General features: G+C 39.7%; 1 protein-coding gene, 1 long non-coding RNA gene, 1 other non-coding gene and 1 pseudogene across 8 annotated transcripts; 2 read left to right on the plus strand and 2 right to left on the minus strand.

Annotated features, from left to right (window-relative positions):
- Positions 1 to 70,138: 70,138 nt before the first annotated feature.
- Positions 70,139 to 70,276, plus strand: LOC112425824 (small Cajal body-specific RNA 20). Its single transcript, XR_003016963.1, has one exon. It is a non-coding gene; the product is annotated as a small Cajal body-specific RNA 20 (non-coding RNA).
- A 330-nt stretch (positions 70,277 to 70,606) lies between these two features.
- On the minus strand, positions 70,607 to 89,599 carry LOC105476016 (uncharacterized). 5 transcript variants are annotated; one of them, XR_011615560.1, is made up of 7 exons: positions 89,464 to 89,591; positions 88,345 to 88,570; positions 87,982 to 88,159; positions 83,103 to 83,431; positions 81,667 to 82,118; positions 72,493 to 72,601; positions 70,607 to 70,747 (listed from the first exon to the last, which is right to left on the minus strand). It is a non-coding gene; the product is annotated as an uncharacterized lncRNA (long non-coding RNA). The 5 variants fall into 5 exon arrangements; XR_011615561.1 differs by lacking the exon at positions 81,667 to 82,118 and adding an exon at positions 87,194 to 87,492; XR_011615558.1 differs by lacking the exon at positions 81,667 to 82,118 and having other exon boundaries at positions 88,345 to 88,594; positions 89,464 to 89,599.
- On the plus strand, positions 88,604 to 240,855 carry LOC105476015 (nemo like kinase). Of its 2 annotated transcripts, XM_011731588.3 has the most exons (11): positions 88,609 to 90,092; positions 169,035 to 169,164; positions 178,947 to 179,002; positions 206,476 to 206,582; positions 208,847 to 208,932; positions 213,729 to 213,938; positions 217,611 to 217,712; positions 230,584 to 230,670; positions 235,457 to 235,655; positions 236,563 to 236,656; positions 239,067 to 240,855. In XM_011731588.3, the coding sequence occupies exons 1-11, from the start codon at positions 89,635 to 89,637 to the stop codon at positions 239,119 to 239,121; spliced, it is 1,584 nt and encodes a 527-aa protein (XP_011729890.1). In that variant the 5' UTR covers positions 88,609 to 89,634; the 3' UTR covers positions 239,122 to 240,855. The 2 variants fall into 2 exon arrangements, with proteins under 2 accessions (XP_011729901.1, XP_011729890.1); XM_011731599.3 differs by lacking the exon at positions 230,584 to 230,670 and having other exon boundaries at positions 88,604 to 90,092.
- On the minus strand, positions 162,653 to 162,823 carry LOC139359505 (small ribosomal subunit protein uS14-like; annotated as a pseudogene).
- Positions 240,856 to 248,562: the final 7,707 nt, after the last annotated feature.

The following is a 248,562-nucleotide window of genomic DNA, read 5'->3' on the forward strand; positions in this document are numbered from 1 at the left end:
ACAGAAGAGACCCTGAAACCAGGACATGCTATCTGTAGTTTATTGGGAGGTGATTCCAGCAAGTGCTGGCAGGCAAAGTGTGAGATGAGACAGGGACAGGAAAGAATCCCCAATAGGGAGCATTATTCATCAAGTCACCACACTGTGCTACTGAAGTTCAATACTACTGGGTAACTTTGGGGGACCGTAGAATACTGTTTCCTAACCTGGCTGAACATTGCAATCATCAGGGAGATTGAAAAAATATGAATGTTTGAGTTCTATCCACAGAGATTCTGATTTAATTGGTCTGGGATATAGCCTAGGCACCGAGATTTTTTTTTACACTCCCAGGTGATCTAATGTGCAGGAAAGTTTGAAATCACTGGTGTAGAATACATCTCAGAGCTGTCCCAGTCAAGAGGTGAAAAACTAGAGTGTTTATCCACCAACTCTCATCCATCTTTGGTTGAGGATGTTTCCAGCTTATTCTGTGAGTGTCCTCGAATGCCACCTTGACCAGAAAACAAAAAGCAAAACAAAACAAAAAACCCATAGATGTTTGCAGCAAGCAGCCTGGGATATATGAGGGCAAATATGGGAAGGGTGTTAGTGTCTGCTATATCCTTCCTCTCTAAGACAGGGGTAATAAATTTGTGAATTGTTGTAAGGATTAGCAAATGTCAGCTAAGTGTCTGGCAGGCACACAATAGGCAGTTACTAAATGTTGTTATTCTGGTTTTTGCTGTGGGTTATTGCTGTATTCCCTTCAGCACCCGCGGGGGCTTTGTGCATAGTGGATACCTAGCAAGTATCAGTCATTCTCTAAGCGCTCCTCTGAAACAACAATGCTGGAAACCTGAAATCAATGGGGCTGCCAAGACACACCACTCAATCCTGTAGTTCTTGAGACTCTGAAACCACGTCTTTCCTTACATGATCTGATATTTTAAACCTGGCTGCACACTGGAATCACCTGAGGACTTAAAAAGAAAATACAAACGCCTGGGTCCCAGCCCCAGGGATTCCTGATTTAATTGGTCTGGAGCTAGGTCTGGGCATTTCGGATCTGTAACAGCTCCCCTGGAGATTTTAATGTTGTAGACCTGATGATTAACCAAGGGTGGAGGGTTGGGTGGGGGGTCAGGAAATGAGCAGGGAAAGGATAGCTGCATAATTTTTCCCTCTGTTCCATCCCAATCCTCCTTCCATCCCTCCGCTGTGTCTGAGGGCTTCAGAAACTCGTTTCTAGAAAAGTGGCTGGAGGCCCTGGCAAGCCCTGCTGCTCTCCGTTCCACAGGGCAGGCACACACCACCACGCAGCCACCTTCTTGCTCGTCTGACATTTGCCTTCCTCCACATCCTACTTGCACAGCCCTGGCACCCACACTGGCTCACTCTGCAGACCTTTACCGAGTGTCTCCCACACATCAGACACTAGGTGAGGCGCGGGGACATGGGGCTGCTGCAATCCTCACAGTTCCTGCTCTGAGAAGAGAATAACACACAGAAACCTACATGTTCAGGACCCCGGTGGAAGTCTGCATCCTTGCTGTGAAGCAGCAGAGGAAAATCATGTTCTCCTAGGCAAGAAGGAGAGAGCCTGGAAAGGTTTTCTAGAAGAGCCTTACTGAGATAGGTAGAAATTAACATCCTATTATCCTTTTTTTTTTTTTTTTTTTTGAGATGGAGTCTCACTCTGTCACCCAGGCTGGGGTGCAGTAGCACGATCTCGGCTCCCTGCAACCTCCACCTCCCAGGTTCAAGTGATCCTCCTGCCTCCGCCTCCCGAGTAGCTGGGACTACAGGTGCATGCCACCACACCTGGCTAATTTTTGTATTTTTAGTAGAGACGGGGTTTCACCATGCTGGCCAGGCTGGTCTTGAACTCCTGACTTTGTGATCCGCCCGCCTCAGCCTACCAAAGTGTGTGAGCCACTGCGCCCGACCAACATCCCTATTTTATAAATGAGAAATTTAAGTCACCAGGGAAAGAGGCTGATGTCAGAGCCTTTGTGAAGTTCCAGGGAGGGTGCTGGGCACTCTACCTACATCATTAATAACAGCAATAATAGCTTGTGCATTTATGCATTTACTGTGTGCCAGGGCCCTTCCAAGTGCTGGTTGAACCCTCACAACACTCCTAGGAAGCGGATGCAATTATGAATATTTCCCCATTTCACAGATGAGGAAACTGAGGCTTGGGGAGGTGAAGTGACTTGCCCAACATCACACAGGAAGAGTGGAGCCAGAACTGCAGCCCGGGCTGTTTGACTGCTGAACCTCTTCCCTTGACCTTGACATTGACAGCCTCCCATCATCCTGCTCATTCTCATAATCCAATGAATGAGGGAGGCATTAGAAATGTGCTGTTTATGATCAAAGACAATAAAGCCACAGCCACACAGAGGGCAAGCTACAGGCAGTGAGTCCAGTCCTGGCCTGCCTGATTCTGCAAGCCCTCCTTGGTGCTTTGCTCCCATGCTCCAGCTTCCCTCCCATGCCTCCACCCTGTTTGTGCAGCTGCAGGTTCTCCCAAGTATTTCCTCCCCAACTGAAGACCAGGCCCAAGAAGCAGACCCTGCCAGCTGTCAGCTGAGCCTTGCTGGGTCTGGGCTGCAGCGGGGCCTCCTTTCCCACAGGCCCCTACAGGAACTCCCACAGTCATCAAATAGGGGCCCACTCAGCATAGAACTGACATCGCCAGCCCCACGAGGCTGGTGCCTATTGGCAGGGCCCAAGGATGGCCTGATGTTTCTGCTGGAGTGTCTTGCCATGTCCCCATTTTTATCATATTTTTAACCAGAGGTGTGGGGGCGCCGGGAAGTCTGTGATTTGCTGGGGTGAGCACAACCCGGCCTGTATCCAGCATCCAGCATCTCCCTGACACCCAGCTAGGCAGATACAGCAGGACTCTGCCCTCTCTCCCCTCCCTGACTCAGAGCCTTGTCCCTTTGAGAAAGCCCAGGAAGGCAGCTCTGCATGCTAAGAAAACACTTGCCAACCTAAGGGTTTGTAATGAACTAAATTCTGCTGAATTAATTGGATGTCGTTAGCAGTGTCAGGGAGGGGGTTGGGGAGCAGTGGCATCCACCAAGCCTGGGGAAGGGAAAGGCGGGGGCAGGACAACCCACAACACAAAATACTTCTGCACAGCTTGTGCAAGAGAAGAATTCCTCATTGTCAGCTCTTGCCAAAATAGCCAAGGCACCCACTCTCGCCTCAGACAGCACCTCTATTCTGAAACTGGACTCCCAGCCTGCAGCTTTGAACTTGGGCCTCCAGGTGCATCTGTCCTTGTTCACAGGAGCCATAGCACAGCCTTGATGATAAGAATGAGCCTGAACCAGCCCCCACCGAGCTTCAGGGTCAAATTACAAAGACATCGAGAGGCTCTATCTCTTGGCTGTACATCCTACTTCCTGCCTTGATGAAGCAGGCAAGTAAAGAACCCCCATGCTGGTAATCACATCTAGTTAAGTGTCTGGAGGGGCTCAGTGTGTGTGGTCATCAGCTGGTCTCTGCACAGAGGGGGCGGAGAGACAAAAGCAGAGACAAGAGCAACTGCTGGAGGGACCTGAGCCCAGAAGCCTTTTTTTTTTTTCTTCTTCTTTTTTTGAGACAGGGTCTCACTCCGTTCCAGGCTGGAATGCAGTGGTGTGATCTCAGCTCACAGCAACCTCTGCCTCCCAGGCTCCAGTGATCCTCCCATCTCAGCCTCCCAAGTAGCTGGGACTCCAGGCATGCACCACCATTCCTGGCTAATTTTTGCATTTTTTGTAGAAACAGTTTTCCCCATGTTGCCTAGGCTGGTCTCAAACTCCTGGGCTCAAGTGAGCGTCCCGCCTTGGTCTCCAAAGGCGGTTGGGATTGCAGATGTGAGCCAACATGCCCAGCCTGAAGTTTTATCCTAGCTTTGCTCTAAGTGGGCGGTGTGACCCTGGACAAGTCACTCCTCTCCCTGAGCCACAATGTCTTCAACTAAGGGATAAGGGTTGGAATGAACAGTTCATCTTAATCCGTGCATCTCACACACTGGGAAAAGGCAGGGGTCTTAAGGGCATTGCTAAGGTTTGGAAACTTTGCATGCACTGTGCCCTGTGTGTGGGTGAGGAAAAAATAGCTCTCATGCTCACATATACTACTGTATTTCACATGAACACAGAATTGATTGTTTTTAATAAAATAAACATTTGTTTTTAAAGCAGTCACTGAATTCATAGGAATTTTGGTCATTTTTTAAATGACACTTTATCTTTTTTATTTTTTATTGTGGTAAAATATATATAACATGAAATTGACCATTTTCACCATTTATTATTATAAGTGTACAGTTCCAGGGCAGTAAGTACATTCACATTGTTGTGCGAGCATCACCATCCATCTCCGGGAGCTTTTCATCATCCCAAACAGAAATTCTGTACCCATTACACGGTAACTCCCATTCCTTCCTTCCCCACCCGCCGGCCCTGGTAACCACTAATTAAAGTTTTCTCAATCAAAAGGCACTAAAAATGCAACGACTCTGTTATATGGATGGGGTCCATGGAATAACTTGATCCCAAAAAGGTAAGGCGTCCCTGACCTAGATGTGCTAAGCCCCTTCCCGAACTGACATTTAATGATTCTAATTTTCTAATGGCAGGAGGGAAAAATCAACCTGTTAATTTTTTTTTCCTGGAATGAAGATGAATTTAATTTTTTTTCCTTTTCATACAAGATGATGTCTGGAGGTAGAATCTACAAAAACACTTAGAAAAGTCAGAGTTGTGGTTTCCTCTAAGGGGTTGGAAAGAGCACGAAGAAGCTTGTAGGGAGCAGGAATGTTGTAGATCTTGATCTTAGAGTTGTCACATGGTAGGTTCCTATGGAAAAAATTATCAAGCTGGCTAGGTGCAGTGGCCGTGCCTGTAATCCCAGCGCTTTAGGAGGCCAAGGCAGGAAGATTTCTTGAGCCCAGGAGTTCAAGACCAGCCTGGGCAATATCGTGAGACACTGTCTCTATAAAAACTTTAAAAATTAGCTGAGTATGGTGGTCCATGCCTGTAAGTCCTAGTTACTCAGGAGGCTGAGGTGGGCAGATCACTGTGAACCCAGGAGTTAGAGTCTTCAGTAAGCTATGATCGCACCATTGCACTCCAGCCTGGGTGATAGAGTGAGACCCTGTCTCCCAAAAGAAAAAAAAAATTATCCAGCTGTTTACTTCAGATTTATGCACTTTGCTGGATGCATATTATACCCGCAGTGACACCATTTTTTAAGTGAAGTGAGCCATTCAGTTCAAATGGGTGCAGGTAACAACATCACGGTCAGGGAAGGGTCTCACCTTTCCCCTGCCAGTTTGTTATGTAAATCTGTACCTTGATTGTACAAGCAAGGCAGAATCTGTTCTGTCCCGAAATAAGGCCAGGTAATGCACCATTTGTTTATTCATTTGTTTAAGAAAAACATGTGCCGTGTCTTCTATGAGCCAGGCCCTGTGCAATGCCCTGGGAATAGAGAGAAGGTCCCGGATCTCACAGAGCTGTATCAGCCATCACTATCTCATTCATCCACCTACAACATGCGTGGTCAAGTTCGTTTTCACCTCATCTGAATGAGTCCTGCTGAAATCTAAGCTCATTTCCTGTCGCTACTTTCTCAGCAGAGGTCATCTTAAAGACTCTCTGAGGTCATACTGTGAAACTCTGGCCGGATGATCATTAGCAGGGAGTAATCCTCTTTGTCAGGCAAAACCACCTCGATTCCTTTATAAACCTGCCCATCATCAAACCCTCTGGTCAGTGTTGGTTAACATTAACAAGGTGCCACTACAATTTATCTGTTTATGTTTCTCTAACCTAGAACTTCTTGAGGACAGACCCTTGCATTATTATTATTATTATTATTATTATTGGCAAGGTCTCATTCTGTTGCCCAAGCTGGAGTGCAATGGAGCAATCACAGCTCACTGCAGCCTCGACTTCCCGGGCTCAAGCAAACCTCCCACCTCAGGCTCTTGAGTAGCTGGGACCACAGGCGTGTGCCACCATGCCCGGCTAATTCTTTAATTTTTTGTAGAGATGGCGGTCTCCCTATATTGCTCAGGCTGGTCATGAATTCCTGGGCTCAAGCAATCCTCCTGCCTCAGCCTCCCAAAGTGCTGGGATTACAGGTGTGAGCCACTGTGCCCAGCCTGTATTAATTTTTGTACTAATTATATTTATTGAGCATCAATAAATATAATTTATTTATAAATTAAATCAAATGTATAATGGTGCATAGCACAGTGCCTGGTACATGGTAGGTCCTCATGAAGTTGACTGAATGAATAAGCAAGTTTATAAGTGAATAAATGGATGGAACAGCAAGAAGCCCAGAGTAGCTAAATCACAGGCTGAAGGTCACACAGTAATGGCTGGACTGGGAGGGACACCTGTCCCCAGACTTAGGTCTGCCTCTCTTCCCTTGGCAGGCAACAGCCATCATAAAACTTTTTTTTTTTTTTTTGAGACGGAGTCTCGTGCTGTCACCCAGGCTGGAGTGCAGTGGCCGGATCTCAGCTCACTGCAAGCTCCGCCTCCCGGGTTCACGCCATTCTCCTGCCTCAGCCTCCCGAGTAGCTGGGACTACAGGCGCCCACCACCTCGCCCGGCTAGTTTTTTGTATTTTTTAGTAGAGACGGGGTTTCACCGTGTTAACCAGGATGGTCTCGATCTCCCGACCTCGTGATCCGCCCGTCTCGGCCTCCCAAAGTGCTGGGATTACAGGCTTGAGCCACCGCGCCCGGCCAAAACTTTCCATCTATTCCTTTGAAGAGGTGGGTTTGATTTATATCAGCCAACAGGCAGCAAAAATATGGGCCTTCAAATTTTATTGCCTTTTTATTATTCCCGGTGACGCACAGAAATATCATCCAAAACATTAGCAATTACTTTGAAGGTGCATGTTTCAAAGGCTTGGGGATGGGGTGTTTTCTAATTTGATAAGTCAGGGTGTTTTCTGCCAGGCAGGCCCAGGGACAGCAGCAGGACTGGAGCTGATTCAAAAGCAGAATTGATCTTTCAAGCCTCATTTTCATTTCCATCAGCACCCTATCAGACACCTTATCCCTGAGCCAGTTCCTATCCATGTATAATTTATACATTTGATTTCAATAGATTAATCTCTGCCTCATTCACAGGAGAGTACAGGAGGGATGGTTCCCTCTCTTGTTTTCCATAGGGAGAGTAATCATATATAGTTCCACAGATTTCAATCCGTTTCCACCTACAGAATTTCTTTTAAGATTAATTCCAAACTCACTCTCATATTTATTTAGTTTTCGGGACTGGGTGGAACTGTGGGCACGTGTGATAATTTCTGTTTATGCAGGAGGTGGGCATATTCCAGGCATACCAGAGAAGAGACCAGCCTGGTGCTTAGGAATGGCCATCCACTTTGGGGGTGAATCAGGGATGTTGGGAGAAGACTAAAGCCACCCTCCCCTGGAGCTAGGGTCAGCGCTCACTGACCTCTGACTCAAGCGTAGCTCTCCATCCCCTGAGCTCCGGGGCTTCTGGAAGAACACCAGACAAAGATCAGATACTCTTTCCAAAACCGACCGCATTTCCACCATCCAAGGCTCTCTTATTTCTCCCTTTCTCCATTTTTCTTCCCAGTGCCCTCTGGATTCCAGAATCCAATTCTGGAATCACATTTTCAGAACTCTCTTGGGCTGGGCACTGTGTGTAGCTCAAGCCTGTGATCCCAGCACTTTGAAGGCCAAGGTGGAAGGATCACTTGAATCTAGGAGTTCAAAACCATCCTGGGCAACATAGTGAGACTCCATCTCTACAAAAAATAAAAAAAATTATCCAGGCACAGTGGAGTGCCTCTGTAGTCCCAGCTACTCAGGAGGCTGAGGCAGGAGGAGTACCTGAGTCCAGGAGTTTAAGGCTTCAGTGAGCTATGATGGTGCCACTGCACTCCAGCCTGGGCAACAGAGTGAGACCCTATCTTAAACAAATAAATAAATAAATTTTAAAATATTAAGTACATAACTTTTTAGAAAATACAAATTGCCTATCTGATTCAGTGTAGTTGATGAATTAAAAAAAAAAAAAAATACAGGCCAGGCACAGTGGCCCATGCCCATAACCCCATACTTTGGGAGATTGAGGCAGGGGGATCACTTGAAGCCAGGAGTTTAAGACCAGTCTGGGCAACAAAGTGAGACCTCCATCTCTAAAAAAAAAAAAATTTTTTTTAATTAGCCAGTCACAGTGGCATGCACCCGTAGTCCCAGTTTCTCAGGAGGCTGAGTCAGGAGGATAGCCTGAGCCCAAGAGTTCAAGGCTGCAGTAAGCTATAATCATGCCACTGCACCACTCCAGCTACTTGGGAGGCAGAGGCAGGAGGATCATTTGAGCTCAGGAGTTTGAGGCCGCAGTAGGCTATGATGGTATCACTGCACTCCAACCTGGGCAACAGAGCAAGACCCTGTCCCAACAAAAGAAGAAAAAAAGAACTACCTTGGCAGTGACTGAACTCCCTCTCCCCATTTCTTATACCCAAAGCCTCTTCTCAAGAGCCCTGTGTTTCTCCGTTTATGGGCAATTTCACCCCCAGAGTCAAGACACAAGCCTTCCTGCTGGAAGTTCTTCCTGGTTGGGCAACATGGCAGATTGTATTTTCCAAGATGGCTGCATAAAGATATCCCATCCCACAGGTCCTTACAACGTGACACTGATGATTCTCCGACTGAGAAATGGGGTCTACATTTCCTCCACTTGAATCTAGGCAGACTTGTGGCGATGACAGAAGTAACGTTTTTACTCCTGCCTGCTTATTTTAGAACTCTTGTTCTTGGAGCCCCACTGCCATGCTCTAAGGAAATCCAGACCACACAGAGAGGGCACGTTTAAGTGTCTGGGCAATAGCCGTGACTGAGGTGCTAGCCAACAGCCAGCATCAATGTCAGTCATGTGAATGAGGAAGCCTTTGAAATGACTCCAGCTCCAGCAGACATCTGATTCTAACAAAGACCAAGAGATCGTGAGCAAGAATCACTTAGTGAACCCCTACAGAACCATGAGAGATAATAATAGAATGATTATTGTCATTGTTGTTTTTGAGACAGGGTCTTGCCCTGTCACCGAGGTTGGAGTGCAGTGATGCAATCATGGCTCACTACAGCCTCAACTTCCCGGGCTCCAGTGATCCTCCCACCTCAGCCTCCCAAGTAGCTGAGACTACAAGTACATGCCACAACACTGGGCTCATATTTTTGTTTTTTGTAGAGATGGGGTCTCACTCTGTTGCTCTGGCTGGTCTTGAACTCCTGGGCTCAAGTGATCCTCTTGCCTCAGCCTCCCAAAGTGCTGGGATTATAGGCATGAGCCACTGTGCCTGGCCTGCTTGTTGTTGCTTTAAGCCACTAATTTTGGGGGTGCTTCATTTTGCATCAATAGATACGGAAACAGGCATGGTTAGCAGAGCAATTGGAGATAAAAGTGAGCCTCTGGCAGCTTTCCCCCTCTCCAGCTTAAAAGACACCCCACATTTATACAAAACCACATGCAAATGAGTACCTACAGCCTCAGGTCCTCCCTCCCTCAGCAAACATTTGGAAAGGAGAAGATGGGAAAGGAAGAGAGACAATATTCATTGCATGCCTGTCATATACCAAGTAGGGATCTTCTAACCCATTATACAGCTAAAGAAACTGAAGTCCAGGGAAGTTAATTAAGTAACTTAACCAAGCCCATACTGCTAGAAAGTGTGCTGTCTGTGAAGTGGGGCCTGCATAAGTCGCCCATGGACTGAGACGCATGTGGAGGGAAGTGGTGCTCAATAAGTATTAGTGGAATGAATGAAAAAATAAATGAATGCACTCCCCCAGTCTTCTCTTTGTAGCCTTTTTCTTTTCCAGTGGCTCAGAGGGACAACCCAGCCAGTTTGCTTTTCTCATGAAGGGCAAGAGGGGGAAGGAGGTGGCTGCGGGCTGAGTCCAAGAACCCCTGTGGCTGGGCTCCTGCAGATAGGGTGGCCTTCTCTGCCAGCTGGGAGTTGCCATTCTGCTGTTTCTCTCCAGTCATGGCCTCAGGGCTACCTCCTCTGGTCTCAGTCCTCTTTCGGGTGCCACTCCCCGACTGAGCTCCCAGTTGTCCCTTCAGGCCCATCTCAGCCCATTTTTCCTGCATGTGCAGCCTCAGGTGTCAGTTCCTGGGGCAGAATCAATGCCAGAGTGATTGCCACCACAGAGAGGCAGCCAGGCAGGGCTAGCAGCTCCTCCTTGCACCCTTGTCCTCTCCAGGCACAATGGGGATCAGAAATAACCTTCTCCCTTGCCAAGGCATTTGAGGAGGACTGCAGGCCCTGCAGCTATAACGTCTTTCTCTCGTTCTTTTTTTTTTAACCCAGCAAATCATATTTTCCCAAGAAAGAAGGAGAAGAAAGCAAGCATGAAGAGGGGAGGAATTTACACCAACAAAACACCTCCCATGTCCCAGGCACTGTTAATGTGCATTCATTATCTCATTTAATCCTCCTAATAATGCTGTGAGGTACATAGCATTATCCCTGCTTTACAGATGAGGACACGGAGGCTCAGAAAGGTTAAAACAGTTTCTCAAAGTTACACAGAGTAACTAATGGGAGTTAGGGTGAGGTTTCAAGCCCAGCCGAGCCTGTATGGCTGTAAAGCCAATGCTATTTTCACTATAAGCTTTTTCCTTTTTCTCCTTCCTAGGAAGGAGAATCCTCTTGCCCCTGGAGCCTATGGGGCCATCACAGGTCCAGGAGGTAACCTCATCTCCATCACCCAAGTATCATGCATGGAGCTGCGGCAAAACTGTCAAAGATCACAAGAAAATTACTCAGTCAAATGTATCTGAGCCACCTCTGGTTCCTCACTTTTGTGTACAAGACAATTGAACTTCTGATATTTGGTTCTGGCCCACTCATCACACCAGAGCCTTCAGGCGACCATAACCCTGCCTCCCAGAGCTCAGATCAAGCCAAATAAGGAGCTCTACTCCTTTCCCATATATCTGACCTAGCCCGCCACCGAATTGCATTTCTGCTAAATACCATGATAGCACAGTGGGTCAGCACCCAAGTTCTGGAGCTACGCTGCCTGGGCTCAAATTCTGGTTCTCAATACTAATAGGACCTCTAGCAAGTTACTCAACCTGTCCCTTGGCTTACTTTTCCCACGTGCAAAATGGGGTTAGTAAAAACACCCAACAAATAAAGTTGCAAGGACTCAGTGAATTAGTATGCAGAAGGGCTCGTCGTATTGTAAGTTGGCTATTGGTGCTGTTTCTGGTTTGATCTAAACACCCATCACACCCAGAAAGAACACCTCCCAGGGCCTGCAGCAGCTCACGTTGCAGACCACACTAAACAGCCCTCCCAGCCCCTCTTCTCACCTATCACCTCTCAGAGAACCAGGTAGAGACTGGCCTGGAAGCCGTTCAACATACACAAGGATGCTCTTTGAAACTGGCTGGGTATGGCCTTAAGTAACTCACAATCCAGCTGTCTCCTCTGTTTCCCCTCATGCTGCACAAATGGCTTCACTAAGTTCCGGCCTCACCTTGAACCCTGGGATCATTTCCTGACATTGCTGGTGCCTGGCCTGGAGGCAGCACCTTATACAGTAAGGAGAAGCAGCTGCTCATTACCTCGCCTCCCCACCTCCATTAGGATAGAATTCACCTCCCAAGATGGGACGCTACAGCCAGAGGGTGAATTGGTGACCTCATTCCTTGGCTCACTTGGTTCCAGGCATCCCTAAATGCCAGTGATCTTTCCTTTCCCTCTGATGTGTCGATGCCAGCCTTTCAGTGGCCAGGATCCCTCCCCTGGCCCCCAGCCCAGTTGTAGAACCACCCTGGCATGTCAAAGGACTCTGGATTCCAAATGGCATGTTTAGAAGTGTGTTTATTGCCTGTGTTAGTGGTTTTCTCCCATCAGGACACTGACTGTTGAAAGCGAGGTTCAAGCCAGGTTGGTGCAAGTTGCAGAAGCAGAAAAAGGATTCTATGCTACGCCTCTCTCCTTCCTTCAACTCACCCATCCTGAACGCACCAGTGTAATACCATTGTGTTAGTCTGTTTGGGTGGCTATAACAAAATGCCACAGACTGCGTGGCTTATAAGCAACAGAAATGTCTTTCCCACAGTTTTGGAAGCTGGGAAGTACGAGATCAAGGTGCCAGCATATTCAGTCTCTGGTAAGGGCCTGCTTCCTGCTTCACAGATGGCACCTTCTCACTGTGTCCTCACATGGTCGAAGGGGCAGGGGATCTCTCTCAGGCCTCTTTTATAAGGGCACAAATCCCATGTATAAGGGCTCCACCCCCATGACCTTATCACTCCTCAAAAGCCCCACCTCCTAATAACATCACCTTGGGGGCCAAGACATCAAAATAGAAATTTTAGAGGAACACAAACATTCAGACAATAGCATTCCATTTATCCACCTGTCCACCTGTGCACAGCATTTCCTGGCCCCTCCTCTCCACTGACATATCTTTGTTTCTATATCAGAATTTTTTAAAAAGACATTCATTAAGCTTCTGATTTGAAGCAGGCCATGTGCTGTTTGCTATGTATTGTCTCAATTACTCCTCACAAATACTTTGGGGGGTAGGTATTATTATGTTTTAAATTTTTATTTATTTATTTATTTTGTATTTATTTATTTTTTTTTTTTTGAGACGGAGTCTCGCTCTGTCGCCCAGGCTGGAGTGCAGTGGATTGCAGTGATCTCGGCTCACTGCAAGCTCCGCCTCCCGGGTTGAAGCCATTCTTCTGCCTCAGCCTCCTGAGTAGCTGGGATTACAGGCACGCACCACCACGCCTGGCTAATGTTTGTATTTTTAGTAGAGATGGGGTTTTACCATGTTGGTCAGGCTGGTCTTGAACTCCTGACCTTGTGATCCGCCCGCCTCGGCTTCCCAAAGTGCTGAATTACAAACATGAGCTACCAGGCCCTACCCACATATTTTAATATAGGGTCTTTCTCTGTTATCAAGGCTGAAGTGTATTGGCACTAACACAGCTCACTGCAGTTAGGTGGAGACCTCCCTGGCTCAAGAGATCCTCCTCCCTCAGCCTCCTGAGTAGCTGGGACTACAGGTGTGCACCACCATACCTGGCTACCTTTTTTTTTTTTTTTTTTGCAGAGATAGGGTCTCCCTATGTTGCCCAGGCTGGAATACTATTATTAATCCCATTTTATGGATGCAGGAAACTGAGCCTCAGAATGGTTATGAAACTTACCTGAATTCCACATCCAATGAACAGCCACACTGTGATTTAGATGAGGTCTAGCGAACTTTAGAACCCAGTTTTTTGTTTTGTTTTGTTTTTTTGAGACGGCGTTTCGCTCTTGTTGCCCAGGCTGGAGTGCAACGGTGCAACCTCGGCTCACCGCAACCTCTGCCTCCCAGGTTCAAGTGATTCTCCTGCCTCAGCCTCCTGAGTAGCTGGGATTACAGGCATGTGCCACCATGCCCGGCTAACTTTGTATTTTTAGTAGAGACGGGGTTTCTCCATGTTGGTCAGGCTGGTCTCGAACTCCCGACCTCAGGTGATCCACCTGCCTCAGCCTCCCAAAGTGCTGGGATTACTAAGAACTAAGTCTTGTTTTTTGTGTGTTTTGGTTTGATTTGCTTTGGGTTTTGTAGAGGCAAGGTCTCCCTATGTTGCTGAAGCTAGTACTGAATTCTCGGACTCAAGCAATCCTCCCGCCTTGGTGAGGTCTTATTTTAATATCAACAGGCCTGGGTCCCTAAAGGACTCTCTGTGACATATGCAATGATTGGTGTTGCAAGAAACGCCAAAGGTAAAGGCTTAGAGTAGCCCTATGAATAGCCAGTTTCAAAATCCAACATCCTGCTACCATGATCTGAGCACCCAGCCTGGTCACATAAACTCAGCATGCAAGAAAGCATCAGGCAATGTTTCCCAAAGTGTGTTATATGGAACCCTCCCCCCAACAGATGTTACACCAAAAGAAGGGTTCCACAGTCCAACAGGTTTGGGAAACATTATATATTCTAATCGCTATCTAAAGATTTATAACACCGGTTAGTATCTTTTTTTTTTTTTTTTTTTTTGAGATGGAGTCTCACTGTCGCCCAGGCTGGAGTACAGTGGTATGATCTCAGTTCACTGCAAGCTCCGCCTCCCAGGTTCACACCATTCTCCTGCCTCAGCCTCCCGTGTAGCTGTGACTACAGGCACCCACCACCATGCCCAGCTAATTTTTTTGTATTTTTAGTAGAGACAGGGTTTCACCATGTTAGCCAGGATGGTCTTGATCTCCTGACCTCGTGATCCACCCATCTCAGCCTCCCAAAGTGTGGTTAGCAAATTTTTAGTTTGAGGATTTTAAGTCTCTTTCAGTAAAGAAATCTGTTTGCCTTTATCTAAATCAGTGTTTCTCTAGTTTATATAATCCCTGAACCCTTTTATCCTTTTTAGTTTCCGTGGAATCAATGTTTTGTGGAATAGAGTTTGGGAAACACTGTTTTGGTGTCTCACCCTTGCCTGAATTGGGCCAGTTGCGTCTGCAGATCACCAGCCTGCCAGCTATGACCACCCACTCCATAGGTGGTACCAACAAGGTCAGCAGCATGCAGCTTGGGCCCATGGATCAGAGATTACACTCCTATTACTGGCAGGGGCACCTCTAACCCCTGGAGCCTGGAGCCAGCTGCCTACACAGCCCACAGCTGACCTCCCTTGACTTGATTCCTAGTCTTCAGGCACTCCCTGCCTCCCTGAGCTCCCATCAGAACAGCCCAGAAAGTTGCACGCCTGCTTCCTGCCAGAGAGGACATGCTGGATGGAGAGAGAGCTGGGTGACAAGCCTAGCTGGAAAGCAAAGTACTTCCCAAAGCAGCACTTAGCAGGGCCATGTGCTGGGGAATCAGCCTCTGCTTGAGCAGAGGCATCCAACAGCTTGCAAGGCAAAGAAACAAACAGCTCCCAAGCACAAAACGCCTTCACAAATGTACGGCGTGTGAAAGAACCCACCTGTCTCTCTGCCACCCCACCCACCCAGGTAACACCCAAAGCAGCAGCAGCAACTGCGGCCGCCTCCACCCCCAACAGCCAAAGTCACGTGAATGCCAAGAGCCTTTGCTTGTCAGCTCCTAAGGACAGAACCAGTGTAACTGGTACATTTCGCCTAGCACAAAGCCCAGGACGAGAGATCAAGAAATAGTTATGGATGCAAGGGGCCCAGGACAGGGTGAGATAGAAGTGGAAGCACCTATGAAATCAATACAGCCTTCTACTTCCTCTTGAAATTTGCTTTCTCGAGCCGCTTTTTAAAGAACCTGGTATTGTCCTCGACTAAGGCTCCTATGTTCACACAGGTATCTAAAACCGTGGCCAGCCTAAGGCATTGTTGATTGAGTCCATATGTGTGTATACTTTACCGATGGGTATATATAGGTTTATGTGAATGGGGAGAGTCGAGAACACAGGAGAAACCAAAATGCAAGGGTTCTATTGGACAGCATTGCCTGAAAAAGACACATATTTTCCATGATTGATAATCAAGGTTGGTATCGATGACTGCTTGTCTTTCTCATCTCCACTGCACCCCTGAATAGATAACCCCTACCATGAAATTTATAGCCCTTTGCTTGAAATGCTATACTCTACAATAAGCTAAGACCAAAATAATAACTAGAGGGCAAAGCAATTAACCATTTCTCCAGGCTGAAGTTTCAACCTCTTACTGCCTTGATAATTTACTCTGCAAAGTGGCAGGCACCTGGCTCAGAGTCACTCTCCAAATCTATTCAAAAGTCCCTGAATTCTGCTGAGTCTGGTTTCACTCTATGAACAGGACCAAAAACAATAAGGTCTTCAACACCTTATTATAATTATATTATAATATTAAGTTGTATTATAATTATAATATATATTATAAATATATATTTAAAAACTTAGTTTTCCTGCAAAGCTTCCATTTGCTGGTATGCTAGGAGACAGAATGAGTAGTTTTACTGTTTTCATGGAAGCCTTTGGAGGAGTGGACCAAAAATTACATCACTGTGTGCCATTCCTTCGCCACCACATCTTCCTATTTCCACAGAGATCTTGGGGCTCTCGGGCCCTCAGCCTCAGGGTTCTCATGGAAAAGTTGTGGCCATTCCGAACTTTCAGGGGAAATACAAGAAATGGGAATGCCAAGACAAAAAGCAGCCAAAATCATATCACAATCTGTCTAATTCTGAACCTTTGATCTTATCATCTGCTCTGACCTCTCCTCACCCCCAACTGCATCCCCTCCTGTCTCCTATTCAGTGAATGGTTCCACCATCTGCCACTGGCTCAAGTCACAAATATGGGGGTTATCTGGGATTTATCCATTTCCCTCATCACCACCCCCATGCGGTATTCAATCAGTCTCTTAAGCTCTGTCACCCTCTCTTCTCCAGCCTCACTGCCACTACCGTTGTTCAGACCACCGTCTTCTTTCCCCGGGTTGAACAACAGCCTAAGTGTCTCCCCTGCTTTTAGTCTTGCTCCCCTCTGTCTATTCTCCACACTACAGTGCCACAATGACCTTTCTGAAAAACAAATAGAATCATGTCACTGCTGCACTTAAAACCCCTCAGAAACCACTTGTGTTCACCAGGATAAAATTCTAACCCCAACCTTGATACCCAAGGTCTTTCGTGTTGGCTCCCAGGCCACCTCCCCAGCCTCTTTTCTCACCACTCTCCCCTTCTCTTACCAAATACTAAACTACGAGTAGCTCTCAGGACACACCATGTTCTTACATACCTCTGGTCCTTGCACATACTATTTCCACATTCTGGAACAATTTTTCATCTTCTTTCTCCTGGCTAAGTCCCATGCATTCTCCAAGAATCAACTAATGCATATCTTCCTCTAGAAAACCTTCTGGAGAGGCAGAAAGCCCCTGCTGCCTCCTTACTGTCCCCAAGCTCTTGCATAAAAACATGCTGTTCCTTCTATCTTAGTCTTATCCTTCTGAAATGTGGCAGAAGGTGAAGCAGACTCCTGAGCAATTCCTAACCCATAGCACCTGAGGGACTATCTCCCGAGCCTCCCTTTCCTCTTTCGTAACAGAACCCCAGTGTCTTCTGATATCCACCCTCACCCAAATAGCCCCTTGCCTCAGGGAAAGCTGACCTTGCCACACTGATTGGGGTGGGGGAAGGGGGGTATCTATCTCATTTTTCTTCACAATGATTGGCTCAAGAATGTCATGTGACCCATTTCTGGCCAATGAGTTATGACATTTCTTGTCTCCCAAGAGAGAGTCACTGGAGGAGACCAGGTGTGGTAGGTAGATCATGCCTGTAATCCCAGCGCTTTGAGAGTCCGAGGCAGGAGAATTGCTTGAGCCTAGGAGTTCAAGACCAGCTTGGGCAACAAGGCAAAACCCCATCTCAACAAAATAAAAAATTAGCCAGGTGTGGTGACACACACCTCTGGTCCCAACTACTCGGGAGACTGAGGTAGGAGGATTGCTTGAGCCCAGGAGGTTGAGGCTGCAATAAGTCAAGATCCACATCACTGCACTCCAGCCACCTGGGTGACAGAGTGAGACCCTGTCTCAAAAAAAAAAAAAAAAAAAAAAAAACAGAAGGCCGGGCATGGTGGCTCATGCCTATAATCCCAGCACTTTGGGATGCTGAAGCAGGTGGCTCACCTGAGGTCAGGAGTTTGAGACCAGCCTGACCAACATGGAGAAACCCCGTTTCTACCAAAATTACAAAATTAGCTGGGCATAGTGGTGCATGTCTGTAGCCCCAGCTACTTGGGAGGCTGAGGCAGGAGCATTGCTTGAACCCAGGAGACAGAGGTTTCAGTGAGCTGAGATTGCACCATTGCACTCCAGCCTGGGCAGCAAGAGCAAAACTCTGTCTCAAAAATAAGAAAATTAAAAAAGAGAGAGTCACTGCAGGAGATGGCCTGTCTTCTTCCTCTACATCAAGAATTCTTAGCCTTTTTTTGGTGGGAGGGTGGTGCCAGGATCCCTTTTGTGGTCAGATGAATTCCATGAACTGCTTCTTAGAATAATATTTTAAAATATATAAAATAAATTACATGTAAACAATTATAATTTAACCATGTATTAAAATATTAAAACAATATGTTTGTGGTATAATAATATATGTGATACTTTATTAACACATTCAATATCAAGATTTAATGGTAGATCTAATAACTACTACAATTTCAAAGTGGGATTGAGTATAAATTATATTTTATAATATATTCACAATTGTAATGTTATGTGAAAATACATATGATTTCTTTTGGTGGCAAAGCCACAGTACACTACTACCACTATAGACGTTGCCTGCATTCATAATTGAAGAAAATGCCACATTTCAGTTAGAGGTTAGTGGTGTAATTCTTTCTCCCACTCAGGTTCATGGCTCCCCGGGTTTGTCTGTGGAGCCCCAGGTAAGAGCTCCCTGCTCTGGACTTTGTACTCTCTGGCTGTGATGGCTGGAACCACTGCAGCCATCCTGCCAGCAACTGGAGGGTGGACCACTATGGGCATTGGCATACCAGAAAGATGAAAAGAACCTGGGTCCTTGATACCATTGCTGGGCCTCTAAACCAACCAGCCCCAAAGCCCATTGACTTCAGTTATGGAAAGTAATAAAATTACTTATTGTTTAAGCCCATTTGACCCAGGATTTCTATGGATTCAGCTAATTTACAGAGAAGGAAGAATGTTTAACTTTATGTCAGAGTCAGTGTCACAAGACAGAACAAATGGAGCACCTACACTGAGCTCGCAGTCCAAGTAGAAAGCCTGTTTCCCGACGGAAAGCAATTTAAACCGCCTCTGCTATATTCACAGTGCAGGAGAATACCAATTGCACAAAAATGACATAAGCTCTGAGCCCTGGCGTCAGCGAGACTTCCAGGAGCACCTGCACCTTAGCATCATCTTGCAAGCCCATTGGATGGAGGTGAAGCCTTGCACAAGGACGGACTGATGAAAACTCTTTCCTAACCACTGTACTTTGAGCACACCTGGAAGCAGTAACAAGCGTTCTGAACATGAAAGCTTACACTCTATTGCCCACAGCAGGCGGGGAGAACAATGTGGGATACACCCAAAAGCAGTGCTGCTCAAACTATAGTCCTCAGAAAGGAACATCAAACCTGATGATGCATCTGAAACAGGCACCAGAAACATCAGGAACAGATTGCTGGGCCCTGTTCTCAGAGGTTCTGATTCAGTAGGTTGGCAGTGAGCCCTAAAATGTGCATTTCCAAAAAAACTTAGTGTTATGCTGAGGTTTTTGGTCCAAGGATCACACTTTAAGAAGCACTGTCCTAGAGGATCTACAGAGGCCCAGAATTACTTCCTCAGCCACATGGCTAATCATATCACTTAGGGAAGAGGATCTGCCTTTAAAAATTTATTAGGAGTTGGGTGCAGAGGCTGGTGCCTATAATCCCAGCTACACAAGAGTTCGAGACCAGCCTGAGCAACATAGAATTCTCTTAAATATTCTCTTTTTAAGACATTCCCCAATCTCTTAAAAAAAAAAAAAAGTTCATTAGGTATTAATATGCTGAAAAATGGATCTGGTTATCTAGTTCTCTTTGCCAAGTTTGGTTTGAGCCAGGCACAACTCTACTTGACAGCGGAGTGCTAGAGCTAGCTGATACCAGCTCGAAAGAGCTAATTGTTAAATTTTCAGGAATTTTGCAAGCAAGTTATTAAACACAGCCATCATTAAAAATTAAATTATATATACTTTTAACAAAATAATTATATTAAAAACAAAGATATTTAGCACTCCTCACTTCCTAATTATTTTACTGTATTTTATTATCATCTCTGCTCTTAAGGTTATTTACATCTACTGTATGTATGTGGTGAAAAGGTTATATGATGGTGCATCTCTTCTTCCCCACTCCACATTCGATGACTTACCATTGGTAGGTTGAAACCAGCCACAGTGGAATTTACACCATGGAAACTGTTGATTGTATAGATTTCAGATAATGATGGAGAAAATGTTAATAGTGCAGATTAAACTTAAAATCATGTTGTGTCTATAACTGTTATATTGTGACTAGTACCAAAAAAATCAAGGCAATATTCTTCCAGCATTCAAATATTACCACCTGATTCAGCAAAGAAGTCACTATGTTATTGACTAGCAAATGAAATTCTGATACATGTTTGTTGTTTTTCTTTCATTTGACTCCTTAATGGAGACGAAAATATCAACTGACATTCATGTTGGAATTATCCTCATTTGTTAATGATGTGAGTCCTTCTTTGGCAAATTGGATAGCATTGATTCACAGTCTGATTTTGTCAAATCATGGGTGAATTGAAACCACAGTTACGGCTGCGGAAACAAGAGTTCAACAAAGGTCAACAAAAGCACTGTGAGAATCAGTTGGCTGTGTGAAATTTATGATAAGGCATTGTATAGTTGATTCTTCTTTGTAATTTGGGTGCTTCACATCTGTATTAGTCAGATCAGATGGTCAAAACAAAATATTATACCATGGATTAGGTAGCTTAAACAAGAAAAAGTTATTTTCTCACAATTCTGGAGGCCAAAAGTCCAAGATCAAGGTTTCAGCCAATTTGGTTTGTGGTGAGGGCTCTCTTCCCAGCTGGTAGATGGGCCGCTTTCTCTTTTGTCCTCAAATAGCCTTTCCTCAGTGTGCACACACTTGCACATGGAGAGATAGACTCAGCTCTCTGGAGTCTCTCCTTATAAAGACACTAATCCTTTCAGATTAGGGCCTCACCCTTATAACCTTATTTAACCTTAATTACTTCCTTAAAGTTCTCACCTCTGAATACAGCCACATTGGGGGCTAGGCCTTCAACATCAGAACTGGTTGGGAGGGCAGTGGATACAAACATTCAGTCAATAACAACATCCTTTCTCTCTGTAAAATATCTAAAAATTTATAATAAATGATATAAAAGTTATAATAAACATTTTTTCTGGAGAGCCAGTTTTAAAATATTAACGATCACCATCTTTTAGTCATCTTTATTTTCTGGATGGGGTAGGTCCTAGCTGATTATTAGAGGTATGATTCCATTGCCCAGAGTGAGCAAAACTGGATGAGCAACTCCCTGGCAGAATTCTGTTTTACCGGGATGATTTTATTCGAATGTGCTGCCTGTAACAATAGTATCTTTCCCACGCTTATAATTCGTCCTCCTGTGAGTAGCTTGGTGTACTTCCCTAGGCAGGGCGTTGCCCTGAAAAACTTGCTGACCCAGGGCCACACCAACCCTCCCAATTGCTCGCAGTCTGTCCCTCTTTCCTTACAAGTTTACCATGGCACGAAAAGCAAGCAACTTCCTCCTGAATCTATCCACCAGAACAGGACTGGGGAAGGGACCTCCCTTTCTCATTAAAGGTCCAAGGCAGCGATACAGCATACTAATACCCAGAGGCAGGCGGTGCTACAGATGGGCAGTCTGGTCAGTGGTGACAGCACAGGCCACACAAGACCTTGAGTTGGAGGAGCAGAGGGTCTTTGCAGAGCAGTGGAGATGGTGTAGGACTGGACTTATTCACAAACACCCTCGATGACTCTCAGATATGCCGGAGAGGAGAGATCAAGTCCTGCAGTTGCTCAGGTAGGGCTATCCAGCAGCAACTTTCTGATCTAAGTAGTTATGAGATCTCATTTGCACCTCATTTGTCAAGCTTCACCTTCATTCTGCAGATGAGACGGCTCATTTTAGGAGAGCAGATGACTCAGCCAAAGAGGTCACACGGTGAATCAGGGTCCAGTGGTGTGGATGTGTCTGTTTCATTCAGCCTCTGCTCTGGGCGAGCTTTCTTCTTTAAATGAGCAGAGGAAGCATCAGCTCCATGCATAGAAACACGCAGAACCAGCTGGCATGTCTGCAAATCTACATCTGTGCTTCTCCCAGACCTTTCAAAGGTTCTGGGGATGAGAGTTCAGGGTGAAGGCACTCCAGAAGCACTACGCTGGCAGCTTTTGCCCAATGGCCCACTGTCATCGCCTTGACTCATCACCCACCTGTTTCATTTGTCTCTGTCTGGGAGCTTAACTACAGTCCGAGTTCCTATAGGCAGGGACCATGATATGCATGGGCTTCTGAGCCAGAACTGCATTCAAATATTGATGCTGCCACTTACTAGCCACTTACTAGCTATGCCACTGGGCAAGCCCATTAAATGGAAAAGGAAAAATGCCAAAATTTGTTGAGGGCCAGGGTGTGGTAGCTCACACCTGTAATCACAGTGCTTTGCGAGGCCAAGGTGGGAAGATCGCTGAGGCCAGGAGTTCAAGACGAGCCTGGCAATATAGCAAGACCTGTCTCTACAAATAATAAACAAAAAATTAGCTGGGCATGGTGGCGCGTGCCTGTAATCTCAGCTGCTTGGGAAGCTGAGGCAGGAGGATCCCTTGAGCCCAAGAGTTTGAGGTTACGGTGAGCCATGACTGCACTACTGCACTCCAGCCTGGGTGAGAGAGCAAGACCCTGTCCCTAGAAAAAAAAAATTTTGTAACTTATTGAATGCCTTGTATAAGTTAGGATTTGTTTTGCTTGTAAATGACTGAAACCCAACTCAAACAGGATTAAGCAAAACAAACAAACAAACAAACAAACAAACAAACAAAAAAAAACAGTTTATAGTTTCAGCAATCAAATGATCCTGGAACACTGGAACAGATCTTATAGGCTTCTGGCAAGGCTTGAGACCTTGTAGACTTCCAGGGGGCTGAGCAATGTCCTCAGGGCCCATTTTTGCTCTCTCCACCTCTAGCCTCCACTTTTTCGGTGTTGGCTCCATTGCCATGTGGGCTTTCTACTTAGGGTAGAAGGGCGGCTGCCTAATCTCCAGTCGTGTGTACGTCATGCTGCATATACCGACTGTCAAGCTCCCATCCACTGGTAGGGAAAACCAGTCTCTTCCCCAAAACACTCACACAAATCCTAGGCTTCACTTTGGACCAATCTAGGTCACGAGTCGCACCCCTGAACCAACGGCTGTGGCTAGGGGAATCCAGAGCACTGGTCAGCCATGCTTGAGTCACTTGCTCACCCCCTGGAGTGAAAAATGAAGCCTGGTCCAGAGCTCATGAACTACAAATGCTGTGTGGAGTGGTTTCCCAAAGAAAAAGAAGGAACTATTACTGAAACAAGGTACAATGGGTAGCCAAAAACACAACAAATGCCTGCCACACCTACTATCTGCCATGCTCTTGGTACTTTTTTTTTTTTTTTTCATTAAACTCTTGCAACGGTGTAACTTAGCCTTTCAGAATCACAGTTTCCCCTTTTTAAAATGAAGATAATGATACCTAGTAAGACTAGCTACTACTTCTCTGGTACTTTCCAGGCACTGGGCTAAATGCTTTATGTATGCCAACTCATGTGATTGTTTATATCATAAGATTATTGTTGGACATAAATTAAAATAGATGACATAAAATGTCCTAGGTGTAATACCTGATACATAATAGGTGATAAATGTTTAAATGCATTTTATTTTATCAGTCTTTCAAGGACAGTATTAAGCACCTAACAGGAGCTTATTTTAAAAGATGAATGAATTAATCTGTGTATGAAATTATTTCTGCATTTACTCATTTATACTCTACCTAGTTGCACAAAGGATTTGATATACAGGATATACATTCAATAATATAGCACAATATAAACAGATAAATAAAATCAGGACCAAGGAATGTGTGAATTAGAATAGAATAACAAGATAAGGGGAAAAATAAAATGCATTAAGGGATGTCATGGAATTAGTTTTTGAATTTGAGGCTTCGAGTTTCCTGGCAACCAAAGGGAAAAGGGAAAACCCATTGGTTTCTATCCTACAGTTCAAGAATGAAAAATAAAATTATTCCTCTGGGAAGATTATTTAATGAAGTGGCTTTTGAGATAAAGGAATTCTTTTTGGGCAGTTGGGGTAGCGGAGACAGAAACAGATACTGAAATACTCTATTTAAGGTAAAAACTGTAGTTTCTTTAGCACAGGAAGTAATTGGCAAGAAAGCACCTCATCTTTTGTGGGGCAAATGCCTGATGTACTTTTGATAACAGAATGAGGTGCCACTTTAGGCCTCTGATACAACAGTCAAATCCCTTGAGGTGAAATGCCTCCCACAGCCTTGGGAGGGACTTCCCTCCAACAGACGCCATCTTCAGAGGGGAGGCAGGAAGCTAGTCTCCAGAAAGTGGAAGACCCTGCAGATCTGACTTCCATTCTCAAGAAGAGACCCAGGAGCTATTCTCCCTGAGGCCTAAGGAGGAGAAACAAAGGGGGTTTTCACCTGGCAGCTCCCCTCGACAGGATAACGCCTCTCAGCTACAAGGTCCCTGCCTGTAGCCAGGAAAGAGTTAATTGCAGTGACCCAAATCTGCAGTCCCATTTTCAGCATGCTGAAAATTACTTTTTAATCCTGGCTTTTAGGGCTTGCCTGGGGAGCCATCTGCTGCACCCTCCCCCACCTCGGGCACACAGGATTACTCCCACCTGCCCGTCTAACGTGCTTTTGTGGGGCCTAATTCTGCTCCTGCCCTTCCAGATCATAGTAATTTGGAGGATGACAGTTTCATTTGTGGGGTAGGAAGAGAGCAAAGATTTTAAAACAACAAAAAGCAAGGTCTTCCAGCCCAGATTAAATAGAAAACAATTTGAAAGGTCAGAATCCACAGAGGTGCAGGTCTGCGATGAACAGACCCCCAGCCTCAGACATGCCATGCCATCTGTTGCAGGCATCTGGGGCTGGGCAATGTAGCACTTGGTTTTTTTCTGGGTTCCAATACTTAGAGGCCAGAGGGTTCCAAAAGTGGGTGATGCGCCCATGACTCGGCTTGCTCCATCCAAGGAAACTGAACAGAAGTCCCTAAACCCCCACTGGAACAAGACCTAGAGATTATGCCCTAGTCTCTCAGTCCTTCAGCACCTCTCTAGACAAATTTAGGGAGGCCCCCTACTGTGTGCCATGGTCTGCACCCTCAAGGACCTAACTACGCAATGAAGGAGAGATGAGTCATAAAGAGTACCCAGTGGGATGTATGCTGTGATGGGGCCTTTGACCTGAGCCTTGAAGAATAAGCATTTACCAGATTGACAAGGTGAGACAGGACCTTCTAGAGAAAGGGAATTGGATGGACAGAAGCCAGAGACGGGATGGTGCTTCTGAGGAGGGTACAGGAAAAAAGGGTCTCACCTACATGGCTGGGGGAAGTTATCAGTTACATGGGTACAATCTCTGAGAAGTCAATCTAGCAATAATCTTTGAAATTACAAACACACATATCCTTTCACCCAGAAATTCCGCTTCCAAGAATTTAACTAGCAGATATACTCCCACATATGCAAAATAACATGCTTACAAAATGTTATTCAATGCAGCATTGTTTGCAATAGCAAAAGGTTGAAAATGACCTACATGTCCACCAACAGGCTGGTTAAATGAATTCTAGGACATTCATATAAAGAATACTCTGCAACGGGAAAAAGAATAAAGTAGTTCTTTATGTTCTGGTAGGAAATCATCTCCAAGAATGTTGTTAGTGATAAAAAGCAAGGGAAGTAACCAAATGCAATGTGTGGACCTTACTTGAATTTTGATTCAAACAAAACAGCATTTGTTGAGAGAGAGAGAAAAAAAAACCAAGGAAATCTGAATGCTGACTAGGTAGCTTATGGTATTAAAGAATTATTGTTTTCTTTTACATGTGTAGAGGTTGTGTTTATTTTGCGGGGGGGTCATTTTGTTTTAGAAATATATGCTGAAGAATTAATAGATGAAATTGTATGATGCCTGGAATTTGCTTTAAAATAATCAGGGGGAGAGGGAGAGGAAGTGAAGATACAAAAAGATCGGCTGAGTGTGGATCATTGTTGAAGTGGGTTGATGGCTATATGGGGGTTCACACTGTTTTTTCTACTTTTGTATATGTGTGAAATTTTCCTACAATAAAAGGTTCTTAGAAAGCAAGGTGCAGACTGGTGTATTTAATATGCTGCCACCAAAACTAAAAAGAGCAGACTGGCCGGGCACGTTGCCTCATGCCTGTAATCCCAGCACTTTGGGAGGCTGAGGTGGGTGGATCATGAGGTCAGGAGTTCGAGACCAGTCTAGCCAATATGGTGAAACCCTGTCTCTACTGAAAATACAAACATTAGTCGGGCATGGTGGTGTGTGTCTGTAGTCCCAGCTACTCAGGAGGCTGAGGCAGAAGAATCTCTTGAACCTGGGAGGCGGAGTTTGCAATGAGCCAAGATCACACCACTGCACTCCAGGCTGGGCAACAGAGTGAGACTCTGTCTCAAAAAAAAAAAAAAAAAAGAAGAGCAGACCCTCACTAAACAATTGTATATATATATAATATGTATATAGTATGTGTGTGTATATATATCTTATGTATGCAACATATATACACATTATATATATAGTATATGCATATATAGTATGTGTATATATAGTATGTATACATATAGATATATTGTGCGTGTGTGTGTGTATGTGTGCATCTGTGTATGTTGAATGAATGAATGTCCCTCTGGGACCTATCAGGTTATTTAGGTCCTGTTTATACAGTTAGTTTAAAAAATAAGTATTACATAATGTGAAAAATGCGGGAATACAAAGGAGGAAATGAATCATCTTTAAGGGGGAGAGGGGCTGGTTGAGGAATGTTGCTGGAGAGGAGATGACGTCTGTGCCGCATCCTGAAGGGTGTCGAGGAGCTTGGCAGGTGAGGAGTGTGAGTGAGGAGTCAAGCATTTTATACTGAGGAAAGAACAAGAGCAAAGGTCAGAAAATTTAAAGAACAGATCATGTTTAACTAAAGACACTGCTTTTGTATTATTACCCAAATCATACTATTGTCTTATATAGAGAACTTTAGCCATGCCTCTTCAATTCAATTCAAAGGGATTTATACATCCACACATGCAAAAACAGTAGGAACAATATACTTGCCTATTTGCTTACATACGTATAACAAATCTCTGAAAGAAAACATACACAGCTGCTAAAACTGTTTGCCTCCAGGAGGGTAGACTCATGGCTGGGGGACAAGAGTACGAAGGAAATTTTTTACTGTTTTATTTTTTGTATCTTTTGAATTTGGACCCAAGTAAATGTATTATCTTAAAAAAAAAAAAAAAAAAAAAGTCCAGGTGCAATGGCTCACGCCTGTAATCCCAACACTTTGAGAGGCTGAGGCAGGCAGATCACTTGAGGCCAGGAGTTTGAGACCAGCCTGGCCAACATGGCAAAACCCCATCTCTACTAAAAATACAAAAATTAGCTGGGCATGGCAGCACGCGCCTGTAATCCCAGCTACTTGGGAAACTGAGGCAGGAGAATCACTTGAACCAGGAGGCAGAGGTTGCAGTGAGCAGAGATCATGCCACTGCACTCCAGCCTGGGCAAAAGAGTGAGACTGTCTCAGAAGAAGAAGAGGAAGGAGAAAGAGAAGAGGAAGGAGAAGGAGAAGGAGAAGGAGGAGGAGGAGGAGGAGGAGGAGGAGAAGGAGGAGAAGGAGAAGAAGAAGAAGAAGAAGAAGAAGAAGAAGAAGAAGAAGAAGAAGAAGAAGAAGAAGAAGAAGAAGAAGAAGAAGAAGCAGCAGCAGCAGCTAAAATTTTAAAAAATAATAATAAGATTTGGAATTACAGAGAGCAAGGCTGAGTAGCTTGGGTAAGTTATTTACCCTCTATGTCTATGAATTTATTTTCCTATCCAGGGAATGGGGACAATGACATTAGTATCACCTCATGGGAGTGCTGTGGGATTAAGTGAAATAATGTATTAGATAAATGTATTAAATAATGTATCTAATTAAATACTAATGTACTACATTAAATAACACCTTTATAAACACCAGCTGACATTAATGCGAAGCCAGGACTCAATCCGTGACTCTGATCCCGCATTCCAAGTTCTTCCCACTCTAAAGGTAATCCACTTGACTAGCCCTCAGGCTGAAGATAGCAAAAGGATCAGTGGGATCTCTCTGAAGCTTAGCAGCAATGGCCTCATGGGTCTTTATTGTCCATGGTCAGCTCTGCCAAGAAGCACATACAAACATTTCTCATCAGCTCATGGATATTTTCACTGGCCTTGTCTACTCCATGAAAAAACATTTGGAGGGCAAATGGATGAAAGGTGTGGTCTTGCCTGTATGACCAGGATCAAGTGTTTCCCTCTGAGACACGTGATTCTTCCCAGAGCCGTTACCAGGCACCTAGGTCCAATAGCAGAGAGCCCTGGCCTAGAAGTAGGAAGGTTTGTGGCCCAGGCATGGGAGTCAAGAGATCTTAGACACTATTGGCAAGGCATATAGCCTAAAGTGTGTACCTTAACCTCACTGAGGCTCAGTTTCCTCATCTGTAAAATGGGAATAAAAATAACTGCCCTAGCTATCTCTTAGGGATGATATGAATAATTAATGAAAGAGATATGTGAAATTAAATTTTCTAATTTAGACCCTAGACTATGGGATCTTCTTCAATCCATTCTACCCAGGCAGAGTCTTTGGTTCTACCAATATGTAAGTTTTAAAATGTGATCAAAGGAAAGCCAGAGCTATCACCTTCAGGTTCCTGAAACTGTCCTCCTCTCCTCTGTCAAAGAGATTATAGCACACACAGGTGGGTAGGGAGGATCCTAAGCACCATAAATACGTGTAGGCAATATCCATATCTCTCAAATGTTTGTCCTTGGTGAGAGCTGCAGCTGTCTTTTAATATGGCTAAATGAAGTAGGGGAAAATCAGAAAAATGCAAATGAGATTCTTATTTTAGGCAAATCAATCTCAGCAATGCTCATATCTGATCAAGCTTATCTTTAGGACGATCATTAGGATAATGGATTAATGTGAAAGTTTATTTTTACCCTGTCTGCTCTCACTCTTTGAAGACCCTTCAAACCTCATCTTGATTCTGCCAGACACCCCAGGAGGAAGGGAACTCCTTACCAGTCAGTGTAGTCCCCAGCATTCATTTTGGGGCAGACTCTGGCAATCACAGGGTCCAGCTCACCACAAGGTCAGCCAGTACCACACTGCCCCCACCTTTCATCACATGACCTGAGACAGCTGCAGCTACCCTTGGACTCCAGGGTTTTTTTTTTTTTTAGGAAGTCCCAGAAAGAGATGAGAAAGATATGGGGGATTTTCTTTACAAGGAGGTCTTTGAGGGACCTGAAGTGCGATAAAGAGATTAAGAGAATAAGCCTTGAAGTCAGGCAGTCCTGGTTGAATCCTAGCTCTCTTACTTACTTGCTATGTGAACCTAACTTCCATGAGCCTTGGTTTCCTCATCTGTAAAATGGAGATCATATTGCCATCTACTTAACTGGGGTGTTGTGAGATCTAAATGAGAATTGTGTGCACGCAGCACTGAGTGAAGTATCTGACATGGGGTAAAAATGAGAGCTACTGAGCACTTAATAAAGCACTGTCCCAAGTTCTTTATATGTATTCATTTAATACCAGCAGCAACCTTATAGTATGGGTGTTATAGCCCTCTTCTTTAAAAACAAAACAAAAAAAAGGGGGAAAAGGAAAGCCTGAGAAGTTGAGTGACACAGCCAAGGGCCAAGATTTGAACCCATGGCTCTAGAGCCCACTGCATCACTCATACCCTACAGCTCTTGCCAACTCACTGGCAAAAATGGAGAAGGGTCTTTTGCTGGCATAGAGGCTGGACTTGTAGTGAACCCCTCTAGAATTCTATGTAATTAGAAACAGAGGGCACCAGTTCAGGAAGGAAGAAGCAGGTAAAGGAGAAGGCACAGGGGCCCAGAGGTTTCACTAGGCAGGAAGGAGAGAGAGGCAGCAGGATCCTGTCCACAAGCAGCCATCCCAGAGCCACTTTCTAGAAGGACCAGCCCCTACACAGAGCCCCTGGCACTGCTGTCCAGAGCCTGAAGCCCAGCTAAGGCTTCTCTTCCCTGCATATTGAGAAGGGGGCTGGAGAAACATCCTGGGGCTCTGCAGAGATGAAAGTCACAGCACACCCTCAAAGCCTTTCTCATTTCAAGCATTCGATCACTGTATCAGAGCCATTTTGAGACAGGAAAGTGGGAGTCCACCTTGGGGCAATGACATTTGAGTCTGAGTCCAAAAATGTTTGCCTATAGATGTAAAGAAAAGCTCAGATTCGCAGAAACAACATAGCAATTAAGACAAAAGATTAAGAAATTCAGGCCTGTTTCAAGTTCTAGCTCTAACACTTACTAGGTGCATAACTTTGAGTGATCATCCTAACCTGGTGCCTCAGTTTTGTCTTCTGTAAAATAGGGCTAATAATACCTACCTCACAGGATTTAGGGAATTAAATAAGAAATATAAATATAGAGCCGAGATAGGGTCTAGCATAGAGTAAGTGGTTAATGAGTAGTAAGTACTTATCATTATATGTGGTGGTTTTAAATTCCTAAAAGACAAAAAGATATACATTCAGTTGACCATGTGTGTGTGGAATGGGGAATGTGCACATACTTACATATAAACATGCGTTTATAAGTATTTCCCCCGGCACATCCCTGAAAAACCAGTATATACTCAGACATTCCTTTAAATCAAAATCAAGTCTATTCCACTTCCTCCTCAGTCCAGTGAGGTGTGCAAGGCATCAGTTATTATCCCCAATTTAGAGATCAGGACCCCAAGGGACTTAGCAGCATCTAAGTAGCCTGCTCAAAGATTCAAGGCTAATCCAATGTCTTCCCTATCTTTTCTTAGCCTTCCTGACAATTTGTGTTCACTGCCCCCTCTAATTCTCTGTCCAAGCTAAAAGATCGTGAATTCCACACCCCTCCCCACAATGCAACCTGATTATAGGAAGGAAATGCCTGAGAAGAGTGAAAGGAAAAAAGAAAGAAGATAGAAGGAAATGAGATAAAGGGACATGTGGCCTCGTTCTTCACTGTCCCAAATTCCCTTTTCAAAGTCATAAACCTACACCCACCTCTTTCAATCGCCCCCTCCATTCTTGCCTCTGCCCCTGTGTCCCTGCCTTGTCTTCCCAAGGGCTGCAGCAATATTTCAAATGTTCCTCCTACAGCTGGGTGCCTGCACTGGTTTCTGGGCTCCTGGCATCCTGAAGCCCCACCCTGATGCTGGTTCCACACGTGCCTGTGCACATTCAGGGCTGTGAAGGGTCAGTGGTCCACGTGACATTCCAGGAAGGAACAAGCCTTCAGGGGCACTGTCCTTGGCTGGTTCCTACAGCACTTCCTTCCTTGTACCCCGCAGAGCCTTTGGCATGTAGTGTCACGTGTTCATCTAAGTACCACTGATGGTTTTGATTTTCCATCTGAAGAGTGCACAGAAGCTGGTCTCGGACAATAAAAGCAAAGGTGAAGGTGCCAGGGAGGAAGGATCAGTGTGAGGAGGGTATGGAATGGTGCATGCAAAGTAACAGCACAGCGCCTGGCACAGTATAGACTCCTCACACAGAGGGCTGTCCTCCCTGCCCCCAAGGAGATCTCAGAGGCCCCCCTCCTGCCAAAGCTGCATTTCAACTCCTCGCATACACTTGGGCTTCAGTCCATTACACATGGAAATTTGGCTTCATTGATATAAAGGGGCTAATTATCACATGAGACGTAATTACAAGACAGGAAATGGATTTATAGATGCCATCAGTGGGAGGGGAAGTTGCAGCGGCTGCTCGGACTGCTCTGTGCTCCTAAAGGGCTAAAGCTGTCCCCAGCGGACAGGATTCTTTGCTTTGCTGAAAAATGTGCTCCTTGAGAGGTCGGCAGTACTACAGATTTCTGGAAATCAAATCTAGTTCTGTCTCTGATTTTGTTCCACAATTGGCAATGTATTCCCACAGGATCTCTTCACATAATAAAAATCATACTTAAAATGTAGTTAGTCTTAAAGGAAATATTAAAAGAGAAAGATAAGTCATACAATAGATTCTAAAACTAGCCCAAAGGAGAAATGGTGGGTAGAAACTGTACAGCACTAGTACCTGCTTTTCTTTGAGGTTAGATGAACCCCGAGAAAGAGTTATATTTGCCAGACACGGTGGTGTGCACCTGTAGTCTCAGCTACCTGGGAAGCTGATCACTTGAACCCAGGAGTTCAAGGCCAGCCTGGGCAGCACCCTTTCTAAAAGCAGGGGGAAAAGAGCTATATGCCTGCTAATTAACCTAATAAATAGTCCCTTATGATTTCATCTTTCACCTTAAAATCATATATCTTAATTTAGACACACATACACACACAGAAATGTAAACAGACAATAGGTATAAGTGAAAAGGCCCTTCGTCATTGATAACCAAAGATAAGCAAATTAGTACTAGTTAATATTTAGGGAGCACACTCTGTGCCAAGTCTGCGCTTTGCCTGTCTTATTTGTTCATCTTCATAACAGTCCCATGAGGAGGGTGCAGTCATAATCCTCAATTGATAGCTGAGGAACTGACACTTAGGAAGGTCAACCAAGGTGGCCAAGTCCATACCATAAATGCCAGAACAAGGGTTTGCACACCACTTGTCTGAACACAGAACCTGGATTCTGAAGAACAATGATACAATTTCTCAAATTAACAACAATATATTCTCAAGAATCTTAAAAATAAAAATTTTTCAATTTAAAAAAAAAATTTAAGAAAAGAATCTTAAGACTATCACTCCCAGAGACCAAGCATTTGACTCCTGATCACCTATCTTTACGAAATAATCAAAAATACAGAAAAAGCTTAATGCATAAAGATCTTCTGAGCAGAGTAACTTGATTATAATGGGGAGAAATTGGAAACTAAATGATTAGCAATGAGGGAGTGGTTACATAAATTATGGTACATCCATAAATGGAGTATTATTCAATAATTAAAATTGATGTCTCTAAAGAGTTTATAACAATGTGGGCAAAAGTTTATGCTTTGTGAAATAAAAATGGCAGGATTCAAATAGGTGTGCGTTACAATCTCTACAAAAAAAAAAATACGTAAAGAAGGACATCTAGAAGGAAACATATCAAAATGTCAGTTTGTCTTTTTTTAAGTTTAATTACTACTTTAAGAAACCATATTCTGTCTTTTGTGACAGCTCTTTACTGTTTGCACTCTTAACTGTGTTCCCTAGGCCCTGCCCACGCCTGTGAGGACTTTATGGTGAGGTCTTGCTTATCTTTCCTCACAGATGTGCGTTTAAAAGAACCACTATCATCATAATTTTACATTCCTGTAAGTGTAAGTGTTCACATAACGGGCTTCCCTTAAGCAGAAGATATCTATGCCAAAGTTGCTTCCTTTGTCCTGGCTGATGACATCAGGTACAGAAGACCAAGGAAAGGAATGCCTAAGGGGCAGGGCTACAGGTACTATTAGTCTCCTCCACACCTGAATGGTCACTGGTTCATTTATTCATGCACACGACAAACTTGTGCTGCATGCCTACGATGTGTCAGGCAGCACCACTTTGGGTTCTGAAAATGTAGAAATAAAACACCCAGGTCAAGCATGGTGGCTCATGCCTCTAATCCCAGCACTTTGGGAGCCTGAGGTGGGCGGATCACTTGAGGTCAGGAGTTCGAGACCAGCCTGGCCAAAAGAGTGAAACCTCGTCTCTACTGAAAATACAAAAATTAGCTGGGCATGATGGCACACACCTGCAATCCCAGCTACTCGGGAGGCTGAGGCAGAAGAATCACTTGAACCCAGGAGGCAGAGATTGCAGTGAGCAGAGATCATGCCACTGCATTCCACCCTGGGTGACAGAGTGAGACTATGTCTCAAGAAAAAAAAAAAAACTGTCAAAAGTTTGCCACGTGGCTCTACAAGCATCTCTGCTGATCATCTAGGAAAATCCAAGGAAGCCAAGGCCAAAACAAGTAACTGAGACTGTGTGGCGAGTCATTAGCTGGAGAAAGAACTAGAAACCAAGTCAGGGTCAGGTGCAATGGCTCAAGCCTGTAATCCCAGCACTTTGGGAAGTCGAAACAAGGGGCATTGCTTGAGCTCAGGAGTTCAAGAGCAGCCTACGCAGCATTGTGAGACCCCAATCTCTACAAAAAAGAAAAAATTAGCTGGGCATGGTAGTATGCGCCTGTAGTCCCGGCTATTTGGAAGGCTAAGGTGGGAGAATTGCTTGAACTTGAGAGGTTGAGGCTGCAGTGAGCCATGATTGTGCCACTGCATTCCAACCTGGGTGACAGAGCAAGACCCTGTCTCAAAAAAAGAGAAAAAGAAGCCAGGTCACCCAGCACTTTGCAGTGGGCAGAAAGGGATATGAATTCTTCTTGCTGGTCTAAGATAGCAGGCTCTTTGTAAAAATAACAGTAATAATCAGTTCTGTTGGTAGTTTCTGGTGCCTGTGGTGGAATGACAAGGACACTAGCATAAGTGGCCTGTCTTCCGTGGGCCAGGCTTGTGCCTAAGACTGGTCTTCCTAACACAGATGGTCCACCTGCGTGGTTGACAGGCTTGGTCCGTCTAGAAGCATCATGCTGCTCCTGTGCTTCCAACCCAGGAGACCGCGTCACACCCCCATATCACAGGGAGTTCCACCCCAGGGTAGAGTGAGAATTAGACAGACCTGGGTTCTACCCCCTACTCTACCACTTTCTAGCTGGGTGGCCTTGGGCAAGTTTGCTGCCTCTTCTGAGACATAAGGTCCTCAGGAGATTGGTTGTTGTGAGGAGGAAATGGGATAATGAGTGAAAAACCTAAAGCCACAGCATCACTGGAGGCAAGTTCAGCCCGCTCTTGGAATTGGTTCCCTCATTCTCCTCAGGCCAGGTCAGAGGCCTCCAGGCCACTGTCTCCAAAGACCCCTCTCAGACAAGAGCACTGACCCAAGGCTACTCTCGAGCAGTCTGCTCACCTGAATGGCCCATGAGAGACAGTCTGCCATTTTAGCCTCTAACACCCACTGCTTTCTGAAGCAACAAGGCCTACCTTATAAGACAGTGGAGAGAGATCTGCCAGCCTGGCAAGGCAGCTGGGACCCCAGATTCAGACCGCTAAGAGTCTTGGGCCTTCAGTAGTCAGGGTCCTGCGAGGAGACAGAAGCAAGAGCTCAAAGGCTCCCATGATGCAGCCTTGACCCAGAAGAGGATTTCCCTGTGGAAAACTGCTGGAGTGCCACCACAAGGCTGTGGGACAATAGAGAAGGGCCCGTGAGGAAGGAGTGGAGAGAAAGGGAGAGAAACAGAAGGTAAATCTCTGGAAGGACAGTTGGGGAGGAGATAAGTGTGTGGGCTTCAGGAACAGAGGAAAAAGGGTTTTGCTTGAGTGACCTTGGCCAAGTGTTTAAAATCTGTGTGTGTTTGGCTGCCAGAACGGAGGGAGTGACACTTCCTATTGTGCAAAAGGTATACTCTGGGCCCAGAGATTCAGAGAGGTGTTCCTAAGGAAGGCCAGGCAGCCGACCAGACGGGCATTTCCTTTCATCAGCTCACCACAGTCCAGAATCTGTGCACGGCCTGGGAAGCTCCCAGACCTGGTTTATTGGCACATGGATGGTTCACTTCTCAGGAGTCAGTGTCCAAGAGCACAAGAACTTGAGCATAAATCCCAGAAGGCCAGGGAGCAGACTTAATTGGCACAATGGCTCAGGGAGTATGCTCCCACCCAGAGACTTGGCATCCCAGGGATCTATGGAAGTGTCTTGCTTGTGAAGCTTGGAATAAGAGTCTATGACTTGCTTTATTGATCTCAATCAGGGTCCCCTGTCTAAGTGGCTTGTGGACCTCTCACCATCCTTCCATAGCATTGCCACAGAAAGGCAGGTCTCCATTTGGTTAGCCTCCCTCTGTTCTCTTCAGTGTTTGGGCACCCCCAAGTTCTTTGGGTTTCCTTTTCCATCCTACCAGGCCAACCACTTGCCTTCTGTTCTCCCTGCCTTTCCCAAAAGAATGGACAGCAAATTGCTTGGTTTCCACTTTGTACTTACAATCCCTTTGGGAATGCCTCCCTGGTCACCTTGAATGGCATTGGAGGTAGCGGGGAGGGAGTCTCAAACTCTTAGGTCACATCTTCACAGGCTGATTTTTATTTCACTGCAAGTGGCTATTCTCATCCATTGTGTAAGGATCTAAAGAGTCTGGTTCTCAAACGGAAACTTTATTTTCCATATCTTCATCATCTGGGTAGGGGAGCCCTCATTATCATGTATGGGTAACATTTTCTTTACAGGGTGGAGGTGAGGATTAAATGAGGTAGTAGCATGTGTGTGTATTGGTATTTGAGTTCTTAGGCCAATGTCTAATGTCTCACAAATCACTCAATAAATCACCATCCTACATCTCCTACCTACTACATGACCAATATGTGAGAGGAGAAAAACAAACACAAAAGCCTCAGCATCTTAGTCTTTGCCAGGAATAAAGCTGGGCTATGGAATAGGAAGGAAGTGGAAGCTGAGGAACAGACATACAGTTTTGATATTTTTCCCCACCCAAATCTCATGCTGAATTGTGATCCCCAGTGCTGGAGGTGGGACCTGGTGGGAAGTGTTTGGATTATGGGAGCGGATCCCTCATGACTTGGTGCTATCTTTGTGGTAGTGAGTGAGTTCTTGTGAGAGCTGGGCATTTAAAAGTGTACGGTACCGAGGGCGGAGCAAGATGGCCGAATAGGAACAGCTCCAGTCTCCAACTCCCAGCGCGAGCGACACAGAAGACCGGTGATTTCTGCATTTTCAACTGAGCCTCTGCTGCTGATACCCAGGCAAACAGGGTCTGGAGTGGACCTCAAGCAATCTCCAACAGACCTACAGCTGAGGGTCCTGACTGTTAGAAGGAAAACTATCAAACAGGAAGGACACCTACACCAAAACCCCATCAGTACATCACCATCATCAAAGACCAGAGGCAGATAAAATCACAAAGATGGGGAAAAAGCAGGGCAGAAAAGCTGGAAATTCAAAAAATAAGAGCGCATCTCCCTCGGCAAAGGAGCGCAGCTCAACGCCAGCAACGGATCAAAGCTGGACAGAGAATGACTTTGACGAGATGAGAGAAGAAGGCTTCAGTCCATCAAATTTCTCAGAGCTAAAGGAGGAATTACGTACCCAGCGCAAAGAAACTAAAAATCTTGAAAAAAAGTGGAAGAATTGATGGCTAGAGTAATTAATGCAGAGAAGGTCATAAACGAAATGAAAGAGATGAAAACCATGACACAAGAAATACGTGACAAATGCACAAGCTTCAGTAACCGACTCGATCAACTGGAAGAAAGAGTATCTGCGATTGAGGATCAAATGAATGAAATGAAGCAAGAAGAGAAACCAAAAGAAAAAAGAAGAAAAAGAAATGAACAAAGCCTGCAAGAAGTATGGGATTACGTAAAAAGACCAAATCTACGTCTGATTGGGGTGCCTGAAAGTGAGGGGGAAAATGGAACCAAGTTGGAAAACACTCTTCAGGATATCATCCAGGAGAACTTCCCCAACCTAGTAGGGCAGGCCAACATTCAAATCCAGGAAATACAGAGAACGCCACAAAGATACTCCTCGAGAAGAGCAACTCCAAGACACATAATTGCCAGATTCACCAAAGTTGAAATGAAGGAAAAAATCTTAAGGGCAGCCAGAGAGAAAGGTCAGGTTACCCACAAAGGGAAGCCCATCAGACTAACAGCAGATCTCTCGGCAGAAACTCTCCAAGCCAGAAGACAGTGGGGGCCAATATTCAACATTCTTAAAGAAAAGAATTTTAAACCCAGAATTTCATATCCAGCCAAACTAAGTTTCATAAGTGAAGGAGAAATAAAATCCTTTACAGATAAGCAAATGCTTAGAGATTTTGTCACCACTAGGCCTGCCTCACAAGAGACCCTGAAGGAAGCACTAAACATGGAAAGGAACAACCGGTACCAGCCATTGCAAAAACATGCCAAAATGTAAAGACCATCGAGGCTAGGAAGAAACTGCATCAACTAACGAGCAAAATAACCAGTTAATATCATAATGGCAGGATCAAGTTCACACATAACAATCTTAACCTTAAATGTAAATGGACTAAATGCTCCAATTAAAAGACACAGACTGGCAAACTGGATAAAGAGTCAAGACCCATCAGTCTGCTGTATTCAGGAGACCCATCTCACACGCAGAGACATACATAGGCTCAAAATAAAGGGATGGAGGAAGATTTACCAAGCAAATGGAGAACAAAAAAAAGCAGGGGTTGCAATACTAGTCTCTGATAAAACAGACTTTAAACCATCAAAGATCAAAAGAGACAAAGAAGGCCATTACATAATGGTAAAGGGATCAATTCAACAGGAAGAGCTAACTATCCTAAATATATATGCACCCAATACAGGAGCACCCAGATTCATAAAGCAAGTCCTTAGAGACTTACAAAGAGACTTAGACTCCCAAACATTAATAATGGGAGACTTCAACACTCCACTGTCAACATTAGACAGATCAACGAGACAGAAAGTTAACAAGGATATCCAGGAATTAAACTCATCTCTGCAGCAAGCAGACCTAATAGACATCTATAGAACTCTCCACCCCAAATCAACAGAATATACATTCTTCTCAGCACCACATCGTACTTACTCCAAAATCGACCACGTAATTGGAAGTAAAGCACTCCTCAGCAAATGTACAAGAACAGAAATTATAACAAACTGTCTCTCAGACCACAGTGCAATCAAACTAGAACTCAGGACTAAGAAACTCAATCAAAACCGCTCAACTACATGGAAACTGAACAACCTGCTCCTGAATGACTACTGGGTACATAACGAAATGAAGGCAGAAATAAAGATGTTCTTTGAAACCAATGAGAACAAAGATACAACATACCAGAATCTCTGGGACACATTTAAAGCAGTGTGTAGAGGGAAATTTATAGCACTAAATGCCCACAAGAGAAAGCAGGAAAGATCTAAAATTGACACTCTAACATCGCAATTAAAAGAACTAGAGAAGCAAGAGCAAACACATTCGAAAGCTAGCAGAAGGCAAGAAATAACTAAGATCAGAGCAGAACTGAAGGAGATAGAGACACAAAAAACTCTCCAAAAAATCAATGAATCCAGGAGTTGGTTTTTTGAAAAGATCAACAAAATTGACAGACCACTAGCAAGACTAATAAAGAAGAAAAGAGAGAGGAATCAAATCGACGCAATTAAAAATGATAAAGGGGATATCACCACCAACCCCACAGAAATACAAACTACCATCAGAGAATACTATAAACACCTCTACGCAAATAAACTGGAAAATCTAGAAGAAATGGATAATTTCCTGGACACTTACACTCTTCCAAGACTAAACCAGGAAGAAGTTGAATCCCTGAATAGACCAATAGCAGGCTCTGAAATTGAGGCAATAATTAATAGCCTACCAACCAAAAAAAGTCCAGGACCAGATGGATTCACAGCTGAATTCTACCAGAGGTACAAGGAGGAGCTGGTACCATTCCTTCTGAAACTATTCCAATCAATAGAAAAAGAGGGAATCCTCCCTAACTCATTCTATGAGGCCAACATCATCCTGATACCAAAGCCTGGCAGAGACACAACAAAAAAAGAGAATTTTAGACCAATATCCCTGATGAACATCGATGCAAAAATCCTCAATAAAATACTGGCAAACTGGATTCAGCAACACATCAAAAAGCTTATCCACCATGATCAAGTGGGCTTCATCCCTGGGATGCAAGGCTGGTTCAACATTCGCAAATCAATATACATAATCCAGCATATAAACAGAACCAAAGACAAGAACCACATGATTATCTCAATAGATGCAGAAAAGGCTTTTGACAAAATTCAACAGCCCTTCATTGTAAAAACGCTCAATAAATTCGGTATTGATGGAACGTACCTCAAAATAATAAGAGCTATTTATGACAAACCCACAGCCAATATCATACTGAATGGGCAAAAACTGGAAAAATTCCCTTTGAAAACTGGCACAAGACAGGAATGCCCTCTCTCACCACTCCTATTCAACATAGTATTGGAAGTTCTGGCCAGGGCAATTAGGCAAGAGAAACAAATCAAGGGTATTCAGTTAGGAAAAGAAGAAGTCAAATTGTCCCTCTTTGCAGATGACATGGTTGTATATTTAGAAAACCCCATTGTCTCAGCCCAAAATCTCCTTAAGCCGATAAGCAACTTCAGCAAAGTCTCAGGATACAAAATTAATGTGCAAAAATCGCAAGCATTCTTATACACCAGTAACAGACAAACACAGAGCCAAATCATGAATGAACTTCCATTCACAATTGCTTCAAAGAGAATAAAATACCTATGAATCCAACTTACAAGGGATGTAAAGGACCTCTTCAAGGAGAACTACAAACCACTGCTCAGTGAAATAAAAGAGGACACAAACAAATGGAAGAACATACCATGCTCATGGATAGGAAGAATCAATATCGTGAAAATGGCCATACTGCCCAAGGTTATTTATAGATTCAATGCCATCCCCATCAAGCTACCAATGAGTTTCTTCACAGAATTGGAAAAAACTGCTTTAAAGTTCATATGGAACCAAAAAAGAGCCCGCATCTCCAAGACAATCCTAAGTCAAAAGAACAAAGCTGGAGGCATCACGCTACCTGACTTCAAACTATACTGCAAGGCTACAGTAACCAAAACAGCATGGTACTGGTACCAAAACAGAGATATAGACCAATGGAACAGAACAGAGTCTTCAGAAATAATACCACACATCTACAGCCATCTGATCTTTGACAAACCTGAGAGAAACAAGAAATGGGGAAAGGATTCCCTATTTAATAAATGGTGCTGGGAAAATTGTCTAGCCATAAGTAGAAAGCTGAAACTGGATCCTTTCCTTACTCCTTATACGAAAATTAATTCAAGATGGATTAGAGACTTAAATGTTAGACCTAATACCATAAAAATCCTAGAGGAAAACCTAGGTAGTACCATTCAGGAAATAGGCATGGGCAAAGACTTCATGTCTAAAACACCAAAAGCAACGGCAGCAAAAGCCAAAATTGACAAATGGGATCTCATTAAACTAAAGAGCTTCTGCACAGCAAAAGAAACTACCATCAGAGTGAACAGGCAACCTACAGAATGGGAGAAAATTTTTGCAATCTACTCATCTGACAAAGGGCTAATGTCCAGAACCTACAAAGAACTCAAACAAATTTACAAGAAAAAAACAAACAACCCCATCAAAAAGTGGGCAAAGGATATGAACAGACATTTCTCAAAAGAAGACATTCATACAGCCAACAGACACATGAAAAAATGCTCATCATCACTGGCCATCAGAGAAATGCAAATCAAAACCACAATGAGATACCATCTCACACCAGTTAGAATGGTGATCATTAAAAAGTCAGGAAACAACAGGTGCTGGAGAGGATGTGGAGAAATAGGAACACTTTTACACTGTTGGTGGGATTGTAAACTAGTTCAACCATTATGGAAAACAGTATGGCGATTCCTCAAGGATCTAGAACTAGATGTACCATATGACCCAGCCATCCCATTACTGGGTATATACCCAAAGGATTATAAATTATGCTGCTATAAAGACACATGCACACGTATGTTTATTGCAGCACTATTCACAATAGCAAAGACTTGGAATCAACCCAAATGTCCATCAGTGACAGATTGGATTAAGAAAATGTGGCACATATACACCATGGAATACTATGCAGCCATCAAAAAGGATGAGTTTGTGTCCTTTGTAGGGACATGGATGCAGCTGGAAACCATCATTCTTAGCAAACTATCACAAGAACAGAAAACCAAACACCGCATGTTCTCACTCATAGGTGGGAACTGAACAATGAGATCACTTGGACTCAGGAAGGGGAACATCACACACCGGGGCCTATCATGGAGAGGGGGGAGGGGGGAGGGATTGCTTGGGAGTTATACCTGATGTAAATGACGAGTTGATGGGTGCAGCACACCAACATGGCACAAGTATACATATGTAACAAACCTGCACGTTATGCACATGTACCCTACAACTTAAAGTATAATAATAATAAATAAATTTAAAAAAAAAAAAGTGTACGGTACCACCCTCGCCACTCTCCCTTCTTGCTCCTGCTCCCCCTTTGCCTTCTACCATGATTGTAAGCTCCCTGAGGGCTTCCCAGAAGCCAAGGAGATTCCAGCCTCCCATAAAGCCTGCAGAACTGTGAGCCAATGAAACCTCTTTTCTTTATAAATTACTCAGTCTCAGGTATTTCTTTATAGCAATGCAAAAAAAAAAAAAAAAAAAAAAAAAAAAAAGGTCTAACACAAACAGTTAGTGAAAGAGGGGAGCTACAGCTCAAATTTTCTCTAATAAACACAAGATCTTTATTGAGTCTCTCCCCCTGGGCTAGACACTGTATTACAGCACCTGCCCTTAAGAAACATAATGAGGTCTAGACACATCAAAAATCCAATTATGTAATCTAAGTGTCAAGGTCTGTGGATATAAAATGGGGTCCCATTAACTTTTATTGCCCACATGACAATGACCTGGGCTCCCACCTCATCCAACCTCCCTTACAAAAGGCATTTCCCAGTTATTTGGAGCAGTCCTCAAGGGCATATCTTATATACTCTTAAAACAATCCACCTACTTACAATCACCACACAGCATCCATCATATTCTCCTTCTTCTATTTCAGGTGCCCTGTCCCATGTCACAGCCCTGGTAACATTGGAGGGAGATTCTTAGATGCCCCTTCTGAAATCACCAGTGATCTTTGGAGGGTACCAGCTCCTGGAGCTCTCAACATCACCACTATCTAGAGCCCTAGCTCTGTGTCGGTGTCACATTTTGCCTCATGGGCCCCAAAGCAGCATTCTTTGAGCTCAGAGTCCATAAAGCATCTCACCAAGAAGATTCAGACCTGCCATTCTTCCCCTCTATGCCCCACTCCCTGCAAGCAACTTACCATGCCCTAACCCAGTGAGGGCGTATGTGGAAATAGCCAGCCAGATAACCTTTGCAGCTATTTGATCAACCATACCTACCAACCAGAACAGTAAAATGGTTATGCACCTGGTTTTGAAGACAAGCAGTCCTGGGTGCCAGAGGCAGCAGCTCTCCTGTTTGTTAGCTACTTGACTTAGGTATACCGTATCTTATACTCTGAGCTGTTTCTTCATCTGTAAAATTGAGATAATCATGGTAGCGACTTGAGACAGCAATTGTAATAATTAATTGACATAAATCGTGTAAAGCACTACTTCCCAAACTATTTCCCATTATAACCAGTGGAGGGCTCCTGTTAAATCTGTGGGTTCCAGGGTTTCACACCAAGCCTAGTGAATCAGATCTTCAAGGAGGGGTTCAGAATCTGTATGTTGAATGAGTGTCCCAAGTGGTTCTTTTGAGCTTATGGGAAATGCTCAGTAAATAGTAGCTTTGCAAAGTCACAATTTACATTACTGATATCTATAGTCAGTTTAACAATGATGTCACAATTTCCATCAAGAACAATAAGTACAATGTTTTACTTCTCGATAACAAAAGGGCCATTCTGAGATTTTTTTTCTTAAAGCAGCAGTCTCCTCCAAAGGTAAATTAAGGTCTGTAAATTTAGATTCAGAAAATGATCTACAAATATTATTTTATTTTATTATTGTTTTATTTTTTGAGACAGGGTCTCACTCTGTCACCCAGGCTCAACCTCCTCATTGCAGCCTCGACCTTCCAGGCTCCAGTGATCCTCCCTCCTCAGCCTCCTGAGTAGCTGGGACTACAGGCATGTGCCACCATGCCCGGCTAAGTCTTATATCTTTAGTAGAGACGGGGTTTTGCCATGTTGCTCAGGCTGGTCTCGAACTCCTGGGCTCAAGCAATCCTGCCTTGGCCTCCCAAAGTGCTGGGATTACAGGCATGAACAACCACACAGGCCCATAAATTTTAAATGAGTACTTATCCTGCTTTTACCTAATGTTTCAAAAACTTTAGGGACTGCTCACATACAGCTAGCCCTAATATATCATATTCTCTGTAGGGTCTTGTACCTAATGATCATCTTCAGAATTATGTTAGGTTCACATACGTAATGTCAACACATGTACAATTTTCAAAATATACCAGACTCAAAAACATAACCCTTGCAAACCTTGGAAAGTGTTCATATACATTTTACTCAATTTTTTCATCCTCTTAAGTCTTCCACCCAACTGTGATCAATCAAGGCTATCTTTATAATCATGGAATTTCTATGATCTTTTCTACAAAAACTTTCATCTCATTTCTGAAGCATCACTTCTCTTCTAATATTACCTAGTTTTCCAACTCATTACACTGATACTTTCTCCTCAGTGTGAAATTACTGACATCAATGAGGTGTGAATTCACCCTCCTGGGTTCTGCTCCTGTACGAATTCTCTGGAGAACCATGAGTCATGACTTCTAGATGAGACGCTTCGCCCATTTTTGTTCATTAACTTCTTGAAGTAAGCTGTCTATAAGAGTTTCTCTATGTCAAATGAGGGTTGAGCTATATTTGAAGGTTTACCCATGTTTTGTAGACTACAAGCCTTTTTCATACGAATCTTCTGATGTTCCAATTCCCTTTTGAGGTGGTCTGTGGTATCTCCACTGGCCTTTTATTTGTGCATTTGTTTTTGAGAGGGGCTCACCAAATTGCCCTCCACAGCCCTACTTGGGGGGCTCTGCTGGCCCCTTCCACCCACCCAGATCACAGCAGAAACATGGAAGGCAAAACTTCCAACTTGGATCCCCTCCAGGAATAATAGTAATATCAACTATTCTGCATTCTCCTCAAAGCTCTATCTAAACCATCCCATTTAATCTTTAAAATGGCCCTTCAAAGTGGAGATTATTACAATACCCACTTTAAATGTTTGGTTCAAAGAACTTAAACAACTTGTTCAAGGTCGTTGAGCCAGTAAGTAGCAGAGCCTGATCCTTTGGACACTAACTATAGCTTCCAATCTCCATACAGTTGCCCTAATTCCCTCTCACTTTTCATCTTCTCCCTAGTGACCTAATGGGAGCCCCAATCTTGCCAAGAGAAAGTCCGTAGTCTTTAACACTTTCAGCCCAGCTTGGCACCGAGACCTTGCCCAGTCCAGCTGGACTTGCATGACAGAAAGGCTTTATTCTCCAGCCCTGTGTTCCTCCACAGCCATTCTCTGACAGATGAGGTCATTCCTCATAGAATTACTTTCTGCTCCTCCAGCCATACTCCCCTAACTTCAGTGCCCCTCAACATGCTGTAGTCTCCCAGTTCCAATTATCATCACCAGGCTGAGTGGGCCCTTGGAGACACCTCTAGGCAGGAGAGGACTAAGTTAAAAGTCCAGGGCAGCAAAGATACTGTATTATCTATCTCTGCATAACAAATTACCCCAAAGTTTAATAGTTTAAACCAAAATAGTTATTATCTCCCAGTTTCTACGGGCCAGGAATATGAATGAGTCTTAGCTGGATGCCTCTGGCTCAAGTTCTCTGAAGAGGCTATAATCAAGCTGTTGGCCAGAAACATGGTCTCATCTGAAGACTCAACTAGAGCTGAAGGCTCCAATCCCAAGCTTGCTCGCATGGTTGTCATCAGGCGTCCATTCTTTGTGAGCTATGAGGCTAAAGATCTTAGTTCCTTGTCACACCACATCGGCCTCCCCAAAAGACTACTCACAATATGGCAGCTTGCTTCCTCTACCACATGTGATTCAGGAAAGACAGCAAGAGAGAGCACACCCAGGGTGCAAATCACAGTCTTTTTATCACCTAATCTCAGAAGTGCCATTCTATCATGTCTACTGCATTTTATTTGCCAGAAGTGAATCGTTAGTCACTTAGTGGAAGGAAATTACACGAGAGCACAAATACCAGGAGATGGAGATCATTGCCAGAGCAGGGGTTGCAGGATGGTCGGGACTTGGTAATCCTACTGCAGGGAAAGCCACTGAAAGCCCTCGGCCCAGTACTTGCATCTCAAGATGTCCAGAATAAGAGATCATGGCTGAGCATGATGGCTCACACCTGTAATCCCCACACTTTGGAAGTCCAAGGAGAGAGGATTGCTTAGGCCAGGAGCTCAAGACCAGCCTGGGCAATATAGCAAGACTCTGTCTCTACAAAAACATACTTTTTAATTAACCAGGTTATAGTGGTTCATGCCTATAGTTCCAGCTACTTGGTAGGCTGAGGCCAGGGGATCTCTTGAGTCTAGGAGTTGGAGATTGTACTGAGCTATAATTGTACTATTGCACTCCTGTTAGGTGACAGAGAGGGAGACCCTGTCTCAAAACAAAAAAAGAAAAGAAAAGAAAACCAAAATAAGAGATCACGATCTCAGTAACTGAATCCTATGGAGAAGAAAGAATGGGGTTCTTTGTTTCCAGTCTTGGCTCTGCCACTATTTGATTTGCAAATCTGGCAGGTCACTTGGCCTCTCTGACCTTTGGTTTTCCTCCAAGGAAGGAACCCCTAGAGACAAAGATCTTGTCTGATTTACCTCTGTATATATCAAAGACCTCACAGAGCATTTGGCACACAGTCAGAGCTTAATGAATATTTGCTTAATTAATTACACTATGTTGAAAGGTTGTGAGGATCAAACAATACAGTTGAGTGTTGTAAGTCATCAGATCACAGAGACCTAGTGCTACAAAATCTTAACCATGTGAAGGTCTTACCGTGAAATAGAAATGGACTAAACCATGCTAAAGGGCAAAAAACTATTAGTTTGGTGCAAAAGTCATTGTGGTTTTGCATTGAAAGTGATGACAAAAGTTGTGATTACTTTTGCACGACCTAATACCATTCTCCCATCTCCCTGTGTCCGAAGCAAGGTTCTTCTCTTCCTTCCTCAAAATGGAATGGCCCTGAATTACCTGTTGTTTACATGATGGCGTTTCTTATCTCTTTTGTTTCAGACTATGCCTACTATAACTTTTTTTTTTTTAATCTAAAGTGTTTTATGACCCCCTCATGGAACCTAAGTTATCCTGTCTCATAAATAAAATGTAGACAACTTGAGGGCCCTCAAAGCATAGTGGTAGACTTAAGAATGAAGAAAATACCTAGAATTGAGGACAACATTAGTGGTACTATCCATTGTAGGGAAAGAAAGTCCCAGGAAGACAATGATTGGATGCATTTTCTCCTACTCTTCATCATGGGATCAGGGTTTCTGTGGGATGGAGGAGACAGAATAAAGGTGGAAAAGATAATAGTGGCAAAAACTTATCTATAATGTCTCTGTAAAGTCTCTTCTCCAATAATCTTGAGATGTCACATCATTTCCTCCTGTGTAACCTCTTGCTTCATAAGGACAATACATTTCCCAAATCTCTGCAAGCTGAATTCATTCCTCTGCATAACCTAAAAGGCCACAACTAAAGAGAAAAGCAACCCTGTACAAGTAAAGGAGACAAGAAGGGAATGTTCATGGAACCTGTGAGGCAGTGTGTATGAATGCAGGAACCACCTGCACCAGGTCACCTAAGGTACTTAGGTTAAAATTCAGATGCTCAGTCTTTACTCCAGCCCTGCTGAATCGAACTCTCTGGAGAAGAGGGAGGAATAAGAGTAGAAAATCTGTCCAGTGCTCTTTGTTGGGAAGGTGGGAAGAGTTGAGAAAGATCTGTGCATGGCAAGTTTCCAGCCAGGTAGAGTGTTATCCAAAGCAGACAGACTGGAGATGCAGGTCTGCCCTTGAAACCACTAAAGGTCAAGGTAGAGATGCTGAAATGAAGGTCATCTTTAAATTCTAAAGAGCAGGACTGAAAGCAAGAGACCATGCCAGTGGATCAGGAACTCAAAAGATTCTTTCATCAGTCAGGGGCAGGAGAAGGTGGAAGGCCCTAATAAGTGCTGGTAACAGAAAGGGATTGTTATTTGTCATGGTGGTCTGGTCCATGGGTGGGTCTGCCTAGCCTAAATGTTTTTCTTCAATTGTTGCACACCCAAGAGGAATGCTGTCCCGGCCCACCATTTCCCCTGCTGTCACCTTCCACGACTCTAACTCAGATTTGCTGAGATTGACAGAGCTGCCAGGGGAGCCAGCCCGGCTGTCTGGTGTGTGTAGTTAAAAATAATCTTTAGAGTTTGCTAAGCTGGCTTCTGAATATCTGTGGCTCTAATTAATGGGTGATCGTCATGCTGTTATTTGAATTTGAAAACTACTGCTTCCAGAATGCATTGTTGCCCCAGTTACTGTCTGCCAAGCCACCGCCTATTGTCCCCATCACCCGCTGGCCCCCACTCACCCAATCTGTCACCTCCAGGGACTAAAACCTGTGCTTGATCCACTGGATTCTGAGTCTTGGCCTGGTTACCAAAAGATACCCTGAAAAACAGCTTGAACGCAGAGAATAACGAGGGGGCTTCATCACAGCTTATTTTACTTATTTATTTTTCTCAGGGATTTCTCTGCTTCAGCCGCCTCAGGGGGCAGGTACAACAAAATGACAGAAATGAAAACACTGAGCCACATTAAAATGCTCTACCAGCAACAGCCAGATCCTGAGCCTTTGAGAATAAGCTGACAGCAAGTGCAGCTGTCCCTCTACTAGCGACACGAGTGTAGGCTGATTGATGGTTTTGGGCTTAAGCCCAGGAGTTTAATGATAATGATGATGGTGGTGATGATAATTATTATAATAATAACTAACTTTTATTGAGTGTTTTCTATGTGCCAGAAACTGTTCTATGCGTTGCGTATATATCTATCTGCATCTCTCTATATAATATCTACATACCTAAAATCTTATTTAATTCTTACTGCAGTTCTATGAGGTAAGAAATATTATTATCCCATTTTACAGAGGAGGAAGCTGAGGCCCAGAGGATTTCAATAACTTGGTAAATGAGTTGTGGGGCTGGGACGTGAATGGTTTCTCCTTCATCATTACTCAAGTCTTCTGCAGAAATATGATGGAATATATTGCAGAAAAACCACCTCTGGATCCCTACTGTTTGAATCCATTCCTGAGTTCACATACCAGTTCTGATATTTACTAGTGGTGTGACCTTGGCCTCAGTCTTCTCAACTACAAAACAGGGAGTCAAATGCCTCCCTCATTTTTTCAGTTGGGTCCTTTTGAGTGTGAATTACAGAGTCATTCAATCAAGTCATCTCAGGAAAAGGGGAATTTATTGAAAAGATATATGCTGTACTAATATATTTTTTAGAACTACAGTATTTGAGTGCAAGTAATAGAAAACCAACTCAAACCAGCTTAATCCAAAAAGGAGGTTCCTTGGCTCACATAACTCAGAAGGATGAGATGAGGTGCGGGTGAGAGAGAGCTTCAGGCCTCTCTGGATTTGGGGCTCAAATGATGTGCCTGAGCAACTTTGTCACCCTTTCCATTTCTAAGTTCTGCTTCTCTATCTGTATTGGACTTGTTCCTTGCTGCTATAGTTGGGCTTCCTCCCTTGAGCCTGCAAAGATGACCACAAGCAATCCTAGCTTCCACGAGCCGGGAATAAGCAAGCAAAGAATCTAACCAAAGTCTTAGAGACAGTGCAGCCCTGCTGATACCTTAATTTTGGACTTCTAGCCTCCAGAACTGTGAGATAATAAATGCCTGTTGTTTTAAGCCCCCCAGTTTGTGGTACTTTGTTATAGCAGCCCTGGGAAGTTAACACAGTCCCCTTCTGTTTCCTCACCTTGGGAGGTGAGGGCTGGCAGGTGATCCAGCTTCGCTGTGTTGAACTTCTTGTATGCGACCGTGGCGTCTGCTCCTTTTTATGCCTGGCCACCTCTGCGCCCATAAACCTGTCACAGGGGGAGTCCTGAGACTCACGTCCACAGCATGGATGCGGACCCAAATAGTTCCTCAGCCTGGCATTCCTTAGCACAATTAAGTACCAACCAGATACAGAAGATTGCAACCCGCACGCCATGCTTGATTCTCAGTAGATAAGCAAGCTAAGTGTCCTCCCGGAGTGCAGTTCTGCCTCGCCCAGTCACAGATCTGCTATCATACTTTGCTCCTCAGGAGTCTTAAGATTTTTGCATTAATGAGACTTTAATGGAGCAAAACACGTAGTGACATCTAATGGTGCGCAAGATAAACTGGGCCAGAGGACAAAAAAAAAAAAAAAGCTTGGTAATAACCACATAAATTATTCTACAAAGCCCTACTTTAGAAATTCTTAACCCCTCAAACCCTTCCTATACCTTATTTTCCATATCCAAACAATTGCCAAAATCTGGCAATTCTGCTTTTCAATGAGCATTTCAACAAGTAGTTGTTGAGTGCCCACTGTGTGCTGGAAATTGCTCTAGGAACTGGGGACAAAGAGGTTGAGCAGAACAGATAAAGCACTTGCTTACACAGGGCTTATATTCTAGTGGGGACCTGGCAAGAGAGAAAGTAAGCAAATAAATAAATAGATAAATACTTAATAGGTCAGGTGGCTAGGTGCTATAAAGAAAAATAAAAGAAGATAAAAGGATAGTGAGGGATAAGGGGACATTTTCACATAGGACGGTCAAGGAAGGACCATATGATGAGGTGACATTTAAGCAGAGACCTGAACAAAGTGAGAGAGGGATCGCAAAGTGCTAGACCACGCAGATGTCTGGAGGAAGAGCATTCCAGGCAGAAGAAGTGTAAGAGACCTGACATGGAAACAGGCATGTGTTGGAATAATGGCAGGGAGGCCAGTGTGGCTTGAATTTGATGATTGATGGGGAATGGTAGAGAATGAGATATGAGAGGTAGCTGGGGGCCAAATCACGTAGGGCCTTGGAGACCACTGTAAGATGGGTCATCCTCTGCATGAGATGGGAAGCCACTGGAAGGTTTGAGCAAAGAAGCAACACAATGTGGCTTATCTTGTAAAGGATCCCTCTGGCTGTCATGCAGAGCAGTGGCAGGATCACAATTCACTGCAGCCTCAAACTACCAGGCTCAAGCAATCCTCCCACCTCAGCCTCCTGAATAGCTGGGATTACAGGCACACTCCACCACATCTGTCTATTTAAAAGAAATTTTTTGTAGAGATGGGGGCTTGCTATATCATCCAGGCTATTCTCCAACTCCTGACCACAAATGATCCTGCCACCTCAGCCTCCCACAGTGCTGGTATTATAGGTGTGAGCCACTGCACCCAGCCAGTTTTATCTATATCTTGAGGGGCAGGAAAGTCCCCTAGTTGGCATCTGCCTGACATATAGAAAGTGTGCAGGCCAAGCATAATAATCATGCCTATAATTCCAGTGCTTTGAGAGGCCGAAGTGGGAGGAGAGCTTGAGGACAAGAGTTTGAGACCAGCCTGGGCAACAGAGCAAGCCCCTGTCTCTATCAGAAAAACGAAAATGAATAAAAGAATTAGTTGGATATGGTGCGTCCACCTGTGGTCCCAGCTACTTAGGAGTCTGGGGCAGGAGGATCACTTGAGCCCTGGAGTTTGAGGATGCAGTGAGCACTAATTATGCCATTGCACTCCAGCCTGGGTGACAGAGAGAGAGACTGTCAAAACAAAACCCCACAAAACAAAAGTGCTCACAATGTTCATTATTAATATGATTAGTCGAATGCTTAAGTCCCTTCTTACAGAGTGCTGTTTAACTTTCAGCTCCACTCCAAAAAGCTGACTATGAGATTAAGTAGGGGCTCCTGACTCTTGGCCCATGCTCTTCTCCTTATCATCACCGACTGGGTCCTTTATGCAGACCACAATGGATTCACTACCAACAGAACCCACTCCACGCCGGCACAGTGGCTCACGCCTGTAATCCCAACACCTTGCAGGGCTGAGGTGGGCAGATAACTTGAGTCCAAGAATTTGAGACAAGCCTGGGCAACATGGCAAAACTCCATCTCTACAAAAAATTAGCTAAGTGTGGTGGCGCGCATGCCTGTGGTCCCAGCTACTCAGGAGGCTGAGGTGGGAGAATCATCTAAGCACAGGAGGTCAAGGTTGCAGGGAGCTGTGATCACACCACTGTACTACTCCAGCCTGGGTGACAGAGTGACCCCCTGTCTCAAAAAAAAAAAAAAAAGAGAGAGAGAGAACTTACTCCTTGGATTAAACCATGCCCAGTTAAACCATGCCCAGGCTACTGACAATGACCATCAGGGTAATGTATAGGTCTCAGCAACAGTGCAGGAGGATGAGCAAGTGATGTGGCAAAGGTAACAATAATTATAATGATCACTCCTAAAGCCTGTGGCTCTGAGCTCCCACAGTAAAATCCTAGGTTCCCTACCCCTTCTCCCTCATCCTAAGGCCCTTCTTCTTCCTCCCTTCTTCCACCTTCCCCAGTCCCAGGAGAGTCCCTGAAGGGTCCACTGGCCTTTTCATTACAGAGATGAACATTACAGAAAGGACTTACGCAGAGGACACTGCCAGGAGGGACCAAGATCAGAGACTGAGTCCAAGAGCAGGAGCTGGGGTGACCAGCCCACTGTCAGTCATTCTCTCCTTTTCACTGAATTGGTCTGTATTTTGAGCATGATATTAAAAAAAAAATCCTTTGAATTTCCAAAGTGCTTTTACATCCATTATTCCAAAAGATGTGTAGAGTGTGTCTATTTTGCAGATGAAGCAGCTGTGCTTTGAGAGGGTAAGGCATTGGCAGAAGGTCACCCAGCTAATTACAAAGGATCTAGGGCCAAAAGATGGTTCCCCGACTTGGACTTGAGTCTCCTGTTGGCTGCCATCACCAATGCTTCGCCAGCGAGAGTGACTCCCAGTCTCTTGGTGGAGGATGGGGGAGCTCCGATTCAGAATATGGAGAATTTTCCAGATGTCAACATTTTAGCCTTAACAAATTTATTGAAAACACATTTCTTCAAAATAATTTATTCCTAAACAGTTAAAGCAGGGGGAAAAGGCAGTTGTCAAAGAACGAATTGAACAGACAGGATAACAGACAGGTTAAGGGGAATAATTAGAGGCTTTTTCTCATTGTTCAACAGCTTCTTTTTCAGGCCTGTCAATCACTGTTTATCACACTTGAACCAAAACAATGATTTTTTTTTTCCTCTCTGAGGCCAGGAGGACCTACTGGGGAGATAGTGACTAACACTGAGGCAGGATCAGTGTGTCATACAGATTGAGACTGCAGCAGCTTAAAATTGTTTATGGCAGCACAGAAACTAGGAGGACCATGCCAATGGGAAGGGCCCATGCCAGTAGCTACTATTACATCTGGCAGAAAGAGGTGCAAACATTTTTCTGAGTTCCTATTTGGGCAGGTATTCTTTATTTAAACTTCTCAACAAACTTGCCAGGTGGACACTTTTACTCCCATTTCATAGATAGAGATACTGAAGCTCAAGGTTGTTAAAAAGCTTGCACACACAAAAAGAAAAAGCGCATGGCTCCAGTGCTAACAGAACAGCACCATTCCAGAAGAGCTGTCCATGGACACAATTAGTATGGGTATTAGGATCCCAATAGCAGGCTGAGGTTCAGGCAAGTCCCTGTCCCACTGGGACCCTAGGGACTAAGAGCAACCAATCTGGCTCCAAATAAGCCATGAAGCAGAGGAAGACCTAATGCTTAACTCGGGGCACAGGGTTAGGGAGGGAGCTCACCCTTGGCAAAAGAGGTGCCTAAACTGGTTAGTGGCACAGTCATGTTCCAAAGCGCATCAAATGAAGTTCTGAGCCTTTGGATGAAGCTTAGCCACCTTGGAAGAAGTAAGCCTGACAAAGGGAAAGAATGAAGGGTGTTAAGTGGGTGCAGAGGGAGGAGCTTACCCAGGAGGATAAGAGAAGATTTCCTGGAGGAAGGGGTGGCCGAGTTGAGTGGTAGCTACGTATGTGAAAGTGGAGAAGAAGAAAAGAGAAAAGAATTCCCAGCAAAGAAGACAAGAAGCAAAGACACACATGTATCAAAAGCATCACAAAATGGGGAGAAAACTATAGTTGGATATAACTTGAGTGTTAAACTTGAAGCAAGAAGTGGCTATTAATAAGCCAATAGCTGATAATAGCTAACGTCTACTGAATGCCTACCACATTCCAGATTTTCTCAGAGTTTTACATATAGTATTCATTCATTCATTTCACAAATATATATTGAGTACTACAGGGATGGCTGTATGATGTGAGGGTGAAAACTTCCAGTGCACATTGAAAGCGTGGGGCCCCTAGTTCAAAAGCAGGAAAAAGCTTTTTACCTCCTTCTGTGGTCTCTCTCCACTAGTCATGGTATTTTTCATTTGCTATTTAAGATTGCATTCCTGGAGCACAGGGATACTGGCAGGGCAAGTACAGACCCTCACAGCGACCCACTGCCCTGCCCTGAGACTTGGATCGTAGGCCACACATATGCCCAACTCTGACCCTCTTCATGTCTATGCCCAAGGCCCCTCTGAGGCCTAAGGTGGCAGTTGCTGAGAAGGAATGAAAGAGGAGGTAGGTGAGAACCCATCTGGAAAAGGTGAAGGACAACAGAGGCAAAATCGCATGCAAATTGGAGCACCAAGCCTGTGGAGCATGCTCCAGTGTCCAATCAGACTCACTTACAAAACACAAATGTAAAGATCAAATTCTTGAGAATTTCAAGATGGCAACCACAGAGCATTAAACTCCAAGTGTAGGGCCCCCTATCTGAGCACGAGCCCCATGCACCTGCACTGGTTGCATGCCCTTGAGCCTATCACTGGAGTACCACCATGTGTTAAGTTCTGCTCTGGACTCTAAGATACAGCAGTGAATAAGACAAAAACATCCTGCTGTCTTGCAACTTACATTTAAGTGAGGGGAGCAAACCAACAAAATTAATGAGGCAAATATATGGTATATTTAAGGGTCATAAGTACAATGGATGAAAATGATGCAAGAAGAGAGTATAGTCGTGCTGGAGAAGGTGCAGTTTTTAAGATGGAGGTCTAGAATAGGCTCATTGAGAAGATGACTGTTGAGCAAAGGTTTGAAGGAAGTGAGAGAATAAGCCAAGAGCACAGGTGGGGAAAGACTGTTCCAAGCAGATAAAAGAGCAAATGTGAACGCCCTGAGTCAAGAGTGTACTGGCTTTGTTCAAGGAAGGCAGTATAGATAGAATGGGACAAGTGAAGGGTAAGATATGCAATCAGAGAAGAAGCAGAGGTACAGATCATGTAGGGCCCTAAGGTTATTTTAGGGACTTGGGCATCTCTGAGTGAGATGAGAATCTGTGGAGGGTTTTAAGGGAGAAGTAATATAACCAGACATTTTTAAAGAGTTACTCTGGCTGCTATGTGAAGAAGGGTTGACTGAGTTGAGTCTCAAATTCTGAATGGTAACAATACAAGTGAAAGTGAAGGATGAGGACAGCAGAAGTAGCATGAACTGGAGAGTATTGCAATAATCCTGGTGAGAGATGACAGAGATTTAGACCAGAGTGGCATCAGTGGCAGATGTGAAAAGTGATCTGATCTTTGCACGTATTGTATTTTGTTTTTTGGGGGGGGCTTTTTTTGTTTTTGTTTTTGAGATGGAGTCTGGCTCTGTCACCCAGGCTGGAGTACAGTGGCATGATCTTGGCTCACTGCCAAGATCTTGAACCCGCTGCCCAGGTTCAAGCGATTCTCCTGCCTCAGCCTCCCGAGTAGCTGGAACTACAGGCGCACACCACCACGCATGGCTAATTTTTGTATTTTTAGTGGAGAAGTGATTTCATTATGTTGGCTAGGCTTGTCTCAGTCTCCTGACCTTAACTGACCTCAGCCTCCCAAAGTGCTGGGATTACAGGCCTCAGCTACCACACCTGGCCTCATGTATTGTATTTTGAATCAATACATTTTCCCCCAAACTAGATATGGGATAAGAGAGGAAAAGAGGAATCAGAAGTTACTCCAGAAATTCTGGCCAGAGCAATTGGAAGAATGTTGTCATTAACTAAAATGAGGATGAATGTGGATGAATTCTCCTGGTTTCAGGAGAAAACTGGGAATCAGATTTCAGACAGGTTGGGTTTGAAATGCCTATTACACTCCAAACAGGGATATACAGTAGACAATTGCATGTGAGTCTGAAGTTTGGAGGTGAGGTATAGACTGGAGATAGAAATACGTGAGTAGTTAGTATAAAAATGGCATTTTTAAAACAATGAGACTGAATGACATCTCCAAGGATCTGAATGTATGCACAGAGAAGAAGTTTAAAGACAGCCCTGGGGTACTCCAACATAAGAGTTTAAGACGAGGATGAACCAGAAAAGGAGATTGAAAAGGTGAGGTCAATGAGATGAAAGATAACCAGGAGGATGTGGTGTCTTCAAAGCCAAGTGAAGACAGTGTTTCAAGAAGAGGTTGATCCTCAGTGCAAAGTGCTGCTGATGCATCATTATGAGGAATGAACCACAGTAGATTCAGTGGTGTGGTGGGAGTGAAATCCTGGCTAAAGTAGATTTAAAAGAAAGTGAAACTGAACCAATTCATTATTTTGAAAATTAGCAAGCAAATGGGAAAAATACTCCCAACATCTATCCTCTTTTTCCTCAAGGTAACCAGAGTTAATGAGGAGAAGTTTCAGGTAGATGTATTCAGCTAGCAAATAATGAAGGAATGAAGGCCTACTGCAGTAGCTCATGCCTGTAATGCCAGCACCTTGGAAGCCCAGGAATTCAAGACCAGCCTGGGCAACCTGGTGAAACCCCGTCTCTACAAAAAATACAAAAATTAGCTGGGGATGGTGGTGCACCCATAGTCCCAGCTACTTAGGAGGCTGAGGTAGGAGGATCACCTGAGCCTAGGAGGGTAAGGCTGCAGTGAGCCATGTTCATGTCACTACACTCCAGTCTGGGCCACAAAATGAGACCCTGTCTCAAAAAAAAAAAAAAAAAAAAAAAGGAAGGAATGATAGAATATCATTTTTGCAACTCCTGATGAATGAATGGATCTTGACAATGCTCACCAATGGCACTACAAAAATAAATATTACTTCCAAATAACAAAGAGCCTGAATCTGATTAAGCCTCTAGTTCTGACTATCAATTTATAAAAACCACAGGGAGAGAGGAACCCATTTAGCAACACCACCGGGATGCAACAGGAAAATCCAGTCTGGGGGAAACTCTACAGGAAAAAAATGGTCTTGTTTCTTCAATAAAAACATTGCAAAAATGAAAAAAAGGATGGAGAGAGAAACCTATAAATTAAATGAGATTTAAAGGTACATCAACAAATTACAATGAATGATTCTTTATATCTTGATTCAAACAAACAACACTGAAAAAAAACCTGACGTTTGAAATAATTGAAAATTTGAACACTGACTGGATTCTTGATTATATTAAAGAATTACTGAGGCTAGGCACAGTGGCTCCCACCTGGAATCCCAGTACTTTGTGAGACTGAAGCAGGAAGATCACTTGAAACCGAGAATTCGAGACCTGCCCAGGCAACATAGGGAGACCTCCATCTCTACAAAAAAAAAAAAAGTTTTAAAATTAACCAGGCCTGGTGGTGTGTGCCTGTAATCCCAGCTATTTGGGAGGCTGAGGTGGGAGGATTGCTTGAACCCAGGAAGTCAAGACTGCAGTAATCCAGTCACACCACTGTACTCCAGACTGGGTGACAGAGTAAGATTTCATTACTACAAAAAATGGGGAAAAAATTACTGTTGTTTTTTGGATATAATATAGTGTAAAGTTGTTGTTTTTTTTTGTTGTTGTGAAAGAGCGCCTATCTTTTAGAAGTATATGTTGAAATTTCTACAGATGAAATTGTATGCCTGAGATTCGTTACAAAATAATCCAGGAGAAGAGGTGAGAGATAAAACATTAGCCATAAATTTATAAGTATTGAAAATCAGACGATGCGTACATGAAAATATACTAAGTCTTTCTATCTTTGATGTATGTTTTTTTGTTTGTTTTTGAGACAGAGTCTCACTCTGTCTCCCAGGCTGGAGTGCAGTGGTGTGATCTCAGCTCACTGCAGCCTCCTCCTTCTGAGTTTGAGCAATTCTCCTGCCTCAGCCTCCCAGGTAGCTGGTATTACAAGCACGTGCCACTACACCTGGCTAATTTTTGTATTTTTAGTAGAGATGGGGTTTCACCATGTTGGCCAGGCTGGTCTCAAACTCCTGACCTCAGATGAACTGCCCGCCTCAGCCCCCCAAAGTGTTGGGATTACAGGCACAAGCCACTGTGCCTGGCCTTCATGTATGTTTGAATCTTTCTATAATAAAACGTTTTAAAAATCCTTTCAAAGAGTTTTGCTGTAAAGGAGATCAAAGAAATGAGGCAGTAGTTGGTACTATGTAATCCTCAAGAACAACTCTTTGAAGAAGATACCATTTTTATTATTCTCATTCTATAGTTATGAAGACTAAGTTAAGTAACTTGTGCAGGGACACACAGTAAAGGCAGAGCTGGGATACAAAACCAGGTAGTTTGGTTCTAGAGCTCTCGCTCTTAACCACTGTACTATGTTCATTACATTAAGTGTGGGGAAATAACATGGTCAGCTTTGCATTTGGGATTATGCTGACAGACTTGTAGAGGATAAAATTGGAGGCAAGGGGACCAGCTAGGAGTCTACTGCAATAGTCTAGGCAGGAGATGATGGTCACCTCCACCACGGAAGTGGCAGTAGAAATGAGAGAAGTGGAAGAATTGCAAGGATATATGGAGGTAACACCGACCAGGAGAGCTTGGCAAGGCTAGAAGAACGAGAATGAGGGAAGAGTCAGTTATGGATGTCTGATTTATAGCTTGGGTCAGTGAAATCACTGAGACAGAAAGGACAAAAGGAAAACTAGGGTGAGGTAAGAAATGAATTCATTTGAGACTATTCAGTGCTGCCAGTGCTCCCTATTGGGGAAGATATCAGAATTGAGGTCACCTCCATTTATTGGCAGAGTTGGTCTCACCTTGTTAGTAATTACAAATGATGGGTTCCTGGTTGAGGAAGAAAGTAAGCACTATTTTCACCAGATGCCCCTCTCAGGCAGAGCAAAGGCCATGAAGTTAATGTAGTGCCTCCAGATTCTGGCCTAAATACCTCCTTCCTGCGTCAATTTCCTAGGGCCACCCTCTTTTCCAACCAATAAATATGGTTCTTGGCTTTAGCCCTAGGAAAATTGCACATGGTAAAAGGATAAATCTTGAAAGTTAGACATATTTCATATACAGAGGTTGAGATTTCAGGAGGATGTCCACTTACTAGTTGTGGAACACTGGATAAATTTGCTTAACTTTTCTGAGTTTTTGTTTCCCCCATTTATGTATTTATTTATTTATGTATTTATTTGAGATAAGTTCTTGCTCTGCCGCCCAGGCTGGAGTGCAGTGGTGCAAACATGGTTCACTGCAGCCTCAACCTCCTGGACTCAAAAGATCATTCTGCCTCAGCCTCCTGAGTAGCTGGGACTACAGGTGCACACCACCACATCTGGCTAATTTTTAAACTTTTTCTAGAAATGGGGTCTTACTATGTTGCTCAGCTGATCTCAAACTCCTGGATCCAAGCGATCCTCCCACTTCAGCTGCCTAAAGTGCTGGGATTACAGGCATGAGCCGCCGCACCTAGTCAGTTTCCCAGTTTAAAATGAGGAGAGTGGCCGGGTGCAGTGGCTCATTCCTGTAATCCCAGCACTTTGGGAGGCTGAGGCAGGTGGATCACTTGAAGTCAGGAGTTTGAGACCAACCTGGTCAACATGGTGAAACCTCGTCTCTATTAAAAATACAAAAATTAGTTGGGCATGGTGGTGGGCACCTATAATCCCAGCTACTCAGGAGGCTGAGGCAGGAGAATCACTTGAACCAAGGAGGTGGAAGTTTCAGTGACTGGGATTGCACCACTGCACTCCAGCCTGGGTGACAAAGCAAGACTTGTCTCAAAATAAATAAATTAATTTAATTAAATAAGGATAGTGGACTGGGTGTGGTGGCTCATGCCTGTAATCTCAGCACTTTGAGAGGCTGAGGTAGGAGGATTACTTGAGACCAGAAGTTCAAGGCCACAGTGAGCTATGCACTCCAGACTGAGTGGCAGGGTGAGAGCCTATCTCCAAAAAGAAGAAGAAGGAGGAGGAGGAGGAGGAGGAGGAGGAGGAGGAGGAGGAGAAGAAGAAGAAGAAGAAGAAGAAGAAGAAGAAGAAGAAGAAGAAGAAGAAGAAGAAGAAGAAGAAGCAGCAGCAGCAGCAGAAGCAGCAGCAGCAGCAGCTGTATCTTAAAATTAAAGAGTGATTGGAAGTAAATAGTCTATCACGGCAGTTGGGTGCTCAGTAAATGCCAATTTTATACCTCATACCCTCTGTGACATTCTTGGGATGTGATATCTCCAACTCCTGATGGTGTTTGTGAGTCATATTCTATGTCTAGACAGAGCAAGGACAGCAGGTTTTGATGGCCTTACCTGATTCGAGTGCATTCCATCCTGATCCATGAATACCCTAAACCCCATTTGAAGTACATAAATTCACAAGGTAAGACTCTCCCAGGACTCCAAGATTGTTTCATGCACTGTTGCTGCCTGTAGCCTCACAGTGGCAACCGGCTGGGGTCGTCAGCACCACGTGTACGGACAGCTCCTCCCCCAGGACTTTCTTAACTCTAATTCCAGAACCTGGCCTCTGCCCATGGTTCTGATCAAGATTTCCCTGCCTTTCTTGCCCTTCTTGCCATAACTTTAAGTACTCAGGCCAGAGTCCACAGGTTTGGCATACCAGAAGGTACCTGAAGGCATCTGATTCCAAAACAAACCAGGTTAGACAACATTTTTAAAGCCTGCTCAGGTAAATACATTTTCTAAACCTGTATCACCAACTTTTTGGGAAAGGCTGCATTGTTATCTATTGAGGCTGATTCTGACACAAAGCTTATGTTTTGAAAACAGTATAACTTCGTAAAGTTTTTTAATGAGCCCCTTCTGGGTTGAAATTAATGTCTTTTATAGTTGCATTCTCCCTGGCTTTATTTTCCATGTCTTAGGAAAATGCTTATGTAGCTGCCTCAGCTTCCCACAAATTATCAAGGGAATTAGGGCACATTTTGGGTTGCTTGTTCTTTGGCCTTATTTTGAGAACATGTTACTTAAATAATTCTCTATCTTCTCCCCAAGACAGGCGTGGACTATGGGGGGAGGAGAATAATAACTGTTGCCATGGGAAGTAATTTTTGTTTTATTTAAGAGAACTAAACTGAAGCATACCTACACTAACAAATAGAGCAGACTCTCAAATTTTAACACAAAGCCAAAGTGTGTGTGTGTCTCTGTGTGTTTGTGTATATATATATGTGTGTGTGTGTGTATTTTATATATATATATATATATATATATAGAAAGAGAGAGAGAGAGAGGATCTCACTCTGTCACCCAGGCTAGAGTGTAGTGACACCATCTTGGCTCACTGCAATCTCTGCTTCCCAGGTTCAAGTGATTCTCCTGCCTCAGCCTCCTGAGTAGCTGGGATTATAAGCATGCACCACCATGCCCAGCTAATTTTTGTATTTTTTTGGTAGAGAAGGGGTTTCACCATGTTGGCCAGGCTGGTCTCAAACTCCTGACCTCAAGTGATCTGCCTGCCTCAGTCTCCCAAACTGCTGGTGTTACAGGCATGAGCCATGGTGCCTGGCCACACATTCTTAAATTGGGGTCTTTCTTCTCTAAATTGGGTTGTGGGCTGACAAAGGTACTCTGGTATTAGGACACCTAGAGGAAAATTCCCATTTAAGAGTTCCTAAGAGTACTGAACTGACCCTACTTCTGGAAGGCGAGAAAATGAGCCAGCATTTACCGTATAACAATCATGTACACAAATCTCAAGTCACAAAGCTTCACACATGCTATCTCAAGGAGCTGTTACAGAAACTCTGGGAGGAAGGTGTTACTATCACTGTTTCACAGATGGGAAGCTGAAGTTTGAGGAGGGGTCACAACTTACTTAAGACCACTCAGTTTGCAAGTGGCAGAGGCAAGATTTATGCTCATGTCAGTCTTAACACCAGACTATAGTGTTAAGCCACTGTCTGTGACATCAGAAACTCCAGTAGGGCAAAAGGCTCTGATGGCGTAATAGGGATTGAGTGAGGGGCCTGAAGTTGCTGATTCCAGAATGAATGTGGGAGTTTCAGGAGAATCCTCTACATCTGTGAGCCAATGCCTCTCTAAAGTTGTCTTAGAGGCACAGGCTGGTGCTAGGACAGCTGCATTAGAATCATCTGGTGGGCCTGTGAAGAATGCAGAGACCTGGATTCCATTTCCAAAGAGTCGAATCCAGTAGGTGATATGGTTTGGATGTTTGTTCCCGCCTAGTCTCATGTTGAAATGTGATTCCCAATGGTGGGAGGTGATTGGATCATGGAGGCAGATCCCTTATAAATGGCTTAGTATCATCCCCTTGGTGATAAGTGAGTTCTCACTGAGTTCATGTGAGATCTGGTTGTTTAAAAGAGTGGCACATCCTGCCTCTCTCTTTGTTGCTCTTGCTTTTGCCATGTGATGCACCTGCTTCCCCTTTGTCTTCCATCATAATTGGAAGCTTCCTAAGGCCCTCACTAGAAGCAGATTCTGGCACCATGCTTCCTGTAAAGAATCATGAGCCTATTAAACCTCTTTTCTTTATAAATTATCTGGCCTCAGATACTCCTTTATAGCTATACAAATGGACTAACACAGTAGGAGTGTAATAGAGCCCAGGAACATCAACATTAAAAGATTTCTAAGTGATTCTGATGCATAGATAGATTTAGGAACCACCACTGCCCTTGGCAACATTTATAATCCTCAGGGTTCCTCCTTCTCTCTTTAGTTGTAACACAATCCCCAGGGATTCAGAGCCAAGACAGTTCTGAAGGAGGAGCTATAGTCACCATAGAAGTGATCACACATGTGCCACTGCACTCCAGCCTGGGCAACAAGAGCAAAACTCTATCTCAAAAAAAAAAAAAAAAAAAAAAAGGGTGATCACACAGATTCAGACTGGTTAGAACAGAGTGATTCGCAATCAGAAGCAGTGGTGGCATGTGTCAGTACCAAGGACACTTTCTCAAACTCAACACACTCACCTCAGTGGAGAACCACTGCATTAGGACTGTTTGGTTCTCCTAGAAATTAGCTTATTGGGACATAAGAGATAACTGTTTGCTCAGGGATCAGTGTTAATCACTTCTGCATTATTACAGAGAAGCCACTGCTTTCTTCATCATATGGCACATCTTCCAGGAGGACTATCTCCAGGAATGTCTCGTGTTTTGTCCATTACAACTAAAGGGGGTTTGCACTTGGGGGTTCTTGTTAGACTTTTCTGGTTAGACATCTGATACTTCCTTCTTTGGGTTTTGAGTGGTCTGAGACATGTCAATAGCTTCCTGTACACTGAAGGAGGTCCGAGATCAAATGGCCTTGGGTATAAAAGCACATCCACGTGCTGTGTGAGTGGTGGGAACTATGGTGAACTGTCCAAGGGAGAGGCTACTTCTCAGTTTCAGTCTATTCTTGCCATGCAAAAATGCAGGATCAGTATTACCAGAGCTTCTGATATGAGAGAGAGAAAAGGAGACAAGGAGAGGGAGGGGGAGAGAGAGAGAGAGGCATAGAAAGAGAAGAGAGAGCAGGTACGAGGATTTCTAAATATTGGCTCAAATGAAAATTAAAAAATATGTGGGCCAAACAAAAGATTTATGTAGTTCACATCTGGCTATGTGTGCCAAAGAAATAAATTCCATTTTGGAAGCTGCAATTCCAAAGCACTTAGTCACCATGCTATGTTGATTTGGCCACCTCTCAGGGTGAACCTCTCAGTGTGGTCTTTGCTTTTAGGGAGAGAAATTGAGGGAGAAAGGTGGGATAAAGCCAGTTCTTACTATCACCAACAGGCTCTGGTAGATTGTTCTAAAGCAACTTACTGACACACTGACAGACTTAAATTTCCACTGCTGAAAACCACTCATATCTTACTGTTGTCCAAACCCAAAGAATCAAATGGCCAACTCAATGCTGTTAGAATTTTAATAGTAATACTAGTTCCTCTTCCTCTTGTCTTCCAAATCTCCCATGGAAAAATGATCATCTCTATTGACAAGCACTGCCATCTGCAATTGGAGTAATCTGAAGCTGGTATTGTACTCTGCTTATCTCATCAACCCAGATTTCAAGGAGTTGAGGGATTTGATCATTTATGAAGGGGATTCGACCTGCATTTCTACCCTCTACCACCACAAAGTAAATTGTGAAGTCATTCGCCCTTTTCTTCATTTCTAAAACCCGGTAGTGTCCATCTTTCCTGTTGCAAAGAAGTAGTAGAGAGGCAGAATCAGTCTGGAAGTGACAAATATTCTTTTTGCCTTGCAGCTCCTACTTCCACCAGTTCTCTTCTTTCCCACTCTCTGGTGGGTGAGAACTCTGGTGGGTAAATGTCTTTCCTGAGAAAGAAAGCCTCAACTAGGTGGGTGGTTCTGAAACAAAAATAGTGGCAAAGACTTGGCTGATGGAGAAGTATCCAAGGCAGTTTTGTGGGATCTTCCTGTCCCTTCAAAAGCAACTGGGCTCTGGATTCATATATTAAAGGGATAGTTCCTTTGGTAAGCATCTCTGTGTGTCAGATTCCTGCCCAGAGCCAGTAGCCCCACTGAAGTATATGATAGTTCTCACAAGGATGGGAATGGAGAAAGTTTTTCAGAATCGCCAGCAGAGATTATCCAAAGTATGCATGCTTGTCCACTCCACCCACCCCAATCCTCTGGTCTATCAGAATTAGCTTGGGGTGGGATTTTAACCATATAAAGTTCAGAAAAATCTTCATAGATGATTTTACTTCACTTGATTTAGTCCTAATCGAAAGCTACTGAACAGAGAATTATCCAGCCATTTGAGTTACTTTGGGAGTATTGTGGCTACCTGGAGTCTATAAATGAGGTGCCCATCAAAACACGCATACACACACACACACACACACACACACACACACACACACACACAAAATGGGCCTTAAATAAACTATGGATGGGATTAGACATATGCTTAGTCACCTGAAGGAGACAGGGGCAGCTCCTAGGTATAATTGAAGATATTATCAAGCCTAAAGAATGTGCCGAATTGAATGGATGATAGTGCAGAGGAAAGAGAAGGTTGGTCAGTCAAGAGAACATAGACAAAGGGAAGCCACTGAAGCAAGGACTGGTAGTGCCCATCCCTGAAGGAGCCTCAGCAATTAGACCTTAAGTATCATGAACCATTGGCAAAACCATCACTATCACAAAAAGGATGAGTCAGGCCACCTGAAGCTGATGTCAGTAGGCATCTATCAGCCTAATATCTCTGGTGCTAATTCCTTGCTTCTTCAAACAACCTTCTGGACCCCTCTCTTAAAGGAAGAGAAAACACTGGTCTATATTTCTGGTCCCCAAGACAACAGTCTTTCATGGTGAATAGCTTTTGATCAATCATGATTTGGCATCCCATAAAGCTTGATTCCAAGTCCCTGCTTGATATGGCCTAAGCTTACTCTTCAAACTTATCTTAAACCACTAAAGATGAAATTATATAATCTTCTTAAAAGGACTTTTTGTTTGTTTTGTTTTGTTTTTGTTTTTGAGAGGGAATCTCACTCTGTCTCCCAGGCTGGAGTGCAGTGGAGTAATCTTGGCTCACTGCAACCTCTGCCCCCTAAGCTCAACGGTTCCTCCTACCTCAGCCTCCAAAGTAACTGGGACCACAGATGCATGCCACCATGCCCAGCTAAGTTTTTGTATTTTTGGTAAAGACAGGGTTTCACCATGTTGCCCAGGCTGGTCTCAAACTCCTGAGCTCAAGCAGTCCAACCACCTTGGCCTTCCAAATGTTACAGGTGTGAGCCACCACCCCAGACCTTCAAGGACTTTTTTTTTTAAGATGAAATTCCCAAACACAAAATTAACCATTTTAAAGCGAACAATTTAGTGACATGTATCACATTCACAATGTGGGGAAACCACTACCTGTATCTTCAAAAACATTGCATCACCCCAAAAAGAAATCCCCTACCTATTAAGCAGTTTCTCCCTATTCTCTCCTGCCATCAGCCTCTGGCAACCACCAATCTTCATTCTATCTCTTTGGATTTTCCTATTGTGAATATTTCATGTAAATGGAATCATGCAATAGATGACCTTTTGTGCTTGGCTCCTTTCATTTAGCATAATGTCTTCAAGGGTCATCCACATTGTAGTGTGTATCCGTACTTCATTTCTTTTCCTTGCTGAATAACATTCCATTGTATGGATATGCCACAATTTGTTTATACATTCATCCATTGATGGATATTTGGGCTGTTTCCACCTTTCAGCCATTGTAAATAGTGTTGTTGTGAACATGCATGTACATGTCTTTGAGTAGCAGACAAATACAGTCCTCATTTATATACTTCTTGGAATTGCTGGGTCATATGATAATTCTGTATTTAACTTTTTAAGGAACCAACAAACTGTTTTCCACCACGGCTGAACCATTTTACATTCCCACCAGCAATATAAGAGGGTTCCAATTACTTCACATCCTGATCAACACTTGCTATTATCTATCTTTTCTTAATTATAGCCCTCTTAGTAGGGTCATTCCCTAATAACTAATGATGCTTAGTATTTTTATGTGCTTGTTGGCCATTTGTACATTCTCTTTGGAGAAATGTCTATTCAAGATTTTTCCCATTTAAAAAATGTATTTATTTATTCTTAGAGCCTGGATCTTGCAATATTACCTAGTCTACACTTGAACTCCTAGGCTCAAGCGATTCTTCTCCTGAGTAGCTGGGGCTACAAGCACATGCGACCCTGCCCTGCACTTTTTGCCCGCTTTAAAGTTGGGTTGTTTGTCTTTTTATTGTTGAGTTGTAAGAGTTCTTTATTTTCCAGATAGTAGACCCTTACCAAATATATAATTTACAAATATTTCCAACCATTCTGTAAGTTGTCTTTTTACTTTCTAAAAATATCCTTTGATGCATGAAAGTTTCCAATTTTGATGAAGTTCAATTTATTTATTTGTTTATTGCTCATACTTTTGGTGTTCTATGTAAGAATTCATTGCCAAATCCGAGCTCGTGAAGATTTATCTTTGTTTTCTTCTAAGAGTTTTGTTGTTTTAATGCTTATATTTATGTTATTAAAGCATTTTAAGGCAATTTTTGCTTATGATATGAAGTAGGTATCCAACTTAATTTTTTTGTATGTGGTTATCCAATTGTCCCAGCACCATTTGTTGAAGAGATTATTCTTTCTATATTGTATGGACTTGGTGTTCTTGTCAAAAATCAGCACCATAAATGTATGAGTTTATTTCTGGACTTTCAATTCTCTTCTATAGGTCTACCCTTATGCCAATACCACACAGTTTTAATTAGTGTACCTTTGTAGTAAGTTTTGAAATTGGGAAGTATGACTCTTCCAACATTGTTCTTTTCCTTCAATATCATTTTGGCTATTTTAGGTCCCTTGCAATTACATTTGAATTTGAAGATTGGCTTTTCCATTTCTGCAAAAAAAGTCATTAAAATTATGATAGGGATTGCATTGAGTATGTAAATCACTTTGGGCTGTACTGCCGTCTAAATAATATTAAGTCTCTAACCTTTGAACAAGGAATGTCTTTCCGTTTCTATAGGTCTTCCTTAAATTTTTTCAGCAATGCTCTCATAGTTTCAGTGTACAAGTCTTTCATCACCTTGTTTAAACTTATTCCTGGGCATTATATATCTGGGGAGAATGCCAAAAAGGATCATTCTTACTGGTGTGCAGAGAATAGTCTTCACAGGAAAAAGATTAAAAGCAGCAAGATGCATTGGATATTCCTGATGAGACATGATGATGCCTTGGGCAATACGTTAGTCTCAGGAATGGCAAGAAGAAGTTGAATTCAGGATGACTTTGGAAGGTACAGCCAAAAGACAAGACTGACTGAGATATGGGGAAATTCTGAGTCAAGAATCACTTCAAGGTTTTTGATCTAAAGCAACTTACTGACACACTGAGTAAGTAATTGGTGAATGATGGTGTCATTTACTGAGATGGAGAACACTGGACAAGGCACAAGGGAAAAGAGAACTTAATTTGGACAAACTGAGTTTGAATTGTCTGTTAGAGATGGTTATTGTTTATCACCATTTATAATTGCATATTCATTTGTTTATTTATTATCATTATTATTATTATTTGTAGTTTCGATGTCTAGAAATGTTTACTTTATTAACTGCTGTGTCCCTCAGTAGACAGCAAACTCCATGAGGGTAAGAACCAAATCTGTCTATTCACTGTTGTATCCTCATACCTAACACAATGGCTGGCACATAGTAGGTTATCACTAAATATTTTTTAACAAATCAAAATGCCAGGCCAGTCAGACATAGTGGGTGCGTCTGTAGTCCCAGCTACTCAGGAGGCTGAGGTGGGAGGATCACCTGAGCATGAGAGGTCAAGGCTGCCAAGACTGTGCCACTGCAGTCTGGCCTGGGCAACAGAGTGAGACCCTGAAAAAAAAAGAAAAAAGCCAGGGCAGGTCCAGGTGGTCTTTCCTATATTCCTAACGTATAATACTACTTTCAGGTGTACATTCTTGTTCTTTACTTGTTACTGCATTTCCAGTACTTTTTATTTTTGTAAGAGGTGAGGTTCCTTTATCCAAAATTTGACAAATCATGAAATGCCTCTCACCCCATCTCCTTACTCCTTACACTTTACCTTTCCATCCATGTGATCTCTGGCACTATGCCATGACTTAACAAATGCCAAGAAATGTAAGAAGAAAAGACCTAGTACTTCTCAATAACAATAGCTAATATGTATTGAGTGCCAATTGTGTGTCAGGCACTGTGTAAAATGCTCTGTATCATCTCATCCAATGTTTCGAACAAATGTATCAGCACAAAACCTGAAGTGTTGTTGCATCTTTTCAGTTTTAGGGTCATATGCTTTGGAATATGAGCTTGTCCACACCGTCAAAGGGAAGAGTTGAGATGGGTACATGAATTTACTTAGGTGAATATATATCAATGTCATTTTTTAGAAAGATGCTGGCTCTGCCAGCATAAATAAAGCCTTGGAGAATCTTGCAACTGGGCAAATGAGTAACTTTAAGGTACTCATAAAAAAAAAAAAAAATTCATCAGGCACAGCCTGGGCAACATGGCGAAAACTGCCTCTACAAAAAATACAAAAATTAGCCAGGTGTGGTGGTGCCCACCTGTGGTCCCAGCTATTCGGGAGGCTGAGGTGGGAGAATCAGCTGAGCCCAGGAAGCCACAGTGAGCTCTGATTAATCGCACCACTGCACCCAAGCCTGGACAACACAGTGAGACTGTCTTAAGGAAAAAAATGCTGAGCACGGTGTCTCAACACCTACAATCCCAGCACTTTGGAGGTCAATATGGGAGGATCGCTTGAGCCCAGGAGTTGGAGGCTGCAGTTAGCTATGATTACACCACTGCACTCCAGCCTGGGCAACAGAGTAAAACCCTGCCTGAAAAAAAAAAAAAATCCCAAATTTGAGAGACATGCTACAACATACCTTACCAGTACCTCTTAAAATCTTTAAGGTCATCAAGGACAGGAAAAGTCTGGGAGTGTCACAGATCAGAGGAGGCTAAAGTGACATAACAACTAAATGTAATGTGATATCCTGGCTGGGATCCTGGAACTGAAAAGGGACATTTTTTAAAACAGTGAAATTGGATAGTGTGTGGAGTTTAGTTAATATTAATATACCAGGGTGGAGTGGCTCATGCCTGTAGTACCAGCTACTTGGAAGGCTGAGGCAGGAGGATCACTTGAGTCCAGGAGTTTGAACCCATCCTGGGCAATATAGCAAGATCCTGTTTCTGAAAAAAAAAAAAAAAAGAATATATATATATAAAACAATGTACCAATGTTGGTTCTTTAGTTGTGACAAAAGTACCTTAGTAATGTAAGATGTTAGCAATAGGGGAAACTTTGCAAGGGGTATATGGGAACTCCATACTGTTTTTACAACTTTTTTGTGAATCTAAAACCCTTCTAAAATAAAAAGCTAATGAATAAAAAAGGGTACAGAGATCGGGGCCAGAGCAGAGATGACACATTTCAGATCTGTCATCCCATGCAGCGCCCCCGGGTGGACTTATCTATGTGACCTCCCTCCAAGTCTATTCATCCCTTAAAGAGGCATGTCCGAGATGTTGCCCTCTGCACAGTGCTGGGTGTCCAGGTCTGCATAACAGCTCTGGGGAGCTTTGCTGCTTCAGCATCATCCCAAGGAGAAACCTTTGGGAGGGAAGCAGACATGGGTGTGAATTCAGGCAAAACACTTGAAACCTGGAGTGGAAGTTCAGTCTCTTATAATTTTTTATTGGCAAGGACCTTAGGTGCTTGTCTCATTTTTGTAGATCGGGACACTGGGAGGCTCCCTTTTCTCCCGAGCCATGGCTGGAGGCCAAGACCACCCCTCAAGGATCATTGTCAGGACCACCACGAGCTGGACAGCCTTGTTTTCCTACCTCAGATGTGAAAAAGAAAAAAAAAGGAGAGAAACTGGGGCCCAGTAAAATTCAGTAATTTATTTAAAGGCCATTTAGGGCTAGTCATGGTGACTCACACCTGTAATCCCAGCACTTCGGGAAGCTGAGGTGAGAGGACTGCTTGAGCCCAGAAGTTCAAAACCAGCCTGGGCAGCAGAGTGAGACCCTGTCATTACAAAAAAAAAAAAAAATCAGCCAGGTGTGGTGGCACATGCCTGTACTCCTAGCTGCTCAGGAGGCTGAGGCTGGAGGATCACTTGGAGCCCAAAAGGCCAAGGCTGCAGTAAGACATGATCACATCAAAGAAACTGGGGCCCAGTAAAATTGAGTAATTTATTTAAAGGCCAGTTAGGGCCAGTCATGGTGACTCACACCTGTAATCCCAGCACTTCGGGAAGCTGAGGTGAGAGGACTGCTTGAGCCCAGAAGTTCAAAACCAGCCTGGGCAGCAGAGTGAGAACCTGTCTCAAAACAAATTAAAATAGACCAGTTAGTAGCTTCAGACACATTTCTCAACAATGTTAGTTTTTTCAATGTTAATGAAACATCCTCCCCTGCCTTTTAATGGATTCTTACTCAAAACCCTAATACATAGAACAGATAGGAAGAGAGCTGTTCTGTCTAAGGAAAGAGGTGGGAGCCTCAGTTCTATCGACACATTTACGTTTTACTACCTTCCAATAGGTTAGTAAAAGGATTCCATAGGGTTCCAAAGAGTTCTATAGGATTTCTGTGGAACTCTTGGAAGCAGAGTTTAAAATCTGTATCACTTTAAGGCTGCATATTATTCCGGTATGGGGTTATTCTGTAATTTACATAACCAGTCCCCTATTGCTGGCCATTTTATTCGGTCAAACTCTCAGTTTTATGAACATTCATCTCTGCACTTATTTCTATTTTATCATGATATGGAATTTTTGGGTTAAAGGTATTTTAATGCTTTCAAGACATACTAACAAATCACTCTCCAAAATGGCTATAAGAATTTACAGTCCCAGCAGCAGTATATTCACGAGTGGCCAATTTCCCTATAAAAAAATCAACACTGGATTTTAACAGTATTTTTCATTGGCCAATCTGATACAGAAAAAAATGGAATCTAAGTATTGTTCAAATTTGCATGTCTTTGATCATTACTATGGCTAAACTTTTGGGGTGAATTTTATTGGCTATTTAAATATTTTCATTTGTGTTCTTTGCCCATTTTTTTCTATTTGGATTTTTGTTGTTGTTATTGTTTTATAAAATTTATTCACAAACTAAGACTAAACTTTTTTTTTTTTTTTTTTTTTTTTGAGACAGGGCCTTGCTCTGTCACCCAGGTGGGAGTGCAGTGGTGTCATCATAGCTCACTGCAGCCTTGAACTCCAGGGCTCAAGCCATCCTCCTGCCTTAGTGTCCTTAGTAGCTGGTACTACAGGTATGCACCACTATGCATGGCTTTTTTTTTTCAGGGTCTCACTTTATTGTCCAGGCTGGTCTCAAACCGGGGCTAGGCTCAAGCAATCCTCCCACCTTGGCCTCCCAAAGTACTGGGGTTACAAGCATAAGCCACGGTGCCCAGCAACTCTTATCTATAAGTAAAGATTTCTGAGTGCTAAATTTGCCTTTTGCTTATCACATAACTTTTAAATATTTATTTCAAATCTAGCAATCTTTTTCTTTACAGTTTCTGCTGCAAGCTAAATTTTGTTATTATATTGAGAAATGTCTTCCCTACTCCAAACATTTTCTTTTAGTGGTAATTCCTCAGTGGTGGGGGGGATGACTGGAGTGTAAAGGTACATACATCTAAAATAACTCCAGGACATCTAAAGGGCAGCTTCACTGCCCGAGCTCTAGCTGATGTCCTTTCTTCTCCCTGAAGCTTTCAGCATACTCCATTGCATGAAGATTTGGTCAGTCCAGATTACTGAGGAAGAATCCTGTAATATTTTGTGACATCTTTTGTTCATTTTTATTTAATTTCCACTCCTGTTCCTTGAACACAGCTTCTACAAATTTACTTGCCAGACACACCTCTAGATAATAGGATATAAAGTGAACAAAATGAAGACCCTGCCCTCATGGAGTTTATAGTTTGAGTAAAGGAGGACAGAAAATAAAAAAAAAATAAAGATGTAAATATGTAGTTTGCTAGTTGGCAATAAAGGATGCTTTGGAGAAAAATAAATCTGCATCAGAGGGATAAATATGCAGTACTTACTACATTGTGTTGTAACTCCTCCCCACTAGACTGAGTGCTTTTGAGGTCATGGATTTTGTTTTATCAATCCCTGTAGTTGACTAGTCCAGTGCCTGGAAAGAGCACATGTCTAATAAAAATAGAAAAGCAATATAGGTTACACCTGAGTGAGGCTGCCTTGGCCCAATTCAATCTCTGCCACCAGTTAATCATGACCTTGAATAAGGTACTCAGTTCCGTATGCCTCAGTTTCCTTACCTTAAAAATGAAGACTGGCCAGGCACGGTGGCTCACGCCTGTAATCCCAGCACTTTGGGAGGCCGAGGCAGGTGGATCACCTGAGGTCAGGAGTTCAAGACCAGCCTGACCAACATGATGAAACCCCATCTCTACTAAAAATACAAAATTAGCCAGGCGTGGTGGCGCACGCCTGTAATCCCAGCTACTTGGGAGGCTGAGGCAGAAGAATCACTTGAACCTGGTGGTGGTGTAGGTTGCAGTGAGCTAGATTGTTCCATTGTACTCTATCCTGGGCAACAAGAGTGAAACTCTGTCTCAAAAAAAAAAAAAAAAAAATGAAGGCAAAGAAGGTACTATCCTCATAGGGTTGCTAAGATAATTAAATAAAATAATATATTAAAGCACTTAAAATTGTCCCTCTGCATAAGTAGTACTCAACAAATGACAACTGTTATTTCTCAGCAATGGTCTGTAATCTGAATGCATTCCAACAACATGGACCTTAGGGCAATGAAAATAATTTACTGTCAGTTGAAGATATTGCTAGTGCTAGAGTCCGCTTCTGAATTGACACCAGTATATCACGCAGCTCAAATGCTATCTGAGACATTTACCCAGAACATGGCAGCATGAGCAACTGACACAGCCTCTGGCTGTCCTTTCATGAACTTCAGACCCCACTGTGCATCCAGCAGCCCACCAGAATGGAGGCTCTCTGCCTTGTTACTAGGTTTGGGAATATGGCATTAAAAATAGGATTGTCGAGCCAGATGCAGTGGCTCACACCTGTAATCCCAGCACTTTGGGAGGCCGAGGCAAGCAGATCACCTGAGGTCAGGAGTTCAAGACCAGCCTGGCCAACATGGCGAAACCCCATCTCTACTAAAAATACAAAAATTAGCCAGGCATGGTGGCGCACACCTGTAGTCCCAGCTACTTAGGAGGCTGAGGCAGGAGGATTGCTTGAGCCTGGTAGGCAGAGGTTGCAGTGAGCCAAGATCACGCCGCTGCATTTCAGTCTGGGTGACAGAGTGAGATCCTGTCTCAAAAAAAAAAAAAAAAAAAAAAATTGGATTGTCCAGATTTATTTGGTGATAACATGTTCTGACAGTATTTAGCCTACAGGCCATGTACATTTTCATCATCTCTTCTCAGTGAAAGGATTGACTGGAGCGATGTCACGTGTCTAGAAATATTGCCTTCTAAATTGTCGACAAAGTAAAAGAGAGTCATTTCTTCAATTTGTGTGGGGATGCTGTGGTTTGCAAAGCACTCTCCTATCCATTATCATTCAATCTGCAGCAAACACTCCGGAGAGGCAATACAGGGTGATCATTTCCACTTAACGGCGATGAAATTGAGACTTATATAGTTAAGCCTCAGCCAAATTCTTCTCACTCATGATTCTGTCTCTATGCCCTACATGAGGTTTCTCACAAATCCTGGGTTCCCTCAAACTAGTCAACATGTTGACATGGACCCTTTATCTTGGTATTTATCAATTTTTATGTATTTTTCTGCATATCCAAAACTTCCCCATGTTTAGAGCCACAAAGTGTATAACTATCTATTTTTTTTCAGGTTAGGTGAAGCCGACCTCAATCCACTGGAGCAGCATGAACCTTCTGCACCCAATACCTTACAGCTCTCTGTCATGGGGGCCAACAACCCCCGGTTGTAGGATGAAGGCTAGAATTCTGAAGTGACTCCAAACAGGTCCATAGTTGCCCTGAGTAATAATGATGACAGTCGATCTGTTACCATGGCACAAATCAAGGCGTACTGGAAAATATACTCTGCTGTATACTCAGGTCAGTAACTTTTTAAAAATTGGTGGTGTGTAGCATACTGAAATAAGTTTGCTAACTTATTATACCATGTAAGGATAGTAAATCATCATCATCAACATCATCATCAAATAATAATATAGGGACATTTTGACACCAAGAAGGTAGGAGAAATAGAATCTCAGAAGAAGGGACAGTACATTTAGCTTTACGAAGAACTCACAAATCATCCTAATATTTCCTATTCTAACGAGGTCTGTGTAAAACACTTCATCAGGCACTTGCTCTAGGGCTGGCATTTGAAATCACTGCTCTGGGAGTTATAACATCATTTCTACACTTTTTGGCCTGGTATCCTTAACTCCTGCTATGTTCAGAGCCGAAGAATTCTGGGCCTAAGAAGATAAAGTATGGACTAACAATAAAGGTTCTCTGCACATCTGAGATGGCACCAAGACTTGTGAATCATTCTTTCTGGATATACTATTAAAAGCAGTGGGGGCCGGGCGCAGTGGCTCATGCCTGTAATCCCAGCACTTTGGGAGGCCAAGGTGGGAGGATCACGAGGTCAGGAGTTCGAGACCAGCCTGGTCAGCATGGTGAAATCCTGTCTCTACTAAAAATACAAAAAATTAGCCGGGCATGGTGGCATGCACCTGTAGTCCCAGCTACTTCGGAGGCTGAGGCAGGAGAATTGCTTGAACCCAGCAGGTGGAGGTTGCAGTGAGCCGAGACTGTGTCACTACACTCCAGCCTGGGCAACAGAGCGAGACTCTGTCTCAAAAAAAAAAAAAAAAAGCAGCAAACATGATATAATTAAGTATCGTTTGGAACAGTACATTTGTTTTTGTAGTGGTTGGAACAACATGTTAATCCCAGGAAGTCTTAGCCTGGGAATAATTATGGAACCTGCAGTTAGCAGAGAGAAGTGCCTGATTGGATGCCACAAGTTATTGCAACTCATGGAGAAGTTGTCATTCATAGATGAGATCCTGACCTTTGTATGTTACCAATACCCACATTAAAAAGCCCTATTGTGAACATTTGGGTGGACATTATTATTATTATTATCATTTAGAAAACAGGGTCTCACTCTATTACCCATGCTAGAGAGCAGTGACATGATCATAGCTCACTGTAAGCTCAAACTTTTGGGCTTAAGTAATCCTCCCACCTTAGCCTTCTGAGTAGCTAGGACAACAGGTTCATGCCACGATGCGTTGCTTATTTTTTCGTTTTATTTTTTGGTAGAGTTGGGGGTCTCTTTATGTTGCCCAGGCTGGTCTTGAACTCCTGGCCTCAAGTGATCCTCCCACTCGGCATTCCAAAGTGCTTGAGTTACAGGCATGTGCTACTGTTCCCAGTCCAGACATTATAAATGTCATTATAAAGTGAAAAGCATATTACTAAAAAAAGCAAGAGGAGAGAGAGAATATTTTTTGAGTGTCTATCATGTGTCAGACACATGCAAGCAAACCAAATACCATTCACAATAACCTTCAAAACTAGCTATCCTTATTTTATGAGTGAGGAAATTGATGTAGATGATAGAGAACTAGAACAAGATCACATAGCTGGAAAGTGACAGAGTTCAAGTCTATTTGAATCTGAAACCATGCTTTCTGTATAATATTACTAGGGAAAAGAGAACCAAGACCTAGAGTCACACCATCTTTTAGCATGGTGAAATATAAACCACTGGAACCAAAAGTACTCGCAGATTAAAACTAAAGGGGGACTTCTTAAAGCTGATAAATACCATCTATGAAAAACCTACCAATAACATTATTCTGAATGCTGAAAGACTGAATGGTAGAAGACTGTTTCCTAAGATTGGGGACAAGGCAAGGAAGTTTTGCTCTCATCACTTTTATTCAACTATTCATTGGAGGCCCTAGACAGTGTAATAAGTCAAGAAAAATAAATAAATGGCCTAAATATTGGAAAGGAAGACATAAAACTGTTTTTATTTATAGATTAATAAGATTAGAGAATCCTCACGAATGTAGAAAGCAAGTCACTAGAACTAATAAATGGATTTAGCAAGGCTGCAAAAGGAGTCAATATAAAAAATTCAAGTGTATTTCTATATACCAGCAATGAACTACTGGAAAATAAAATTTAAAAACCAATGCCAGCCTGGTGTGGTGGCTCACACCTATAAACCCAGCTCTCTGGGAGGCTGCAGCCGGAAGATCGATTGAGCCCAGGTCAATTGAGATCAGCTCGGGTAACATAGCAAGAGAGACCTCATATCTACAAAGACAAACAAAAAAAGAATCCACAGCTCATGGAACTTAAAATATTTATTGGATGTAAATTACAGCTCAATAAAGTTGATTTTAAAAATAAAAATTAAGTTTTGCATTGAAAATTTAAAAAATAAATTCCTAGTTGTGTCCTTGTACTAGCAACTGTAAAGAAAGAATTGCACAGACCCAGTCTCAGGTTGTGAACATGTGCTCCTTATTTGGAAATGATGGCTTACACAGGTAAACAGAGGTAAAATGTCTGACCAAATAAAAGAAACTAATTGCTCCAAGATTTGATTTTTATTACTAGAGTACTACTTAAAATCTGAATGTATCAACAACAGGTTTTGAAGGCAGGAGACAAGAGTAAAGTCACAGGGACAGCCAGTGGAGAGAATTAATGAGGCCATGAGAATCTCACATAGGGCAGTAGGAAAGTCATTAAATGCTCTCCTATCTTCAATCTTGAAAGGGTTCCTGAAAGGAATCAAGACTGAAGGCTTTAGGAGAGAAGATATGCACACTCTAGCAGCCAGGAGTTCTGAGGTTACAGTAGGCATTTCCCAGTCCAGGAGAGTAATATTAAACAGAAATATTGTGTAATGGATGGACCCATTGTAGGCATGTATCCTAAAGAAATACTGGGCCAGGCATGGTGGTTCGTGCCTATAATCCCAACACTTTGGAAGGCCAAGGTTGGAGGATTGCCTGAGCCCAGGAGTTCAAGACCAGCCTGGACAACATAGTGAGACTGTGTCTCTACAAAAAAATTTTTTAAATTACCCGGGTGGGCCCAGTGTGATGGCTCATGCCTGTAATCCCAGCACTTCGGGAGGCTGAGGTGGGTGAATCACAAGATCAGGAGATCGAGACCATCCTGGCTAACACGGTGAAACACCATCTCTGCTAAAAGTACAAAAAATTAGCCAGACATGGTGGCGCACACCTGTAGTCCCAGCTACTCAGGAGGCTGAGGCAGGAGAATCGCTTGAACCTGGAGGGGGGTGCGGAGGTTTCATTGAGCCGAGATCACTCCACTGCACTCCAGCCTGGGCAACAGAGCAAGACTGTCTCAAAAAGAAAAAATTACCCAGGTGTGGTGGCATGTGCCTAAAGTCCCAGCTGCTCAGGAGGCTGGGGTTGCAGGATTGCTTGAACCTAGGAAATTGAGTCTACAGTGAGCAAGGATAGTGCCATTGCACCTCCGCCTGGGCCACAGAGCCAGAACTCTCTCTTAAAAAAAAAATTGTACACGTGCATAAGAAAACATGGATGGGAATACTTATTGAAGAGTTGCTTGTGAGAAAAAAAAAGGAGAAATGAGAAAGGATTTAACGAAGTAAGGCACAAAGTCACATCTGTTTTGGAGCAGATCCTATCAGTTCCCCACCCATATGACCTAGCACTTACCATGTCTGTGTATGTCAACTGACTTCCAATTGATAGCACAAGCACCTCCTTGACTGAAGGCTTTTTCTGGCCACCAGAGCCCTCTCTGCCCAAGTGTATGGCAGGCCAAAAGTCCTGAGTCAATGTGCCTCTGAAGTAGCCCTCGATCAATGGCAGATGGAAGTCACTGGATAAATACTCCAGCTTTCTTTAGGTAGAAGCGTTGGACAGTTGTGTACTACACTGGCTCCCAGTTTCCCCATGGAGTTGAGCTCCGGTTTTATGTACAGTGATGGCTTGCTTGAAAAAACGCCCTTTATTGGCTTCCTTCCCTTCCCTGTCTCACTTCCGCATTACCCTCACCTCCCACATAAAGTAATTGCACTTAAATCCTGTCTCAAGGTCACCTTTCAAATTCACCATTATGAAAGAACAAAGCACATTAATAAATAGATTATGAAAAGATCCTCATAATATATTAAGTGAAAAAGCAATTTATAGAACAATATGTATAGTATAATAGCATGTATTTTGAAAACACAAAAAATAGAACCATACTTCGTTTTTTCTTGAGACAGTCTTCCTCTGTCATCTAGGCTGGAGTGCAGTGGCATTATCTCAGCTCACTGCAACTTCTGCCTCCTGGGTTCGAGTGATTCTCGGGCCTCAGCCTCCCAAGTAGCTGGGACTAGGGGTGTTTGCCACCACACCCAGCAATTTTTTGTATTTTTTGTAGAGACAGGGTTTCACCATATTGACCAGGCTGGTATAGAATTCCTGAGCTCCAGCAATCTGCCCACCTCAGCCTCCCAAAGTGCTGGGATTACAGATGCGAGCCACAGCACCCAGCTGAGAACCATACATTTTAAAATGTGCATGTGTGTGTGCAAATGCCAAGAATCTATTCATGAATTACTTGTGATTTTATTTTATTTTATTTATATTGAGACAGGGTCTTGCTCTGCCACACAGGCTGGAGTGCAGGGGTGCAATCACAGCTCACTGCAGCCTTGACCTCCTGGGCTCAAGCTACTCTCTTGCCTCAGCCTCCAGAGTAGCTGAGACTACAAGTGCCCACCACCATGCTCAGCTAATTTTGTTTTTATTAGTATTTGTATAGACAAAGTTTTGGCAAGTTGCCTAGGCTGGTCTCAAACTCCCGGGCTCAAGCAATCCTCCTGTCCCAAAGTACTGGGATTACAAGCACCGCACTCGGCCACTGCACTTGGCCTGCTTGTGTTTCTGAAAGTAAATTTAAAATACTTTATAATGGATGGAAGAGCTCAGTTTACATCAGCTTAAACCAACACTGGGCACTGGGGATGCCTAGCAAAATAGGAGCCCAGTCTCTGCCCTTGGGGAGCTTGTAGAGCATTAAAGGCAACAGATGAGTAAACATCTGCAAGGCCAGGTGGCAAGTACTATGACAGACATAAGCAGAGGGACTGCAGTAACCCAGAGCTGGGGCCCGACCAGCCATCTGCAGAAAAAATTCATTCCTCCCCTACCTGCCCTGCAAGTCTTAGGTACACTTCAACCCGAACGGTTAGAGCTCAGTCAGCAGAGCTGAAGGTATAACGATTAAGAATTAAGCAAATCAGGTACTTACCACCCAGTCAGAATACAGTTTTAATGGAAGGATAATGACATCCCTGGAGCAATGTCCTGGAGCAGGAATTTATCAGTGTTTCTAGCACCCCCAGCAATTTCTAGCGGACAATTACATTGACACATTGCCCCTAGTTTTTTAGATCTCTCACCAGCCTCCCCTCCAGGACCTCCCACCCCTGCCCCATGCTCTGAGATCAGTCCACCGAGCAACCTTCTGCTGAGGATTTAGCTTTCCATGGAGGCTTGCTAAGGGAAGAAAGTGTACTTGAGGAGGCAAGCGTTACAACCCAGCTGTCACTGGAAGGCAATCAACTGGCCAGTTTCTTGCTTCTGGGACCTTATTACAAGGCCCCTTAGCCCAGTCGTTCCCAACTTTGCTGCATATTAGAATCTACTGGGGAGCTTTTCAAAATCCTGATGCCTACTTCATACCTCATACCTACTAAGTTGTGTGTCGAGCGGGGAGGAGGTGACCAGGCAGTGGTGTGCTAAAGCTGGCTGCTACCTGGCTCTGGAGAACCTATTGTGTACATCTCTTCCCAATTCTGTCTTCAGTGATGTCATACTAGTAGCTTGAAATTAACCATGGCCAGGCACGGTGGCTCACGCCTGTAATCCCAGCACTTTGGGGGGCCAAGGCGGGTGGATCACCTGAGGTCAGGAGTTCAAGACCAGGCTGGCCAACAGGGTGAAACCCCGTCTCTACTTAAAACAAACAAACAAAAAAATTAGCCAGGCGTGGTGGCACATGCCTGTAATCTCAGCTAATTGGGAGGCTGAGGCAGGAGAATTGCTTGAACCCAGGAGGCAGAGATTGCAGTGAGCCAAGATCGTTCTATTGCACTCCAGCCTGGGCAACAGAGCAAGACTCTGTCTCAAAAAAAAAAAAAGAAGAAATTAACCATGATCGAAGTTTTTATGCCATGGATATCGGTTATAAATCAGGGCTTTCGTTTCTTTCTAAACAGCCGATTGTTAAAATATTTACCAGCATACCACTGAAACCAGGCATCAGTAGTTTTTGAATACCCTCAGGTGATTCCAATGTGCAGCACAGTCTGGAAACCACAACTGTCTTAGTCTTTCCCAAATAATGCTCATTGTAGTCTTGGATAATTTGGTTTCACCTGCTAACCCTAGCAATAGCTTTTTAAGGCTGTGTCTGTCTAATCTGGGACCACTGTCTCTGAGGACTTTCAGCAAGGACAACTTTTATTCTGCCTTGGAGGCTGAGCCCTGTAACATGGTATATTGGGGTGGATAGGAGGTAATTTTGTGTATGGTTCATTGCTGCCCTTTTGATGAAAAGTACCTTGTTGTATTTGGATTCTAAGCTGAAAATAGATCCACAGAATATTGTCTGTATAACATTATGAAAACTTCCTCATTTCACTGATGTGTCCAATGCATGTGAGTTATACTTTCATTTATTAAGGCTTAATATGTCAAAGTGATAAAGGGCACTTACAAATGTTAAGCATAACAATTTTGTAATCTATTTTTAAACTTTCTTTTTTACCAACTTTAAGATAAAATGTTCACCACTCATCTAGGAAGAAGGAAGTTTGGGACATTGCCTGACTCACATGGCCAAGGACATGGGTCAGGGCTGAGGTTTGGTCCTGGGGTTTGGAGCTGGGATAAATATCCCATCCAGGGACTGAAAGATGCAAGGGGTAAGATGAGGCCAACATCCTGAGATACATGCAAAGGGAACTCTCCTGGGGCTCAGAGCCTGTGTTGTTAGGATGGGAAGAGGCCCAGCTGTGGGGGAAGAAGGACCAGGTGGTACATGAACTTAGATTTGTCTGGCCTCCCCCAGTCCCCAGCTCGTTGCCATGTCATGTCTCTATCTTAGTTGCTAATGGCTCCCTGACTGATTCTTCCACTGTCTTGTCTGGCTTCTCTTGTTATACCTTCCAGTAGCTGATCCTGAACATACACGTTGTCCTTCAGCAATACCAAATGCCTGTGAGGTTTGTAGCCTTGCTCCCACTCTCTCTTATCAAGCCTGCACCTTCACTTTGGCATTGATGACTTTATCCCCTATCACAAGACTGATGGAGGGCCTGTAGGGGCTCAGAAAAATGGACGAAGGAAGATGGGAGAAGCATTTTACAATTTACTAAGATTTAAGTATCACACCTCATCTCCCCGATCAACTCCCCAAACAGACAAACAGAAGAGCACTGGAAGTGAAGATACCAGGAAAATAATGACAAGTAAGCAACGTACAAAAGTGAGGAAAGAGGCCAGGAGTTGTGGCTCATGCTTGTAATCCCAAGACTTTGGGAGGCTGAGGCATGAGGATTGCTTCCGCACAGGAGTTTGAGAACAGCCTGGGCTGTCTCATAGTGAGACCCCATCTCTAAAAATTAAAAAAAAAAAGTGAGGAAGGGAACTACCGATCCCAAGTGGCTACTCTGTGTCAGGCATTGTGCTAGATATTTCATATAGTAATATATGACCTTAGTTAATTTTCTCAATATTACCTTCTACTGCAAAATAGGTGTGATTATACCCATTGTTCAGATGAGGAAACAAGCTCATGTCAAGTCCCCAAGGTCAGACAGCTAAAAAGTTTTTCACAGAATCACATAAATAAGATTATATACATAAGAGTGCATGTTTCAAATAAATATTGCAGACATTGAATGTCTAAATTCTTCAGGGGAGAGAGAGATCCAGATTGACTTGTATCAGAAAAACACTTCATGAAAGATCTGAGGCTACAGCCCAGTGCAGTGGCTCACGCCTGTAATCCTGGCACTTCAGGAGGCCGAGGCAGGCAGATTCTAATGAGCAACAAGGCAAAACCCCAACTCTACAAAATACAAAAAAAATTAGTCGGCTGTGGTGGCACATGCCTGTAGTCCCAGCGACTCAGGAGGCTGAGGTGGGAGGATCACCTGAGCCCAGGGAGGTCGAGGTTCTTAAAAAAAAAAAAGACGACAAAGAAGATCTGAGGCTCCAACAGCAAAGCCTTAAAAGTGAGTAGAACTTGAGACTTGAGTAGAAGAAGAGGTAGAAAGATAAGCCAGGCCCCAAGCGTAGAGACAGAGAATGGACGGGGTATGACCCAGAGGAATGTGTGTGCTAAAAGGTCAGAGGTGATCCTACTGCCTTCTGCTAACAGTTTTGGGTAAGAAATGTTAAAAAAAAAAAAGTGTCATGCACCCAGTGAGGGGCGTCCCTGGCTGCCAGGCTTGAAAGGGTAAGAATTCTCTGCCTGTCCTTCCCGGTACTCCATAGCATCGCTTCTTTGCCCCTTCCCTCCAGCCGTGGGGTACAGTGGGAAGCCAGCCAGCCCCAGCTTTGTCACTCACTAGATGTGTGAGATTTGGTAAGGTACCTTGCCTTCCTGAGTCTGTTTCTTCATTTGCAAAATGGGACATATTGATGATTGATCACATGAGAGAACAGGTGTTGAGCACCCAGCACTGTTGAATATGAGTTGCTCCTTTTGTAGTCCTTTAATCTTCCTGGGCCTGGTCCAAGTTCTGCAAAGTCTCTGCAGACAACTTATGGGGTGAGCCAGTTCTTGGAAGAAAGGGAAGATCACCTCCCACTTCCTGCACATTATATTCCTGCTTATGCATTCTGATGTCCTGCTTGCTTTTTTAGGCTCTAAGTGCTATCCTGCTGACTCACTTCCGACTTCTCGTTCATCATGCTCAGCTCCTGAAAATGGAACAAAATGGAAAAGGCCGGAAATTGTACTGTCTGATGATGTGTTTAAGGGGCCAGCCACTCCACGTGGATGGAATGCTGGGGACGTGAACTGAATGGTGCCCAAAATGATTTCTCCACTGGACACTTGGGACACGTTGCCTTGGATTGTAATACCTGTACTAATAATAACCATCCCACTTACTGCCAGCAAGCCCCAGGCTATGTGCTTTCCATGGATTGTCTCTTTGAATTATCACAACTGCAGATGTCAGGGAACCTCTCTGTTTCACAGACAAAAAAAAAAAAAATTCACACTAAGATAGGTTAAGGAACTTGCCCAAGGTCACACAGCTGGTAAGGGACAGATTAAGGATTCAAACCCATGATCTAGATTTGTGCTGTCTAACATAGTAGCTACTAGCCACATGTGGCTAATGAATTTTGTTTTCCTTTTTTTTTTTTTTTTTTGAGATAGGGTCTCACTCTGCTGCTCAGGCTAAAGTGCAATGGCATGATCACGGCTCACTGCAGCCTTGACCTCCCTGGGTTCAGGTGATCCTCCCACTTCAGCCTCTTGAGTTGCAGGGACTATAGGCACATGCCAGCATGCCTGGTTAATTTTTTTTTTTTTTTCCAATAGAGATGGGGTTTCACTATGTTGCCCAGGCTGGTCTTGAACTTCTGGGCTCAAGCGATCCTCCCACCTTGGCCTCCCAAATTGCTGGGATTACAGGTGTGAGCCATCACACCTGGCCTCTTTTAACTTTTTAGTATGACTACTAGAACATAAAATTTCATATGTGGCTCTCATATTTCTCTAGGACAGCACTGATCTAAACCATAAACATTATTAAATGATCATCAGACCAATGATTTCCCAGTGTTTTTGATAAATTTTTGAGCACAACTCCTCAATTTGTATATTCTTATTTATTCATAAATGCTATACATTTGTACTACTCTGTAATATTGTGTACATTATAAAACATTGACAAAATGGATATTTTAAAAATATGAAATAAAAAAAATAGAAACAGAAGAAGTTGTACTAATTTCTTCCAGGAGCCTAGTGGGTCACTTTGTGCACCCCCCACCATGGTGTGCACACATCATTTTGGAAATTCTTGCACCCAGAGAGACTTAGAGCTCCTGGGGGCAGAGATTTTAACACAGATTATCCCTGACTTATGATGGTTTGATTTTTCTAGTTTACCATGATTTGAAAGTGATGCCCATTCAGTAGAAAGTGTACTTTGAGTCCCCTTTCAACCACTCTGCTTCTCTTTTTTTTTTCTTCTTTCTTTTTTTTTTTTTTTTTTTTTTTTGAGATAGTCTCACTCTGTCGCCCAGACTGAAGTACAGTGATGTGCAGGCTCCGCCTCCTGAGTTCACGCCATTCTCCTGCCTCAGCCTCCCAGGCCGGCTAATTTTTTGTATTTTTAGTAGAGACGAGGTTTCACCGTGTTAGCCAGGATGGTCTTGATCTCCTGACCTTGTGATCTGCCTGCTTTGGCCTCGCAAAGTACTGCGATTACAGGCCTGAGCCACCGCGCCCGACCTCAACCATTCAGCTTTCATTTTCACTACAGTATTCAATAAATTATGAGATATTCAACATTTTATTATAAAATAGACTGTGCTAGATGATCTTGCAGAACTGTAGGCTAATGTCAGTGTTCTGCGCACGTTAAGGTAGGTTAGGCTATGATGTCCAGTAGGTTAGGGTATTAAATGCATTTTCAATGTACAATGGGCTTGCTGGGACACAAACACATCATGAGTCCAGGAGCATCTGTACATCTATCTCCTCTCACTCAGAGTTGAAGTTAGCACCGTGCCTAGATATAATCGGTGCTCAATACATGTTTGTGGAAGGAATAAATAACTCTTAATGTACAATTGTTTTCTCATGGGTTAGATTAATTTATTTATTTCACATGTATCAAGCACTTTCTATGTGTTATTATAGTAGTATACTAAGCGCTGAAAAAGAAAGTTTACAAAGACTAAGCTTCTTTACTCTAGGCCTGTGCTTCTTAAGCTCTAGTGTTTACAAGAATGACCTGGAGAGCTTGTTAAACAGATTCCTCCTCTCCTCCCCCAATTCTTTTCAGTAGGTCTGAGGTGAAACCAGATAATTTGCTGAACATCTAAGAAGCTTTTAGGGAACTACACTTTGGAGGAGAGTGCTGTGCACTGGAAAATTGGAACCATCTCAAATACTACGTGAGGGTGAGTGTTGAAGAGAATTTATATTGCATTTTCACTATTTGCCAAGCATGTTTAAACATATCACCTCATTTAACCCTTGTATCGACCTCATGAGTCATGTATTATTATTTCAGTTGAGACGACTGAGATTGAGAAAGGTTAGTTAAGTTGTCTAAGCTACAGAGTAAGTAAATGGCAGAGCTTGGGTTTGTACCCACTTCTGCACTCAGTAATTCAGGCAAATCTGTAGCAAGTGTCTTCTTTTTTTCCCAGGCACTGTCCTAAGGAACTGGGCATACAACACTGAGTGAGACAGACAAGCTCTCTGTCCCTGGTCAAACTCAACAAGCACTTAAAATATAGATATGAGGGAGGCAGTGTCATGGAGATATACAACAGAAACATATACTCTAGAACAGTTAGAACTTTCCAGGAAAAAAAGTAAAATTTACATGAAGACCTGAGGGATGAATTAGAGCAGTGAAGGATGGGCGGGAAGTGTTTTGGGCTGAAGATATGCATGAAGGCTTGAAAGCATTCAAGGAGCTGCAGGAAGTTCAGAATGTCTGAAGTGTAGAGAGTGGAAGGGAGAGATAAGACCCTTGAGGTAGGTAGGCAGAAACCAGATCATGCCAGGCTATTTAGGGTACAGCCAGCCTTTTTTTTTTTGACAGGATCTCACTGTCACCCAGGCTGGAGTGCACTGGTGGGATCTCAGCTCACTGCGGCCTCTACCTCCCTGGCTCAAGCTATCCTCCCACTTCAGCCTCTTCAGTAGCTGGGACTAGAGACATGTGTACCACTAATTTTTGTATTTTTTGTAGACACAGGGTTTTGCCACATTGCCCAGACTGATCTTGAACTCCTGAGCTCAAGGGATCCACCTACCTTGGCCTCACAAAGTGCTGGTATTACAGTTGTGAGCCACTGCCCCTGGTCTCAGATTTGTATTTTTTAAAATTTACTATGCCCCCAGAGGGGGATGGATCAAAGGAGAGCTAGCTTGTAGGCAGGGAAATGGTTAAAGATGTTAGTGGTGTAAATTTGGGTAAATGCTGTGTGACTGGGAAGAAGCAGAAGTGAGAGGGATTTAAAATTGTTTAAGACTTGATGATTCAGCTTGGGCAACATGGCAAAACCCCATCTCTACAAAAAAATACAAAAATTAGCCAGGTGTGGTGGTGTGTGCCTGCAGCTACTTGGGAGGCTGAGGTGGGAGGATCACCTGAGCCCAACAGGTAGAGGCTGCAGTGGGCTGTGATCACGCCACTGCACTCCAGCCTGGGCAACAGAGACCATGTCCCCCCACCAAAAAAAAAAAAAAAAAAAAGAAAGAAAAAAAAAAGACTTGATGATTGATTGATTGGAAGGGACAACGTGGACAGGCAAAGGAGGAATTGAAGATGACCTCCAAGTTTCTGAGTAAACTATGCAGTTTCGGTAGGGATAAGGTTCTGTAAGCTTATTATTTCACATTTTAAAAGAAGGGTAAATTCAGATAAATCAAGTGATGTAAAGGAAAGATGCTATTTTAGTAAGATTTCAATGACAGAAACTTACTTGATAGAAAATATGGGAGAGGCTGGAGGCGGTGACTCACGCCTGTAATCCTAGCACTTTGGGAGGCCAAGGTGGGAGGTGGGAGGATCTCTTGAGCCTAGGAATTTGAGACCAACCGGGGCAACATATTGAGACTCTGTTTCTAAAAAATTAAAGAATCAGCCGGGCATGGTGGTGCACATCTGTAATCCCAGCTACTTGGGAAGCTGAGGCGGGAAGATTGCTTGAGCCAGGAGTTGGAGGCTGCAACGAGCTAGGACTGTGCCACTGCAGTCTAGCCTGGGTGACAGAACGTAACCCTGTTAAGAAAGAAAGATGGAAGAAAAGTATTATTTTTGTGGTCAAGTTTACTTTTTTGTTTTAATTTGCACCAACAACTTTATCATCTGTTGACAGTGGAGTTCTGAATGCTGGAGATTCCTCCTCTTTTTGCCAAGATCAGGATTAACCATGGAGAGGACCGGCCGTAGACTATGAACTGTCAGTCTACTGAATTTCTTTTGTGACTGTCTTCTTGTTGAGTGACCTTGGACCTTGACTTTCTGAAGCTCAGCATTCCCTTTTTCTTCCCCTATTTTTGCCCCACACTTTACATCTTAAGTGGTATATTAGACGGCTCGGGGATCGGTGGACCAGTGGTGATTTGGGGTCCGCCTTCTTCGTCTAGGTCCCGCCCACTTTAAGACCCCACCCCTTTCCTAAGCCCCGCCCCTGGAAGAGGTTGTCTCGATATGACAGCAAATTCTCCACAATCCTGTCCTAGAGGAGCTATAAAGGGTGGGACTTACATCAATCTTTTTTTCCATTTGTCAGGTCAAGTGTCTATCTGGCCCAGGTGCCCGCCTACTTCATTTTCAACCCAAGGATTGGTTACTCTGTTCTTTGCCTCTGGCTCATGATTGGTTCTTTCATTCCGCCCCTCTCTTCCAGCTTTTGCAGGCGGGATTAGCACGCAGCTTCCTGCTCCTGCCAAAAAATAAATAAATAATAAAAGAAGAAAAAAGAGGAGAGAGGCGAAAGAAAAATGTCACAAAGATCTTTGCTTTTTCATTGGCTTTAAGCCGTGTCGGTCAAGCCAAACTCTGCCTTTGATTGGTCTTTCTATCTGCCCATCCCGGATCGGGGGCGGGATTTCCCCAGAAGACCCACACCTTGTTGCCACTGGCCGAACAGTGCGCCTGTCTGAAGCTCCTGGCCCAGGATTGGAGGCGGTAGCGGACAGGTGGGCGTGGATTGGCTAGGGCAGCCGGTCAGTGCAAGGCGGGGGCGGGGCCTCGGCGGCTGGTTGCGCGTGTCCGCCGCTGGCTCCGGTCTATCCGGCTTTGCTAGGGGAGGTGAGTCCGGCCGCGGCGGCACCGGCGGCTGAGGAGGCGGCGGCTGAGGAGAAAGCGGCCGCGGCGGCTGAGGAGAAAGCGGCCGCGGGGACGGAAGCCGGGTGGGGGGGAGGGGGGGAGACGGAGCAGCCTTGAGCCCTGAGGGGCCGTCGCGCGGGGGACCCACCCGCTCTCCCCCCCAACCCTCCTCAGCAGAAGCAGCCGGCGGCGGGGGCAGGAGTCAGCCCGCTTCCGACCGTACTCCGCCCGCCTCCCGGGGCTCCTATTCTTTGGCCCCGGGACCCTAACCTTCTCCCGGGGCGGTTCCCGCTGTCTGGGCGTCCGAGCGCTGCCCACATCTTTCATTTTTCCTTGCACCTCCTTCCCTTCACTTTTGCCCTAGCTCTCTTTCTCCTCTCTGTCCTGCTGTCGCCTCCTCTCCTCACTCCAGCCTCCTTCCCTGGCTCATTCTGCCCAGGAAAGTTTAGAACCCCCGCCCCCCCCTCCCCAATCAGGTCAACCTGACTAGGAGTAGGGGGAGATGTAGGAAGGCCTGAGAGTTCGAGGGGGGGGGGACGCTGGAAGCTGGTTTCCTAGAAAATTTCCCCCCATCTTCTCCATTTAGGGTAGTGGGAATTTTTTTTAATCCTGTTTTTGAGGAGGTGGTAGGTGTTTAGAAAAGGATGTGGGAATGGAAGGGGTAGATGATTCAACCCTCTTTCAAGATTCCAAGGGTGGTGTGTTACCTGATCCTTTTCGTGTGTGGAGTTCAGGGGGTCGGGAGGTTTGGCCTTTATTCCCACATTCAAAGTTGGAACCTCCCCCAAATTAAGAATGGAGTTTTAGTACCCACTTGTGGCAGGAATCCTGGGGGGAAGGGGTCCTTTTTTCCTTTTTCTTTTCTTTTTTCCTTTTTTTTTTCCTTTTGGCAACCCACACCCTTCCACACACGCTCACCCCAAAATTAAACACCAAGATCCTCTAACTTGTTTGGATTGACTGATGAAGACATAAAGCCAGTTACGCTCTATGTTTTTTGAGGTGGAGTGAGTGGTTTTTCTTCATTTTTAAATGGCCAAATGACAGCTTGACCCAGTTTGCTTTCCAATCAAAGGGCATTTATTTTGAATGTCTCTTTGTGGCGCAAGAGCCAACGCAAAAATGATGGCGGCTTACAATGGCGGTACATCTGCAGCAGCAGCAGGTCACCACCACCACCATCACCACCACCTTCCACACCTCCCTCCTCCTCACCTGCACCACCACCACCACCCTCAACACCATCTTCATCCGGGGTCAGCTGCCGCTGTACACCCTGTACAGCAGCACACCTCTTCGGCAGCTGCGGCAGCCGCGGCAGCGGCTGCAGCTGCAGCCATGTTAAACCCTGGGCAACAACAGCCATATTTCCCATCACCGGCACCGGGGCAGGCTCCTGGACCAGCTGCAGCAGCCCCAGCTCAGGTACAGGCTGCCGCAGCTGCTACAGTTAAGGCGCACCATCATCAGCACTCGCATCATCCACAACAGCAGCTGGATATTGAGCCGGATAGACCTATTGGATATGGAGCCTTTGGTGTTGTCTGGTGAGTATCCAAAGAAAAACACAACCTCTCATGGTTTCTTCTGATGGTTGTGATTGGGTGAGTGCATCCCTCGTGGTTTTCTCCATGCTGACCAAGGTGGAGCAAGCTTCTCAACCCAACTGTAGGAAGCCACCTTCACTAATGTGGTAATGCATTGGCTGTCTAGGCCTAATGCATTGGCTGTCTAGGCTCATGGCAAGTTTTGGTGGAGCACCTTCTCATGAGCAACACACATAAGTTTGCTGTCTACCAAACTTTTCTGTTAGAACCTAAGCAAGCCACTGAACACAGCATCAGTAGATGAATGTATGGAATACTAACTCCTACAAAGACCTTGGTCATTTCGTGTGTTTGATTTAGTTTGGATCGGTTGCCCAGTGGCATTAAGTGTTAGCAACTGATCCAAACTGAATTCCTTTATAATACTCTTGTCATTACGATATACTTTGCATAACTACTTTCCTATCCTGTCTTTTCACTCCTTATTTTGTGATCTTGATCTCGAGAAGAAAGATAGGATTCATAGTTGAACCAGTTAAGATCATTGCTTGAGTGGTTTATTTTAAACCATGGAGCTACAGTTGGGAAGTATGTAGCTGTAGCCTTTTGATAAGAATGCATTAAATATAGCATCACACATGAGTACCACAAATGAGGTTAGTAGACTAGCTATGCAGTGGCCCACATTCAGTGTAATGTTTTAGTGTCATTTAGTGCCTCTTAAGTTCCTATTATCTGTTGGTCAGTTGCTGTAGTAGGAAATAATACTTTTTAAACAAATGACACTACTTTTGCTAGTGCTAGGACATTTGTAAAAGCCTAAGGGCTTCTTAAATATAACATTTTGGTCTATTTGGTCTAACCTTAAAAAGATTAGTAGTTTATAATAAAATATGTTTATTCCTGTCAAAACTAGAATGAACTGGGTTTTCTCCCAAGGACTAATGATTACACTTTGGATAGATGAATTGATATTTTCAGTGCATTCAAAAATTGATTCTTGTTACTGTCTAGAAAAGCCCCCATTACCACAGGAAAATGAACTCTTTGGAACTGGCCCGGTAAATATCTCCTTTCGTTATTGTTTTTGAGGCTAAAATTGATGGGCGCATCGTTGATGCATTTTAACTGGCCATCTTATTTATATTTCAGATTTGACAATCTAGGCTACTAAGTGATCTCATCCATTTTTTAAAAAAGCTAGTAGAGTCCAGTATTTTCTCAGCTAATCCCCAAGGAAGTTTCTGCTGCAGCGCAGCCCTTTCTCCAAAGTGTGTGGGATTCAAGGTGGGAAAGAGTATAGCTGGTAATGGTGCCTCGGTCATTCTGCTCAGGGACCCGCCTGTTCCTGCCTTCCTCTGTCCCTTCCACAGACTATCTAAGAGATTTAACTGTGAACTTCCTATTCTTGCCTAACTCTTGAGGATTTCCAAGCTTTGGTTGGGGGATGGAGCAGACAGGAAAATGGTTGTTCCTTGGTTTAAATTTTGTCATTGATTTACTAATAACTTTTAGCACTTGTTTGGATCCTCTTAGATGTGGATGCTTGCTGGCTTTTTTAGTGCCTTACATACAATGCTAAAAACTAGGGATACTGAAAGGGAAATGGGTTGCAGCATTCTTGAATATATTCAAAAGGCATTTTTCCTTACATTTCTATCAAAAAGTGATGTGACTTGTAGCAGTTTTAACTTAGGTGGCAAGGGAAGATTTTTAAATTTTATTTATTTTTTTAAGGAAGAGGGCGATAAAGAACTGGAGTGCTGAAACATCTCACACAGCAAACGTTCTGCTAGTGGGTACTCTGAATCTCTGATATATGAAAGCCCAAATATATTTGATTTGAATCCATTCTAGAGTTATTTGATTGACTGCTCTACCACCTATGGAGTTTGTCTCATGTACTTAAAGTACATCTCTGTGCACCATCTTATTTCAGGTTTGTCTTGTGTCACTGACTACAAGACAAACCTTGTAAGCTCCTTGAGGGTAAGGATTGTCTACTGTAGTAATCCTTTTCTCCTCAGCGCCTAGCACAGTGCTTTGGCATCTTTGCTGCTTGGTTAATTGATCTAGTCAGGTCTTTCTTTGTTTTGGCTTAAACAACTGAAAATTACTTCTCACAGTTCTGGAGGCTAGAAATCCAAGATCAAGGTACAGATTTGGTTTCTTTTGAGGCCTCTCTCCTTGGCTTGTAGATGGCCGCCCTCTTTCTGTGTCCTCATGTGATTCAGGTCTTTTTTTTAAACCAAGTTTTTCTAGTTAACTATATTGAGTGTTTTCATCAGCTGTAACAGGTGAAATACAATTTGGTGTGAAAAAAGAAAGAGTTCCAGGTGTATGTTTTAGTATGCAAATACTTTTCTATTTTTATATTTACATGTCAATGACCTGCTGTCTGAATTGCTTATTATATTTGAAATTTAACTGTTGTATGACCTAAGTAAGACTGTTCAGAGATTTGAAAACCAAACTACAGGGATTTACACTAGTATTTTGAAACCCAAGGTAAAGATATTAGTGAGGTTTTTTTTACTTTTTAACTGAAACAGAATCTATCTTTTTAATTTAGGAAGTACCTTATGAATTGGAAACAACTTTTTTCTAAAATGATTATAATGGAACATAAAAATATTCTCCCAATATTACATCATTTGATTCAAACCACCACATAACTAACTACCTGGGTATTATAAGATTCACTTAATTCAAACATATATTCATTTAATGCATTTTGCAAGTATTCTTCTGGAATAGCATATGACAAGAAACTGTATTTTGCCCCCATTTCCTTGGGGACATATACCCAGGGGTACTAACTGATGGCTAAAAAAGTGTCATGCAATTTTGAGAGAGATTGTTGTTTCTCCATGTAGACAAGGAGAGATATTTGTAGAAGTGATGCAGCATTTTACCAGATTTATCACTGAACAATTTAGTCTAGCTGACTTGATTTATCTTTCTGTTGAATTTAACTAGTGGAATAACTTATCAGTATTGGATAGTTGTGTAAAAGTAGTGAATTACTCTTTAGCTTGCTGGTAAAGATGGTGCCGTGACAGTTCAATTAAGGTTTCATTAGCAACTGTCTGCTGTATTTTATCTCAAAGTAAGAGTTCCAGTTTACCTGGTAATGTGATTGTGGGATAGCGTGAGATAACATTTGTTGCCACTGATAGAACGTTGTTTATGGGTTATCAAAGTATCATATATAATTTGACCTTCTTTGTGAGACATTACAGCCTCCAAACATCCACATGGACATTTTCATAATGTGAAAACAAAACACAAAGCAACCCACAAATAGTAACTTCAGTCATTTGGTGAGTAATATAAATCTACCTTTTTGTCTGCAGTTCACATTTGCCAGAGGAAAATGCTGTGGTTAAAGAGGTAACCACTTTGGGACAAAGAGTTTCAGGGGCTCATAATTTTGAGAGATAAAGGAAGTTGACCACATGAGAGTGGTTTGAGGATTGCTATGCCTAGACAGTTTTTGACATTGGCAACTTAACATATTAGAGATGGAATTAATGGCACATATTGCCACCTTGGTAAAAGTGAGTCTGGGAAAAGCTTTTTTTTAAAATAAAATTAGCATTTTGGTTTGTGATTTGCCTGATTAATTAAAAGATCAAAAAGCCTGGGATTCACTTGCTCTGTTGCCTTCGTGTACTCCAAGTAATGTCGGATGTCTTTGAATTTTATTATTCTAATAACTTCAGCAGGTTACTTTTATCTGTCTTTCAAAACTGTAGTAATAGTTACTTACTAGCTCTGTGATCTTGATAAATTATTTGACTTCTCTGTTCCTTATCTATAAAATGGGGATAATAATAGTATTTATCTCAGGATTGGTGTGAATATTAAGTGAGGTAATTCTTGTAAACCAATGATTACACTGTCTAGCACGCAGTAAGCATCAATAAATGTTAGTTGTTTTTGTTGTAGTTATTGTTGGTAGAAAAATCAAGCTGTTGTGTTAATGTGCATGGAAGTGTCTTCAGAGATTGTCAGATTTATCAGGTGAAATCAGCATGTAGACTATTTTTGGAGGCATGACTCTAAATAACATAGCATGTCCCCTCAGTTGTACTGTATGCCAGGGAGATTTGAAAACGGTTGAATTTAAAGCCAAGGGGAAAATACTCTGTGCTGTCCTGTCAACTAATAAAAAACAAATAAAAATAATACACATTTGTATATAGTATGTAGGTGTTTTAGTCAGATCATCTGCACTGTTTTAGAAAGTATTATGGCTTTATATACTGGGCGGGAATTATTTTTTTCATTTCAATGTAACAAGTGAAAGACATCCTTATTGTCGAAGTTCAGCTTTAGTAGAGATTCACTTTGCTTATGTTTGGATGAAAAAGTGTGAATTGCTGAAGATCCCAGTGAGGTGGGAGAAATATAGTGATTTAACAAAAAAATTATTCAGTATAAGCCCTTGTGCATGGTAGAGATGGTCTATCTTGCTCATCTTGTGAACATGAGAAGCATCTTTTTTTCTTATGTTTTCTCTGGTCCTCTTACTCCATATAACAAACTGTAATTTGGAAAAATGGAGAATGCTTTTGGGATGTGTTTGGGGAAAATTCTGGAGTAAGTCATATCAGAAAGAGTAGTATACTAAAGGGCATTTTGTTATTAACTGTGTTTTACAGGTTAAGAATCTATAGCATTGAGAAGTTTCTCCACTATCAGCCAAGATTAACAGCCACAGCTGGATTCTTTGGGGGCTCTGCTTTGTGAAAAGAGCTTTGAAGAAGCAGAGCCTGCACCATAAAAAGGAAACGGTTGCTCTTCTAGACATAACAAAGCATCCGTGTGAAACTAGAAATGTGGAAATCTGTATTGTTAATTTTAACTACAAACGAACTTACTTTTAGAAATTACAGGTTCATGATCATAAAGTAGATAAAGCAAAGAGTAGAGAATAAAATAACAATCTAATGATACTGCACCCACTTCTTAGTGGTTGAAACTCCATAGCCTGTAACATTGCAAGTCATTTTGTACTTAGACTCCTGAAAAGATTATCCAAATTATGTTCAAAAAACAAAACCACAGCACAAAAAATAAACTTGTTTTATTCTTGGGGAGAAGTTTCATGTTATACTGTGAAATATTAATTTAGAAAAAAAGAGAATTTTTTTTTAAAAGGCATTTCAGAAACCTTGCCCTTTCAAACAAGCTGAAACAATATCCCTCAACATTAAATGCCATCTTTTTAGCTGTCAGTACCACTGGGCATGTGTCCTGAAAGAGAAATGGGGGCAGATGTAGTTCCCTTTCATATGCTATACCAGAGCAAAAACTTTGTAAAATGCATAAGTGCGTTAACTGAATATGTGTTTGAATTTAAATTCTGGGTTTTTACCTTCAAAGCACAGGCAGTTGTAGATACAAAAAGTCCTATAATGGAGTACTGGAATGTTTCTTTGTCTTCACAACTAGGAGTGTCAGAGTTTTCTCTGCCTTCTATATTGTAAAACTGAGTGGCTATTCTTGTGGTTTTTATTAGATTTATTGATGTCCAAGCAATTCAAGAATTAACTGTTCATATACTGTATGTTTCCTTAATATGCTTATTTGGTTTCTTTGGAGATTGTCAAGGCCAAAGAAACTTTTCATTTGTCGTCCAGCCAATAAATGGACAGAAGCTGTTAGAAGCTCTTTAATTATGCATCTGTTTGGGTTTTAGTTCTGAGTCCCTTTGTCTCTATGCTACTCCAGTGAATTATTTGTTGATTGGGTCATCTAATACAGGTCAACAATAACTAAAATAGCTTGTCAGTGTGATCCTGATGTTGCTTAGGGGTAACAGAGTCCCTGAGGCAACAGTTGTAACACTGCCAGTGAGCACATAACAAGTTATGATAGACATAGTCAGTAGTTGTAAGGTACCTAGTGCGGAAACAGAAAAAGCTGGTACTCTGACATTATGGAAAGATGACTTCTAAGTGAACACTACTGAGATTGAACTTTAACACTTAGTTGTAATGGTGTGAGTAGAGGGAGTATATACGGGGGTGTCTGCCACTGATAATGATTGGTGCTCTTTACCTAAACCCAGTTTTGAAATAATTTGGCTAATTGGGTCGTATCTACTATGAGGCAGTGAAAGTTTTTTACACCTTTGGAACTCACTAGTCTATATATTTTTATTGTCACTTTGCTGTGGACCAGCACTTTCGCAGGCACCAAATGGGGATATTTAGTCTCATAAATAATTTTGTGAACCTCTATTAAGTTGCTGCTGCTGTTGTCTGTATTGTGCTTAGTACTGAGGTATAGGGATGTTTAAGTCACCATATTGTTTTGGAGGAGTTGACAGTCAAGTAAACAATATGAACAATGACACATGCCTACTCTCAGGGTGTCCTCAGCCTTGGTGGAGAGGTGAAACTAAATTTGAAACCATTAAATAAAAACTTTATATTATTTTCAGGCTGGGCACAGTGGCTCACACCTGTAATCCCAGCACTTTGGGAGGCCGAGGAGCGGATCACCTGAGGTCAGGAGTTCAAGACCATCCTGACCAGCATGGTGAAATCCCATCTCTACTAAAAATGCAAAATTAGCCAGGCGTGGTGGCACATGCCTATAATCCCAGCTACTCGGGAGGCTGAGGCAGGAGAATCGCTTGAACCCGGGAGGCGGAGGTTGCAGTGAGCCAAAATCTGGCTGTTACACTCCAGCCTGGGCAACGAAACTCCGTCTCAAAAAATGTGTATATTATTTTCACTTGTTCTTAAAATATTCAATTATTGTGTGTTACTATTTGCCGGGCACTGTGCTGGAGATAAGGATTAAAGGTGATTATGACCTACTGGGGGAAATAGATTTGTAAATGGATTATTATCCATTTATAGTGCCATAAATGCAGCAATAGAGATAGTCCCTGGACATTAAGGGAATGTAGAGGAGGGATGTCTGTGGAAGGTCAGGATGCTTCCTAAAATAGGTAATTCTTCAATGAGTGTTAAGAATGAGAGTCAACCAATGGGGAAGGGCAGTGTAGGTGGAAGGGCCTATATGTAGGAGACTACAGGGCTGGAGATGCTGAATGTGCAGTGCAGTGGGTGGTAGGAGGTGTAAGCTAGAGCTCAATCATGGAGAAGTTGGAATGTCATGGTTGAGTTGAGGCACTAAAAACAGCTTTTTATTAATAAAGCATATGTGTACATATAGCACATGAACAGTTAAATGGCGTATCTGTGGTATTAAGATTTTATGAGGGGAATGATTAGGAAAAAAGCCTAAAAAGGCTCCTTAGGCGGTCAGTGATGAGAAAAGGTTAAAACTCTGCAAATGGCAACTACTGAAAGTTTTTAAGTAAGAGAGACTTGGTCAGATTTAATTTTTTTTTTTTTTTTTTTTTTTTTTTTTTTTTTGCTACGTAAAATAGAAGAGTAAAGAGAACTGAGATCTGTCTGAGTCTTAGGGAGTGTTCTGTGTTGTAGGTGGAAGAAGCTACTGGAAGCAAAGGGCAGTCAGGAAAATGTGTTCACAGTGCTTGATAATCTAAGTATAGCAGAAGATTGTTAGGAAAATGGGAGTGATCTTTGGTGCTAATAAAAAGTCAAAGAAGGCCAGCCATGGTGGTTCACACCTGTAAACCCAGCACTTTGGGCAGCTGAGGTGGGCATATCACTTCAGCCCAAGAGTTTGAGACCAGCCTGGACAATATAGTGAAATCCCATCTCTACTAAAAATACAGAAAAAAAAAATTAGCCTGGTGCGGTGGCATGCACCTGTAGTCCCAGCTACTCAAGAGGCTGAGGTTGCAGTGAGCTGGTATTGCACCACTGCACTCCAGCCCGGGTGACAGAGTCAGAACCTGTCTCAAAAAAAAAAAAAAAAATAAGTCAGAAAATTAAGATGGAGAAAAGGCCATTGTATTTAGTGAGTACATCATTGACAGCATTTGAGAGAATGATTGTGTTTGATTGTTTTTCCCTATACTGTGTATGTTTGATTCTAAAGAATTCTTAAGTATTCAGTATTACTTTTTACAATTTTTTAAACTTATTAATACAATTCTTCCAAATCTTAAGTTTTTTTTTTTTTTTTTAGTTCAGTAAACCAGAGAACTTAATGTTCAAGGTGCCATTTCCTTGGGAAGGAATTTTTTTTTTTTTTTTTTTTTTTTTGAGACAGAGTCTCCCTCTGTCACCAAGCTGGAGTGCAGTGGCGTGATCTTGGCTCATGCAACCTCCACCTCCCAGGTTCAAGGGATTCTCCTGCCTCAGCCTCCTGAGTAGCTGGGATTACAGGTGCACGCCACCACGCCCAGCTAATTTTTGTATTTTTAGTGGAGACGGGGTTTCACCATGTTGGCCAGGATGATCTCGATCTCTTGACCTCGTGATCGGCCCACCTCGGCCTCCCAAAGTGCTGGGATTACAGGCATGAGCCACTGCACCTGGCCCTTTTTTTTTTTTTTTAACAATAAGGTAATAGATTACTAAACTAAACTTGTTAGGAGACAAGGTTCTGGTCTTAGCCTTGCTGCCAACAACACTGTGACCTTGGTAAAGTTATCTAAACTTTCTTAGCCTTGGTTTTCTCATTTATAAAATCCTGTGTTTCCTAAGATTCTATTATAAAATGGTATTAATATTTGCACGGCATAGTGGCATTGGAGTTTGCTGGTGACCACAAGACAACTTTCTCTCTTCAGGACTACAGTGTTGAATAGCTTCTAAAATTGTTTAAAGGAGGAATGAGATAAATGTCACCCTGTTCCAGCGTGGTGACTTTTATAGTTTTCTAATTTGGGATCAGATTTTAAATGTTCATTTTTTTCAAGAGACTTGTTTTCTTCTATTACTGAGTTATTGGTAAGGATTATACGTGTAGTTCAGCTGTGGAGAAGAGCAGGCCTATTTGCAAATGAGCAATCAATTTCTTCCTACATGTCCATTTGATACTACTATTTTCTTGATAATATTTACCTTTTTAGTGTTTTAGACTTTAAAAACTTGCTTAGTTTCTCATAAATCTTATAATAGTTTTCTTATAATATTTTGAGTGATTTTTAAATTTTTAAATAAAATTTAATGTTCAGTATTTTGTCATCTTTTGTGTGTGAGTAATCAGGTAAGTTGATTTGGGGGCCAGTGCTTACATTAATTTGCAAGTTTCTTTAAAACAAATATCTTTCCAGGAGTCTCCTTTAAATTCTGAATTTGGGTAAGAGACTTACTAGTTTGCATGTGGGCCTCCCAGAAAATGAGCTTTGACACAGCTTTAAGGCTGTAGTAATTTAGGGCTTACAGTGCCCAAAGAGGGCACTTCCTAAAGCTCTTGTCCAAGACACCCTCAGCAAACCAGCAGTGCTATCCAGTAAATACATAGTGAAAGTATGCAATCTTAAATTTTCTAGTGGCCACAGTAAAAAATGTAAAAAGAAACAGGTGACATTAATTTTGGTAATGTATTTTAACTCTATATCCAAAATATTGTCATTTCAACATGTATTCCCTATAAAAATTATTAATGATCTATATTACTTTTTTTCCATACTAAGTCTGCAAAATCACTGTGTATCTTTATGCTTAGAATATGTCTCAGTTTAGTCTAGCCACATTTTAAGTGCTCTGTAGCCACGTGTGGCTATTGACCAGCACCAGCATATTGATCTCTGGCTTTTTTTTTTTTTTTTTTTTTTTTTTGAGACAGTCTTGCTCTGTCACCACACCTGGCTATTTTTTTTGTTTTTTTTTTTTTTTTTGTAGAGATGGGATCTCACTTTGTTGCCCAGGCTAGTCTCAAACTCCTGGGCTCAAGCAGTCTGCCCACCTTTACCTCCCAGAGTGCTGGGATTACAGGTGTGAGCCACTGCACCTGGCCTCTCTTTGGCTTTTGTTGGATTACATACTCATTTCTGAACCAATCACTGTCAATGAAGATAAGGTTACTTTTGGAGCAATCAGATCCACTTCTGGACCTGGAGATGGAGTCAGTTTTAAATGGGAGGGATGAATACCAGCAGTGAATGCCAGGAATGCAGTCATTAATGACCAAGATATTGCATTTGTCTGACTTATGTCAGACTCAGAAGAACTTGACTGGGTACATTTATGGAACAAACTGGAATAATGATCTCTATAGAGAAATCCTGTCTGCCCTGAGTTATTTGGAGGCATTTTTCCTTTTCTTTTCTGAAGCTTTGTTTGCCTAAAGTAGCAGAAGGTAAAATTGGTACCTGATCCTTCATGTTTGCTTTCCTTACCAATTAGAGCAGATATCTCCTATTGATTTCTCTTTTTATCTTCTCTGTGTTGTGGTTTTGTTATCCGGATAAGGTTCTCAGTCTTGCTTTCAATGTAAGTAGTATAGAGCTCAGTAGTGTCAGGCAGCAGACTTCTTACAGGGGAGTGGACAACACAGAAACTTTTTGTTTATCCATTCTTTGACCTAAAATTCTTGCTCTGAGCTACAGAGAAAAGGTGAAAAGAGACATTTGAACAAATAGATAAAATTAGTTATTTGACCCAGATTGCAGCTTTTCTTCCCGTCTGCATGGATAAAAATCATCCTCCAATTTACATAAGCAGGTGATTTTTCTTACATGCTAATTTTCTTAATGTACCATGGCAGGGAGTTGCAGATTTGCAAATTGTGTAAGTTAATTGAAATAAGCCAGGTGACTTTATTTCACTGTATTATCTTACCAGTACAAAAGTAACCAAAGGGTGCAATTATCAGGTGATTGTCTCATTGCACATCTAAATTAACAGGCAGCGTGGTGCAGAGGTTTTTCCCCACCTTCTCCACTTCCCTCTCTTTTCTAATTTTTTAAAATAGGAAACTATTGATTTCTGTATTTACTTCACTAGAGCTGGAAATTTAGTAGTACAGTTGTGGAGGAAATTTGGACTTTATTAAAAGTAATCCAGAAGCTATAAAAAATTGGCAAGTAATGTGGGTATTGTGCAGAAGAAGGGGCTTGGTTTGGGTTTGAATTGCCTCAGAGAATTATGTGAGCATCTTCAACCATGTTTAATTGATTGGCTTCCTCTGTTCATTTTCCCAGGTTCTGCATGTTATAGTAATTGGGGTTATTCTGAAGTTAACTGGGTGTATACCATAGCCAGTGTTCAAAGTAAATATTGACAGGCATTCTTTTAAAAACACAAGCTAATTGATTATAACAGTGTTTAAAACATTTTAATAAAATATAAATTTTAGAAAGGCACAACAGTTGGTTGTAGGGATTCTTTGCAGAAGATTTATGAGGACAAATAATGTCAACCAACAAAGCACCTTTCTTTATTAAGACTTTCCAATATTAAACTTAATAATTAATGTTACTTAATTTCTCAGATGTTATAATATTATTCACTTAGTGATATGTACAGGGAATAAATCATACTCCTTATGCTTTGAAATAATGACTTAGAAAAGAATAATAATTTTAAACTAGTAAAAGTTGGGCCAGTCTTTTTTTCAGTTTAAAGAAAAATAGAGGAACTTTTAGAACAAAAGTAGTTAAAGAATGACCTGAGGAGAACAGTTAACATTTAAAGGGATAGTATGCCTGTAAGCCCAGCAGTTTGGGAGGCTGATACCAGAGGATTGCTTGAGCCCTGGGCTGTGTAGCAAGAGCTCATCTCTACAGAAAATAAAAAAATAAAAACTAGCTGGGTGTGGTGGCACACACCTTTAGTCCCAGCTACTTAAAAGGATAATTCTCTTTAAATCCTAGCTCTGCCCCTCATTATCTGTGGGTAAATTATTTTATCTCTATGTACCTCATGGTCTTCATGTATACAGCGGAGATAGTGTTCCAGTAATTGTAGGGTTGTTGTGGGGATTTTTTTTTTTTTTTTTTTTTTCAGACGGTGTCTTGCTCTGTCACCAGGCTGGAGTGCTGTGGCATGATCTTGGCTCACTGCAGCCTCTGCCTCCCGGGTTCAAGCAATTCTCCTGCCTCATCCTCCCGAGTAGCTGGGACTGCAGGCACACGCCTCTATGCCCAGCTAATTCTTGTATTTTTAGTAGAGACGGGTTTCATCATGTTGGCCAGGATGGTCTCAATCTCTTGACTTCGTGATTCGCCCACCTCAGGCCCCCAAAGTGTTGGGATTATAGGCATGAGCCATCGTGCCAGGTTGGATTTTTAAAAATATTTTTTTATTTTTAGTATAGTGGTGCCTTGAACTCCTGGGCTCAGGTGATCCTCCCACCTCAGCCTCCTGAGTAAGCTGGGACCGTAGGTGTAACCCACTACACCCAGCTGATTTTTTTATTTTTTAAGAGGTGGTGGTCCTGGGAGTCTTGCCATGTTGTCCAGGCTGGTCTCAAACTCCTGTCCTCGAGCAGTTCTCCCACCTCAGCCTCCCAGGTAGCTGGGATTACAGACATGACCCAGTGTGTCTGGCTGTTGTGGGGATTAAATGAATTATTATATAAAGTCTTAGAGCTATGTTTGGCATTATGTAAATGGTAGCTATCATAATTATTATTACTGGTTTCAGTATAAGTGAAAAAAAATAGTACCTCCTGAAAACTTACTAATTTAGGGAAAATAAACAGCTTTTGTGTGATGGTTGACAGGTATCAGGTATGTGACTTCACTAGAGATTTTTTTTCTGATTAACTCCAACTGTTTTTGAAAAATTCATTCAAATTCTAGAATGCTTTCCAAATGTAAAATTTTCTTTAGCACATAAAAGGAAGGTTTTTTTCTTTGTTTTTCACCCTCCTCCCTATTATCAGAGTAATAGTATGTTTATTGTAGGACCCTTAAAAAACACAGAAGAGCTGAAAGGAAAACCAGTCGTTTGTAACCTACAACTCAGAGATAACCACTGATAGCATTTTGGTGTATTGTTTACAAGACTTTTACCTGGAATGTGTGGGTGTGTTTGTAGATTTAGAGTTGGGATCATGATCACACTGTATTTACAATTTTGTATCCTGTTTGTTTCACTAACATTGCAGAATGAGATTTTGGTCTTTTGAGGGCTTTTTCATTCTCGCAAGCCTAGAGCTCTGCCTCAAAGAAACTGGAGAGTTGTAAGATACTTTAGAATGCATCTAGTCTAGCTGCCTCATTTTATAAATGGGAAAATTGAGACGCAGAGAAGCTAAGAGATTTGTTCAACGCTGCAAAGCTGGTTGGGGGCTGAGCCAGAGATTTTGCTGTTTTGCTACTTTACCAGTAATATCTGTCCAACTAAATGCCTATTGAAAATGGAGGAAGTGTTCTTATAAAAACAAAACAAATAAAAAATGAAAACTATATATAAATGAAACCAGGAACATGCATCTGAGAAAAACCATGGAATATTTAGATTAATCTGTTGGTTATTTTGTGTGGGCCAGTGACTGATTAAATGTTTTCTGATTAAATGTCACAGACTACAAGATTTTTGGTGAAGAACAACTCAGTCTTTTCATGTAATATGTAACTAAGATGTATATCTATTTTGAGCATATCATTCTCCCACATATATTTTGAAAAGTTTTAAAACCTCAGGAAATTTGAGAGAATTATATGATATATCCGGAAACCACTCTTCTAGATTAACATTTTGTGACTTTTGCATTACCTACTTTTTTTTTTCTTTTTTTTCGAGACGAAGTTTTGCTCTTGTTGCCCAGGCTGGAGTCCAATGGCGCGATCTCGGCTCCCTGCAACCTCTGCCTCCCAGGTTCAAGCAATTCTCCTGCCTCAGCCTCCCGAGTAGCTGGGAGTACAGGCGCGCTCCACCACACCTGACTAGTTTTTGTATTTTTAGTAGAGACGGTGTTTTGCCGTGTTGGCCAGCCTGGTCTCGAACTCCTGACGTCAGGTGATCCGCCCACCTTGGCCTCCCAAAGTGTTGGGATTACAGGCGTGAGCCACCACACCCGGCTGCGTTACCTACTTTCAGGCTATTTCTACAGAACTTGCGGAGATTGGGTTATGATTAATTTAAGACTTAAACAGTGTTAAGAAATTTGTGGTCACTGCATCAACTCACTGTTCCATGTAATGAGTTTTGTAAGCTCTCCAACTAGAGAAGGAAGTTGAAGTTTTAAAGCTTGTGACTATTTTGGAATGCTGTTTATTCTCTTAATAATTAAAACAAAATTCAGTGTGAATCAAATGTGTAAATGAAACATGTGCCAGTCAAAACTAAGCTTCAGGAAGTATAGAAATATTCCATTCTACAAACTTTTTTTGTGTGTGTGGTTTTTATCTCAGGTTGAGACTTAAGGTAACATTTTCAAAATAGTCTAAGCTCTGGTTTCACAATTCTATGACAGAGGGTATGATTTTATTGCTGAAGTTAAATTTTAAGTTGTAGGTTTCTTTTAAAGTAAATTACCCTAATGCAGTCATATGAGCTGATGATGCTGTGATTTGTGTCACCCAGTTCACTGCTCTGTATTTTCAGTACGAAATAATTCCTTTGTTAAACTCATTTTCAGTAAATGAGCCATTGTTTCCCCAAGGGTAATGATTATTTCCCCTATATATAGTACAAAGCCTTAAGAAATAGATTTTTAAATCTGAAATATTAGTTAATGATTGGAAAAGGCTGAAATCGTCACTGTATCAACTGTATGTGTGAAAAGGGCAACTGCTGTGTTTGCTGCCTAGGCTATAATATAAGATACTATGTTTACAAGAAATCAAACGACAGCAAGCCTTTAAAAGTGAGGTCTTTCGGCTTAGACGCAAAAAGGGTGGTTCTGTTGAGTCAGCCCAGCTATTTCATTGCATAGTTTCGTAATGTAAACACCTAGAATGAGGTAGCTGGAGTGTAAATCTAAATGGCTCATGACAGGTAAGGAAGTACATAGGCAGCGGTTACTGGTGTTCTTGATGCAGTTGATATCAGTATCTGCAAATAAATCACTGACTTAAAGTACCTCAGCAGGAAAGACATTAAATAGGGACACTGTAATGTTTAACTGGTATAGGTGCTGAAGGTCTAGTTATCAGAATGTATCAGCTTATCTCGGTAGGTGGGCAAACTTGAACTAGTTTTTGTACCCTGATTTTCTTTTCCTCTTAAAGTAGATACTCATTCTTGAAGACAGTCTGTTTCTCTCAATGCTAATGAAAGTGCTTATAACCACTTGTGACACATTCTCAACCCACTGATCCACTAAAAATGATGAGAGATTCAAAGATTGGGGTCATGTCTTAGTTGCTTCTTCAGAGCCTAGCATGGTCCCATGGCTGGTGCTTGTTGGTTGTTGAATTGGAAGTTTCTAGGCTGGACATGGTGGCCCATGTGTGTATTCTCAGCTACTCAGCCTACTTAAGAGGCTAAGGCAGGAGGAGCTTTTGAGCCCAGGAGTTTGCGATTTTGGTATGCAATGATTGCTCCTGTGAATAGCCACTGCATCTAGCCTTGTTGACATAGCAAGACCCATCTCTATGTAAAAAAGGAAGAAGGTTTCCAATGCTGAGTTTGTATGTGATGCTGACTCTCAAAGAAGAGTACCGTCAGCAGCCAGGCGCCGTGGCTTACACCTGTAATCCCAGCGCTTTGGGAGGCCAAGGCAGGTGGATTGCTTGAGCTCACGAGGTCAAGACCAGCCTGGGCAACATGACAAAACCCCATTTCTACTGAAAACACAAAAATTAACTGGACTGGTGGTGTGTGCCTGTAGTCCCAGCTACTTGGGAGGCTGAGGTGGGAGCATGGCTTGAGGCCAAGGGGCAGAGTTTGTAGTGAGCTGAGATTGTGCCACTGCACTCTAGCTTGGACAACAGAGCCAGATCGTGTCTCAAAAAAAACAAAAAAGTACTATAGTTGGTTCTTGCCATTATGTATTAAAAGATCACCATTTCTTCACACACTGGCAGAATTTTTATGAGAGAACACTTATTATTTACTATTTATTATTATTATTATTTAGACCCACCCCATGGTAGTAGTTTTGTTTTCTTATGTTTGGATTCTTTATTTTTTTTAAGAGTAAGAGCCCTAATCTAAAAATAGTGTATGGCAACCAACTATGTGTCCAGAAATAGTCCTTTATTTTGAAAAGAAATAGTCCTTTATGTATACTGTTTTCTATAATCTACGTAAAGTTAAGAATGCTATTGAATTGTTTGGGGAAAATACGCTTTTCTTTGCAGTACTGTGATCTATGTTGGAAAAATAGATATCCAGTTAATAGAAACTGTGTCCAAAGTCTTATCTAATATATCAAAGCATACCAAAGTAGTCTGTGATGCTCGAGTAGAAAAAAAAGTTCAATTCTAAGCTCTTTATTGTTTTATAAACTTAAGAATAAATAGCAATGTAGTATACACTAGAGATCCTTTTTCAAATTAGTGAGCAAAGAATGGCTTATTCCAGTGGTAAGGTGGCATATGTTTAACAAAAGGCTCTCTGAAAAATAAAAAAGCTGTAGTTTGTAGGGTTTGCTGATCTCTGTGGTATAAATACTATAATGGCCAATTTCAAGCCACTAATGTGAAGTCATTAAATGCTGAATTGGAGAAAGATATGCACTAGCACGTCCTTATGTAGTATTTTCACCATATAGATAAAATAGGTGTTAGATAACCTTAACAGCATCAATCATAATAAAATAACTAGGGAGTGATGATTCCTGAGTATTTGTTACCTTAGTTTTAAATATGATTTATTTTATTCTAAGTTTATATAACATAGTTTTTTATGGTTATGTTTCACAGTCAGCTTACAAAATTCCAGAAAAATGTAACTGTCATGAGCAGTATGCACCAGTTCCAGCACACTAGTTTATTTTGTACCTTTGTTGGGATACTTAGCAAGCAGTGGGGAAGAAATACAAAAATGAAGTCCAAGTGGATTAAAGATTTTAAAAAACAAAGCCAAAAAATAAGAAAATATAACTTTTTATAATATTGGAGGGAAAGACACTATTGACTTCAGAGCAAGAAAAGAACATCAGATTTGTCTATGAAGACATCTAAGATGTATATTTGGTGAAATATACCATAAGAAAATGCCTAAAAGAAAAAGCAAAAACTAGGGGGAGGATATTAGCAATATATGTGAAAAATAGAAGTTAATATCTTTAATGTTAAAAGAGCTCTCTTTTTTACTTTTTAAAATTAGAGACAGGATTTCACTATGCTGCCCAGACTGGTCTCTAACTCCTGAGCCCAAGTGATCCTCCTGCCTCCGTCTTCCAAAGCGCCAGGATTACAAGCATGAGCCACCACACCCAGCCTAAAGAGCTCTTAAAATCAACAAGAAATAAACTTGAAGAACCCAGCAGGCAAAAGCTAGAGAATGAGCACATAGAAGAAATACAAATTGTTGAAACACATTAAAGGATTTTCACTTTCATTAATAAAAATACAGAAATAACACTTTTAAACTGCTAGAGATTTTAAAATAATAATCCCTCTAGTTGTTGCAGATGTAGTGAAACACACACACACACTCAAGTTTTTTATGATAGCATGGATGGATGGAGAGCAGTTTCTCAAAATTGAATGCACATGCTCTTTGGAGAAATCATTGACCTTAGATACAAAGATGTATTTATAAGGATGTTCATTTACTGTTATTTATAATCTTCCCAGATTAAAAGCAACCTAAAGGTCTATGAGTAGTAGAGTGGTCATCTTTGAAATATACCCACAATTTATTAAATGAAAATCTGTGTCAGTGACCCCTTAAGATGGGGTCTGGCTCTGACACCCAGGCTGGAGTTCAGTGGTGTGATCATAGCTCACTGCAGCCTTGAACTCAGGCTCAAGCGATCCTCCTGCCTCAGCCTCCTGAGGGCCAGTTGGTTTTAAATAGACTCCTCTAGTAATCAAGTTGCTGAGAGTTGGAGGTTGATGTGCTAGTTTATCCAGTTTCAGTGTTTTACCATTCTGTAATTCTATGAGCTATTTTTAAAAGGTGTCTGTAACCTTATAGTTAGAAGCAAATTGGAAAAAAGACATTAAAAGAAAAATGGTCTTGAACGAACCCAGAGATGATTTTTCTGCTGCCTTAGTTATGATTCAACAGTGCCAGTGACAAAAGTAGCACTAGCTAATGTGTGTGATATTTCAATGTCACTTGAGTTTCTAATGTGAATTTGAGAGTAATACAAGTTATTACATGGTTTGTGGAGGCCTCAACTGTAAGACACTTCATGGTATCTGGATGTATTCTAAATACCAAGAATATGAAAGTGACTAATGAGAGTCTGTTATTCCTTAAAACTAGAAATGCAATTTTATTTCCTTAGAAGTTTTATTTTGTGGCTTGAAGATAGAGGAGACACAAAGAGATCATTTTGTCTGGTATACTAGATTAATGCCCTAGTAATTGGTGATTTCTATCTCTAGTTTTTCTATACATGGGATGTATTTCTCAAATCATTTTATATATGTGTGTGTGCATATATATATATATATATATATATAAATTTTTTTTAAGAAAACAATGCCTCCATGTCAGCTTTATTCAAGCAGTTCCTTCCCCTTGCTGGACTTTCCATCCATCTAATCCCTGAGCTCGGGTTCCAGACCTGCGGGTGCCTTCTGACCCTTAAAAAAATGCCATGCACTTTAGTGGGGAAAGTTTAGGAAGTGTTGCCTATTGAAACTGCATAAGTAACACTGGGATATTAAAGTGCCAAAAAGAGCAAGAGTTATAGATGGAGCAGCCTGTTGGCATTTTTCTGAGGATGTCTAGAATGGTGACTCCATAGTCCTCATTTAGTGGCTTAATTCACAGTTTTATTGCCCTCATGATCAAAAGAGTTCTGTGTCTAATACTAACTTTTTGACCATTTCCTATCATTTGGTTCTCTTTTTCTTAATGTAAATACCATTATTGAGCTTCATATAACACTTAGGAAACTGCTGAAGATGACTGAAGAGTCTTGAAATGAATGTATAGATTTTTAGTCCTTTTAAAAATCAAAACCTGGAATTGTACAGTGTTTTAAGAAAACATTTTTAAAATTTACTATAAAGTGTGCTGTTCAGATAATGATGAAAAGTTTAATATTAAAGCCATGTGTATTATAATCTGAGTCACACAACAAATCATAGGATAAATAACATTTTTCTTTTTTGAGACAGAGTCTCGTTCTATTGCCCAGGCTGGAGTACAGTGGCGCAGCCTCAGCTCACTGCAACCTCTGCCTCCTAGGTTCAAGCGATTCTCCTGCCTCAGCCTCTTGCATAGCTGGGACTACAGGTGTGTGCCACCACAACTGGCTAATTTTTGTATTTTTAGTAGAGATGGGGTTTCACCACGTTGGCCAGGCCGGTCTCAAACTCCTGACCTCAAGTGATCCACACTCTCAGCCTCCCAAAGTGTTGGGATTACAGGCATGAGCCACTGCACCCTGCTGGGATAAATAACTTTTATCAAAAATTATTAAATTAAGACAGAGTGACTATATTTTAATTTTTATTTTTGTTTTTGAGACAACTATATCGCCCAGGCTGGAGTGCAGTGGCACACGGTCATGTCTCACTGTAGCCTCAGCCTCCCCGGGCTCAGGTGATCTTCCCATCTCAGTCTCCCAAGTAGCTGGGACTATAGGCCTACACCACCATGTCTGGCTAATTTTTTTTGTATTTTGTAGAGATGGGGTTTCACCATGTTGTCTAGGCTGGTCTCAAACTCTTGGGATCAAGCTATCCGCCCACCTTGGCCTCCCAAAGTGCTGGGATTACAGGCATAAGCCATGGCAACTGGCAACATTTTTATTTTTAAGGAGTCATTTCTTATCTTTTTCTCTTTGTTACATTGTTAGTTTGATAACGCAGTGAGAACATCTTAACCCCAAATAAACATTGGCGAGCACTCTCAATGTTGGATTATAGCATACTTCAGTTTAGTTTAATATGGCATCCAAGAGGAAAAGGAATTTAAAATCGAGGATGATTTATATATATACACAATGTTTTCATCAGTCTATTCATTTTCTCATCTCATTTCTCAGGGTTTGGGTTTTAAAAACAATACATTTTTTGAACTGTTTTGTAAAAAGTATTCACTAAAATTTAGCTCTCCTAAGGGGAGGTAATTTTACTGTCTGATAGTTCTTTTATGTTTTGTCTCTGTTTACATAAAGTTCCTAATTCCCTTTCTCCAAAGATACTGTTTTATATAGTCAAACTTGTAGAAGTTTTATTCCCTCACCCTCATAAAAATTCAGTTAGTAATATGGAACACCTTATTCCTTACTCTTTATTCTCTGGAGCTTTGCAGCAAATAGGAGGTTAGCAGAAGAGAATTGTGACAAAATGAGAAAGGCTTAGAAGTGCATTTGGAAGCTAAGAATAATTAAACTGAATGAAATGAGACAAGAGTGTTGATTTACCTGTTGAAAAACTGCAAGCCTTGACAAAAGGTAAAATAATGTTTTATGGAAAACCTACGAAAGTAACGGGTCTGTTCTTTAGCCATTTGAATAGTTTAAATAGCTGTGATTTCAGTTAAGTAGTTGGGTGAATGTTCAGGTTTGAGATGTCAAAATAATTTACTGAACATAAATATAGGAGTTTGCAACACTTTTATTGATAATTTGTCAGGAACATAGTAGGCTTATCAAATTTGCTGATCAGAGGAAGTCAAGAAGGATGGCTAACATAGTAGATAACAGGTATTCAGAGAGCTGAATTTAGAGTCATCTTTAAGTTAGCAAACTTTTTTTTTTTTTTAAGAGACAAGGCCTCACTGTCTTGAACTCCTGGGCTCAAGTAATCTTCCCACCTTGGTCTCATGAGTAACTAGGGCTACACGCATGTAACACCAAGCCTGGCTAATTTTTTAATTTTAAAATACTTTTTGTAGAGATGAGGTCTCTCTATATTACCCAAGCTGCTCTCAGACTCCTGACCTCAAGTGATCCTCCTGCCTCATTTTCCCAAAGTGTTGGGATTAGATAGGCTTGAGCCACTGCACCTGGTAGTTAGCAGACATATTTATTGAAGGCCTGTATACTAGGCTTTGAGTCCTGAGGGTAGACTGGGAATAAAATTAATATCATACAAAGCAGGTAAGGCAGACATTTAACACATTTTTTTTTAAAAAATATTTTTCAGGGATGGGGTCTCATTATGTTGCCTAGGCTGTCCTTGAACTCCTGGGCTCAAGCAGTCCTCTCGACTCAGCCTCCCAAGTAGCTGGGACTACAGGTCTATGGAACTGAGCCCGGCTTAAACAAAACATTTTAAATGTGCAATCTCTTAAGATAGTCTACCTAGATTCACATTCTGCTGTTTTTTATTGGCCATGTGCCGTTTGGCAAGTTGCTGTACTGCTTTGTGTCTCAGCTTTCTCTTCTATAACATACAGGTTATAATAGTACCTATCAGAGGTTCTTATAAAATTAAATGTGATAATGTGTATAAAATGCTACAGTGGCTTACCTGTAGTCAGCACTCAAATATTAACTGTTTTAATTGTTATCTCTTAGCACTTTCCATCTTTGTTTTATAGAGAAAAACAGAGTGATTAATTAGAAAATCCTAATTTAACCTAGTCCAAATTATAAGGTCAAGGAAGCTTCCTTGACATAATTCCTACCCAGGGGAAACTTATACTTGAATATTTATAAACAAATTGCAATTAACATATACATACAGATATGTACAGAATGGTTACTGTGGCAAGATATAGATAGGATACCAAGGGCCTCAGTTTGTACAATTCTGATGAGACAATTTTTACATTATGTTATGAATGGTACCCCCTGCAGTTGGCAGTGTAGTTTTTTTCTAGGCAGTGTAGGCCTGATTAGGGGAGTGATATTTGAGTTAAATTTTGATGATGACAGGGGATGAGGGGGAAGGGCACCTCAAGCAGAGGGAATTTCATGTACAAAGTCAGTGAATAAGAGATGACAGTATTTGGGGACCTGAAATTGGTTTATTATGGTTAGAATGTAGGATGAGTGTGATTGCTAAGAGAAGAGAACAAGAGGTTAGATTATGAAGGACCCTCTTTGCTATATTAATACCTTGAGATTTTATCTGAATCTGGGAAGCTATTGAATGACTTAAAGAAATGATTAAAATGATCAGATTTATTTTTAAAAAGTGGCTCAGGCAATACTAAGAAGAGTAGTTTGGAGTAGCAATAGGTCTAGAAGCTGGGAGAAGGTAGTTGTAGTAGTCTAGGTGAATGCTACTCCTATTGTGGACCCGAACTTTATTACAAGTTGGCAGCACAAGATAAATAAATACATTTCTCCTTATCCCATAACTTACTTGAGGCTCATCCCCAGATATTTAGAAACTTTTATGGCAGTTTGACATGGTTCATGGTATATAACCTTTGTTGGGCCTTCAGTGTTCTCTAGCAAGTCTTAGACTTGTCCCAAGTCAGCTCATTTCTCCACTGCTCACACAGGTATTTCAAACTGCTACCACTTTCCTCAAGTTCCTACTCCACCTCTTCCTCAGTTTCTACAGATGACTTCATTCCCCTGTTTCACAGAGAAGATAAAGCCAAAGGATGCAGGAACTGGGTAACTTCCTGTTACACCCACAGACGAAGTTATGTCAACGTAGCTTTCCTCTACTTTTCAGTCTCCAGATCTTGTTCTCTTCCAGTTTTTCCAGAGGCTCTACTATTATCTTCTTTCAGGTGTTCAACCTCTGCCCCTCTCCCTTTCATCTTACCCTGTAAACTTGCTCAAACCACCACATCCCTAAATTCAACACTTATCCTCTAGATTACCAACCTAACATCTTTCTTTCCCTTCACAGCCAAGATCCTTGAAAGTGTATTTGTCCATCGCTGTTTCTACCTCTTCATTTCTCATTTATTCACAGTCCACTGTGCAATAATTTCTACATATACCATACAGCTCAAACTGCTCTGACAAATACATGACCTGTTATTAACAGTTAACTACCAAATCCAGTGGGCACATTTCAGTCCTTACGATTTATGTTGCATGTACTAATAGTTTGTTCTTGTTCATTGTATTAATATATCACAACTTTAAAAGCCTCTTCACCTGTTGATGGACATTTAGATCATTTCTAGTTTTTGGTTATTACAAATAAAGTTGGAATGAATATTCATTTACAATATTTCTGTGGACATAGGCTTTCATATCTCTTGGGTGAATACCTAGGAGTGGAATGACTGGTTCAAATTACATGTTCAAGCTTAAAAGAAACTACCAAATTGTTTTCCAAAGTGATTGCAATTTGCATTCCCACCAACAAGGTTATAAAAGTTCTAGTTGCTTATGAGCATTTGGTAGTATCCATTTTTTTCTTCCTAATTTTAGCCATTTTAATAGGTATGTAATACTGTTTAATATTGCATTTCCCTAATAACTCAAGATGTTGAGCATCTTTTCAAGTGCTTATTAGCTATCTCTGTGTCCTTTTTTGTAAAATATCTATTCAAGCCTTTGCCCATTTTTTAATTGGGTGGCTTTCTTAATAGTAGGTTTTGAATGATCTTTACATATTCTGGATGTAAATCCTCTTTCAGATAAGTGGCTTGCAAATATTTTCTCCCAGTCTGTAGTTCTTTTTTAAAAAATTCTCCTTAATATCTTTTGCAATACAAATGTTGTTGAAGTCCAGTTGATCCACTTTTTCTTTTCAGACCATAACTTTTGGTGTTAAATCTAGAAACTCTTTGCCTGACCCAGGTCGTGAAGAATTCTACGTTTTCTTCTAAAAGTTGTATAGTTTAATGGTTTACATTGAAGTCTGTATTTCATGTTTGGGTTAGTTTTTGTACTAGGTGTGAAGTTTAGGTAGACCTTTATTTTTTATGTTTTTTACAAAAAACATCTATTCATTTATTGAAGTTTTAACAGTTTTTATGTACATGCACAATGCTTGCACACAAAGTCAGCATTCTGATAATGCACTTTCATGGAGTCAAATTTGCAAAACATGCATAAAACAAGTTAGAACTCTCTAAAAGTCTCTATACAATTTATACCTCCAGTATTGGAAATGATGGGAAGATTAATCATGGCACAGAGAAGTGTTAAAAACTGAAAAAATTCAATATATTTTAAAAAACTGATATTAGGGATAGATCTGGGCAGTTTGCATGGAAATAGTTCATAAGATCTGGTCAAACATGATGCAACTATCCTGTGATGACTTTTGGGATCTTAGATGTTAGGGATTTAGACTGGGGATTTTGCTCTTTTGGGATTTCAACATTGAGGATTATGGCATTCAAAATTGTGTGTTTTGGTATTATGATCCAAACTGTAGGTAGACCTTCTTTAAAAAAAAAAAAAATTGTATGGTCCGGGCGTGGTGGCTTACGCCTATAATCCCAGCACTTTGGGAGGCCACGGCGGGCAAATCACCTGAGGTCAAGAGTTTGAGACCAGCCTGGCCAACATGGTGAAACCCCATCTGTACTAAAAATACAAAAATTAGCAGGACATGGTGGCACACGCCTGTAATCCCAGCTACTCTGGAGGCTGAGGTAGGAGAACTGCTTGAAGCCAAGAGGTGGAGGTTGCAGTGAGCCGAGATGGAGCCACTACACTTCAGCCTGGGCTACAGAGCGAGACTCCGTCTCAGAAAAAAAAAAAAAAAAAGTATGGATGTTCACTTGTTCCAATACCATTTGTTGAAAAGTTTGTCCTTTCTCCATTGATTTGACAGAAGTATAACTTTTCTCAAAAAATTAATTGGCCATATTTGTGTGTCTCATTTCTTCTTCAACCTATAGATTATTTAGAAGTGTGTTTTTAATTTTCTTTTTTTCTTTTTAGTCAAGTGCAGTAGTCAGAAAGGGGAAGGAGTAAAATAAGGAGTTGTATTTGGAACTGACTGAACAGTCGGGAGAACTTTTAATACCTTCAAATGAGCCTGTTTTTAATTTTCAAAAATGGTATTTGTTTTTAGGTTACTATCTTGTGATATAATTTTGTTGTGAATAGAATATGTGGTTTGCATGATTGATACCATTTTGGGGGCAGAATTTGTTGAGATTTACCTTGTGGTCTTGTATGTGACCACTTTTTATAAATATCCTTTTGAACGGGCCGGGCAATCCCAGTACTTTGGGAGGCTGAGGCGGGCGGATCACGAGGTCAGGAGATCAAGACCATTCTGGCTAACATGGTGAAACCCCGTCTCTACTAAAAATACAAAACATTAGCCGGGCTTGGGGGTGGACGCCTGTAGTCCCAGCTACTTGGAAGCCTGAGGCAGGAGAATGGCGCAAACTCGGGAGGTGGAGCTTGCCGTGAGCCGAGATCGCGCCACTGCACTCCAGCCTGGGCAACAGAGCAAGACTCTGTCTAAAAAATAATGATAATAATAAGTAAATAAATATCTTTTTGTGTTTAAAATGTATATTTATTCTGCAGTTGATTAATGTTTTGTATATGTCCACTAGATAAAGTTTGCTAATTGTATTTTAATTTTTGAAATTTTTTCTATTTTTTAGAGACAAGATCTCTTTCTGTTGCCCAAGCTGGAATGCAGTGGTGTGATCGTAGCTCACTGTAACCTCAAAATTCTGAGTTCAAGTGATCCCCTGCTGCAGCCTTCGGAGTAGCTGGGACTATAGGCATGTGCTAATTTTAAATACACCAGGCTAATTTTTAAAATTTTTATAGAGATGGGATCTCACTATGTTGCCCAAGCTGGTCTTGGACTCCTGGGCTCAAGTGATCCTCACGCCTCAGCCTCCCAATGTGCTGGGGTTACAGGTGTAAGCCACCACACCTAATCTTTTTTGATGTGTTTCTACTATAGTAAGCACCACCCAATCAAGATACAGAACATTTTATCACCACAGAAAGTTCACTCAAGTAAATTCTACCATACATCCCCCTTCCCCTGCCCTAGGCAGCCACTATTATGGTTTCTATCATCTTTCATTAGTTTTGCTTGTTCTTAGGTTTTATATAGATAGAATCATACAATATGTATGTACTCTTACGTGCGAGGCTTCTTTCACTCTACATAATATTTTTGAAATTCATCCATGTTGCTTGCACATATCAGTGTTTCTTCTCTTTTTATTACTGAATCATATTTCAGTGTATGAATATAGCACAGTTTGTTTATCCATCCTTCTGTTCTTTCCAGTTTTAGATTATTCTTACATAATGTCTTTTTGTGGATATAAGTTTTTATTTCTCTAAGGATAAATATCTAAGGATGGAATTGCTGGGTTGTAGAGTACATATATATTTAATTTTATTAAGATTGCCAGAGCAGTTTTCCAAAGCGGCTTTACCACTTTGTACTACTACCAGCAAAGATGAGAGTTCTAACTCACTTGCAAATCCTTGCAAAATTTGATGGTCTTTGAATGTAGCCATTTTAGTGAGTGTGATGTAGTATCTCATTTTAGTTTTAATTTGCATTACCATGATGGCTAATGGTGTTTGCCACATTTTCATGTATTTATTGGCTGTTGGCATGTCTTTTTTTTTTTTTCCTGAAAATTCTGTTGAAGTTTCCTACCCATTTAAATGATTGTTTTGTCATTATTATACTGTAGGAGTCTTATTTTTTTTTCTGAATACCAGCCTTTTGACAGATCAATCTATTGTATTTTCTCCTCCTGTAACTTACCTTTTCATTTTGTAAATGATGTCTTTTGATGAACAGAAAATTCTATTTCGAGAAGTTAAGTTTATCAATTTTTTCTTTTATTATTGGTACATTTTTTTGGTTCAGTGTAAGAAATCTTTGTCTAGCTGGGCACGGTGGCTTGTGCCTGTAATCCTAGCATCCTGCGAGGCCAAGGCGGGCGGATCACCTGAGGTCAGGAGTTCGAGATCAACCTGGCCAACATGGTGAAACCCTGTCTCTGCTAGAAATACAAAAATTAGTGAGGCATGGTGGCCTGTGCCTGTAATCCCAGCTACTCAGGAGGCTGAGGCATGAGAATCACTTGAATCCGGGAGGCAGAGGTTGCAGTGAGCCAAGATTGCACCACTGCACTCCAGCCTGGGTGACAGAGCAAGACTGTGTCTCAGAAAAAAGAAGAAATATTTGTCTAGTGCCAACGTCATGAAACTATTCTCTTTTGTTTTTTCTAGAAGTTTTAGGGTTTTAGTGTTTATGTTTAGGTAAGTTTTCCATCTGAAATTAATTTTTTTTTTTTTTTGAGACTGAATCTCGTCCTGTTGCCAGGCTTGAGTGCAGTGGCGCGATCTTGGCTCACTGCAGCCTCCACCCTCCAGGTTCAAGGATTCTCCTATCTCACTTCCCGAGTAGCTGGGACTACAGGCACGCGCCACCATGCCCAGCTAATTATTTTTATATTTTTAGTAGAGACGGGTTTCACCATGTTGGCCAGGATGACTTGATCTCTTGACCTCAGGATCCTCCCACCTTGGCCTTCCAAAGTGCTGGGATTACAGGCATGAGCTACCATGCTGAGCCTGAAATTAAGTTTTGTATGTGGACTAAGATAAAGATTTGAGGCATTTTTGTTGTTTTGTTTTTTAAAATACTAATTTTAAAGTAAAATACTATTTGTAAAATACTAATTTTACCTATTCTCACAACGTCTTTCGTTAAAAAGATTTTTTTCACCCTTGTTGAATAGCCTTGCTTCACTGTGGAAAATCAATTGACTGTGTAAATACAGTGAAATTCTAAGCTTTTCTGTTTCATTAGTCTTTTTGTCTAGTCTTATGTTAATGCCACGTTATCTTTATATATTGTAGCTTTAGAGCAGGATTTTTCATCTCAGCACTATTGTGTGATGATCAAAAAATTTCTACAGACAATGCCAAATGTCCCGTAGGGAACAAAGTCACCTTCAGTTGAGAAACATTATTTTAAAGTAATTCTAGAAGTCAGATAATGTAAGTCTTTCAACTTACTTGTTTTAATCAAGGTTATTTTGGCTATTCTAGAAAGCTTTGTGTTTTCATATCATTGCAGAATTAGCTTGTCAGTTTCTATAAAAATCTGTTGGGATATTTATTGGAAGATGTCAACTCTATAGATCAAATAGAAGACAATTCTTAAGAAAGTTGAGTGTTCCAATCCATGAACATGGTAAATCTCTCCACTATTTTTTTTGTTTTTTTAACAACCTTTGTCAGCCACTCTGATCTCCATTATTTATGTCTTTAGTTTCTCTTGGCAGTGTTTGGGAGCTGCATTTTAGAGGTCTTGCACATGTTATCACTGGTGTTTAATATTTTTCAATGCCATTAGAGGTGGTATTTTTATTTTCAGTTTCACTGTCCAATGTCATTGACTAGTTGTAGGCCCTCCTGTCCTGCCTTCAACCTTACATTCACTTAAGGCACCATGTTACTAGAGGGTGATCCCTCTCAGCAATCCGGCTGTATCCTACATGAAGGCTTCATCAGAAAGAATTGGCAGAACAGGTCTGGAGAGCCTCAGATTTTAATTAATTAAGTCAACTCTCTTCAGCCAATGAAAGGTTGGTAAAAGGTTATTTTGGTTTCTCTTCTCCTGCTTTCAGCATCCAGTTTGCTCTTCTTTCCACTGTGACCCAGGGATGAAAGGAGCTTAGAGTGTTTTCTCTTAGCAAGGGCTTCTCTCTCTCTGGAGTTTAGTTCATTTACATTCTTTGAGTTCTCAGTTTTCTTACATACAACCAGCCAACTGACCAACCAACCACCCAACAAAAAGTATGATTTCATTGCTTATCTCACCTTTCTCCTTGTTATGCAAAGTATCATATTTCTATGTTCTAACTGGAAGTGGTTAACCGGTTTTCTTTATTCTGTCTTTTGGTAGATGTTTTAACTTCTTTCTTATTTTTTTTACTTTCAGCTTTACTGTTCTTATATTTTATATGTCTCTGGTATATAGCATACATTTAAATTCAGCTTTTTAATCTAGTCTGACAATCTTTTAAGGGAAACACTTAATTCATTTCCACCAATCGTGCGTACTGATCTTTCTTTTTTTTTTTTTTTTTTTTTTGAGACAGGGTTTTGCTTGGTCACCCAGGCTGGAGTGCAGATGTGCGGTTTACGGCTCACTACAGCCTCCAGCTGCTGTGCTCAAGCGATCCTCCCACTTCAGCCTCCCAAGTAGCTGGGACCACAGTCACGTGCCACCACGCTCAACTAATTTTTTAAAACTTTTTGTAGAGACGGTCTCACTGTGTTGCCCAGGCTGGTCTCAGACTGCTGAGATGAGTGCTCTGATCTTTTTAAATTTGTCCCTACTACCTTATTTATATATTTCATATGTTCTGCTTCTCATATTTTTCTCTTTATTTGCCTTCTTTTGAATTGCTTGAGATTTTCCACTCCTTATTTGTAAGTTTCATACCTTATTTTGTTCTTTTAGTGTTCTTTTAGTTGCCCTTGAAATTTTAGCATGCATGTTTAAATTCCATGGGTAATAAATATTGTTTATTTTCGAATCTGCCTGGTCCATTTTAATAGTCTCCTATTCTGTCATACTTGTTCCCCCTTTTATATTTTTTCACATTAAAAATATTTTATGTTTGCATCTGATAATACTTTTATCTGCTGTCTTTGTTGGTCCAGTACATTGGCTCTTACTCATAGGTGCTTGTTTCTTTGGTGATTTTTTAAAAATTGTGAGCTCATGACATTAGAACTTTATTTTTTGCGATTTTTTTGAAGCAGGGTATTAGATTTTTTTTTTTCCAGAGATGATTTGAGTGTCTAGTGTTACTACCTACTTTTAAGCAAATTTTTGACTTCAGTTTTTCAGGCCACACAACTAGTTTGAATTTAGTCACAAAGGGTGCAGACTTATTAAGAATTCACAGTGGGGACATATTTCTGTTTTACTCTTCTAGCCAAGAACCAAAGCCAATAAAGACCCTTATTCTCATTATCTCCCTCTGCAGAATGAGCTTGTAGCTATTTCACTTACTAAGGATGCAGACATTTGGGAGACTTCTAGTATATTTGTAAAGGTATAGTTAATCCAGTCTCCTGGGAAAGGCCCCAGGTGGCCTCCTGTCAATCTCAGCAAGTAGCCCATTAAAACCTAGGCTTTTGTCCACCAAGGATTGGCCAATAACTCCAGGGAAAACTGTCTATAGTGTTACTCACCTTTGTGAATGTATGTTTCTTTCTTGTTTCTGCTCTCCAGGAATTTCTTTGCTTCCCCCTCAAGGTTAACCATATATTTTATCCAGCATCTTTGGATGCTTTTCCATCTAATTTACTTTTACTCTCTACTCATATCTTTAGGAATTACCTCTAGCTGTTTTTGAAATGTGGCAAGGGGAAAAATAAAGTCCATAATCAGTCCTGTCTCCCAGTTTAGAATGTCTTTTCCTATTTCAACTGTGATAAATACATCCTCCTCTTCACTCACTTCAGATGTTCTTCTCTTTAGGTATTCTCCCCATCTGGCTCAACTCCTACCCCTATATATACCCCTGGTAGAATGAATTACTCTCTTACGTTTGTTTCTGTACTTCTTTTTATATATATATATATAAATATATATATATATACACACACACACACATACATATATATATATATAGAGAGAGAGAGAGACTGGATTCTATTTATTTCTATGTTGCTAGCATGTAATATGCATTCACTAAAGTTTGTTGAATTGAGTTTTCAAAGTGTTTATAACCAACTCTTGAAATTGTAAGCTTCTAGCTAGGACGGTTATGACTTAATTTGCTAGTTTTAGAAAATAACTTTTAAAGCAATTAAAGCTTATTCAACACTTTGAAGATAAAGTAATTTAATTTGGTATTTGGTAAATTCCTTGGGCTAGTCCTATTTAAGGACAGATTAAAATATGATAGAATTGTTATCTTACAATCTCCAGATGGGCTGGGGTGATGTAATTTTGGAGCAAATGAACATTCACATCCCAATTCTAAATCTGAGCTCACTTTAAAATTATATACTTATGGGATGATCTGTGCCACAAACCACCGTAACACACATTTACCTATGTAACAAACCTGCACATCCTGCGCATGTACCCCTGAACTTAAAAGTTGGAGAAAAAAGTTATGCACTTTGTATCTGGAACATCGAGGGGAATTTTTGCCTTTGGGTTACTACTTTTAAAAAATAATTTTAAAAAGTGGATGCAGTGATAGATTTTAGAGCATAACAATTACAAATGGAGAAGTTTCCCAAATGACCTTGATTACTTTGTGTGTGTTGGGGTAGGGGGTTAAGGAGGTTGTTTTTCTCCTGTTGCCTGAATTTAAATGTTTTTTCTATGGTGAATTACATAATTATTTTGTGGCCATAATATATTTGTCCTGCAATTTTTATTTATTTATTTATTACGAAAAGAGATCTAAGGGGCTTTAGGTGTCCATTGGCGAAGCTGATTTTGTAAACATGTGTTTCTTTTGCCTAGCATCTTTTCACATATTTGAAGATATATAGATGGGAAAAGAGCAGTAGGATGAGAAAGGGAGGTGAGAAGAATACTTCGTAGAGAGCAAAAACAGGTAAGGAAAGTAACTAGTGTGGTGGTCGGGATGACTTAACAATAGAGGGAAGGCACAGGTCAGAGAAGAAGGCAAGAGGAGGTGCCAACACCAGAGGTTGGGAGATGGACACCAAGCTGGCTCATGATGAAACAAGCTGGCATATTTCACTTGTAAATGTTTTTATAGTATGCACTTTTCATTTTAACATCTCCAAAATTAGTATGTTTCTTAAAATTGTTTGCTTTTTCTTTTTGTTGGTACATAAAATAATGGCACATTTACCATTAGTGGCATTTTACAGTTAATGAAACATGTTATAATTTTACATTGCTCACAAGGAGTATTGGCTGTAGTTTACATTATGTGATCTGGCAGACAAACTAGTTTTTAAAAACATTCAGAAACAGACTCAGCATTCAACTGATTTGGACAACTGATTGATGTTATTCCAATAGCAACCTCTCTCTAGGGTGATTCATGTGAAACTAGCAACTTCTTTTTGTAAAAGGTCTGACACTGGACAGGCTGTGTTTGCAGTTGCCACAAATTCTGAATCAAAGGCAAGTAATCATTAGGTGAAAATCAAAGTAACCTTTCTCTATCCCTGTCATTTGAGGGGCTATTTCCCTGAAGCATGTGCAAATTATTTGTTAGGCACGAACAACTTGTATGGCAACTTCTTAGCATTGCTTAGACAACATCTCTGTACAATTTGTGCCTCAGGTTCATCTCTGTTTTGTATTCTTGAGTCTCTTTGGAATTTTGACACAGCAATTGAACTCTCAGACTTACTTATTTTACAAAATTGGGCATTTGAGTGAAAAATGCCTCAACTTAAAAACTATTCTTAAGTTTTCTTCTTTTGCTTTGGCTACTCTAAAGCCTAGAGTCAAATGTGCAGCCTCCTCAGTTAAGGTGTGTAGAATTTCTTAGCTTATGTTTTGGGTACAGACCACCTTTTTGGTCCCTTCACCCCCACTTCATAAGCTTCCTACCCCTTTTTCCCCCCTTCCTCAAACCCTTATTCCTCCTCTTCCTCCACCCTTCAATCTTATATTGTATGATTCCGTCATAGCTACCTCCCATCTGTTTTGGAATGGGGTGGGATATAGATAAAAGCTAAAAACATAAACAGATAAAATCTATCTTTAAAAAACATTTACCCATACAGTTAAAACAGCACATTGAAATGGTGAAGTGAAAAGCCCAGTTTTGTTGTCCTTTTTTTGTATATGTCTTAAATGAGGTGAGTTGTTTTGAGGAAAAGTGAATTTTGTTTTGCCAACATTTGTGATGGCTTTAGTGTGTTGGAGCTAAAAAGGATTGTGAGCTCTTTGAAGTTATTTCTAAGTTAGAGACACTAGATTTTTAAAGAAAAGGATAAAAATTTGGATAACTTTAAAAGATGTAATTACTGTCAAAATAGCATAGACTAGGTAGCTTATAAACAACAAAAGTTTATTTCTCACAATTAGGGAGACTTGGAAGTCCAAGATCAAAGCTTCTGTAGATTTGGTGTCTGCTGAGGGCCCATTTCCTGGTTCATGGATGATACCTTCTCAATCTGTTCTCATCTGGTGGAAACTGGAAGGCAGGTCTTTGGGGCCTTCCAGTTTTATAAAGGGCCCTAATCCCATTCATGAGGGCTTCACCCTGATGATATAATCACCTCTCCCAAGGTCCCACTTCCTAATACCATCATATTGGTAATTAGGATTTCAACATACAAATTTTCAGGGGATTCACATATTCAGTCCAAAGCAGTTACTGTTGATTAGCTGAAATAATGTGACAGAGCTATACTCTTTTCTAACAGAAAAGGTACTTTTAACTTTTCTGTTAGTAATTTTAGTGTTTTTCCTGAGAATGGAGAAGGTAAAAGAGTATCCCCATTTTTGTGCATCTGTGTATTAAATTGGTATGTGACTAAAAGAGGGCCTATGGTTTATAAAACAGTGAAAACAAAGAAGTGGAGTAGAGAGGGTTAGTATCATTGGTTCATGCAGTTTTTTAAACATCTGTCCTAATCTAACCAAATTAAGTGCAATGTAGTAATTGGACTTGTATTACCATATTTTGCCTCTTCCTATTTCTTCTGCCTCTGAAGTAACATTGCAGCTTGTAAGATTGACAATTATATTCGGTGTGATATAAGTAAAATTTGCTAATTTAATGCTGTATGTCATGCCATTTTTTTTTATTGTTTCTTCTTCGTGATGCTTTCTTTAGTTAGTACTCTTGTTCCTTTTACTTTTTCTCTTTCTTTGCTTTGTACTTCTCTTTTATTTTGGCTTTGTACTTCTTTCCCTGCCTTCTTTTCTTATCATTGCTGATAAAGACGTGCTTGAGACTGGGAAGAAAAAGAGGTTTAATGGGACTTACAGTTCCATGTGGCTTGGAAGGCCTCAGAATCATGGTGGGAGGCAAAAGGCACCTCTTACATGGTGGTGGCAAGAGAAAATGAGGAAGATACAGAAGCAGAATCCCCTGATAAAACCATCAGATCTCGTGAGACTTATTCACCACCACGAGAACAATATGGGGGAAACTGCCCTCATGATTCAAATTATCTCCCACTGGGTCCCTCCCACAACATGTAGGAATTATGAGAGTAGAATTCAAGATGAGATTTGGGTGGGGACACAGCCAAACCATATCACGAGCCCTTGAGGATCAAAGTCATTCCTGAGAATTAGTTGTTTTGGAATACTTAAATTATAAACAATTTCTAAGGCTATTAGGCATCTGACACTATCAGTTAATGCAAAACATTAATCTGGAGATCAGGCATCTTGATCAGTTTGATGCCAAGAATGCCATTATATTAAACTTTGCATTAATATGGAGGGAATTAATAAGAAAATGTTTGGAAACTTTAGCTTGTTTTGCCAGTGATGTGTTATAATTCATTCATACTGGAAATAATAAACTAACTCTAGATTTTCATGTTTTTATAGTATTAACCTTACCTTAAATTCCTATCATAGGTGTCTCTCATAAGTTTCGAAGAAAGAGTAATTCTTTTTAACAAATATATAGATGCACAGAAAGTTCTGCTTCTTTCTCAAGCATGTTATAGTTACAGAAAAATATGAAACAGAATTCTTAAAAGGATGTTCTTCCTTAAGGTATGCATTTGTTATTTCACCAATAAAAAGAATTCGTAAAAAAAAGTGGTATTGATTGAAGCTTATAAATGCCTCTACTCATTCCATCAGCTAAAATTATGAAATGGTATGCTGCTTTAATCCAGAAAGTACTGTACATTATTTTTTTCTCCCAGAAAACATATGTGATTATTTTTTGTAATGGCAGCTGAATAGGGGTTTAGATCATTGCATATCCAGTAGGAGGAAATTAAAATTTAATTGTCAGAAGGTTTCCTGAAATAATAAGCCCTTTTTGAAGCATTGAAATAAAAATGACTGTAAAACCTCTTTTGATTATATGATAAATTAGATCTTTTACCATTAAAAAAATTAACAGACTTTATTTTTTAAGTCAGTTTTAGGTTTACAGCAAAATTTGGAAAGTACGGAGTTCCTGCCTATCTCCCCTGTGCCACACACACAGTCTTCCTCTTGGTAGCAGTATTGAACCTGGCCCAGGAAATTGTTGAAGACTTCGTTGGGGGTCATTCCATCTGTGGCACCAGTAAATTCTATCACTGTTATCTCTTTCTGCCAGGATTGCTAACCGTGTTCTCATTGTAGTTGGTCACCTTATAGCCACTTTCACCCACTTTCCATTTTATTTTGCATTCATTTTCAGGCTTATTGGAAGATTAAATAAGATGATACATGTAGTGTGCCCCAGTACAGTGCCAGACTCAGAGTAGTCAATTTGGTTTATAGCACCCTCTCTATAAACTACAGGGTTTATAAACCATGGTTTATAGCACCCATTCTCTCAATTGTGAATAAAGTTCATCTGTAGTCCTAGCAAGGCATTAAAGGACCCTTAAAAAAAGACCTTAGCCTCCCTTCTCAGATTTATTGTACTCTTATGGATTCTTTTTATTGTTAAAAAAAATTGACCATTGTAACCGTTTAAAAATTATACAGTATAGTTGTGTTAGCTATATGCACATTGTTGTGCAACAGATCGCTAGAACTTTTTCGTCTTGCAAAACTGAAACTACCCATTGAATAACAACTTCCCATCCTCCCTATCAACTCCTGGAAACCACAGTCTACTCTCTATTTATATTCATTTGACTACTTTAGATACCTCAGTAAGTGAAATCATGCAATATTTGTCTTTTTGTGACTGGAATATTTCACTTAGCATGATATGCTCAACGTTCATCTATGATGTAGCATATGATAGGATTTCCTTTTTTAAGGCTGAATAACATTTCATTGTATGTATATACCACATTTTATTTATTTATTCATTGATAGACAAATGTTTCCACCTCTTGGCTTTTGTGAATCTTGCTGTAATGAACAGAGATATGCAAATATCTCTTTGAGATCCTGGCTTCAGTTCTTTTGGATATATGTCAATAAGTAGGACTGCTGAATTATATGGTAATCCTATTTTTAAGTTTTTGAAGAGCCTTCATACTGTTTTCCATAGCAACTGGACCATTTTATATTCACACCAGCAGTGTACATGGGGGGTTCCAGTATTTTCACATTTTTGCCAGCACATGTTATTTTATTTTATTCTATTTTTGATAGTGGCCATCCTAATGGGTGTGGGGCAATACCTCATTGTGGTTTTCATTTGCATTTTCCTGATGATTAGTAAGGTTGAGCATCTTTTCATATGCTTGTTGGCCATTTGTGTATCTTCTCTTTTGCCGATTTAAAAAATCAGGTTATTTTGTTTTTGTTGAGTTGTTAAGAGTTCCTTGTGTATTCTAGGAAGTAACCATATATGATTTGCAAATTTTTTTCCCATTCTGTAGGTTGCGTTATCACTCTGTTGATTGTTTCCTTCGCTGGGCAAAAGTTTGTGAGTCCCATTCATCTGTTTTTGCTTTTGTTGTCTGTGCTTTTGGTATCATATCCAATAAATAATTGTCAAATCCAATGTCATGAAGCTTTTCCCCAATATTTTCTTCTAGGAACTTTATTGTTTCAGGTCTTATGTTTAGATCTTTAATCCATTTTGAGTTGGTTTTTGTATGTGGTATAAGCTAAGGATCCAACTTCATTCTTTTGCATGTAGCTATCTAGTTTCCCCAGTATTATTCTTAATCTCCAGGTAAACGACTTCAGATCTACAAACTGCTGAAATTATGTGCAATATTTTGTGCATGTTTGTGTGTGTCTGCGTGTGTCTGTCATTTTTAAAGAAGAGCTTCCAGTCAGGCACAGTTGCTCATGCCTGTAATTCCGGCACTTTGGGAGGCCAAGGCAGGAAGATTGCTTGAGCCCAGGAGTTTGCGACCAGCCTTGGCAACATAGTGAGACCCTATCTCTACAAAAAGTTAGACCAGGCACAGTGGCTCATGCCTGTAATCCCAGCACCTTGGGAGGTTGAGACAGGAAGGTTGCTTGAGCCCAGGAGTTCAAGACCAGCCTGGCAACATAGTGAGACCCCCATCTCTACCAAAAAAAAAGAGAGATCATTAACTTTCATCAGATTCTGAAAGTAATTCCCAACCCTTACCCCCAAAGACTAGGACTGTGGCAATCTAAAACAGGTAATTACTTAAATTTACTATAGGGCCTGGCTAGGGGAAACTGTGGTTGTTATTGGTACAGAGCACACTTACGAATGAAGGGTAAGTTCATGCTGCCAATGAAGTGAGAAGCAGGATGGGACCAATATCACATGTAGCATTTGGAGGCACTGGAGCATTTGAAGTTTGTTTGCAGTTTCTCATGGACAAGGTTATCAGCTTAGTGCGTAATCATGTCAAATATTTTGAAAGTTTGTTGAAAACAGAAAACCAAACATCCAAAATGTTAGAACTAGTTGCTTCTAAAAGATTTATTTGGTGTAAGTTAATGTTTTTAATTGTGTGCCTTTTGTTCAAGGAGCTTAGTTCCTTGAAGTAATTAGTTTAGCTTTCAGATCTGTTTGTGTTTTTTTTTTTTTTTCAGACAGGGTGTTGCTCTATCACCCAGGCTGGAGTGGAGTGGCCCATTCATGGCTCACTGCAGCCTCAACCTCTGGGCTCAATCGATCCACCCACTTCACCCTCCTGAGCAGCTGGGACTACAGGCACAGGCCACCACACACCTGGCTTTTTTTTTTTTTTTTTTTTTTTTTTTTTTTTGTAAAGACAGAGTTTCACCATGTTGCCTGGGGTGGTCTTGAACTCCTGGGCTCAAATGATCCACCCGCCTCAGGCTCCCAAAGCGTTCAGATTAGAGGCATGGGCCACCATGCCAGTCCTAGACCTGGTTTGTTGTTGTTGTTGTTGTTGTTTTGAGACGGAATCTTGCTCTGTTGCCCAGGCTGGAGTGCAGTGGTGCGATCTCGCCTCATTGCAAGCTCCGCCTCCCGGGTTCACGCCATTCTCCTGCCTCAGCCTCCGAGTAGCTGGGACTACTGGCGCGCACCACCACGCCCGGCTAATTTTTTGTATTTTTAGTAGAGACGGGGTTTCACCGTGTTAGCCAGGATGGTCTCGATCTCCTGACCTCGTGATCCGCCTGCCTTGGCCTCCCAAAGTGCTGGGATTACAGGCGTGAGCCACCGCGCCCGGCCGTTTTTGTTGTTTTTGAAACAGGGTCTCACTTTGTTGCCTAGGCTGGAGTGCGTGGCGTGATCACAGCTCACTTCAGCCTTGACCTTCCAGGCTCAAGTCTCCTGAATAACTGGGACTATAGGTGTATGCCACATGCCCAGCTAATTTAAAAATTAAAAAAATTTTTTTAGAGATAGGGTTTCACTGTGTTACCCAGGCTCACTTTTTAATGAATAAGTGATACTGGTTATATGTTTTTGATAGGTGTTAGTAATTATAATACAATATTAAATAAATTTTAGAAATGACAGTGTGTCCACCTCTCCCCACCACTCTTTAGGAAAAAAATAACAAATATAAATTAAAAGAACTGGAAGAAAGTCTCTTTCATTGTGGGGCAAGATTGACTAAAAGCTTACCTTTGAGCTTTATTACCTGAAGCCTCTGTTGTTAACCCTTCACATGGGCCAATGATGTGTACACTGGGGTAACAAAGGTAATCAGGTTTTGTGTTCATTTTAATGTTACCTGTTACCAGGTTTGCATTTGATATTGACATCTCCAGGCAAATTCCCTGTCCCTAAGAAAATCAACCTGCAGTAGCATGTGTTAGGAATGCTTTTATACCCCTCATCACTGAACACTTGGCAGTTGCCCAAAGGGACACTTCTCCCCTCTGAAATTCATGGGTTTTGTTTTGTTTTGTTTCCTTTTGAGATAGAGTGTCTCTCGGCCACCCAGGCCAGAGTGCAGTGGAGCGATCTCGGCTCACTGTAACCTCTACTTCCTAGGTTCAAGCAATTCTCTTGCCTTATCCTCCTGAGTAGCTGGGATTACAGGGGCCCACCATTATGTCCGGCTAGTTTTTTTATTTTTAGTAGAGATGGGGTTTTGCCATGTTGGCCAGACTGGTCTCGAACTCCTGACCTCACATGATCCACCCTCCTCGGCCTCCCAAAGTGCTGGGATTACAGGCATGAGCCACTGCGCCTGGCCTGAAATTCATGTTGTTTTTTAAGTAACTCCTTAAATAGAAATGTTCCATCTGCAACTTATTAAGACTGGCTTCTTCTGACAGACCTGGCCAAAGAAAATAGCTTTCTGTGTAATCTTGTGTTTCAAGAACATTATTAGCTGTTAAAAGGGGGGAAAAGGGAGGGATATGTGTGCTAGCATAGCATAAAACTTTAATTTGACTTACTTAAATTATAAGGAAATACTTTGGCAAAGTGCATCTTTATATGTCCCAGCAGCCTGAATGTGAGTTTCTGCTAATACGTTCATCCCCTTTTTATCAGTTCCCTTTGTCTGAAATCGGGGTGCCTCCCTGTCCTTGTGAATAGGAAGCTGGGAAAAAGAGTAGATGGGGTTAAAAGGGAAGCACAATCCCCTGTGTTTCCCGCAGCTTTTCTTATTGCAGGATCAGTTTGGATTGTGAGCTGAAATTGAAGAGCAGAATTTGATGTTGATCTCTAAAGTTGATGCCCAAAAGGGTTTATTTGTCTTCACTAAAGCCTGTCTTTTTGAATTGAGTAGAGTGCTTTGGCTGTAAAAGCTTTGAAATGTAAACACTTAGGAAATAACATGCTTGTAATGTCTAAGTAATATAACATATGCAGGTGCACATTTTAGAATTTTCTCATTTATCCTAAAAGATACCTAAATAGACATTTAGGAGGGAATTTTTAGCCATAAGAATCGGCTATACTATGTAGTATAATGCCAAGATTTCCATTGTGGCCCTTCCTAAAAAGTATTTTGGTTGGTCATAAAAACTATATGCAGAAGACTATTTGGAATAATAGTCATCACATGGTTTAGAAATAAGTAGAGTAAAAATCTGTTGTTATGTTATTAAATCTACATTTTCCCACACTGTCCTTATGATACCATTCCTTCTGCTGCTTGACATGTAGAAATCAGCTTGTGCATTTGTTTTCAGAATTACGAGCACCTGTGAAGCAGCTTGATCTGTAGAATCTAATTTTATTTGTTTAATTATTAGATGAAAAGTTCTGGATATCAGGATGGGTGTCTGTCCCTTTTGTATCTATGACAGTGCCTAACATAGCACCTTGTAGGTGATTGATAAATATTTGCTGAGTGAATAAGTATGTATCATCCTTCTTTGAAAAATACATGAATTTGTGGAGACTTTGATTACTTTTTAACCAAATATGTTTTTGGAACAGAGAAGAATATTATTTACATTATACTGACAGGATGTTACTATTATATCACATTAGGAAAGGCAAAGCTTCCTGTACTAGATTACATAAATTTAAAATATAGTGTCTGAGCCTTTGTAGTGAATGCTAACCAGGAGTGTGTATCAGATGTCTAAGTTCCCAGCCCAGAACTGCTAAACCCAAGTCACAGCAGATAGAGACATCCATTTTTTAAAAGTTCTACCAATAACTCTAACGGATTGAGGGTACATTTTATGATTGTTTTTGTTGTTGTTGTTGTTGTTGTTGGTTTATATGTTTGTTGTTAGCAGTTAACCATTCTTTGACATGGATTTATAAATATTTGACATTTTGAACATAAGTCTTGTGAACATTGTTTTAAATCTCTGATCATTCAATAGATGCTGCTTTAATTTTCTTTTAGAGGTGGGATTTTCATACTCCCAGATAACCATGAAAATTCTTTGTATGACCCTTAAATAATATATAGGCATGAAGACACTATACAGAAGTAATCACAGAGGAGTGGTTTAAGTTATGTTAAGTAGTCCTCAAAATCTCACCCCACTCCCACTAGAAAGCAAACTTCCACGAGTCCTGCTTGTGCCTACCACAAAACAGTTATGAAAGGAATGAGCCATATCATGATAACAGCTGTGAGGGCTGTGTGGAAGACCCATTAGCCCAGTATTCAAGAAGACTAAGGCCCACTTGAGTTAAGTATAGTGGGTTTAACACTGGACTCAGAGGCAGCAACCTAGCTTGCCTCCTAAATTCTGCATTTAATAGTTGTGTGACTATGAACACCTTCTTTTAACTACCTGTGAGTATTGCTTCCTCGTCTGCAAAGTGAAAGACCCTACATTACATGGTTATCATAAAGATTAAATGAGATAATCTTTGATGTAAAAAGGTTTAACACAAGGCAGGTAGTCAGAAAATGTTGCAGCACACACTTATTGATAACCTTCACTGGTTTATTAAGATGAAATAAGTTTCTTGAGTTAGGAAATACTGTTTTGTTAAGTGTCTAACTCAAAGTCTGAAAGCTAGTGAGTGATAGAACCAGGAACAAAAAGAATGCAACCTTCTAAGTGCCAATGCAAAAAAAGGTAGTAATGGGGGTAAGTCTTCCAGGCTTCTGAATTGGCCTGGGCTGTGACTTGTCAACAGTGCTATACATTCTGTCCCACTACCTTTTCTTTTCTTTTTTTTTTTTTCCTTCAAGATGGAGTCTTGCTCTCTCACCCAGGCTGGAGTGCAGTGGTGCAATCTTGGCTCACTGCAACCTCTGCCTCCCAGGTTCAAGTGATTCTCCTGCCTCAGCCTCCTGAGTAGCTGGGATTACAGGCACCTGCCACCACACCCAGCTAAGTTTTGTATTTTTCGTAGAGATGGGGTTTCACCATGTTGGCCAGGCTGGTCTTGAACTCCTAACCTCATGGTCTGCCCGCTTTGGTCTCCCAAAGTGCTGGGATTACAGGCATAGGCCACCACGCCCGGCCCCTGTCCCACTACCTTTTCTATTTTTTGCAGTATTGTTCCATGCTGCACAAAAGTTTGTGAAAAAACACAGATCAGTACATCAAGTTTCAGTATATGACTAATCTAATTTTAGCCATTAGAATCAGCTGTACAGTATAGTCTAATGCCAAGGTTTCTATTGTGGCCCTTCCTAAAAAGTGTTTTGGTTGGTCATAAAAACTGTATGTAGAGGACTGTTTATTTGAAATAATAGTCACATGGTTTAGAAATAAGCAGATGAAAGTCTATCTTTATTTCAGGTGCCCAAGATTTGTAATCCATCAGGTTAGGTAAAAATTACCACATTTTATGCCTTTTCCCCTCCCCTACCTCAGCCCCGGGTGACACTATTCTGTTGGCACATGGAGTGAATAAAGTTTACATCAACCAGCAGAAAAGAGGTTTCCATTATCATCCCCCAACCCAGAGCATTTTTTGGAGTATTCTTCACAAATAAGTAATTAAATTTAAACTTAAACTAGAGAAGAAAGTACATACAGTCATGCACTGCATAATGATGTTTCAGTCAATGTCGGACCACATACACAATAGTGATCCATTAAAATTATAACAGCTGAAGGCTGGGTGTGGTGGCTCATGCTTGTAATCCCAGCACTTTGGGAGGCCCAGTTGGGTGTGTCAGTTGAGGCCAAGAGTTCGAGACAAGCCTGGCCAACATGGTGAAACCCTGTCTCTACTAAAAATACAAAAAATAGCCAGGCGTGGTGACGTGCAGCTGTAATCCCAGCTACTCAGAAGGCAGAGACAGGAGAACCGCTTGAACTCAGGAGGCGGAGGCATCAGTGAGCTGAGATGGTGCCACTGCACTCCACCCTGGATGACAGAGCAAGACCCTGTCTCAAAAAAAAAAAAAAAAAAAAAAAAAAGGTAGAACTGAAAGATTCCTATTACCCAGAGCCATCATAGCCATCATAAAGTCATAGTGCAACGCCATTACATTTTGGCTGTTTAGATCTGTTAGATACACAAATTTATCACAGTAACATGCTGTACAGGTTTGTAGCCTAGGAGCAATAGGTTATACCATCTAGGTTTGTGTAAGTACACTCTGTGATATCGATGACATCATATGACAAAAATCACCTAATGACACATTTCTTGGAATGTATCCCTGTTGTTAAGTGACACATGACTAGTGAAATTGCCACTTTTTCCCCCAAACCAGTAATACTTTTAAAAGGTAACTGTAGTTTTTTAAATCATGTGTGTGTGTTTTAATAAATAAGACATTTACGTAATTCAAAATTCAAAAGATACAGAAGGATTTACACGTTTTCTGTTTCATCTCTCTCCCAGTTACCAACTGTCACCCAGTTACCCCTTTCAGAGGCAGTGAAAAACAGGTTACTAGTTTCCTTTTAAGGATCCTTGCTGGAAATCACGTAACAATTCCTTTTATGTTCCATGGGCTAAAATTGAATAATATGGGCATAATAGCTGCAGAAGAAAAGGAAAACACTGTCTTTTAGTTGAATGCATTGCTACTTTGAAAAAAATTGAAGTTCTGTTTCTGAGGAAGGGGGAGAGAATGTGCTGCTAGATGGCATCTAGAAGTCTTTGCCTAAGATTAAGAGCTGATGTATACTCACCAATGATGTACGAAAATACAGTTTTATAGTATTATTGTTATTTTTTTTTACCAAACATACATAAATGAACTTTTATAAATTAAAGATTTTGTTTTTTGCCTTAACTTCATTTTAAACAATATCTTAAAATTTATTTTTCAAGATCTCATGAGGTTGCATTGCCTTCACTTTAATATCTAACTCCAGCATAAGTCAGTATAAGTGACTTTGTGATGAGTCACTTACATCTCATTTAAAATTGAGAGTTAAGGCTGAGAGTGGTGGCTCACGCCTATAATCCCAGCACTTTTAAGAGGTGGGAGGATTACTTGAGACTAGAATTTCGAGACCAGCCTGGGCGACAAAATGAGACTTCATCTCTAAAAATATATATATATAAAATATTTTAGCTGGTTGTGGTGGCGTGCACCTGTAGTCCCAGCTACTCTGGAGGCTGAGGTAAGAAGATCACTTGAGCTCAGGAGTTCAAGGCTGCAGTGAGCTAAGATCACATCACTGCACTCCAGCCTGGGTGACACCCCGTGACCTTGTCTCTCTAAAAAAAAAAAAAAAAAAATTGATATTGAGTATATGGCAAACAAAATAATTGTATGAGGATTATGAGTGAATCTTTTGCTGTTAGATAAAATAAATGAGTTTTCAGAAATGGTAAAGTTAACCACCTTACATTTATGTGAAAATTACCAGTACATTCTAACATGCTTCGAGTTTGTAATTTCAAATATTATCTGATTTAATTTTTTTAACTTTTATATAGGCTGTCTATATGTGCCAAATTAGGGAAAATTTGGGAAATGTGGGTCAGAGATGAGTTAGAGCTATGTGTAGGTATTAACAAGTGGTATTTGAATTGGACTTGGTGAGAAAGATTTGGTTGTATCTTGGTTCTTTTGAGTGTTTTATACTTGATCCTGAATATCAGAGATACTGTAGAAATGCTAATCATTCACCACTGTTGTATAGAGGGGTGTAAATCAGAACAGAAAATCATTATCTCACCAATGGGAATATTTCAGCTAATGGAAATAGTAGATGGGGCTATGGTATGGAAACAGATTAGGTAAGAGCATACAGGCATATTTGGGGAATATCTATTGTCTAGTTTGTCAGTGGAGTAGAATATATGTAGAAGAGAAGGAAGATAAAACTAGAAAGAGGGATTGGGCTTTGAATGTTAGGAAATTTGGATTTTATTTATTTTTTGTTCAAAAATTTGCTCCACGTTTTTTAAAGTGACCTTGTTTGTATTAGATCAGTATATTAGGTAGATGGTTAGCTTGGATGATTTCTAAGATTCCTTTTGGTCCTGTGAATCTGTAACCCATGATGAGGCTGAGCTTTAGACATGTCACCTCTTCGGTGTCATCATGAGAGATTTGATAATCAGTCATAAAGTTTATAGCTTAATATGGTGAATGAAGTCACCAAGGAGGAAAGGAAAGAGAAATAAAAAGGTTGAACATCAGAATGTCAGCATCTAGGAAGTGGTTCCCTCTCCACATCTCTCCCCCTTGGAATTTAGTTTTGAAGAATTCAGGTGGCTTTGTCTTAGAGTTTACCACAATCTGTATTTTACTGTTGCATCCATGTGGTATAGCATGTTATTCTGCTCTCTCTTCTGTTCATTGGTAGTTTAATCTGGAGGCTTGATCACATTCATGTTTCTGTTTATTTGCTTGTTTGTTTTTTGATGGGTGACTATGACTACTTCACTAGATAGTGCAAGTGACCTGTACTTAATCAGGAGGCACATAATGTTGGATCATCTCTCCTTTTTGATATTATAGATGTTGATGATTAATACGTAGATCCATTAATTTGTTAAGGTTTGCAAAATGATGATAATCTAATTCTACCATTTCTTCTGTATTTATTAGCTGAACAGTTCTATAAAGTGAAATTTCATTTTCTATTTGATTACTTTTTGGTAGGTATGGTTTCTATAAATGATGGGATAAACGAATAATTTGCTTTATTCATTTTCAAAATAATGAATTGATCCATTAGCATCCTCTAACAGTGACCAGTTAACTTATGGATTTAAGTTATATTTCATATCGAAAAATATTTCTTACTTTTCAAATATAAAAATATTTGGTATTTTTGTTTCACTGAAATCATGGTCTTTATTGGTATGCAAATTGTTATTTTGGCCACTGGGCTCCTGAGTCCTTTTGACATAATCTTGGTTGCTTAGATTTGACAACATGTTCCAGGCTCATCTGTACGTTTTCTAACCCAGACCTGGAATCAGCCATTTCTCCAAGGTTCCCTTAGCACTAAGGTACTCATTGCTTGGGTTTGTCATTGTTTCTAGGCTTTTTTTAGTGGGCAAATCTTTAGGATAAAATGATACCAGGAGTTCATACTGATACTTCAAATTCAAGTGATTAAAATTCTGGTCTTGAATCACCTTTTTCCCATACAAAGTATTGGGTACCTTGGTTTTCAGTGGTGCCGGAAATGATAGAATTAGAACTTCACGTAAGTATTCATTTGTTCACCTCACAGTGAATACACAGTACTCAGAATACCAGCACCAACAATGTGATTAATGAAAACAGGTTTAGATTATGTAAAGAACTTTGTTAAAACCATATGGTTTGGTAAGTTTGATGTACGTATGCACATGAAACTATTGCCTCAGTCAAGATTCTGAACATATTCATCACCACAAATTCCTCTACCTCTTTGTAATGTTTTCTTTTTACACCTTTCTCCTCCCACTGTCATCTGTAGGCTTTTTGTCACTATAGATTAGTTTTCATTTCCTAGACTTTTATGTAAATAGAATCATATAAAATGAACTCTTTTTCATCTGGCTTCTTTCACGCAGCTTATTTATTTTGAGATCTATCTATGTTGTTGCATTAATTAATAGTTCATTCCTTTTTTATTGCTTAGTAATCTGTTGTAGGGATATACTATAGTTTTTTTGTTTTTGTTTTTGTTTTTTTCATTACTGATGAACATTTGAGTTATTTCTAGTTTAGAGCTATTAGAAATAAAACTCCTTGGACATTCATGTATAAGTCTTTGCATGGACATATGCTTTCATTTCACCTGGAATGAAATGGCTGGATAATAAGCTAGGTGTATGCATAATTTTTTTAAGTTAAATTATTTTCCAAAGTGGTTTTACCACCTCACATTTCCACCAATGGTTTGTGAGTTCCAGTACCTCCATATCACTGCTGTTACTTAGTATGGTTAGTTTTTTAAATTTTAGATATTTTAATGTTTGTGTAGTGTTACTTGTGGTTATAATTTGCATTTTGCTGATGACTAGTAATCTGCCATCTGTATGTCTTTTTTGGTGAAGTATCTGTTCAAGTCTTCTCTCTACTTTTAAAAAAATTGTGTGTGTTTTTTTAATTGAGCTTTGAGGGTTTTCTGATGGCTGAATACAAATCCTTTATCAGCGACATCATTTGCAAATAAGTACTCCTAGTTTGTGGCTTGTGTTTTTATCCTTTTAACAGTGTCTTTTGAAGAGCAGAAGTTTCTAATTTTAATGACTTCCAATTTATCAGAATTTTTAAACTGAGTCATGCATGTTATGCCCCCATTTTATCTTTCTTGTTGGCTTTTTAGTTGTAACTGTTTGCTATATTGTTTTAATGATTGCTTTACGGTATATGGTATACATCTTTAACCTATCACAGTATACCTTCAATTGGTATACTATTTTATGCATAGCATAAGAACCTTACAGTAGTCTATATCCATTTCTCACCTTCCAGCCTTTGTGCTACTGTTGTCATACATTTCACTCTTACATATGTTTTAAGCCCCACACTACATTGTTATTTTGCTTTAAACAGTTATCTTTTAAGGATATTTAAATAATACCAAAAGTCTTTATATTTACCTGTATTGTTGTTGTTTCCTGTGCTTGTTATTATTTTCATGCTCTTCATTTCTTTGTAGATATACAGCTTTTCATCTGTTAGTCATTTTACTTCCTTTATGACTACTTATAGTGCCAGTCTGCTGGTGATAAATTCTTTTAATTTTTTTTAATGTCTGAAAAAGTCTTTATAACATCTCCATTTTTGAAAGTTTTTTTTTAGCCGCATGTGGTAGCTCACATCTGTAATCTCAACACTTTGGGAGGCTGAGAAGTGGGAGGATCACTTGAGGCCAGGAGTTTGAGATCTCCTGGTGGAAACTTGTTAAAAACATAGTGGGAGCTTGTTAAAAAATAATAATAATAATGGAAGTTATTTTTGCTGGGTATGCAATTTTAGGGTGATTTCCTTTAAGTACTTCAAAGATGTTACTTTACTCTGTTATTTTCTAGGTTGTTTTGTTTTCAATGAGAAATATGCTATAATCCTTATCTTTGTTCCTCTGTGTGTAATATGTCTTTTTTTCCTCTGGCAGCTTTTAAGATTTTTCTTTTTTTTTTTTTCTTTTTTTTTTTTTGAGACAGAGTCTTGCTTTGTCACCCAGGCTGGAGTGCAGTGGCCAGATCTCAGCTCACTACAAGCTCTGCCTCCCAGGTTTAGGCCATTCTCCTGCCTCAGCCTCCCAAATAGCTGGGACTACAGGCGCCCGCCACCTCGTCCGGCTAGTTTTTTGTATTTTTAGTAGAGACGGGGTTTCACCGTGTTAGCCAGGCTGGTCTCAATCTCCTGACCTCATGATCCGCCTGTCTCGGCCTCCCAAAGTGCTGGGATTACAGGCTTGAGCCACCGTGCCCGGCCGATTTTTCTCTTTATCAGTGGTTTTGAGCAATTTGATTGTGATGTCTAAATGCAATTTTCTTTATGTTTCCTCTTGGGATTCAGTGAGTTTCTTGAATCTGTGGGCTTATAGTGTATTGATATAGTGGAATACTATACTATATATATGAAATAAATGTACCAGATCTAGATATGTTAACATGGATCAATTTTATTTCATTTTATTTATTTACTTGTCACTGACTTGAAGCACATCAGCATGGATAGATTGTAAAAATAAGGCTGATTTGGGAGAAAGCAAGTTATATATAAAAGCTTAGGCCAGTGTGAGCCATTTATGTACATGTTAAAAACATAAAACAACCATATTTTTATGGCTACAGTCATATGTATCAAAATTTAAAGTATGAGTATCAAGGATTCACACCAGAGCCAGAATAATGGTAAACTCTGGGACAGATTCAGTTAAAGATGCAGTCTTTGGATGGATCTGTAGTAGCATTATGTCTTAATAAAATGTATCTGAAGCAGATGTGGTAAACACTTTATCTGAGCAGTGAGTACACAGCGTTTAATTTCTACATTTACACACGTCTAAAATATAAAATTATATATATACACACATACATATATAAAATCATTGATTTGAGAAAGGTCAATACAGTTCTTGTAGCTTCTATTGCTTTATTAGACATAAAATAACCCCTTCCACATAGTTACATTTCAGTAATCTACCAAATAAAAGTTATTGCCATAGATGTAAGACCTGTTTCCTTAGAATGTCATGACCAGAATTTCCACAGTAATCTCTAAAATGAGACTCCAGTGAGACAATCTGATCTGTGGGTCATTTCCTTTATTGTTAAGAGACCCTCGTTAATTTCATTTTGCGGTGTCCCAGAAGAAACATCGCAGGTGTGCAACTAATCCAACTAAGACAGATAATACTGGGTAATGCTCCCTTCTTACTCCTTCTTTTTATTAATGTACTTGTTACCCATCTTCCAAAATAAAAAGTCTTTGTCATAGTGGCATCTGATTTTTTTTTTCTTTTGACAACCAGCCTGTCTTCTGTCTCTTGCATTTCATTTTAGCATCTTTTGATATGTTGCCAGGTAGGCACCCCTTGTTGAACAAGAAAGACCTGGAAATCATTAGAGCTAACAATATACAGGTTTTTCTTAAATGTGCTGCCAAAGGGCATAACCTTTTTGGATTGGTGACATGTAACACTTGCACAGCAGCTTTTTCCTCCCATTTCTAATGGTAAAAAGTAAAATAGCCTTCTGTCAGGACCAACTTTTCTTTGGTCGCATGCTTCTAATCTTAATGCATTAAGACTGGTGTGTTGCTCAGAGCTTTTTTTAAAGAAACCAAAGAAAAAAAGGGGGGGGGGGTTGGGGGACAAGGAAAGGTAAGGAAAGCCTACTCAGCATTTTCATTTGTCTTCCAAAAAGAATTTACATTGAAATGTAATGTTAGCAGTTTCAGAAAACTTGTGGATATACACATTTCTTTACAGCAAATGGAAACAAATTTAGAACATTTAGTTAATATGTGGGAGCTCTTCCATTTTGGTGATACTTATTTTTCTTTTTAGAGGAAGCCATAGTTTGTGAGGGAATTTTCTTGTTCCCATTAACTATATAAATATTTTAGAATGGTCTTTTAGTATTTCTGTTTCCTGTCTTAAAGCTGTTCCACCCTCAGGCTCAGGCAACTGTGTAACTGCTTGATTTCTAACCAGATTTAAGTTAGTAAAGCCTTCCCCTTCAACAGTCACCTATAGTGTAACAAGTTCAGGGAGATAATAGTCAAACAAAACAGACTGTATCCTGCCTCAAAGTAGAAAGAGCTAAGCAACTAAGTGACTTGTTTTTATTTTATTTTATTTATTGAGACGGAGTCTCACTTGCCCAGGCTGGAGTACAGTGGCACCATCTTGGCTCACTGCAACCTCTGCCTCCTGGGTTCAAACGATGCTCCTGCCTCAGCCTCCCAAGTAGCCGGGACTACAGGTGCGTGCCACCATGCCCAGCTAATTTTTGTATCTTAGTAGAGACGGGGTTTCACCATGTTGACCAGGACAGTCTCGATCTCCTGACCTCCTGATCCACCCACCTCAGCCCCCCAAAGTGCTAGGATTACAGGTGTGAGCTACCGCACCCGGCCTAGTGGCTTGTTTTCTTGTTTTATTTTTAAAGTTTTCCTAAACCAGGTTTCTGAGACTAAGAGTAACTTCATTAGTTGGGAAGGTAGTTGCAGGGAGGAGGGGACATGCATTAACGAAACAAAGGGCTTTCCTTTCTTTGAAATATTCTCATGACCAGATGCTGGAAAAATATACAATGGATTTCTTAAATATAATTCTGGCTCTGGAGTACATACATACTTAATGAAACCAAAATTGAATGCTCCTAAAGTAGGCTGATCTATATATAATGGCATTTCCAAAAGTAGACCTTTTGTGGGCGATCTCCATTAACTCTCCCTCGGTATCTTAACTGCATATTCACCTTACTCCATAGGCATTCCAAGAGGAATAATTTATAATAAAAAAAATTCTGTGAAATATGATTGTCATTAAAGGGTTCCTTGGAAGATATGGTGGGAAAGCTTTGTAATTGCTGCTTCACAGAACTTCACAGTTGAGGGAGACCAGTCTGGTATAGTAAAAAGAACATACACTGTAGAGTCCAACAGACTTTAATCCAATCCCAGTTCTGCCCCTTATTCTTAGGATGGAAGCAATCTGACATCAGCTCTCAAACTACTTGAGAGTTGCTTGTAACATGTGGCAAGTTCGTTAACTTCTCTGCGTTAGTTTCCCTGTTTGAAAAATGAAGGTAACAATTCTTCCCATGAAAATTGCACACTAAATTCTCACCATATATTTCATTTGTTCACCTCATTTATTTGCGTTTTACTGTACTAATGGTTTCTGCTACTGTTAACAATTGATGAACATTGTGTCAGGACTTATTCTATTGTCAGACTGCCTTAGTCAGGATATGATCTGCATTATAACATTAGAATTTCAATCCAACATCTCTAGAAAGAGTATGACAAAAGTTTGCAAAAAAAAGACTATTATTTAATAGTGTAGCAGAAAGAAGCTGTAATATTTTTACTAGAATATGATTATTCACAGATGCTGACAAGAGCCATTATATTCTCATCAGATGATACTTAATAACTTGTGAACAAATAAGATAACTTGTTTTTATTCATGTGAGATGATATTAAGCTCTCTAGAAAGGCTGTAATTCTTCAGAACGTCCTAGAATTTACTATGTAGGGAATGGTTAGATTCTTAAGATTTCTGAGCAAAAACAACCCCCAAAACAAAACCAAATTACCCAAGTAGTTTGAAAGATGATGTCAGATTGCTTCTGTCCTAAGAACCTAAAAGCAAGAACACATTTCAATAAGGCTGCCTTTTTCTTTTACACCTTTGAAATTACTGCCATGGATATATTTACTATTAGTGCATTATTAACCCAGCTATGGCCACTTGCCTTTTGCTGACCAAGTTCAAAGCTTATGTACCAGAGAGGGAGGTAGTACTGGGAGGGAGTTCTTGACAAAGTAGCTACTGATTTGCATCTATGGTAATATGTAATGTAAAGTCAGTCATCAAAAGATTAAGTATCTGAAAATGATTATTTCAAACATTGCCATCCCTAGGGGTTTGCTGTAGAGGCAAATTATAGTCTTTGAGGCAGGTGGGTGCGGGGGAAGAGAGACAAAAGCTAGTATTTTTATACAGGTGAAAATAAGCATCTGGTAAAGGGAGGTTAAGGTTGGAATTCTTGGATTACAAAAGTTCAACTTATATTGGCTAAAAAGTGGGTATGTTGGCTTCAAGATGGATAGAGTAGAACTAGGCTTTGATAGTGCAAGACTTGAATATTGTCAAGACTCTTGACTCCTTTCTCTGACTTTCTCTGCAAATTTGTGTTTATTTTTTAAATTGTTTTCTTCACATGGCAGAGGTAGTTCTCAGTCCACATATTTACAGCTCTTCTTTAACCAAAGTGGAAAGGGACCTGACCTAGCTCCAGTTTTCATAATATCTAAGTCTTTTTTGATGGTGGAGAATGTAATTTCCTTACCAGAATAAAATTAGAAGGAAAAATTGGGAAGATACAAATAATTGCCACCTCATGTGGAAGTCCTAAGTGCTAGAAAAGGATTGTCATCATGAGCAAAGAGACCATGAGTTATACACGGTGCTAGCAAATGTTACATGATACTATTGTTGCTGCCTTCCTGTGCTAGTCCTCCTGCTTTATCCCCATACTTCCCCTCCATAGTGCAGTACTCCCTCAAACTGGGAGGGTAGTCAACTTGGACAGCGGCCTGGACCCTAGGGAAGAGTTTGCTGAAAAGTCTACATGGCCATGTTATCAGATTCATTCCATTCCTAATTCAGATTAACAGCTTCTACATGTGATGGAATTGCATTACTTTCTAAAAAAAATTTCAGACTGTAACTCAGCATAGTTGTGGAAGAAATTCAGAGCTTGTGGGAAAAGATGCATCTCTCTATCCAAGTCTCACTTCTAGAGGCAAGGATCCCACTACTCAGGATTGTAGTATAATTGTACACTTTAATCTTCAAGGGCTTTATTGTAAAGCAAGGTACCAGTATTATTATTGGTGCAGATTATCCTATGATTCCAGATTTCTGCAATTACAATATATATAGTTGAAATGATTATTCCATTAAGCAATCCACTTGCCTCCTGCTGTGACCCTTGCTATGGTGTAACTTTTAATGTTTCTGGTTTTGCAAAAGAAAATCTGCATCAATCCTTAAAGTTACATTTAAAATTTACATCAACAGTACAACCAGATGGCATTCTGACACTCACTTAAGTATTCTAGGATTTTTCTAAAATAGCTGGCTCAAATAGAAAAGTCATCTTTTTCCTATGTGTGTTCCTGTCCTTTTCTCTTGTTGTGTGTTCTAACTGTTGCAATTATATTAAAATCATAAAACCAGAATGGAGAATTTATTCCAAAAATTCCCATGCATTTCTCCATCCAATCTTACTTCCTGATGCAAGGACCCACTGTCACAAATGAATTGTAATTGTACATTCATGATGACGTCTTGCTTATTAAATAGTGACATTCAAGAAATTGTCAGCACAAGCATTCTTTTATAGGTCAAGGATGTACTTATTTTGAAAACGTTGAAAAATAATGGTAATTATTTAACTGATTTCAGAAGAATCTATTTCAGTGGCATCCTGGACTTTCTACTGACTCACTAAAAATAGGGATTTTTGAAGATGATGACAAAATTCATAAGTCCTTGATTCTACTATGTAAAATTATAATTTTACACAAGAAAAAGTACAATGTGGTTTACTTTTAGCCTAGTTTACCATTTATTAAGCCAAGAAAATGTAAGCTAACCAAAACCTTGCAGAACTGTCGTTATTGTGACTCAGTGGTATAGACTTGTTTACAAAAATGAAATGTTCTTGTAATTTTTTTTATCCTCCTGCAATATAGTCTCAGCTCTCTAGTCCTAAGGAGCTATAATTGAAGGAATGTTGAAGGAGAAAAAAATGTCTGTCAACAATTTGCATTTGGATGGAGAAGATTATGGGAACTTTAATACTGGAATCCTGACACCTGGGCATCGAAAGGGAAACTTTCTATGGGTCCTTGCTATAAATTAATCAAAGCCCTTGTAGATCTTGAAGACGCTTCTCTAGTTTCCCACTCCCCTATTTCCAAACAGCAGAGAGAATAGGAAAAATAATTTTTCAACATCCTAATTTTCTTCAATAAAGAAATAAGCCCCTAATAAAAATCAACTGTTAACAAATCACTGGTGTCAGAGAAACAGTTTAAGAAGAAATCCCTTACTATTGGCAGATAAAGAATCGCTTCCTTTCTGCTCGAAAATAAGAGGTGCATTCTTCTTCCAGCAGTTGCCTTGTAGCATGCATAAGTGAGACACTGAGGGGTCTAAACAGTGATAGGATGGAGCCTTTCCCTTGTTTTCATGCTTTGTGTTACCTAGCTGTGTCATTTATGTTACAGTACAACATCCCGTCACCACCATCTCTAGCCAGACTTAATGAGAGTAAGTTTTACTCTTTTTCCGTCTAATGAAACTTCACTTGAGCCATTTCCTTGTATTTCAGTTTTGTTTGGGATATAACTTAAAAATGAGGCACCAAAGTACAAAATGTATACGTTATTTTTATTGTGTAACCTCTGAAGGCAACATTAAAAAGTCTTCAAATAACAAAATACTTTTTGATTATAGAAGTTTTAAAATTATACTAATGTTATTAAGAATTGGCCATGCTTCTAACTGTAATTGTTTCTTTTATTAAGAAGGTTTAATAAATGAGTTTCATTTCTTGTGTGGATATCTGTATTTAACTTGGTTTCTTTGACTTGGCATTACACGAGTAAAATTCAAGTTTCCTTTTTCTGCAGTCAAACTTATATATATGTATTCTCTTCTTTGAATTACATAATGCTGAGTTGTAGGAAAAATTGGTTAAGCATGGTCCTTGTGAACCCAAGTTGTATTTCAGTTTTATAAATGAATTATCCTTACTCAGTTTGAATATCTGAACCTGGTTGGATTGGGAAATGTTGTTTTAAAGCAGGCATGGTGAATTATTTACCTTAAATAATTAAAAGCATATTGCATTTTTTCTGTTTGAAATTACCTATAGTTATAGAAGTATAAGGCAGCTTACCTACTGTTGATATGATTATAATGGCAGATACTTGTACATTTTCAGTGTCTTCAAGTAAGATGACTGACTCTTAAGTTTTATCAACTAGGAAACCCTTGAGGATATATCACTTTTCAGTTGTGATTCCTGCCTTTATTAGTTTCCTTGACAAATCAAATTTCCATTTTATGTTATAGTGTGGGTTTAAATTCACCAAGCTTTCATAAGGATCCTGTTCCTTTTCGGTTTTTCTTTAAGTGAATGTTTACAGGGTAATCTAGCTGACAAAAGTTTGTTTCTTGGCACTTTGCATTTGCCACTTCTGTAATTTTTTAAGGTGTCGACTGGTTGTTAATAGATGAGTGTTCCTTAGAACTACAAATGACCAGATCCAGCACTGTGCCCTTTTCTTTTTATAGATAAGGGAACTGAGACCCAGATAATAAAAACCTACAAAGTGTACCCTAGAACCTTCTGTTACTTCTTTATCTACTACTGGGCAAACTGTAAGTAAATAATTAAAATAACTGATTCAATTTGTGAATCAGAGCTCTCTTGAAATGATACAGTTGCTCATGTTAGATCTTTTGTGATAACAGTGATTGAAGTCCAAAGGTAATTGTTTAAAAAATTGTCATAAGAATTAGGCAGAACGGGTAGCCTCATATGCCCGTGGAGTAAAAGAGAGTAGAAATTATGAATTATTTTTCTTCTAATAATATAAATCTGTTGTGATAGTTATTACTCATTTATTTGTACCATAACGCTTCCAAGTAGAAGGTAAACATTTTTGTGAAAGGTACCAGCATAAAATGCAGGAAAGGGGAAGAAAACTGACATTGAGTACGTCTTTATTCATCAGTAAGGACACATGTATATTATTGGCCACATCATTTTAATTGGATGGATATTTCGTTATTTAACCAATCACCTATTGTTGGGCATACAAGTTTTTTCCCAGTTATTTTTCACAGCTTTTCATTACCATTCTTTTTTTTTTTTTTTTTTTTTTTAGATGGAGTTTTACTCCTGTTGCTCAGGCTGGAGGGCAATGGCGCCATCTCGGCTCACGGCACCTTCTGCCTCCCGGGTTCAAGCGATTCTCCTGCCTTAGCCTCCCAAGTAGCTGGGATTACCGACATGCGCCACCACACTTGGCTAATTTTGTATTTTTAGTAGAGACGGGGTTTCTGCATGTTGGTCAGGCTCGTCTTGAACTCCCGACCTCAGGTAGTCCACCCACCTCTGCTTCCCAAAGTGCTGGGATTACAGGTGTGAGCCACCGTGCCTGGTCTTCATTACCATTCTTGTACAGGCTTATTTTGTCTGATTGTTTCTGTAGTAAACATTTCCAGAAGTAGAATTGCTGGGACAAAAAGGTCCCCATTTTTTAAGGGTTTCGATAATACAATGCCAAATGTTAATTAGGTGTACTAATTAACACCTTTCATCACTAGTGTAATTCTTGCCAAGTCTATGAGAAAAAAATAATATCTCAGTTTCAATTTTATTTCTTTTATTAGTGCAGTGGAGCACTATTTGTTTTCTGATTTTGTGTTCCTTTTTTAAAATTAAGATTTTGTTTACATACAAACCATACATACATACAACATACAGTACAGTTTTATTTTGGTAATTATATACAATCATGGAACCACCACCACAATCAGAACATTGTGGGTCTTTCACCCTAAAAGTTTCTTCCTGCTTCTTTGCAACTGGTCCCCTCTCCCATCTGCAGCGCCAGGCAACCATTGGTCTAGTTTCTGTCACTATAGTTTTGTCTTGATACAAGTCATTTTGTAGACATTTATATTTTCAAATAAATGGAGTCATATAGTAAGTAGTCTTTTGTGTTTGACTTTTTTTACTTAGCATAATGTTTTGAGATTCATCCATGTTTTATTAATATTTCATTTGTTTTGTATTATTGAGTTGTATTCTTTAATATGGGTGTACCAACATTTATTTGTGTGTTCACTTGATTAGCATCTGGATTCTGCTGAAGTTTTGGCTTTTATGAATCACACAATTGTGAACATTTGTGTGCAAATTTTTACATAGCTCTTGGATAAATACCTCTTTTTTACATTGCTCTTTTACATTGCTCATTTCAGATTTTACATTTTACATTACATAGGTCTTTTTACGTTGCTCTTGGGTAAATACTTAGGAATGGAATTGCTAGTTCACATGGTAAATATATGCTTAACTTTATTAGATACTGCCATTCTGCTTTCCAAAGTGTCCACACATTTTGCATTCCTACCAGCAAATAAGGATTTGCTCCAAATCCTCATGACCACTTATTATTTTCAGACTTTTTTTAAAACCATGAGCTCATGTTTTATTGGAATAGAGAAGCATGGCCATAATTACAATATAGTATGATTAGTGCTAAATATGTCAGTCTTTTAAAACTTCAGCCATGCTAGTGGCTGTGTAGTAGAATCTTACTGTGGTTTTAATTTGCATTTCTCTGACTAGTGATGTTGAGCATACTTTTATGAGCTTATTGGCCATCTGCATAAAGTGTGGAGGCCTTTCCTCAGTTTTAATTGGATTATTTATTCTGGATACAAGCCCTTTGTCACGTAGGTGTTTTAAAATAGTGTCTCCCATTTGGTGGCTTGCCTTTTCGTTTTCTTAACAGTGTATTTTGAAGAGCAAAATTTTTTTATCTTACGAAGTTCATTTCATCTATTTTTTTTTCACTTTCATAGTTTTTGCATCTTTGTGTTCCAAGAAATCTTTACCTAACCCAAAGTCACAAACATTTTATCCAAATGATTTTTTTCCCAAGTTTAATCAGTTTTACCTTTTAAATTTAGTCCTGAAAGGGTAGCCTCATATGTCTAAGGTGGGGTAAAAGAGGGTAGAAATGATGAATTATTTTTCTTTTAATAATAGAAATCTGGCCAACTCTGAAGTTGTGTATAGTGTGAGAGTAAAGGTCATGAGTCATTTTTCTCCATGTGGATATCCCATTATTCCATCACCATTGGTTTAAAAAGCTATCTTTTGTTCTGTTGAATTACCTTGGCCTTTGTTGAAAATTACTTGACATATAAGCATAGGTCTGTTTTTGGACTTCGTTTTCTGTTTTATTGACCTCTGTGTCTATCATTATGCCAATACCACCACATATTGATTTCTGTAGCTTTATAATAAATGTTGAAATCAACTAGTATAAATCATTCAACATTGTTCTTCAAAATTGTTTTACCTATTCTAGGTTCTTTGCCTTTCCATACAGATTTTTAAATCAGCTGTTGCTTTCTTCAAAAAAGCATGCAGGATTTTGATTGGAATTGCGTAGAATCTAAAGATCAATTTTGGGAGGTTTGCCATTTGAACAATGTTAAGTCTTTTAAGCCATGGACATGAATCCATGGGCATGGTATATTTGTCTTTGTTTAGGTTGTCACTAATTTCTCTTTGCAGTGTTTTGTATTTCTCAGTGTACAAGTCTTGCACATCTTTCATTAAATTTATTTGTATTTTTTTGTGCTGCTTTTGTAAACAGAGTTGGGTTTTTATTCATCTTTATCTTCTGATTATTCAAAGCTAGTATATAGAGATGCAGTTGAATTTTATAGATTGACTTCATATCCTGGAACTTTGCTGCTTTCATTTAGTAGTTCTAGTAGCTCTTTGTAGGTTTCTTAGGATTTACTACATGTATGATTTTATCATCTGTCAATCAGTACATTTTAAGTTTTTCCTTTCTCATCCGTATGCCATTTATTTATTTACTTGTTTACTTATTTTTTTCCCTATTGCCTAGGGACCCAGTGTACATGCACTTTTACAATTGCTATGTTTTCCTGATAAATTAGCCTTATATAGGTATAAAATGTCTCTATTTCTTATATAAATTTTATCTTGAGATTTATTTTATCTGATTCTAATATAACCATTGTAGCCGCCTTATGCTTACATGCTATATTCTTTTTCATTTATTTACTTTTAACCTATCTATATCTTTTGTTTAAAGTGTATCTCTTATAGACAGCATATGATTGGCTATTCTTTGTCCATTATGATAGTCTCTGCCTTTTAATTGGAAACTTAGTTTATTAATCATTAATGTAATTAGTGATGTATAGTGAGGTTTGGGTTTACCATTGTTGTTGTTGTTTTCTGTTGTTGCCTGCATTTTGTTTTTATGTTCCTCTTTTCCAGCCCTCTCACTTTTGGATTATTTGAGACTTTGTTTTTTTTTTGAGATAGAAAAGCTTATATTAACTTATCTTTTTAAGTGATCTGTAGACATTTACTGATAGTAATTGCTTTAATCAAACATTTGTTGGATATTGTTGACTTATATTAAAGTAGAAAAAAGTTTTTGGCCAGGCGCGGTGGCTCACACCTGTAATCCCAGCACTTTGGGAGGACGAGGCTGGTGGATCATGAGGTCAGGAGATGGAGACCATCCTGCACAATATGATGAAACCCTGTCTCTACTAAAAATACAAAAATTAGCTGGACGTGGTGGTGCGCACCTGTAGTCCCAGCTACTCAGGAGGTTGAGGCAGGAGAATCGCTTGAACCCGGGAGGCAGATGCTGCAATGAGCTGAGATCACACCACTGCACTCTGGCCTGGCAACAGACCAAGACTCCATCTCAAAAAAAAAAAAAGGTTTTATCCCCTTCAGCTAGAAATATTTTGTGTATTTGGGATATTTCTGAGTTCGGAGGGATGTGATGAGGTTGCAAAAGAAATTTAGCAGATTTAGAAAACCTAATGAATAAAAGTTCATTTATTATAGAGTCTGGCTTGCATTTTTTTCTTTGTAGTTTCTTCCATGGGACAGAAGTTTACTTCAGGGGGGCATCAGCTTTGTCTTGTTCCTCTTTATATATGTAGTACCTAGTGATGGCTAGTTAGATGCCCAGTAAAGGTATGTGGAAAGAGTAAATGGTTTGCAGGTGGCTATTGTGTCTTTCTTTCTGCTATAAAGCATTCTTGTGGAGCAACTCTGCAATTTCTAACAATCTTTTGGTAGTAATTATCCCTTCCTATATATTTCCTTTTCATTCTTCTGAGGGGGAAAAAATGGCAAAAAAAAAAAAAAAAAAAAAAGGTTGAGGAATGGTGGAGTGAAGGGAAGTTTTGTTATATGTGAATCCTAGTCTGTTTCTTGCAACTTTGTATAGAATAATATGCTATCTGAGAGTAACAAGAATGAGTCCTGTAGATTGTTCTCTGGAAGTATAGCTGAAGTTCCATAAGCCAGCCACCATTGATATTATGCATTACGTGCATTTTTACCATGATTTAAAATCTTTTTGCACTCAAACTTTCTGAGATTGTGCTTTACCCTTTTTTCTGAACTTCGGAGCTTTTGCAGTGTGAAAATTTTTGTTTGAAAGTTGTATTCATCCATATATATTTCTGTGTTTACATATAAATACATGCAAATTTACAAAGCTGCTTCACATAGTCAATATGTATTTAAGGTCTTAAAGATTCAATTAAGGGAAGTTTTGTGTATGTGTATTTACAAGTGAGATAATGATTTTGGAAATATGCATAGATTTTAAGCTTTTTGTAGTTATCACAGTGGTAGGAAATTAATGTGTTAGTAATGAACTTTTGAAGCCAAGTTTTAAATACTTTAAAAAAATCTAGTGTCTTCTTAAACTTAGCAGGTGCGCTCTCCCTCTCTATAGTTTAAGGTCTGATTAAGGTTTGTAATTTGAAAACGTAAGAGATAGTGGCCAGTTACGTTAAAGTACCAAGAGAAATAGTTTTAAGACTGGTAAGCTCTTTGAAAAATGTATTCTGACCACTTTACCTGCTAATTTTTTGACTGATACATTTATCATTTTGTTGTATACACTCACTCTATTTATGTTGTTGATTACCATTATTATTTAATAAATGAAACATTCCAGAATTCTTTTTCAACTTGAAAGAAATTTCCCATTGACCCTTTGTCTAGTGATAAATATGTTTATTGCCTGATATTCATTTTATTACATTATTCACTGAAATTCCTATATTCTTTAAGAACAGAGCAGGGATTTTGAGATGTGGTCTTGGAGTAGAATTATGTAAAATGCTTTTCCTTTTTTTTTTTTTTGAGATGGAGTCTTGCTCTGTCGCCCAGGCTGGAGTGCAGTGGCGCTATCTCGGCTCACTGCAACATCCACCTCCCGGGTTTACGCCATTCTCCTGTCTCAGCCTCCCAAGCAACTGGGACTACAGGCACCAGCCACCACGCCCAGCTAATGTTTTTTGATTTTTTTTTTTTTTATTTGTTAATAGAGACGGGGTTTCACCGTGTTAGCCAGGATGGTCTCGATCTCCTGACCTCATGATCCACCCGCCTCAGCCTCCCAAAGTGCTGGGATTACAGGGGTGAGCCACCACGCCCAGCCTGTAAAATGCTTTTCTAACCAGTTTCTCAACTAGATCTTGGCCATTTCTCACTCTAGTTTCTGGGGATTTGTAATCCGGTAATAATTGCTATATATAAACAATTTTTTTTCTTTATCAAAGTGGGGCCAAGTCAATGGAAGATAGGGACTGGACTTTAGTTTTTGTTTTTGTTTTTGTTTTTTGAAACCGAGTCTTGCTGTATCACCCAGGCCGGAGTGCAGTGGCACAATCTCGGCTCACTGCAACATCCGCCTTCTGGGTTCAAGCAATTCTCCTGCCTTAGCCTCCTGAATAGCTGGAATTACAGGTGCGCGCGCCACTATGCCCAGCTAAATTTTGTTTTTTTAGTAGAGATGAGGTTTCACCATGTTCATCAGGCTGGTCTCGAACTCCTGACCTCATGATCCGCCCGCCTTGGCCTCCTGAAGTGCTGGGATTACAGGCGTGAGCCACTACACCCGGCCGGGTTTTAGTTATTTTTATTGGATGTTGTAAGTAGTAAATTCAGATAGACTTTTTTGGCAAGCACACTTGATGTTTTTTGCCCATATCACTTTGATGGTTAGTTTCATCCTTCTTACTGGGGAAACGGACAGCAAGCAGACCAAGGCTCTCAAGAGATTAAAAAATGAGGATCCATGTGGAAGTAACTTGCAGTTATTTAGTAAAAGGGGATAATAGTATTGAAATGTTCTTACATGAAATGCTGTAGATTCAGGGAAAATTCCCTTTTCACCCCTGGGGTGGTATTTTGGATATTATTAATAATAGCCAAAGAAAGAAACTAAGAACAAGTTGATGCTGTGCTGTCCTAGTTCTAAATCCATTTTATAGTTTTCTTATGGCCACCTTTCCCAAACTCCCACAGTGAAACTGTTGCATTATTGAATCTCAGTTTTAGTTCTGTTTGACTCCCATTTTAGTTCTTTTGATTTAGTAGCCTTCCATTATTCAGGTGGTTTTCTGTTACGTGTTCAATTCCTCAGTAAGATGCCGGGCTGCAGACTATTTTCCTGTATTCAGCTACATTCTGCATGACTGTCTCTGATTACTACCTTGAATCTTCACCTTGGTTCAAGGTTTCTGTCACAGTTGAAGGGAAAGGAAATAGGTACCTTTTTTCACCCAGCACTTTTTAAATTTATATCCCAAAGGAGGATTAAAAATCCTCCTAACCATGTAATATATACCTGAAATTCTAGCTGTGGTAAAACAGGTGACTTCTCTAACATGGCTAATGAGCTGTAGCAGAAGAAAATATATCCCTCTTTACCTGAGATTTCATAGTTTGTGTATATGTAGTTTGTGTATATTTCATAGTTTGTGTACCAGTTTTTTTTTTAATTGGTAGTATAAACTCTTAAAAACTGTTGTTTGATCCAAAGACTGGTGTACTTCACATATAAACCTGTAATGGTGTTTTCATCTCCTTCCTCCAGTTAGCTGACTTTTCAAATGGGAGAAAATATGAATTCTTTTTCAGAGGTTGCCGATGTCATTTGTTATAAAAAATTGATTTGGGAAAAAGTAAGTTTCATTCATCAGATAAACCCCTGTCAGTGTTTGAACAGTCAGTTCTTTCTCCTGCCCCTTCTTAAGTGAGCTATAAAGAAGACTTGGTGATTCACTCATAGGTTGGCCACAGAAGAAAGCCTTTGTTATCTCTTGCTAGCAGCTTTTGAGCCTACCTCTATGTCTCCAGGTGGATCTGGAGTAGACATTGTTAGCTAATGATGATCACTTTACTCATTTAGAGTCGTTCTGCTCCCTGCATCATGCCAGCAGGCTTCAGTGCCCAAAGCCAAGGCCACAGCCCTGTGTCAGACATTTTGTTTGCAATGTTTGATGTTGCTATTGTGGGTGATTTATTTAATTTCCATTATTGCTCTATTTACCATTGTTAAAAATCAAGAGTAAATTGCAGTATTTGTCCCATTGCATTTTTTCCAAATATGTTTCCCAAAAACTTATTCTGTATCTAAAGCATCCATGTTATGGTTGGAGAACCTAACATGAAATAGAATAATGATTTGAGTACCTCACTCTACATATTTTATTGAAAACATGCCTCAAGCAACATTAATTTCTTCTATTTAGCTTTCAGAATAATTTTGCATATTTAGAACTTATCTTCAACTACATAAATTCTTTTATACAGTGTGCTTTATTTATATTAACACTATAGCATTTCAATTTATATTACCATTTTATAGTAATTTCAATTCGTATATAATGAATATAAATATTCTAGAACTTCTTTTGTAAAATTGAGGTATGTCTTATATACTGCTTCTTATATGCTAACAGATATATTCCTTGTAACAGGAAAACAAGGAATGCACAAAAACCAATAAATAATAGAGCTGTATAGCAAACACTTGAATAAGAGATAATATCTCACTATGAGAAAAGAAAACAAAAATGTAATTGCCCTCAGTAGTGTAGTAAGATAAATTTTTAAGGGAATGAAATGGAAGTAGTAGGCCTGCGCACTTTGCTTTAGATGCACAGATTTGAATACACACAATTTTGTAGTAAATACTTTCGACGTAAATTTTACATACAGCATCCTCAGATTATGATGCAATAAAATTGGAAATGAATAAGAAAACAGATTTTCAACCAAATGAAAAAGAGAAATACATACTACAATAAAACTATACTACTTGAAAGACATAAAAAATCCCCCTCACCAATTATCATGAGGCTGGCATAGCTTAACTCATAATTTTGTTCAACTCTACATGCCAATTTCAACAAGAAAAAATAGAGTATATATAATGTACTGGTTAATCCCAAAAGGACCTAAGAAAAGAACAGAGTAAGATAGACAAAATTAAGATGAAAACTACTGAAATGAATAATTAAAAAATTTTTTAACTTTAGAAACTAGATAACAAAAATTAAAAACACTACACAACTGGGTATTTTGAATACACTAGTTGCAATAGGAAGCACAAGAATCCTATGGAATCACTGGTGAATATTTTTAAGTATGTAATATGTATATCATAGGAATAGCTACTAAGCCAGTCACAGTGGCTCACTCCTGTAATCCCAGCGCTTTAGGAGGCCGTGGTGGGTGGATCACCTGAGGTCAGGAGTTCAAGACCAGCCTGGCCAACATGGTGAAACCCCGTCTCTACTAAAAATACAAAAATTAGCTGGGCATGGTCGCGGCGCCTGTAATCCCAGCTACTCGGGAGGCTGAGGCAGGAGAATTGCTTGAACCTGGGAGGCAGAGGTTGCAGTGAGCCAGGACCATGCCCTTGCACTCCAGCCTAGGCAACAAGAGCGAAACTCTGTCTCAAAAAAAAAAAAAAAAAAAGGAAAAGGGGAAAAAAAGGAAATAGCTACTAAACACTGAAGTAAATTGAAGTTTACCCAGTTTATTTTGTGAGGCAGACAGGTATGGTGCCTACTAAGGTCAGAACATAAGATTGAAGGCAGGCTTGTTGATGAATATAGATGGAAAAACTCTAAGAATAATGTAAATAGAACACATATTAAAAGGTATCCAACAATTAAAAATAATATTCACCATGACCAAGTGAGATTTAGTATAGAAATTCAAGATTGGTTCAGTGTAAGTCAAACTATTAATATAATCCATTTCATTACTAGGAAAAATAGTAAAATCAATTAAAACAATGTTCATTGACCTGGGATGGGATACTGTTCTAGGCACTGGAGGGATACAAAGAGACATATATCAGTAGAATCCTTGTGCTCTCAAGGGTTTATAACCTAGTACATTAAAAAAGAAAATTAGTGAAAATCATGATGTGCCCCAAATATTTGAAAATATCCTAAAAATGTCTTATAAAAATTAACAGACTGGGCGCAGTGGCTCACACCTGTAATCCCAGCACTTTGGGAGACCAAGGTAGCTGGATCACTTGAGGTCAGGAGTTTGAGACCAGCCTGGCCAACATGGTGAAACCTCATCTCTACTAAAAATACAAAAATTAGCCAGATCTGGTGGCATGTGCCTATAGTTCCAGCTACTCAGGAGGCAAGAGAATCACTTGAATCCAGGAAGCAGAGGTTGTAGCCAAGATCACGTCACTGTGCTCCTGCCTGGGCAACAGAGGGATAATCTGTCTTTTAACATACATTCCTGACAATTCAAAAAAGTATAAAAGAAATGTAGGGTTTTTCATATATATTTGTAACTAAGATTTAACATTAGCCTAAAAGGAAAAGTAAAGGCATCTTCTGTTAAAAAGTAAAATAGCGCTGCCTCATATCAAATGTTAGCTATTATATAAAAGTTAAGAAAACAAGGTACGGATATATGCAAGAAGGAAATTAAACTATCAGAATTCAAATGATTGTTATATATCCTGAAAATCTGAAAAATTAAGCAGCATAATTATTGAATTTAGAAATGTTGCAAATTTTAAGTAAAGCATGTTACTGTATTTTAACAATAGATAATATAGCAACAAATATATACCCGTTTACAGTGACACACATAAAATACTTTAACATAATGTTCTGTGTATATGTGAATACTAAAACTTTAATAGCAAGTATGAAACAAGTTTGAATAAATGGAAAGTTGTACCCTGGCTAGTGGGAAGGCCAGATGTATTAAAATCACATGCTTACTATATATTAATTACTAGATTTAATATTTAACCAAAATACCAATATAATATCTTTAGAAGCCTTAATACCAGCAGCAACGTTACCTGAGAATCTCAATTCCCCACCCCAGACACAGGGAATCTATCTACGTTTTAAGATTTTAAGATTTCCAGGTGATTGCCTGTTTGTTTAAATAAGTGGTTAATATGTGACCTATTTGGATGAATGGGAAACTATATATCAAAGGGGATAGAAGGAAACTGTACAGAATAAAATCAGAATAGTGCCTATAATATTGTAAACAGTTAATATTCTATGGTGATGATTTTTGTCCTAACAACTTTATTGAGGCATAATTCATATACCGTAAAATTTACCCATCATACGTATATAATGCAGTGCCTTTTAGTTAATTTATGATGTTATACAACCATCACTACCACCCAATTGTAGAATATTTTCATCACCCCAAAGACTTGCTCATTAATAGTAACCCACTCCCAACCCCAGGCAACCACTGAAATGTTCTGTCTCTACACATTTGTTTTTTCCAAGAATTTCTTGTAAGTGATATAATATATTATGTAGTCTTTTGTGTTTGGCTTCTTTCACTTAGCATAATGTTTTTGAGGTTTATCCATGTGGTAATAAATAAAAGTTTGTTCTGTTGTATAGATATATCATAGTTTGTTTATGCATTCACTAGGTAATGGATTTAACACTTTCCAGTTTTTGACTATTATGAATAATGCTGCTATGAATATTTACATATAAGTCTTTGTGTGGACTTAAGTTTTCATTTCCCCTGCGTAGACACCTAAGAGTGGAGTTGCAGGGTCATGGTAAGTTTATGTTTATTTTTTTAAGATGCAGGCAAACTGTTTTCCAAGGTAGATGTGCCATTGTACAGTCTTACCAGTAATGTAAAAGGGTTCCAATTTTGATTGGGATTACATTGAATCTATAAGTCACTATGAGGAGAATTGTCATCTTAACACCATTGAGTTTTCTAATCCGTGAATATGAAGTGTTCCTTTATTTAAATCTTCTCTGATTTATCTCAGCAATGTTTTATAGTTTGCATTCTATGTCTTACACTTCTTTTTAAAATTTATTCTTTAAGTATTTTATTCTTTATGATTCTGTTGTGAATGAAATTGTTTTCTTAAGTTCATCTTTAGATTATTTATTGCTTACATATATATATATATCTTGGAATATTTTCATTTGGACTTATTTTTGAAGGATAGGCTCTTTTTAGTCGGATATAGAAGTTTTGCTTTCTCCACTAAAATATGGCATTCCACTGCCTTCTGACTTCCATTATTTCTGATGAGAAGTCAGTGATTTATCATAGTGTTATTTTTCGCTTGGTATTTTTGGAGTTTTTCTTTAACTTGAATTGATGTTTGACTATGAAGTGTCTAGGCATGGATTTCTTTGTGTCTATCCTACTTGGGTTTTGTTTTTGTTTTTTGACAACTTTTTGGATCTGTAGATTATTTTTCATCAAATTTGGAAATATTTCAACCATCATTTCTTTTCTTCAAATACTTATTCTGCCTCTTTCTTGCTCCTTTCCTCCTGATATTCCCATTGCATGCATGTTGGTATCCTCAGTATTATTGCATAGATCTCTGAGGTTTTGTTCGTTTTCTCAAACTTTCTTCTTTGTTTCTCATATGTACTTTTCAAATCTAGAATTTGATTTTGTTCTGTTTTTGTAGTTTCTACTTCTGTGTTGATATTCCCTGTTGAGTCATTGTCACCGTATTTTAATTTCTTAAACAGGTCTCCTTTAATTCTTTGAGCATATTTATGATAGCTAGTTTGGGAGTCTTTTTCTGAGTGGGACATCTGAACCCACTCAGAAACAGTTTCTGTTTGTTCGTTTGTTTGTTTTTTTGATCTGTTGCCCAGGCTGGAGTGTAGTGGCGCAATCTCAGCTCACTGCAACCTCTGCCTCCCGGGTTCAAGCGATTCTCCTGCTTCAGCCTCCCAAGTAACTGGGATTACAGATGCATGCCACCATGCCTGGCTAATTTTTTTTTTTATTTTATTTTTAGTAGAGACGGGGTTTCACCGTGTTGGCCAGGCTGGTCTTAATCTCCTGATCTCAGGAGATCTGCCCACCTTGGCCTCCCAAAGTGCTGGGATTACAGGCAATAGCCACTGTGCCTGTCCAGAAACAGTTTTTATTGACTGTTTTTTTCACTTGAGTATGGGACACATTTTCCTGTTTCTTTACATGTTGTGGAATGTTTTTGCTAAAAACTGGACGTATTAGATAATACAGCGTAACAGCTCTGGTTCTGATTTTCCTCGCCCCTGACAGTTGTCATTATTGTTATTATATATAATTGCTTATTCTTAAATGACACGTGCAGACTTAATGTGCAGAATCTCTCTCCCCACTGAGGTGCAGCCAACTCGGGTCTCTGTTCAGTTTTGTTTTTTTTTTTAATTTTTAGCCTAGCTTTCTTGGAGTCCTGCTTGTGTCTGCATAGCTGAGTGGTTGGCTGTTGGTTAAAGGTGCTCAAGCATTTTGAGCTAGTAAGGCTTATATCTTTTGGGGTGTATATGTGTGTGTGTGTGTGTGTGTGTGTATGTGTGTGTGTGTGTTGGGAGAGCATGTAGTTTTCAAATTTGCCCAGCTTTTATTTTCTGCTGAGCCCTCTCAGTTTTTCCTCACATGCAGGAAGCCTCTCAGTCAGCAAGAGATCTATGGAGAGTTCAGGCTCTTTCCAGTCTCCTCTGGACATATATTCAGCCATCAGTTAGCCAGGACTGTGTGGGGAGTTTAGCCCCTCTCTGTGACTCTCTCATTTCCAGAATCTGCTTGTTAAATTTCTGGATTTCTGATAGTCTGCCCTTCTTCTCAACCAGGACAGTAGCCTTTGAATAACAGAGTATAGGCTTTCTCTGTTCTTTTCTATTTGGGTTTAATGCTTTGACCCCACAACGCTACTGGGTGTGGGTTTTTTGCCCTGTCCTTCATATCATGTTAGCTCCCTGCGACAATGAAGCTGCTGGGTTTTGTAGCCAGCCTTGCCCAGGAACTATTAGATGTACTGGTGCTTGGGTAGGGTGTGGCAGGGGTGGGGTAAGAAGCAACCCCAAGCTGTGACTCCCACTATTCTTACACAAATTTCAGCAGTTTTTTGTAAAAACACTTAAATTTGTCATTTGACTTTGGCCATTTTCTGGAGTCCCAAAATGGCTGTTTTTGACACTTTTGTCTAGTTTTATAGTTGTTTTGAGGGGAAAGGATTTGCTGACCTCTTCAGTTTGCCACAGCTGGAAGTCCTGCCTCCTGTTTTGTTTTGTTTTTGTAATATTTTTGGGTTTGGTTATTTTTAACAGGCTAATTGAAAACCTGAAGCACATCTATATGTTGTAGCTGCTTCAGCATTTTGCTTCACAATGGAAGAAGTTAGGAGATTGTGATTAGATTAGGGGTGGGGCTGTAGTCCTAAATTTGCTGACAGCACTTTCCTGTGGAATGCTTCCTAATAATGTATTCTTGTGTAATGATGAAGAAAATGTTTATTTTTTTAAGCAAGCAGATTCCTTTGGGATTCTACTACAACATAAAAAAGACATTATAGTATGCTCGTTTTTACAGAATGAATTTGGCACAGGGAAAGAAGTGACAAAGTTCTTTGGGCTGGTATAGATGTATATCTATATGAAAAATAATGGAAAGACTCATCCTTTTAAAAAGTTACTCATTATACAGGTTTAAGCTAAAATACTTTTTTTGTGCTAGAAAATTAAGCTGGGCAGTTTGCCTTTTTAAAAAACCTTTCTAATTTAGTAACACACATACACAAAATAAAATGTATAACTCAGTGGCGTATCACAAAGTGCAGACTTCTATAACCACCATTCAAGTGAGATACAGGACATCACCAGTACCCAGAAGTCCCCTGTGCCTTCTGGATCCATACCCCAAGAGAGGATTCTTGGATCTCACACTAGAAAAAATTCGGGGCAAGTCCATAAAGTGAAAGCAAGTTTACTTAAGTAAAGGAATAAAAAGAATGGCTACTCCATAGGCAGAGCAGCCCTGAGGGCTGCTGGTTGCCCATTTTTATGATTATTTCTTGATTATATGCTAAACAAAGGATAGACTATTTATGCCTCCCCTTTTTAGGCCATATGGGGTAACTTCTTGGTGTTGCCATGGCATTTGTAAACTGTCATGGCGCTAGTGGGAGTGTCTTTTAGCATGCTAATGTATTATAATTCCAGAGGTCACTCATCACCATCTTGGTTTTGGTAGATTTTAGCTGACTGCTTTACTGCAACTTGTTTTACCAGCAAGGTCTTTATGACCTGTATCTTGTGCTGACTTCCTATCTCATCCTGTGACTCAGAATGCCTTAACTTCCTGGTATTGCAGCCCAGTAGGTCTCAGCCTCATTTTACCCACCCCTTACTCAAGATGGAGTTGCTCTAGTTCAAATGCCTCTGACACTCTACCATCGTTGTCCTCCCCTCCCAAGATAATCACTATCCTAACTTTTATGCTAACTACTTCCTTTCCCAGCAGTTTCTGTCTCCTAAGTGTGCATCCCTAAACATTATAGTTTAACTTTGCCTTTTTTTAAAAAATATTATGGAAACGGTATCTTGTAGTATATATTTATTGTGACTGATTTCTTTTGTTCAAAATTATGTTTGTAAGATTTGTCTATGTTGTTGCATATAGCAGTAGTTTATTTTAATTGCTGGAGAGTATTCCGTTGTTTGAATATACTACAATTTGTATACTGTATATTATATATTAAACATTCTGTTTGTGGATATTTAAGCTATTTCCAGTTTTAAGGGTATTACAAATATTGCTGCTCTGAATATGCTTGCATGTGTCTTAATGTATAGATATGCATATTCCTTTTGGTTATATACCTAGGAGTCAAATTGCCAGGTCATAGTGTATATATATTTTTGACTTAATAGATAATGTCAACTTGTTTTCCAAAGTGATTATAACAGTTTACCTTCCTAAACTATAAGAATTTCCATTGCTCTTCATCTTAACAAAACATTTGCTATTGTTAGACTTTAAAAAAATTGATTTGTAGGATTCTGTATACATCTGGATAAGAGCCCTTTGTTCCTTATAAGTGTTGCGGGCATCTTCTCCTATGTGACATGCATTTTTACTCTCTTAACAATGAAGTTATGAAAAGACGTTCTTGATTTTAAAGTAGTCAAATATATCAATATTTTCCAGTGTGATTAGTGCTTTTTGTGTTCAACTGATGAAATCCTTCCCTGCCTTAATATCATATTCTTCTATATGTTATCTTCTAAAAGCGATGTGATTTTGATTTTCACATTTATATCTACATCCTACCTGGAATTCATTTTTGTGTATAGTGTGAAGTAGGTTTGGAGGTTCATCTTATTTTTCCATGTGGATATTTCATGGTTCCAATAACATAGATTGAAAAGATACTGTATCTGACAGGGTTCAATCAGGAGAAAGAAACCACACCAGTTATTTAAACAGAGTTTAATATGGGAAAAAATGTTAATTAGGTATAAAGTTGTCAAGTAGATAACTAAAAATGCAAGAAGAAAACACGTAAGATATCACAAAAGTAGCGGTTTCCACCCCACAACAGGAAGAATAAAGGGAAGAGGTTGGAATTATTAAATTTAGAACCCCATGATGTCTGAGGAGAGGATACTGGCTCACTGATGCTGGTATCTGGCATGAAAGATGTGGTGAGGCTAGTTCTGCAAGTTTTGGCAGAACTATAAACTGAATTCAGCTACTGCTATAAGAAGGTACTATTGCTGGGAGTGAAGAAGTATTGCTTGGGTATCACAGAAACAAGAAACAGACAGGAAGCCCATAGGAGGAGCAAGTCCCTTCTTCTTCCTCCAGCCTTGCAGTCTCCCTCTACAACCTTCTGTTGGCAGAGCCTAACATGGAGCCAGTTGGCAAAACCAAAATGTGGTTTGTAGAGTTTAGCTCCACAGCATTATAGAGCAGTGTTTAGGTGGATGGGTTTGAAGCTGAGAGAGACTAGCTTAATAACTGACACAACCTTCCTGTCTCCACTGCTCTGCAGAGCAAACTTTTTGGTAAGTCAAGTATTCATATAGGCGATAGTCTCTTTTTAGATTATATTTCTATTTCATCTATCTTTGTACCAAAATTACACTATGTAAATTACTGTAGCTTTATTATGTACCTAGTAAAGCAATTTTTTCAAAACCGACCTATCCTTCTTGAAGTGTTTTAGCTGTCCTTAGAACACTTGAATTTATAGAAAAACTTTAAAACTACTTTATCTATCCCCCCATCAATTTGGGGGGAACTGAAAATTTTACAATGTTGAGTCCATGAATATGATACAGCTTTCCTTTTATTCTTTAATTTTGCTCTGTAATATTTTTTAAACATCTTGTATAGATGTCTTGTGTAGCATCTGTTAGCTTTAATCCCAGATATTACATATTTTTAATATTATAAATAGTATTTTTATAAATTTCATTTTATTATTTTTATTTTGAAAATTTCAAACTTACATTATTTTCCGTTTGTATAATTAGACCCCATTATACCCACCACCTAGATTCAGTATTTAATAAGATCTGCTTCATTTGTTTCAACTATTTTTTTTATTGTTGCTGAAGTATTTTAAAACAAATCCTAGATCTCATGTCATTTCACCTATTTATACTTATAAGTATGCATCTCTAGAAAATACGGACATATTATTTATAACTAATTCTAAGCCATATTCACATTTCCTCATTTATATTTTTAAAATTTTTTATTTTATGTATACAGAGCTAACATGGTTTCTTTCATTGAGTGGATGCCTTGGATAATTCATTCAACAAAGATCATTTAGTCCAACTTAATGAAACCTATATCCTTCATGTACTGATGGAAACACTGGCAGCACCTATTGAGGCCGTGTTTCAGGATCAGAGCATGCTGGTTTAAGCAGATGCAACAAGTGTGAGAACCCCGGCCGAATTTTCATGGGTGGCTCCAGTAGAGCTGCTGGTGACCCATCTTGCTTTCAGGAGTGCAACCAGGCGAAGGGCCTCTTTTATTTCAAAAATGTTTTTTACTGTTGATATGTTCAATTTGCTTTTAACTTCAGGCATATTGTTCACATTTGGTATTAAGTAATTATTAAAATATTAGCCATTAAAATATTAAAGTATGCTCTATGACAATTCAGAACAAAGTTTTCTGATGTGAGCTTTATTTCTAAATTCATTAAGATTTTTGACATCTGCAAAGCCACACTGTCACAAACCTACCATGTGAATAAAACTGTCTTTTTCTTTCAAATGTTTTCTATCCTTACATAAACCTAATGTGCAACAAAAATTGCCATTTGTTAAATATAAATTTTTTTCTAGTCCTCAATGTTCCTATTACTGAACACATATCTTTCAGGAAGTCATCAGTGAGATTAAAAGTAAGTGCATTTTTGTGTGACATATTTTTAGTTTTACTTGCCCTTTGTAACCTCTTCTTGCCTAGACAAAGTTGTTAAAATGCAAGAGGGAGATGTAGTTGTGAATTATTTTCATTTGTGGCTTTGCCTAGAAACCTTTCCTTCATTGTTTCAACTGGTTTTCCTCCCCATGCAATATTCGTAGGTCTGTTTCTAAGCAAGGACTGTGACTAGTGGGCCATGAAAACTACCTAAACTTGGCAGACTGGGCTGTATCATGTTCACCCCCTAACATGAGAAAATCTGGCATGGCAGTTTTCCTGCAGGCAGTTCAATACTCCTCGTAGACATATTGAACAGTGACTGAGGAGGAAGTCTCTGTATCTCCCCAACATCTACAGTATGGATGGAACTAATTAATTCATGATCTAAAAAACAATTAAATATTCCCAAGACCACAAGAATTATCATAAAATGATTTAGCTACATTTTAACTTATCCAGTATTATTGGTGGGGACTGAAAGGGTCTTAAGAGTTAGGTTTCACTCACTAGTACTAAGTACTTGAAAATAAATATGACAGCTTGATACTGGATGGCTTACCTGTTCCTTATCCTTCCTCCATTATCAGCACCCTCAGGTGTCTCACTACAGATCAGAATGGCCCAGTGCTGTCTTATCTGCTGAGATCTTTGCTATTTTTAGTTAATTAAACACAGAGTTAGAGGATGTTTAAATTCTTATTTAACTCTTTGAGTCAAATATAGATATTTTGCTGCTCCTAATATTATTTGCTCCTCCTAATATTATTCAATATTCAATATTCAATATGAATAATATTAGGAGGATATGAAGAAAAGAATGAACTGTTTCTCAGCCTTGGTTTATCTGTTGTATAAAGCCTTTTTTCTTTGTAATACAAATTAGCAAATTTGGGAATCATTTTGTATATCCTAATAAATTGGAAAAGGATCTCTTTCTTAATGCATACAGCTAACCCAACAATTACCAAACTTGGATAAACAAACAAATGAGAAAAGAACTCGGCTAATAGGATACATTAAATATAGAAGATGAGAATCCATTTTTTATTTATGTGTTTTGGATGGGGGAAAAGCCTAGAAAGATTTCTTCTAAATTGTGTACAACTCTATAAATGTGGTGGAGTGCACACAAATTATAGCCTGTTAAAATTGCAATTAGAAAGACCAGTGAGAAATAAAAATAAATTTGTTATTCCATAACTTATTACATAAATTTCTTATGTATCCTTGAACATAAAACAAGGACCAAGGTACAAATAGGATACATTTCCTAGACTTGTTTGTTGTCAAAAATTTTGCCCCAGTTTGCTATTGTTTTCTGAAACAGACTTAATCTAAATACAAGTAAAAATAAGGAAATGAATTTCAAAATAAATGTGAAGGCAATAATCTAAATATTTAGAGTTTAGTTAGAAGGTTCTATTACTGAGATATGTACTGTATCGGTGTAGTTGACATATTGTAGTATGTGTAGCAAGAAATGGAGGATTGCTGATTACAACTTTATGTGAATAGAATTAGAAGAACCTGATTTTCTTAAACCAAGTTGAAGCACTTTTTAAATTATATTATGTATTTGCTTTGAATAGCTAAAAATATGTATCAGAAACATGAACTTTAAAACTGCTAAAACATGGGGGATTCTTCACATAAAAATGAAAAAGAAACAATTTCTTGGAGATTCTTGCTGTCTAGTTTAAAGATGTTTTAAGTGACATTTTAGTGGCTGAGAAAGTATTCCCAGTAATAAGTTTCACTTTTGTTTCATTACAACTTTTCTGCTTGTCAGTAATTTAAGCAGATTTGTGGCAGTGTTCAGTTTTCTGGGATTAAGAAAACTCAACAAAATGACCACAACAGATCTAAAATGCTTCCTGTTTTGTTATTGTACTCTTTTGATCAATTCCATATCTCTCTGAAAAATGACTTGTGGATTCTTCTGGCTTTTTAAAAAACAGTTGAATTTGTGAGGACAAAGAAGTATTGATAAACTCTGGACAAGTGTAAGGAAGGATTCTTTCTCATGACTCTTAAACATGCTGTTTGAAGTATTAATTTAAGACTTAGAAAGTAAACTCCTGTTAGTAAAACTTGACTGTTTAAGAAGGGAATCAGATGAAATGACAGATGCACTGTCTTATTTAAGGCATCCAGTGTTTAGCAGAGAAAGTAACTGCCCCAGAATTGTAGGTATAAGGATGGCTCCTTTTTTTTCTGAAATGAAGAAACTTGTCCTAAGTGTTGTTCATTATCTCTACAGCTGGAACTTCATTAGCAAGTGCCGTTAGAATAACCAGGGTATTGCAGCAGCAGAGAAACTAAGCGCCTCAAGCCTTTGAGTAACAAGGAAAATAAAAGAATTCCTGTATAACATGCCTCCACACTTATCTGTGTTCTGTGGTACTATTTGTGCTGAACCAAAGCATCTGCTACCTCAAGTTAAGAGAGAACAAACTCAACATGGCATGAAATTACTGCACTGCCATTCACATTCATTAGAGTTATATTGTTGCCAGCTACAGGCATGACTGGCTTTTGCATGAATAATAAAATACTGCTTTGTGAATTTTACTTTAAAATATTACAAGACACAGTACTCACCTTGAGCCTGCGTCAAGTATTTTCAGGAGTGGGTTTATCTCCTTTAGTGGCTTTTCTAACCATAATAGGGTGACCAGTAAGTAGTAGTCAGAAGTTAGGAAGAAGTATTGTATGAGGCCTTTGGAAAGGGCATTGTGTTAAATCAGTTTACCTCATGTTTTAAAACTAATATTTATTGTGCCTGGCTAACTGTTAAAGATACTAAAATTATTGTCATTTGGCAAACATCGTAATAATTGATTCCGACAAAAATTGTGAATGGATACTAAAGTTAATGGATCAAAGTTCAGTGAGGAATAGGATATTTACACAGTTACAAAGGGAAAAAAAATTGTAACCTTATAGTGGAGAAACCTGGCAGACACCTCATTCAAGTGATTAAAGTTATCAGCAGTAATGAGACATATTGACATTATATGCCTCCTGAGATGATGCACTGAGAAGGCATCAGTTCTTTGTTGTTTCTGTCAAAAATGGGTAATCTGAATCTAGTTATGAGAAAATACCAAACCCAAATTAAGGGCTAGTCTTCAAGGTAACTGGCCTGGTCTATATATTTCAAAAATGACAGTCGTGAAAGACATGCCAAATAACTTCTAGATTAGAGAAGACCAAAGAGACATGACAGTTGAATACAATGTGTTATCTGAAGTTTTCCCTTTTTCGTATTTCATTGATATTTTTCTCTTCTAGTAGCTAGATACTGGAGTAGTATATTTAAACAGAAAAAAAGTACGACTAATAGTTTGAATATAGCAATATATCAGTGTCCCCTCCTATTTTCTAGTTTATGTGGATTTTAATCAGTATTGCAGATTTGGCTGGGGTGTGTGTGTGTGTGTGTATGTGTGTGTGTGTATGTGAGATACAGGGTCTCACTGTGTTGCCTAGGCTGGTCTAGAACTCCTGGCCCCAAGTGATACTCCTGTCTCAGCCTCAGCCTCCCAAAGTGCTGGGATTAACAGGTCTGAGCCACTGCACCCTGCCTGGGTTGGTATTTTTTAAGCAACAGTCATGAATGTTAGGTCTCCTGGCCTACTTGAGTTACATATGAAGCTATTGAAGACTCACAATTGCCTGTAGTCCCAGCTACTCAGAGGGCTGAGGCAGGAAGACTACTTGAGCCCAAGAGTTCCAGGCTGCAGTAATCTATAATTGTGCCACTGCACTCCAGCCTGGGTGACGGTGAGACCCTGTCTCTAAAAAATAATAATAATAGATAATACTTGTTTTATCAAAATTTTGGCCAATGGAAGAAAGTGAAGCCATCGTGTTCTTAAAAAATACTAGAATACTCAATAGAGATAGCACTATGTTAAGGAAAAAAAGATACTAGAATACATAATTTCAGAGTTTCACGAGCACTTAGAAAAGGAAGTAGTGATCACTAAAATGAATCCATAAAGAAGTTTGATATGGTTTTTAGACAGATACGTAGATAATAGGAATTTTTATTTTCAGGAAAGCAATTTGATGAGTGTCTGATTTCCTGAGTGATTGTAATTCATTGAATGAGTAACTGAATATCCATACCCAAGATTAATGATTGAATGTCAGTCTTGTTGATGATTTCTAGTCTTCTATCTGTTGCAGAGATCTATTCTCAGTCCTATTCTAAACTTTAATTAATAACTTAGAAAAAGACATTAATGCCACATGAATCAATTTTTTTTTTTTTCGTTTTTTTAAAATACAGACACAGTCTTGCTGTATTGCCCAGGCTGATCTCAAACTCCTGATCTCAGGCAGTCCTCCTGCCTCAGCCTCCCAGAGTGCTGGGGACACAGGCATGAGCCACTGAGCCCAGCCTCAAATTTTAAAATGACACAAATTTAGGAGGAATAAATACTCAGAGCATTGGATGATCAGAACAGGGGCTGAACGAATAATAGCTGAAAATGTTAGGCAGGAATCTAGCCAAATAAATTGGACGGAAATAAATTCTACCAGAACAACCAATCTTAGTATGATAGGTAGAAGGGAAAAAAAAAAGCTCTAGGTTAGTTAATTTATGGAAAGTCAATTTGCCAAATGACCAATTGGCCACGTATACTCAATTTATTGGTATTTATTTTTTCTTTCTTTTTTTTGAGACAGAGTCTCGTTCTGTCGCCCAGGCTAGAGTGCAGTCAAGAAATTTTGGCTCACTGCAACCTCCGCCTCCAGGTTCAAACAATTCTTGTGCCTCAGCCTCCCAAGTAGCTGGGATTATAGGCACCCGCCACCACACCCAGCTAATTGTAGTATTTTTGGTAGAGACTGAGTTTCGCCATGTTGGCCAGGCTGGTCTCAAACTCCTGACCTCAGGCGATCCACCCACCTTGGCCTCCCAAAGTACAGGGATTACAGGCGTGAGCCACTGAGCCCGGCCTGATATTCTTTTAACTATTTGGTTAATATGTATCAACTGGGTTCAGTCAAAAAAACAGAAACCACACTCCTTTTTCAAACATAGGGAAATATAATACAGGAAATTGGTTATATAGGCGTTAGAAGGCTAAAAGGGGCGGGTGGTGGGGGACACAGTTGTTAAAGAGATAGTAACTACAAGAAGCAACTACCACACTAAGAGCTGGGAAATAAAAGGGATGAAGTTATCATTACTTGGGAGCTAGAGGGATCCCTAAGCTGGCACCCAGACTTCTAAGGAGGGGAAATTGTTCAACTGCTGCTTATATTGAAATCTGTAGTACTAAAAGATGTTCATATACATAAGAAATCAAAATATTTAAATTGTGTTTGAACATGTCTTCCCTCTCAATGTAGTTCTGAAAATAAAGCACAAAACTTATTTGACTTTTATCAAATTAATATTATCTATGCGGCTTCTGTATGTTTGTTTTTTCCTGTCTTTAAAATGGCTTTACCACTAATACCTCTCCTACCTCAGATGTATAAAGTGACTTCTCAGAAAGAGTAATTGTTTATATAAATTTAGAGAGGGAATTTTTTTTTTAAAGCATGGCAGATGACGTGGGTGACCAAACATTCTCTTTAATTGTTAGTATGTACTTTTTTATCTTTCTCACTGACACCTTAAGCTTCATTAAGTGGACTTAATGTTGAGTGTTTTAAGATAAAGATATTGTCATGATCTGAAACATTGGAAAACAAGGTGTGGAACTGATTTCTCTGTTTTTTTTTCCCCCTTCCCCAAACACTGCTTCTTTAGGTCAGTAACAGATCCAAGAGATGGAAAGAGAGTAGCACTCAAAAAGATGCCCAACGTCTTCCAGAATCTGGTCTCTTGCAAAAGGGTCTTCCGGGAATTGAAGATGTTGTGTTTTTTTAAGCATGATAATGTAAGTGAAATTGGTATTTGGGGGAAACTATTTCCTAAGCCGCCTGCATTCAATTAGTAAAGAGCAAATGAGAGTTTAAAAGGGCACCTATAAGTAAAATTTGGAAATTGGCTACAGTTTTATGCCAAAATGTGAAAAGAAATAAGCGCACCAGTGAGGTTATAGGAGAATACTTATTGTTAGGCTTTCAATTCATACATTCTTATTGGAAGAGATGCACACACACAGAGTTTTCTAAGCTGTAGTCTTTCAGTGCTTTGCTCTCCTTTTATATATACTCTTTATGTCTCTCTATGACTGTCTTAAATTTTCACTATTGAGATTAGTGGTTTTCAACCTTAGCATATTAGACACACCTGGGGAGTCCATTTTATGAGCATTTTATTTGAAGGTTTGAAAATTACACTATGAATTATATGACATGCACAAGCTCTAAACCTCAAATCAGGAGTTTCACAGTGGCTTCTGGAATGTGGTGTGCACTCTCATTTGAATGTCTTTTTTAATTCTAAGAATACAAGCTATTAAATATGTTTAAAGCCCATAGAAAAGGAGCATGTATTTGTAGGGAAAATAGGTTATTAATAGAAACCACAACCAAGGTTTTTATTGAGGTGCTTGGAAACCTGAGACAAATTGGACCCTTTTTGTGACTGAACAATGAGCAAGTGTAAGTGAATTCAAGTGAATTCTAACATTGATTGATTGACAGATAAATATTGATTGATGCAAAGCAAATATTGATATTTAGCCGAGGAATAATACTAATATTCAACACAAAAATAGAGTGTAGTGATTTATGTAGTGAGTGATTTAAGTGGAAATAATTGACCCTTGATTTTAAGTGCTTTATCTTTATCTCATAATATTTTAAATCAGAGATTAAGTTAGAGATGTGGGAATAAGTTTCTCCTATAAAAACAGTACATCCCAGTACATCCCTTAAGTTAACATAGGCTAGCTTATTTTTGGCTGTGTTTAGAGATGTGAAGACTTACAGACAAATAGACTCATTGTGTTTTGACAGAGCTTCCCTTCAACTAATCCTGAATTAAAAAGTTGATACATGTAAAATTTACCTGGAGGTTGCCAGCATTAGAATATGTTTTCATTTTCATGTGAAAAGAAAAACTGCATCAAATTCTTTATATAATACTCAACCTATGCTATTTTAATTGCCACAATAAAAACATCAGAAAAAAAAATTATGATTTCTTATGAGTCTGAGTGCTTATTTGCACAAAAAACTTGAGAACTTTGGCCAAAAGTTTGGTCTCACTTAAGAAGCAAATTTGTAAAAGTTTGACGTATTTGTTAAAACTGGAGTACTAAACTTACCATATGGTTCACTCGAAGCTCCTTGGTTTGACATATTTCATTTTATTGATTATTCTTCTTGAAATTCTCTTGCCTTAATTTTGTTTAAAGGGTATTGCTGTGTTTTAGTCGATTGGAACTGCCTTGCAATGTGCTTGTTTTAATACATTTCAAAATACCACTTGAAGCCGGGGACAATGGCTGCATCTGTAATCCTAGCTACTCAGAAGGCTGAGATGATAGATCACTTGAGTCCAGGAGTTCAAGACCAGCCTGGACAATGTAACGAGACTTCATCTCTAAAGAAGAAAGTTTTTTAAATTAGCTGGGTGTGGTGGCACAGATCTGTAGTCTCAGCTATTTGGGAGGCTGAAGCGGGAAGATCACTTGAGCCAGGAATTCAAGGTTGCAGTGAGTTGTGATCACCCCTGCACTTCATTCTGGGTGCAGAGCAGGACTCCATCTCTAAAAGAAAAACCACAACACAAAACAAAATACCATTTGAGTTACTATTTTACTACCAATTCCTCAGATTTTAGAAATAATTTAGAATAATGTCTAGTTATTTATTAGTTATTTCTTGACCTTACCTTAGTGTGTCACCTCAGTATCAAAGAGTGCAGACCTTCTTTCATCGTCAGAGACTCAAGTAAAGGTGTCCATGATGAAGAAATATCCGAAGGGTGGCATCAGAAATTTGCTTACTCAGGGCTGGGTGCAGTGGCTCATACTTGTAACCCCAGCACTTTGGGAGGCCAAGGCAGGTGAATCTTTTGAGTCCAGGAGTTCAAGACCAGCCTGGGCAACGTTGCAAAACCCTGTCTCTACAAAAAATAAAAAATTAGCTGGGTTTGGTGGCACACGCCTACAGTCCCAGCTACTCAGGAGGCTGAGGTAGGAGGATCGCTTGAGCCTGGGAGGCAGAGGTTGCAGTGAGCCAAGATCACGACACTGCCTGGGCACAGAGCGAGATACCATCTCAAAAAAAAAAAAAAAAGACAAAAAAGAAATTTACTTACTAATGATGTCAATGGCTTGCTATATTCAGACCAACCTTGGCCTCTTCTATAAAGGAGGGGTGGTATAATAAATTGCTGTTTGTCTAGTTGGTATTTTTGCTCAAGACTCATTCCTAATAACTAATTAAGTTACAAACAGTGTCAAAGGGAGCAGTGTAAGAAAAATAAACTGAATTTGTGAAAATCGCACCGATTAAAACATACAAGCAATTCTAATATAGTTTCTAAGAGCTATGCTTTAAAGTCAGAACTAGGTTTGAATTTTGGTTCTACTGTTTTTTACTGATGCATCTTGGACGTTAACTTCTCCAAGCTTTAAGTTTTTTCATATTCAAAGCAGGCATGGTAAAAGCAGAAATAACTGTATATGATTGTTGCAGAAATTAAATTTTTTTAATGCATATAAATCTGCTCAACACACACACAACCACTGTTTGGAGCTGCTGAGCTCTATCATAGAAGAGTGCCTGTGACATCTGTGAAAGTGTTTAAAAGTGAGGCACATAGTTGAAGATGGCACAGCACCACTATTTTATATATAATGGATCTCTGCTATCTCTGAGATCTATTTCCAAAAGGATCTCAGGGCCAGCATACCTAGTATGTGTGGAATGCCAGTCTAAGAGACAACTGGTATTTGATCTAGTTAAGGCAGCAAATGTGTATTTATTGTGTCCTATGTAAGGAGTGCAGTGCTAGGTCATGTGGAAGATACAATAAAGACTTAAAACACTTCCTTTTTGAAGAGGTGTGTTTAATATTGCTGTGTGTCAGGAGATATGCTAGATGCTTTACATATATTAATTAATTTACTCCTTAAAAATCTTGTCAGATAGGGCTTGTTAACCTTACTTTGTGGAGGAGGAACCAAAGGCTTGGAGTAACTTGCCCAAGGTTAAGGTGGCACAGACTGGACTGTAAATCTGTCTTGCTGTAGAACCCATATTCATTAATTCAGTAAACATTTGTTATGCACATCCTATATGCCTAAACTACATTAGCTTCTGGTGTCTTTATCTTCAAATAGTTGAAATTATTTTCATAATGTGATAACTACTATGATAAAAGTACTATGGGAGTGTTGCCTCCCTGGTTAAACATTAAGCCAGGACAGCTGTGTGCATAGCAAAGCTCTGGACAACCAAAACCTAGAAATGTATTCAAAGATTCCCTGGATAGGGGGCCTTAAAACACAGACTCATGGGTCTTACCTTACACCTAGTAAGTTGTAATCTCTGGGATTGAGGCCCAGGTATCTGTGATTTTTTAAAGCTTCTCAGGTGTCAGGCGAGTACCATAAGAAGAAGAGAGAAAAATTGTTGCGAACTTAGAAACTCAAAGATGCATCAAACACAGAGAAGAAAAATCTTAATATGAGCCTTTTGAGAACAAGATTTGATTGAAACAGAAAGGAATGTCATGACAAAAATGGCATTTAGAAAGATTTTGGTCATTTTAGGAAGGTTGGATTTTAATTTGGATGGCTTTTTATGTGTCAGAGAATAGTAACAAAGCCTGAGAGGCTTTGGATTTTCTTTTGAAAGGAACCTTCAAAGTCACTGTATCAAATTCATTGATTTTAGGTGATCTGACTGAATTTTTACACACATACACACACACATCTGAGTACCTACTTCGCCATCTTAAAGAACACATTCACCTTGATGAAGTAACTTGGGGAAACAGAAATGGGTTTAGCTTTCTAAAAATTGGTGTTTAGGCTTATTACTAGTATCTGTCTGAGCTTTTGTAAAATCTGGCAGAATCTTCTGTCTACCCACCTATGCATTTGTGCTTGTGTGTATACACATGCATAGTTATCATATGATCAGCAAGGAAAGTGATGATTTAGGTTTTTTGGATCTCTGTGATGAAAGCTATTAATCCTCTCAGAAAAATGGACATATATACAATTTTAATGTCATTTTAGGCTTTCACTTGTCCTCTAAAGCCCATTTAGAGCCCCCTTAGGGTCTGTTGATTCCTGCCAAGAGCCCCTGTGACACAAGTCTTGGACGTTTTTCTTGTCTTTAGACAATAACACTAAGTATACAGTAGGCAGCCATTCTATTTGAAGAGTGAGTGAGTGAATGAAAGTGACAGAAAAAAAGAAATCTAAGGGCCTGGAATTATAACTTCTGTGATCTCTCTCTTGGGGTTAATTTTTCTTGTCCTAGCTCTGGAGTGCTCCAGAGAGGGCTAGAATGAGACAAAGAAACTTCATTCATTTTCCTTTGTATAGTCTGACGTAACTCATACAACACCCCTTTCGGTTCATAAGTAGGTTACAGAATCATACAATATGGGAAAAACAGATATGGCCTATCTCTTAATACAGACATGCTGTTCAGACATTGGTAATACTAAGTGCTAACTAATAATAACTGTTGTGCTGCTAAGGAGTTGGAAAAAGCAAAGGCTGCTCTAGAGGTATGTTACTTTTCAAGGAATTTGGTTTTGTTTGCTGTGTGCCTAAAGTTTGTGGTTCTGGGCAGATTACTGTCACATTTAAAATAATACGGTCTCCCATGTTCATGGATTGGAAGACTCAATGTGATTGATAGGTCTTTTCTTCGCAAGTAGAGCTATACATTTTAGTGTAATCTTAATCACAGTCCCAGCAGGGTTTTATGTCTATGTGTATGGAAATTGACAAACATCCTAAAACTTATGGAAATGCAAAAGATCTAAAATAGCCCAGACAATCTTAAAGATGTTAAATAAAGTTAGAAATTCATACTACCAGGTATTGAGACTGTTGTCCGATATTGAGACTGAATCCAAGGAGCAACAGAAACAGAAAGTTTCTAAACTGGCGTACCACATACATGTTCACCTGATTTGCAAGAAAGGTGCCACTATAATCCAGTGGGGAATGGATGACCATTTCAATAAACAGTTCTGAGTCCATGAGATATCCATATTTAAAAAATTAACCTTAGCCATATGCCATATACATAAATTAATTCAAAATGGATCATAAATCTGAAAGGTAAAATAATAAAACTCCTAGAATAAAACATAGGCAAATATCTTCATGACTGAGATAAGCAAAGATGTCTTAACTGGACAGATAAAACAGCCATAAAAAATTGTTAAATTGGACACCATTAATGTTAATTTCTGTTAACATTAATGTTAAGAACTAAATGTTCATCAAAAGTTAAGAGAATGAAAAGACAGACCTCAGACATATATCCAATAAAATACTTATTTCCAGATATATTATGGGCTAGAACAATTTTTAAAATAAATATTCAGTGTTTGAGGAAGACAATTAGAAATAAATGTTTTACTTGATATTTTTCAGACTGAATCATATATAAAGAGCTTCTATAACTGAAGATGTTTTGCCCAAAGACTTAATGAAAAATTTCACAAAAGAGGATAACATATCAAAGTGTTCAAAGTCATTATTCATCAGAGAAATGTAAATTAAAACGACATTGAGTTAACCCTATGTACCCAACAGACTGGCTGAAATTAAAAAGACTGACAATACCAACTGTTGGCAAGGACATAGATCAACTGAAACTCTAATCCATTGCTAGTGAGAGCATAAATTTGTAAAACTACTTCAGAAAACTGGCAGTTTGTACTAAAGCTAAATATACACCTACCCAATGACCCAGCAATTCTGTTTAGTATACACTTAAGAGAAATGAATGCATATATTTACCAAAAGAGTGTACAAGAATGTTCGTAGCAGCATTATACATAATAGCTAGAAATTGGAAACAATATGAATGTATGCCAACAGCACTCTGGATAAGTACTTTGTGATACAGTCCAGTTGAATAATAGCACACTACACATCACCAAAAAGGATAAACCACTGATTCACACAGGAGCATGAATGAATCTCACAGGCATAACAGTAAATGAAAGAATCCATACACAAAAGACTTTACTCTTTATTATGCAGTTTGTGTAAAGTTCAAGAACACACAAAATGAATCTTTGGTGACAGAAGTAAAAACAGTGCCAGGATGGGTTTTGACTGAAAAAAAGGGCAAATGGGCCGGGCGCAGTGACTCATGCCTGTAATCCCAGCACCTTTGGAGGCCGAGGTGGGTGGATCACAAGGTCAGGAGTTCGATACCAGCCTGGCCAACATGGTCAAACCCCCTCTCTACTAAAAATACAAAAATTAGCTGGGCGTGGTGGCGCATGCGTGTAGTCCCAGCTACCTGGGAGGCTGAGGCAGGAGAATCGCTTGAATCCAGGAGGCAGAGGTTGCAGTGAGCCGAGGTCGTGCCACTGCCCTCCAGCCTGGGCAACAGAGCAAGACTCCCGTCTCAAAAAAAAAAAAAAAAAAGCAAAGGGGCTAAAATGCCTAGTTTCTTAACCTGGGTGGTATTTACATGGAAATATGTGTGTATATAAAAATTCATCAAGTTACAGTCAGGATTTGTATACCTTATGCTACAACTCTATAAAGAATAATAATATAGTCTCTACCATAAAAAAACTTAGAATCTAGAATCTATTGTGGGGAGAGAGTGAGAAAAGAGTAGCTCCTTTGCTAAATGGGATTTAACTGTTTTCCTTATAGGTGTCTTATTATTGTCTTTGAGTCTATGGCGGAGTAGAAACTCAATAAATGTTGATTCTATGAATGAACAGATAAATTTCTTGTCTTTATAGTTAGGATTGAGACAATTATTCACAGCAATTAATTATTTTATTGATAAAGGGCTGACTGAAACTAAGCTATTTTCTTATGTAACCAGTTTATAGTGAATCTTCTAACATCACGGAGGTTAAAGTCCTAAAAAGCAGCTAACATAATGAGCTTTTATGTTTCTTAAAAGATTTGTGAAATGTGCAGACACTGTTAAGAAATGTGTTTGGCAATGACTATCATTTAAAGACATAACTTTAATTCACGTTTTAATTAGACAAGTTTGCTTGCTTTTTTTGTATTTGAAATCCTTTGAAGAGGGTGGTATTTGAGGATATTTCAGCTCTTTACAAGCCAAAGTCTTTATAAGCATCCACCTATTTATATCTTAAGGCTAATCTCATGTACTTTATTCCCTCAAATATTACTGGGGTTTATAGAGGATCTCCAGCTATTTAAATGAAGTCTGGAGTCTCGAACTCTGCCACTATACCTTCTCACTTACTCATTTACGTGCTTTTGAGATTCCTAGATCATTACTGATCTAAATACTGTTTTTACCACCTAGAAGCACTGTAGAATGCCATCCTCTGATAAACATTTTGGAGTAGAAAGAGCAGGAGGATAAAACAACAGGCGTTTTAAAAAATTCCAGGCATAGTTTAAAATATTGTACCTTTCGAACTAACAATCACAGCTAAATGCTGCAGTGCAAATGTCTATCCCTATTTTATATGGCTTTTTTTACAAAAGGCCTCATCAAATATGGAGTAAGAAAGCCTCATTCTTCTCTATCAAGGTTTAAAATGTATGGTTGTCACTTTCTTCTAGATAACCTCTAATTATAGCAGATAGATTTGAAGTGTAAAATAGCTTTGTATAATGGACACTGTCACTCATTGCATTCTGTTTCCCCCTTAGACAGGATGTGTGTTGCTCAGATACAGAGTTTAGAGTCCGAAAGATGTCAAGTAAAACACTAATTTCTAACTGCCTTCCTCAGTTGTCAGATATTCATGTTAAAAATTGTTCTGGCACATAATGAGAAATTTATGTGAATTTATTGGTTTAAAAAATATAGCTGGCTAATTATAGGTTTAAAAAATACATAGAAATGAAATAATGTATCTGTCATATGAAAAAAATTACTCTTCAAAGAAACTGGAAAATCTCTTATTTTCTGTTTATACCAGAATTCTAAATATAAACATTTTAATTCAAAAGGAAAGATAGATATTCCTTATAAAAACATCTAAACTATTTAAAAGCCTCTAACTGGCTTTAAAGTGAGTGAAGAATTTTTCATTACAATAGGCTTTAATTCATAAAATAAATTTTTGCTTAAAATTTATAGTGAGAAATGCTTGACTGAAACAAGAATAACCTTTAAAATGAACCAGGTTTCTTCTACACATAAATTGCAAGAGGAAATGAAAAAGAAATGGTGGAGAAACCTTTGGATTATCAATCATACTATGTAAATCTTATTTAGCTCCTGATTTAGACTAACAAACTGTTTTTTAATATGAGAAAATAGGAAATTTGAGAACTGGATATTTGATGATGTTTTTAAACATTTACATTTTAGATTTGATCATTGTAATTTTAAACTTTTTTTTATTAGAGATACTGATTATGACTGAAGTAAGTTTGGTATATGCTTGAGAATTATATAGGGAGAGTAAAGGATAGAGATGAAATAAAAATGTTCATGTGTGTGAATAACTGAGGCCAGGTATTGATTACATGGGTATTGTTTATACTATTCTGCCCACTTTTATATGTTTGAAGTTCTCTATAATTAAAAAAAAAAAGTTTAAGCTACAGATCATAAAATTTGAACTGGTACCACACAATTTATTTCCTGTTAAGTAGTTTCTTCCATGTCCTTTGAGCTTGGTATTTCTCATTAGCTTAGCAAGACAGCTGGGAGGGGATTTGTTTGTTATGTTTTGATGGCAGAAGTTACACGGGTACTATGCTGCTTTTATAAAGGACTTGCATCGTAAAGTCTTTTTTCCTCACCCTAGTGACTTCTTTTCTTACAAGAATCTTGGAATAAAATCGAAAATGCTTAGTATGATTTAAAGACTTTGTGTAGTGTATTTCATACCTTCCTCTTCTACTTTATGTTAGTCTGTTTTCTTACTACCCTCTATATTCCATAAGCACTGGTTTTTCTGTTTCTAGAATCTGCCTCAGCGTCTTTACACTGCCTGCCCGTCGACCAACTCCTACTCAGCCTTCAAATTCTAGAGTAGTGTTACCCAGGGAAGCTTTTTCTCTCTACCCTTCTTTACATTTTTCCTCCATAGTAATAGATGTTATAATTACATATCTGTAACTATTTGTTTGTTTAGTGCTTACCTCTTCTGTAGTCATGAGAGCAGAGATGATGCCTATTTTGTTCAACAGGATAATCTAAAAGCTTAGTGCTTGACAGGTAGAATGCACATAGTAAAGGTTTGTTGAACAGAGGAATAAAGGAATGAATGATAGATGTGGCTCCTCACACTCTTTAGTGTAACGTTGATTCTTTAAAATAGGACGTTTATTTTAAAAACTCTCTCCTGTGCAGGGATTTTGGTAGCATGTGGTGTAACCCAATTGCCTCTCTCATTGTGTAAGTCTTTTGGATAGTAAGTTTACAAATCCATCTTAATGTTTAGGACTGTGTTTCTTGACAGATGAATTTAATTTTCAGTGGGCAATTGTAACTAAGCTTTAAATCATTAAAGAGTTGTTAGTATTTACTTGCTTTTATGTTGAATTTTGTTTCCTTTTTAGTTCTCTAAATTTGACTTTTTTTTTCCTTTTCTCAGGTACTCTCTGCCCTTGACATACTCCAACCTCCACACATTGACTATTTTGAAGAAATGTATCCTAACCAGGGAATGTGAAAGAAGGGGACAATTTTTAAAATTAATTTGTTCTTCTAGCACCTTTTGGGGTTCATGCCTTCAGGTATTTTAAATCTCATCCTTGCAGAAGTGATTGAGTACCTGGAACCAGGTAATTTTGAAATCCTAAGTGTCTGGCAGAGCTCAATATTATCAACATACTCTATGTGTTGATGCCACAGAACAGAACATCTGAACAGATATTTAATCCCCACACAGCCTTATGAGATAGATTATTACCATCCCCATTTTGCAGATGAAACCATTGAGGCAGCTTTGTTGTAGTAGAACCCAGGGAAGTGCTTTTACCACTATGCAACAGCTGCCTGTCAGTTAAGAGAGTAATACTGCCCTTTTTTATAACACTTGGGGTAAGATAAAAATTACAGGATTAATGTAAGTTAAGTTGTCTTATGTTCCTTAGAATGGTGGTGGTGGTAGTGGTGGTATTGACCTAATAGCCTTTACTTATATAATTTTTATCAGATGCCAGGCACAATTCTAAGCTCTTTACACATATGTTTAATTTAATCCTACAAACATCCTCTGGGGAAGGTATTATGATTATTCCCATGTTACAGAAGAGGAAATTGAGGCACAAAAGGTAAGAAATTGACCAAGATCACAGAGCTAGTAAGTGTGGGGATGGAGATTTGGTTCCAGGTATTCTGACTATGTAGTCTTGCTTTCAGCCCTTACCTATGTGATTCTCAGGATAGAGCCCTTAACATTCTCCTGTTACTACTGTTAATGTTTAAAAATAGTATGTTAGACTTTGTGAATAATAATGAACTATAAAATAATGATAAAATAATGCCTGGTGATAGCTCCATGGTAATAATAAAATAATGCATGGTAATAGCTCCTGGGACTGTGCATGAAAAAAACTGAGACATAAGTTAACCTCCCTGACATTCCTGGGCAAAGTGTTACCAGTTTCCATTCCGCATTTAACTTGGTAAAACTTTAAATAAAAGACAGGAAATCCTAAGTCATTGATTTTGGTAAGCTCATGATTATGCAGTTTATTCAAACTCTAGGCTTTTTTATTAATACTTTAGACCTATGACTCAGAATGGAAACCCATGTAATAGTGAGATACTTTTTCTGATTCAGCAGTGAGGTAATGAAAATCTCATTCTTACACAGGGGGTAGGTAATTCCATATGAGGTTGTTATCTTTGATAACTTCCTGAGAAAATAGGAACAATTAAGAGCTTCCCAAGATAACTAAGCTGGCTAAGGATTTGGGAAATCTTATATGGTAATAGAATTGTCACTGATCAACACTGCTGGGATGTTTTGATCTTTTAAACCAAAAGCTCTTGAATGCTAGTTAGCCCTCCATAGATGTGAGACTGCATCCATGAATGGAAAATATTTGAAAAAAATAATAATAAAAAATAAAAAGTAATATGGCTGGGCACAGTGGCTCACACGTGTAATCCCAGCACTTTGGGAGGCTGAGGCAGGGTGGGCAGATCGCTTGAGCCCAGGAGTTGGAGACCAGCCTGGGCAACATAGCAAGGCCTTGTCTCTACCAAAATTACAAAAAAAAAAAAAAAAAAATTTGCTGGGTGTAGTGGCACATGCCTGTTGTCCCAGCCACTCGAGAGGCTGAGGCAGAAGGATCAGCTGAGCCCAGGAGGTCTGTTATTCTCATGGTTACAGTTTATTATAGCAAAAAAGATACAGACTAAAATCAAGAAAGGAAAACAATTTAGAGAGTCTGGCATGAAGTTCCATTTGTCCTTTCCCAATGTAGTTGCATGGACAGTGCTTAATTCTCCCAGCAATGATATATGACAACATGGGCAAGTGTTGCCAACCAGGGAAGTTTACCAGAGCCTTGGTGTTCAGGGTTTTTATTGTGGGTCAGTCATATAGGCATGAAGCACCCATGTGAGTGACCTTAGCTGCTCAGTCTCCAGCCCTCCTTTTTCCCTTCCCCTCCAGAGGTCAAACTAATACAGCATAGCCCAAGGCCCAGGCAAAGACAGGTATTCACCATGTATCATATTGTTAACATAAACTATCTGGCATGGCCAAAGCCCCAGGTATACTAAGATACTATTATCAGGTGGATATGGCAGTGACCCAAGGTTATTTCCCAAAAGTCCGGGGCCAGTCTTGAAGACTTTTGGAATGGGCAGGGTTTGGACAGCCCAGGTCTGCCGAGTTAACCCTTTACTGCACATAGGCCATGTGGGAGGAAAGAATGTTTCTATGTAAGTTAATTGGTGAATATGGGTATATTGAATAAAAGCCAAATATATTTAGGTTCTCTTCATTGAACACTTAGTTAATTCATTATATCCATTTTTTACCTTATAGTTCAGGCACATATTGTTTATATCAGGCATTAATTTTGGTACTTGGTTTGAAAACTGTGTATGTGCTTCTGTAAGATAAGAGTTCTCAATCACTTATTATTATTGGCCATAATTTAATTGAGTCCAGGAGATGTTTGATTCATCATTATTTCAAATAACAGAGGGAAAGTTAGCATAGTTATGGTTTAAAACCATGAGCGATATAGGTGGCTTAGTAGCTGTTGGTAGCAAATTTCAGTCCATTTCATCAGTTAGAATGTTTCTTTGAAATTTTCCTCCTCAAAATTGTTCATAGATGTTTAAGTAAAGAGCCTTTGTCATAAAATATTCATGGAACCCTCTGGTATACCATTTACTTAAATGTTTTACTTTATTTCATCCTGTCATATCACTTAATTTTTTAACTTCAGGTTAAAAATTTGACACGTTACTCTCACAGTAATTAACTGACTACAGATGGAAAAATCAAATCTTTCAAACCTAAACTTCAGTAGTCTTCTGTTTTCTGCCTTATAATTCTTAGCTATATGTAGAAGCATGCATAGAAAAAAGGTAAGCGTTTTCCAGTAATAGTGTCGATTGGAAAAAACTGAATCCTTTTAACATAAAAAGGAATCATACCTATAGCGGCCACAGGATTATAAAGACTTTTTAGGAAGGAATGGTTTAGCTTGGAGTACAGGATACTGAAAAGTTGTATTATAGAACAACTATTAAATGAAAATGTAAGAAATACCTTAGTTACGTATATGCTCTGCCTTCGCTGCTGATTCTTTTAGTGTCCTAAATGGGAGAGTTTTCTGTGTCCTTTGTTTTGTTTTGAGACGGAGTTTCACTCTTTGTTGCCCAGGCTGGAATGCAATGGCACAATCTCGGCTTACTCCACCTCCTGGGTTCAAGAGATTCTCCTGCCTCAGCCTCCCAAGTAGCTGGGATTACAGGTGCACGCCACCATGCCTGGCTAATTTTGTATTTTTAGTACAGACAAGGTTTCACCATGTTGGCCAGGCTGGTCTTGAACTCCTGACCACAGGTGATCTGCCCGCCTTGGCCTCCCAAAGTGCTGGGATTACAGGCATGAGCCCCTGTGCCTGGCCATGTGTCCTGTGTTTTTGATACAAATAAATTGGTTGTAGCCGAAGCAAAAAAAAAAAAAAAAAAAAAAAAAAAATCCTCAGTTTCCTTACTCTCTTTTTTCTCCTTGAAAAATAAAAAACCTGTTACCTAAAACTTAAAAATATTAAAGATTAATAGGACCTCAAGTTACTATATGAATTCAGCATACTATATTATCTATGTCAGCAGCTCCCTCTGTAGTATCTCCGAAATATGGCACACACATTACAAATGGTTTTAGATGTTTTTTAATTTGGAGGATTATTGTGTCTACAGATTTTAGAGTAGGTAATATTTTGAATTTTAAATAAGTGATCCTGGAATTACGCTTTTAAGAAACTATTTTGAGGTCTATATGAAGTTCTGTTGTTTTAGGCAAGTTGTTAGTATATTGTTATACATCTAATGAGTTTTTTAATACTTAGTTGAATGGGTCAGTACATCGAGTCAAAAATACATATTTATATTAAGTTGTGAGGGAAAATAAGTAATCCTAAGTGATTATCCACTGTACATAAAGTACCACATCATTACACTTTTTCTAAGATTAGAAAAGTTGGGATATATATCACATATTCAAGTTTTAATAGACAAACATTTTAAACCAGCAGGCGCTTTTAAACCTAATATAATAGTTAATATAATTTTAGAAAATTTGAGTTCTATGTGCGTTTTGGTGTAATCAAATGTGAAGTAAGAGTATCGGTGTATAGTGTCTGCGGTTAATCATGTATTTCCTAAAGAGACTGAAACTGTAATAAAATTATTACATCATGCTCCCCCAAAATTTAGTGTGGATTTTGAAACACCATGCATTTTTAGGTAACTTCTTGAAGCAACAAAAAAAGTCAATATCCAGACTGTAAGTTTTTGTAAATCTGCCTACAGGGTTCAACAGATGTAGGACAGACAAGTCAGATGTGAAAGGAGCAATAACTTCTATCATGACCTCTGTGTCTTTTAACTTTTTGTCTTCATAGTTTTTAATCTATCTAGGAAATATTTAATAATTTTAAAGATTATGTATTTTTCTGAGCTGATGTTTTAGCTTTTAAAGGATTACATTTTTCATTTTGTACTTTGAGTTTCTATTTGGAAATCTGTGTGAAAACAGTTTGGTACTTAATTACTTTGAGCCTACTGAAATTTAAATCAAGAGAAACCAGTTCTAATTGTTTGATTAGAAAACGGAATTTATTATGCTTCAGTTTGGATTCTGGATGCTCTACAATGCACATTTACAGGCCCTTTCCCAGAAAGCACTAGCTACCTACAGGGTTGGAAATAAAAATTTGGTTTGGTTTGGGAAAAGCTTATTTTTGACTTGAAGCATAACTTAGCATTTTATGAAGACGAACATGGGTGGTGTGAGTCTTTTATGCTAGAAGCAATTACATTCTCAGTGGAAATGAGAGGTCTAGTGGAGTGTCCGTACACACTGGTTTGTTGAGACGGTCTCGGATTTTACTTGATGTTCTGGCATAATTATTGTGAGGTTCTCACTCTCAGAAGTGTCACTGTTTGTATGATAGGTTTTGCCTGTGCAGGCAGTGTTTTAAATAGGAATCTCTTGTCATAAACACTGAGGAAACCTATGTGTCCATTGCAGCCAGTAAGAGTCTCTAGTGCTTTGAAATAGCTGTATAACCCTCAGGGAATCTTAGGAGTCATTGAAAAACTAAGAACAATGGAAACAAAATGCATATATGCTTATGTAAGTGTACTCTTTCTTCAATAATGGTACTACTAAGGACCAGAAATTTATATCCCGGGAGCTTTGAAGATTCCCATATTGTAAGAACTTCCTGTTCATTTATTCCATAAACATAAGCATCAACTATGTTTCCAGATTCAAGACATTGTCTGTTTTATTCATTGTTACATTACCAGTACTTAGAACAGTGCCTGACATAAAGTAGGTACAAAATAAATATTTGGTAAATGAACTAATAGATGATTTCTGGTCCAGGTTTATAATCTAGTGGAGGATACAGTCACATAAATAATGACAATAATATAGGTTGGAAAGTATAATGATAGAAAAGAACTGGCCAGGCATGGTAGCCCATGCCTGTAATCCCAGCACTTTGGGAGGCCGAGGTGGGTGGATCACTTGAGGTCAGGAGCTCACGACCTATCTGACCAACATGGTGAAACCCTGTCTCTACTAAAAATACAAAAATTAGCCGGGTTTGGTGGTGTGTGCCAGTAATCCCAGCTACTCAGGAGGCTGAGACGGGAGAATCTCTTGAACCCAGGAGGTGAAGATTGCAGTGATCGTGCCACTGCACTCCAGCCTAGGTGACAGAGAGAGACTCCATCTCCCCACCAAAAAAACAAAAGAACCAAAGTATCCTGAGAGCACTGGGGGGTTCTCATTTTTACTGTCCCCCATTTTAGTTTCCCACTGAATTACTAGAAAAACATTTGATGATTTAAAACAAAAAAACTTTCACTTACCCACTATCACTGATCCTTTCTTCTTATCTCTGAAGCCTAGAACAGAAATTTAAAGAAAGGAAAAACCAAGAAAGGTTGATAGAACAATCCAGGAACAGATAAATTCCTGACCTAACCACCATTTTTGTCAGTATCTGGTTAACCTTGCTTATTCATTCAGCCAAACCTTTAGCACTACTATTATATATGACATTGTACTAACCTCTGGGATAAATACAAAGATGCATTGTTCATTTATTTAATTTTAATTTTAAAAATGTAATATGTGAGATGCTATCCTAAATACTTTATTCATATCTCCAATTTATAGATGAAGAAACTGTAGCTCAGAGAGGTAAATAACTTGTCCGAGGTCACATAGAAGTAACAGAGCTGTGATTTGAACCCGTATTGTATAGTCCAGTGGGCCAGGAGTTCTCAACCCACCATGCTCTGCTGCCTCTTAATGCTTTCCCGCAAGGAAGATACTATAATCAATGGGGGGGAGATGAGATGAGATGTAAAGGGATAACTAACATGTGTGGTAGAATGTGCCAAAAGAATATAGTAAGGTGGTGTGGGACTTTAAAAAGAGAGACTACTTCAAGCAGAAAAAAACCATAGGGAAATGGTGTGGAGAAAAGACATTTCAGATGAGCATTGATGGATGAGAAGAATTTGGACAGGTAGCATTTAAGAGGATGGATATTCCAGATGGTGAGACTATCAGGAGCATTATTAGGGAATGGTAAATCATCTAGTTGACCAGAGTTTGATATGCAGAAATAATGAGAAATTAAGCTAGGTTGGGCCAAGTCATGGGGGATTTTGAATGTTGAACTAAGGAAATTGGTCTTTATTCAGTTGACATTGGGCCCCAATGAAAGATTTTTGTGATGAAGAATAACAGAATCAGGAGTGTACTTTAAAAACTTAACAAGGAGTTTGTATTTGATAATGGAAAGGTTCTGGAAATAGTGCCGATGGTTGCACAACATTGTGAATGTGCTTAATACCACTGAATTGCCCACTGAAACATGATTAAATGATCAATTTTGTGTGTATTTTAACGTAATTTTTTAAAAACACCATAACAAGGACCTGACTGTTGGAGCTGAGAGGCAGTGACTGTCGTGAAAGAAGAACAGAAGGATGTTTGGCATCTTCCCAGATGGTTTTTCATGATGCTCAATGTTTGTTTTATGCCCTTTCTAACTTTACCCTCAGCAAAGATGTACCAGCAGGTAATTCAAAATATGGTTGTTGCCATCACCTTTAAGGAGTTCATGGTGTAATAGAGATGATAGACAGTTTTCAAATAATTATAGTACCAGAGTAATCAATTTTACAATAGAGACATTAACCAAATTATCTTATGGATAAAAAAAAAAAAATGCCCTGCACTCCTTCTCTACTCCCCTACTCCACCCCCCAAAAAAGAGCTTGGAAGACTTACCTGCAACTTAATAATTTTCATAGAATAAAACATGTTCAGTAGTCTTTCCAGCATCAATTCATATAAGAACAATTACATATTAGTAGGATAAGTATATTTTCAGTATTTCTAGTAACACTCTCATTTTTCCACAAAATTTTAATCCATGTCTAATTCCTGTTCATGGGTCTGTGTAACCCTTTTTGCATAGCTTTTCTAATTAAATAACAATATGAAACAGTGCTAATAGATGGTACAACTAAGTGGATAATCTAATATTCATTCTGTAAGAAGTAGAAAGTGGGTACTGTGAACAAATGTATTAGATACTGTGTTGTATCATCTGTCTAGACAGAGGAGGGAGATCCTTTTAAATGGACCACCATTTTATTTCATCTCTTCTCAGTTCCCATAAAAAGTACTCAGAAACAGACTCTTTGATATACTTTTCCTAAACTTTTCTTGTAGATTTTTGTTCTCTGTTTATTTTGAATCTTCTCTGTTCTTCCGAACTGTTTCTTTTAGTAACTTTGTCTTTTAAAATCTCCGAGCACAAATGAGCTACACTGGTGATGGGTAACACTGGCTAGGTAAGGACTAGCATCTGTAGATTGGTGTGTTTAGAGACTTGTAACACTGGTAGCAGTCTGCTCTCAGGTTTTAATGACATTTGTGCAGCTTTACAATAGATCATACTGGAGTAAATGCTCTCAAATTCTGTTGGGCAGAAGGACATTTGACACCAAATTGTCTGGACATGGATGTAAGTTTCTCAGACCTGTTAAGGAAAGGTTACTCGGGTCTAATTTGAGGGTTCATTGTCTTTTGGAGAAAGTGTTGATATTCATTGTATTGGCAGTAAGAAGGACAATGAAGTTATATGACTGATAACATTCATCCCTTACCTTCTGAATGCATTGAGAGATAATTGAAGAATTTGCCCTTTCTCTTCATGAATGAAGAAATTGATACAGTACAGTGTTCCTAATCTATATAGAGGCTCCTCTTTCAAATATGGTTTTTTATACTCCAAAAAACAGTGACATTCCAGTCACTTTGGCTTCTGTTCCTCAGCTCTTAATCTCTGGGTTTGTGTATATGTTCATTTGCTTTGGAGGGTTATGATGGTGGAAGATTAATCACCAGTCTCTACCATCTATGTTTGACAGACACAGAGCTTGCCTTGCCTTCTCCAGAGCACTTTCTAAAGGAGAGAGCTGAAGTTCGAAATAACATCATTTTCTCTAGAATGCTCTTCTTGTTTTATTACATACATGGTTATAGCCTTAGTGAAAACTCATCTGACAGATCTTATGGACTGTAACAGAATGACAGCTTTCCCGCTTTTTTCTTTTTTTTCTGGTGATTGGATTGATTTTTTTTTTTTAAGTCAGTTTTAAATTACAACTGAGGTAGTTTTAATTTTTGACATTCTATTCAACAAATTTGTTACTTTACAAAGAAAAGGAATCTGCCTTTGCCTGGGAAAGAGATTGTCGTATTCAAACGTTTTAACAACATGACCTTTTATTCCATTGATTTCTATAGAGAAGCACAGGCATGCTTCAGAAAAGGTCAGTGATTCTAATTGAAGCACACCGATTTTTTTCTAGTTGCAAAGGCTCCCATGCTTTTTGTTGCAGAGAAGATGATGAGATTTAAGGCTGACCATTTGTTACAAGAGAACACAATTCTCTCTGTGACACATTGTTGTTTTTCTTTCATGTGGAAAGCATTGTTTGAAATCCACCATATCTGTAAACCAGATTGTCATTATCCACACTATTCAATGCCTTCACTTTTATTTCAGATCAGCCAGTTTCATATCTGAGTACTAGGTTGAAATTTCCTTCCCCCGTGCACCTGATTTTGGAAGAAAACAAAAATGTGAGCAGAGAGATTTTATTAAGTCTCACACATTTATGGCTGTAGATTCTTTTTTCAGACAGGAATGGCAGGATTTCAGAATTTGTGTTTAAGGTACCTAAGCATGTTAGTGCTTAAAGTGCTTAACCATGTTATCACTTAAGCATGTTTTAACTGTCATTCATGTACTTGTCATATAAGAGAATCTATGGCTTGAGGGGGCCAGGCTTGGGCTTCTATGTACTACAGTTTATTAAACCAAATTTACCGTGTCTTTTGGAAAAGTCACCTGACTCATATTTGTTCCAATATATATCACATTGAAGATGAAAACTTTTTTTTTTTTTTTGAGATGGAGTCTCGCTCTGTCGCCCAGGCTGAAGTACAGTGACGTGATCTCATCTCACTGCAACCTCCACCTCCCGGGTTCAAGTGATTCTCCTGCCTCAGCCTCCTGAGTAACTGGAACTACAGGCACATGCCACCATGCCTGGCTAATTTTTGTATTTTTAATACAGACAGGGTTTCACCATTTTGGCCAGGATATTCTCGATCTCCTGACCTCATGATCCACCTGCCTGGGCCTCCCAAAGTGCTGGGATTACAGGCATGAGCCACCGTACCCAGCCGAAGATGAAAAGTTTTAAAAAAGGATTGTAGAACCTTTGACCCATATGGGACCTACTTGATAAATGTTTAATATTGTAAGATTTCTTTTTTTGTAATCTGGCTTAGCATTAGTTTCTGTCCATATTAAATGAAGAAAGAATGATTAAGTTTCCACTATCTGAAATCAGTAGAGAGTTTAGGAATTAAAGTAGGGTTTTCAAAGCTTTCTGTCCGTATTCATTCTGTAGGAAATAATTTGATACAACACGTTCCCATTTTCTTTTCCCAACTCAGATAAACCAAGTAAATACCTTTATTTTGCTCTCTGAAAGTTTTTAACACATCATTAGAACATCATACAACATCAGTAGCTCATTGCACTTGGAACATTAAATATGTTCTCAGACTTCAGTTGAGCAGGGAAGCCAGCCCACTGTCCTTCTGAACTCTAGATGGCAAAAGCTTTTGACCTGATAGTTTTTTTACATAAGACAGTATCACAACTTTTTTATAAGCACAACTTGAACTGCCCACAGTGGTTAGCTGTCTGTTATCAAGTGTTTATTCAGCAGTGCTTTATTATGACATACTTACACAACACCTTGTCATTAGTAAGCATTTATTTTTAATACTTTGTAAATTCTCCCAGTTCTTATTGACTCTCTAAATGCTGTGTAATGAATCAGCTTTATTTTTCCTCTTTTTTTTCTGAAAGGTATGAAAAATGTAAGTCATAGTATGTTGGCAGGCCTGAACATGGGAAGATGGAAAATTGGCCTCCATCCATACACGACATAATTTTCTCCTTCAGCCTGAGATCCCAAGGACCGCTCCCCTTACGATGCCCTGTAGTGAAAGTCACATCACCTCTTTTAGTTCATTTAAAAGGCCTTCCTGTCTGCATAACGATTACTTAGGCTTTAGTGTATAGCAAATCCTGAGATTGTTTTAAAGAATTGTTTAAAGTTCAAACTCAACAGCTGGATTTTTTTTCCTCTCTGCTTTGAAGAGAGTCACTATAGTTGGAACAACTTATTCACGCTAGCTCTTTGAAACACCTGTGTTCCAAGTGAAGCCAAAAAAAAAAAAAAAAAAACCTAAAGCTTGAATCTAGTCTTTTCACCTCTCCTCCATTAAAAAATAAATATATCTCTAAAACTTCCCAGCTGGTGGGAATGAAATGCTGTCAGTGCTCCCAACTGTTAGACGGTAATATTGAATAACAACAAAGTCACACTTAATTTGAGCTTCTGAAAAGCCTCATAACCCCATTATCATTCTCCTGAACTGCTTAACCTTCTGGTTAACCTTCTGATTATTAGCCTCTTGACATATTTAATTCAGGTGTGAGAGTTTAGCGAAGCTCATGGGACTGTATTTATTTCATCTTTTTGTCATGTCCCACTGTGTTGACTTTATTTTTTAAGGTTGCTAGACACCAGGAGGCATGTGTTTTGTGGAGACCTAGAGGTTTCAGAAGCCACTAAATGTATCAGACTTGCCATAATTGGAGGAAATGGAGAATCAGTGGGGCTTTTAGGCACTTCATAGACTAGCTGAGTCTCCTGCTATCAACCGAATTTATTTGAGAGCAGTACCTCAGGAAACTTAATAGACTTATAGCACACTAGCACAAATCTGAATTTTAGCCAGTATACAGTTTATGTATGTACTGCTGATATTATTTTGCTCTCTACATATTCTGTGCCTGTCATTATTAAGTATTAATCAAAAATATTGAATTGTATCTTTGGCAGTGGGTTTAAAAATTATATGTTTAATTGATAGTTTACCTCACTTAGAGGTGGCAGGAGAACCAGATGGTAGAAAATAGGATCAGGTTGAAGTGGTGTTTTTTTTCCCAAAGAAAATATGATTTGCATAAGTAAGCAAAGTTTTGGGGTTTTTAATGTGTGCTTTTGTTTTGGGGGGATATGGGGACTTTAATCAGTTATAGGATATTAATATTTTTTGGTAATTAGAGTTAAATATGAAGAATATTAATCTGATAGGTAATATTTATCACCCTGAGCTCAAGACTAAGAAACCCTTCAGGTTATTAACCCTTTACCAAAACCAGGAGTTACGCTGTGTGAAGGTTCTCAGAGGTCTCACAGAAACTAGTACTTTTAATTGTTCCCTCAAGTTCCCATCTGTCAAAAATGTGTCCTGTAGGAAACCTTTCTTGTTCTAAGAAAGGGCTTTTTGTCCTTATATGAATGAATGAGTAAACTCTAAAGGAATGTGCCTGTCATGGACATGTTTTTGATGCCAAAAACCCTGCATGAGACCACATTAATAAAAAGTGAATAAAGTTTTTCTCCTTCTTCAATGGTGATATACTTTTGAGATTACCTAGTCTTTCCTTTTGAGATCACAGTGGCTTAAAGGAGCTTTTTTTTTTTTTTTTTTTTTTTTTTTTTAAAAGACAGAGTCTCACTCTGTCACCCCAGGCTGGAGTTCAGTGGCATGATCTCAGCTCGCTGCAGCCTCTGCCTCCAGGGTTCAAGGGATTCTCTTGCCTCAGCCTCCTAACTGGGATTACAGGTGCCCACAACCACACCTGGCTAATTTTTGTATTTTTTAGTAGAGACAGAGTTTCACCGTGTTGGCCAGCCTGGTCTTGAACTCCTGATCTCAGGTGATCCACCCATCTCAGCCTTCCAAAGTGCTGGGATTACAGGCATGAGCCACTGTACCAGGCCAAAAGGAGCTTTTTTGAGTGGTCACCAATTTCTTTGTTCCTTATATTCTTTTGTTTTTTTCCCTGGAGAGAATGTTGGAAAGAAATAGAGGCACAATCATACATTTTGAAAAAGCCTATGGACTTTGATATTAGGCAGCACTGAGTTCAAATCCTGATTTTTTTCCTCCACTTACTAGCTTTTTGACTTTCAAAAAGTTATTTGATACTCCTCCCTAAGCCTCAGTTTCCTCAATGGTAATGGAGATGATATTCTTACAGAGCTATTTTTAAGGAATAAATGAATTAACATATGTAGAACATTTGGCATACCACCTAGCATGTATTGATGTGTAAAAAAAACTCATTTCCCCTCCTCCCTCATATAATGATGATGATAATGATGATGATGATGATGATGATAGCAGCTACCACCTAATTCATTTTCTGTGTGCCAGGCATTTATATGTGATTCTAAATCCTAGCAGTAACTCTGTGTAGTAGGTGTCCCTGTACCTGTTTTATAAATGCAGAAACAGACTCAGAGAAGTTATTTAACTTGCCTAATGTTATCAGGCTACTAAGTGGCAGAGTCAAGATTCTAACCTTGGTCATTTTGATTCCAAAGTCTACAACAAACACACCACCTCCCACTGCTGAACCTGTTAACTCCTCATTTAAAATCAATTTCCAGGGCTTCTCCCTCTAAAGTAGAATTGTTTTGTTGTTACCTCTTCCTTTAGTTTTCCATTTTTGAAGTTTGCTTTATCTTTTGAAGGACAGAGTACAAGAACAAGGGCTGTGATCTAGTGCCATGTCCACTGCACGCTAGCTAAGACCTTTGATTAATTTCTTTACCTCGCTAAACCTCTTTGCTCATCTATATAATGGGAACCCATAATGGGACTTACTTCTTACAGTAATTAGGAGTAGGTGAGGCAAAATAAATTTAAAGCTGGATGCCTAACACAGAAAATTTCAGTAAATTTAAGCTGTTTTTCAGTCAGACGACTTTGTTCATTTACATTAAAATATTTTTGCACCTTCTTGCCCTCTCCTTGAATTTTACATGTCAGTGTCAGTCTTTTTCCAACCTCTTGACTGTTGCCTTGCGTTCATCCATCTTTTTTCTCTGTCTTGTCATTGAGTTAACATGTTCTCTACACCCACTTAGTACCCAGTCAGTGTTTATTGATGCTAATGATGATGGTTAAACAAAGATGCTGTTGGCACTAGTCCTGCAGGCTCTGAGACTGCCTGAGTAATCATGACTTCCTAAAAACAGAAAAGTACTCAATCATCTTATTTGTAATTGAAGGTCAGAATTTGATGTCAGCATTTGTTTCTGTGGTGACTGTGTAGCTTTTTCTGAAGAATTACCTTTGACAGTTGGGGTAGTCAGTATTTCTGGTGTGAGGCTGATTATCATGCATTCTTAAATTACTTCCTAAAATAGATGCAGCATCGTAGAGGTGGGTTAAACAAATATTGATCATGGTACAGATCTGCTTTAATTGGAGCAAGAGGTCAGGAGAGGCTTATCATTGAGGTGTAGATGGCTGCCAGGCTATAGATTAGTTTCCTGGTCTTCTTGCCCATAATCTTTTTTGCATCAGAGAAAATTGTACAGGCCTATTTTTAATTCTAAGCACCCCTCTTTGTTCTCTCCCTTTTTGATATCTCTAATATGTTCCCATCTAATGTCCTTGATCTTCAGAAGATGTCTCATTTCTTGCTTTTTCTTGCCTCAAATTCTGTCCTCCATGAAAACGTTTTCTTCTCAGCAAACTTTGTGGGAATCTGCTTATTATATTTGGGCACTGTCCACTAACAGTTCAGCTGCTGACACTGGTTGCATTATTCTAAGGAACCAGTTTTTAAGGTTGAATTTGAAACCCATTAATGGTGACAGGCTTCCATAATTTTAATATCCAAGTTTTTTAATAAAAGGAAGGAAATGGAAAAAATATTTTTAAGATAAACTTTTATGCGAATAAAAAGAAGATTGTAACCAAATGCAAATAAATACCTCACTGTGGCATATTTCATTTAGTAGAAAGTAGAAATTGTTATTTTTTACACTATCTAATTATTCCCGAACTTATATTTTTAACTTTTATCTACCATCAAAGTCCTGTCCTATATTTCTAGCAATCTCTAATTTAGACTTTAAAAACAAATCTGTAAAGGGCTACTAGTCCAAGCCCTGTACCCCCCCACCACACACATAAAAGTAGCCAGGAGTTCCTTTTCTTTTGTACACATACATATAAACATTTATACGCATGTATACACTAACTTTTTAGTTCTCATGCACTTAAAAAATAGGGGATATGAAGCTATTTAAGCATATATGATTCATAAGTGCAGGGAAAATGTTTCTTGTATTGTCAAGATTATTTTTATAATTTGACTAAAGAAGGGTAAGAGGTAAAAGACTTGAAGGAAGTAAATACTCAGGAGGTGGAAAGAGACACTGAGATAAAGAGAATGAGGTAGCAAAATTTGCCTCTTGATTTTTTTATCCTTTTTATTTTTAAGTCATTGGCCAAAAGGTTATCATTATTTGTCAGACATTTCTTCACTAGCAGTTTAGACTTATTATGTGGAAATAGCCACATGTTGTTATAAGGATTAAATGAGGTGACCTATGTTAAAAGTGGCATGGTAAGCTCAAAAATACTTTTCAGCAAACAGATAAATCCTCTGCAAATGTGGATTTAAAATGTGGATTTTTTTTTAGCATAACTTGCTATTTGTGTTATGGGGATTCATGAAATAGTTCATATAAACTACTTAAAGAAGTGTCTTGCAAATAGTGAGCACTCAATAAATGTTCATTTTATTTTTATTACTTTTCATGTTGTTTATAAAAAACTTTTTTTTTTTTTTTTTTTTTTTTTTTTTTTTTGAGACAGGGTCTTGCTCTGTCGCCAAGGCTGGAGTGCAGTGGCAATCAGGGCTCACTGCAGCCTCGAACTCCTGAGCTTAAACTTAAAATCCTTTCACCTTAGGCACAAGTAGCTGGGAATACAGGTGCGCACCACCACAGCCAGCTAATTTTTAAATTTTTTTGTAGAGACAAGATCTCTTTATGTTGCCCAGGCTGGTCTCGAACTTCTGACCATAAGCGATCTTCCTGCCTCGGTCTCCCAAAATGCCGGGTTAATAGATATGAGTCGCTGTGCCTGGCTTAAATAAATTGTTAAGGATGAACCATTTTAGGAAACCAAATATGAGTGTATATGTTTTTTATACAGTATAGATAAATTGCCAACTAGTTTGCACATCTGATGCAGTAATTTGTAGGTGCTGAAGAAAGCTTTTTTTTTTGATGGTTTCTCACTTGTTGAAATCTCTTTAGTTATTGGAAATTAGTAATTCTGATTTAGAGATTTATCTCTTTAGAAGAATATATATTTGTTGTGCAACTTTGTTGCTTTTATTCCTGGTGGCTCTATGATGGCAAGTCTGGCTTATTCAATTCGAACCTAAGGAACTTTATGAGATGAATAGCCGTAACAGTGTTGTAATCTTTGAGTGAATTGCAGTTGCTTGTTTAATTGTCTGTCTCCCTTGTTAGGCTGTTGAGTTTCTCAGTGAAAGCAGTGGGCTGTCTTGTACACCACTGCATTTCTAGTATCTAGATTGGCATCTTGTACATGCTGCTATTCAAAATTTGTTGAAGAATGAAGACAGTGACTTCTCATTTGGAAAAAACATGGCAAGGGAGGGAATACCACATTATGTAATACAATATTGATTTTCTGATTTTGCTTGAAGCCTGGTTTTTGCAACATTCAAGTAATGGCAGTCTCATGTATTTCGTTTTCTCTTTTAATAGTAAACAAATAGAAGTAATATAACTTCATGGAAAGGGTCAGACTTCAGAATCATTACAGTCTAGATTTAAATGGAAACTGTAGAGCAGCTTAACCTCTCCCAGCCTCAGTGTGCTTATTTCTTAAATAGAAATACAGCAGCTATAAAGTAGGTGTTATGAAGATTAAATGAGATCACATATGAAGTGGCACATAGTAGCTTCAAATAAACATTAACATCCTTTCTCCTTTTCTTCTCCTCATAGCCCATAATTAAGAATAATTCAACTGTTTTTTGTTTCATAGAAACCTGCATATGGTGGTGATATTTGGTTAAGAAATTGGAATAGCAGACCTGTAAAGGCACGTTTCCATGGGAAACAGCTTGGCGGGAGTGGAGAGAGCACTAGATGAGGAGTCAGGAAACCTGAGCTAGTCTTGGCTTTTTACTGACTGGGAATGTGACCTTGGGTAAAGAATCTAACCTCTCTAGCCCAAGTTTGTGTTTCTTTTAAGTGATATTCTCCAGTGACTAACATGAGAAAGCAGTAAAAAAGCTCGAAATATTATTTTTAAAAATTAACTCTTTAAAACAATACAGAGACATTGTTATTTCTCTTGGGCACCTGAGACATCAGAGCTACCCTCCTCCCCCACCCCCACCAAAACATTTGCATCATTCAGGTTTTTTTTTTTTTTTTTTGAAGCAAATCAGTACATTTGGAATCCATATTTCATGGAGCTACTTAACTAATTGCTGCAATCAGCAGCAATTTGTTTTATAGTAGGGCTGTTCAAATCACTTTGAGGTTGGCATACCATGCAGTGTGTTTTTAACAATCATATTTTTAATGGCATGTTTAAATAGGAGAGGTGGTTAATCTGCTCATATTCTTCTGAAAGCCTTAACTTTGGTCCTATAGTTTATCTTCATCCAATGGTAACTTAAAGGGCCATAGCAAATTCATTGACCCAGTGGGTGCACCAGCTGTTGGAGTGGCTGTCCCATTTAGAAAGACCGGCAGAGGGAAGGAGCACCCTGTTTTCACTCTTGTTTGGAGACCCTCGTTAAATTTCTCAGAAACAATAATCAGATAGATGCTGTTCAAGTTAATGGCACCTCTGAATCCCTGTCAAGAGAGCTTTATTTAATGTGCAGCAGACCTGGAGTGATGCAGGTGCCTTTTCAGGACCTCATTTAATTTAAGCTGCTTTAGTTGGCATGGCAACTAGTTGAGACATCTGGGAGACATTATGCTGGGGATTGAGACTTCAGAGGATTTCTGCTAGAGCAAAGCAAAAACCGTATCATAAGGTGGTGTGTATTGCTTCTGAATTTTTGAAGCTATATTGTTAGAGCTTCAAATTCAGGAATTATTTTCCAAAGAAAATTTTAAAATGTTGGCCTAGTTGTTACATTGTTTTCTATAAAGAAAAACACTGCATTATTCATGGAGTGAAAAATGTATTTCCCCTAAGAATTTACTTTGCTAAACTAAAGCTTGACAAAACGTATTCTCTGCAAAGTGGCTGTTTTAATCACTTTATAAAAATCCTATATTTAAAATTTTCCAGTCTTTTATGTTTAAAAGATACTAAAGAAAGGGAAAGCATTTCTGCACAAGGGTAAATGGGAAATGGTAGAGGTAGACAGGAGCTCTATGTATTTTGCCCTGAACTTTCCAGTTAATTAAAGTTAATTAACCTGCCCCTATTCTTTTTTAACCCAACCTGTCATCTTCTCAAGAAGCAGAGATATAAAAGTAGCATTATTTTAAACTCTCCTTTCTTAAATATTATAATAGATCATAGAAGGTTGAATGAAAGGTTTTTGAAGTTCATGGATCCTGAAGATAGTGACATAGTGATGTAGTCATTTGTGCTTAGCAGAAGGCCTGCTAGTTTATATTTTGTGAGAAATTATGCATGTGTGTATGTGGTCTTAGTATGAAGGAATTGACTTACCATTTGAAATCATGCTCTATGTTCATTTTGAATACCTTTTCAGTTTTTTGATATCTGGTAATACTTTGCTCAGTGTTGAATCATATGAAAGTGTTATTGTTGGTCAAAAATAGTTCAGTTTGTCCATTCAAATCCAGCAGGTATAGGGTGAGCAACACCCTGACCTGATAGGTTTCATAATGCTAGATGAAATGTCAGATTTCTTTTTCTGAAATGAGTACTTAGTTATAAAATATCTGCTTAGAACAGTACTCCCTCCAGTCAGTTTTCCATTTTCTCCTTTCTTTGAAAATGTAGTCACTGTTAGAAGAAAGCATATGACATTATTTCATGCTTATTCTCTGTTTTTGGCTTTTGTATCAGTTTGTTTCATTTATAAATTTATAAGTCAAAGCAAGATTTTCCAAGTGCCAGCACTGTGATTTCAACCTGATAAACTTGAAAATTAAGATGTTTTCTCTCCGCTGCTTGCGAGCTTACCAACTGTCACTACTAACAGTAAGGATTCTGGCATCACAACTTGGCTGCCAATTTTGAAGATATGTGAAGTAGAATAGAATATAATCTGTTCTTCACATCCATGGAAGAACTCTTCAATCCTGGCAAAAGCAAAAAAAAAAAAAGTCAATAAATTCAGCAGATCTGACTGACGTCCCATACACATAAATGCTTTATACTTTTTTTTTTGAGACAGGGACTCACTCTGTCACCCAGGTGGGAGTGCAGTGGTGCAATCATGGCTCACCGCAGCGTTGACCTCCTAGGCTCAAGTGATCCTCCCACCTCAGCCTCCCTAGTAGCCGGGACTACAGATGCATGCCACCATGCCCAGCTAACTTTATTTTTTTTATAGAGACAGGATGTCATTAAGATGCCCAGGCAGGTCTTGAACTGCTGAGCTTAAGTAATCCTTCTGCCTTGACCTCCCAAAATGTTGGGATTACAGGCATGAGCCACCATGCCTGGCCATTGGTACTTCAGGATTATTATTTTTTTTTTTTTTCCCGTATAAGAGCTCAAGTTTCGGCCAGGCCCGGTGGCTCACACCTGTAATCCCAGCACTTTGAGAGGCCGAGGCAGGCAGATCACCTGAGGTCAGGAGTTCAATACCAGCCTGACCAACATGGAGAAACCCTATCTCTACTAAAAATATAAAGAATAGCCGGGCATGGTGGCACATGCCTGTAATCCCAGCTACTCAGGAGGCTGAGGCAGGAGAATAGCTTGAACCTGGGAGGTGGAGGTTGTGGTGAGCCGAGATCATGCCATTGCGCTCCAGCCTGGGCAACAAGAGTGAAATTCCGCCTCAAGAAAAAAAAAGCTCAAGTTGATAACTGTCTTAGTCCATCCATTCTGCTATAATAAAATGCCGTAAACTGAGTGGTTTATAAACAACACTAATTTATTTCTGACAGTTCTGGAGGCTGGGAAGTCCAAAATCACAGTACTGGCAGATTTGGTGTCTGCTGAGGGCCCATTTCCTAGTTGACAGTCTTTAACTATAACCTAACATTGTGGAAAGGACTGACAAACTCCATTAGGCCTCTTTTTATAGAGAGGCTCTCCCCTCATGACCTAATCACCTCCCAAAGGTCCCACCTCTTAATCACATCTTCTTGGGGGTTAGCATTTCACCCTATGAATTTTTGGGAAGACACAGATACTCAGAACATAACAAAACACTTAATACAGGGATGGCAATTGTGAAATTTTTGTTTTTGTTTTGTTGTTTGGGTTTTTTCTGTGTAATGGTCCTTTGTTTCCTCTCCCTTGAGAATTCTGGAACCAGTGCAACTCAGGAATATTGGGACTTCTGATTAAGACTTAAAGGTGCAAGCAGCAGTTTTTTTATATCACCATCCTGTGACTTCCTAGTGGAAAAGAAATTTTCAGTACATACTAGCAGGTTAATATCCTTACTATGAGAAGCAGTATTACAAAAAAATTATCACCCCTGTAGAAAATTGAGCAAAGGACAGAAACAGTTTGCTCTCTTGCTTTTCCTTTTTTTTTTTTTTTCTGTCTTTCATGGTCACACATATGTGTGGCCAATAAACATGTAAAGAGTTTTCAACCTTAAAACACAGTGGATAGAACATAAATCTTTACTACCATTCCTTCCTGTAGTCCCCTTAAATTTCACTAAAGGGTTAAAAATTCAGACTAGAAAAGGCAGAAATCTAAGGTGGCAGTAATGAGAACCCAGAAGCAGGTTGGTTCTTGCTACAGAATGTCAGAAAGTCTCAGGAATTAGAGGCATCAATTATCTCAGAAAGTGGGGATACAGGTGGGCCTAAACATCGGATTGGTTGCAAGACTGTTTTAGAAGTAGTAAGATGCTCAGATCTTCCCCCACCCTGCTGGAGACTAAAAGTTTATTCCCTGGACACCCACTAACATAGAATTCTGGCAGCCTGACCTATTCATCCTAAGAAGGAAGATTGGAGAACTCTTCTGAATAAATGCTTGACCCAGGAAGGAGGATCTATATATAATTGAGGGTTCCTCATGAAATAATACCTTAAAGCTCTAAGCACTCCCACAGAGCTACATAATAGTGAAACAATAATATTGCAAACATCCAGTGGCAGGAGATGACTTAACTCCTGACATATTACGTAAAATGGAGTACTATTTAAGCATGTAAAATGATATAAAAGAATATATATAATATCATGGAGTTTACAGTATTTTAAAACTTTTTTAAAGTATATATAATATCCTCAGATCCACATAAAATTCTATGTATAGGATGTTTATCTCAAGGTTATTTAAAATAGTTAAAAATAGGCCAGTCTCAGTGGCTCACACCTGTAATCCCAGCACTTTGGGATACTGAGGTGGGCAGATCACTTGAGGTCAGGAGTTAAAAACCAGCCTGGCCAACATGACGAAACCCCATCTCTACTAAAAATACAAAAATTAGTCGGGCACAGTGGTGTGCGCTTCTAATGCTAGCTACTCGGGAGGCTGAGGCACGAGGATCGCTTGAACCTGGGACATGGAGGCTGCAGAATTCTGAGCCGAGATCACGGCACTCCACTCCAGCCTGGGTGACAGAGCAAGACTCCATCTCAAAAAATAAAATAGTAAAAAGTAAAATTAGAAACAGCTTTTTAACAATGATCCCTTGGTTAAATGAATTATGATATATCCACACGTTAGAACACTATGCAGTCATTAAAATTCTGCATTATTAGACCATTGAATGCGATAAGCAAGGGATTCCTTTGCTTGTTTTGTGTCTAGATCCTTACATTTTATTAAAAGAACAGGCAACAGAAAAGTTAAAAAGTCATTAAAAAGTCAGGAAACAACAAATGCTGGAGAGGATGTGGAGAAATAGGAATGCTTTTACACTGTTGGTGGGAGTATAAATTAGTTCAACCATTATGGAAGACAGTGTGGCGATTCCTCAAGGATCTAGTACTAGAAATACCATTTGACCCAGCGATCCCATTACTGGTTATATACCCAAAGGATTATAAATCATGCTGCTATAAAGGCATATGCACACACATGTTTATTGTGGCACTTTTGCTATTCACAATAGCAAAAGACTTGGAACCACTGGATTAAGAAAATGTGGCACATATACACCACGGAATATTATGCAGCCATAAAAAAGGATGAGTTCATGTCCTTTGCAGGGACATGGATGAAACTGGAAACCATCATTCTCAGCAAACTGTCACAAGGACAGAAAACCAAACACAGCATATTCTCACTCATAGGTGGGAATTGAACAATGAGAACACTTGCACACAGGGCAGGGAACATCACACCCCAGGGCCTGTCAAGGGGTGGGGGGCTGGGGGTGGGATAGCATTAGAAGAAATACGTAATGTAAATGACGATTTGATAGGTGCAGCAAACCAACATGGCTCATGTATATGTAACCTGCACATTGTGCACATGTACCCTAGAACTTAAAGTATTAAAAAAAAGAACAATGTATATAATACCAGTTTTATTTTAAATATACATGCATGTACTCATGCACATTATTTTCATCAAAATGTTATAGTTCACCCAAAGAGGTAGAATTCTGGATATTTTTAATATTCTTGCTTTTTAAATATATTTTACATTTTCTACAATGAAGTTTAAGAATACTATTATGGAAATTTTCAAAATATATAAAAATATATACAAAATATGCAAAAATATATACAAAAATATGAGAGGTAGTAGTATGTAAGTATATAACTTATGTACCTCATGCTCAGCTTTAACAATATTTAATCATTTTGCCAATCTCATTTCCTCTATTCCTTTTTATTGAGGGGAAGGGAAAGGAGGGCTGGAGTATTTTAAAGTAGATAACCAAACATCACATTATCCCACCTATAAATACTTAAATGTGAATTTCTAACAGATAAGTATCTTGAAAACCCATTATGCCATTATCACACCTAATAAAATTAGCTAATTCCTTAATATCTGTTCTCTGCCTCAAGAGTCACTTTTTGAATAAGGATCTAACAAAGTTCACATGTATGTATGGTTATTATGTCTCTTGAGTCTCTTATCCCAAACATTTCTGCCTGCCCTTCACCCCATAACACACATTTTTTTTGTGGCAGTGAGAGGGGGATGGTCATTGATTTGTTAGATAATTTTTTCCTGAAGAGTGGTCCACATTGTGTGTTTAGCAGATTGCTTCTTCTTAATGTCTTGTTTTTTAATTCCACATATTTCTAGTTAACTGGTCATTAGAGCTAGATGATTGATTACATTCAAATTAAGTTTTTTGGGGCATGAATACTTCTAGACAGTGTTGTGCATATCACAAACATAATATTCTTGTTCCACATTAAATTATGCTAAGATTGAGTGGTGGATTGAAGTGATGTCAGTCTCACACTCATCCTTTTCAAGTGATTTTACCAGCCATTGATGGTGCCTACCTCCAGAGATTGCAAAACCGTGATTTTTTTCCTAATTCTATAATTGTTTCTGCATTTATTAGTTGAAATTATTCTATAAAGAACGCAATGAACATTTAGTATATTTTGTGATAGTTGTGGGGGTTTTTGTTTTTTTTGAGACAGGGTCTCACTCTGTTACCCAGGCTGGAGTGCAGTGGCAAGATCAGGGCTCCCTGCAACCCCTGCCTCCCGGGCTCAAGTGATCCTCCCACCTCAGCCTGCTGAGTAGCTGGAACTACAGGCACCAGCCACAATGCTCATCTATTTCTTAAAAAAAAATTTTTTTTTTTAAGACAAAGTCTTGCTCTGTCACCCAGGCTGGAGTGCAGTGGCACGATCTCAGCTCACTGCAACCTCTGCCTCCTGTGTTAAAGTGGTTCTCCTGCCTCAGCCTCCAAGTAACTGGGACTATAGGTACCCGCCACCACATCAAGCTAGTTTTTGTATTTTTAGTAGAGAGACGGTTTCACCATGTTGGCCAGGCTGGTCTCAAACTCCTGACTTCAAGTGATCCACTTGCCTCAGCCTCCCAAAGTGCTGGGATTACAGGCGTGAGCCACCGCACCTGACCTATTTCTTGAATTTTTTATAGAGATGGGATTTCTCCATGTTGCCCAGGCTGGTCTCGAGCTCCTGGGCTCAAGCAGTCCACCCTCCTGGGCTCGCCAAAGTGCTGGGGTTACAGGCATGAGCCACCCACCTGGCCTACTTTATTAGAGTTTTTTAAAATGTTACTTTAAAGAATAAGAAAAGAAGATAAATCCAAAATTGCGTAGAACCATTGAAACAATGTTAGACATGATCAGATCTAAAAGCTTCACTACTATGTAACCATAGGCAGGTTGTCTTCTGTTAATGTCAGTTTCTTTATCTAAATTTAGGGTACCACTACATACCTTGTAGAGTAACTGTGAAAATTAGATGAGATTATATATTTAAAATACTTAGTAGAGTACCTAGTACCTAACAGGCACTCAATATACATTAATTCATCAAATATTTATAGGGACCTACTATGTGCAGACACTATTCGAAGAGTTTGGGATAGATTTGTGAACAAAGACAAAAACCCTTGCCTTCATGGTGCAGGCTTGGCAATACAGACAGAATAAACATAAGGAAATTATAGGATAATAACTACTAAGGGAAGAAGAAAAAGTAAAGCTGTGCAAGGGGATAGCAAGTAGACAGGGAGTACAGGTTGTTACACAAACCTAGATGGTCTAGCCTATTACACACCTAAGCTGTGTGGTATAACCTATTGCTCCTAGGCTACAAACCTGTACAAGTGTACAACCTGTTACCGTACTGAATACTGTAGGCAGTTTTAACACAATAAGTATTTATATATCTAAACGTATCTGAACATAGAAAAGGTACAGTAAAAATATGATATAAAAGATAAAAATGGTACACCTGTATAGGGCACTTAACTGGAAATTGCTCTGGGTGTCAGTGAGTGGTGAGTGAATCTGAAAGCCTAAAACATTACTGTGCATTACTATAGACTTTATAAACTCTGTGCTGTTAAGCTACACTAAATTTATTTTTTTCCTCCTCCCCCCCCAAGTTTCTTTTTTAATGTTTCTTTAATATAAATTAACCCTAGCTTACTGTAACTTTTTTACTTTCTAAACTTTTTAATTTTGTTAAATATTTTACTCTTTTGTATTAACACTTAGCTTAAAACACAGGGACATTGTACAGCTATATAAAAATATTTTTTTTCTTTTTATTTATTTATTTTTCTCACTCTGTTGCCTAGGCTGGATTGCAGTGGTGCAGTCATGGCTCACTGCAACCTTGACCTCCCAGGGTCAGGTAATCCTTCCACGTCAATGTCCTCAGTAACTGCTGGGACTACAGGCGCAAGCCACCACACCTGGCTAAATTTTTTGTAGAGTTGAGGTCTGAGTTGCTTTTTCACTTTTTAAAATAAGACACAAACATATACATTAGCCTAAGCCTACACAGGGTTAGTCACCAAGACACCCCTAGGCAATACAATAGGACTTTTCAGCACCGTTACAATCTATGGGACCACCTTTATACATGTGGTCTACCATCAACCAAACATCATTATACAACACCTGACTGTAGTGTCAGAGTGGTTGAGGTAGGCCTCATTTGAAAGATAAAATTGGAGCAAAACCACAAAGGACGTGAAAGAGTTAACAAATAGATGTCAGGAAGTACAGTCTGTGAAGAGGGAATAGCTAAGGCCTAAGGTTGGAGTGTGTCTAGTATGTTCAGAGAATATCCAGGAAGAAAACAATAGAAGAGGTCAGAGAAGTAAGAAGGCCAAATGATTTATGGCCTGTGAGACCATTTTAAAGACTGGCGTTTGCTCTTAAATGAAATGGAAAGCTTTTGCAGAGAAAATGACATAATTTGGCCTTCATCCTATAAGATCATTCTGTGACATGCATCCAGTTTTGGATGAATTGATGGATGGAAAGAGCAATAGATAGATGTGTGACAAAGCAAATATAGCAAAATATGCAGTGTAGATTCTAGGTGTTAAGTGTGTATATGGGTCATCTCTGTGTAATTTTTTGTGTGTTTGAAAATTTTTTAAGAAAAATAGTTTGAATAAAAACATTAAAAACTGTAACCCTGATGTCATTATTTAACTCTTCATCATTTTATAGAATAATTTTAACATGTCACTGAAAACTGTCCTATAAGTGAATCCTACATGCCAAATATCATTTTCTCATTAACTTTCATTACGAAGTAGAATATATTTCTTTGGAAAGAATCTGGATGATAAAACCTAAGACTAAAATATCTTAGAATGTCTAATAAAGCCTTAAAAATTATATTTTCTATATAATAAAGTAAATTTCAGTATATAGGCAAAATAAAAAATATAATAGTAAAAAAAAAAATTATCCTGGCTGCTGTGTTTTAGAAATATAGCAGTCTTGGGCCAGAGTAGTAGCAGTGGATATAAGAAGTGGCGTTAATTCTGGCTAAATTTTGAAGGATTTTCTGAAAATTGGAGGTATAGTGAAAGAGAAAGGGCGAGTCAAGGATAACTCCTTGATGTGGTTTGTGGTGCAAGCAACTAAGAAAGATTTGGACAGTTTTGGACTTGTTAGTTTGAAATGTCAATTAGGTATCCAGGGGAAATAATAGGCAGTTTGATATACAAGTCTGCACTTAAGGAAAGAAGATTAACTAGAGAGAGAAATTTAGGAGTCATCAGCATGGATATTATTTGAAGACATGGGACTGGATCCAAGTATCCATGAGTATGGATAGGGAAGAGGACTGAGGACCAGCAGCCATGGGGCATTTCAACGTACAGTGGTTGAAGAAAAAAGGAGACTAAAGCAATTTGGAAAAAATGTCTCGAGGAGGAGGGAGTTTTCAATTGCTTTTGTCAAAGGCTGTTATCATTTCTCCTCCCTGTTCCCAAGTTATCCCCTTTCCTACTTGTTTTTGCTAAAACATTAAATTAGAAATTGCCTTAAGAAAACTTAATACTTTATAAGATTTACCATACTTTTGCTTCTCTAATGTATCTAACACTCATGTGCTTCACAAGAGTCTTGGATTCCATATCTCCATGGCTCTCCAGGCTCCAGCCTTTAATCATCTGCCACGTGTCCATTGAGCAAAACCCTAGACATACAACAGAGTACAACGTATAGGAAGCTTGAAATCTACTGGTGGTAGTGGGGAGGGGTGTTTCATAAATACATACAAAGTTAAATAATAAAAGAACTAAATTACTAAGATTGTGGAGAGACTTAACTAATTACTTTACATGTGTTTAGGAATACCATATTTTATAATGAAACAAGCCACGGCCCTTGGATAGGTCGTGATCTTTTCCATTGGTGTCATGGTGGTCTAAGATGAGATCACCAATCCCCATTTGTTTGGATTCAGAGGACATTCCTGTAACATGTCTAAGTAGAACTCAAGACTGTTTGGTCGTCATACTTTTCCTGGCCTGGCTGTTATTTAAAATGTTTACCTTTGGTTTTGTCTTTTATAATGCTGATTATAAGGAAATCATTTGGTCGTTTACTCCTGCTGACTTTTAAACATGTAAGTTCTTTTGATTTTAGTAGTGTTTTATCTTGTGAGGGCTGGAATTCTCACCTATGTCATGCTGTCTAGAAGCTTTCTTTGCCCATTTTTCCAGCCTTGAGAATGGAAGTTATTTTTTGGATCTGGTCACCACTTTGAGGGGGTAGGGGACTGAATTCGTTGAACTCTCCTTAACTTAAAACTTCAAGATATGTTGTCACAGAATTGATGCAGAGTGACCTACATAAAATTATCGTCTCTCCTCAACCACTCAGCTCAGATCATGTCAAAGTTTTTCTTTATCAGATTTTGCGAGGTAAGATTTCTTTATGAAGAAAAAGGTGCTGTCACACTGTAAATGAAATGTTTTGCTTCTCATTTAGACTTTAATCTGACCTTCCAAGGTTTTCTTCTTCTCTAAAGACTTTTTTCTTTTGACAAAGCATATTTTATAATTTCTATATTTAATGTTAATGAAGAAGCTTTTTAGGGTTGCCAAATATTTCTTGTTTTCAGTAATGAAAGAGAAAGCCCTGTCAAATTCATTAGGCAGTTGAGTGGGCTAATCTAGGTGAATAAGCAGGATGGTTTGTCACAAGTTCACAAAACAGCCTTTAGTTTTCAACGGAATAGGAATATGTGTCATCAGACGACTCAGGCGAAAAGTGACTATATCCCCTATGGATGACGTCCGTCCTGCAAGCCAACAGTAGGTGGGCCTGTCTGAGTATTGGCTGGCATACCTGAAGCCAACTCCAGAGAAACAAAATGACCCTTAAAACCAAAGTAGATTGGGAAGACCAATAAACAGAGCCAGCTAAATAACTCTAGACTGGCTCATTAAAGAGCACGTACTTGACTGAGAAAGGATTTGGGCCAACATTATTGACACTTCTGGCCATCAAGTATGTCCATGAGAATTTTGCCTAAAACAGCTTTCTTACCTAGTAAGTAAAATACTTCCCCCCACACCCGCCCCAGAATTCATAGAATTAAGAGATTCTTTATAGCGATTGAAAAATAAATGCCAAAAGGATGAAAATACATAAGCTTTTTTTTTTTTTTTTTTTCCCCAGACAGAGTCTCACTGTGTCACCCAGGCTGGAGTGCAGTGGCACAATCTCGGCTCACTGTAAGCTTTGCCTCCCAGGTTCACGCCATTCTTCTGCCTCAGCCTCCCAAGTAGCTGGGACTACAGACGCCTGCCACCATGCCCAGCTAGTTTTTTTGTATTTTCAGTAGAGATGGGGTTTCACCATATTAGCCAGGATGGTCTTGATCTCCTGAGCTCGTGATCCGCTTGCCTTAGCCTCCCAAAGGGCTGGGATTACAGACGTGAGCCACTGCACCTGGCCACATAAGCAATATTAAAACTAAAAAGCTCACCTCCAGGCCAGGCATGGTGATTCATGCCTGTAATCACAGCACTTTGGGATGCTGAGGCAGGCAGATCATCTGAGGTCAGAAATTCAAGACCAGCCTGGCCAACATGGCAAAACTATACTCTACTTTAAACAAATACGAAACTTAGCCGGGCATGGTGGCGCTCGCCTGTAGTCTCAGCTACTTGGGAGGCTGAGGCAGGAGAATCAAGTGAACCTGGGAGATGGAGGCTGCAGGGAGCCGAGATCGTGTCACTGTACTCCAGCCTGAGCGACACAGTGAGACTCCGTCTCAAAAAAACTAAAAATGTTCACCTCCAATAGATTTGTTCATATTCTGTGGTAGGGGGAAATGGGGAAGATATTGGCTCTTTTTGTACTTGTGAAAAATGTGATTTGCTACATTTTATCCAAAAAAGACTCAGCCCATTAGCCGGATATGGTGGTACATGCCCATAGTTCCCGCTTCTCAGGAGCCTGAGGTGGGAGCATGGCTTGAGCCAGGAAAGTTGAGGTTTCAGTGAGCTGTGATCATACCACCATACTCCTGCCTAGGTTACAGAGTAAGACCCTGTCTCAAATAAAAAAAAAAAAAGAAAAGGAAAAACGCACACAAAAAGGACTCAACGTTGAGGCTGGGACCTTTAGCAGTACTGAATGAAGGCACTGGTCTTCTAAGATGTCAGAAATATTTTTAAAGTGGTTCATTACCCTCCTGATTCTGAGTGGTAAAGAATACTACTGACAGTGTGGGCAAGTTCCTGAATTTTGTCTTACCAGTGAAACACTTGTCCTGGGAAAGGCTCCATGTGGGTTAACGGAAACTGTTTTGTTGGAGAAGGCTCCGAGTTGCAGGTTAAGAGTATCAATAACAGCAGTCCAATAGCCACACTGACTAGCAATCTAAGGTTATTAATATGGTCTTAACTCGAGTGCCTAAGAAGCTTATCTGTATTTAAACCTACATAATTGTTGAAATTATAGACATTATCTCTACACTTTGCAAACCTTTGGTGACATTTTTACTCTAGCAAAATTATGGTATTTTGAGGTGAGACTAGCTTTTAATAATGTTCGTTATGCAGTTATTTAGGGAACAATTTTAAATCCTCTACTGTTTTCTTCCAAGGTTTTTAAAAAATTATTGGTTGAGTAAAAGGAATTAAATATCTGCAATTAAATCTGTTTGCTATTTCAGGTTTGAAATATCTCCATTCAGCTGGCATTTTACATCGAGACATTAAGCCAGGGAATCTCCTTGTGAACAGCAACTGTGTTCTAAAGGTAGCTTTTCAGTTTATTTAAATACCTGGGAAAAATCAAAATGTCAAGGCAGGTTAAAGAACAACATATTTTTGTGAAAGAAATAAGTTCATTTCCATTACTTTACCAAAAGTTAACCCAGTTTTCTCCATATCACTACTCATAGCCATAGTAATAATTTGTAGTCCTGCCTCATGTTCTTTTCATGATAGTTTGCCTATGTTTTAGAAACTCTGAAATTGGAATTACAGTGTAGCTAGAAAGAATAGAGAAGGTGACTCCTTTACAGATTGTTCCATTATTAAAAGAAGCACATATCAGAAGAAATATTAGAACAGCAAGCATCTGTTTATATAAGAGAATGAAGTGTGACTTTTAGGAAGACCATCTACATTTTTACACAGCTAACATTTCTATATGCTGTTTGACCAAGGTAGCAAAGTCAGAAGTAGAAACATATTTAAAAGTGATAGTGCTGGCCAGACACGGTGGCTCATGCCTTATAATTCCAGCATTTTGGGAGGCTGAGGCGGGCAGATTGCTTGAGCCCGGCAGTTCAAGACCAGCCTAGGCAAACAAAACCCCATCTCAATAAAAAATACAAAAATTAGCCAGGTATAGTCGTGCATGCCTGTAGTCCCAGCTACTCAGAAGGTTGAGACAGGAGGATCGCCTGAGCCCAGAGCATCAAGGCTGCAGTGAATTGTGATCACACCACTGCACTCCAGCCTAGGTGACAGAGTGAGACCCTGTCTCCAAAAAAAAAAAAAGAAGTGAAAATGCCAAACCAGAAAAGGGTAATAGGCACCTATTCAATGTATTTCCATAATGTATAGTAGCCAATTCTTAATTATTCCTCTGAAGAGGAATTGGTTACAGAATTATATTTAGTAGTTCCAAAATTTCAAGTCATCAGTTTCAGTTTTACTTCTCTTCCCTAGTACAGCCATTGTCTTTCATTTAAAAAGGGGCTTGCAAATAGCAAAGTCCACATATTTGTATTTCCCTACCTCTAATACAGATGTGTATTGGCAGAACTCTTGAATAGAGAGAGGTCCACTATATTTTTCCTCATAATAGAAATTGGAAATAAGGGCCTTTAACTGCTATATTTGAGAAGAAAAATAAGTTTTTAAAATGTTACCCACTTTAAAAATAATCAAGACTATCATTATTACTTAGGTTGCTGGTGGTTAAACTAAGTAATAAAACCAAATGTATAAATAAAATTCATTTTTTATTTTAAATGATATCTCTGAACTGTAGGTCAGTTCTGTTGAAAAGCTGGTGGATGATACTGCTTATGAATGAAAGTTCTCCCTTCGTTATAGCCTTGAAGAGCCTTCACCCTTATTTTAGCTCTAGAAAGACGAAAACCTATTTTTCATATTTTCCCTAAAAACAGCTGATGTTGTAATTCAGTCTTTTGTTTCCACAGAGAAGTTAATTGCCCCCAAAATCTGAAGTATTTCTTCTATAGGTTATTGAGTTTTTCCTGCCACCTTTTCACTTTTTAAAGAGAACTTGCAACTTATCCCCATAATTGTTTTATTTTAAAAAAAAATTCTAAACCTTAAAGTTAGAAATTTTTTTGTCCTATTCATACCTAATCAATCTTATGACCGTTTAAGCCAATTTCTTCTTCTTTTGGTTTTTGATTGGAAGACTTCACACAGGATTTTGTGCAGGACCTGTCGTGTTTGATGCCATTAACTGCTTGAAGTTCATTTTCCAAATTGTCTGTTATGGTTTTATAACGTTGGACTGTATGAATGGGCAACTAAAGGAAAATGCCATTCATGAATACACAACACACAAATCAGAACAAACCAATTTTGCTCCACTCCTTTGACTCATCTTACAGGCCTACTTTTAAAAAGCCAGAATAGAGTGCTAGACTACAGACGCTAGTTCTTTCTTCTCAAACATACAAATACATTGAAGATCATTATAACAAAATCGTTTTTAAAAATCGGTATCCTTCCATATTGTGAATGTGTTTTGTTTCCTATTAAGCACAAGATGGATAATTTTGCTGGAATTTTTTTAGTTATCTGATCATGTTAGCTTCCTATTTTGGACTCAGGTTGTCTTCCAGATAAGTTACTAAAAATGACAAATCATACTGATGTTTTTAATAAGGGATTTGCTTTATAACAGAAATCATTTTTTGTTGGATGGGTGGTTGGTTGGTTTTTTTCATATACGAGAAAAAATTGTGTTCTTTCCTTTTGTCGGTTTAGTTTTTTAAAATACCCTCAAGAGTCATGGCCAAGTAATAGAGTTTTAAAAATATTATATGTTATTTTGGCCGGGTGCAGTGGCTCACGCCTGTAATCCCAACACTGGAAGGCTGAGGTGGGCGGATTACATGAGGCCAGGAATTTGAGACAAGCCTGGCCAACATGGCAAAAACCTGTCTCTACTAAAAATATAAAAATTAGCCAGGCGTGGTGGCACGTGCCTCTAGTCCCAGCTGCTCAGGAGGCTGAGGCACGAGAATCGCTTGAACCTGAGAGGCAGAGGTTGCAGTGAGCCGAGATCGTGTCAGTGCACTTCAGTCTGGATGACAGAGTGAGACTGTCTCAAAAAAATATGTATATGTTGTTTGAACATATTTGATGAACTTGGGCTTTTGTTGTTATGTTATATGGTTTATCTGTATAGTATGGAAAATTTTCCTGCATTCTTAAGTTGTTAAGATGGTGGCTTCATACTGACTCATTCCTATATACACATCTGAATTCATTTGATGTAACCAGACATAGTAGATTCAAATCAGAAAGAGGGGATTGCCAAAAATTGGGGAGTAAATTTTGTTTTCTTTAGAACGGAGTTTTCAGATTTTCTTTTTAAGCTGCCAGAACTCTTTTTCAAATGAAATCTTATATGGGGACTTCAATTTAGAAAACAGATTTAAAATCATATTTTATCACTTGCAATATTGTGACTTGTAAAGTTAATCAGTGAGAACACTGGAGTTTAGATGGCCATTACTATCTGATCTCATCCTCAGTGCTCCTAGTTGTTGTGTTTTGATTGCCCCATATCAAGAAAATTTTAATTCCTAAAGATAAGCAGTAGTTGTTGGTGGTGGCACTGCTGCTGTTTATTAATAGCTCACCTTGTAACCCTCAGCATACTTTTCAGTTGAGGAGAAATAGCAAGAAAAGATTTATTTCTAAGTTTGTATAGAAGTTAACCAGTCTTTATTACTTATTACTGTATCTCCAGATTCTAACATACCATCTGTAATATAACAAGTACTAACTTAAATATGTATGGCATGAAGAAATGAATGAACCCAGTAGCATTAGTATTCTACAGTGTACTACGTTTTAACGTATTTATACATTTGAGTGTGAATTTGTATTTTAAATAGATAAGTACATGTGAAGTTTGGATATAATATTTATGGAATGCCTAAAGTCAGAACTAGATTCCACTGGAGTCAGTTTGAAACCCATTGCTTTAAAGAAATTTATATATATTTCATAAAGACAACAGGCATAGTCTCCGCTAAGGAGCCTTCAAGATACACCCCTTTGTCTTATGATATCTTTGTCTATAAACTAGTCTTGAAAGTAGTTGGTTTTGTCATGGTTTTTAAATTTTTTTTAAAGATAGGGTCTCAATCTCACTCTGTCTCCCAGGCTGGAGTGTGGTGGCACAGTAATAGCTCACTGTAGTCTCAAACTCCTGGGCTCATGCAGTCCTCCCACCTCAGCCTCCAGAATAGCTGGGACTACAAGTGCACACCACCACACCCAGCTATTTTTTTTTTTTTTAATTGTTTTGTAGAGTTGAGATCTTACTATGTTGTCCAGCCTGGTCTTAAACTCTTGATCTCTCAAGCAGTCTTCTCACCTCAGCCTCCCAATCCCTGGGGTTACAGGCATGAGCCACTGTGCCTGGCCAACAGTTGGTCTCTAAATTAAACCTAGAAGTATGCAATTGGCCAGGTGCAGTAGCTCACACATGTAATCCCAGCACTTTGGGAGGCTGAGGCAAGCAGATTGCTTGAACTCAGGAGTTCAGGACCAGCCTGGACAACATGGCAAAACCTCATCCCTACAAAAAAAAAAAAAACACAAAAATTAGCCGGGCGTGGTAGCATGTGCCTGTAGTCCCAGCTACTCAGGAGTCTGAGGTGGGAGGAGCCTCAGATCGATCACGCCACTGCACTCCAGCCAGTGAGACAGAGTGAGACCCTGTCTAAAAATAAATAAAGTCGTTTATGTTCACCTAGTTTTTTTGCTTTGATTATCAACTGAAAACAGACATGTTTTTATTAATAAAGATGAGAAGAATATTTTTAAGAAAATGATGTAAGTTTGAGACTTTTTTCCTCTCTAACCAAATAAAACCAGATTGTATATTGACATAAATATACTATACCTGTATCATTAAAAGTGTTTCAGAGTGGCTGGGTGCAGTGGCTCACGCCTGTAATCCCAGCACTTTGGGAGGCCAAGGCAGGTGGATCACCTGAGATCAAGAGTTTGAGACCAGCCTGGCCAATATGGTTAAACCCCTTCTCTACTAAATATACAAAAAAAAAAAATAGCCAGGTGTGGTGGCGGGCACCTGTAGTCCCAGCTATTTGGGAGGCTGAGGCAGCAGAATCCCTTGAACCCGGGAAGCGGAGGTTGCAGTGAGCTGAGATTGTGCCACTGCCCTCCAGCCTGGGTGACAGAGTAAGACTCCGTCTCAAAAAAAAAGTTTCAAAGTTCAGTGCCCTATCAAGGTTTTGATGTTTTGTTTTACTCTTTCATTTGTATTTGCTTGACAATGTTTTGACTGCCTTTTCTGTTTAGATTTGTGATTTTGGATTGGCCAGAGTGGAAGAATTAGATGAATCCCGTCATATGACTCAGGAAGTTGTTACTCAGTATTACCGGGCTCCGGAAATCCTGATGGGCAGCCGTCATTACAGCAATGCTATTGACATCTGGTCTGTGGGATGTATCTTTGCAGAACTACTAGGACGAAGAATATTGTTTCAGGCACAGAGTCCCATTCAGCAGGTATGATTTCAATTTAAGGCTTTAGTTTCAATTCTATTACAGATTTGAAGGAAAAATCCATCCTGCACATGTGTCTTGGGCTTATTCATTATACTGTCTAATTTGCTTTTAGGAAATTCAGGTTCACTTAAAATTTAGAAAGTTATAAAAGTTGAAGATTACAAAGAGATTCATTTTGTAACTTATGAGCCTTTAGAGTGTGTATTGACTTTATTTATTTATTATAATTATTATTTTATTTATTTATTTATTTTTTGAGACAGAGTTTTGCTCTTGTGGCCCAGGCTGGAGTGCAATGGTGCCATCTTGGCTCACTGCAACCTCCACCTGCCAGGGTCAAGCGATTCTCCTGCCTCAGCCTCCCAAGTAGCTGAGATTACAGGCGCGCTCCACCACACCTGGCTAGTTTTTGTATTTTTAGTAGAGACAGGATTTTGCCGTGTTGGCCAGGCTGGTCTCGAACTCCTGACCTCAGGTGATCCACCTGCCTCAGCCTCCCAAAGTTCTGGGATTACAAGCATGAGCCAGCGCACCCGGCCTGTTGACATTATTATATGCACTGATGCATAGCCGCGAGCTCTGCTGTGACAATTTGCACAGGCATAATCTTCAGTTGTTAGAAGGCCTCTTTTCCTTCTAAGTGAATGGCTCTGACTTGAAAATGTATTGGTGACTTAATGTACTTACACTTTGTGCTTAGAATGTAAATTTTTATTGTGTTGATTTCTTGAAATCTGAACATTTAGGAAAATTTCTAACTTTTATTATTGGACTAAAATATCTAAATATGGCAGAGAACATCAGGAGATGATTAAAATATACTCTCAGAGAATCCTTTAGAAGCTACTTTGTTAGCTACATGTTACTTTAATTGTCTTTAAAGGTAATTATTCACTACTACGCATATTTTCTTGGGATAATTACTAGGTATTTTTATTAATTCGCTTGCATGAAAATAATGTAGTAACCATGAGCTCAGATTGGTGGGTTCAAATCCTAGCTACACCACTTATGTTAAATCTTGAGTAAGTTACTTAACCTCTCTCTTCCTTTTTTTTTTCTTCTTTTTTTTTTTTGTTTTTTGGCCCCTAAAACTGTTCTGAGGATTATTGTACAATGAAGCAGGAAAGCTGAAAATGGGGCCTGGCACATAGTAAGCACTCTGTAAATGTTTGCAATTACGATGGTGGTAGTGTGCCAGGACGCTGGGGATACAGCAGTAAATAAGACAGCGTTGTTCTTAACCTTTGTGAAACTTTCACTTGAGACAAAAATAAGTATGCAAATAAATATGATCCCAAGTAATGGAAGTTCCATAAAGAAAAATGTAGCCAGGTTAGGGATAGAGAATGGTGGCAGAGCAGAGCAGGCACTAAAGGATTCTCTGAGGAGATAACATTTCACCCACATAAAATGAGGCAGCAAGATGCTGAAGAAGTTACAAGAAGAGGGACAACCACCATAACAAAGCCCCTGAGGCAGAAACAAGCTTGGCATGTTGGAGGGATGGCATGTGATGGAAGACGCTGTAGGAGATGAGGTCAGAAAGTGAGAAAGAACCTGGCCATGATGACATGATAAGGCCTTAAGATTTTATTCCAAGTGTGATAGAAAACGTAAATGAAGGTTTTGACCATAGGAATATTAAGATTTGATTAATGACATTTTAAAAGATCACACTGACTACTGTGTCTTTGTAAATAATTCATGCACTTGACCAAACAGAATTATTTCTTTTATGCTTTTTCTACAAAGAATTTTTACCTAATAGGTTAGAAACTATATCTGCTTTTATCAACATTTAAGTTTTTCTATGCTATACATTCAAACTGTCTTTTTAAAATTTTACATCTTAAAAATTGATTCTGGTGTTAAAAAATTATATACATATAATATGTAATCTAATGTTGGGTACTATTGACAATATTCACTTTTCAATTTCTTTAGAAAGTAAAGTTTAACAGACTTAACCTATAAGACTCTCATATCTGGACATAAGCTGTCATAAAATGAATGTGACTACTACCTTGCATACAGAAAAGCTTAAGTAAAAAATAATAATGAGGTATTCAAATCCTATATATGGAACAAGAATCTTGAATTGCTGCTGCAAAAAATATGTGAGGGAAAGTGTGAAGCAACTGGACTGGAGTTCAGATATCTCATTTGCTAGAGAAATACATAGATCTTCAGTTTGGCAGTCTGACATAGCCACTACAGGAGAATTCATGTCTGTCTAATTGTTGGTGTGTGCTGGGGTGAGAAACGAAGATCTAAAATAGGAAAAGGCTCTAACTTCTAATGGAAGTCATTATTTCCTGTTGTATTTTCTCTGTATCTTTGAGATTTAATTACCCAATACTAACAGACATCATAAAAGTGTTTCTCATCTATGGATCTGACCCATTTTAGACAACTTTCTGAATGTTTCAATTTGTTTTTAGAAGCTAGTCATTTCCTTCTGCCTTTAGTGTGGTTATTAGAGATCCAAAAGTATCACCTACGTACTTTTCCCAAAAAGCTTTGTATAGAGATCTTTACTTCTGTGGAAAGCAAGCTTCTCAAGTTTCTCCATTAACCTGTAGGGTGGTGATGCTGATGGCTACCCCATGGTTTAGATAAATAGTGCTTTATATTCGGCAAGCCCAGAACCAGGAAAAGAAGTGTTCTCTAGGTAAGAATTTCCCATCCTGGAGGAATCCAAATGAAATGTTACTGATAATTAGTTATGAAGTTAGAACAATTGTGACACTACAGAAAATTGGTAAGATAGTTTGCTACCCAAAGACTTGTTTGCAAGAAGACTGTTTTATTGGTCTCTTTTATTGTGTCCAGCTGACTAAATGCGGTCTTATGCAGTGTCATATTTTCTAAGTATCACAGTTTTCTGGCAGTGTAAGAGATTTCTAGCATGACTAGAATGTAAAGGATGTACACTGGCCCAAGCATGGAGAGCTTAGCTTTCATTTCAGGTGTGAATGTTTTCAGGATTTATTAAATCACAGGTGTCCGATTTGTGGATTAGCTCCTTGGTGAGCCTGCATCCACTTGAAGCATCAGAATCCATTCATTAACTGGAAAGAATAGTCATTAGCCATCAATAGAAGAGGAGTTCAACTCTGCAAAGATCTTAGATGCTATAGTATCAAGAAAACAGGGCAGACAGATGCAGACTCCCAAATTGCTCTAGTCTTAGAATGTCATGCTTATCAAAACATATTTCTATATTTCTATCATATAAATAGGAACTTTTATATAAATAAATAGGAACTTTAAAATAATAGGATAAATAGGAATGGGATATATAGGATAATCCTATATATATTATAAATAATAGGATAAATAGGAATAGGATAAAGAGGAACCTTTAAATAATAAATAGGAATAATAAAATAACAGGAATTATAACAAGATTATTTATTTTAAATATTAAGAATAACAAATTAACAGGAATATATTTAAATTCCTCTATGTGAGGAATTTATTATAAATTCCTAGAAGTCTTTTTTAATAGGCCAGAAAGTGAAAGTAGGGGCTCCTGTCAGTTAATCTGGAGCTTGTCTTAAGGTTTTTTCCCCCAAATTTGGTCCACATCTCTAAGGCTATGATTTAAGAGTGATGAAAAGTTATTTCCATGAGATTGCTATCTATCTGTATTTTATTTCCTTATAGTTGGATTTGATCACGGATCTGTTGGGCACACCATCACTGGAAGCAATGAGGACAGCTTGTGAAGGCGCTAAGGCACATATACTCAGGGGTCCTCATAAACAGGTGAGAGGACGGGGGAATATTTTTCTGGTAACTGTTGGGGCAAGATTTCCCTTCCAATAGAATAATCTATTAAGGATTTTTAAGCAAATGTATTATTTGTAGGGTTTTTTTTTTTTTTTTTAACATCATGGTCCTAAGTAAGAAAATGTTCAATATTTGTCAAACTAAATAAAATCTCATTCCTAATGTCGTGAGAGAAAGTGCGTATTTTTGTAGCTCCTTTGCTAATAAATTACCCTTGGTTTTGTGTCTCCTGATTTATTGGTGTCTATGAGAAAAATTACCGGAGTTGGAGCTTTGACCTCAATGCCATAACCTACTACATGTATATCAAGATGTCCTTTCCAAATTCTGAGCCAAAATACCTGGTATTTCTTACTCCAGCCAGGAATGTGAAGCTGTTGCTATTGCATTCTTGCTACTGACACAGAATCAGGTGTGAATATTGTTAGAAAAGAAGTATGAAGATAGATTGCCAGATTTGCATTCAGTATTACTTACAACTAGCCAAGTCACTGCTGAGAAAGACAAGATGGTTTTTTATCTCCACCTGTTGATTTAGCAGCAGTTTTTACAAGCACTTCCTAATCTCCTTTGGACAGAACAGCTTAATGATGTGAAGAGTGAGTAAGGGGAATACTTTTCCTAGGAGCAACAATGAAAACAGAACAGATAAGACTTGAATAGGATGACCCAGCAACAAATTTTCCTGAGTTTTGCTTTCTTTTGAATGGGACATTTAGATTATCTGATTGATGGTACCAAATGAGAGTGAATTTGACACTCCTCCTCTCAAACTGTCAGCCGGACATTTACAAAGGGAAGACCTCACCTTCCCTTTGTGGTTCTGTCTTTGTAATTCTAGTGTGACTCCAGAGCTTTTGTTGTCACAGGCATAAAGGGCAATGAGGTAAAGTGTGTTCTCTTCTAAAACCAGCCCAGGCTAGTAAATAGAGATGCATGCTTGTATGTTAAATAGCCCCCTGATGGTTACATCTTTCTTTAGTATTTGGTTTAGAACTAGAAAATAATGAGGCCCAACACCCTTAGAAGAGCACAGTAAGTCTTAACCTAGAGAAAGGTTCTATATTATAGAAGGAACTAACAAGATCTATTATGTTCCATTTATTGGCCAGCATCAGGAACATTAAACTAATTTACTAATGCCTCTTGGTAAATGTGTCCTTAGAAGTAGCAAAATAATTGTCCTTTTTCACTGACTTCATTAATTAGTAAATCTTGCCTGGTTCAAGGTAAACAGTAATGAAAAGTGAAGAAGATCAGACGCCCTCGTGCTACCCTTCTGTCTCTAGAGGAGTTTTAACTGTTGTTAATGGTTACTAGTTAATTAATCATCTGTGTCAAAGAGTTGCTAAACAGCAGCCTGAAGAACAAGATTTCCTGAGGAGTTTCCTGTCTGCTGTCTAGATAGAACGGCTGGAAAATGTAATTTACTGCACCAAAAGTCACTGTGCACTGTTCTGAGCATTCCTGGCAATTGAGTACTTTTTCTGTGAAAATTTAAAAAATCTGTTAGTTGTAAAAACCTAAGGCTTTCCATGAAATAAAAAAAGAGTAAATATATTATTTTGTAAAGCGAAAGAAGAGGAAAGGAAAATCCAAAGTTCCACTATTATTTAACTAGTTAAATAGGTTGAGATGTCTAAACAAATCACTTCTTAGATATTTTGCTATTAATTGGCCTCTTAACATAATCCCTTTGCTTATCACTGACTTTAGTGATGACCTTAAGGGAGTACTGTGGTAGAAGTTAGGGTCAGCCCTTTCCAGTCTTGGTGTCGGAATATTTTGATTTTGAAGAGAAGACTGATGGAGTGAAAACTAGTTAGGAGGCCATTTCTGCTTAAAGGCTAGATGCACTTTACAGAGACTTTAAATTCTTTAAATGGCTTTTATCCACTGCTAGAAGTGGTCTCCTTAGGCAGATGTTCATGGTCTTTTAGCACTAATCCAGCTAGATGTGTATAAAGTTATACCAACCATATATAATTGAATGTAAAAGAACCTAGCATATTGCCTGCTTCTACTTTTCCTTCAGCATGGAAATTGAGTTTTTGATCTATGTTTGCTAGTTGATCTTTATCATCACTGCTCTTAAGATGTCAACAGGTTCTTGAAGTGCTTTACTTAAGCCACCAATCAGATTCTACCTTTTCACTTCCCACTCCCTGCCCACTCACCAACCACGTGATACATACCCTATGCGCCTCTTGTTGGCCTATTAACAGCTGCTTGAAGGTATCGCCATTCATGTTATAGCTATTTACAGCTGAGGTTGGAAGACACCTACACACAAATATATTTGGTATATAGACACCTGGATTTTTTTTTTTACTTTAAAAGATTAATTTGGTCTTTGGAATATGCAATATAGCTTATGTTTCTGTACCTCATGACTTTTCTGCAAAATGTATAGGGTTTAGCTTAGTGCTCTGTGCAGATTATGTACTCAGTTTATAACCTCTGGACTGTAGTGATTAAGAGCGTAGTGTCAGCCAGGCGTGGTGGCTCACACTTGTAATCCCAGCACTTTGGGAGGCGGAGGCAGGCGGATCACGAGGTCAGGTGATCGAGACCATCCTGGCTAACGTGGGGAAACCCCATCTCTACTAAAAAAAATACTAAAAAAAAATTAGCCAGGCGTGGTGGCAGGTGCCTGTAATCCCAGCTACTCAGGAGGCTGAGGTAGGAGAATGGCATGAACCCGGGAGGTGGAGCTTGCAGTGAGCCAAGATCATGCTACTGCACTCCAGCCTGGACAACAGAGTGAGACTCCGTCTCAAAAATAAAAAATAAAAAATAAAAAAGAGTGTAATGTCAATCTCAGTTTCACCATGTTGCACATGTTTTGAATGGTGAACTGGGAGTGGTACAGTACAGTTTTCAGACAGATTGAGTATGAATCCTGGCTTTACTAGTACCTCCCTTTGTGACTTAGGCAGATTATTTAACCTCTGTGTATATCAGTTCATTCATCTGTAAAATGGTGATTAAAAATGATTTTACCTCATTAAAGTGTTATAATGAGAAAAGAGCTAATGCATGTAAGGAGAGCATAGAATAGTGCCTGGCACATACTAAACATTTAATAAATATTAACCATTAAAGTTATGATTCCAAAATAGCAGATGAAGCTTGTGACTTTTAAAAAATTATACATTATGATCAAGTGGGGTTTATCCCAGTAATGCAAGGATGGTTCACCTACAGAAAATCTATTAATATTTTAAAACAGAAAATCTATTATTTTATAACATCTTAAATGAGAAAAATAATGTTTATCTCAATTGATGTAGAAAAGGCATTTGATAAGGTTCAGTCTTTTTTATGCCTTAATATAAAGGATCTTTACAAAAATCTATAGAAAAATTTGGGGTGAATTTCTTTTAAGCTTACAAACAATACAGAATGAAGTATATAACACTTTACATGAAATAAAAATGTGTGCACACAGAGCCTCTGGCTTTTAGAAAAGACTCCCAGTAATCCTCAGTGATGCTGCTTAGGCCAATTGGAGGTCTTCATTTGGGGGTCTAACTGGGGCAAATTCTATCTCACTGTATTTATTTTAAATTACTTAATATAGGAATATTAGATTGATGGTGTTTAAACTCATGAAGAATACTTCTAAAAATTCAATACAAGTTTTTGAGTTTGGACTGAGAAAAACTAAGCTTCTTTCAAGTAGTTTTCATTTAAGTAATTACTCAAAGTTAGACATAAATTATCATTTTTGTTCATAATTTCTAACAATAATTAGAACTTTGCTATGTACTGAACACTTCTTATATACTAGCTCATTAAATTCTCACAATAACACTATAATGTACCATTACTATTCCTTTTTACAGATGGGAAATGGAAGATTAACTGAAGTTAAATAACATGCTTAATGTCATAAGCCAGATCTTAAAATTAGGTTTCCTTAACTCCAAAATATATGTTCTTAGCTAGTATACACTGCCTGGCACTTACATCTTCACAGCAGATTTATTAAAATTTCATTTGTATATATGCATGTAATCTGTGAGAACATATAAAATAAAAATTTTGCAGCAAGTTAATTATCTGCAACTACCTCCCCAATCCCAGTCTCGTCTGGATTGACTTGAGAATATCTTTCTGGACATATATTCACATATTTATATTCATTTATTTACATATATTTGTATAAATAGAATATGAGACTTTTAAAAACATACAAATACAATGGACCCTTAAGCAATGCAGGGGCTGAGGTGCCAACTCCATCCTCCTAACCCCCTGCCTACAGTTGAAAATCCATGTATAAGTTGATTAACACATTTTGTATGTTTATATGTATTATATACTGTATTCTTAAAGTAAGCCAGAGAAAATAAAATGTTAAGAAAAATCATAAGGAAGAGAAAATAAATTGACTGTTTGTTTGTAAGTGGATCATCATAAAGGTCTTTATCCTCATTGTCTTCATATTGAGTAGGCTGAGGAGGAAGAGAAAGGAGGGGTTGCGAGGCGAAAGTGGTGGAGGAGGTGGAAGGAGAGGCAGACACACTCAATATAACTTTTATTGAAAAAAATTCACATATAAGTGGTCCCATGCAATTCAGACCTGTGTTGTTCAAGATCAACTGTATACATATACGGAAGGAGAACCTAATTGACTGTCATCTTAAAGTCACAGATTAATGTGTCAAATTAATGTATTTGTGTTGGTTGGTTAATATAAGTGCTTCTATGTGGCATATTTAGTCAATAGGCCAGTGAAACTTAGTTTAAACTGGCTTAAGCAAAAAAGGGAACTCTTAAAGGCTCATAACTGAAAAATCTTGAGTACAGCTGACTTCAGGCCCTGTTGGAATTCAGGTTGTGAGATGATCTTCCATGCCAGGAATCTGACTCTCCTCTGCTCTGTTTTCCTGTATTTTGACTTCATTTTCAAGCAGGCTTTCCCCATGTGTTTGCAAAGATGGAGCTAGCAGTCCAGGCCTACATTCTATTACCATAACAATTCTTCTGGAAACAGCTTCCCAAATAGCTCCAGAAAAAATCTTTGAAAGACTTTTTATTAGGAATGTGTTTGGCTGTAAGTGGTAGAAAATTATAGTGGTTTAAGAAATAAGAGTACACTTTTTCCTTATATCAAGAGGTTTCCTCCATAGTCTGGAGCTGATAGAGTAGCTCACTTGTGTCAAGGATCCAGCTTTTTTATTTTCTGCCCTGCCATCTTTAGAATGTTGCCTGCATACTATATGGTGACCGGTTACCATATAGCTGTAGCTTGTCCAGAAATCCTGTCAATATTCAAAGCAAGAAAATGGAGGAAAGAAGGTGCATTAGCAGTATCTGTTCCCTTAATCAGGAAAGTAAAAGCTTTCCTAGAAGCCTGCTTAACAAACTCCTGCTCATATGTCATCGTCCAGAACTGTGTCATATGTGGCCTCCTAGCTGCAAAACAAGCTAAAGTGAGTATTTAGCTTTTCTATTCTATATAATAAAGTCAGATAAGGAAAAGAGGGTTGAGGGCATATATTGGGTTAGCCATCCCATTTTCTGTCCCTTGTCTGTTTCATGACTGGAGCCAGTCATTGTGCTCAGGGAGGAGGATATCATTTGATTGGCCAGGCCTGGGTCAGGTGCCCATCCTTAGGAGTTGGGAGATTGCAATCAAGCCTAATCAAACGACTTGGTTTGGGAGTGAAAGGGGGTGGTTCCCTAGAAGTCAGGGAATACTGGGCAGAATAAAACACTGTGATGTTTCAAGTTTATTATCTCTTTTCTACAACTCAAAATCTTGAATGAAGGGAAGTATAGCTGCCACAGCCCATGTATCTATTAAAGAAGATAGTTCTGGCTGGGTGCGGTGGCTCAAGCCTGTAATCCCAGCACTTTGGGAGGCCGAGGCGGGCGGATCACAAGGTCAGGAGATCGAGACCACGGTGAAACCCCGTCTCTACTAAAAATACAAAAAATTAGCCGGGCGCGGTTGTGGGTGCCTGTAGTCCCAGCTACTCGGGAGGCTGAGGCAGGAGAATGGCATGAACCCGGGAGGCGGAGCTTGCAGTGAGCCGAGATCGCGCCACTGCACTCCAGCCTGGGCGACAGAGCGAGACTCCGTCTCAAGAAAAAAAAAAAAAAAAAAAAAAAAAGAAGATAGTTCTTCAACTGACCTGTTGATAGGATTGAAAAGTCTATTGTCTGCTCTTAGTCCTTTTGTTCTTCTCTTATAATAAGGTTTAGGTCTTCAGTTTTCCTCAGTTTATTCCCACCTAATTGTGTCAGAAATAGATAACAATATTTTTGCTCAAGTGAAGATAGTCCTGTCTCCTGACAGGAACCATATCTTACATTTAGCAGACTCTAAGGATCTTAGAGAGTTCATTCAGTTCAAACTTACTTTATAGGTGGGGGTTTATGTCACCCCAGAGTGCTTACTATTGTGTACTCACTGTGCATGCTCATTTAATGTTACTGACTGATCATCGCAGCTTCTTTGCTGCCAACTAAGGTCTAAAACTTATATGTAGTTGGATGAAAACTAATAGGAACGTCTGCTCAGGACACTTGCACAGTTCAGCTGACTCTGCTGTAGCAAGCAGCATGCTGCAGTTAGCTTATGATGACTGTGGCATATTGTTTAGGGCCACTCACCCAAGTCCGGAAGCTCATCTTTGCTTCATTTAATTAATCATAGTCATTAATAGAGCACTCTTTATACCCCTTCCTGTCCTCATGATTCAGCACTGGTACCCACTCACTCCCACATTGCTAAGTTACTTATAAACTTGCAGAACAAACAGAAAATGGAGCAGTTTATTTTAAAGGAGAAAATTTAACATGGGTGAATGTTAGAAGAATTGGCAAAAATATTTCCAAATGAGATGTTTAGGGCATTTTTTTTTCTTTTGAGACAGGGTCTTGCTCTGTCACCCAGACTAGAGTGCATAGCTCATTGCAGCCTCAACTTTCCAGGCTCAAGCAATCTTCATACCCGAGCCTCTCGAATAACTGGGACTACAAGCACATGCCACCCTGCCTAACCTATTTTATTTTATTTTATTTTATTTTATTTTATTTTATTTTATTTTATTTTTATTTTAAGAGACAGGGTCTTCTGGCTGGGCATGGTGGCTCATACCTGTAATCTCAGCACTTTGGGAGGCCAAGGCAGGCGAATCAGTTGAGGTCAGGAATTCAAGACCAGCCTGGTCAACATGGTGAAAGCCTGTCCCTACTAAAAATACAAAGAAAATTAGCCAGGCGTGGTGGTGGGCACCTGTAATTCAGCTACTCGGGAGGCTGAGGCAGGAGAATTGCTTGAACCAGAGGTTGCAGTGAGCCAAGATCGTGCCACTGCACTCTAGCCTGGGTGACAGAGTGAGACTCAAAACAAAACAAAACAAAAACACAAAAACCAAGAGACAGGATCTCCCTGAGTTGCCTAGTCTTGACTTCCTGGGCTCAAGCAGTTCTCCCACCTTGGCCTCCCAAAGGGTTATGATTATAGGCATGAGCCACCGTGCCCAGTCTAGGGCATATTTCTAAGCATTCTGACTTTTTTTTTTTTTTTTTTTTTTTTTGCTTATTCAGATTGATTCTAATGCATTTAAGAGAAATGTAAACTTCTTGTTTGTTGCTGATATCCTGGCCCAAATGGTTTTAACCTAATGGCTGGTGAGTTAGAGGGAAGAATGTGAACTTAGAAATGCAGTATCTGTAGCACTTCATCTTTCCTGTGGAGCCAGTGCTAGAAACTAAAATTTTAATGGTTGTCTTTCTGAAGAAGCATTGGTATGAATAAACCGACACAGAAAAGGAGAAAGTATGTAATATGACTGTTCTAGGCTGAAATTATGCTTTTATGTTTATTGTATTTGTTGGGGTGTGCTTCTATAAAGAAAGGTGAAATTTGGTGGAGGGAGAAATTTAAAATTTCAGGTAGCCTTAACATCCACTAATTTTATTTTCTCTAGCCACTCATTCCATACCCAGTTGTCTTCAAGTCTTAAAAATTCTGCCTTTTAATTTGTTCTCTATCCCCATTCACTGGTATATAGAACTACTTATTTGCCTGTCTTCCTTGCCCACCACAGGAGTCTTTTTCATCTTCATTACTTCAATAACTAACCCAGGCCCTGACATTGGATAGTTTCTAAATGAGTATCAATGATATTAGGAGGTAAGGATGTGTGTACTGGTGCAGTTTAACAGATAAGAAAGCCAAAGCCTGAGTGACTTACCGAAGTCTAGTAATGGCAAGGATAGGATTCAAACTCATGTCTTCTAGTACTTCTTCCAGTATTCCCTTTGCTAAGCTATGACATACTTTCACCACAAAAATAGGATGAGTAGTTTCACTTTGAGAGTGGAAGGGAAAGAACTGTTTATGGTGAGACAATTCAGTTGTACGAATTGTCTGGAATTTGGCTGCCAACCTGCACAGGCTAGTAAAAAAGAAGACAGCTATTCACAGTAAAAATTTTTTTGGAATATCAAATTACTTCACTTTACACAGTAACAAAATTCTTGTATAAAACACATGTAAATTAAGTTATAAGTTAAAGCCTCTCCCCCATCACTCTCCACCTCTCCTTATTTTGACTGATACAGATAATTTCAGAGCTTTATAGACTCACACATTTCTAAACAAGAAATACTTAGGCTGGGCATGGTGTCTTACACTTGTAATCCTAGCACTTTGGGAGGCCAAGATGGGAGGATCTCTTGAGCCCAAGGGTTTGAGATCAGCCTGGGCAACATAGGGAGACCCTATCTCTCCAAAAAAAAAATTTAAAAAAAGTTAGTGAGGGCCGGCTGTGGTGGCTCAAACCTGTAATCCCAGCACTTGGGGAGTCCAACGTGGGCAGATTGCCTGAGCTCGGGAGTTCGAAACCAGCCTGGGCAACATGGCGAAACCCCGCTCTACTAAAAATACAAAAAATTAGCCGGGCGTGGTGTCAGGCGCCTGTAATCCCAGCTACTCTGGAGGCTGAGGCAGGAGAATCGCTTGAACCTGGGAAGTGGAGATTGCAGTGAGCTGAGATCACACCACTGCACTCCAGCCTGGACAACAGAGCGAGACTCTGTCTCAAAAAAGAAAAAAAAAGTTAGCCAGCCGTGGTGGCACATGCCTGTAGTCCCAGCTACTCAGAAGGCTCAGGTAGAAGGGTCACTTGAGGCTGGGAGTTCAAGGCTGCAGTGAGCTGTGATCGTGCCACTACACTTCAGCCTGGGCAATAGAGCAAGACTCTGTCTCTTAAAAAAAAGAAAAGAAAAGAAATACTTCTCTTTTTATTACCAAGGAATAGCAAGTTGGTCTACAGATACTTGAATGCCAAATATGCTGTATGGGCTCTGTGCATATATGTAATTTTTTTATCCAAAGTAATCTTATCAAGACTCACACAAGGCTGGGTGCAGTGGCTCACACCTGTACAAATCCCAGCACTTTGGGAGGCCAAGGAGGCCAATGGCTCAAGCTCAGGACTTTGAGACCAGTCTGGGCAACATGACAAAACCGTGTCTCTACAAAAATACAAAAATTAGCTGGTTATGGTGGTGCGCACCTGTAGTCCCAGCTACCTGGGAGGCCAAGGTAGCAAGATCGCTTGAGCCCAGGAGGTGGAGGCTGCGGTGAGCTGAGATCACACCACTGCACTTCAGCCTGGGTGATAGAGCAAGACCCTGTCTCAAAACAACAACAACAACAAAAAGACATACAATTTATAACTAAAGTAAACTTCAGAAATCAGATGGTCCAACACCCTCATTTTATACTTAAAAGATACCAAGGTTGAGACATGTTGATTTATCTAATTAGTTAGTGAGGACACAGAGCTAGAACCTCCATCTAATCTTATCTCTATTACTCTTTGATCCTGAAGAAAACTTATATATAATGAATAATTACCTCCTGATGATTCTGAGGTATCTTCTTGGTGCGTTTTTTTTGTTGTTGTTTTTTTTGGGGGGGGGATTTTCCTACGTGGCTTTTGTTTGAAGGAGGAAGATATATAAAATTATTGACATTAAATAGTTGTCCTAGTGGAATTCTGAGGCTATGACTAAGGTCCAAGGAAACCTTTTAGTGTTCTGCTTCTCCTGTTTCTGGTGTTGTGGAGAGCTTGACCCAATGAGACCTGCTTGTATTGCTGTTCGTGCTGCTGTTTCTGGCCTTCCAGTGCTCAAATGGCAGGAGCTTTCTGTGATATTTTGAATTTTCATCTGCTGACAAACCAGAAAATACAAGGCAGACTACCCACAGGAAATTTATATAAGAGTTTGCAAGTAAAACTTCCTTCCAGTTTGCCTTGAAAGTAACACAGTGTTGGTGAGATGGTCAAATTCTCCCAAATATAAGCCAGACTGCCTTCCCCTCACCACCCCACCCCTTTTTGAAGTTCTGCTCTCTTGTTAATAGACCATTAATGATGTAGTAACAAAATGTAAATGCCCTGACCCTAAAGTGATATGATGAGGCAGTGTCTGCAGAAGAGATCAGGACCAGATAAAGATACCACACAGTTCACAGATGGCTTTTAAATTGTTTTTCAAATGAGAGAAACATATATGTTTTTAAAACTCTCTTTTTAGTTTTTCCCACAAATATAATCATAGTGAAGCAGTCTGGGCGTTATATAAAACAAGAAGCCCAGGAACTATGAAAGGCTGCTCTAGTCTGAGATTATATCCTAAAAGTTCAAAGTTTTATAGGGAACCCCTGAAGAAACAGAGGATGTAAAAAGGATTTAGAGAAGCTGGGCACAGTGGCACGTGCCTTTGGTCCCAGCTACTTGGGAGGCTGAGGTGGGATGATCACTTGAGCCCTGCCTGGGCAACATAGCAAGACTCCATTTCTTTAAGAAAAAGAAGCAGCAGCAGCACTTAGAGCTAATGGGAAGAGATCAGATCCAGATAAAATATAGTTTATGGCACTTGAGTCTCTTCACTTTCCCAATCTTAGTGAAGGTCAGGGGTCATTACTCCTAAAGTTAGGTTTTCTTTAGGCTAGGCTTTGACTTTTTTTTGTTTTTAGAATCTCATTCTGTCACCCAGGCTAGAGTGCAGGGGCATAAGCACGGCTTACTGCAGCCTCAACCTCCTAGGCTCAAGCAATCCTCTCACCTCAGCTGTCTGAGTAGCTGGGACTACAGGCATGTACCACCAGGCCTGGCTAATTTTTAAGTTTTTTGTAGCAATGGCATCTCACAATGTTTCCCAGGCTGGTCTCAAACTTGCAAGCTCAAACAGTCCTTCTGCCTCGGCCTCCCAAAGTGCTGGGATTACAAATGTAAGCCACCGCACCCAGCCTTAGCCTTTGACTTTATTGTTATTTGAGTTGATTTTCATAGGCTTTGACCTACCAAACTTTCTGACCACAGAAAGGTTACAAGTAGACGCCAGGTCTAAAACTCATTAGGAAAATCATTTACCCCACTAAGAGATTAGTTTGTTTTTTTTTAAGTGGTGTGAAAGTCAAGCCAATAATAATTTGGCCATAAGTCTAGAACTTTCAAAGCTTGAGGAAAAAATTCTCTGCCATGCGGTTATATTAAGCATTGGAAGACAGGGAGTGTCTAAACATTTTTTGTCACCTTCCTTAATTCTGCCTTTTTTACGTTAGAGATAAAGAATTTACTTGTGTGAGAGACAGAGCAATGATGCCATTTACCTGCTCTGTCCCCTGACGCTTCTAGCAGTAAAATGGAAGCTTTATAAGCCCTATGGCTTCTCAGGTCATTAAAGCCACCTCTCTGCTTCACGGAAGTCAGATATGGCCATGTGGATATGCCTACCACTTACGAAGGCAATTATTGAGTGAGAAATCAATGCTAAAGACAATTCAGATTGAACCAGTGGTGTCAAAACCAGTGGTGTACTTTATTAAAGGTTCTGTAAGTTCTTGCATGTCCTTTGGCTCCTTTAGGACTAGTATCTCAGCACCTTTTATGGTAATGTCATAAGACATAGTTCACATGCTTCTAGTTTACGTGCTTTGCATGTGACCCAGGTTTTAAAACCTTTCAATCTTTTCTCTCCCACCCCTAGGCGTGTTTGATTATCATTCTTGCCAAAGCATTTAAGATGTAAGGCTAAAACCCGTTTTTGGCCATGCTCTGAGCCCACATTGTTTCTATAACCTCAAGCTTCTGTACCTCATTGGGGGTTTTGGGCTTTATTTTGAAGCCTCCTGTGTACCCATGATAAATAAATGTGCATGCCTTTTCTCCTATTTAAAAAAAAAAAAAAAAAAAAAAAAAGATGGCTAGCAGGAGTGCCATATTTACAATTCGTTTTCATTTTTTTATAGGCTCTTTTGTGCTTTCCCCTACAGTGGGTAATCATGCAATATAAAAATATACGGGGCCAGACGTGGTGGCTCACGCCTGTAATTTCAGCACTTTGGGAGGCCAAGGCGGCAGATCACTTGAGGTCAGGGGTTCGAGATCAACCTGGCCAATATGGTGAAACCCCCATCTCTACTAAAAATGCAAAAATTACCTGAGCGTGGTGGCACACACCTGTAATCCCAGCTACTCAGGAGGCTGACCACAGAAGAATTGCTTGAACCTGGAAGGCAGAGGTTGCAGTGAACCGAGATGGCGCCACTGCACCCTAGCCTGGGCAAGAGAGCGAGACTCCATATCAAAAGAATAAATAAATAATAAAATAATAAAATAAAAATGCTATGGGAAGTTAGTAACAATTGTTGCTTTTGAAGACTGGTTAATGAAGGGAAAACTCATTCTCTTCGAGTTTAGACACACATTGCCTTTTGAGCTGAATACTTACCTTGTCATAAGTTGGCTGTATTCCATAGCTGTTTACACAGAGACTCACTTAAATATTTGAATTTTTAATTTTTTCACAGCCATCTCTTCCTGTACTCTATACCCTGTCTAGCCAGGCTACACATGAAGCTGTTCATCTCCTTTGCAGGATGTTGGTCTTTGATCCAGTAAGTAGTGTTTGTTTTTATGTATTTTTAACGAATTACAAATACATGTGTTCAAGAGAAACAGTGTGGTTTTGAATAGATTGGCAATGTAAATAATTACTTTTCAAAACATAAACTTCAGTCCCCCATATCATATGTATCATGCACGCTCATCACACAGAAGTTTGATTATTAACACATAAGAATCTAGGGGAAGAGATAAGGAGCTGGATCTTATGTACCTCTTATTTCTTATCTCAATATTTGTAAAAGGAATTTGACACCAAGTTAAATCAAGACAAAATAATTTTTTGTTTGTTTTGAGACAAGGTCTTGCTCTGTCACCCAGGCTGGAGTGCAGAGGTGTGATCTCAGCTCACTGTACCCTCAACCCCTCAAGCAGTCCTCCTACCCCAGCCCCTTGAGTAGCTGGGACTACAAACATGCTCAGCTGATTTTTAAGTATTTTGTAGAGAAGAGGTCTCACTATATTGCTCAGGCTGGTTTGAACTCTTGGGCTCAAGTGATCCTTTTGCCTCGGCCCCCCAATGTGCTGGGATTACAGATGTGAGCCACCACGCCCAGCTAGGACACAAAGTTTTTTAAGATTATTTGAAAAAAATCTGACCATTATATTGCATAAGAAAATGTTTGCTCTGGGTTTTTGAGATGGAAGCTTTTCCCAATACCCTTTCTGGACTTGACTCTTCTGGAACATACTACAAATTATACTGTAAGTTCAGCTCTTCATTTATTCATTCATCCAAAGAATATTTATTATTCATATCTATGCCGATAACTATTGTCAAAGAAGACTTACAAATGGAAGCGTTTAGAAAAGAAAATTTAACTTGCCGAGAATACAAAGTCACCAAATACAAAAAATACCAGATATTTAAAAGATAAAACAACCACAAAATTACCAGAGTTACTAAGTTTACGTTGGTCCATTTGTAGTGAGAAAGCTGCAACTTTCTCAGAAGATATCAAATTCACAATCCTTCAGACATCAGCACAGCAAAAATTAGGGATAAAAATAATTCTGTTAGAGTCCTGGTTTGTGAGAAACAGTCAAGGTTTTTTTATTTGGGGGACCAGAACCAATTAGGGTGACCCAAGTTATTTTTGTAATGTCTCAGGGTACAATTTAGATTGCTTATGTGTTTATTTTGGTGTTTTTTGCTGTTGTTTTCTGTTTTTTACTGTGGTGTATTAGTCCGTTTTCATGCTGCTGATAAAGACATACCCAAGACTGGGCAATTTACAAAAGAAAGAGGTTTAATTGGACTTACATTCCCACATGACTGGGAAGCCTCACAATCATAGTGGAAGATGAGGAGGAGCAAGTCACGTCTTACATGGATGACAGCAGGCAGAGTCAGAGCTTATGCAGGGAAACTCCCCTTTTTAATACTGTCAAATCTCATGAGACTTACTGTCACGAGAACATCACAGGAAAGACCTGCCTCCATGATTCAGTTACCTCCCACCAAGTCCCTCCCATAGCACCTGGGAATTCAAGATGAGATTTGGGTGGGGACACAGCCAAACCATACCATGTGGTATGTGAAGTGCTTAGTGATACTATAGGCCTGACAAAGGCTTATATTCTTATGGAATATTCTTATGGAACCTATATAAGTAACTACACAGTCCATTTAAAAATAAAGAAATTAGGCTGAGCATAGGGCACAGTGACTCACACTTATAATCCCCGCACTTTAGGAGGCTGAGGCGGGAGAATTCCCTGAGCCCAGGAGCTTAAGACCAGCCTGGGCAACTTAGGGATTAACAAAATTAAAAATTTTTTAAATTAGCTGGGCGCGGTAGCACTTGCCTGTAGTCCCACCTACTCAGGAAGCTGAGGTGGGAGGATGGCTTGAGCCCAGGAGGTTAAGGCCAAGGCCACAGTGAGCCATGAGCTCCCCATTGTACTCCATCCTGGCAAGGGAGACAGAGCGAAACCCTGTCTCAAAAAGAAAGAAATTAATTTATTTAATGCACACTACATAATAAATAACCGTTTTTATCACTGTGTTATTAACAAAGCCAACAAGTTTGTTACTTTGTTACAGAATTATTTTTAAATTGGCCTGATGCTTTATACGCTTTTGATCTATATTAAGGATTTTTTTTTTTTATTTCCAGTTCTGAGAGTTCAATCAGAACAAGAAACCATTTAAAGAAAGTTTTTTTCTGATTGTAACCTGTTAAATTGAAAGTCAGAAATACATTAAGAAGGAAATGAGGTGTGTGTGTGTGTCAGGGTCTCACTCTGTGGCCCAGGCTGGAGTACAGTGGCATGATCTCGGCTCACCGCAACCTCCACCTCCTGGGTTCAAGAGATTCTCCTGCCTCAACCTCCCGAGCACCTGGGATTACAGATGTGTGCCACCACACCCACCTCATTTATTTTTATATTTTTGGTATAAACAGGATTTCACTATGTTGGCCAAGCTGGTCTCGAACTCCTGACCTCAAGTGTTCCACCTGCCTCGGCCTCCCAAAGTGCTGGGATTACAGGCATGAGCCACTTTTTAAATATCCATGAAGAACAGACCATTGACCATATTTAAATCAGTGTATTTATTTAGTCCATTTAGTCTGAGGTAACTAGTTATTCTTGTTTTGTTGATCTTGGGTTAAGCAGTCTACTGCCATGGCATGTCTGCTCCTGGACTGAAATGCTGACTCAATTACTTGATTGAGTCTAAAAGGCAGGTGTCTGTGGTGAGATACACAGACACACACACACACTCACACACACACACTCTCTCTCTCTCTCTCTCTCTCTCTGAACATCCGTAATCTGGAACACTGAGTGCCAACATAACAACATAAATGACCTGACCTCAGTGACAGGTCACCGTCAAAAAGCAGGCATACAACACACAGTTTGTTCAGTATCCTCAAGGGAAAAAAGACCCTCCAGCCTCCTTCAGCTGTGATTCTGTCTTCCCCAAGCATATCCAGATTCCCCCATGCAAGTGTCCCCACAAAGGGTAATAAAATGGCATATGTGCAGGCCAGATGCACCAATGACAGGTTCCCCACAATGTCCCACATGCTGCCAAGACCTATGGGCATTACTTATTGTATTTTTTTGCCTATTCTGTGCTCTTTGGAGTAAAAGTATTATTGAAAATGTCAAAAAGTCCTGCAGATAACCCAGCAGATAACTGATTTTTTTAAAAAGAGGAAGCATTTATGTTTATCTATAGCACAGAATGCCAAGCTGTTGGAGAAACTGGACAGCGGTGTAAGTGTGAAACATCTTACAGACAAGTATGTTGTTGGAATGATCACTGTATATAACCTAAAGGAACAGAAAGATAAACTGTTGAAGTTGTGTCCTGAAACTCATGAACAGAAGTTAATGAAAAATAGAAGGAAGGGGAAGCCCAGAGCTCAGAGGGGCCCAGGATCAGGCACGTATACTGTCAGCCTACTTGTTCCTTTGGGTTCAAACAGTGGAACACTATCCCAGTGGAATCTCTAGGAATAGCTATCAAAGGACTCAGACTTTTTTAGAAAAAAAGAAAAGGAAAAAGTTTACTTGCTAAGAATGCAGGGAAGTCAGACTTCAAAAGAGCTAGATCACCAAATACAAAACATAAATTTATTGAAAGGAAAAAAAAACAAGGTTATCAAGTATACATTTGCCTGTTCATGGTAGATAAACACCCGCTTTCTTCTGTGATTATCTTATCTTGAAAGGTCATGATATGCCTTTTTACATCAGCATAGCGAAAATCAGAGATAAAAGTGTTTTTAGGAAATCCAGGTTTATGAGAAACATTTTATTATTATTTGGGGACCAGAACAGTTGTTTTTGGTTTATTTGAGAACAAAAGTGGTTTTCATTCTTAAATTGTGTAATGTAAAGTGCTTGGTCATATTGGAATCAGGGCAAAGTGTGTGTTCTTGTTTTTGTCCTACTCTGTACTATTGAGTTCATGCTTAAATCTTTAAAATTTACTTTCAGTAGTACACATATGTCTACTGAGCTAAAAGAAGGGACAGTTTCTTTAATTTTTTTCATGGAGTAATGTTAAAAGTTTAGATTTTCAGGCAAACTTAAAACTCGTGTATTAAGTATTCTGATCTAAAGTGACAGAAAATTACTAGGCGCAGTAGCTCATGCCTGCAGTCCCAGCACTTCAGGAGGCCAAGACTGGAGGCCAGAAATTCAAGAATACAGTGAAACCCCATCTCTACGAAAAATTTAAAAAATAGAGTGCCAGAAAACAAAAAGATAGACTAGATTCCTGATATTCAGACTGAGCTATATCTCAAAACATGGCAGTCAGACCACTATCTGCTGCCTAACTCCAGCAGCTTTTGCCATCATCCATTTGGTATTCTAAGAGAATAAAAATTTCAAGCAGCTTTGAAAATTGCCACTGTGAACACATCTTCTGGATGCTGACACATATTTAGAAAATATAGCCTGTTATTTAAAAGGTAAACATAACCCCTTCAAAGTGCTACATAGTTAAATGTCATGATATTTGTGATTTTTGACCCTGCATACATCTATTTCAATGTAGTAATTTCTCAGAATTTTAGAAGCAAGGCACTTCTAAGTACTTTATGATGGTAGATAATAACAGTAGTTGTCCTAAATCATACACTCCCTCTGCTACTATGTTACCCACCTCTAAATTCAATTATCCCTCTTTGGACGTGATGTACTATAAATTATATATATGCTGTGTAAAGCAGTTAATGTGTCTTTTGAAAGATCCTATGTGAACAGTCATATTTATCTGTAGTGTTGATGTGCTGGTCTCTAATTTGATTTCAGTCCAAAAGAATATCCGCTAAGGATGCCTTAGCCCACCCCTACCTAGATGAAGGGCGACTACGATATCACACATGTATGTGTAAATGTTGCTTTTCCACCTCTACTGGAAGAGTTTATACCAGTGACTTTGAGCCTGTTACCAATCCCAAATTTGATGACACTTTTGAGAAGAACCTCAGTTCTGTCCGACAGGTTAAAGGTGAGTATCTGTTTTGGCCTTCGGCCAGGCAATAGGCCTAGTAACATTTTCCATTAGGTGGCCATGAAGAGCTGAGATCTGGATGGTAACCAAAGCTCCCCTCTATGTTTATTTTACAACCTTGCATATACCTATGTGTCCAGGGCATAACAAAGCATATTTAATATTATATCCAGGTGAAGGTTGGGGAGATGAATGAATATTTTGTTCTTATTTTCAAAGTTTATTTAGTGAGTATGACTCAAAATATGTTTAATATGTATTCACTCAATGTCATCTCATTGATTCAAACGTATTGAACTTCTTTATATAACATACAAAGTTCCATAGAGCATAAACATTCACTGTGGGAATTATTCCTTGGATGATGACAAGAGAAGGGAATTTCTGATAGTGTACTCATAAAATTTTGTGGCAGGATCTCCTATTGGGATACAGTGGGAGTAATGACATCCAAACTTCTGAGTGATTTTAGTGTCTACTGTAGGACATTTTACAAGAGAGAGGGTAGTCCCCAAAGTAACCACCTGAAACTATACACCTAGATACAAACTGAGGTCTTTAAGTGATCTTCAAAAAGGCAATAATTGCCAGCAACTTAGAAGAGTTCACTCATAATGCCAAACTTGTGAAGTCTCTCTCAAATTTATAGACCATTTTACTCTTCCCACTGATGGGGTTGCAGTCTGCGTAATGCCACTAGTACGTTTCTTGCTTATATTTAGCAACAGCTGTCATTTTAGTTTTAGGAAGTTCAGCTGAATTCTGCTTGATAGATGATGTGTGTGTTTGATTCAACTAAATCAGTAGGAAATGCTTTTCAGATGCTGGCTAGAGTTAGCTGAGAATTCACTGCTCCCGGGCTTGCAAATTATCATGGATTGTGTGATGTTTGTTTTCTCCACAGAAATTATTCATCAGTTCATTTTGGAACAGCAGAAAGGAAACAGAGTGCCTCTCTGCATCAACCCTCAGTCTGCTGCTTTTAAGAGCTTTATTAGGTAACTATATGTATTTCTAACATTCTTATTAGAATTAAAAGGATGCCAGTGTTACTTCATTATTCAGCATTTTTCTGTTTTTATTTAGATAACATAGATAAAAGATGCAACAGAAAGTTTCTGTTATGAGGTTTGGCTTTAGTCAAAAGTGTATTAAAACTGTAAGCATCTGGGCTGGGTGCAGTAGCTCATGCCTATAATCCCAGCACTTTGGGAAGCCGAGACAGACAGACCACCTGAGGTCTGGAGTTTGAGACCAGCCTGACTGACATGGAGAAACCTCGTTTCTACTAAAAATACAAAATTAGTCAGGTGTGGTGGTGCATGCCTGTAATCCCAGCTACTCAGGAGGCTGAGGCAGGAGAATCACTTGAACCCAGGAGGCAGAGGTTTCAGTGAGCCGAGATCGCACCATTGCACTCCAGCCTAGGCAACAAGAGCAAAACTCCATCTCAAAGGAAAAAAAAAAAAACACCATAAGCATCACATTTTACACTGGTGCCAGTTGACTGTGGTTGCTTTGGCGATTTTTTCCCCAGATGACCATTGTGCTGCCTCATCAGGTACGTGGCGATCCTACTGCAGCATTAGTATGGTGGCCACCTGTCCTGGAGTTAGACGTGGTCATCTCAGTTCCCACTACCATTCCCACTCCCTAGTAATAACTGCAAGCAAGAAAATAATTTTTGTATGTGCAGGTGGACTGCTGGTGTAGCCTATTTAGAGGAGAAGTCAAAAGGCTTAGTGTAGCCTATTTAGAGAAGTCAAAAGGCTTACGGTAGAGCTATGAACCTATGTTGGAAGTTACCAGGCTTCATTCTCCTTGTCTTTCTGTCCTTTCCTTCTCTTGATCTCTTTTTCCTTAACTCCTTATATATTGATCAGGGTCTAGTCAGGAGAAATAAACCATTTCCCTATAATATGAATGGGGAAAATTCAGTAATAAGAATTGTTAACAAGGAAAGATGATCAACTGCTAAAAGGCATAAGGAGGATTCTGAAGGCTGCTGAAGTAGCAAATGCAGAAAGCAGCCACTCCCTGTAGACTGAGGAGAGTAAACAAGAAAGAAATTAAGAAAATTAAGAATTTAGAAGAGGGTCCTCCATGTAAGGACCTCTTTGGAGAGGGTATGGCTGCCACAGAAACAGGAACACACAGCACAAGGGTGGTGCGGAAGAGGAAGTGTGCCAGCAGGTGTGGGCAGAACTGGTCCATCAAAGACCGCCTGCCAGGAGAGTTCGGGTGGACCAAAGCTGAGCCTTCCACATGACCAAAAAAAAGCACAACAAACCAAGGAAGGGAGACTGCTTCCTGATGCTACAGCCTTGCAAATGCCCTTCCAGCACCCTGTGTTGACAAAAGCTAACATTAAGCTAGGTGGAAAAGGGGAACCATGAACAGGGTCTGGCTCCAGTATCACAAAGCAGGACAGAGGGTGGATTCCGATCTGAGTCGTGACAGTCTCTATCTTCCCTGCTGCCTTGCTCCTCTCCTTTTTCTCTCTGCCTGATGCTCTTTCCCTTTAATCATATTAAAGTTGGTTGGATTTGTTGAGCCGCAGTCAAGATTTTATGCTTAAAGTTTGTAAAATCGAGTGACTTTCATTTCTTCCATGTATTTTTCTATTGGAAGAAAGAGTTAAGTTGCATTTTTATTTATCTGTGGTTTTAAATTACTTTGTTTTACTATTTTCCCCTAAGAGTCAGTGACCCAGTCAGTTAGGCAGTTTAACGGCTTAGGTGCAAATGATCCTGGGCCTTGGGGAAACAAGGGGTTATACTTTTCCCTCTCAAGTTTGTAATCTAATTAGCAACCTTAGACATAGGAAAAAGCCAATAACAGATCTGTGGATAACCAATGCTAAATGATTACCTATACTTCTCCATTAATATTTGATAAAAGAATGCTTATAAGGCCCATTCAAAATAGGCCACTGTATTTTGAGAGGCTACTTTTAAATGGATAATTCTACATCCCTTAAGGTTATTTTCCTGATTGATTATTGAAATTATTACTTGTAATACCTACATTTACTTTACACTTTCAAGTAGGCACTGTGGAAAAACACTTCACATCTATTATCATTTATTCATCACAGTATCCTATGAGGTAAACAGCATCATTCCTTTCCAAATGAGAAGAGATTAAGGCACTTGCTCAGTGCCATACAACTAGTAAATGACATATTGTTTTCGAGCCTGCATATTAACCACTATACCAGATTGCCTCTCCATAGATAACAGGTCCATAAACAAGCAACTTAGAGCAAATTCAACTTCAAAGAAACAAATAAAAATCCAGAAGTGGACTTAATTTTTTCAGAGGAAGAGAGGAAAACAGGTAGTAGTGAATTACCCTTTTGTCCATTGTGACATTACAACTAATTTCTCCATCTCTGTTTTCTTCCAGTTCCACTGTTGCTCAGCCATCTGAGATGCCCCCATCTCCTCTGGTGTGGGAGTAATGGTGGAAGATAATGTACTACTGAAGATGTAATGTAGCTTTCCACTGGAGTCTGGGATTTGCAATTCTGGAGGTTAATCATGCTTGTACTGTAATTTTACTAATGAAGTTTTAAATTAACAACCACTACTTGTATGATATGAATAATATTTAGAAATGTTACTAGACTTTTAATCTTGTAAAGTGGTTGTGCTTTTAGAAGAAAAATATTTTACCCAGAGTTGCACATGTTTTATGAATTTAGTGCAGCTGTTGTGGCTCACCTCAGAACAAAAGAGAATTGAACCAAATTTGGGAGTTTGGGATTTTATGTTTTTGTTTTGTTTTTCTTTTCTAAAATGAAGTGAGATTGTTCACACACACACACACACAAAGGACAGTCATACATTTTGATATTTGAGCCATTCCTAAAGATTTGGGGTTTTCTAAAACTAAAGAATCTAGAAACCTTGCCTGCAACCAATCATGGAGCCACATGAGCTGATCGTGGCTGCACCTGGGGGGAGGGTAGGGAAGAGGGGCATGCCACCTAATGATCAAGCCCTATAATTAGCTTCTCATTAGAGCCGTGATGGTGATGTGTGCTGTCTAAAATCCAATGTTGTGGGTAGAGAGAATGAGTTTGTGACTAGGAGAGACTAAACTTTTGTTTTCCTTACCCAGTATAAATATATATATATATATTTAATCTATTTTTATTAGAAGTTTTTCTGCTCTTTCTTACATAAAAGAACCCCAAGCATGCATCTTTCATGTGTGTAAATAATTCATTTCTGGGCTAATTTCAAAAGAATCCCAACATTGCTGTATAGAAAGAGAACTAGCTTGCACATTTTAGGTCTGTGAAATTTTGTGAGACTTTTCCTGCACTGGACAGTAAAAAAAATAATAAAAGACAAAAACAAATTAAAAAAAAATTTAAGCCACAAAAAAGGCACATAGGGAATTATGTCAAATGTGTTTGTGTCCTTAGGCAAAGCTGTGGGAGTCTTGAAATGTCACAGTAGTAAATAACTTATTACTTTTTGACAAGTTCTTTTTTTCTGTTGGAACACTGAATTCTTCTGTGCATATGTACATATGAATACAAATCGAAGGCCTCTACCTCCTGGAGTTATACAACTTGGCTTGTTTACCTCCACATGCTGATGATGACTATTTTTTTTTTTTTAAGTTCAGTGTGGAGACTTGAAACTTGAATGTCCCTTCCAACTTTTATATTAAAAATAAAAAGACAAGAAAATTGAAGATCATTTTTCACCTGTACAAGGAATACTAATGGATCGTCTTAAAATTGGTCTAGGAAAAAACCTTGGTGTGTGTTATGGACAATTAACTGTTAAAGTTATTGTAAGTTATCTGTATTTAGCAGAGTATTTTCAACTTGAGTGATCTGAGCTGAATTTGAAGACTATTAATAAGTTATGTTTGGAAGTTTTAACTTCAATGAAGTAATTATTTGCTGTGAAAGAAACAAACATTGAATTACTAAACAAAGATGGTGCAATATCTTTGTTTTTTTTTTATGAGGCTCCTGAGAATCAACCCAACTGAAGCATTTCAATTCACTTGAATGAGAAACGTGTTTAGTATCAAAAGAGCCCAAGAAGACACTGGTGTGAAAGGTACAATCTCAGAGGTTGGTCAATTACCGTGGCACACTTTCTGGTCACTTTGTACAATGTAGATTTGAAGTACAGTGGTGAAAACATTAAATGTGACATTTGAAAAAGTTGTCTCATCTGTTTTATTTCAGTTTCTTTTGTTTTCTCTTCAGTACAACTCGTATCCTGACTTTGCAAAGTTTTGAGACACTTCCTATTTCCACTTTGATCTTTGAGGAAATAGGTTGTTTTTAAAAATCTTCTCAGAGACTTTAGACTGACAACATATTGAAAATTTAGTTAAATCAGTATCAAAGACGTGATTTAAATACACACAATATAGAAGTCTTTTTAGACCTTAGAGTCTCTAATCCAGTGATTTTCAAACTTTTTTTTCTTTGAAGCAATATCTTGGAGTCCAATATATTAAACAAATAAAAGTAGATTGCTTTGTATGAAGCAGACTGGTAAAGAGGGACTTGACACCTCCCTCCTCTTCACTTCTGCCTCCTGCCCCTAGCAGCCCAAAGGTACTTTCAGCTAGAAGAAGTCCCAGCCCAGTGTTGGTGTAATCAAGGCCTGAAACCAGGCTGCCTAGCTTCAAAATACTTTCCCTGAGGCTAAAGAAACATTACTCTTGAGTTTGTAGGTGGTGTGTACTTCTCCCTATCTTTTCTTTATTTAGCAAAATGAATGGATTTTTTTTCCTGACATTGAGGTAGTTGACTATTCTAACTCGTGTAAATTAATATAAATACATTTATTATTTTATTCATTCAACAAAATTTTGAATACTTACTAAGAATTACTTGTCAGGAAGCCATATTAATATCACCAATGCTTAGATAAGGAAACCAGTTTCATCACTTACAAGAGATCATTTTGAGTTATACATACCATTTTGAAACTAAATTCTGGCCGGGCATAGTGGCTCACATCTGTAATCTCAGCACTGTGGGAGGCTGAGGTGGGTAGATCACTTGAGGTCATGAGTTCCAGACCAGCCTGGCCAACATGGTGAAACCCCATCTCTACTAAAAATACAAAAATTAGCCAGGCATGGTAGGTGGCGGGCGCCTGTAATCCCAGCTACTCAGCAGTCTAAGGCAGGAGAATCGTTTGAACCCAGGAGGTGGAGGTTGCAGTGAGCTGAGCTCGTGCCAGTGCACTCTAGCCTGGGCAACAGAGCGAGATTCTGTCTCAGAGAAAAAAAAAAACAAAAACTAAATTCCTTTACAGATAAGTATTTGGGAAAATATATTGACCTGCTCTTACTGAAACCTACTTAGAAAACCAAGGAGATTTGTTCCTTATTGCTTTATTTTTGGGAATTGCAAAACTGTGGAGTTCCCAAAGCCAATAGAGTCAGTGTGGACAGGTAAGTTAGGGCTATATCACCTACAATTTGTATGCAGTTTGAGAACATGTGGAAGATGCAGATTATCTCTTGCGATGACTCATAAGGTTTAGAATTTTTTTTCCCCTCTATGCTATGTTATTTAAAATATTACTTTATATTAAAATAAAAAAGAATAGAAGACAAAATTTGAATTTTGAAATTAAGACAACTTTTAAGATATTTTCAGAAAACAAATTGAGTTTACTATCAACAGAGCCTCACCAAAGGCAGTTCTAAAGGGGACTTACTTTACTTCAAGAAGATGATGTACTTCAAGAGGAAGAAAAAGAATAACTAAAAGCAGATCTTCAAGAATGGTGAACAAAGAAATCGGTGAACACTTGGGGGAAACTAAGCAAACACAGATTGCATATAATAATAATAATAATAATAATATCTGGTTGTGGGGATGATAAATTACAGCAGCATTCTTTAAACTGGGGTACAGACACCCCTAAGGATAAACGAAGACTCTCCAGGAGGTACGTGGGCACATAAGTTTGTTTGGGTCTGCTTGAGACAGAGTCTTGCTGTGTCACCCAGGCTGGTGGGCAGTCGCAGGCTCAACCTCCTGGGCTCAAGTGAGCCTCCCACCTCAGCCTCCCAAAATGCTGAGATTACAGATGTGAGCCATTCACCCAGCCGAGCACATGTACTTTTAAGAGAGTCAACTTCACTAACTTCTTTTTTTTTAAGACGGATCTCACTCTGTCACCCAAACTGGAGTGCAGTGGCGCAATCTCAGCTCACCACAATCTCCACCTCCCAGGCTCAAGCGATTCTCCTGCCTCAGCCTCCCAAGTAGCTGGGATTACAGGCACACGCCACTACCACCCAGCTAATTTTTGTCTTTTTAGTAAAGACGGGGTTCCACCATGTTGGCCAGGCTGGTCTCAAACTCCTGACCTCAAATGATCCACCCACCTTGGCCTCCCAAAGTGCTGGGATTACAGGCGTGAGCTACCGGACCCAGCCATCTTCACTATTTTTTTTCCTCCATTCTCTTTTGGAGTTTTATTTTCACATCCCTCTTCACAGTTATCATTCTACCACTTATAAAAGAAAGATGAATTTCTTACACATCTTAGGTATTAATGTGGTGCAATATACCTAAGTATAAGAACTTTTTGGGTTGCCAACTAAAGGGACAATTTGAAACAGTTTTTGCTTATAGAGACCTCACCTCTTGCATCTCACTACTGTCAGGTAATCCATCAATCCTGAGAGAGAACCCCTGGAAAGTAAAGCTAAGAGAACATTAGGAAGAAATACTGGGACTGGCGATATTTTATTTCATTCAGGCAGCAAATTTGTGGCACAGCTGTGTCTGACTTAAAATTGAGAAGTGAGATGGTTTTTGTGGAAACATGTATAAAACGAATGTAGACCTTTCCCAATAGAAAGTAAATCGGTTTTGACTGCGTGGTTTGCCAGTTAGGACTTTCCAGTAGTGTATGTGGTAGACGTGTTCTGTAATTAGAACCAAAGTTTTGGCAAAAATATATTTAAAGCAAAAGATTAAAAATTAACCAAAAATATTGTAGAAATATTGGCGAAGATGTGAAGAAATTGGAATCCTTGTGCATTGCTGCTGAGAATGTGAAATGGGGCAACAGCTGTGGAAAATGGTATGCTAGTTCCTCAAAAAAATTAGAAGCCAGGCACAATGGTGTATGCCTGTAATCCCAGCTATTTGGGAGGCTGAGGCAAGAGGATTGCTTGAGGCCAGGCGTGGTGGCTCACGCCTATAATCCCAGCACTTTGGGAGGCCGAGGCAGGCAGGTCACCTGTGGTCAAGAGTTCAAGACCACCCTGGCCAAAATGGTGAAAACCCGTCTCTACTAAAAATACAAAAATTGGCCGGGCGCGGTGGCTCACGCCTGTAATCCCAGCACTTTGGGAGGCCGAGACGGGCGGATCACGAGGTCAGGAGATCGAGACCATCCTGGCTAACACGGTGAAACCCCGTCTCTACTAAAAAATACAAAAAACTAGCCGGGCGAGGTGGCGGGCGCCTATAGTCCCAGCTACTCGGGAGGCTGAGGCAGGAGAATGGCGTGAACCCGGGAGGCGGAGCTTGCAGTGAGCTGAGATCTGGCCACCGCACTCCAGCCTGGGTGACAGAGCGAGACTCCGTCTCAAAAAAAAAAAAAAAAAAAAAAAAATACAAAAATTAGCCAGGCATGGTGGTGGGCGCCTGTAGTTCCAACTACTCAGAAGACTGAGGCAGGAGAATCGCTTGAACCCAGGAGGTGGAGGTTGCAGTGATCCAAGATGGCACCACTGCACTCCAGCCTGGATGACAGAGTAAGACTATGTCTCAAAAAGAAAAAAAAACAAATACTAGATAACCAGAAAATATAACAGTCACTAAAAAGAAAAAAAAGTTATTGAGTTGTACTGAGTTCTACTTTGTGTTCAATATCTGTGTGTGCTGGCCATGGAGATTATCAAAACAATAAAATGTCAAGGTGCCTATGGTTCATGGGGATGGAAATATAAAGAAATCACAACATGGTTTCAACTCTGCTCTGAGACAGAGTTGAGTGCCCTGGAGTACTCAGGGGTGACAGCTAACCCAAAGCAGGTGAAGTGGTCAGGTAAGCTTCCCTGGGGAGCTGAACTGAGGATAAATTAGAGTTAGCCTGGCAAAAAGAGGTGGTCTGATCTATGCTTTCAGTTACGCTTTTATGACATGCACACCCATTTTAACGCTTGTACGGGCAAGGCTGTTGACCTTTCTCTTTTTGAGTTCTTCCAGGGTTTTTACTCTCATAAAGCTCTCTTTCCACAAGAGGTCTGATGATTCTGCTTCCTGTTTTTCCACAGTTCAATGTATTTTTACATTTAACTATTTAGTCTACCTGGAAGTTATTTTGATGATTGGCAGTGGGATGAGACCCTTGTGGAAGGATGAAGAGGCAGAAACAGGAAGAAACGTCTTCATTCTTCTTCCCTTCTTCCTGAGTCGGTGACTCTGGGGTTCCCACCAGTCACCTTCTCTCCTCCCTGTGGTGTTTCAGTGATGGGTGAGTAGGAGGGTGTGTGGCTGCAGCCCTGGGTGATTGGAGGTGATGGTCCAGTAGACCATGTTGGCCTGAAGTAGGAGGGATGCAGAGCAGACTGTTGTGAGGACTGCCAGCATGGGGACTGGACAGGGCAGATAGAGGTGTATGTGCTACCTCTCCCTGCCCATCGCTGCCACCCAACTGGCTTGGCCTCATTCTCTCTGGGAAGCAGCAGGAAGGCGGGAGTGGGTCATTTTCTTGTTTTCTTCTCTCTCTGCTGTCACTTTCCACCCCCCTCTCTGATGGATGGCACAGACTGAGTCACAGCTAATGGCTTTCTACGGAGCCCTTGGAACTAATGAAACTGCTAACAAGTGCCTGGGTAAATGAGTTGCCGCCCCTGCATCACTCTCCCCCTCTATCTCCCTGTTCTGATGAAGGCCATGGAGCAGGCCACAGGCTGCACAGCAGCTCATGGACACTGGAGACACGGAATGGGAATGAAGAATGGGGCCTGTCACCCTAAGCCAGGAAGGCAGGGTGGGGCGAAATGAGAGGGCAGAGGTAAGCACTGGGGAGAAGCATATGTGGAGAGAGAGTTGGTGAGAATTGTGGAGAAGTGTGGGGAGAGGCAGGTGGCAGAGATGTGAGCAAGAAGGAAGAGGCATATGTATCAGGGTGGGGTGGGGTGGATTGATGGTACCCATCTGTGCCAGGCACTGGGGCACAAAGATAGGAAGCCCCTGCCTTGTCCTTGAGGAAACCTGGTTGCTGCTTTTTTTTTTTTTTTTTTAAACAGGGTCTAACTCCCGTCACCCAAGCGGCTGGAGTGCAGTGGTGTGATCCCGGCTCACTGTAGCCTCGACTTTTTGGGCTCAGGTGATCCTCCCACCTCAGCCTCCCAAGTAGCTGGGACTACAGGCACATGCCACCACACCTGGCTAATTTTTTTGTGTTTTTAGTAGAGATGAGGTTCTTATGTTGCCCAGGCTGGTCTCAAACTCCTGGGCTCAAGCGATCCGCCCACCTTGGCCTCCCAATGTGCTAGGATTACAGACGTGAGCCACGGCATCCAGCCTACCCACTGTTTAAGTTGTCAAAAAGAAGCCTGTGACACGAGCTTTACTATTCTCTTTTTACAGTGAGACTCACAGAGGCCAGGCAACTCTCCCAAAGTCACACAGTGGAGAAATGCGAGTGGGATTCAAACCCAGAACATCTCACTCCAGAATCCATACCCTTTCCACCACCTTGACATGTTTGTAAGTATATGTCAAGGAAAGACATGATCAGAAACAACTAAGAACAGATCAGTCTGGGTTGCTGTGATTTTCCCCGTTGATGGAATTATTTGGTTAGGGATGGAGGTGCCACAGGCTCCTCGTGTCTGGACTTAAGCAAGGCACACAGCAAAACCTCTTCTGACATCCTGTGGACACAGGGTGATATGTGGGTGAAATGGCTCAATGGCTGAAAGAATTTTGTTGCTGTTCTTGTTTGTTTGAGGCAGAGTCTTGCTCTGTCGCCCAGGCTGGAGTGCAGCAGCCTGATATTAGCTCACTGCAACCTCTACCTCCCAGGTTCAAGCGATTCTCCTGCCTTAGGCTCCTGAGTAGCTGGGATTACAGGCACCTGCCACCACGCCTGACTAATTTTTGTCTTTTTAGTAGAGATGGGGATTCACCATGTTGGCCAGCTTGTCTCGAACTCCTGACTCAAGTAATCTGCCCACCTCAGCCTCCCAAAGTCCTGGGATTACAGGCTTGAGCCACTGCGCCTGGCCAAGAATTTCTGATTAGATGAGAGGCTGTTTCTAAAGGCTCTAAAAGTTTCTAAAGTCCATGACTGAAAGTGGGCAGTGGTGGCTTTGCACCACAGGGCTCTGCCCCTGGTCCTGCTCTGTTGAACCTTTTTTTCCTTATCCTCTCCTCCATATTTATTTCTAATTATCGACGTAATATATGTCTGCTGTAGAAAAACAGAAACTATGGCTAAGCCAAAAGAAAGAAAAAGCATCCTGATTCTCATCAGCACCACTTGCTGAACAGCCATTTTCAATTTGCTGTAACTTTGAACGTTTTTAGAATACAATATTAGGACCTGAAACCCACAACAAAAGAACTCACCGTTCACATTAAGGGTGCATGCTGCCAGTCTCTTTATTGCAAACAATAGCAAGGAAATGTAGCATGTTATTGGGTGCTAACAATGAGCTGGCAACAGTCCTGTGCTTCTGACAGGCATTATTTCATTCAATCCTCCTAACCCTTTACGGGCACTTTAAAGACCTGTTTTTCACAGAGGACAAAACCAAAGTTTAGAGATGTAATAATTTCCTCAGGCCACAGAGGCTGGTTGAACACTTGAGGCAGGGTTTGAATCAGGTTTTGTCTGATTCTGGAGTAGGGCTCTGAGCGACTATGGGATGCCTCCCTCCAAAGGTGCCTGCAGGTTCACCTGGACCCATCCACCACTATCTGCCTTTCCACCCCGCCCTCTTACTGGGAACTGTGCAGGACAGTCCAAATCTCCCCGTTGCTTCTTTTCTGCTTGCACAGTAGCATCTGGGGACATGACTTAGAATGTGATCCCATACCAGGCACAAAACCCAAAGATTCCTGATCTGTCAGTAGCCACCCATGGGTGCTTATTTTATAATAGGAGGGTGGCTTGCCTAGGAAAGCCAGGAATTTAAGTAACAAACGCTTGTTGAAAACTTACTGTTTTTCAGGTTCTGTTCTAAGTACTTTAGAAATAACTTTTTCTTTTTTTAATGACTTTTTTGGCGGAGTGCTGTGGCCCACGACTGTAAATCCCAGCACTTTGGGAGGGTGAAGCAGGAGGATCACTTAAGGCCAGGAGTTTGAGACCAGCCTGGGCAACACAGTGAGATCCTGTCTCAACAAAAATAAATAAAAACAAAAATCACCAAGGTAAAGTGGTGCATGCCTATAGTCCTAGCGACTAGGGAGGCTGAGGTGGAATGATCGTTTGAGCTCAGGAGTTCAGAGTTACAGTGAGCTATGACTGGGCTACTGCATTCCAGCCTCGCTGATACAGTGACAGCCTGTCTCAAAAAAAAAATTTTTTTTTTAAAGTAACATAAAGTTGACCAGGCGTGGTGGCTCACGCCTGTAATCCCAACACTTTGGGAGGCCAAGGCAAGTGGATAACCTGTGGTCAGGAGTTCGAGGCCAGCCTGGCCAACATGGTGAAACCCCGCCTCTACAAAAAATACAAAAATTAGCAGGCGTGGTGGTGCACGCCTGTAGTCCCAGCTACTTGGGAGGCTGAGGCAGGAGAATCGCTTAAACCAGGGAGGCAGAGGTTGTAGTGAGCTGAGATCACGCCACTGCACTCCAGCCTGGGTGACAGAATGAGACTCCCTCTCAAAAAAAAATTAATAATAATAAAGTAACATAAAGTAAAAT

This window comes from Macaca nemestrina, chromosome 17 (assembly GCF_043159975.1).
Source record: "Macaca nemestrina isolate mMacNem1 chromosome 17, mMacNem.hap1, whole genome shotgun sequence".
NCBI lineage: Eukaryota > Metazoa > Chordata > Mammalia > Primates > Cercopithecidae > Macaca > Macaca nemestrina.

Coding starts and splice junctions, on each gene's coding strand:
- LOC105476015 (XM_011731588.3), top strand. CDS start 89,635: ATGTCTCTTTGTGGCGCAAGAGCCAACGCAAAAATGATGGCGGCTTAC. Junction 213,939..217,610: donor CACAGAGTCCCATTCAGCAG/GTATGATTTCAA, acceptor ATTTCCTTATAG/TTGGATTTGATCACGGATCT. Junction 230,671..235,456: donor GGATGTTGGTCTTTGATCCA/GTAAGTAGTGTT, acceptor ATTTGATTTCAG/TCCAAAAGAATATCCGCTAA.